Source organism: Oryzias latipes, chromosome 3 (assembly GCF_002234675.1).
Source record: "Oryzias latipes chromosome 3, ASM223467v1".
Lineage (NCBI taxonomy): Eukaryota > Metazoa > Chordata > Actinopteri > Beloniformes > Adrianichthyidae > Oryzias > Oryzias latipes.
This window is the reverse complement of record NC_019861.2, coordinates 15,598,679-15,887,036: the sequence shown is the minus strand read 5'-3', so window position 1 is coordinate 15,887,036 and position 288,358 is coordinate 15,598,679. Positions and strand designations below refer to the sequence as shown.

Sequence of the window (288,358 nt, the reverse complement as noted above, 5' to 3'; positions counted from 1 at the left end):
ACCTTTCAGTAAGGCTTATATACCTTCTCCTCAGAGGCAAAAAAATGTAACGCTTTTGGTCACATCGTCTGTGCAGGTCTGTTCTATAGTTCTTAGCATTTATAAATTGTGAATAAATTTGATATCTGTTTTGTATTAAACATACTTGCACTTTTTTCTGTTTACCTTGATAAATCAACTTGCCTGTTACAGTACTCAATTACATTTTTTTTGCAATTGTCTAACTTTAAAGAACACAAAATGTCGTTAGATCCCTGCTCTACCCACAGAGTAGAAAAAGGACAAGTGTCAAAAAAGAACACTGGGATGCGTCAAACATTGCTATCATCAGTTGCCATGGTGAGCAGAGAAAATAGCTTTCTGTGGCTCAAAAGCAGACACTAGAATTGAGGATTGTGGACGCTCCTTTTGCTCGCGTCAGTTTTCAGTCCTCTTTAAAAACATGCCATTCAAATGTGTCTGCACTGTGTCTCTGTCTGTAGGTCAGATTGCAGATAACAAAAATGGAAGCTGTAAGCCTTGAAACTAATGGTAGAGTCTTCTGAGCTTTCTGACATGTGATTAAAAAAAAGAATGTGTTTAAAAATGGCTAGGTTGAGCCAGGAAAACGGGCCATTTACAAAATTTAAAAAACAAATTTGCAAGCAGATTCAGCCTGTGATAGATTGACGACTTGTATATATATGTTTATGTAATGGCTTTTTAATGCGACACTGGTGAATAAATCGTGAAGCAAGGCAGATGTTTCACCTCAGCGTGTCTTTGGTTTGCAAAGCTGGTTTTTCATTTGACTGAAGTTCAGTTTCTTTTATGGGTCCAGTTGGAAAAAAGTTTTCAGTTTCTTGTAGTCTTGTTGGCCAAAGAGTTGTCAGGAAAAAACATTTTCAATCAGTTCTCTTAGAGGAGGTTCACTTGTCGTTAGGGAATGGTTTTAGAAGTGCAGCTCATGTCTTAAATATAATCACAAATCCCACGTGGGCTAAAAAGAAGCATTGTAAATGCGAAGAAGAATAAAATTGTGGGGGGAAAAAAAAGTTTTTGAAGCAATTTCTTTTCTTAGTCATCACTGCTGATCTTTTGAGGGGAAAGGGGCGAGGTTTATGTAGATACGATGTCTGTGACCTGTTTCAATTATGAGATCATGCGATTGGTATTATTTCTGAGCCCCTGTTGTAGACAAAGGATGGACAGAGGTAAGCAACAGTGGCACGGCACTAAAATAAAACAGGATGGCTATGATTTTTTTTTTATTAACAGTCTTATCTAGAGCATGCCAACACCGTAGAGATGATCTATACCACAGGCATTTGATTGCTAACCACAGGTTTCTGTATATCAAGAAGATTTGTGTGCTATTATTGCAATACTTTTGTAAGTGTTATGGTTAGGGGTTTTCTTTTATTTGGTTTTGTGTTGTTGTGTTTTGTACTTATGTTTTGTCTGCTTTGTGCTTCTGCAGGGTGGCCTGGGGCAGGAGGCGTGGCTTTCTAGACTGGTGTTTCTGCACACCTGGAACCAATCTACACTGTCCTTTAAAAGCCTCTCCCTGGCTCTTCCAACCTGCCAGGTTATTTCCCTTTCCATGTGGCCGCGCCCTTGTTCCTGTGAACGCTGTCTGTGGCCTAGCCTCCTGCCTTCACCCCCAGTCTGTCTCCTTTGGTTTTTGTTCCTGTGGTGAAGCTAATAAACATCACTTATCTGACACATTCAGTCTGACTCTGCTCTGGGATCCGTCTACACGCCGTGACAGTAAGTTTTACTATTGGATGTACAGTACAGACCAAAAGTTTGGACACATCTTCTCATTCAAAGAGTTTTCTTTATTTTCATGACTATGAAAACTGTAGAGTCACACTGAAGGCATCAAAACTGTGAATTAACACATTTGGAATTATATACATAACAAAAAAGTGTGAAACAACTGAAAATATGTCTCTCGAAGCTCGTCAAGAGAATGCCAAGAGCGTGCAAAGCAGTCATCAAATCAAAAGGTGGCTAATATGAAGTACCTACAATATGACATATTTTCAGTCGTTTCACACTTTTTTGTTATGTATATAATTCCACATGTGTTAATTCATAGTTTTGATGCCTTCAGTGTGAAAATACAATTTTCATAGTCATGTAAATAAAGAAAACTCTTTGAATGAGAAGGTGTGTCCAAACCTTTGGTCTGTACTGTATGTGAAGTCAGTGGGCATGCTACAAACACAAATGTCCAGCATTATTATGGCAATGTTTGGCAACTTTAGCCAAACCTGTTTCTTTATAATGTCAACACCTTTACAAGAGTTAGCCAGCTGCTCTACCAGTAAAAACTGCACATGTAGAATGAGGGCAATGTATCCAATGCTCATTTTAAGATTATACTTTAACTACACATAGACCAAGCATTGAGTATCCAATAAAACAAAAATAAAGAGCTGTAGAAAGGCTGAAAAGAGCAGCTGAGGAAACTTAATGGAGATACTTTAAGGCCACATTCACAATGATACAGTGGAGATGACATCAACACAACACAATGACAGAGTATGAAACAGATTGCATCAATTTTTGCATGGTCAGATGATTTCATAACAACAAACCCTGGATTAATGGTATTCTGTAAGAGGATGTTAAAGAGCCTTCAGACAGGTAAACAATTAATTATTGAGGAAGAAATTATATAAAAAGAAGCTGAAAGAAATTAAAAATGTGATGAGTAAAAGCAGGAGAGCAAAGTTGATGGTAAACTCCGAGGTATAGAGTATTTAAACAACAATACTCTTTAGATTCTAGGAGAATTTGATTTGGTGAATAAATGAGCTAAACATTTTCAACAGACTGAGCTGAGCTGCACACTTTGTTCTTCTCTGACTTTAGCCACACAGACCTCCACGTTTCTCTGGACCAACAGTCACCTGTCACACCTCCACAGCCACATCCTGCACGTCAGTAATGGATGTTAAAACAGCTCATCTTCATCTTCTCTCACACCTGCTTCCCAACCACAGTGTCTGTCTCCAGAAACCAGGTGACATGACAGCCGTGGAGACTTGACTGGAGTAAGGCTGTCGACCATTAAAGTGGGATTCTGCAACACTTTTTAACCTTTGCCGGAAAAGGTCCCAGTAACAAACATCTCACTCACCTGCCCTCAAATTCAGAGACTCTGGCATATCACATCATAAAAGTCCAAGAGAGACTGCTACAAGGACAATCCAGGACATCCTCACTGCCTGAGGAAAACTATGACACCATAGGCTTACTTGGTTTAATGTTCCACTGGCTTGATTGCTATTTCTATATCAAGTACATTCCACACCTTTTTGTTAAAGTTCAAGGTTTTTTTCAGTTCAACAATCAACCAACGAAAGAACAAGAGCACAAAGTTATTGATTTGAGTTTGTTCAGTTATCATTTTAACTTTAAACACCTTCTAATGTTCGAGTCAGGCAATCCCGTTCCTTATACTTCACTGTACTTTGCTATCTGGAATTAGGTCTTGGTTTCTTATTGTGTCTTGATATTATTTTACTAATAAAAGGTTACAAGATGAATGACTGGTTCTGAACGCTTTGTAGTTTATTTTTTTCTCTGTGAAAACATTTGGAATAATATATTTAAGTCTTAGATAGATGAAAGCAGGAATGGTAAATGGCATATACTTATGTGGCACTTTACTACCTTCTTAGGAGGCCCAGAATGCTTTGCATTCACTGTCCTATTCACACACATTCACACACTGATGGCGGCTCCGCTGCCTGACATTGGCGCCATCCTATAACCACCAGGAGCAATGTGGAGTTCAATGTCTTGCTCGAGGACACTTTGACACATGGGCTGGCAGATCAGGAACCAAACCTGCAATCTTCTGATGAGAGGAAAATACAATAATAACAACAACTGAATCAGGCACTTATTTCAAATTAAAACTCTTCAAAATTTTGGCAAAAAAAAAAAATTCTCTTTAGAGAAATAATGACTAGAAGAAAATAATACATCATCTGAAAGCATCAAAAACTTTTTGTTTACTTGTTAAAGTTCATTAATGAAAGGATAGTTTGTCTGAATTGAATTAACTGTCAACCAAAAAAAAAAATCCATTCTAACTGGAAAATTGTTCAGTTGTTATGTTATAATAAACAGGACAAATTGTACTAGTCAAATAATTGTTAAAAATGTTGTACAAACGTTCTCACTGGCATTGATATTAATTTTAATGAACTTATTTTTTAAATAGATATTGTTTAGTATTTGTGAATTTCCTTCTGAAAAGTAGACTCTGATAAACTGTTTTTTGGACTTAAAAATGTAATATATATCAGCTTAATTGTCCAAATAGATTAAACGGTGTTTGAAAAAAAATAAAAATAACCAGTCATTTTTCAATAAAGAAAGTTGCTAAATAGTGCAATCATAAAAGATCATATTTAGCGCAGCTGCTAGGGAGAGCAACAATCAAACAACAACAAATAAAAAAGTAAAAGTTAGAATGTTTTAGTTTCTGGTCTGATTTAATGAATCATCCATCAGATTTGTCACAAAATAGAAAAGGGACAATTAAACAAACAGACAAATCGCTAAATTGAGTGACAAAGTTGCAAACTTTGGAAATTTTTTCTGCAGCAAGAAACAATGAGATAGAAGAGTATTCCAGGCCTGTTCTAACAAAAGCCACACAGATCTTGAGCTGGCAACTTTAGCTTTACAAACAGTTGCAATTTTATTTTTCCCTAAGACTTTTCTGGGTTTATGTCTATGAAGACTCTCATTCATCCAGGTAGATTCCATCATAGTAGTAGTTTAAAGCTTGTCATCTGGACTTGGTTTTTAAAGTTGAAGACGTTTCACCTCTTATCCAAAAGGCTTTGTCAATTCTGAAATAGCTGGTAAAATAGCTGGTTTAAATGTGCTCATGGGGGAGGAGTCAGACCTGAAACTGGATAGTATTGTCTACTAAGACTACTAAGACTTGTCTACTAAGACCCAAAACCATGTAGTCTTAGTAGGCAATACTATCCAGTTTCAGAACTGACTCCTCCCCCATGAGAAAATATAGACCAGCTCTTTTACCAGCTATTTCAGAATTGACAAAGCCTTTTGGATAAGAGGTGAAACGTCTTCAACTTTAAAAACCAAGTCCAGATGACAAGCTTTAAACCTACTACTATGATTTTCTAGGTTTAATTAGTGTAGTTTACAACATACCAAAGCAAACATCACAAATCTAAAACAGGTCACATTGCTACGTTGCACGTATCTCAGCCTTTTTCAGTTTTTGTTTTGTGTCAAAAACAAAAGCATTTTCTTCCTGGACTTTTGCATAAAATAAAGACAAAAATACAATCTTTTAGTGAAACCATCCACCAGTAATTAAGCCAATGAGAGTAAAAGGTTCACTTTCACCAAGCAGCAGTGTTGAATAGCCCTTAGCAATCCCATCGGCTGTTTCTTCAAAAAAGGCAATGCAAGGTCAGTCAAAAACTACACTCCTTAATAACATGGTACAATCTTATTTTGAACATGTTACAAATGTGTATTAATGCAGTCTCGTGTCAGCAGGTGCACAGTTGGGATGAATACTACTGTAGTAACCTCACCACTGCTCTGTCACTGTTATTAGAAGTTTCCAATGAGCTGCACTAGTCTTTGACAGCAAAGAGAATAGATGGCCTTAAGATTTTCTCTGAAAAGAAGAAAAAGAAAAAAAAAGATGTATGAAAAATGCTGTAAAGTGTGACATTTAACTGAAGGAAATGGTGCCTTTTTATCCTTGTGTTTTCAGACAACATTGTTGCTGTTTCTAAAGTCTTTTGAAAGGTGTGCTTTTTAGTCTTAAGGTTTCACCTCTGTGAAATCCAGGGAGGATAGGCCTTAGAAGGAACCAAATCAAATGTTATCAGTGATAAAGCATAGACAAAAACACCATAGACGCACGATTCCATGATATCATGTTCCAGAATGGGTACATTATATTTCACTAATGCTCAAATTAACCATGGCGAATGTTCCCAATTGTCGTGGTTTGGATTTCTTTCTCTTGGTTTTTGCTTGTTCTGTCATGTTTGAGTTCTGTTTCCTGTTTTATTTTGAAAGGTTTCCTGTTTTGTCATGCTTTTGAGTTTTACTTCCTTGGTCCCAATCTCTCCTGATCTTGTTCACCTGTGTCTTGTCAGTCCTGTCTGTATAAGTCTTGTCTCTGCCTTCCTCTTGTGCTGGTCCATTAACGTCTCTTCCCTGACTGTCTTCTGCCAAGTTTCCATGTTTATGCCCACAGTAAGTTTTAGTTTTGATTTCCTGCTCTGCAGCGCTTTTTGTTTAATAATCCCCTTGCCCTGGAACCTTGTGCTCCCGTCTCTGCATTCTGGGTCCTTCCTGCTCACCAGTCCTCCCAACCTGACACCGATCACCCAAAGGTTGTTAACGTTTTTTTGGAGTGGACTATCACATTAAAGTATTTTGTTTTTATTTGGCAGGAAAATTCAAAAAGGACGGACACGTTGATATGAGTTTACTCTGCCCACCTCGATGGCGTGCCGACAATGGGCGAATGGGCAAACGGGCAAGGAGTGTGAGAGTTATGTCCAACCATTTGGTTCACAAACTAAACAATATTCCAAAAAATTAAACTCTAATAAAATTGAAAAAATCCAACGTAAGAAGAAATAAATATGTAAAATCTGAATTTTTACTGCAGGAAGGCTTTGGCAACCACTCACACTCAGGCCAGCTGCACATTACTCAGCTATCTGTTCCTCACAAATGTGGCACTGTTTAAAAATAAAATGATCAATTAAAACATTCAGTGAAGCGTAGTTGTTGCAAAATCAACCAAGCCCAGTTGGTCTTACTCTGTTTCAAGTTGAGTTGAAATAAAAAAAAAAAAGTGGGATTTTTCAAAATGTCCATTTTATTTAATGAAATAATGTTCTTCAAACTGTTTTAGTGAAAATTAAAAATTCATGCGCTTCATGGAGATTGTGCTTAACGTAATATTTTTTAAAAATACGTTTTTTATGCAGAAAACATGTTTGTTCTAAACTAACTTCCTAGTTAGACCTGGGGCCTGTTGCACAAAAGTAGGATAAGGGATTAAGCCAGGATATCTTGGTGATCCTGGCTCAATTGATCCCCAATCCGGTTGCACTAAAGCTGGATAGGGGGCAGGAGGATATGTTATGGTATAAATTACCATGGAGATTTATTCTGTGGAGCTAGCTTGCTCCAGACCAGGCTAAATTCCAGGATCTATTTAATCTCATCCCTAACGTCAGTCAGCAGTCGCCACAAATGGAAACCAATAGTTATTTCACTGCTCACTATACATTGTTATCACATATAACTAGACCCACTGTCATTATTTAAACGTTTGTGATCATTAATTTCAATCATTTTGGATAAATAATGAGTTTTAGATGATGTTGCTATCATTAGATAATTTACAGTTTCCCATAGACTATAAGGCTATATGTAAAATGATAGAATATTAGGGCCACAGAGGGGAAAAAAAGACAAGTCATAATATTGTAAACAGTTGTTTTAAAGGAGGATAGTTGTTAAAATGACAGATGTGGGGCATTTCGTGAAATTGTACCTCAGTATGGTTTCATAAACGAAGACATGCTGATGTGCCAGAATATGAAGTATCACATTGTCATAACTATCAAAACTGTAAAAAGAATATGTTGCTTTTCTGCATAAAGAACCAGTCTCATAAATTTATGACTTTATCCTTTTTCCTCAGTGGGGCCCTAGTACTCTGTCATATAAAATAATACACATTCCATTAAAATATGAAAACACAATGTGTAACATTATGTTCCTTTATTGAATAAGGATAAAACAAAGCAGGTAAACTACACTCAAAAAACATTCACTTTGAATGAACATAAAAAAATTATGGAAATGATTTCCACATGATTAGATAGCGTTACTTGAACAAAAATGAATCATATTGGTCCTACTTAATGTACTTAGGTTCAAACTAATAAATTTAAGTTGATTCAATCTAAATACTGCAGTTGGACCCAACTTTAAAATAATATTGTTGCTCACTCTCAAAAGATAAAAGTTGATCCAACTTATTTGAATCACTCCAATTGGTCACACCTCATTAAATTAAGTTTATTCAACTTACATTTGTATGACTACCTAACACAATTTATGTTGATATTACTTAATGTTTTGCTTTAATTTTATTTATACATCTGACAATGATAAGGTTTTCCAAAGTTTCAACCAATGGATCTTTAAATTTTCACATCAAAGACATGAAATGCGCAGTAATGTCCCACATGACAAGACAGGAGTTCAAATAATGCAAATTCTGTTTTAAGTTTCATGAACAGTTTACTAAGGGGTTTGGTCATCATCCTCTCCCACACTCTAACTCATGGTGCAGAAAAGAAATAAAACATATCAGTTTAAATCACTAGTTAAAACAGAGTAAAACAGCTAGACAATAAAACCCACGGACAAAAACTCACACTTAGACCCCAATCTGCCCAGATAGACAAAGAAAATGGAATCCCACAATTCCTTGCGATTACTAATGTATCCAATTCAACGGTATCATGTTGGATCAACATGATTGAAATGAGTAACTTTTAAATTGATTATTTTTATGTACGATCGACATGATTCATTCACGTAAGATTAACAAACATAACATTTTCTGGTTGAAATGACAAGTTACATTTTCATATAATTAATTGGCTGGTAATTTAATTTAAAAAAATCTTGAGTCTGCTTTATCACTGTGGCGGTGTTGCCTTTCTTCTTAATTATATCTTTTACCTCCTCGTATGCCTCCATGAGGATTTGTGCTTCCGACGGGGAAAGGTACGCGGCTCTAGTTGCCATGGTAAATCAGTTTATCTGTGATCTGTGGAGGGGTCTGTTTGAGTGAGCCGTGAGCGCGCACCAATCCAGGATTGGTTACACCTGGCTTGATGAATCCGTGTCTGCTCATCCTGGCTTGGTCTTTGTGCAACCAATTAAGCCTGGACGCACATGTTTTGGATTTGGGAGCTGGTTTAGCTCGTGCTGGTTTGCGGTGCCTTCCGTCCGTGAAACCAGGGTTCAACTCCGGGCTGCTCCCTGTTCCCTTCTCTACTTCTGTGCCGGTCCCAAGCCCGGTTGCTTTGAGAGGGTTGCGTCAGGAAGGGCATCCGGCGTAAAACATTGCCAAGTTTACCGTGCGACTTGATCGCTGTGGCGACCCCTGATGGGAAAAGCCGAAAGGGAAGCACATGTTTTGGATTCATTGAGCTCAGCTTAGTCATTTATCCCGGATGTCTTAATTCTACTTTTGTGCAACAGGCCCCAGCACTACAATTTTAACATTAGATGTTGTTCACTTTTCAGCACATCCTGTCAGGGGTTGCCACAGTGAATTCGCTTTTCACCGAACCATACATACAGCTTGGGAGCGCGTGGGACTATGCCGGACCCCCTTCCAAGCCCTGTTTCTTATCCGGGCTGGGGTCCTTGCACAGGGAATCCCAGACTTTGGCAGCATCATGACTACATAGCTGCCCAGGAACCAAACTGGAGTAAGCTCATCGGGAAACAAACCCTGGTTTTCCACACACCAGTTCTGCAGGCAGCCAACTGAGCCATCCATGTCATGGCGAGCATAACGGACAAACCCAGACGCTGGAACCCGGAAGAAACACAGGTGACTTTGTGGGTGAGTGAAAAAGGTTTTAATATAGATTCTTGGTTAGTAGATGGTTTCTGGCGGAGCTGAGACGTCCCCTGGCGAAACCCACGGCGAAGATGGTTCAGTTCGGCGGCCCGTGGCGTCACTGGTGGAAGAAACCTTAAGGAGGCAGATGCTCGTGGTGAGACAGCAGGTTTTCTGAGGCTTGGATCCGGGAGGAGGATGACTGCTGCAACCACTCGTGGTGAATGAATCCTGGAGACAAACGGAGAGCAAGGCTTAGGCAAGAGCAAATGGTGACTGTGGCTATGAAGGTGGCAACCATACTATGCACCATAGAGGAGCAACGAACTGGCAATGAATACTGGTCCTGGATCTCCTTATGAAGGCAGGCGGATGATGAGGTGAGTGGAAGCAGCTGTGTCATCAGGAGCCAAGCAGAGAGGGGAGGGGGAGGATAGCTGACAGAGGCACCATGACAATCCATCCGCTATTGTCAAAAATCAAGAAAGGAAAATCTTTGTCTACAACAAGATTTTTTTTTCAACATTTGTAAGTGGGCTCAGACAGATTGGACTTTTTTTTTTTCTTTACGAAAGAACTGGCATGTTTCTGCCATGTGACTCAGGTGTGTATACGTTACATTGCTCTTTGCATCAGTTGCTTGACTTAAGCTAATAGATTTTACCAGAGCTACTAAACTTGGTAAAATTGCAGCTTTAGTTGATCCTTTACATGCAATCTCTTAGGCTTTTTTTTATTTTTCTGAAATTAATTCCCAAAAAATCTCTAAGTCCTCAGCAGTGCACAGCTAATGCAATCAACGGCTTTTAAAGTCTACATTGAAAGGTAATAATCAGTACTATCAAAAAATCTTGAATCTTGGGCAAAGTGCAAGGACTTTTGGGACAAAAAAGGAGAGAACAAAAAGAATAAAAGGAGGAAGAGAGTTTCTTGATTATTTTAATTGATTGCCATGTGTAAACTCCAACACACGTGATCTTACAAGTCCTGCTGAATGGAAAGTGGACTTGCTTTTCCCTGTGATAAACTGCTTCACGTTTGATGCATGACACGGCTGTGTGTGGTTTTGTCTGGATCCCACACACGGTTTAGTGCCCTTGAAATACAAAATACCAACAGGTCTGTAATAACTTCCCTCTGGGTTCAGATTCAGACCAGAGTTCAGACTTTATTGCTGGTGTAGAGGTAACCATGTGGTGTTTTATAGAAAGTCACTAAGGGCTCTTTTATGATAGATGTGTGCAATTCCGCTGTCAGAGTAAAAAAAAAACTGCTGAGTAAAATCACCTGTTGTAATACCATAATAATATTCATGTTCATTTATTTGCACGTCCTTTTCTTCAGTTTTTTTCTTTTTCTTTTTTGACAGCTTCACCAACTGCCCTGTGACTGTGCTGTTTCCTCTCATGATGGATGACCTGAAAACATTCTTTGGAGATTTGCTGCGGAGTAATGAGATGTGGTCTTGAGTACATAGGGCGAAGGCACAGCAGACAAGCCAGTGAAGCCGTCACAAGCAGTGAGAGGAGAAGGGGGCACAGCCAAACAACAAAATGCATCATTTGCTCCTCACATGGAACATAAAAAACACATTTTCACAAGGGACAGTGTGTTTGTTAGTTTTTTTTAATTTATTTTTTAACTTGGAGGGTCACTGAATGTTGAACTGCCTGTGTAGTTAAGGGCATTTTAATGACATTATCCATTTAAAATAAAAAAAAAAATCATTTAGTTAAAGATAACATTAAGTAGCTCCAGTGACTCTTCTTTACCTCACTTGCTATTTAACTTTAACTAGATGCTGAACTAATAAACTATCAAGGTTAAAGGGGGGTGAGATCTTTTGAATAAAGTTTACTGTGCCCAACTTAACAACCTCCTGAAAATGGGTGAATGGGGCAGGACAAAGTAAATGGAGCATTTTGATTATTCTAGTTGTGGGTCAAGCCACCTGCTATTCAAAATAAAACAACAAAAAATAAGAAAATGGTTGATGGCATTTACTGGGCCCAAAGGGCTTTAGAGTCTTATTCCCACATTTACACCCACATTAATTTATTGATAGTTGCAGAGCTGCCATGTAAAACACTTCAACACACACAGGCGAGCAGAGCAGGAAATAAACCTGCAATCCTGCCATCACAGGTCGGCCACTTTTCAGCTCTACTCCTAGTTGCCATGAATAGAAAATAAAGTGATGATCAAGGTTGAAATGGTTTTGACATCAGGTTGTAAAGAAGCTCTTTTTTAGACAAGAAAAGTTAGAGGAAATAATTTGAGCAACTGCACTGATACTTTCAAGTTTTCTTCATATTTAATAAAAGACTATGGTGGTCTTGGTTTTTGACTCATCTTTCTTGTTTACTAGTGGAGCTCACATTAGACTTCTAACCACTTATGTGGAGAAACATTTTATTCTTTAAAAATACTTTATTTTTTTTATTTTTTAGTTTGCAGAATCTTAACATACAGTCTATGAAGACACTAATTGTCATTACTTTGTGAATGCTTGTGTGTTTCAGTGCTTTATGTTCACTTTGAGCCAATCATCTTCATTTGTGCTGCTAACATCTTACACAGCCAGTCGTACCAGTAACCTGACTGTGAGGATTTGTGACTTTTAGTTCTTATTTTCTTGGTTTGAGTTATTTAAATAAAGTTATATTTGGTGGTCAAGTAGTCTTCGGTTCTCCATTTCTTCACTCAGTTCATATCTACAGCTGCTTCGGTTAATTGCTCCTTGGATTGTTTAGAAGCTTTGTTTGCAGTTTATCTTTTTCTATTATCTTAGCTGTACGTTTTTCAGATATGCTTTTGCGTGTTTGTGTGTGTGTGCATGTGTATGTGTGCGTGTCTTTATTCTTCTCACTTACACCAACAACCCTCATATCCTCCTTGACTACATTCATGAATGTCCTCTTTTTTCTTTCTCTAGGCCTCCTCCACAGTAGATTCAACCTCTCCATCCTTTAACCAACATTATCAGTGTCTCCTCTCAACTTGTCTCACTTTCTTTCAACCAACCTTCTCCACTTTACATGTTCCTAAACTTCATGTCACCATCTTGTCTGTTTTCCTCTTTCCAGATGACTCATCTTCTTTACAGTCTCCCTGATCACTTCAAATGTTCAGTTGTTGTTGTTTTTATTCTGATGTTTTTTTACTCCAGTGTTTCCTCTGGGGGATCCATCGTTCTTGGGCACCACCAGCTTGACCTGTAGGGCATGCCGTTGCTGTGGTGCCCGTTCTGGTTGGGCGGGCTGGGGTCCCACTCTGTGGTCTAATAGCCATGGATGGGGCCCTGGGCTGCCCTGTGTTGGGCGGGCGCTGCGGTAATGGCCCCTGTGGTCCGGCTGGGCCTTGGAATGAATGGATCCCCATGATATCGTTTCCTCGCAGCAGTACCAAGCCAGACCTTCTTCAACTGCAGTTCTTTTTCTGTTCACGGTTCTACTGGGGTAACTGGGTGGGTGGGGGTGGGGGCGGGGGGTGGTGAGGGAGGGGTACCTTCTTTGTGTGATTGTCCTTTGTTTTCTGTTTTTAATAACTTTCACTTTTTATGACTGTTTTATCTGTTTTTATGTTAAGCGCTTTGTGTTTTTAACCAAAATGAAAGGCGCTATATAAATAAATAAAGTTTGAGTTTGAGTTTGAGTTGTCCAGTCAAAATTCTTGAGCATGTCCTATAAAAGAAAAAAAGGAGAGAGAAAAATCACAATACGGCGGCTGCAATTGAGGCAAAGCCTTTGACGGCAGCACACAAATTAAATAGACTGAAAATAACTGCAGTTTCCAGAAGAATAGCACCACTTAGCAGGGTAATAAATGTGCTCTACAATCCTCAAGCACAAACATTCTACAAAAATTACAACTAATGGACACAAACTGTCTGCATCCAGAAAGGGGAAATCCATTGTTTTTAGCATCAGACGGCTAATATGCTTCAAATCGTTCACTGACCAGGGAAAAAAAAACAGACTCACTAAATATTTTTATTACATGACCAACACAAGCCAGAGGGATCGAGCGCCAATACCTATATTCCTCATTGCTGACATTCACATGGGCAGTTCATGAGCAGATGTGCTGTATATCATGCATGACTGGTTACAGTTTGGAAACTACAAAAACAGTCTTATCCGATCATCTGTTATTGTTGCGATCCCATTTTTACAGCCTATCATACATGTCGCACATGAGATGCGTGGCCTCTTCTGATAACTGCTTGTAGAGATACAGCTTGAATGGAGAGAATTTGAGCAAATTTTGTGCCGCGAAAAGATCAGTGTAAATGCACAGCGGGCGAGTGAAAATGTGGTGATTATCAGTTTTTGGAGAAATCTCTGTAAAGAAAAAAAATCCTTGTAATGACTGTAATAGCTATACTGGGTCTCTCTTTTTATAATACTGTGATTGAAAAAAAAGGATCTGCAGCCATAATGTGTATCTTTCTTGTAACAGCCACCTTTACCACCTCTAAGAAAATGTGCTTTTATACAGATAAAGGTACGCTGCTGAATTCACTGCATATTCAGCAAGCCATCACTGAAAGATAAAATGAGAAAGAAGTAGTCAGAAATGAAAAATATAGATAAGAGTTGAAAGGTAAAAGAAAAAAATACAAGGATGAAGAGAGAAAAGGTGAGTCACAGAGAGAGGAAAACAAAGAATATCTTTCACTGCAATAAAAAATGCTCTTTCTCTCTACATAAAATGAAAAGATTCCCTTGTTTATTTTAAAAGAAAACTGCATTTACAAGATATTTAAAGAATGATAATTTGTTTATCTAACACTTTCCATGTAATGAAAATTGTGAAGTCCAATGCAAAGGGGTTCCTATTACCAATTAAAAGTACAAGCTCATAATGCAAACAGGAGTCAATATCGAATATACATAAACAAATCCACTTTACATGTAAAAAAACAAAAACAAAAGCACTCTCACAAAAGTGTGGCTCTCTTAACAAAAACCAAGGGCATAATAATCACCAAGCTGTGGAAAAAAGAAAAACTATATAGAGCAATTCATTGAAAAAGTTCATAAAACTGTTTATCTTAAAACTAATGTAGTGAGCACATAAACAGTTTTATCAACCAAGCACATAAAACCTAAAACTTTATAAATAAATTATTTTATTAATAAAGAGTGGTACAACCATAAACAAAGCTATCACAGTCAAAGAAGGAAAATAATTTGTAGCTGTACACTTTCTGTCAAAAATGTTGTCCAATTACCTCTAAATTGGGCTCAGAGAGCCTCTGCCTGGACCAGCAGTGTAGCTTCTGGCTTTCATTTTCTAAACATTGCAACCCCAAGGGAAATAGTTCCTAATGAAAATCAAACTCTTGGGTTCCAGAATATCAGAGTTGCCTAAAAACTACTTTAGGCAAATAAGATACACTCGGAATTAAGCAAAAATAGAACTTTGGTCTAGCAATCTCTGTAGTTGTTAGCCACAACAAGAATTTGTTTTTCACATGCAAGCACTGTAGGTCTGTAATGACGTGGAAAATGTGCACACATCATAACAGACATCCTATATACACTATTTTCACTCATTTTCTTCAGCATTATGTGTTTTGTTGCAGGTAAAACTCAAAGACGTGCTCACATAATGCACAAACCAGCCTCATGCATGAGATCAGAGGCATAAATAAACAGGCTTCCCTATAGTTCTTGATACCTCCGTTCTTTATCAGTCCCCTCACATCTTTGTAGTTTCCCTTGCCCATTGAAGTGCCATTTGTCTCTGTTTGTTTTTGTGTATTTTTCCCCCAGTTGTTTTAACATATTTACTTCAGCAGCCAATGCAAAAAGACCTGACTTTGTCTCAAAGTCTTATTGCGTTTTCTTTGTTCCTTGGAGGAACCACGACAATCAGAATTTGCACATTCTATGAAAACTGAGTGTTTTTTAACTGTGGCATCAAAGGCTTAAAGTCAAAGGCAGGAGGAAAACAAAAACTGGGAACAGGAAAATGGATTACTTGCATAGAGGAAAACACGATTACCTGTAGGTGAAGACAACCAGGCACTTAAAGAGGACAAACTTGCTAAAGACACACGAGCTACTTGTCTTTGAGACGACCGGTTTCTTTTATTCACTCTTAACTGGATTCCTATAGAGAATTGAGAAGGTAACTCAGTTTCTTTCCCCCAAAAGATCTTTCTTCTTTGCGCCAACTGCTGTTCACATCACAGATTCCCTACAAACATTTGCACAGTTTCTCCTATTTTGTTTGCAACTGCAAATCATTGCTAATACGTGTCCAATGGGGTCATTAATTCTACAAGTTGTTTCACTAAAAAACATGATGTCTGTATTTTTCATTATAGGTCCCCTTCACCTGTGAGTGATGGTATAAAAAAAAAGAATCCAGAAAATCTCTTTGTATGATTTTTTAAAGATTTAATTTGTGTAATGGTGCAGAAAGAAAATAGAAACAAATAAAAGTGTTTTGGCAAGAACATAACTTCACATCAGTTCCTTATAATGTAACTCACACTTGACTGTAAACTGTAATGTTGACAACAGCAGAGGTCAAACTTTTTGCCGTGGGTCTTCAACAGTTTGCACACACTATAGCTGCTATTTTGGCTCATTCTGTTGTGGAGATCTTCTCAAGAGCTGCGATTGAGGTCTGGAGACAGGCTCGGCCACTGCAGAACATTGTAGTGTTTCTTCTTTATTACTCAGGTGATGAGTTTGGGACCATTGCCACCCTGAAACAACCAGCCACGTTTCATCCTTGATGCTCTCAATGATGGAACAAGGAGTGTGGCCAATATCGGATGTGTTGACGGTTGTCCTGTCCTCCATTGCAGAACAGCAGACCCAAAGTGTAATATTTCCACCCCCATGCTTCACAATAGGTATGCTGTCAATGTCAGACTGGGTCATCCCAGCATCATATAAGTGTACAATCTTGTTCCTGTCCTTAGAAGTTCCAGTCGAACTGTTTTAGGGAGTCTTTTAAACAGATAACCATTTATTTTTTTTTTTTTTTTAACTTGTCCTGTCCAACAGCTGGGCAAACAGATGAGAGCTGAAGGCCTCTTGTGTTGGACATATTTTACTTTAACAACAGGGGTTATGAATTTTTCTGAAAAACCAGAGGTGTGTCTGAATAAACCCCTTTTGTAATCAAGGCCAAACTTTATTCATATTAATCGTATTTGAAAGTCTTTTGTGTTGGACCAGACGGAAAAGGAAAGGAGGGAAGAAGAGAGAGGGATGTTAGAGAGGGGGGGATAAAAGGGTGATTATAAGGGGGGGGGGGTGTAAAACCATGAAGCAGCATAAAGCAACAAGCTGCTGGGTGTTTATCAGTTCAGAGAGGTTCAGATGTAATACAAATCTAGAAGGGGCGGGGCCTGTCCACACACTGTCCACACACAGTGAAACACACACACTCAAATGTTATAAACACACCTGTTGCCTAGTGTTCACATACGCATACTTATGCCCTCAAACCAACTAGTGTGAAATATTTCATTCAATCACACAAAATATAAGGGCAAAGGTGATCTAACACCTGTGCTTAGGTGAGTGTTTGTGTTCTTCTAAAACGGATGGTGGAATGTGAAAAGAAGGAGGGAGAGTTCCCAGCCACCCCCACACGAAGACCCCGGCCACAGCAGCCGCGGCAGCCAGAACCCCCCAACGCCACTTGGCAGCAGTCAGAGAACAACCGCCCCCGGGCGATCACATCCGCCACCCAGGCCAGGGCCAGCAGGACCGCCACGGGGCCCCCAGAGCCAGAGAGCAGGGAGGCATGGGGGGACAGATAACCATTTCAAACAGGTACCATTAATACCGGTAACAAGTCTTTGAGGATATATATTTTCTTTTTAATGAGGGTGCAATGTTGGTTTGGGATGTTGACAGCTGATTGTTCTGGCTATCAATTGTTTCACCGAGTCCATCACTTAAGTGACAGCCTCATTTATCACTGAGAGTTATTGATGTAAATCTATTCCAAAAGCTTCTTCAGAAATCCATTTTGGGCACTGTAAAACTTACTTCAAGTTACATTGAGAACGGGAGTCAATCCTTGTTTTTCTCATTCTCTTTACATATTTCTTTATTCTTATGTTTTAAAGTTTTAGGGTTTCAAAATGTGTATTGAATTTTCATGCCAGTTTTTGTAGTTTTTTCAGTTCAACTTGTATTTGGACTTTGCCCTAGCTAGGTCTAAGTCCAAGCAATATTTTAAATTTAAAACTCTTATTATTTAACAAAAACGTTCCCCTTCAAAACAGCAAAGTTTGTTTTTTCACTCAGTTAAGATATGTGTTTGTTTATCTATAATATGCTTCTCATGAAATACATATTTGGAAACAGAGCTGTGGCTTTTGCATGACCAGCCAGACAGCCCATCATAAAGCATTGTTACATTCCATCAATTACAGAAAGATACGATTATGTGTTCAGATGGTAAAAAAAAAAAGCATAAGCACAGCAGCTCTGACAAGGGTATTAGGTTGAGAGGACATTGTTATCGCAGTAAATAATAAAAAAGGACATTTTGCTTAGGGACTGGAATGCCATTAAAGGAAATCTGGATCGAGCAAAACTATGAAAAATAAACCATAAAGAAAAGTATTTAAGTGGTAGATACAGTATGAGTGTGATTTAAATTTTAACTTCCTTTAATTCAGATTTTATTTGATCATGTCATTTTTCTTGTGGCGTATTTACATCCTAACCTTTTTCAGCAAATTAGTTTGTCAATCAGTGAGAGTCAGTGGGGCTGAAACATGGGCAGACTTCTACCTATTTTTTATTCCAGGTACTTTCTCATCAACAGCTATGACTGGGTCTCCCAGGCATTTCAACCCTAACCCCTTTTATTAATTTACAGACAATGGTTCCTCTGTAACAGGTCACTGTGAAAGAAATAAGCAATTAGAAAATGATGATCCTGAAATCATGGGTTATAAAACCAGAACAAAACACAAACACATTACACATTTTTTTCCAATCTTAATTTTTCTAGAAAGCTTGGTCAGGTGTAAAATAAATAGATTTTAGATTTCAGGTATCACTCTTTTAACAATGTTGTCAAAATTCCATCCTAATACCCAAAAACATCTGGAAATCCATTTAGTTACAAAAAAGAAAAAGTCCAAAAGAGGGGGAAAAAATCGGCACACTTTTACTTTAATAATCATAAAAAAATTTGTAACAGAAGATTATTAGCCATCAGTACTTACACTCTCGTAGGAACAATGCATTACATTGTTTGTAATGTATCACAAACAAGACATGTATTACAGCCAATACATGTTTGGCATGTTTTTTATTTAGCAACACAGTTCAGGTAAGGAACGGATCAGCAAGATTTGGAATGGCTTGATGTTAAATGACTTCTTTAGCTGCTTTGTGAGAGTCATGCCCACGTGACTGCATTTTGTTTGCCAAAAAAATCAATAAAGAAAAATGCTAGCAGGGTAAACAAAGAGCACCAAGAAGGTTTATACAGCACTGTGTTTTGTTCTTTCCTAGGATGTGGCTCTTTAAAATATCAAACCAAAATCTGCAGCCTCAATTTCTACATACTCAGGTTTACTGTGCATTACATATTGTATGGTCAATGAACAAATTGCATTATGAAGATCCATCTTCCATGTTGTTTCTCTTCCTTCACAGAAGCAGTCTGTTAAGGATAGTTATTTATGGTTCCTTTGGTAGTTTTAATAATGGACTTGAGTTTCATATACACTGATATGTTGTCTGCCTATTTACCAAGATGTTTTTGGATTAAATGGGAGGGTTACTAAAATAAACTTATGTTTTGAATCCTGACATCCCTTGGATGGTTTTCAAAAATCCTACATTTTGAATAAATTTGAACTGAAATCATGTTCTCCCCTGTGAATGAGAGTTGCATGTGTTTCTCATGTCTTGGTATCCACTGCTCGATACTCTGTATTTGAATGTAAATTGTGTTAATGCTGTGAAAAAACACCAACTTTTCCTCGTGTTTTTCTTATTTGTGATCACAGATGGAGTCTACTCTAAGGCTAATAGGGCAAGAGGCAGAGTACACCCTGGACAGATTGCTAGTCCATCACAGGGCCACACACAGACAAACTCACACTCACTTTCTCCTAAGGGCAATTTAGAATCACCAATTAACCTAACATGCATGTTTTTGAACTGCAGGGAGAGGACAGAATAGGAAGAGAAAATCGAATTTCAAATGGGGAAAGACTGCAAATTCTACTTTGAAAAAAAGCCCCAGCCAAGATTTCAAAAAGACCCTTCCTATTGTGAGGCAGTGGTGTTAACCACACCTCAACACAATGGTTTTTAAAAGCTTATTTGTATATCCAGGCTTAATAATTAATAGAGATTGGATTTTCTGGGGACTTGTTTTCTTAAAATTCATCTTAAAACAATTGAATAGTATTTAAGAAAAAAAAAATCTTATTTGGCAATTTCATGAAGCCTAATGTGAGATGATAATGTTAAATATGACTTGTGCGGATCTTATCTTGATCTTTTTGTGCAAAGGCTAAGGGTGATATTCTCACATAATGAAATCCTTCCATAAAGACAGTCCTCAGTTCTTTTTGAGCTAAATATAAAGGACAAAGTCCATTTGGAGGTTTTCTATTAAAAAGCATCGCCCTCAATTTGATTGAAAAGCTGTAATATGCTCCGCAGATAAAACTGGAAATTGGGCCAGAATTCAAAGCTATCAAAAAAAGCTGTTGCTCATTATCAACATTGGTGGCAAGACAATCTTCTCTGGAATGTGTGGCTGCGAGTCTTTTGCCTTTGAAGTAGATGGGGTAATGCTTACCCCTTGAAATATACAGACAGCTGATCACAGTCACAGACAATACAAAATGCAATCCCTTTACGCTCAACACTTCTCATGTGTTATGTGCTCGTCCTTCTGAAATATCTCAAGTGTTATGTCGAGTTGTAAGAAGAGAAAATGTGCAGAGTATTTTTTGTAAGTAATATCTGTTTCTTAGATCTGAAAAATGAATTCATGAGATCATTTTATCCAAATAAGTTTTTATCTGTATGTAATTTCATGCATGCAGTCCATTGTCCCTTTCGGCTCTTTTCAGGTGAAGCAGATCTCACTGTTTCTTTGATTTTGTGTCCAGCTGGACCACAAAAGCAAAGTTCTGAACGCCAGAATCACCATGGGCTTAGGTCTTAACCTGTCGACTTGGATTTTCCTGAGTTTCTTGACACACTGGATGTTATGCTTTTATGACTGACACCATTGTGCAGCTTTATGTAGAGTTCAGACAGAATACCTCAGGCTTAGTGAACTGGAATGTTTGTCCTACTTTTAAAAGGGGGGCCCAGAGGGTGTGTTTTGACTGCAGAGGGATTACTTCCAGGTAAAGCTTATATCAGGTTGTTAAAAGAATAGTTGAATGTCAGATTTTGAGGTAAGATTTCAGTTTTGAACCTCATCATGAAACGGTAGACTACCACTGTACCCTCTTGAGGATATAGGAAGGCACTGGAGAGTTTATGTCTGACTGATATTGGGGGTTTCAAAAATTTAGGCCAGCGTCCCTTCAAATCCCGACAATGCTCTTTTTGCATTTTCGATACAAGTTGGATTCAGTTACAGTGGGCACTAGACTCTGCCAGAGGCCCCCTTTGTTACAGTTTCTGTTCATAACATTTTTCAACAGAATTTTCAAATGCAGCCACAGGGTCGGTTTCTACCTGGGTCAAGGGAGGATTGCATTCGGACCAGTTTGCTTCATAAAGTGGAGATACCCAGCAGGCTAGGAGAGGTTTACAGTCAAGTGTGAAGCAGCAGAGGTGAAAATTACCAAAGAGTCTATGATGTATGCTTCAACTCAGCCATGTCACAAGTTCAGAGGAAAAAAACTTTTTCCTGAATGCCAGAGTAAGATATTTTAGATTCCTATGTTTGCTGGATTTACTCTACATGACAGCGTGTACACTCACTGGCCACTTTATTAGATAGACCTGTCCAACTGCTTGTTAAAGTAAATTTCTATTAAGCCAACCACATGGCAGCAACTCAATGCCTTTAGGCATGTAGACGTGGTCAAGACGATCTGCTGCAGTTCAAACCGAGCATTAGAATGGGCAAGAAATGTGATTGAAGTGACTTTGAACGTGGCATGGTTGTTTGTGTCAAACTGGCTGGTCTGAAGATTTCAGAAATTCTTGATCTACCGGGATTTTCACAACATTACAGGGAATGATCTAAAAAGAAAATATCCAGTGAGCGGCAGTTCTATGAGTGAAAACGCTTTGTTGATGCCAGAGGTCAGAGATGAATGGCCAGACTGGTTTCAGCTGATAGAAAGAGAACGGTCACTTAAATAACCACAGGTTACAACCGAGGACAAAGAGAATAGAAGATCACACCGTGTGACACTCCTGTCAACTAAGAACAACAAACTGAGGCTTCAATTCACTCCTAACCCTAATCCAATTTACACAGGCTTACCCAAATTGGACAATAGAGGATTAGAAAAACATTGCCTGATCTGATGAGTCTCTATTTCTGCTGCAACATTTAGATGGTATGGTCAGAATTTTTTCATCAACAATATGAAAGCATGGATACATTCTGCCATGTATCAACGGTTCAGGCTGGTGGTGGTGATGTAATGGTATGGGTGATATTTTCTTAGCATACTGTGAGCCCCTGAGTACCAAATAAGCATTGTTCCAACGCCACAGCCTACCTGAGTATTGTTGCTGGCCATGTCCATCCCTTTTCAACCACAGCATACCATCTACTGATGGCTACTTCCAGCAGGAGAACACGCCATGTCATAAAACTGGAATCATCTCAGACTGGTTTCTTGAACACGACAATGAGTTCACTGGACTCAAATGGTCTCCACAGTCAACAGATCTCAACCAATAGAACCCCCTTGGGATGTGGTGGAATGGGAGATTGGCATCATGGATGTACAGCCAACAAATCTACAGCAACTCCAGGATACTATCATGTCAAATGGACCAATCTCTCTTTGTTAAATCTATACAAAGATTAAGGCAGCTATGAAGGAAAAAAGGGGCCCTAATAAAGTGGCCTGTGAGTGTATTTTCCTTATAATCAATGATAGGTGAAGTTATTGTTAAAGCAATGTGAATAATATTTTTTCACATGTTTTTAGAGTGTGTGTATGCATTGTGTTCCTGAAGCAGAGGTACAGATCCAGCTGGTTAATTGATGCTGTGACAGAGAACATGTCAGAGTACAGTGTCATTTATGGGAGGCACATAATTAGATCACACTCCTTTTCCCCCTCCTTCTCTTTCTGTCTCTCGTGCTTATTTCCTCTCCGCCTGATTTAAAGTAACACGAGCCATGAAACAGATAAGACAGCAACACAATTATGAATTTATTTTCACTTTACTTTTAATTAGAACTTTTGTAATTGTGGCAGCTAACCTATTTTGCAGGGACTATTTCAAAAGTAAAACTTGGACAAGCATTAAAGTGAAGAAGAAATGAACAGCCGTGCCTGAACAAATCGATGAAGGAGAGTCACTTGAGTTTTAATTATAAATGACATCACTATTGTTTGAACTACCGTGGAGAACATTCTTGTGCTACCGAGTCAGAGCCACGTTGTTTTTTCGTTTTTTTTCAATTAATAGGACAGATTTTGACTTATCTCAAAGACCTGTATGACAAACATAACTGTTTGTGTCAATATTAGAAAGGGATCCTATAAATCAAGAGCTGCAGCAAAATTGGAATTAAAAAAGATTTCACAATCTCAACAGGATCTGCTTTGTAGCAGTCTTAAGAAAAACGAGTGCTGGTTTTAACAAAAATTCACATTAAGGCAGGCATCTGAGGAACAAAAGCTTTTGCAAAGTTGTACTCCACCAGGGTATAATGCATAATTTACAAACTAATTGATCTGAGGCATTTGATTCAGCAAGCTGTTTGGCGCTGCGTGCCTTTGGGCCAATCTCACGATGGAGGGCCTTCCCAAAATAACAATATTGATTTTTGATTTCTATTAAAGGCCTTCTCCAATGCAGCATTCTGGAAGGAATTTCAGGTTTGAGGCTGTGAATTGAGCATGAAATTATAACATATCCGCTTATTTATGTGAAACTAATGTAGGATAAACTTTTATCTAATCTAAGAATCAAATTGGTCGCAATTACATTATTATTCCAGGGAACACTTTTCTTTTTTTCTGTTAACTTTGTCTGATTAGCAACAAATTCCTTCTGTTGTATCTTTTTGATCTCTGTGAATGTTGGAAATCTGTGCATGCAGATATAAAAAAAAAAAAAAACTACCATCTGTCAAGCTTTCTGTCCTATATTTGTAATGCTTGTGTGAGGCTCACAAGACACATTCAACCAAATAAGACCATCCAGCTTACTTACACTGAGTTCATGCAATACTAAGTATATACTGTGAGATCTGTGTTTAAAGGACGGGGATTTGAATCTAAACTGTCTAAAAAAATGTACATCTGTCACTATTCCTAATTCTGTGTTCGAGGAAAATGAAAGCATTTTTTTTACATTTTAATCTTGTGTACAGTGTGCTTTTCTACTACTCTTTGGGAACAGTAACCAGAATGTTAGGATTGGGATCTTTAAAGACTCAATCAAGCAAGATCTAAAATGAGAATAGTGCATTTTTTAATCAACACTCACCGAACTGTTTGAAAAAACGTTCCCAGCTAAATCTAAATATTGTAACAAACTGTTTGTACTTTCCCAAGCTAACTTTTAGATGTGTTTGAACCACCTCTTCCAGTTTTTTAATAAAGTCATCTCTCATTATAACATATGGGGGGAAAATTACGCATTTTTTTTAAATTGTCAATATTTTTTGACTTCATAAGAGACCCAAATGATTTTTGTGCGCAAATCTAACACCGTCCTAATCGAACAGTGATTTTTCTCACATTCAACTTATATTTTCTGAATTTGGCGACATTAGAGACTGCTTTTAAAAATGGAGTAAACACTAATGCATACTCTGAATTTTTCAAACGTGGTTCCAATGCAGAGATCAACAGTTTAGTTTGTAATAGCTAATACAAAGATCTGTGTGCCTAACTGTGACAGTTCTCTGTGTTATCCTTTATTTTGCCATTTCAGAGTTCTGTGCAGTGAGTGTTAGAACAATATTGTGTGCTGCTGCTGGTAGAAATGGCAGCAAATGCAGAAGTTCTATGTGGTCAAACACCACTGATGACCACTTGGCACTGGTCCTGAAACATCAGATGTGTGATGTCACAACAATGACCAGTGTTCATTTATTATATAATTAGCCTGTGTTCAGACGGGTATCGTTAGATTCGTTTGTTTTGTTCTTCATGAAACAAAATGCAGTAGTTTCCAACTGTTTATCAGGAGGTGTATCGATTTATGACAAGATTCTAATTAGATGAAAGGAAAAATTCATGAAAATGTATGAAAAGGAGATATTTGCAATTGAGAGCTTGACAAAACAGTCATTAGGACACTGAATGATGAGAAAACAGTTGCTTGTATTCTATTCACTCCAGTGGCACCGTGGCTAAATTACAATGGACTAAAGCAGGGGTCGGGAACCTTTTTGGCGGAGAGAGCCATAAACGCCACATATTTTTAAATGTAATTTCGAAAGAGCCATACAATAATGTTGTGTCCTTTTCCCACACTGAGGCACTGAGACTTAACCTCTTTTAAGGTTCTTTATTCTGGTTACTGTAGACCGCAAGAAACGCCGTTCAATTAATTCAGCAACTCCTGAATCTCTCCCGCCGAGACGAGAGCGCTTCTCCCAACTTTATATTCCCCCCTCCCGCTCCAGCCCTCCCATTTCCTTTATTCGGCCCATAGCTGAACCCCATTGGTCCAAACTCCCTAACAACAGGCTGAGCGACAGAACTGAGGGCCAATCAGATCTCTGCCCGATCGATGCGTTCCATGAACTCCAGAACTTTTAACGCGGCCCAACAGCCAAGTTAAACTCAGTCCGCGACAATATGTTTAAAACTAAATATACAAGTGAATGTGTGCATTTGATGTAATTTCAACACTTTTAAAGTACAATAGGTCTGTGGATTCTTTTTAAAAACTTCATTATGCTGTTGCTAATAAATGATGAGTATTTCTCGTGGTAGTTTTGCTGATGGTCTAGTCTAGTTGATACGTGGTGAGTTTCTGCTTTATGCAGGCGTTGAGACTTTAAACGGGATCTTAGGTCTGAATGTTCTTTAGATGTGAACAAGGAACCAAACACTCACTCACACGCTGCAGTGAGTGACGGGCAGCGGGTTTTACGTTTTTACAATCCCTGCGCGATTCACCTGCTGCCGGTCCCCCCCCCCCCTCCCCCCCGGCTTTCTTCCTCACACATCCCGTCCCCGAAACTATGCGCTCTTCCTCAGAGACGGGAGCGCGCAGCTTTAGGCACGGCAATTCACAGGTTTCCGGGTGGTACAAACTCTGTGAAATAATAGATAATAGTAAAGGATTTTCAAGGATTTGTCTGCGAGCCACATGTGACCATCAATTCTTTCAAGCTTTGGTCAGTCTACTACAGGTACAAGATGTTTTGCTGCAACACAACACGGAATACATATTCATGTTACCTTTATATTTCAAATGTTGTGTCTTATCAAGCTACTGCATATTTACAGCTACTGAAGACTACCCCTGTTAAAGAAAAGGAGTCTTTGTAAACAAAAACTCACATGCTGTGCTCTCCACTCAATTGTAAATAACATGGGCTCATAGAATTGTAGGAGAATATCATGTCTTCTCTTTGGACAACACGGTTTACTGTATCGTTATTTAAGTCATATCAAAGGCAGTAGTGGGCCACTTGTTCTTGGCATTTGGACTGGTAGGGCATCTACCTATTTTGGAAATAAATTCCTCAAAATCCTCCAAAGACATGTTACCCAGCACATACATTGGCTGCCCTTAATAAGCCATCGACTTTAAAAAGTTGTAGCATATTGTAGCAAATCTTTATAAATTATCCAGTATGTTAGGCTTTAATGACATGGCAGTCAGGTGTCTAAGAGGAAGAATGGATGAAATATTTATAAAGCAGAAGTAAATTTATCACTTTTGGACCCATTTTTCTTGGTGCTTTGGTGTCTTCTTACTTTCTAACGATTAGCATCCTACTTTTAGAATCCGCATGAATTTCAGGCTCTGTGTCATGATGACTTGATGACTTGCAATTTTTCTCCTATGTCATGCACTTTAGTTGAGAGGACACAACCTCCAAGAAAGCAAAGTTAGCAAGAAGACAGACAATCATCGCTGTAAGGAGAAGCACTGCTAAACCAGGCAATGGTATGTAATGGTATGTTACTACTGGTAGTAGTAGTATTTTAACTTAAAAACATCATTTTTTAGGATTTCTTTATTAAAAAATGTTGTGAATGAGGAGCAGACCAAAAACATGAACATGAAAAAGAGTGTATTTTTGATGGGCAGACCACATCTCCCTGCTGCGCCCTGGGACAGGGCTGGGAAGGGGGGGCAGGTTGCTCTGTGCCAACGGTCCCATCCACAACCCAAAGGTGATTTTCTAATGAACTCCTGCCGCTCTGCAGAAACCATGTCCTAGAAAAACTCACAGACTTTTTGATGTTTTGACAAAAAATGCATGATCACAAATAAAAGGCTACTGGGAATGCTGTTAAAATAAATCAAAAGATGATTAAAGTTACGTCTTGATTGATGGATTGATTGATAAGCCATTAACCTCACAATGAAAACAAATTTTCTAATGTTTTAAAGAAACATAGAAACCCAAAAAACATTACATTTATTTTTTCTTTTAATTTGTAAAATCCTTTTATTTATTTAGACATAACGTTTTTTTTACAACGATTATACTGGTTTTCTATATGCAATGAATTATCATGTGCTCCTTTTTTGTTAACTAAATATGAGTAATGGTTATTAAGAATTTGATTTAAAATTTTGACTTTTAGGGAAAAGTGTTTTGATGAACTCAAATTTTCAGCAGTTTTCAGCTGGCATTCCTTCACTTATCAACTGACAACCATGTATTTAGTATAATATTTCAAGCAATATCTTTTCCTTCTTCCTTTTCTAAATTTTGCTCACTATAACCAAGAGGACTTTTCACCTGATGTACCAAAGGTATTCTTTGAAGAGTGTCCCTGGGACTGTGCAGAGCTGTGGACCTAATTAAAGATTCTCCATCAACACTAGCAAGCAGAATTGGATAAGAGGAAAAACCTGCATTTGCTATGTGTCATTTCACTGAAAGAGCTGCTCAGAGCCAGCCAAAGCCAGAAGTTTTGTGACTTTCTTGCATAAGGCAGTGGTCATGACAGGTTCACTTTGAAAAAGCTGGGAGAAGGGCAAAGAGATGAGCAAAGCAGCTGCTTAGAACAAGCATCCCAGAAGAGTGAATTCTCAACATTAAAAATAAATCAAGCAAAGCTCATGCCCGAAACCAAGAAAACACATCTTTGCCTGGGAAGATTGGCAACACCCTTAAATGTTTTCCTCTAGTGAATAATCGTTCTCCCTATAAATGATGAAGTCTAAATTCTCATTGAAATGGCCTTATGACCCTCCCAGATTGATGGGGGGCAACAGATGCCTCTTTTTCCTTGAGATCATTACTGATGTCTTTCCTTTTAGTTTACACACACCTAAATACTGAAGACTCATCAACTGCCTGCTTTTACAGAGGGCCAATTAATTAAGAACATTAAATAAACAGAGTTCAGCTGCCAAGTACCCTCCAAATTCCTGAAGCACAAGCATGTTTCAAATGCATTCAGGCTCTGAGTTATATGTTTTTTTTCTAGTTCTACTAAAGAAAACTAACATTAATAAGGGGTAATTAAGAGTTTATTCAGCCGGTTTAGCTCGTGCTGGTTTGCGGCGCCTTCCGTCCGTGAAACCAGGGTTCGGCTCCGGGCTGCTCCCTGTTCCCTTCTCTACCCCTGTGCCGGTTCCAAGCCCGGTTTGAGAAGGTTGCGTCAGGAAGGGCATCCGGCGTAAAACATTGCCAAGTTTACCATGCGACTTGTTCGCTGTGGCGACCCCTGATGGGAGAAGCCGAAAGAGGAAGAAGAAGATTCTCTAATTAATAATTTAACACAGTATTGACAGTGAAAAAAAGGCATCAGTCACTTAAGTTTGTACGACAGAGTTTTAGGGCCACTGTAGGTCCCATAACCATTTGGCCTGCAATAACCGTTTGGGGTCCTTTCGACTGAGGATAACGTCACACTACGGTAACCGCACTTGGACAAACTACGTAGCGCGGGGATCTGCTCGGGCTCGACGTATTTTCATTTTACGTTTCCTTTTGTGACCTAACGTTCTTTTCCCTCATAAGGTGTGTCTGACATTATTCTTTGTAGTGTTCACAGAGAGATTTTGCCACAACCCACTTTGTAAAAAAATCTGTGGCTGTTAGAATGAGCCGGCTGCTCCACACAAGCAAACCGTGTCTCTGATCAGAGCAGCTGGAGTCTCGTAGCTTCGTGTTCGCAGGCAGGGAAGGTGCTTTGTTATAGTATGCAGTCTAGAGAAGGGTTCGTAACGCAGTCTGTTCGGCTGCAAATGCATCTAATAATAATCATAACAACAATAAAAGCACAATTAGAAGATAATCTCGCTCTATGTCGGAGCTCTGTTTGTTTACAACAGACCGCATATTATCTTCTTTTATGGTGGTATAGTAATTTGTCCAGACCAATCACTTTCTGACACGTCATCGGACCAACGGACAACCAATCACATAATGTGACGTCAGCAATTGTCGAAGGACCCCCAACGGTTGTTGCAGGCCGATTAGACATGGTACCTACACCACAAAAAAAAAAAAAGGAAAAGTGCAAGATTTAAAGGCATAGATTTACGCGATATAAGTCCAATTCAGCATACAGTGCAGCAAGTGAACGCCGCGCAGCAGCAGAGCAGACCGACTAAACTTTGTTGAACTGGTGAGCTGAATGTTTATTGATAACGTTTCAAATGTTCGGAAGCTTACTTGTTTGATTTTTGGGTCATCATTGTTTTATTCTTTGATGGTGGCATGCAGGATCTCTGCAGCCCGTTGATGAAGCCATCAATATCCTTGCAGCTGTCCACTTCAAATCCTATCTTCTTTCACAAAAGAGAAGATCTCTAGGTCTCTGTGACGCTTTTGTCTGAGGAGGAGCACGCATTTTCAACGTTCTTATGCTAATATAACAGACTGTTTTTATTCCTCTTTTTTATTTTATGCTTAAACGAGATGTTTCATCTGGAGGAGGGGACGTATGTAACAATGTTTTCCTTCTGCTTTGGTGTTTCTTTTGCGCATGACAGTTACATGACGTAAGGTGACAAATGGACTTCAGGGTTTGTGAATAAAAAGGGCTGAATAAAGTAGTGGTCCTCTACACCCAAACGTATTTCTGAGCTCCTTATTTTAAATATAAACTCTGCTTTACCGACACTGCACCCCGAAAAGCCGGCTACACTAACAATTATTTGATTTTGAGTCGTACAGAATTTCTTTGTTTTTGAAACCTATCTGGAAATAAAGCTTTACAAACTGCTCCACATCTTTCATCTTCAAGCAAGGCTCCAATAAACAGACAACTTTGGAGATTTTTTTGTTAATTTATGACATTTTGTCTCGTAAATTTACCAGATTTAAAGTCTTAAAATTATCATATTTTCTGGACTATAGAACGCACCTGAGTATAATCCGCACCCATTACATTTTTAAAGGATAAACGATTCTGTACATACATAAGCCACACCTGTCTATAAACCGCATGTGCCCACATTGAAACATGTGTTGTAGAATGAGGATGTGTATGTGCTGATACCAAGCGTGTGTGTAAGAAAGAGGAGGGAGTGCGTGCAGCGCATGAGGGAGCGAGAGCAGCAGCGGAAGTGTATTGGGGGTGCGGGTTCATGTTTGAAAAAGAGAGGGAAGGGGAAATGTAATAGAAGAAGGTTTCCCCCAGAAGCATGGTGAATGATTCTTTATTAACCCGTTCTGGAGGCTCTGACGGTCCGGACAGGGAGGTGAACCCCTAAGGAAGATCCGCCTTCGGCTGAGAGGATCTCCCCTGCATTTTCCGATGACCATCAGAAACAAAAAAAGTTATCGCAGGAAAAGTTCAACACATGATATATTTACAAAGAAAGACGGTACACAGAAAGAGTTTTCAAAGTTTTAATGATATACCTGAGCTTTTCTTTCCAAACAGTGCCTGTGACACAGCAGTAACACGGCAGCAGTATGGTAGTAATAGCACTAACAGGGCTGGTTAAAAAACATACCAGTAAAAGTCACTGAGAACTTTCTTCATCTTCCTCCTGTGCTCTGAAACCATGGAAGTGTTCTTCCTCAGTGTCGGATTGGAATGGTGTCAGATATTCTTCGCCACACACTCTCTCAGTCTCTCCTTCGTTGTCGCTGTCAGTGTCACTCTCATCCTGAGGCAAATTCACTCCTGAGCTTGCGGTGTCCTCTCCGTCACGCAGCAGACCGGCTTTTCCAAACCCGTTGGTGATGGTGGATTTTTTCACAGGTGGCTTTTAACAATGCTTTTAACTTGAAAGCTGCATCATATGCATTTCTTCTTGCATTTTCCATGATGAGGGTCTGTTCGTGCTATTCATTCACAAAGCAGGAATTTACATTAAACTTGCGTCTTCCTCGACACATTTACCGTATTCTCCCTGCCTCACTCTTATCCTTTCTGCTCGAACGACCCAAGCGATCGTTAGAAAAAACGCATAAAAAAAAAAATGCATAAATTAGCCGCATCATTGAATAAGCCGCAGGGTTGAAAACGTGACAAAGTAGCGGCTTATAATCCGGAAATTACGGTACAACTCGTAAACTTTATTCTCGTGCTTTAATAGTTATTCATTTTTTCTCGTAAATTTATGTCTTTAAAGTTGCCATTTAAAAAAACGTTTTTTTTTTGTAAACTGGCACTAAAACTCTGTTGTAAGTTTGAATAAAGCGTATAAAATTTCTGAACAGGACAAGCAGTCAAGATCCCAATGATTCCTCTGCTTGACACAAATAACACATTTTGCTGGAGAGCCACATTGTTCGGCAACTTCATTCTGATCTATCTGCTAAGCTCCACTGTCACATTACAAGCACACATTTGCAAAGAATAGTTCATAAAAAAACAAATTGAAAAATAAATATACTACTCATTAAAAAATAAATATACTACTCACACTGCATGAGTTCAATAAAAAGGAAAGTAGAAAATAACATCACTAATACAATAAAAGCCAGAATATGTATAAGACTCAAAGGATAAATGTGTCGGCTAGAATCGCAACAGTTAATTTTCTTCCCTCGAGCTTCTGTGCTCTTCCTCCTCTGAACAGAATTAAGCCAACTGAGATGTCATTTACGACGGCCAGCCCAATTTGCGAGGGTCATCCAAGGACAGAGAAGTAAAGGGACATAAATGAAAAGCACCTTGAGCAGTAACACACACAGGTGAATCTTTAACATGACTAAACTGTGATTTAAAATTAATTAAAACAACTGGCAGTTCACTATGCAACAAATCAAGGCTGGAAGCTCAGAGTGCAAACCGGCGGTGTATATAATCACCAGGAGATTCTGTAGCTTCACTACAGGGGAGATAAATAGACAAGGCTGCTAATTACCAATTTACCTGCAGCTGTGACTCCAGCTCTGAGCCTATTCTGATGCCTCCCACCCAGACACAAGCAAAAACCACACCCCCACCACCGACACATCATCAGAGAGTTAGTGAAAAACATTAATGGCTGACTAGAAATGAAGGGAGAGACATAGGACAGAGGGAAAGATATCAAAGCACACAATGTACAAGCTGTTAGTAACCACAGCGTTTACATCCTGGCATGGCGCGGGCTCATGGGCAACATCATAAAAGACTAACCCAAAGAAATGTGGCATTTTATCCAGATCCACTTGAAACAAAACAAGAAACAAGCAAGAATTTCTCTGCAGGCAGAATCATTGAGAAAAGACAGAAAAGTGCAACCAAACAATCGAAATTCTCACTCTGATCATGTTTTAATCTATTGTAAAAGCATTCCCAGTGGTCTTTAACTATGAATTTATCGTTTCAAGCCGAAATGTAAAAAATCTGTGACGTTTCCTAGAATATAGTTTCTGCAGAGCAGCAGCGGGGAATCAGAATTTCGCTTCTGAGTTTGCGTCTTCTCCTTACTGAGAGCTTTCTGTTTAAGCGGAGGAGCTTTTGGACCACCTAGCATTTTTTCTACGTCACAAATAGGCTCTTATTTGAACAGCCTTTTTTTTCTCTATTCCATATTCATAACAATTTGAATAAAGAAATAGTCAGAAATGCAATTTTGAGCTTAATGTTTTTAAACATGTCCTCCATCAGAAAAATCCCACAAGAACATAGTAAAACACCAAAGACACAATTTTCATCAGTGTGTCTTGAACGTATGGACTTTCGTCAACAAGGAGAAACATGTGCATGACAATATTACTACAACAACATAAAGACATGAAGAGATTCTATAATAATGTTCAACTGAGTTTTTTTATTGCAACAACCCTGAAGAAAAAGCTCTCAGTTCAATTCCAATGTAGTCACTGTTGACTTCTCTCATATTGGCTAAGTACATCAGCACACAGCAGATGCATAACTTCCATGTCTGTTTACACAGATGCATGCACAAACATCAGAGAGCAGCAGGTGAGACGACTGCTCATTCAGCTGGGTTTACGCAAAGATGGATTTATCCCATCAAAGCATCCTTGAATTTCACAATAAAAGTATGACAGTCTCACAGGGGTCCCTCTCAGCTGACCCAGCACTTTGACTTTCCTGAGCACTCAAGTAAGCAAAAAGAGATAATCTATATTAGTAGAGTGAAGCCTTGTTACTGCTCACATGGACCTTTGATCTCATGCTTTCCTCCCATGTATAGATCTCATCAGATAGTCTTTCCTTTTTGAATGTTTTTTATCTAACAAATATTATCAGTTATATTACAAACCGCACATTTGGGCAATCCACCTTCCTTCTGCTGACATGCGTTGCTAGAAAATTTCTATTTTCATGATAAAAGCAGTAGAAGAAGAAGAAAGTAAAAGAAGAAGTTTAAGTCAACATAAAAGTATGTATCCTTCCACTTTATGCCTTTAAGATGTAGTAGCTTTTATCAACTCCAATTCAACAATTTAATGTATCCTTATGCACCTGTAGTAACTGAGTGTGTGTTATATGTCATTTTTTTTCTACCACACTTCAAAAGCAATGGTGTATTTCTTTTTTTTTATTTAATTGTATTTTCTTTGGATTGAACAAAAGCTGTCCTCCAAAGTGAAGCTTTGAGAAGGTATAGTGATGGGATATGCAGTGCATCATACCTGGTTGGAGACAGCGCTGACACACATGAGTAGTTCGATGTCAGATTTTAAAGGTTCACTATTTTTATCCATACGCGTTTTATCAAATGATTTAAACATGAGATGATTCTAATGCAACACTGAATGTGTATGTCCGTCTCCCATGAGTGCAGCCTCTTCTTTTCCATTTGGGCTGGTCGTCTATAAGGTAAGATACACATTTACATTTAGTCATTTAGAAAAAGGCTTTTCTTCAAAGCAAGTATTAAATTACTTTCCTAAAAGTCAAAAACTGAGTCAGTCCAGCAGTTTCAGTTTCAGCACTGAAAGAATAATGTGTCAGCCACAAGAGGAATTGAGAAAAGAAAGTGTTTTCAATAGTTTAAAGCTTTTTTCTAAAAACTGGTTGCAAAGTTGTTGTGGGTACAGCGTTAGATGTTTTGTTTCAGTAACATGTTAACACCAAGGTTAAGAGTTTAGCTATGTGGGAAGGATTTAGCCATTCGAGTTGGTGTTCAGGTGGAAGGTGACGTGGACTTTAACATTTTGTCGATGTGAGATTGAGATGTGTAGCTGCATTTTGGATCATTGGAACAGACATTGTTGTGGAGGCGGGTAGTCCTTTTTTTAAAGTGCATAACAGTAAGTCAACATGAGGGACAGCAAGTTGATCATTTTAAAAATCAAATGAATGATTGAAAGCATTCGTTCACTGTGATTATGTCACAACTTTTCACACAGGAAACAATTACATTCAGATTTGCCCTCATTTACCGGTAGATTAAGTCACTATCTGAGCTTTCTTGTGCACACCTTCCAGTTCCATATTGAGATGAAACATGACATTAAAGTAGACATTTTAAGAATGTAACCCTTGTGCTATCCTAGGCACTTTAACATTGGGAGTTGGGTCATGTAGACCCCACAAGACAGTGCCCTGAACCTTTTTTCCTCAATGATTTGTGATCTTCACTGGTGTCCATGGATTACACTAAATCCTCTCCACCTTTGTCATGGTAGGGATAACACGTCATTGTAAGGGTGGGGTCATAGGTAGGGATGGGTATCGAGCCCCAGTATTGAACAAGCCCTGGGGCAACGTTCTTGAAGACCGCAGTATCGATAAGATCTGACCTCAGCGGTTCTGCTATTGGTACCGGAGAAGTTGCATTTTTTTTGTGTCCCACAACATATAAACGTTTTCTGCCATATTTAACTCACCAAGTCAGTCAATTATCCGTTAAGTAATGATGATATTAATTTCACTATTCTCGTTGAAGAGGAGAGGTCTGTCTGTCTTTTGTGTGCACGGGGGGGGGGGGGCTGTTGTTCAGACAGTACGCTGAATGCGCACACATGAACGCTACCAAAGATATACGATTTTGTAAAGAGCTAAACGGTCCAAAATGCAGCTCTATCCTACCTGTGCTGCGGCTCTCTGTCGTTTTGTAAAATAACTATCATGTTCTCAGATTTTCATGTTGCCTTTAACACCGTCAGGTAGAGCGAGAGAGCAGGGTGGGCACGCGGAGGGGGCGTGTCTGCAGTTGTGAACACGGACCAGAATCTGTTTTGGAATGGAACGTTTTTCTCTGTCAGTGGCGATCTCGTAGGGGACACATGAGTGCCCCAAAAAAAATCCTTTCATCCCCCCTAGACTAGGACATTTCCGCGTAAAATTGATGAAATTTGCGTAAGGGCGCCCCTACTATCCTGTCACCTTGCTGCTACGATGACCCTATGTTGCGCTGTCTGTGTAGAACACGCTGAGGGAGGGGTTGCACGCGGGCGAAAACCACGAACAGGTAGAGAGGCGGGGGCGGGGCTTAGACTCGCCGCTTATGATTCCAGACCAGCAACAAACTAACAGCTGCTTCCTAATAAAAAATAGTTGTCATCCATGAAATTAATGTAATTTATTGGGTTTACTGGAATTAAAGAAAAAATAAATAAATAGACAGGAGTCTATTTGGTGTTTGACAGACAGAAAAGTCTACTCAAGGTTGTGGGAAATGGACAAAAGATCAAAGAAAACATCACGCTCGTAAAGAATACAAATAATTAAATTAAATAATTTAATAAATATCCTAACAACATTTTGAATCAATACAAGTATTGCCAAATGAACTATCGTGATATATCAGAAAAAAAAAAATTTCTAACACATGTGGTGCGGCTCCCTGTGCTTTCATCTCAGTGGGAAACTGATCCAAATAGCTCTTTGAGAGGTCCAGGTTGCCGACCCCTGGTCTAGCACATCCACGTGCATTCCAGGTTTGTATTGTAGCATTATCATCTTATACAGTAAAATGTTTTGTTAGAAAAACAATGTTGTTGCATAATGAGGAAATAAAACACTTTATGTTCTTAATTTGTATTTTATTTATTTTTATTTATTCATTTATTTATTTATTTATTTATTTATTTATTTATTTATTTATTTATTTATTTATTTATTTATTTATTTATTTATTTATTTATTTTTCGTCCTCAAAAAGTATAGATAAGAGTATCGTTAAAATACCGGATCGATAAGCAGTATCAATACGAGCAGTAGTACCGTTACAACCGATACATCCCTAGTCATAGGATAGCACAGGAATAAATGTATGATAAAAAAATATGTTTTGATTTAGTTTTTTTATCTTAATTACTTAGATTAAGGAAAAAAAGGTCTGATCAACCTTTTTTTCAACACTGCAAAACAAATGCAAAAGGCAACTTGAAAACACAACTTTCCTTATGATGTAAAACTTTATTGTTTTCTAAAGGCAGCACTGGCCCCTGATCTGAAAAAGTAATATGCCGTCACACTGTGTATGCATGTGTCCAAGAATCTATAACTTTTACTTTTTTTCAGAACAAATGAAAGCATTCTGCTTTGGACCAAAGATGGAAAAAGGAAAAAAAAAGTTCAAATGCCATGGTCTGACCGTGAAAGGAACTCTAAGGTTGTCCACACTTCTGTGCTGGCAGAATAAACGCAGAAAAAAAAGATTTTTAAAGGAACACATGCTCCCTTCAAAAGGAAGCCTTTTTCAGGGACATGTATTCAATCTTTCCACCAGAGTTTGCAAAACCACATTGTGCTCAATCAAGACGGACATGGTTGAAAAAGAGCAAGGTAAAGAAAGTAACGGGTTCTGCCTGAAGTCCTCACCGGTCACTGGAAATAAAAGGCCGGAGATTCAAAACATAGCAAGCACATTTTGTTTCAGCTTCAATACAAAGAATGTACTTTATAAAAATGATAATACTTGGAAATAATGAATGACAGAAAGAAAAACAATTAAAAGAAGTTTACAAGTTTGAGAGGGATGTAATAAAATCCTGCACGTGGGGGAAATCAACTGCAGAGGTTGTGAACAGCTAGAGAGAAAAAGCGGGTAGAAAGGCGGGGGGAGGGGCTCAGACTCACCGCTTATGATTCCAGACCCTGCAACAACTATGCAGCTCCCAAAAAATAACCTAGTTTTCATTTAAAAACGAGTCTGCATCAAAGTGAATTTGTTTCGGTCATCTCACTCATCTTAACTCTGCGTGTTTGACAGACAGAAAAGTCTATTCGAGGTTGTGAAAAATGAACAATAGGTCAAAGGAAACATCAGGTGTCCACTTTAGAAACAAAAGAAGATAAGAGGGAGAAAAACACTTCAAGGATAAAGGAATACAGGCAGTGTCCAAAATGAAGACTCGCTAGGCGCCAAATACGACCAAATTTACTGTTTGAGGAGTAAAATTTAGAGCAACATTTGGCTAATGAAGGTTTGCGTTTAATTAGACTAGTTTTGTTAATTAGCTCCTTTGTAGATTTCATCTAAACTCTTCTGCCGTTTTCATATATAGTGAATGCTTCAGATGCAATGTACACAATATCATATGTATATGATTAATAAGGTAAAATAAATTATATATGTTGTTCTTGTGTTTGTATGTTTGCAGGAAAGGGGGGGGGGGGGTGAGGGGGCACCGTCCAGTGACAAGCCTTTTCAGATGGCTTTTTTTTTGGTCTGTTCCTGATTCAAAGTGATTTAATTAAAGAAATACTCAGAAATGCAAATTTTAGCTTAATTTTATTTATATAATTCTTCTGTCTTGAGCAAAATGCCATGACAATGCTAAAAACACCAAAAATACGATTTTCATTGGAGTGGGTCTTTAAAGTAATTTCAACGGTCTTCACTTGATTAAGTAAGAATCTGTTTTACACAGCAAATAACTTAACTTTTTTTTCTTTTTTTGTTAAAAAACAGCTTTTTTTGCTGTATTTTTTCCCTGTAGTGTGGATTTTAGAATTGCTTTTGAGTGTCTTGTGGAAAATCAACAGTTGGTCTTGAATGGAGACTAAAAAAAAACATGTGACAGAGTTGCAAATATTTAGCCTACTAACACAAAAACATCCTATATAGAAGTTAAGATCAGCACTTTATAATTTTGGACCAGAACATTCGAAGTAGTAAACTACTAGCAGTTAAAAGAATGAAAGTCATTTAACACGTAACTAAATTTCAGATAAGTTAATCCTTTGATCCGGCTCAAATCGGAGAATCTGTGTCTTGAAGCCATTCTTTGCTCTCTGTCAAGAAAACTGATTTGAACTGAGTACTAATGGACTTCAGTGGGAACATCGTTTTGTTCCTGCAGCATATAAATGGTGTAATAGGTACTGCCTCCATTGATTACTGACAATAAAAACAGACCTGCTTCGTATGATAATATTAATGATACTATTTTTCCAAAAGTGGACTCAATACTACAGATAAAAACTCAGATAATATATTGTTAAATTGGCCTTTCATTTAAAATCCTTGCTTCTCCTAAACAGTCCCTGACATGACTTGTGAGCTGCCTCAATAAAAAATGATCCAAAAAAAAACTCTCCTCGATGTGTTTCAGCATCAGATTTATTGCCTCACATTTGTGGACAACCCCAGCTTGTATTGAATATGTATTTTTATTCACACGAGAATCGCTGTCATTAATCACGGGTGGGATAATCGCTGGTGCCATTTATGAAGAGACACAGTTTGATTCCAGCATTTCTCAGATATTTTATTTACCTAATTTATGTGAATGGAGGGGGTGAAAATTAATTCTGCAGACACAACCTCCTACTAGGAATTGAAATAAATATCGCTGATTTAATCATAACATTCTTTTCATTTTAGTCAAGATACAAAAAATCAAGACAAGATTCTGGTTCAAAAAGTAAAAAAATAAAAAAGAAAACACCTACAGGGTTGGAAAAAAAAGATTTTTATAATTTGTAAAAAGGGAAAAAGGAAATTCATTTTCAAGGCTTTAACTTGAAAAGGAAAAGATTCTACAAGCATGCCTTCCTAACTAATACCTGAGTCCTGCTGTGGCCAGGTCAAAAACAAAATCAAAGAAATGGCATTACTTCCAAAAGCAAATGAAAAAAGTCTTTAGTTGCTTAAAATGACAACATTTGGGATAGAAAAGCTCAGAAAGGTCTTTGACTCCCCGTCTCTGTCTGTGTTTGACCAGAAAACACTTTCAAAATAAAGTAACCCTCGTTGAAATATGACGGCTGTGACTAGATGTCGTTATGATTTGACAGAAAAGTTAGACAGCACCAGATAATATAAAAATGATGCTTACAAAGTTTGCAGAAGACAAGCAGGAATTCACAGAACATTCAAATACATTTCTCTTACTTAAGTCACTTCTATTGATTTCTTATTTCTCCAGGCAATTTTGCTCAAAATTGCATTCCAAATCACATCAAATCACTCCTCAAAGCAACATGAAGTGAAATACTGTTGCAATTGTTATAAATTATACTGCAGCATTCTATCAAAATTCCCTACAGCACAAATATCTGTCTCTTGAAGATGCAGACCACTGGCAACTGCCCCGGGCACTGGTGGTTACTGATGCAAGGTTGACTGTTAACTCAGTGAATAAAGTGAGTTTCTAACGGGTCACTGTACTGCACCCCCTGAGGCCATGTTGAAAATACCAAGGGAGTGACAAGAGATTCAAAAAAGAGAGCGTGAGGGAGTGACGCTTATTGTTATATCCAAACTGTTTTTGTGTCCTAGGGCTACGAGTCATAACTCTTTGTAAAGACAATGAAATGGTGGAAACTGATGAGGTCAATGCATCTAATTGTGTTTTTGCAGGGAAGGATACATCCCTCTAGGGCTGTCTTACTTTAGAGTCTACTGGGTTTATCGCTGTCACTAAAAAATATTTAGCGGCAGAAATAATTGTACACATGTGGCTCTTTCTTTCTACCTGTCTGCTGCCTCTGGCTTTAACTGTCTTAGATTGGGTTATCTTTCGATCCCTCTTTGCTGTACTCAGCTGCTCTCAAAGAAACAATGGATTTCTCGCAGAGGCTGACCTACGATTTGACTAGTTAGGGTTCTCACTTGCAGGATTGTCTTGGTGTTAGGGGCTCACAGGTTCATTAAAACTGCAAAATGCACTGTTTAAGACAAGAGCAAAGCTTGTTTCTTTGGTAGGGAGTATACGCAAATTTTGTGTCAATTATCATTCAATACATTTACCAAGATACGTACTGGTGAATCTTGATTTTTGCACTTTCTGTTTAGTGAAGGAAATGCTTACTTGTACAATGAACAGTAGTACATTTTCTGCATAATATCTGGCTCAGTGAAAACCATCACTGGAGTTGAAACTGATTTATTCTGACTGTTTCCAGCTGTGTTGACACAAAAGAGATTTAGATGATTTTTTCCTTGATCTGGATTTCACACAGATATGAGAAAGTAAACAACTGAAAACTCTCACCACTTAAGTGTCTCTTCCCTTCTGTGAGTAAGTGTTAAAAAACCACGGAGGTCTTCTCACAGAAGGTCGTGGTTAAATATTGGGACTTCCTGCATGGATTCAACAGAGCGCAAAGAAAATTCGAAAGCATTTGACTGAGATGCCACTTCATTGGTTGGAACCAAACATGAAAACCAGAATTTTGAGCCAAAATCCATGTTATGCTTTGCTCATTACTGACGGTCTGTTAGATCTTCAAACTGATGAATTCAGGTTTAGTGAGCCAGAAATGGAAAAAGACCAAAAAACTTGACAATTTTCTGAGCATTCAGCTGGTTCCTGCAAATATGTGCTTTACTGGGTCACATCCAATAAAGCTGTTTTCTACTGTTTTCCTGTGAACCTCACACTGATTCAAACATTTATGTAGCAGCAACTTCACAAAACTGCTGCTGGCTTTGAGATCCACAAAAATACTTTGTGCGATTTTTGATTTTGCTCTATGGACACATTTTAAAACAAATTTAACCTTAAATAAAAAAAAAAAGAATTGTTACGTTTCTATTTGAGTTAAAAACACTGAACTAAATATGGCAAATGTAAGTTGAGCTAAATGGATGTCTTTCTTTGTACTTTGTACCCAAATTGATTCAATGAATGAAATTGATGTGTGCAGCATTCAGGAAGTGTGCGCTGGGGTTGACACCTGTGAAGGGGTTGACCCGTACAGATGTTGTGGGTTTTTTGGGCTGTCGAGGCCCGTAGAGGGTTGTTGAGAGGAGGGGCTGCATCTTAAGAGTAGCACAGGTGTGTACTGTAGTTGCCTTGAGGCTCATCCGACCACCTCATGAAAATGTAACGTTGGATTGCCGTGCATGTGTTAAGTGTATCATGAAATATTCATGAGGATATTGTAAGTTACACCACTTGTGACTTACAGGTGAGGCTGTTGCATGGCGCCCTTTACACAACACTCTAGTAATTAGTAAGGTGCGTGCACTGACTCCTTACTGACCATGCACAATGCTGCATACAGGGTACGCACATGATACCTAATTGCCTGTAAGATGCCCACACAAACTACGCTGTGTCTAATTTCCTCATTTAAAACAGCCAGGCTGCGTGCAAGAAGCCCACACATTTGTGAGCAGGGTTTGGGGGAGGACAAATCTGTAAGACACACCTGTGTCCCACCTACTTTAACCTTACTTACCATTTCATGTCTTAAAAGTTCAATACAACCTGTAGAAAAAAAATTGCATGAACATTTTTGCACTACGAGCTCACCGGGTTGTCTAAATCTTAAAAGTTCTTGTGGACAATATGTGTGCACCGTACAGATTTGCCCATTTTTCACCTGCAGACGGCCAATATCAACCTGTAAAGGCAGTTGTGACTAAGGCTTTACTGAAAACTCTGCCACCTATTCTTGTTGATTTTTTTTTTTAAGTTCTGTACTCTTTATCTATTGCGTCATCATTTCCTAGATCCTTCACACTTCATCCTGCCTTTGTTTGGCGTTACAGACATTCCTAATCACTTCTTCCTTGCCCTCTTGTTTGGATTCCCAGTAAACACATTAGTTAGGAAATATTATGTTCTTTGAATATTCAGTGGTTTGAAGAAATGCTGATTCTTTTTGGGAGATAGATTAGCCCTTTAATGGTGCAGCTACTGCTCCAGTCCACAAAAATTTGACGTTTTGGAAGCATTTTTTTAAGTTTTACTTCACAACTGGGAAAAGCAAGAACTAAATCCATGTGTTTTTCAATTGAAGTGAGAACATTTATTTGCACTTTAGGGGGAGGTAGAATTGAACTTTACCATAGATTAAAAAAAGGAAGCAGTGCTAGTTTGAAAGTGACAGGATTTTTTTTCATCCGGAGCACCAGATGTAGCCACATTCCGTTGTGTCCCTCCTCTTCACTAATGTGTTTATGAAGCTTCAGTGTTTACAGTGTTTATCGGCAGCATCTGTGGTGTGATGAAATTGATCCAACTTGGCAATGTGAAAACAAATGATGTGCTTGGAATGTGTTTAGCCTCCACCAAGCCTTATTTGTTGGATTAAAAAAAAACACTACTAACTATCTTCTATAAATTATGTTTAAATGTTATTTTTAAGAAAAAGTTTGTGTAAAAAATAAAAACTTTTGCAAAACCTAGAATGGAATTATGAATTTCAAATTTATTATATAGCTAAAAGCCCAGATTGTTGAAAATGATTTCATTTTTGCCAAATTTATAAGGAATGGACTCTGTCTGACTAAATACAACACGAAATTGTTCTTCTCTTCCATAAAGTATGCCTACGTTTGGTTCACCAAGTGTCTTTTTATGGGACTCTGTTGGGTAACATACTGAGTTTCTAAAGTCATATATGCATTTCCCACACAATCTTAATCCCCTTCAATCTCTTTGCTTCATTGTTGTTTTTTATTGCTTTTCTTTATCATGCCTTGTTGTTTGATCATTTACAGAGACAAAATTACTTTATGAATTGTATCTTTTAGCCTTGTACCAAATACAAGTGAAAAGCTTTATTTTGATAGCTTTATTTTGAAGCACCAATACATCTTTTATTGCTGCAATGCACTGCATTTGGTTAAATTAAAGTACCAGCTATTCCAACAGAGTGCCAAAGAAATGTGCCAAAAGTAGAAGAAAATCTACATAAAAAATCTGCAAAAGCCAGTTTTTAATACATGTTCTATATTACATTACTAAATGTTATATAAACTGCAATCTTTATGAATAAAGATCAACACCACCCCACTATATCTCAATTGCAAGATTTGAATGCACTTGTTTTCTCAAAACACTGACAGTTTGAGAAGTATTTCAAAACAGCACATTCCACTTTTAAATTACCAACCAACTCCAAAGTACAAAATGTTGCAGTTCCTTAAATGTGCACAAGAGGTTGGTTTTAGAAGGCAGCAGTTCCGACTTTGTACAAAAAAGAAAATAACTTAGCCTAAGCACAGCCTTTTCAAAGACAGAAGGGAGAATGAAACTTTTTTTTTTAAATCAAACTCTTTTGTATTTAAAAAGATCTAAAATTTGTGCAGTACAGTTTATTTATCTATTCAGTGGACCTACCTAACATATTACTCATCTCTTTCCAGCTCAATTGCCCATCTTTAGAATGTTGTTGAGTTGGGTGGAGTGAACTCAAGTCAATAAAGTCATGCCCTTCCAGGCTTCATTTTAACTGTTAGGAATCCTATGGGTGACATCAGAAAAATGCCTATGGCTAATCTGCAGAGAGTGATTAGGAGAGTCAACTGTAATTACAAAGTGTTAAAACTCATAACTATAAAACTGAATGTGTTATACATGCTACTCTGTTTACTTGCAAACAGGATTATTCCTCATTTTAATGAACAATGGCTGGTCTGGATAGTGTTAGTGGAGACTTTTGAAGTGTTGTATTAATATGTTGTGTTAACTTGGTGTTGTTAAGCATTCTAGAGAAATACCTTAGCTTAAAGTCTCTATAGAGAATGTTTTTTTAAAGGCCTTAACCTAATCACCTTTCCATTTTTCTCAACATTTAATACCAAGTTCAGGGAGAAGTGAAACGGAGCACTGTTGTATTTGATTTTATTTTAGCATTAAATGGTCTCACATGGAGGCTAACTTAAACTCCAGGAACCATCATGTATATTTTTTACTTTGAACACCCTCTCTGTAGGCGGATGCGTGGTGTTCTATTTTAGCCATCTTGTAAATCCATTGCAAACAAACACTGCATGAAACACATCTAATGGACTCAGCCACAACCTAATGTTTGAGGTATGGAAGCAACAGCACCTGCTGAGTTATAGATGCCTGTGAGACGAGTTGATCAAATAACAAACACTATAAGGGTTCTCTATTTACTTGCAATGCTCAGGGACAAACTCCACAGCAAACAATGAAAGTTGTGCAAAAGTGTAATTAAATAGTAGTAAAAATGAGTAAACTGAAAGCAGTTTATGGTTTTAAAAAAAGAGGGTAAAATCTGTACTTTATTTTGAAATCATATTTATCATGAAAGTTGTTAAATGTAAGGATTTGTTTTTGTTGTTGTTGTTGTTTTGGAAGCTCAACAAATTTGATGGATATCTAAAAAAATATGAGACTTTAAAAACCTCTAGACTTTTTAAAACTATTTTTTTGTCTTTTTTTATTTTGTTAATAGCATTCACACTGACAGAATTATTTATGTTGAAATGGTAAATGGGGTATACTTATATAGCGCTTTCTACTCTCTTTACAGTCACAGTCCCATTCACCCATGCACAAACACAATCACTGATGGCGGCTCCGCTGCCGAACACAGGCGTCAACCTCTCACCAGAGGCAAGGTGGGGTTCAGTGTCTTGCCCAAGGACACTTCAACACATGGGCGTGCAAGGCGGGAATCGGACGTGCAATCTTATGATCATGGGTCGACCGCCCTACCGCTGCACCACGGCCGCCCATGTAGTAGGTTAATTTGTGAGATCAGTGTACTATCCCGTAATTTCCTGGTAAAGGTATGTCTCTCCAATTTGTCAACTTTTGGAAAGGAAAGCAAAAGTTTGATGACCTCATGCACAGCCTATGGTGATGAGATTTAAACAAATAGGCAATATCAGTCAAATGCAGCAAACTGCAGACAGGATTAAACTCTTTGTACAGGTCTTTTGAAAAACTGAACTGAGTTCAGGTCACTACATTATGTCCTGAAGATAAGAGAAATGCTGAAAGTCAGTGTGAATTAAATGTATGTCCGTGACCTTACAAAATAATCAGATGTGCAATATTATAGTTATTTTTCTCAACAGCATTCAAGTGTTTTCTTCCTTCAGGTACACCTGCATGGTTTCCAGCTCTCCTTGGACTGCTTAATGCTAAAAACCTAAACCAGGTATGTTCAGTCAATCAGGATGTGGAGTTAGCCAATCAGCAAAAAAGCTGGTCAAGGAGAGCTGGAAACCAGGCAGGATCTTGAGGACCAGGGTTGGCCAGCCCTGAACTAAATCAAAGTGACCCGAGTAACATTTACTGGTTAAAAAGGATCCTTTATTTGACAGTTCTGTCAGGGTTTCTTTGGATTTAATATTTTTCAGCACTTATTTTTATTCATGTCTATATTTTTTAAATTCTAGCAGTGGGGTAATCTTTCAACCCATCAGAGGTTTGTAATAAAGACAGAACTAAAGAGATTTGTGCTTTTAAGGAAAAACCCATCCATGGATACGTTTCATTGTATTCTATCTTTGAGTATTAACAGTTTCTCTGCTGCTTCAGGATGCCTGAACTCCCAGATCACGAGAATCTTTTCAAATTCCCTTTCTATTTCTCTCATTGTTTGCATTTTCCTCATTTTTACTGTAGTGTTAATTGTCCCAGCTTTTTAAGTGGAAGTGCAGCTTTTTTTATGCTTGTTGAAATAGGTGTTGAGTTTGAAATGGTTGTTCACTTATGTAAGAATTTATTTTTTTTTCTATTATGGACTGATGGGTACTTCAGTGATGAGAGTGATTGAGCTGTATTCCATGGAAGGACCGTGAGTGCTTCAGTAATCTCTCTTAGTGTTTGTGTTTCTTTTTTTTTTATTTCCTTTTTTTTTTTCTTTTGCCATCGTTAATTCCTGGTCAATCTTCCTTGTATTTCAATCCATGAATTGACTTCAGAAACCTATACAAACATGTTCAGGCGTCCCTCTAAACAGCTCTCTCTTCTGGGAGGATGCTGAAGCTTTCTTCGCCCAGAGATATAATCTTCCTACAGTGTCCTGGCTACCATGGGGCCACCTCTCTGTTGGACATGCCAATAATGCTTCCCTAGGTAGGGGCCCAGGAGACATCCTGGGCAGATGCTCAACCCACCGCCAGTGGGCTTGTCCTCATAGGGGACAGCCCCAAATGACTGAGCTTTACCCCTTTTTCTCTAAGGAAGAATACAACTACTCACAGTTGTTTGTTTTTATGATCTGAAACATCTTTTGGGTTCTGAGAAGTTATTCGTTTTTTTATTTTTTTATTTCAGGATTTAGTTTGTTAGAGCAACCATCCACTATGATGGTAAGGAGTTTTTGTTTGTTATTTTTTTTAATCTTTCAGCTACCATTGCAGTATAAACTGTGGTTTTGTTTATTTGGTTTCTGTGAACATGATATTAAACCAATGCTGCATGGGGAGAAAGGTGAGAAAAATGTCAGACAGGTGAGACCTGAGGTCAGCTCATCTGTTCAGTAAAGATGTTTTCATAATTAACATGGTGTCCCTCACTACTCCCTCTATGAGCAGCTGTCCTCCCTGTCCAGAATGTGAATGTAACTGTATGAGAAGGTCCCTTGTACTGGAGATAGAGGTGGACAGCTGAGTCTTGACCTGAGGACCTGGCTTGTCGGTGCTGAGTCATACATTTGTGGTCACCCCTCACTGCACCGAACTGCAGAAACAAGTGAGTTGGGCAGTTTTGTCCTTCAGACGCACCCGTCTGGGACTTGCAGGTTAAGTCCTTGGAGAAAGGATCTTCTTTGGTTTGTTAGAATAAAATGATAAAAGAAATTTGTGTTTTATGCAAACACATTTAGAAATAGTTAAATTGCTTCATTTGCATTAAAACCCCCACGAAACACAAGCTTGTCACAGTTAGATTTGTTAATGTACATTTTGAATAAAATAGCTGTGGAGGATAATGGTATTCTTTTATGGGTTTGTTGGGAGCACTTGCCTTGTGTGTTTGTACATTATGAGCTGGTATACAAATGGATAAATGGAAGGAAAAAAAAGCATTTATAGGAAGTGAAATGCATGCACAGATATATGTTTTAAAAGAAAACAATACACCCCAAAATATCATGCTTTGAGAAGAGCCGAACGTAACATCAATTGATTTAGGTGTAACCTTTTTCTCCACTTATATGATCTGAATGTGATGGTGTTAAATGAATACTTGTAGAAAATGAAGATGGAAACATTGGATTTGTGTGTTTTTTCCCTCGTTCAGGGTGGTAAATCATTACAAGTAACCTTTGAAATTTAAGTTGTGCATTTTTAACAGAAAAAACCCACCACGAGCTGTTGTTTTTGTCTTCCTCATCCAACGCTCTTTTCTTTTTCCTGGGCATGGGTATAACAGAGTGTGTGCTGACCCTGACAGGAAAAGAACAGCCTTTAATAACAGACGTCTAACTCTGCAGGGAGCTTCTGTTTGATTTCATTGCTTGAGGCAAAGCTGTCTGAATATTACCTAAACTCCCCCTGTGCTATGACAGGAAGCTCAATCTCACTGTCGGTGCTCTTCATACTTTTATTGGCGGCAGGAGGACTAGGGTAGTGGGTGAATATGGGTGTGCATCAGCGTGCTTCAGATCAAAGCAGTGTGACAGACATCAGAGGTGATGCTCTCCTATGTGTTTGTGCAAAAAAAGAGTCAGGAGGTAGTCTTTTTAATTTATTTGGCTAAATGCTCAGAATATTGAAACATTGAGTTCTGCCCTTTGACCTATGAGTTTGCTCATCACAGTTAAGCTTTTGTCCAGAGGCAGATCAGTATGGACACTGCTGAGACCCAGGCATAGCAGCCCAGCCAGCCAACCTCATAACAACACTGCTGATTTGTTGCAAACTCCCCAAGCTCAATCGCCTCATCAATCAAGCCTGTAGTCCTGCTGATGAAAACACAAGCACTCAAGAGATCCTGTGCCCTCTCATGCGATACTCAAGGCATTATTGCACTTGTATTTTATTTATGCCTACTAACAGTTTTACGCCTCAGACCTTGGGGATGATAGCCTCCATAACTCTAATAAGAATTTGAAGGAGAATCAAATTTTGCAAGTAAACCATTCAGAAAGTCAGGAGCAATTAGAAATGTATGCGTATGCGCAGTGGGGCGGCCCCTGAGAGGCTATGCCACAGTGAGGGTTACAAAAGACAAGCCCTTATGTGGAAAAAGTCGTTTTTTATTTGCAGTGTGAGACTTTGGACACGAACACCTCAGGCTTTCTCCAGCTGTCCATCCTCTCCAAAAGTGCTACCCAGCAGCTATTTATGCTCTTGGCACAAACCATTTCTTAATTAAAGGGGTTTTCTCCCACAAGTGCAAACTAACCCAAAACAAAAACAAGCGTGTTTATTTTCTGCATAAAAAAAGATGAGTATTAACAGTAACCCTCAAGAAGTATTTGTATACTTATTTTTTGGAGAACTGTTTCACTATTATACTGTACTACAATACTTACTCTCCCTATTAAAGTGGTTTCTTCCAACTGCCTAAACAGGTGTTCAAGCATTTGCCAAAACACATTGGAGAGGACCAAGACAGCTGAGTTCCAATATTTTATATACAATAACAGTGAATGCCTTGTAGATTAAGCATTGCAATAGACTGTGTGTTATAGTCTTACTCCAGCAGCTACAATGTTTTCATAGGCTACCGTTTGCTGAGGTCTGCATCAGCTGTGCCTCATGATAACGCCACGCCACTGCAGAAACAGAAGTAACAATAAAAAGATTTTTCAAAAATTGGTCAAAACTGTATTCAAAACACAACTGTTTTAGAATGACAATGTGCAGGAAAGTAATCAAGTGCTGCATGAATCTATAGAATCTTCAGGAAAAAAGACCCTATTTGTTACAGTAGGAAATAATCAGGACTAGTCTGCTTGAAGGAGCACTGAGATATACAGAAACAGCCTTGGATGGGCCATGGCATTTTTGAATACCAGTGACTGCATCGTGTAGTATGATATGGTTCATGCGCTGTATTGATAGCTCACTATTCTGTTATCAAAATCTTCAAAAGCACCGTTAAAAAAATGTGAGCTATTTAAGAGTTCATTGTCATTGTTGTGATTGTACCCGTTTGTGGCATATTTTCGCAGCTGTGTTTTTAGGTCAGTTCAAAGAAGAAAAAAAAGGTGTGCATATTTCCACTTTGGCCTTCTAAACTTTCCTTGAAATAATGATGTCACGATACACTAAAGCTGTTTTGGCCCAGCTAGTTTGGGTTTGAAACAGTAATGCTGCGTTGAACTGCTAAAGTGTTGCCTGTGTTGAAGAAAAGTAACCACTGATAAATAACCCATCAATGATGACTCATCAACACAAGAAACATAATAAATTGTAAAATATCCACCAAATTGGGTTGCCAAAGCAACGCTCAGCATCATTTTTTTGTGTTTGGTTTGAAGTGAAATTTTCACCCACTGTCCTGAACTTTATTTTCTGGAATACATTTTTAGTTAGCCACCTGTTCGCCTAAATCATGTGCTAACCTGAGCAGATGGTAGGTTGTGAGTCAGGTGAAGCTGTGAAGACAGAGTGGCAGCTGCTTTATTTTTTGAACCAAGGAGAAGTGTTTGAAAAGTGACGGGAGAATTTTAGTACAAAGTATTAAACTATTTTTGATCAGCTGGATATTTTATTTATTTTACTAAAAAAGAAAAAAAAGAAAACAACACAGCTCAACACTTCGTAAATTCTTGGCAAAAAAACAAACAAAAAAAACTCCAAATTATAGCGAATAGAGGTTGCAGGAACAGAACCAGACAACTAATTACAAGATGGATGAAAAAAAAAAAACTGTTTAAGAAAAATTCAGAGGACGAACACCTATTCCGTCCTAGAAAGTAATTACATTGCAGTAGCTAAATCCTGACAGTAAAGCTGGCAGAAAATTGCAAAATGTGTGATCACATAATATAATAGGCTTTTCATTTGACTGTCCCATCATGAATGCAGAGGTTGATCCGACTGTAATTACACTTTGTGTTCCATTAAGTTCACGTGTTGTTCAGATGAAATTTAATGACGTGAAATGCTGTTTAATGATCTCAGGAGCTACTAAGGAAAAAGATGAAAATTTAATTAAAACAATTAAACAAGATGACTTACAAATCTAGCAAGTAAGACTGTAAGTACTAATCCACACGCGGAAAGCTCCAGTGTTTAAACCTGTCTACCAATCTAATTAGAAGTTTCCTTTATTAAGACTTCATACCTGTCATGAAGATGCAGTTTGCTTGAATTGTAGCACAGAATTAAGTCAACAATCAGAAGAGCACATCTGCCTTAAAGCATGTCCTCACCGGCCACTTTACTAGGTCCACCTTGCTAGTAGCGGGTTGGAGCCCTTTTGCCTTCAGAACTGCCTTAATCATTGGTGTCATATTTTCAACAAGGTACTGGAAACATTCCTCAGAGAGTTTGGTTCATTTTGACATGAATGCATCACACAGTTGCTGCAGATTTGTCAGCTGCACATCCATAATACAAATCTCCCATTCCACCACTAAAGGTGTTCTATAGGTCGAGATCTGGTGACTGTGGAGACCATTTGAGTCCAGTGAACTCATTTTTATGTTCAAGAAACCAGTCTGAGATGATTCCAGCTTTATGACATGGGAAGTTATCCTGCAGGAAGTAGCCATCAGAAGATTGAAAACTGTGATTGGCTGATTTGAAATTTAGGTTAACGAGCAGTTGGATAGGTGTGCCTACTAAAATGGCCAATGTACATTTCTTGGTGGTCCTCTTGGGCAATGCTTTTGTGTTTTATGTCTGGACAAATATTTCAGTTACTTTTTTTGATGGCTTAGTTCTTGGTCATGCTGGGTAGTTTGAAAGCCCTCTTTGTATTTGAGGTTTGTTCTCTCAAAGGCTTCCTATGGTCTGTGGGATGGTGACAAGACAACTTGAATGCTGTGAACTAGAAGCAACTGCCGAGGTCAGTAAATGAACATATTTACTTAATGGATTCTGCATAGTTACCCCATTTTATTATAAATTAGTTTAGTTCTTTTGTGTTCACTGATAAAAAATGTGTGAACATGTCATTAGATCATGCTTTGTCTTCTCCTAAAAAAGAAAAAGAAGAACATTACATTTTAGACTTCACCTATGTCACCTTCTCCATCTCTTTAAGGGAAAATCAAAGGGCAGATTAAGCATACCTTTGTTCATGAGCTGCCAAAGAAACATAAAAAGATCTATTTCAACAATCAAAAGGCATATCTCTAAACTATCCTTTTTATCTAAAGTTTTACAGAAGCTTGCCTGTCCAAATTGTATCATGGATGAATCATAAAAGTGTTTTTTAATAGCTTCCAGTCGGGTTTTCTGAACATCTAATAAAACAGGGTCAGCCGTTGAGAAAAAACTCTAATGATCTACTCAGCACAGATAGATGATTTGGCTTGGTTTGAGTTCTCTCAGATTTCAGCACTGCCTTTGATAATGATGATCTTTAGGCATCATTCAAAGTCTTGAGTTTTGAATCTTGGTTTGTTAGGATCACGCCTCCTTAACAAAATATCTTGCATAACTACGCACAGGTTTGTGTCAGGAAGAATTCCAGGGTCAATGTGTGCACTAGAGGTCACTATTTGGCCCTTTCTGCTTTAAATTGAGCTTACAATATTGTGTGCAAAAAAAAAAGAAAGTGTGCCGTGTAGACCAAAAAAACTAACCTGAGACCCCACCACATCCATAAATCTTACGGCCAGAAGTTTGGTAGTACTATTTTTTTTACTACATACTTATTTGTTTTACTTCAAACAGAATAAATAACTTTTTTTCTCAATTGCCAACTCGAAAAAAGTTGCTCCTATTGCCCCTGCATTGACAACTTTAATGCACATTCCCTAGGTCTTGGTTGGGTTTCCCAAAAAACACTGCAGCTCGACTAATTAGCAGTTATAAAAAGAACAAACACATAACCTCTGTGCTTTCCTGCACCGCTGGCTCCCTATTAGATTCTGTATTGATTTTAAAATCTTACTGCTCACTTTTAGAGCTTTAAATGGTCTCGCCCCTAAATACATCACAGGCCCATTAACCTGGTGGGCACACATGAGCACTAAGATGTGCAGGCGGGGGCTTGCTATCTATTGCCAGGTCTCAGTTTGTACCAAAAGGACATTTGTTTTTTTCCATTGGCGCCCTTTTTTTTTTTCCAGAGCTGTCTGCTCATTAAATGCAGACACACTAAGTCTGAAGCCACCTGAACAATTTCCTTCCTGCAACATGTATCATTGTAGAAGTCCTCAGTATATGAGTGGGTACATATTTGCTCAAAAAGATTGATGTTGGTTTTACATAGAGTTTAATTAACTCATAACTTGACTTGCTTTTGCTCATTTCCACCTTTAAGACCGCAGAGTGCACTCTCTCCCAACATCCTCATCGTCATTTTTCCCGCTAGAGCGTTCTTCTCAACAGTAATTTCTGTTTTGAGCTGAACTAAAACACAAGAGTCCAAACACTGCATGGGGCCAACGTTCGCTTTGTGTTCCTTTCCTTTACTGAACCGTTTATGATCAGACCACCTCCTGCTTTTCTTTCTAAGGTGGACCACTCTAATGAGTGCCCACCATCAATCTGCACATATACAGTCCAAGGAACACAAAGAAAAGTGTTTAAAGCAGAGCTGGCAATTAGGCCTAATCATGCAAAGTTCAACGTGTGACACTTGTGTCAATTTCCAAAACAAATGAGAAATATTAAAGAGTTAAAAAGCATGTGATAGGGGGTTAGTGAGTTTTTTTTAAGAGTGCATTAAGCTAAATGGCTTCTTAAAAGGAATTTCTTTGTTTTCTAAGACGTCTCTTCCATGTTGCATGCCTCAAAGACATTTCTGCCCTACAAAAGTCAAACATACGAAAACGCTTTGTGCAAAATTCCCACACAAGCTAGCTGATTGCGTTGCACAAAAGAGACGCTTTCTTTTTTAAACAAGAGGAGCACTGCTTGGTTGATAGTCACTTTCACCTCCAAAGTTTTTTAAATAGCTCTTTTTAATCTGAGGTTGACTACAAAAACAGAGAAAGCAGCAGCCATGTCCACTTTGTTATCTGGATTCAAAAAGCAGTAATAGTAAAAATAACAGTCCAACCACTGCTCATTAAAGTTACTCTTTTCTTTTAAGCCTTTACCATTTTTCATGTATTGTACCAATTATGAGGAACAGAACAATGAAAGAAATATAGAAACAGTGTGTCTGTTTTTCTTTTCTTGTCACACTGTAAACATTTTGGTTTCATCACACTCAAAACTGTTGCTACGAGCCTGATGTATCATTTTTTTACAGACTGATCTGGTAAAAGAAATCTGAATTTACATTCCTCGACAGGTTTGCTTTCCCTTCCAGGCATCAGATAGCAGTCTTTGCATTTCACAGAATCTACCTTTAATTGTAAGAGAATTGCTAAGTGCAAAAGTGAAATACCCTGGAAAAGCAAGCATAAGCCTTTAATTTAATAACAGAGCAGCTTAGAAGGGGGCTTAGAGTCCACCTCTGCTTGAAGTGTTCTCTGTAGGGACTGGATCCACTTCTTCTGGAAAACATGTTGATTAGGAAATGGAGCAGTGTCTAATAATGCCACAACAAACCCCATGATAATCTAAAAAGCAAGCAAAAGCACTTTCCACATATCTGACATGTAGAATTAGAGGATTCATCAGTCTGTTAAAATAAAGGCACTAAGTCATTTGGAGATTGGTAACTTGTTCATTAAAGCTGCCTCTCAGTTTAATAAAACCGCACAAACCCGAAAAGTGTGAAAATGCACTTTTGTTTGTAGGCCAGCATTGTAAAACAACCAGGTAAAAATGTATCAATTAACGTCTCTACAGGAGAGAAGAATTAATGTCTTGTGTAACGTGTCAAATGTCACCAAATGATATTGGGGAAAAATGAGTTTGCATGTTTAGTTGCCACCAGATGAACAAAATGAAAGCAGGCACCAAATGAGATTTGATTTTAGCTTCTTTGGTGCAACCCTGACTACTTTTAAGAAATTAAAAGTTGATCAGAGAAAAAATGAACAGATGTGCCCCTATCCACATTGTGAAGCAATTTAAAAAAACTCTTTAAAAAAAAAAAATTCTCTCAAAAAAAAAAAGCTTTGAGTCTCCAGAGCTCTGATTAGACATTAGTCTTGGCAGCATTTATCTGACATTTGAGATTTGGTTGCTGCAAAGAGACATCTTGTCAACTTACGTGGTTCTCCACTTGCTTGAGAATGTCACAGTGTACAAAGACGGATGATGGGTTCCCATTGTTGCTGCTGTTGTTTCGCCTCTGACATTTCACTCTGAGTTGATTATCAGCTGCAGTTTAAGTTGTTTGTTGCTGCATTCAACATTTTGGGAGACACAAATTTGCTGTTACACGTGTTTATTGCCCAGAGTGGAAGCAGCTACATATGCAATTCAAAGCTTTTCCTCCATGTCCAACCAATCATTTCTATTGTGCCTGTGGCTCATATTGAAAACTATTTTTTTTCTTCTGCTGCCCACATGCAAGTGAAAAAAAAAAATACATATATATATATATATATATATATATATATATATATATATATATATATAAAGAAAAGTGCTTATTTTGTTTGGTCACTGGCAAAGGACCCTCTGGAACTCATTTCTGACAAATACATTTTTCAGTAAGTTGCTCATGTCACGTTTCAGCAGAATTAAAGTGCATTATCACGACAAAAATATTATTACGTGGTAAATTGTGAACTTTATGCCTTGTAGCCACAGCAAAATAATTACTTTATGTATAAATTTTACAGTGTGCTGCGTAGCATTGCAAATACAATTTGATGTGAATACCTTACTGAGTTAAAGATCATCAGTCTGACAGAGGGAGGACAGAAAAATGTGTATGTACAAACACACACACACACACACAGATATATATATATATATATATATATATATATATATATATATATATATATATATATATATATATATATATATATATATATATATATATATATATATATATATATATATACTGGGTGAGAAACCACCCATGGAGGGTGAGAGGTTTTCCTTTTTTTTAATTACATATATATGTATATATGTATAGATCATATCATATATAAATATAACATACAGCTCTGTTTAAGTGCTTCCAGTGTGTTATCGTTCACTTTTCTTTAGTTATCATTTTCTGAATAAAGTTTTCTTTAGTCTATTTAATAACTGGCTGTCAGTGAAAAATATGCAACAATACAATGTGCTGGGTTTGTTGCAGATATAAAAATACCCCACAGGTTCTCTGAGGCCTTTGAGCTTTAGGATGTCTTTCACTTCAGTTTTAGCACTGACATGCCAGCGAATTCATTTATTGGCACAGTGCCTCAAAAACAGTGGTGTTTATGACTATAATGAGATTTATGTCCGTTTCCAGCTCTGGGATTAATAAAGACTTCTGTTGTAGGATCACTGATAGTCACACAGTTCTTTGGCTACACAGCAGCTGCATTGTTTTCAGTGGCAGAACTCATGTGGCAATCCATCCTTCAATACACATTATGGCTCCTCCTTACATTATTTTTATTCATTCATTTTCTATTCCGTTTTATCCCATTCGGGGTCACGGGGCTGCCGGAGCCTATCCCGGCCATGGACATTATTTTTACATTATTTTAAATCCAGATAGCTTTCAAATTAACATTGTTGAGGTTGTTTGTTAATTTAACTAAATCATGTAAAGTCAGGACAAAGGGGTGTACTACCTAAAATTTACATTTAGGTTTATATTTAAGTTTTTATTAAGAACTTTAATTATTTCTTGTGAAGAAAATTGCTTTATTCCTTGATACATGTCGGTTACAGTCTGGGCGCATCATGGTTGCCTGCATGCCTCCACGCTTCAGAGTAGCAGATATTCCAGAACATGAAGTGGAAATAGTTTTTAATGTGCTAGAAAAAAAGCCATACGTGAAGCATACTGCTAACTCTGTTCATTGTTGCAGTCATAACCCAACTTCTCCGTTTTTGATTCTCTGGAGAGGTTTTTGATGTCAGACTGAAACCAAGTCTCACAAGGCATCACTTCTGCGAGGACCATAAAAGTAACAGCAACATCACTCCTTTCTATAAAATGGAGCAATCCCAAGAGACTCCTGACAAAGAGCTGATTAATGTAGCTGCTGCATAAAAGGCTTTTCAAATGGAAGTGACTGCTATACTTTGCAACTAATTCTCAGTGGTCTATCTCTGTTTTATTACTGTTATTCTGTGAATTTTGATTTTTATTACAGATAACTATGTTACTGTATTTTCTTAAAGGAAGACTCAGACTTTTGAATTAAGGTTAAAGAAAAGTATTGTTTCCAGTTATAACTGATATCAATGCAACTTTATCTATTGGGATGCTTAGGTCTAACTTTGACAGTGACGTTCTGCACAAAAACATATTTGTCCACGTATGAACGACCCTGGGATCATTTCAGGCAGGCAACTCGAGCAGTGCGTTTACCAGGTTACTCCTCCCTGCAGACGGTTCAGTCCAATTAACTCACCTGTTTAGCGTCCTCCGTAACCCTTGTGCTATCTTAGATGACCCCACCCTTACATTGACGTGTTATCCCTACCATGACAAAGGTGGATAAATGTGGAAAGATTTCATGTGATCCATGGACACCAGTGAAGATCACAAATCATTGAAGAAAAAAGGTTCGGAGCACTGTCTAGTGCAGAGGTGGGCACTGAGGGCCGCATTCCTGCATGTTTTCCAGCATACCATGCTCTGGCATGTTCTGATTGGCTGGACACACCTGAACCAGGTAATCAGCCATGAGTATGGCAAGGATGTCTGGAAATCATGCAGACACACCGGCCCTCGAGGCCTGGAATTGCCCACCCCTGGTCTAGTGGGTCTAGACGACCCAACTCCCAACGTTAAAGTGCCTAGGATAGCACAAGGGTTAAGTTCCAGGTGTGCGGTCCAATCCCTTTTCTTCCATTTCCGCAAGCTCTGCGTTCATCACCCCACCCTCCTCCCCGGCTTCCACCTGTGAGCTCTGTTAGGGCTAGTTTACCCACAGTTTTCTATGGAGATCTTTGTTTTATGTATCTGAACAGAGCCTTATGCCAAACTAAAAGAAATGTGGAAATAAATCTTCTTTACTGCATGAGTTGTCTGACTGAAATGACTTTATATTTCCTACAACAAGTCTGCTTCAAGAACATCGACAAGAATGTAATATAAGATTAGTTGTGTAGAGAAAAAAACATACTGAAGACTAACTTTGTAAGAAACATTTAGGAATTATGTCTGCACACTTACTGCCAAAGTAAAATAAGAAAATTGTGCTGTTAACTCATACTTATTTTAAAGAAACATAGTGGAAAAGTATTTTTGTTTACCATTGGAGCATTGATCCATGCCAAACTGATCCTTTATTATTTAAATCCTATGTTAACTGTCAAAGTAAAAACAATAACTTATAGATTCATACCTGCTTTTTAAAGAATCTTTTACAAAAATTGCTGCTCAGCCTCATGGATTCCTTTTGTTTTGTGTTGCTCTGTTGCATTTATTCTGTGTACCCACTCCATGAAGCAAAATAGAAAGATGCTGCAGTATTATCCATCTGGAAGGAAATGTACTAGTGTTAAACATAAAGGGGTAAAGGCTTTATATAATTACAGATACTGTGTAAGTGAAAAAGGTAAACTAAGTCACCATCATAACTTAAGGATAATTAATGGAAAAAAGATTTCTGAAGAGATTAAGTTTTAAATTATTTAATTTGTAAACATTTCTTTTAAGGTATCTACTGCTGAACTCCAAAAGATTGTGCTTTTCATTTTTACTGCTTGTCTGCAACACAGACATTATTCATATACAATTTCAGTATGCTTCACAATGACTCACTGTCATTATAAGATAAGTGAGTGTGTTGCTGAGAAAGAGCCATTTGTCCATGAGACGGTGGCTTGGAGCCTGAGCAAACACAGATAAAGTCACTGTTTTCTCAAGTGTTCTCTGAGCATCTTTCAGACTCCAACATGTTAAAATGGTCTCCATGGAGAAAAAAAAAAAAAACCTGCAGGGAGAATCAATAAACAGGTGAGAAGCACATTCAGACCTTCCGCAGAGCCACCAAGTGGTTTTAAAACTGTTGATATGCATGGGTGCTCGTGTTGCTTTTACTTAAGGGCTTTTTGAGGGGTTAGATGGATGAGAAAAGCTGGAACTCATTAGCAGATGTCATCAGAAGTATTTGCATTTGTAAATTTAAATACAAGATGGTTTAGTGGGCAAGTGATTAAAGAAGTTATTGCTGTTTTAAATTAAATCAGCAAAAAACTGTGTGTAATTTTGAAATTTCACAGTCAAATGAGCCCAACTTTTTTATTGGCAACAATTTGTTAGCAGTATAAAAGGTACTGAAAACTGTTATAAATTGTCATAATTTCACTCACTCCTATTTGAATGAACTGGAAAAAGGCTTTACACAATTTTAATGAGTTAAACCGTTGAACCAGATAGATTGATAGGTTTACAAAATCATACTCCATTTTTTTATGCAATTCTATATTTTTGCATTTCCCTTCTAAGTTAATTCTTTTACTTATGATTATGCCGTTTTCAGCCAAAATAAAAAAAAAAAACTATTTTGGTTTCTGAGTTGCTTCTGAGTTGGTGGAACTGTTGGAAACCCCAACATAACATTATTGGTATAACAAAAATGGTGAGCAGTTTCAGAGCTATCCAGCTGTACAATCTTAAGCCAGATGCCAGCGCAGGACAAGGAAAACGAAGATGTAAATGGAATGACTTAAAAAAACTCATTAACACATTTTTAAATAAAATGCAATTTTAAATTTATTTATGTCCTCTGTTATGAGAAAAATGTCACAAGAACATGCTAAAAACACCAAAAACGCTTTATTTATTTTGTACAAGTCACATAATCCAGGCTGCATGGTGGCACAGTGGTTAGCGCTCTTGCTTCACAACAAGAGGGCCCCCAGTTGAAGTCCTAGTTGGGGGACCTGTAACAGAACATCAAATGGGGACCTTTCTGTGTGGAGATTGAATCTTCTCCCTGTGCATGCGTGGGTTCTCTCCGAGGTCTCCATCCAAAAACATGCTTCGTAGGTCTAAATTGTCCATAGGTGTGAGTGTGAAAGTGAATGGATGTGTGATATGTGGCCATGCGACGGACTGGGGACCTGTCTAGGGTGTCCCTTACCTTCGACCACAAGTGGCCAGGAAAGGCTCCATCAGCCCTGTCACCCCGAAAGGGACAAAACGGAAGAAGACGAATGAACACATAATCCAGAACTGTGCTCGCAGGCATAACTTGTATAATACTAACAAATAAGTGAACTACAACAAAGAGAAGGTTTTACTGACCAGCTGATCAAATTAAACTGAATGCTGGTATTTAAATGAACTGGTAACATTGGGAGTGGGGTCATCTAGACCCCACAAGGCAGTGAGCTAAACCTTTTTTCTTCAATCACATGTGATCTTCACTGATGTCCATGGATTACATGAAATCCTCTTCACCTTTATCCACCTGTGTCGTGCTAGGAATAACACGTCAATGTAAGGATTGGGTCATCTGGACCCCATAGGATAGCACAAGGGTTAAGGAAAAAAGAAAATAGGTACAGTCCATTTGCAGACATGTTCCTTTAGGATTCAATACAACCTACAAATGATAAAGCTACAAAGTCATTCAATCCCATCTAATAAGTCACAAACTATTCTTTTTACAGAGCACAGTCATTCTCCCTCCTGTCCTGAAATAGATGCCACAAAACCTTCAGTCACATCCCCTCTCCCTCTTAATACTTTACATTCATATGAGAATCGTCATTCTGAATGCATGCTTTAGTATACACTGAATTTCTGTTAAGACAAGGTTCTGTTTTTCCAGCCTGTTCCCCTGTTGTCATCTGCTTTGACACTTTTTTGACACCTTCTTTCAGTTCAAAACGTCAGACTCCCACAGCTCCCACCGTGTGGGGCAGTTAAGACTGAATCCATCGGGGGTTTATTGGTAGCAGAGCCCTTCATGCTAAGAATTTTACACATACAAAAAAATGGAAAATGGCCAAAAATACTTACATTCAGAATCTATATTTTCATCTGGACAGTTGGCAGTCATAGAATGGAAGGAAAATGTGACAATGACTGTTTCTATACTGATGAAACTGACTGCAGATATTTTTGTTTTGGTTTATTTAAAGGATAATATCATTTGAAAATAATTTGTAGAGTCACAGCATTTATGACACACATTATGATAAGGATAACCAGAAATTTAAACATACTAAAAAATAATTGTGCAAGGATAAAGTTTTTGATTGATAAGCGCTCAGTTTGTATCAGGGTAAGTACCCTGAGCAATAGCAGAGTCCCAGATCAATAGAATAAAAACATGACTATGGATTCCTAGCTATTCTGCTGAACTCAAAATTTGAAAAGAAGAAAGAAAATAAAAACCTGAACGAGCCTGACATCTTTTAGTTTTAGGTCTGACAGACCACTCCAATCAAAATATTGTTTTTGGTGCTTTTAACATCAACAGCAGCATTTTTCTCATAATGGAGGACATGTACTGTATAAAGAAAATTAAGACACTACATATCTGCATATTTCTTTAATCACATCACTATAAAGGAGCAGTCAAATATGCAGTTTGAAAAGCTTGCAATTGTTATGCAAAATCTACTATTGGCTGCTCCCTGCTCTGCGCCACTCTGATACGTCTTTGTTTTGGGGTGGCCGTTGTGTGGCGGTAGGGCGGACAACCTCTGGTCAGAAGATTGCAGGTTTAATTCTCGTGTGTATGGGTGAATGGGGGCTGTGACTTTAAAGCACTCTGGGCCTTTCCAAGAAGGTTAAAAAGTGCTGTACAAGTTTATGCCATTTCTTCGTCTGAGCTGGCATCTGGCTCAAAACTGTATGGCTGGAGAGCTCCAAGATTGCGCGCCAATATTTTGTTGGGCCAATAATGTTAGGTTGGGATTGTGAGAGGCTGTAAGCTAGTAGATGAGCCTATAAACAGATAGATCATGAGAAGCGGACTTACTCTCAGCCAACAGTTCTGCTAACAACTCAGAGGTGACTTTCTGATAAACTTCTGCTGCTCTGCAGAAACTATGACTTAGAAAACGACACAGGTTTTTGGATTTTGGCAAAAACGACATAATGAATATTAAAAGAACACTGGGAAAGCTTTTCCAATCGATCAAAAGATGATTGGAGTGGTCCTTTTACCTGTTTGGACTATTGGAGATGAAAAAATTGTTGTCCGTGTTAAAATAAATCTTTTAAGCAGCATTAACGAAATCATTATTTTTAAGCCGCTGTCTAATCACTGAAACCCTCAAATGCTGTTTGGTACATGAAAAATTTAGCTGCAGATGATTCCAGAGAATATACTGAACATTATGAACAGTATCTTGGTCAAGTAGTAAAGTGGCTGTAAGTCTAGATGACACCGCAAATCTCACATCGACAGAAGTGTGAAGATCCTTGTGGGCTAAATAAATACACCGAGGCATCAAGAAGACGTGTGACCTAGTTGGCTTAACCTGCCATTGTTAAAGTTTGGTCTCAGAGCCAGCTGTGACTTGTCTTCTGCTGTCAGCTAGAATCATGAGCTGTAGGACAGATGGACGGAGAAGACACTCGCTGCTTGTATTTCTGTGCCTCTCCAGTTTGCCTGTGTAGGCAAAGTTGCCATCTTTAAGTGCTGTATGCCTGTGCACTGCCCGGCCGCCTGGGAACACACTGGCCATATGCACAATAATGTTGGCAGACAAGCAACGTTAACGGCGGTGGAAAAGGCCATTCAACTCTGCTCACTTGGTCTGTTTTGGCTCCTGTTGTCTAGACAGCACCTAGAAACATTAAGGCGCATTACATGCAGCACACAGAAGCAGTGAGTACACTACTGAGCAAAAAACGTCTAAATGTCAAATCATTTAAAATTGTATATACAATAACTGAGTTAACTCATCATTGGATAAAACAAGATTTGTTCTTATGCATGATTAAAAAGTAATGCTTTCAATTTTTTGTGCTTATGTATCAACTAAAAATGCAACAAAATATTTCCTGTGAAAAAACTATGAGGATCTGGGATTTTATTTTCTTGGCACATGTGCATTAGTGTTCTGCTAATAGGCATTTTGTACATTGGTGTCAAAACTGTCCTGCGTATGGTTAAGTCCTGGTCAGGGTTGGGGCATCCGTCCCTAAAGATTGCTTTTATATTGCGAAGAACTTTTGCAGCCACGTTATTAATGGCAGTGTAAACAAAAACTGGCAGACGCACGTAGAGGTGGAACATTAATGCACAAAAAACATTTTCTGTTCCCTTGTTTCACATTTACTCAAAAAAAGTAATGCGATCTTTCCCAGTCTTTCAGCTTGTGTTCACTTTATGTTACTTCAACAGTGACAAAACTGAAATGATGCTTAAATTAAAAACAATTTTGTTACATAAACAAATTGATTTTGTACAAATGTCAATTGAGCTTTCTGTCAAATCTGGGCTGAAAATTTGACCTGAACTTTAGAACAGTGGTCTTCAACCTCTGGGCCGCTCACAGACACCGGTACTTGGGTCAACTGGTACTGGTCAGCAGTGACATCTCTTGTTATTTCTGTTTTATTTATTATCTAACTCTGAGGGAAGTTTTACTTTGTAATACCACTGGATTCTCTCCACCACATCCATCTATGATTCACTCTTGATGCATGTCAAGATACTCGCCCCTTCACGTGTCCTAAAAGTCGGATGAGATTGAAGTTGGCATTCAGTTCTTAGCCTGCACTTTAACATTTAAGGAAAAATATCACATTTGTGTGAGTCCTACATGAAATCAAACGTACAAAGACAGTTTAGCTTTTTATTTAAAAGTTAAGTGAAATGAAAAACTTTTGAAAAGAAATCAGACCCTAACTCTGGCAGGTCCATGAAAATATTGTGGCAACCTGAGGGCTAGCCCCGCCTATTGCCAATAAGACTCCTGGGAAATGTGAGATCCTCTACCATGAGTGAGAAAGCTGTTGAGGGAAGTCACCCACGTGTTGTATGCTGTTTGTGGGTGTGCTCCAATGAATGCACTTTAATGCCAGAAAGGAAATTGAGTGGTTGGCTTTTCTGTCTAACACTCTCCCTGAAACTGTTTGGTGTTGTGCGGCGAATCAGGCATGGACAGCTGTCCAACTCAGCCAGATAGTAGCTGGATCATTACAACATTTTTCAACTTTAACCCTTGTTCTATCCTAGGCACTTTAACATTGGGAATTGGGTCATCTAGACCCCGCTAGACAGCGCGCTGAACCTTTTTTTTCCCAATGATTTGTGATTTTCACTGGTATCCATGGATTACATGAAATCTTTCCACCTTTATCCACCTTTGTCATGGTAGGGAGAACACGTCAATGTAAGGGTGGGGTCATAGGATTGCACAGGGGTTCAGCCAGTCCATGGTCTACTAAAAGTTGGAGATCACTGCTTTGGGACACATTACTGTGGCCAAATGCACCCGACTTCCATGTTTGAGGTTACAACCAAAATAACTTCCCCCTGAGCTGTTTCTTTTGCAGTTTGTTTTTCTGATACCGTGTCTTTAGCAGGTGTGTAACTATTGCCTCTTGACCAGGACTCCCTTGAAGAAGAGATCACTGGATCTCAATGGGATTTTTTTTTCCAGGTTAAATGGTTAAGTAAATAAAAGTAAAAACATTGTGACATAAGGTTTAAGTTATTCCAGCTATCTCGACTTGTTTATTTCATTCAGGGCTTTTGTGGAGCATCGTCAAAGAAATTGTCATTTTTGATGTGGCTCATGATGGAGCTTCTGTGTTATCGCAACATTAGTCAACATTTCATTCTTTTTTGTTGACAAGTCAAAGGAAAAAGGCTGATATCACGTCATAGATAGAAATTTGCCTGAATGAAAAATGTTTTTTTAGTTTTTGTCACTGAGCAAGCAAACATTTTTTTTGGTTCCAAATTGAATGACAACATGTTAGGTGATCAGACAATAACTTTGTGCGGGGGCACACTCTAATGTTGTTTACACAGTCAAGTGTACGGTGTGCTCTAATGAGAATGAATGTTACAGTAAGGACTCTTATGTTCTCCACTGAAGCGTGTTTCTTGGGATTTTCTTAAAGATGAACTCTTGCATATTTCCATGTTCCCTCCACTGTGAATTAAAACCACAAACATTCACCTCCTATTGAGTGAATTACCACATAATGTGAGACACAACTAGTATTTACCAAGACACTACTTACATGGATTCAGAAAATAAATCCAGTCCTCCAAAGCAGTCAAAATCCTCAAATTCTTTTCTTCATCGATGCGAACACTGTACATTTAAATCCCTTTATTACTAAGAAAATGGACTCCTAAGGGACTTAACAGAGTAATGCAATGTAAGCTAAGAGCATTATGTTTTTTCAGCCCTTCTAAATTGCTTTTGTGCACCAAAAAAAAAAAGGATCCAGCAGCAAAAATTGTTTCTGAAGCCCTCCAGTCTTCGTCCAATCAGGCTGGGCGTAGAGCAGTAATACTGTGCTCCTTATCTGTCATGCAGGGCTGTAAATAAGCCTGACTTCTTCTCCTCAGCGAGACACAGTTTTCAGCTTTAATTGGTGTCTATTGATGACAAATAAAACAAGTGCCTGTCATGATGTATTCAGCCATTGTTCTCAGTCAATGTGGTCAGTGTAAAATATTAAACCTAGAATTTCCTGCGTTTTGTCATCTTTTGAATTGAACAATTGAAAAAAAGAAAATGATAGCTTTTTGATTATACCTTCATGGGGAAGCAGAAGTTGATCTCACGTCTTTCTTTAAAAAAAAATGCTGAATTATTAGTTAAATAAATAAATAATTTTTTGCAGTGTTCAGAAAAAATTAATAGCAGGTGAAAAAAATTGATTTTCCATGAATACTTCTAAAGTAAAAAGGATCCAAAATCATCATTTAACTGTAATAGTTGACTCCCTCTGAATAAGTAAGCATGTGTGTCATGTCTTCCTGGAAATGTTTTGTGTGTGATTTAGTGTGCGTGGTTTCAGATTGTGGGTCCCCCTCCCCCCAACTTCCAAAGGAAAATTCACATGACCAACATGGATCTAAGGATCAGACAAAGAATGCTGCTGACAGCTTTTTCTTTTTTTTACTTTGAAATTATTAATTCAAGAAAAAAATGAAGCCAAAATATAAAAGAAAAATAGGGACAATACTAAGTTCCCCTTAAGGCACCTTCAAGCCAAAGGTGGCAGCTTTGAAAAACAATCGATTTGAAAGGACAGCTCCACAATGCAGGCGTGTTGGCGCTCTGGGAATTATGAAAAGCAAAAGCAGCAGCTCTGTGATGCCATGAGCAGAGATTTGACACAGTGGTCTCATGAACCCACAGCCTTATCATTTTATTTATCTGTAGCATGGCTAATGTTTTCTGTTTAGGATAGGATAAATCCATGTTGCAGTCAGAGTCAAGGGTGCAACAGATTTACAGCTAGTGAAAGAATTGCTCCACCTTGAAGATGGTGGTCTCAATTTTTGTCTGAACACGTGTTATCTTCATGGATTTTATGAGATACTCTGCCTGGTTTTTGTGCCAGAAAATACACATAATTTCAGTCACTTAGTGTGTTTTCCAAGACATATGTAAATTTTAAAGAAAACTTTTCCTACTTTTCCAATTACGGGAAACTCCAGGTTGCTCAGAAATGAATGTTCACTTTTATAAACAAGTAATTAAAACATATTGAACAGATATGATGCACACAGGAATAATTGCTTCTCACTCCTGTCCATGTTTGTGCTTTCAACACTTTAGACAAAGGTAGCCATTGTCAGAGCTACATTGTTAACATTCTGTAAAACCTGAAATAAAAATGTATACTTTTAACCCAGGAGAACTCTTTTTATTTTTATTTTATTTGTTAGTATTATTTTTTTAATTTTCATTTTTATTTGTTATTGTTTTGGCTGCTGTAACAGCTGTTTCTTTACAGAGTTCGCCAGGGTTGAGTAAAAGAAGTGGCAGAATCTACAATTTTACACTCTGTAAACCAGAAAGTCAGAGCTACATTAAAAAACAAAACAGGTTGTAAAATGACTGAATAATGCCTTTGTATGGACTAAAAGGGCAGAAATGTGTTAAAGTGTATAAAAGCCACTTAAAGGTATAAATGTCACAATTTAGCCTTTTCTTTGAATGTGTTTTCATTTTTTTATAGTAGAGTTTGAAGATCTCAAAAGTGGAAGCAACTTGAAATCCACCATGAGAGTTGAATTAACAGAAAAAAATTAAAACTGTGATTTAAGTTACTTTACAAAAAAAAACAAAAAAAAACAGTGGTTTTAAATTTAAATGGAACCCCTGACTCTTATTCTACACATTCAAAATTGCTTCAACAGATAGAGACATCCATGAAAAGAAACATGTAGCCATTTTCTACGATTCTGTGCTGGAGATTGGCTCTCAGCTATCACTTTCCTCAAAATGCCTGTGGTAACTTGATTCTTGAGTCGGACTGTAAGCTGCTGTGATTTCAAACGAGCGGGAGGCTGAATGTTCCCGAAGCAAAAGCACGAGCTGACTCATGCACTGTAACCCCTGCACCCCAAATCACGCGTCAGTGTTATTTGCCAGGGGACACAATCAAAGAAACACATCAAAGTTCCGCCTGTGCGGCTGATCTGCTGCACGTGCTCATCTGTAATATGAGTCCATGCGCGAACAAAAACAGTCATAGAATCACCCACTAATTGCGCATGAATGCTCTGCGGCGTGACTCATTATGAAAGAGCAATTAGGCCTCAATCACAGGCTTGAATCCAACAGAGAGCTGAAAATGATGAAGCCATCGGCAGGCTTGCCATGTGCAGGTTGGTCCAAACTGACTGTCAGTCCTTGCGGGGATGTCGGCGAGCCCCCACCATGCTCACCTGAAAGTCAGCGCCCCCCTTTTTTACTATATTTTTCATCTTCTCGTTTACAACAAAGCCTTCCTGCTCCCATTAGCGCTGTAGCCATGTGTGACATCATTTGGCGTATATTCCTGTGCCTGGGACAGACTCCAGTACTAATGTGCATTTCAACCCTAAATGTAGGTCTGCTGTGTGGGGGGTGGGGGGCGGGGGGCGTGTGCATGTGTAGGTGTGTTAGAAAGATAGAGATAAAGTCCGGTTGCTTGGTCAGCTCCTGTTGTGTGTTATCTGTTGTGCTGTTGGGGGAAACACATTGCAGTTGTCTCGTTGTCTCTGCCTCTCACAGTGAGTTTCTTCAGACTGGTAGCCGGGAGGTCATCGTTCCCCCAGATCGGCTCAACAGGCGACTGGAGGCAATTTTTACATAGAAATACATATTAACGACACGGTTAAGGCACTTATTCACCAGCTGATTTACATTGCAGAGCAGGGAAGTCCTAAATCAAAGGGATTTGAAAACATTTGACAAAATTTGCAAATTGCATGAGACAAGCTGATTATTTCTCAAGCATGCTGTGGCTTTTGGCCCCAAACTTTCTCTTAATCTTAATTCTTTTATTAGGCAAATCTGACAGTCACTGCTTTGGCACTAATGTAATTAGCCGAAGACGTCTATGACACATTGAAATTTCTGCATACAAGGGCATGTATTAAATATAGCCTCAAAACAAATCCACATGATCACAAACATGTTAAGTGCAGACTCACCCACAATATGTAGCCCCCACCATTTTTAATCTTGTTCTTGGCCAGGACTACTTGGCCCAAAGGCGTTGTCAGCTTTGGGCCAAAGCGACCGTTGTTCAAAAGAGTGTCTGAAGTAATGGCTCCCTCTGATGTGTCCAATAAGTAATCTGTGGTAAATCAATGCCTTCCAGGAACGTCTGGAAGGCAACCAAGCAGACTGATGAACCTTCAAGAAGAAATGACCTCAAAAAAAGAAGGGGCGTGAATACATAAGGCTGGCATTCTCTGAAACGACACTGCCAGGACAGCTCTAAAAAAGAAATTTGTGGGGAGGGGGGAATCAAAACCTTAAGACAGGTGAAACTTGAGGTGGAAAAAAGAACAGAATATCAAGTATAGAAATGAAAGACGAGGAAGAAGACAATCATTGAAGATGTGTTGGTGCTCCTGTGTGAGACAAGGAAATCTTAGTTATGGGTTCAAGGAGAAACCACAAATAAACCTTGAACATGTCTTAAGGGGAGTGCCAATCTAAAATCTTTTGTTTTTTTGTTGTGTTGGTGTGACCAAAACTCACTCTTGGCTATTATTCAAGCTACGTACACACCAGGAATTTGACACACATTCATGAAAGTGCTATGGTGTTCACACCAGAAAAGCAGAGAGGGGCTTCTTCTTTCTTTTTCTTTTTCTTCTGTTTACTAGCACATGTCTGCCACCTACAGTTGGAAGAGGCTTGGTGGGAAATGTCAAAGCTGTGCAAATCTCGTGAATCTTAATCCAGGCTTTTTCTTTCACAGCCCTAGTCCGATTCATGAAAGACTTGGTGTCACAGAAATCTGACCTGGTATTTATTATTTTCTCCTACATGATCATTTTCAAACAGTAGGCACTTCCATGAATAAAAAGGGACGCCACCATGTGTCACCTCCAAATCCAAATCCCTGATTGGTCAAAGTCTGACCCGATTTAACATGCAAAGTGCGTTCAGTGACCATGTATTTTTGGTGTAGATCCTGAAAATGATGAAGATATATAAGATTTTATTCCAACTTTCTTTGTATTGAATTTTCAAACACATTAACATACAGAGAATATTTTCAAGAGGAAAGAGTTTTTCTCTCAGCCATTGTTTCTCTCTCTCTCTCTCTCTCTCTCTCTCTCTCTCTCTCTCACACACACACACACACACACACAGGACAAAACAAAGATCCAGTTACTGCTTATGTGTACACATACAAGCACACCAAAAAATTAATAGATTTTTAAAAAAGGGGGGTGAGAACATTGAACATTGAGTTTTGAATTAAACTGCTTGCATCAACAAATGATTGATAGGACACAGAGAAAGAAAAAGAGATTCAAATCATCCACAAAACCAAATCTAGCGGGCACTGGATCGAGTAATAGCGTCATACCATATGCTTGGCTGAGTGTGTTGAAAATATGTTCCCAAAAACATCTTAATTTGGAACAGGCCCAAAACATATGGGAATGGTTGAAATGTTCTAAATGGGCATGGAGGACATTGACCCACCAACTACTGTGTCAATCATTCCAGATACGACTGAGGTACAATGCTTCTGCTGTGGGTCCACTTCCAATAGGGTGTCTACAAAAGGGGGGTCATTTAGGGTAATTAGGGAATTGTTCCTTCACAAAATCTCTTGCCTGGAGGAAATGGAAATAGTGTGGGTTTGGCAAGTTATACCTGGCTGAAAGACTAGCAAAGGTTGAAAAAATGTTATTGGTATATAGATCCTTGACTTTGTTAAGTCCTTTGCTATGCTAAATTTTAAATACTACATTAGTAACAGAGGGAGCAAAATAACAATTCTTTAGTAGAGGAGACAGTACTGAAGGACCATGCAGACCAAGATGTTTTCTGAATTGTCTTCAGATGGCGACCGTTTCCTTTAAATTGATATTGTCTCCAATGAGAGATAAAGTCAATGGGAATTGAAAGCAGAGAACTGAGGACAAGGAATAAGGAATGGATCCCTTCTCCATCTGCACCCAAACAGGCAAAGAAGTATCGTTGTCACGCATCCAGTAAAGGAGCGTCTGTATATTTGCTGCCCAGTAATATTGCCTGAAGTTGGAAAGGCCAAGACCTCCTTTATTCTTGGGTGATTGTGATACGGATTTGCGGATTCTAAGTATTGTCCTTTTTTTGTTGTTCAGTTCGTGATCTTGTTGTCATTTTCGCAATCAGAGGTTATTACAAGATATTGAAACACAGTTACATGCAATTATTCTAGTGTAGAAAGTGAGAAATTTTAAGGTAAATGTGATGTAGGCAGGAGCCCAAATGCATCGATTATTCCATCATGGTGGTAATCTTCATCCACCTGTTGATATTTAAGATTTTAAATCAGGCAATATTCTGTAATATTATTTATTTTATTTTATATTTAGACTATTTAAAATTGGATTGCCAGGTGGCAACTTGGTGAATTGATTTGTCTCTACAGTTACTTTTGTTTTTAAACAAGCTTCATTTTAGAAGTCTAAGTGTTATCCCTTATTCATCCAAAATGAAACATGAAAAGTCACTATAGCTTTTAGTGGCACTTTAGGAAGCCATAGGATTATATTTCATCAACATTTGCAAACAGCATCAGGTGTATCAGAACACAGACAGACGCTTAGTTTTCCAAGCCTGCTGTGGAAAAAAAATGGGGATTGAAGCATCTATACCCTAAAAAAACCACAACAAATGGAAGTCCAGAAGCTGTGATGAGGAACAGAGTATTATCCCTTCCCCCCAGTGAATTGAATGGTTACCAACATTTCAGAAAATTGTATAACCGCACCGTGGACACATTATTTTCGGAATCCCATCATGTGGATTATCCGATAACCTCCTTGAAACCACCATATGGAGGAAAGCAGGACTCTTAAAAACTTGCAATCTGGAGAGGGGCTGCAGATAAGAGCAGAGGCCCCCGTGTGAATATTAGGTAACATCAGAAGGCCCCAGCTTTAGGCCAAAGACCACATACACTTTAAAAAGTGATTGCAAGGGTAGCATCCTCTGATGACTCCTGTAAACATCTATTTGTGTGGTTATACCGGCCTTGAGGGAAAAAAATGAGCATGTGGCACAGCCTGGCAAGAGCAGAAGAGGACAGAGTCAGGATTTGTATGCGACAGGAGGCTCCTGTTGGAAGAGCTTGTCTGGTCTGTCTGATGCTCAGCGAATCTCAGTGGGTAAGGAGCAGAAGCTCCCACAGTGGGAAGAAGAGACTTATGAGTTTTATTGATCACAGGCCCTTGTGGGTGTGTACGTGTGCAAGGGTGTGTGGTGATTGGGGACAGGCGGGTTTATAGCCATGGTTCTTGAAGAATTCATTACAAACAGAGTGAACTGAAGAGATAAGCTCAGGGGAACCCTTCGGTAATATTTTCAAAATTATACGAGCTGTTATTGAGAGTGTTGACACAGAGCGAGACGTACGACTTGGTTCACTCCAGATCCAACAAAGGCAGACTATCACATCACTAGATGACATGGCTGCCGGATGATCATCTGGCTTCCACATCAATGACAAAAATGAAGAAAAAAGAAAGGAAGTCGAGCATGCTCTGCTGTGCACGGGACGGGAAACCTATGATCGGCTTTGGATTCACTGAAGCACGAAGAGATTATTACATGTCTACAATGTCAGGATCTATGTTTGGAATCTTTCTTTCAAAATTGTGCAAAATGTGTCACAGATGGAATATATTTCTTCAACATTTGCAAACAGCATCAGGTGAAATGTGTATCAGAACACAGACAGAAGCTTGCCTTGTGCTGAACCGTACTCCAAAGCTTTATAGAACGAGTTGTGAATTGGGAGTTTGAAAGAAATGGCACTGAAGAAAGGTCTGAACTCAAGGGGTCAGCAGTTGAAGAGATTTTCTTTTTTCCTTTTTTTATTTGCAAGTCTTTCTTTTTTAGCAGATGTTGGCAAATCCTGTGACCCAGAAAACAAATGTATGTGACTGCATAGACAAGGTTTGAAGTCATGAAGGTTTCTGTAGACATGAGAGCTGGAGAAAAAAAAAAAAAGACTGAATTTTCATTTCTTTGCCAACATTTTTTGAGAGTGCACTGCTAGTCATCTTAACAGCCTGTGGCTTACACATACACAAAGTTCAGTGAGACAAACTTCATAATCTGCTTACCTGTCTTGAACAGAGTTGCTGCTTTTCCTGTCCATAGCTGTTGGTGTTAACATTTCCTTTTTTTTAAGTTACTTGAATGTGTGCCAATGCAGATCAAATAAACAAGAGAGCGGAGAAAGTAAAGCAACTCGTTAAGTCAAAATGTCAAATTATTTATTTTGGCAAGTTTAACTGAAACAGAATAAAAATATAGATTTCAATTGTCATTTTGAAATTATATTTAAACAAATGTTTTTTTTTGTAGGCTATTTATAGGAAAACTATTTAGTTTAAAAGACCCACTCCAATGACAATCATATTTTTGGTGTTATTTTTTTTAACATGATGTAGAAACTGCTATAGGCAGGCAACAAGCTCTAACAAGCAAAAAGATCCATTTTCGTCTCTGTTTTCCTCGTCCGAGCTAGCATCTGGCTCCAAACTGTACGGCTTGATATCTCCGATTTTGATTCCCTTTTTTGTTGCACCGGTAATGTCAAGTTGGGGTTTTAAGCTAGCAATAGAGAGTGTAAACAAAGGAATGATGGGAAATAAGCGGAGGCTTATCCCGCACCACCAATCCCGCCCACAGCTCAGAGGCGAATTTCTGATGAACTCCTGAAGCTTTGCAGAAGATTTTCAAAAAAAAACAACACAGGTTTTTTGATTTTGGCTAAAGACAGCCTTTTTTCGGCACATCCCATCAGGGGTCACCCAAGCGTAATCATAATCAAAAGACCGCTGGGAATGATTTGAAAATAGATAAAAAGATGAGTTGGACTTTAAAGAGTATTAAACCAATAATTTTTTCTTTTTAAGGTCAGATTCAATTGTGCTTTATTGTTTTGACTTTTTGTAAGACTACACATTGTAAAAGAGCACAACAACCCCATAAGAGGTTCTTGGATGATTGATGATAAGAAATCAGAATTAAAACTGACGGTCAGGTTGTTCTGCAGTAGCCGTGTCATGTTGTCATGTGCGTTCATAACAAATGCGTTTTTGACGGCAAAGCTGGCTGCGCTCCCTGAAGCCGTCACTTTTCCCTGGCACTCTAATGAGAGGCTGCTCTGTTTGAAGCACGGCTTCAGCACTGTGGCAGGCCAGGACCAATGCCAACATGAAAAAGGAGCTAGAAGCTAAACGCAGGAACACGTCACCTCCTCCACCCTCCATGACTCCTTCCAGAATACACAGATACATACAGACGGGTGACAAATTAAAGGAAAGTCCTACATAAAACCGTCTCAGCTAGGAGTCACCATCAGAGACTGGCAAGGCAAACATCAGTGTGCTGTAGAATATGTTTGACAGTGACTGTACAAGTAGTGGAGTCATAGAGCAATAATGTTGAAAGCTCCATCATTAACATGGTGTTTTGAGGATTTTCTAGAAGGTTGTTATCCAATAAGTAAGTGTTGAGGTTTCAACATCTGTGAAGGCCAAATAATTTGATATAACTTCTTTTCATCCTTGTTAAAACATTCAACGGTTACTGTTATCATTGGAGAAATGTTTAATCTAAAGGTGTATTGGTGACCATTCTTCAAACCCTCCAGTGACGTTTTCCTTCAAAGGAACAAAAATAGTTAAGCTGCTTGGTCAAATTTGTTCAGAGTCTGTTCTGTATGGACCAAAGCTTCTGGCCTTTCTAAAGATTCAGACCTCTGGAAGTCACATGACAATGGTTGGAGGTGCTAAAATAAGTTTTGCTAAGTAACATTATATAAAACCATGTCAATCTTTATTCAACAGTTAACTAAATTTTTAAACTTATGAATCCACATAAATATCTGCAGATGATAAATGTAGCTTTGCACATTTTGTGTGTCTGTTTCCTTCCAGTAATATGTATATTACTATATTAGGATTTATATTGTAATATTTATATTACAGTAAAATCTGTAATACAGAAATAAACAAAGAAAGAAACCAGAAGAGTGAATTTGGTGCTTTTCCTTTCAAAAAGGAAGGAATAGCTCATTTCTCAGTTCAAATTTTTTCCAAGAATGCTAATGCTTAAAAATATATTTATCGACCAATTTTGTCTGCAGTTAAAACATCCTCTATGGGCCATCACAATAAACGACATTTGTCCAACTTGCTGCATTCAAGGGCAGTCAGTAACTTTGGCCCAGTAACTTTGGATTACACCCTCCCCCTCTAAATGCACGAGCACCTTCACGCACAAGTGGCCAACTGGGGCATTATGAAGGTGAAAGCACACCTTTGCAGAATGAAAGGCCCAATTTTTGGAAAAATATAAACTAACTGCCAAGGTCAATGGCTCTCCAGTGAATTTTTTGAGACAAATGTTTCTCTATTAGAGCGCCTCAAACCTACTGACTCAAATTCTGCAACAATTGAGATAGGTCTAACAACAGAGTTTGCACTACTGACCATGGGCTCTGGTTGAGCGAGCCCCAGGTTCATTTGTGGTTGATGTAAAGTCAGGCTCTGGAATGTCATGCAGAACATGAACTAAAGAATTGGCGTGTAACGAAGAAATCTAATTCAAATTATTGAGTCTTTGAACTTTGTGTATCAGGAGTCGGTACATGTAAGGGTTTCCAACATCTGTGTTTGAATGTTAAGATCTCTTTACATGGTGGAATGTCTCTTTCATTTCTCAACACAAAGTTCATCTTCATCCCTCCATTCATTCTCTTTTAGATACTTTAACTTTTATTTCCATTTATTTCCTTTTTGTTCAGTCTGCTCCTGGTTTTCATTTTTCTTCCTAGTTCTTTTTGGGGTTCGGATTCTACCTTGTCCTCCACAGATAAAAAAGCTGCAAAGAAGAAGCAAAATCTCTGTGCTAGGTGTGTCCTGAATTAGTCACTAGACTAATCAAGGTATTTAAATCAGTGGAAACAAGTTTCAAGAGGAGAAGACAATAAATCCAGATGCCATGACTCAATTTCAAGACATCACCTGGACAAAATAGAATCTTCAAACACATTTTGCGATATGGCTCTTTCTGCGCATTAAAGAGGCATTTTTTTCAGAAAACACTGAATGTAATCCAGTGAAGCTTAAAGAACATTTTAGCTTCTCTAATTTTAAGAATTCTGTCTACTTTTAGAGCTAAGTATTTTTTCCCTGGATCTTTGGGAAAGTGTACTCAACACACCCAAAGAACTTTACTGATGTTTTTAAAAAGTGACATTTTTTTGGGAGAAAGTATGTGTTTTTTTAAAAAAACTTTATTTTTTAGTCTGATCTCATATTCTGCTAATGTCTCTGAGAACACAATCAAACCATCCAAAAAGAAAACCTTTTTTTATTTCGATGGATGTCGTCAAAGCATCTCTCCTTTAAGTTTTGTAGGTATCGGAGAGTACTTGGAGTGTTAAAGACACCCTGTAGCATTCTTTTAAAGTCAAATGCCAAGAAGAAACACACAGAGGTTTTCTAGGTCCTGTTTCCTTCAGCCATCTCACCCTGACAATAACTAATTCTATATTCACAACTGAAAACCTTCTAGCTCCACCGAGGGCTGCAATTGCCCTCTCAATGTTCAGAAAGGCAGATACATTCTTTTACCAATCCTATAGATGATGCAATTGGGCTTTGTTACACCCAAACAATTACAAGATCAAGTAGCTCTCTGAGATGCTTGTGGACTGTCTTTCTCTTACTGGAAGGAGTAGGCCTAGGTCAATCTTTAAAGGGTGTTTTCATCTTTTAATTCAGTCATCAAGAGCAAATACTTCAGGGATTTATTGCAACTTTTGAAGGATGCACTCTTTCCATTGTACTAAGTCGGGGAATTATTATAGTAAAATCCTAATTTGTTGGGTGTTTGTTCTCATGATCTGACCCGAGTGGTTACAGGTACTAAGGTGCACAGGCTTGGGAAACAATCCAAATTTACAGTGGAGGTCCCCCTTCTAATGTTTACTTAGGTAAGAAGACTGGACAGTTGATTCAAGATAGTAGAGAATGTCTTCACTGTCCTGGTTGGAGCCAAGAAATTCCATGAATAACTTCTCCAAGCTGGACAGATTTAAACAAAAATCAAGCTGGGCAGCATGAGCTCCTGGTGCGGCAGTGACCCCCAAAGGTTTTCCAACGTTTGCAGCTGGACTGAGACTCTGACGTCGTTTTTCTCTACTTGTGTGCATCAGTCAAGGAAGGGGCATTGAGCAAAAGATCAACTTGGGTGCTCCACTTTTCATAGGAGACTTCACCATTAGGCTTTGGTAATCAACCAGTGTGTGTATTTGTTTTAATGGGAGTTGGCTCGTTACGATTAATTACGAGTAATGGTACTGCAGTGTGGATACATCTAGATCTTTATTTGGCAAACATTAATCCAATAGATTGTATTGAATTTGAATTTGGTTTAGTTGTTTCTTTTAAAACAACTAAACCAAGGAGTGCCCAGATACCAGATAGGTGTCTTGTTACACAACGTGTAAATTAGTGCAGTTTAACATCAAAAACAACTATGCTTACAGTCTGGTTTCAACCTTTTGACATGATTTCTGTTTGACCAAGATGGCTTTAACCATTGTGCTATCTTATGGGTTCAAGATGACCATTGACGTGTTCTCCCTACCAGGACAAAGGTGAAAAAAGGTGGAGAGGATTTCATGTAATCCATGGACACCAGTAAAGATCACAAATCATTGAAGACAAAAGTTCAGCGCAGTCTTGTGGGGTGTAGATGACCCCACTCCCAATGTCAAAGTGCTTAGGATAGCACAAGGGTTAAGCATAAAGCTGACAAAATGGCTCCAAAATGTAAATCTACCACGCATTAAATGTATATTTTTAATTAATGTATTTAATTGATGTTTTTAGGTTTTTAGGTTGACAATTTTTAACACCTGTCCGGGGACTACGGATGAAAAATAGCCTTTGGGCTAATTCTGGCGCATAGCAGTGATGCTTTTAATGTGCACTGTCCCTGTTAAATAAACGAATAAATAAATAAAAATAAATAAATAAATTTCTTATTGATTAAGGGTAGTTGGTTTCCAAGAATATTGATAAAAATGACTCATTTTCTGTGTTTATCAAACTCACTTTTATTATCAACAACAGTTTATCCTTTTGCTGTTTTGTATATCCTTAACTGTGTATCTGATTGAGCGATTGGCCCAAAAGAGTAAAACTTCCAATATCAGATTGTATTTATGAGAGCATTTTAACACCTTTTCGTGACATTTCTCACGTTTTCGGTGTTAATAACGTGCTAATGTGTTGAGGACCTTAATGGCAGAGTATTTATGTGCAAGAGTAATTATGTGAGTTTGTGTCAACAAGGATTTTGAAATATGGGATTTATTCACTCCTTGGATATAAACTGTTTACCTTAACTTGTGCGAGTATCTGTTTTCCACGAGGACAGCAGTTAGCTGAGGAGCAGCACCTTTTCTCTCATTAAGCTTACTAAACAGGATAATGATTCCCCTGAGAAAACTGTCTCCACTGCTCTGCATGCCCTGTCACTCCCTGCACCATCATCACCATGGTGATCAAAGCCAGATGTGCTCACTGCCACTGCCACCAACAAAGCACAACTGTGCGGAGTATTTTTAAAGTTGTGCCTCTGCTCTGTGCCACAGCCCTTGGGGATTCAACGACGCGATTTAGCCGTTTTACACAAACCATGGCTCTGCAGCGCTTCTGTGAGACAACACTGACAGATGAAAGTCAGCACCTCGCTCAAATATAACGTTTCATATTTTAGAGCATTTGACATCCTAAACCAGGGAGCACCAACCTTTGCTACGTAAAGAATAGATTCTTTCTATTGAGCAAAAAGAACGATTTTCCAAACTTTATCTCTTCAGTGTTGCTATTCTGCTTGTTAAAAATATTAAATCCCAATTCTGGGAGAGGATGATCAAGAGAGCAATCAACAAAAGTCATGTGCTGCAACACGTGCAGCAAAAGATTAAACCAAAGCTGCTAATTTCTTGTGACTGTCATGAATAAACATCCAGAGAGCTCAGCCTGCATGATGCCTCAGTTGACTGAAGAGGGAACAAATCAGTGGTTTGGGACAAAAAGCAAGGTATTCCGTGTCTGTCGTGCTATTTTGCTCGAGTGCCACATATGTGTTTTGTGTGTTTGAAAAGCAGCGAGGGAAAAATCGTCTGCCTTTTATCATTTTAACGACAAAAACATCAGCAGACATCAACAAGTCTCTGTGAGACGAAACAACAAAGACAAAGAGCTGAAAAAGGGCACAAATTTACACTGGTGTAATGCAGCAGTGATCAAAGAAATAAAGACAAGAAACACTAAAACACCTGCGGTGACAGATGGAGGTGGCCCTGGTAAACAAATCACAGGGCAACAGAGCACTGCAAGCAATGCGAGCAGAAATGAGGGAAGAATATTAAGGAAGGTGGGAAGAATTTATTGAATTTGCAAGAATTTATTGCTGATTTTATTGCTCCCCAACAAACACTCCTCGTCACAGACATGAACCTGTCGACTAATACAGCTCCTATCTGTTCAATAAACATGAGTAACAGTGATTATCCAGCTTGTCCTTGAGTGACATTTTTTAGGGCGTTGGTTTACCACCATAACTGTCTGCTCCTGGATCAGAGCCCAACAACAAGGTGACTCAGTGTGTGCTGTGCAATGATTTGTCAGGTTCTGGCACAGAGTAATGATGGTCTGTGGTGAAGCCTCGCAGTTCAATTCGGAGAGAGCAGAGGGGGAAAAAAATAACAGCACATCTTTAGTCTTAAGAGCCTAAAAGAAGAACAGGCACTAAAAGTGCCTCTTTCTGAACTGCGGTCTATGAAAAATAAGCAAACAGATGATTTGAATGAACCACAAAGCAGTTACAAGAATGTTTTCTAGTAGTCCTGAGAATTCAAATGTGAAGTTCGTAAATCCTTTAAAACCTAAAACTGCACTAATTTCTTATTTTATTTTGGCGATGTCAAAGGGAAAAAGTTGTCATGTCAGTGCACATGTCCACGCAGACTTCACCTGTGACTGACTAGTCAGCAGGGGTGACAAACACAGCATCGTACGCCGCACAGCAGCCGCTGTTGTGTGGTTTCGTGGCTTCTATGAGTGCATGTGTCAGCAACATCAGCAGGCAAAACTGGTGATTATACCAAAGTCAATGCGGAGAGCAGTTTATTGACACTAAAGAGTGATTCTATGAGGTTCCTTGACAGACGCGGCCTGATCTGTACTGACAGTTCCGCGCTCTGAAGGTGGCAGTCTGCAAATCCTCTCACCAGGACCAATAAAAGCTGTCTACTGAGGCGTACTCCTGTTTGAAGGCATCATGTATGGTTATGGAGACATCAGGTTGCCAGTGATGAAACTAAAACAAACAAGAAAAAACCATGAAGGTACCTGATGGGATCACATTGGATAGATCAGCCTCTTTAGAAAAAGTTGTTCTTTTTTTATAAAAATCTTAAGAATAAACAAATGAAATCTGCTTAAATGTGTTTTGTTTGCTCTGCACAGGGCTGCCAATCATCAAATACAGCTGAGAACTAAGAGGTGTGGTATTTATTGAATTATTAAAGGGTGCATTTTGTTCATTTTTTTATCAGCACAAGGCTATGAGAGAACATTTTTTAGATTTAAACCAAGGAAGGAAATCTCTTACCTTTCTATGGGTTCTCTCATTTTTCAAACCTCCTCATTTGTTGTGCCTCCCAAAACGCTGCGGTGTTGCTATGAAACACTTGTCAGCAGGATGTGATTTTTTTTTACAAGTGGGATCTGCTGAAAAGAAAGGAAAAAGACAAAAAAAAAAACAGAGAGACTACAAGAAAGACAAGAGTGGAAACAGTTCAGACTATATACTTGAGCTTACTTACAAAACATTGAATGAGTCTTCCATCTCAAAGAAAGTTCCCAGTGGTAGGACAAAAGCAGATGCAGTAATTGCAGATGGAGGAGGTGATCAGCAAATGAAGATTTGCTCAGTCCACTCCCATTTTCTACCAAAACAGACGCTTTTAGGAAAGACAACTACACAATGTTTAACCTCCCCGCTATAGTTTCTCCCTCTGGAGTGTTGTCTTGTTACCAGCGTGATTGTTGAGTCAACTGAAGAAACTGTCAGTGTTATTCTGAGCTTTTTCAAAACCCCAAGTCTGGTTTTGAATAACATGTTTGCTTTTATTGCAGACAAAGCGTTTGCCAATTACAACTCCTTCTTTCAGTCTTTCCTCTTTGCCAAAAGAAGAGAAATCATGAAGGATTTCTTTGCCTTTTGTGTTGAAATCTTGTGACATGTGGAGACCAGATGTTTGCTTGTCAAGGCTGCCATCGTTTCCTGCGAACAAATGAGCGTCAAAGTGACGATTGTTAAAGGCGCATGGAAACATTGCTGAGGCCAAAGGAGGACAGTAGAGAGGACGCGCAGCAGGCCCGCATTTTGGGTGCTCCTCCACTTTTATGAAGCTGCTAGTTTTTCTTTTAAAAGGTAACTGTGGATGGAATCACAGCAGCTTTCAAACCACCTGTTCTTTGGATTTTTGACATTCATGTTGTGTCATGTTAATGTAAACACTGCTATCAGTTGTGTCCAAAAAGTTCGTCTAATCAAATTTGACACTTTCAACAGAAACTTTGTTTCTGAAAATTTCTCTTGCCATGACATGATGAAGATTTAAAAAATGACTGATTGCATTAGAACTAACAGCATTCCTGAAGTAAACAAGAACTTAAATCAAAGTAGTTTTTACACCACAAAGGTTGGATTGGTTTTCCAGCTTTTCCTCACAAGAAAAAAAAACTTAATGGATGCAGATTTCAAGGTTTTCAAACTAAATACTGTACTCAACAATCAGCATTCACATGCTCCTTCACACAGAGACACCAATGCCTGAGAGGCAGGAAAAAGGCTGCAGGAAAAACAGTCAAGAAGCTGTTTTCTGACTTGATAACCCAATATTATTCACAATGGTGGTCTGGTTATAGCAGAGTAGTCATTATTGATGATTTTACGATAGCAACCAAAGTTCATTGTTTGACTACAACAAACATTCAAGGACAAAGGCCTGTTATGCAGCCGAGTGTTCATCGAGAAGCTCGGAATAACTTTTTTTTTTTTTTTTGTAGAAAGAAAAAGTGTTCGTGAAGCAAACAGACATTTAAGATTCTGTTTCAGCTGCAAACCCTTTAACTTTCCACTGGTGTTAGACTCCAGCAGCCTTCTGTAATATTATGCACCTCACAGTATTAGGTCTCAGTGTGAGCAAGCTAAAATCATTCTCTTTCAAGTTGGTATTTAACAAAAACCTAAAGATGATCCTCAAAAGGAAACAGCTAGAGGATCTGGTAGAGAAAAAAAAAATCTGGTAAAAAAAAAAGAATTACACAAGTTTTTTATTGTTTTCAAAAAATGTACTGAATACCATTTACATTATAAACTATAAAATAAAATTATAAAAATATCCTTACATAAATACAAGAGCAACCTCCTAAGTGTAAAATGGAACACCAGAATGATCCGATTGTGTGATTCTGAAACCAAAATTTCATGTCAGTACATTTAGAGGGTGATAAGTAGATAAAACACTTCATAGCATGTTTTTACAACTTTAACGGACACCATTAGCAGCAGATTAAAAACACAGAGCAACATCTGCAGCAGGAAATTTCACAGCTGATCTGTTCTAGCAGTTATACCATATGTGGGAAAGTTCTCAGCCTTTAACTGTTAGAGAAGAGAAATGGTGACAAATCTGTTCTTCTTCTCCCTTCTCATCAATTACTAAGATACATTTTGGGCTTCATCCCCATTCAAAGATGTCCAAATTGCAATCTGCTGCACAATATGTTTTGCTCCACTTTATTAGGCACAAAGATGAACCATGTGGCTGGAACGGAGGCCTGTGAGTAACGGAGCCTTCCGCCGTTTAAAATCATCCTACCCTCCTTGTGTTTTCCCACTCCCCTCCGTCTGCAGCGTCTATAGTCATTTTCACACATGAGAGACTCCCAGAGAGACCAATGGCTTCATCAATCTGTTAAACGTTGCGACTTTTGAGTCACACATGTCCCTGTTTTGGTCCCAAAAACACTGTGATTATCTTTGAAAAGGATTATTTGTAAAAGTTCTAAATCGAAACACTAAAACTTAGCAAGTATGTGTATTTTTCTCAAATGAATTTATTACAATTGAAATACAGTCACCTTACTGGTATCATTCTAATGACAGTACACATAAAGTCCTAACATTAAGTTTTTGCACCTTAACCCTTGCGCTATCCTAGGCACTTCAACATTGGGAGTTGGGTCATCTAGACCCACTAGACAGTTCTGAACCTTTTTTCTTCAATGATTTGTGATCTTCACTGGTGTCCATGGATTAAATGAAATCTTTCCACCTTTGTCATGGTAGAGAGAACACGTCAATGTAAGGGTGGGGTCATCTAAGATAGCACAAGGGTTATTCATCCTGCTTTCATTGTATAAAGGTTTTGGTTTTCAATTTATAAGTCACTTTCTGATTTGCAGACTTTGCCCTGACCTTTCATTTCTCTCATGTAAGACACAACCAGTGAGAATTGTTTCAAATCTATCAACAAAGTTGACAGATTTTGATTTTGGTCAGAGTTATGGTTTTCATGTTCACATTTCCAGATGGGCTGTACAGCAGACAGAAGTGTTATAAAAAACAGGGATGTGACTGCATCTTTTAGGATGTACTACCATCAAGGTATTGAAATCTGTGAATGTGTCAGCTTGTGCTTCACACTTGTACCACGTTAAGAGCAGTAACTGTACTTATGTGAAATCTGGTCCAAGCTGGTAAAATTCCTAAAAAAAAAAAAAAAAAGCAGACCGAGATTCACACATTCAGTTGTCACCAGACTGATGCAAGGCAGCGCATTTGCAAAAGCTATATAAATCCGAACTAGAAAAAGGAAAACAGCAACCGACTTCATCTCTCTCCCATTGATTTAAGAATTTTAATCACTTGGTTAAGGCTTCAAGACATAACAAGCTGTGTTGCATGTATGGCTTCTTAAAACTCAGTCAGATTTTTAGTGGCTCTCATGTCTGGGGACTTGGAGGGTTTCTCCAAAAGCCTCGGCTCGTGTTCATGATGGATTTTGTCTGCTTTAGATCATTATTCCGTTGAAGAACCCAGTCTCCTTTCAATTTTAGTCACCCAGCTTACTCTAAGACAGTTGCATCCCCAATTTGATATTCAGTAAAATCCATTCTTTCTTCCATCTGTTCAGTGTTTGCTCTGATGCTGATAGAGAACCACAGCAGAATATTTCTGCTCCAATTATCAGCAGTTGAAAAGGTTTCTCTTTTATCAGATTTCCCCCTTTTTATTTTTCAAGATATACTTAGTGATTGTGACCGTGGCTCATCCAGATGTTACTTTGCATGGATATTACATTGCATTCTGTCATGGTATTACAGGGAACGCTACCTTCTGATGAATCTATGTAGACTACACTGAGCGCTCCGCATCACTTTTGTAAAAATCTTCCCGCATTCCCACGCAGGATTTGTTTTGCTTTTCTTTTCAACAGATGTGCAGATTTATTCTCAGACTCTCCTGGTCTTCAGGGTTTTTTCCTAAAGCTTGTTATTTCCCTGTATGAGCTTTTTTTTTGCAAAAGCAGTTGGAAGGAGGTATTAAAATGTGTAAATAAAACAAAAATGCACTCATTCGCAAATTTCAAAAACCTTTATTCAAACCAAAGGGGAGCACAAGAAACACAAGCATGTGAAAGTGGGATGGTTTCAACACCACAAAAAGCCGACGTTTGCCAGTTTATAGAAGCTTGTCATACCTATGATGAAAATCACAGGCCCCTCTCATCTTTTAAGAGGGAGAACTTGGACAATTGGTGTCTAACTAAATATGTTTTTGATTTGATTTAAAATGGTTTATTTCAAGCAATCAAGTAAAAATAATTCACAAAAACAATACAATCATCAGTTATACATTCAAACAATGAAAAATCAAACTTAGGATAATTAGACATAAAATTAAATATTGCTTTAAAGGGAGTGGAAGGAAGCGAACTTATATAATCACACCCCGTGTTCTACCGTAACCATTTTATTAGATGATTTATCATTATCCGGTTCCTAGCTTTTATCAGACAGAATTAAGAATCCTGAAATATCAATAAAGCATATGACAAAGATGAATTACTTAATTATAATGTAAAAATAGACATAACTATTTTAGAAATCAACACCGCAAATGCAGATCAGTTATCTAAAATATATGCAGATTATGTTAATTATAAAAATCATGCATATGATTAAAAAATATTACTATATCAGAAAAATAGACATAACACTGTTTCAAAAATCTTCATAGCAAAAATTGCTCACGTTTCAAAAAATATGTGCAAATTATGTTTAATAAGGAAAAATCATGAATCAATTTTTGAAGCAAATGAAGTCATATTATTAGAAATCATTCATTTCAGCCATCGTCAGTAATTGATTACCGGTAAGCATTCTTTTTATTTTTATGTTCTATTAAAAATATGTTATGATATCGTTCACTCGCTCCATGAAATGATGCAACGTAGCTTGGATCTCGTCAAATATTCTTTTAACCCTTGTGCTGTCCTATGACCCCACCCTTACATTGACGTGTTATTCCTATCATGACAAAGGTGGATAAAGGTGGAGAGGATTTCATGTAATCCATGGACACCAGTAAAGATCACAAATCATTGCAGAAAAAAGGTTCAGCGCACTGTCTAGTGGGTCTTAATGACCCAAATCCCAATGTTAAAGTGCCTAGGATAGCACAAGGGTTAAAAAGGTTATCCCTAGGTTTTTTCTTAGGGGCCATGGTCAGCTCTCTTTTTTTGAATCCACTTTTTAAGTCACTTGAAGACACTTGTATAGCCGCTGTGAGCCACATGCGTCCGTGCTGTAACCCAGAACAGGAAAAATACTTGTTTTTCTTTAAAAAAAAAATGAAATTATGTTTTTGAAATAACTGAAGTGCATGAAATTAATCTTGGCAAAAAGGTCCTTTTTTAAACTAATAAATACTTTGTAATAGTTACACCATTGTTTTGGTAAAAGAGACAAACCTTCACATAGTCTCGTTTTAGTCGGAGTCAGAAACAATGTTGCCTTATAACCTGTTTGTTACAGAACCGATATTTCAATTCCAGATGTGAAAGCTGTTGTACAACACACTAAGGCACCCCAGTGTGTTGGTAGATGCCGGCTTTTAAACTGCACATTGACAACAATTTAGACATTTCTCACTTCGTAGTCAGGGGACCCGGGTTTGTGGTTTTAAAAGGAGATTTTGATTTCTCTGACCGGAGCACAGCTCTCCAATTTGTGCCAGTTTATTTTAAACGAGCTTTGGCCCAGATAACAAAATTGTTTCTGCATTGTGCTCATACACAGCTCTTTCGTAGTTTGGCAGAACTTAAGCACAGCACACTGCTCTTTGACCGTGACTTCTTCAAGTAGCCCTTAGCCCACGCAGTCCCTTTGACTGCTTAAATCATACCCCTATCTTAATGCAATGCTGCTGAGGGGGCTCAGATTGACATCTTTGGGTCATAAAATTATTGGATATAAATTATTGGACCTAAATATTTAGTCAATCCCAAATACTTTAAGAAAGTAAGTTAACACAATTTTACAATTGAAAAACACAATTCTAAATTGGTAGGAAGATTTATATGTTTTAAATATTTTCTTTTTAATGAATAAAACCTTATGAAATATAAATATAGAATGTCATTCTTTTTATTTATGCTCGGAACACCCTCTTAGCTTTTCCCATTCTGTTTTCTTAGGTTTGTCTAGTTTGACATCAATTAGCTTCAGTTTGGATGACAAGTGTGATGTCAGGGGGATTTCAGGGCTGTGTTGAGAGGCATTTAAAAAAAAAAAATGAAAAACAGCGTTGCTACTTGATTGGCAAACATAATGAGTTGTGGGGAATCATTTAACAAAGAGCTTTTTCATTTCCTTTGTGCATTACTATTTCAAGAAAGTGCCACTTTGAAGCTAGCTTTTTTTTTTTCTTTTGGGCTGGCAGTTGTGTCCTCCTAGATCAATGCATTGTGTGGTGTCTCCAAGGTTGCCTCACTGTTTGGAAAACAGTAAAATTAGCCAAATACAACAAAAACAAACCTATTGTCATTGCATCTACACTTTTGGTGTTTTGGTGTGCTATCTTAGATGACCCCACCCTTACATTGACGTGTTCTCCCTACCATGACAAAGGTGGATGAAGGTGGAAAGATTTCATGTAATCCATGGATACCAGTGAAGATCACAAATCATTGAAGAAAAAAGGTTCAGCGCACTGTCTAGTGGGTCTAGATGACCCAACTCCCAATGTTAAAATGCCTAGGATAGCACTAGGGTTACTAAAAAGTGCTTTTCAACATTGTTTCTAGCATTAACACTTTCTGAAATACCCAGTCCAATAAAAATTGTGTGTTTTTTCCAACCATGTTCTTGTGTATTTTTCTAATAATAGAGGACATGTTTCCGAGTATTTCTTTACTCAAATCGTGGTGACAAATCGTGGCAGACAAAAAATGCTGTTTGAAAAATCTTGTAGTTGTGATGTATAAACTACATTGGCAGGCCACAAGCTCTCTCTACCGCTCCATTACGATGCATTCACTTGCAGACAAATAGGTCTACGTCTGTCTTTGTTTTCCTCGTCTGAGCTGGATTCCGGTTTAAAAGTGTACAGCTGGATAGCACCAATATTGCTCGCCATTTTTGTTCACCGTTAATGTTAGGTTTGGGTTGTGAGGGGCTATAGGCTTAGTGGGAGAAGATGTAAACAAAGGGATCATGGGAAATAAGTGGAGGGTTATTCCTAGCCAACAGTTCCACCCACAACTGAAAGGTGAATTTCTAATGAACTCTTGTCTTTCTGCAGAAACCGTGCCCTAAAAGACGATGGTTTTTTATTTTATTTTGGCTAAATGGTATAATCATAATTAAACAACTACTGGGAACACTTTTACAATAGAATAAAAAAGGATTGGAGTGGGACTTTAAAAGTACCATAGATGGCAACAAATTACAATCTACAATAAAAAAAAAGACATAAAATGTACTACATTAATCAACAAACAGAATGGCCACTTTAAATGAAGATTAATAAAGGGGTTTGGGGGATGACGAAGTGGCTATTTTTTTAAAGCATGTGTTCCACAGCAACCTATTATATAGTTGTTGCATCTCGACTGAGAAGCTTTGCTCTGGTTTTAAACTGAAACGTGCTGCAGGCAGCTAAAGCTGGATCAAGGCCTCTGGAGGAGTTTAGTTAGCAAATGCTCAGTCCTTCCAGACGGCTGTTTGCATGGCTGTGTCGATGTTTGTCTTTGGCTCTACTCCAGATGGGGACAGTTGTGCTGCTCCCATTGCTGAATAAATTCACCAGCTGCCAGGGCACAGGCAGCAGACCTCGTCAGACAGGGGGTTAACTGTTGTGCTGCTTTTCATCCCCTCGTTTTCAGCTTCGGTCTCTGCCCAGATTATCGGAGACATCTGGTTTTGAGCACCTTGTTTGTTCGTCCAAAACTGATTTAGGTTTTAAAAGCAGGTATAAACTCTAATCTGTGCTCTGTAATGCCTACCTTAGTGGATATAAGCGACTGGTTAAAGTTCAATTGTGTTATTCAAAAGCTTCAAGTCATCTGATAACATTTTGATGTAGTGAAGTCACAGTGCTGCAGCATTTTGTTAGAAAATCCACTCACAAATTCAATAAAACCTGAACCTGCATTACAACAAACAACTCCCAGCACTTTTTGAGCAACACTTAGTCACTTTGTAAGTATTTCTGTGATCCAAAATGATTATTGTGTTTGTACACAGCCAGACTGTAGTGCACGTCCACTCACCTGCCTAACTGCAAACCATTTTGTGAGGTGTAGCAACTCCTTGACACACTCAGGGGAAGAGGAAAAAGACAATCAGCTGCACAAACAGCTGGAGGGCTTAGGAAGGGGTAAGAAAAACCAACAACTCACTAAAGAATTTCACAAATAATCAGAAGACTCTGGAGTTCCTGACTTTGGTAACAGAATTTTAGACCTTTACTAATTGAACTGTGGTGCCAACTGGTAACAATCTTCCTGATTTTAGTGGTTTACTAATGAATGTCAACTGTAGTTGGCATTTGGACGACAAAATCAACAAAACACTCAGGCTACAGCCACAGTGCAGACACCGTACGACTTTAGTGAATTATGGCAAAGACAAAATGTGAATGAGAATGTGATTTTATTGTAAATACAATTAAAAGGTACACATAGAAACACAAGGACTTTATTTAAGATGGTCTTCTAGACAATTCTTAACATTAATTGGATTAAATTAGCTAAATTAGCTTCTGTTTTAGAGTTGAATTCTAGACTTTTTGTTCCTAACTCTGTAGGTTGATTTTGCAAAGTATTACAGCCACTAAATAGTCAGATCTGTTTAGCATTTAGAATTGTGACAGCATAATCAAATGGTAAGTTAATTATACCGTTCAAAGTTTAGTTTGTAATTGATTTTTTTAAAGTTGGGTCAGTGTCCTAACTATTAAATTTATTCCATGAATAGATTATACGGATTAAGTAATAAACGGGAATACAAATAAAGATGATCTATAATAAAAAGTAATAGATGCACATGCCAGATTAAAATGAGAAAATTCCAATAACATTAAATGAAAATATTTCAGAAAAATACGGGTATAGGATTAGAAAACAAAATTAAAGAGTGAGGATTATAAAAAGACTTGATAAAGTTATATTTGGTTTTCTTTAAAAAAACAAATTGGCATAGCAAGGAGTGGAACACCTGGTCAAACCAATCTTTATGGAGTGCAGAAGCAGATTCTAGTAAATCTGACAACTTTTTCATTTCAATAATCATATCTGTGTAAATAAAGGCAGAGCTATAGGAAAAAAACTTTCTGAAAAAGTTTAAAATTGTGAGCGATCAGCTTTTTTTTTCATTTTACAGACGTTTTTTGATAGTAGTATCATCAAATATTTCAGTCAAAGTATTTATTTTATTTTATTAATTTTGTCACCACAATCATCTGTTCTACCTGACAAGTAACTTCTATAAATAATGTTGCCTCCTTAGAAAGTCTATTGGAACCGTTTTTTTTTGGTCACATGTTAAGATGAGTGAGCAATAATGATCTATGTTGCAGATAATTTGTCAATATTAGAAAATACAAATCTTACAAGGCTCTGAGTTTGGCCAGAAGAGCCTCAACATCTGATTCTCCATTGGCGTTGAAGCTGCTGACTGCAGAGGAGGAAGGCTGGAGGGCTTCTGCTTCCACCTCCACCTCTTTCTTGGTCCCTTTAAGCGTCTCCCTTTCCACCACCCTCTCCCTTTCCAGACCGTAGTTTTGACCTGGAGGGTTCCTGTTCCTGCGACCTGACTCTATAGACGAGGATGCCTGAGACTTGGCGGCAGATGGATGGCCCTCAGACTCGTTACGGGACTCCTTGGCCGACGAAGCTTTCCCCGCCGCTGCCAAGCTGGCATTTACATTCTGTCGAGAGCAAGACCTTTGTAATGGTGGCTTGTTGTTTTCTGTGAGTGAATAAAACAGAGGCAAAGCTGTGATTACAACAATGAGAATGGAGAGTGAGAAGGTGGAGCTGTGTGACTGACTAGTAAAATGAATGAAGGGCAAAGAGGTTAATCAGAATTCAGATGAAATTACAAGGAGAAGCAAGCGTCTAGTGACAGCAGTGACAATCATTGAGAAGCAAAAACAAAAAGTACTCAGAAAGTAATGGGCGCTCTAGCTGCAATAAGGGCATGCAAAACAAATGCACATGCAACAAGCACACAAAAAGGGTCAGCATCCACACAAACACCTTTGTGTACACACACCATTGACGACAGAATCCCCACATCAGGCCGTGGCGTGCAGGTTGCTCTGTGTTAAAATGGATATGGCTCATCAACAAAAACTCAATAGAATTTTTTTTGTGCCATTTCAAGCTTCTGGACCTGAAATCACCTTCCATCCACCCAACTCCCCATCCCGTGTTTCTCCCTTCATCATCATCTATTCTTGTCCTCCTGGTCTCTGACTCAGCTCTCAGCTTCAGTAGAAGTCCTGTCCATCTTTTTTTTTTCCTCCACACATAACACCATGAAGACTGGGGGAGAGTGACGCCCACATGCCAAAATCAGACCTGTCTTCTGAATTATAAACCCTCTGAGTGGATCTTAGACTTCATCGTCAGTGCACTGGAATGAGAGGCCAAATCCATATTCATGTGACCTTGAGTGTGAGGCTGAGGGGAGAGCCGCCGCTGCATTTAAAGTTTCCTGAGCCTGCAATGTCTGGCAAACAGGAGTCAACACAGCGGAGCAGAACCAAGCGACCCGCTCTGTCAGCCAATCGGTAATGAGTTTGGAGCGTGGCCAGTCAGTCATGACAGTGTGTTTTATGGGGCGAGCGGAAGAATGACAAGGAACGTCCCTGAACAAAACCTTTTACAAATAAATAAGGATAAAAGGAGAAGGCAAGAAGATCCTTGCAGCAAAATGATGCCAAGAAAGGCAATGACCAAAAAAAAAAAAAGACATCACGATGGGCTTTAAACAAGAGTGGAATGCTCTTCTTTGCTGGTGTAACTGAAGATCTCAATCTGCTCTGATGATCAAACCCTGTCCACTCCTCTTTCCTGTAGCTACAGTCGCAATTGTAACAGCTAACAATTTCTCCCTGCTGCCTAGCTGTGTGCACGCAATTTCCCCATCCCTCTCTGCTCCTCTGTCCTCCCTCTAAAAACTATCATTGGTTTTCATCCGAGCCCCAAAAAAACACATATTCTTAGCAGTTGACACACACTGTAATTCAGAGCTGATGCTGCAGGAATAATCAGTCAGATTATCAAGTATTAGCATTCTGATATCTTATTTACAATTCTCTAACCCGACTCTAGGAAGACAGCAAGGTAGTCTGAAAACAATTGTTGTGAAAAATACATACATTCTTAGAATCCATTTACATTTATGGAACAGTGGGAAGTCTTTGATGTATAAACATAAAAAAGTACCAAGTCCTAAATTATGGGATGCATATTTGCGCTTAAAAAAAAAAAAAGGTAAAATAACATATTTTTAAGATGCATTTCACCCCTTCCAAACGAGGCTCTTGGCCTTTATGATCAAAGAGCTGGGAAGTTGAGTTTGGTTCCACTCCTCTGGCCTGTGACACCTTTGGCTCGTTCTTTGAAGCCTTACCGGCTTTATCTGAGCTGTAATGCATGTCAGAAAGATGTAAAACATGCTTCATGTCGCTGGATGAACTCCTTTTACTGACAGCTGACAACAGTTACATAGAAGAGCCAGTTAGCTCAAATGTATTTACATTTCTGCCTACTATTTAACAAGTTCAAATGGTAAATCGTTTTCTTGCACAGATGGAGCTTGAATAAAGCAGAGTCTGACCTTTTGGTCCATATACTAACTGGCATTCCATTAGCTGCCAAGAATGCTTCACTGGTTTTGCATTTCTTAAATGTTCATAAATATTTACAAAATAAAATAAATGAAGCAAGACTTGGAAAACAAATAAAACTCCAAAAGTCATCAAATGAAAGATAAATCCAGCAGTGCTACATTGGTTCACGGGTTGATCAGAATAAGTTTGAGGTGACGTTGTGGACGAGTGCCCACCCTGAGACTGGAAGGTTATACCGAATATTCTGAAAATGGGACCCAGTGCTTCGCTGCAAGATACTAAGCATTGAGTTGTTGGGTTTAGGGGGTTAAACCACCAAATGGTCCCTGCGTGTGTCTGTGTCTGCAGATCAGCGCTCCCCCATGGGATGAGTCAAAGTCTCTACTCAAATACACCTGTCAGGACACCAAGGAAAATAGATGTTCACCATAACCCTTTAACACAGGAGCTTTTGTTCCAGTGTTGATGTTCTTGCAAATACTGTAACCCTTCAATTATTTACTCAATTAACGTAATTCCAGCAGGATCTGAAGTGGAGAAAAGCAACCTTGCACTGATATGCAACCCTTCACAGTATTGAACTGCTTCCACTATCAACGAAAATCAGCTGATGCTGTGGCGTTTTGCAGCACTTTTCGTAACGATGAGTTATCAGAATCAGACTTAATTTATTGATCCCACACGTAGGAAATTTGTTCGTTACCATAGCAACTGACATCAGAGGGAAAAATTGACTAAGAATACTCTAAAAGACAAGAAAAAAAATAATGTAGCGTAAATGCAAACAACAAGGTGGTATAATTTAAAAAGCTATTTACATGTTGGTGTAAACCCGAAAAGCCGCTTTTCTTAACAATAGAATGCGGATTCACATTGACAGGATAAACGGTCAGTGAGTTACTGTATGCCAAAGAGCGCGTTGTCCGGGTGTCACCAGCAACATCTATGGTGTTAAAGGCTAAACTGGAAAAATGAGAAAACCACTTTTAAATGCTGTGAAGGCATTTCACAGCATCTCAATTGTTTGTTTCACTTTAAAATTTTTAAGGAAGGTTATTGGGCCTCTTTTTTATATTTCCTTTTTTAAAATTGTCCTAAAGCACAAGCAGATTAAGGCAATTAGGATACTTCCCTGTAATTCTTGATGAGTAGTAGAAGCCCTCCATTATTCCATCTTGAAAAACACAGTCCATGATTATTTAATGCTCCATTTTCTTTCCCTTAAAACATCTTGTTTTTCCTTTTTGTATGTTCCCTAACATGTTTATTTTTTTCTTTTTAACACAGCCTTTTGTTCAAAAACAGTAATGTTTGATGATATTTTGCAGTACTTTACTGCAGACATATTGAAAATCTGACACTGCATCACTTTCTCTTTCCTACAGTCAAGCAAAGCTGCCACTGTGTAGTATTTATCAGTAATCTAGGACTGCAGCAACACAGTCAACATATAAGATAGAGGAAGGGACCCCTATTTTCCAGAAAGGATATCAAAAACATAGCGATTGTGCTTAGCTACCACTCTATCAAAGTTCTTAAACAGACTCTGTCCTTTGCTTTGCTGTTTGGTACAATGAAAAAGCAAAAATACGATAACAGAGCTGACATCCAAAAGCCAGTCATTTCCTAGCTTTGCTGAATAATGTGCCTTTACATTGTGATGGCTAAAGCCCGGAACCTTTCCCCGGTGACCGACACAGGTTCAGCTACAAAACGAAACAAGACAAATCGAAAACCAAACAGATATGCTGCTGTTTTTAGTGGTTAAGGATGTCTTCAGGATTTCATGGAGCAAGAGTGTTATCTATCTGTAATTACATTTTTTTTCCAATGGAGAAGAAGAAGCAGATCTTATTTTTGTATTTGCAAGAACTTGCGTGGATGATTTGTAATTTTCTCCTTGCCGGATCACTTGGTTCATTTGCCTTTTTAAACACAGATGCAGATCAGCCGTGCCTCTCATCTCTGCTTTCTCTCATCTCGTGTGAAGTTTTACTGTATTTGATCACTTTAACGAGAGTAGTCATGCAGCCAGGAGACCCCCCCCCCCCCCCCTGATGAGTGACTGACAACAAGTTAAAGTTGCTAAGATCAAAGACACATTTTTTCATTTGTCATAAATCAAAACACAGCAAGATGGTTTGGCAACATGCTCTGTGATTTGGTGTCTGAAGGATGACTGCGTTATGCATCCACACGTTCAGAAGCAATCATAAATGACTTAACTATATATTGTCATTTTGCTTAACTTTTTTTTTTTTAGACAATTCTGATAGCTGGCGCAACCTATCAAAAAAATCATAGAAAAAAACTGTTTTAGAAAAAGAGAAAAAAGGTGAAAACAAGCACTACAGCCCAAAACTTTGTCTTTTGAATGGACGTCCCATTACTGGGATCGAACTAAAAATACAGAAACCCTCTTCCCCCCACTGATAGAAAAGTAACTCATCCCTTTGGTAATGAGCATTAGATTATGTCATGTGTTAGATTGCATCATTTTGAAGAGAGCTATAATTGTATAGTGTTCATGAAATAAAAAATGAAAGAAGAGATATATTTGAGCATTGTGTGTTTTAATAAAACATTCATCACGTGCCAGAGTTCCCCAGCAAGGCTTCTAAAAGGCAAATACTGGCAGACAGCTTGTTAACTTCCCCTGTGTGCTTAGGGCTGGCTGTAATTAAAGTTCATTACTTGGCAATGCACCAGTCCCTGTCGGTGTGTCCCTTGTTTGCTGGTTATAGTCAACTGTGTGTTCATATTAAACTGTCAACCTTCTCTCTTCCATAGAAAGCATCAAAAATAATTTCAAAAGAAGTGAGACGAGTAGTGAAATGAGAGTTCAAAAAAAGCAAGAATGAAACAAAAGTGAAAGAGAGACGATGACAATTGAAACAAAAAACAGCAGCTTAGTCGTTTTCTTTGATTGATTGGAAATGTTGTCTTTGAGAGAAGTGGGCCCTTCTTTTTTCAGTGTGAAATTTAATAAATACTCACAAAGCTTTTTGTTGTGAAACTCAACAATCAGATTTGTCAATGAAGAAGATTTAGATTTTTTGTTGTTTTTGTAAGCTACAATTAAAATATGTCACAAAAAATAACCAAAAACATTTGCTATTGTTTTTGATATTTTTATCATTTGGGGTTCCTAATATTACTTTTCTTGTATATTACTTGTACTTCTTAGAAGCGCTTCGCATCGGACGGTTCAGGCTTCCACGGCGTGCGTTAAAAAGTAATAAACGTACACTTCGTCGGCCATTAACCCTTGCTTAATACATTTCCTGGTTTCTATACATTCCGCCTCTCACAGTTGAGTATCTATGATGAACATTACAGACCAAACTCATCTCTTTAAGTGGAACAACTTGCAGTATCAGTGACTGACAAATACTTGTTTGCCTCACTGTCAGTGTTTTATATTTATCATATGTGGAGAAAAAAATTGATACCACTGTTTAAATGATTGACAAACCCACAATGATCACTGAAATACTCTAAACCTAACATATGTCTATGCATATAAAAATGCCTAATATTCAAACAGCCCTTACAAATTATTGTTCAGCATAATTTCCAATTCATATTGGACAAAGATGATGCTATGCTAAATATTTTGTTGCACAACTATTTGAGGCAATGCCTGCCAACAAATACTTTTTTCACCTGTCAATAGGGATTATTGGTGCACTTCTAGAAAGTAAATGGCTGCCGTCACCTCATGTTGAAGGTTGTCCAGACAGCACGGTCAGCTCTTTTCACAAAGGTTCAGTAGGATTTAGATTAAGGCTCACCGACAGCCTTTCCAGAATGGCACAATGTTTTTCTCTTAGACACGCTTGGGTGTTCTTAGCTGTTGGAAGACCCATAACTTGTGAATGAGACCAAGGTTTCTGAAACAAGCCAGAACATTTCTCTCCAGAATGCTTTGATGATCTTACTGTAGTAACAGAGACTCAGGACACCCTGTGCCAGATGTAGCAAAGCAGCCAAGACCATATCACAGTAGGGACAGTATTCTTTTTTTGGCATGCATCTTTTTAATCTCTTACACAGCCCTGCTTCTTTTTATGTGGTTCTAGAGATGTTAATTACCATTATTTTTTTTTCTGGTAATGATCCATTTGTCTTCCTTTTATATGATCCTGTTAAAATAACTATTCCAAAAATAACGTTTGATTTTCATTGGTTAATTACGTATTTATCAGTACTTTTGTCAGTTTAAAGTTATTCCAATGACCACTGTTTTGTTTTTCATGAACAGAGCAGCACCATGTGTGCATCTGGAGAGTAAAGGAGAGAGAGAAAGGGAGATGGATGTCTCTCAAGTTGTCTGCCCCTGAGTTTGAACTCAAGTCACTATCAGGTTCAGTCAAGCATGACATTGCATTAATACGCTTTAATGGATTCAACAATGCTTCCACATCTAGCTTGCCAGTAGTGCTGCTACATTACAGACACAAGCTCACTGCAAATTCTCCACTGAAAACAAATTAGAAAAGGATTTTCTTCTAAATAGGAAAAAAGGACTCTGTTGGAATAACTTTAACAATTATTTTCTGGATTCATTTCTAGTTTTGCTTTTTTTCTTGTAAAATCCCCCTTTTCTTTCTTTCATATGTGAAATTATTCCTTTTATTTAATAAAAGAATAAAAACAATAGATGAGAAGAAAAAAATACAAATGTCTACATGAAGATTGCACAATGAAAAATATTAGGAAATCTTTTTTATAGCTGTAAAATGATCATTTAAAAGTAATTATTGTTACTTTTGCCTAGATAATATGAAAATCTGAAGAAAAAATAATAATTGCCTCTATTATTTTGGTAGAGAATGCACCTGGCAGATGGTTATTGAAACCCAAGCTCTCACTCCCGTTTTAAACTAATTATTTGTACATGCAGGGTAATGAACTGAGAATGTAGCTGTATGCAGGGACATCATCACTTCCTGGGGTCTCTCATTTGTGTATGTGTGCCACACAAACAAAACAGCCAACATCAGACACAAACAAACACAACATGACTGACTCCCATCACTGCAGAGAAGCAAATACGTGCGGTATGAACACAAATGAAGTACAGTCGGTGTACTGTGCTGCACCTGGCATGAATTAAACATGCCTTGGATTCAGGCCCCGCTACCTGTTGTTGTTTGTGTGATTACTGCTGGTCAATATCCCCAGCAGTCGCAGTCTGGTGCATTTGAATTCTGCCCCCCAGTCACTTTGCGCCAAGTGAGGGGCTTCTATGAGCTGCTGTCTTTAGCAGTGTATACATGTCACACACAGGGAAAGAGAAATATTGATTCTTTAGAAGCTTCCAGACGTGAAGAGCAATCACAAATGGATCATCAAGACAAACGGAAGAATATATTTGTGCACAAGCTTTGAATCAGGTGTCTTGAAGGATTCAAAAAAACAAAAAAAAACATCTGAATTACAATTTGAAACTCAGCACTGACCTGGAAAGCAAAACTTCAAGAAAAAAGACACTCTTACATAGGAGATTTAAGTCCTGTAGGGATATTTTTTTTTACATGTCTATTTCAACTGTATACCCAACATTGACATGTTTTTCTATGCCTGCTTAATAATGTCAGATTGGAAATGAGTTTTTTTAAGTTGTTCAATCATATTCACTCTCTAGAAAAAAATATGAGTAGATAAAATATATATAAAAAACAACACTGACCACATTTTAGTAAAGAACTTTGCATTGCTAGTGAAACCTTTCTGTGCTCCAACATCCTTATTATCCTGTTCTGTTGTCAGTGAAGACATTTTTCAAGACACAGCAGGTGCTTTCAGTGTCAAAGGATGTATTAAACATTAAAAAATGTTTTAAACATAAAAGTCAAACACTCTTTTTTTATTGAACAGAGACATACTCAATTGACAGTAAAGAACATTAGATCAGATGCCTTTCAGTGGAATCCCTATAAAAACAGTAGAAGGGTTAATTAATTTAAAAAAAAAAAAAATCATTGTTTTTTTTTAAATTGTTTTTAATTTTTTACCTTATAACTAAATAACACATTTGAATAATTTACCACTAAAACTATGGGACATTAGGGCACAAGTCTGTGGTCAAATACTGGTATCTGTGGAATGCCATTAAGATGAGGGGCAATAATAAATTGATCATGCCGACCAAATCCGACTTGAACAAATCTTATTTAAATTCATGTATTAACATCACTTTTTTTTCTGATGTCAAATCCTATTAAATTACAAAAATAATAAAATGAACTTTTTTCTAAATATTTCCTTTTTTTTTTCTAAATATTTCCTTAAGGGGGCTGCACGGTGGCGCAGTGGTTAGCGCTCTTGCCTCACAGCAAGAAGGCCCCTGGTTCAAGTCCCGGCTGGGGGATATGAAAAATACATCAATTGGGGACCTTTCTGTGTGGAGTTTGCATGTTCTCCCCGTGCATGCGTGGGTTTTCTCCGGGATCTCCGGCTTCCTCCCACCGTCCAAAAACATGCTTCATAGGTGAATTGGCAACTCTAAATTGTCCATAGGTGTGAGTGTGAGAGTGCATGGGTGTGTGATTGTGGACGTTCTACCCTGCGACAGACTGGCGACCTGTCCAGGGCATCCCCTGCCTACGCCCAAGTGGCCGGGATAGGCTCCGGCAACCCCGTGACCCCGAAAGGGACAAAGCGGTACAGAAAATGAATGAATGAATGAATGAATGAATGAATGACAATTTCCTTAAGGGAAGGAAAAAAATACTAGGATAGTAAAAATTATCGGTAAATTTAAGTTTCTAATTGGTTCAGTTATGAAGACAGGTTTTACTTAAAGAACAAGGAAGACTGCATACACACTCTGTTTGGATTACTCAGCAGCAGCTCTTCATTTGGCTGAATCTGGTCCATAAAAGCACTATAAAGCACAATAGAAATATTCTGTCCCACTGCATTAAAAGCTGATAAATGATTTCCGCCTCCAAGACAAGACGTTCATGCGTTTTTTTTTTTATTCGTTCTGAGGTGTTTGTTCTGCGCCATTGTTTGGACTGCCATCTGCGGGGTTCTGTTTAACACTCAGGCCGACTCTGACAGATCTCAATATGCAGAGCTAGCCCTGCCAAACAGACTTATGAATTCCAAACAGCCTGGAGTCATGCTCCATATTTCATTGAAGCTGAATATTTAAAAAGATCAACCCACTCAAAACCCTATAAAATCTATCGTTCTGGGGGCCTGTGTCCTAAAAATAAAATCGCTTCTGCCATATCGCATTACAGACAGCCACATCAGCCACCATCTCTTAAGCATTTTCCTTTCTATGTTCCCCTTTTTCTCTCTGACAAAACCCATCTGGTAACCAGCCTGTCTCCATCAGCACAGCTTTTGCTCATTCAAACAATTGAACACTTTTTTTTCCTGCCTCCTTTATCCCATTCTCTTCTTTTTCCCTTTTTCCGCTGCTGTCTGGAAACCACTTTTTTTTCCCCATTGTGCTTTTTACCCCTCAGCTGTCCTTCAACCTCTCGTCTTCCTCAAGACTCCAGACCACCACCAGCCAGAAGTGAGAGAAAAAGAAAAAAAAAGTTTTCTTCTTAAAGAAAAATGGGGACAGGTCTCATTTTAAAAAGTGAGCAAATAAGATCATTTGTAAAACCGCACTAAAATTACTTGACACATTTCAGTGGAAAGTGCCTCTGACAGCACAAGACATCTTAAGATCAAAGTGGTCTGGGCTCTAATTCAAACAAAAAAGATCAACACTGGCTTGTCAAAATGTGAGAAATGGAGAGTCTACCAAAAGAGAAGCCACATAAAGTTGAATTTCACCCCTACGGTGTCGACAACAGGCCTCTGTATAAATTTTGCAAGGTTTTAAAATAACGATAAGTGTCCATTCATCTTGATACCTCTACTGTCAGCACATCTGTTAGTCATTTATGTCACAGTGTATGAAGGAAAACTGTCAGCAAAAAGAACATTAGAGCTCATGCTGCAAATGTCACCAGTGACTGATTAGATACACTCAAACTAACCTGATTCATACATCTAAATTCAGGAATAGGCCTACGTTTCATAGTTACTGGAGATGTAAAGCCTGCTATTTAGAGGAAAATGGCTATTGCACCCTTGCAACCTTTCTGGCATTTAGTGATGAGACACTCTTGTAAAATAATATGAATGCATACATTCTCACACAAGGAGATTTCATAAGTCTCAAAACAACGCATTAACCACTTGAGAAAACATTGTCTACACCTTGTTCCTGCAAGCTTATCTTTATATCTTCCCTTTACTTCTCAATTGATTGATTTCTAGTAGAAAAGAAACAACTAAGATATTAATTTGTTTACAAAGATCTTTCAAGACTCATAAGGTCAAACATACACAGCTTTAATTGGCTTAAAATATGACAAAAAAAATAATTTTAGTGGGAATGAAACATTTGGTCAAGTAGAAAGTTTAAACTTTAACCCTTGTGCTATCCTAGGTAATTTAGCATTGGGAGTTGGGTCATCTAGACCCACTAGACAGTGCGATGAACTTTTTTTCTTCAATGATTTGTGATCTTCACTGGTGTTCATGGATTACATGAAATCTTTCCACCTTTATCCACCTTTGTCATGGTAGGAAGAACACGTCAATGTAAGGGTGGGGTCATCTAAGATAGCACAAGGGTTAAGTGGTCGGTGAAGGTTCTCATTTAGCTGAGTGACGTCTTAAAGTTGAATCATAGCACTTGGACTTAAAAGTCTTCTTTCCTGAAATGTTTTAGTCATCACTCATCCAAGAAGATATGAGTGATGATAGTGAGGAGTAAAACATTTCAAGAGAGAGGATTTGGAGAGATTTGTACGAGATTGAATGCAGCATCATCGCAAGATACGTTTTATAATGCTATCATTATATATATATATATATATATATATATATATATATATATATATATATATATATATATATATTTACTTTTGGTCTGTACTGTATATACATATATATTCCTTTTTCAAATATCACTTTTTCTACAATTTCTTTTTAAATGAACAAGAATTGCTAAATGCCTAATTTATGCTTCTACTTTAATTTGTTCAGATCTCCTTCCTGATGAATAAACATGGCACAGACATGCACACATACACATCCACAGATGTCTGTGGGCTGAAAGCATGTGCATACACCCTCACACCAGTTGGCAGTGGGGGAAATAAAATCAGATCAAATCAACCCATACCAGAATTAGAATTGAGACACAGTAACAAACAGCACATCTTCAGTAAATAAGGGAACAAAACTGCTAGATCTTTATTCCACGGCTTGGGGCATATTGAAGACAAGTATTTATTCCTACAGAGGCTGGGGGACATATGAGGAGGAGACACTGTTGAGAACAACAGGGACTGACACCATCCCATTTTTGTGGTCCTCTGTGTAAATTGAACTCTTTGTGCAGCTGCTTCTAAATTAAAGCTTCCACAGAGATAATTGCAACATTTGTTTGGAGAATAAGTGAACTGGTGTAAACCCCACATTTTGATTTCCTGGCTGCTCTATCTAGGAAACACAGCAGTAGGTTCTCATTCGGGCCTTGAAACAATCCGGCAGAAAATGATGGTGAATGTTACTGGCACAATATGTTTTTTTTTTTTTTTTTCCAAACCATGGTTGAGGGGCTTCAAAAGCTATCAGAGGCTTGCACACAAGGTTTGGGAAGTGCCTCGGCATCATGTGGAGAATAAATCCTCAAGTGCCATATAAGTGCGAACAATGGTCTTCATTCTCAGTAGTTGGGTTGTGTGAGCCATCAGGAAGAAGAAAGTAAACTCACATGGCATCACTACACTGCTCTAGGCTAATATCGCTATGCTCTCCTGCAACGAGTGCAGCTCACTGACATATCAATGCAATTAGAGTCATGGCTCTGTCCCAGTGAAGGTCAGCTAGCAGCACTCAGAATAACACAGAGACAGCAAACTAGTAATAGAGAAAGGACGGCAGGCTGAGATAAAACAAATTAAGTGACAGGACAGCATGGCTGAGTTTAAGTCTGCCTCTGTCCAGGGGCCTCTTCCACTTACTCCCACACTGGCCAAGCAATTAAAAATACATGCATCAATGATCTATGCCACTCTGAAAAAAAGGCAATCTTAGAACCTCAAATCAGACAAAGACGGGACAGTGCGGCAAGGCAAAGATTTAAAACAAAATGTTTTTTCTTTTTCTTCTATTTTGTCGTTAATTACACTGAAGGCATTAGGTTGTGTCAGACTCGTAGATTGCTGTTATAATTTAAATATAGCAAGACACTAAGGATACAACACTTTGGTCAAATTCTCAAATACAATGGCGACTCCAAAATCAACCCCCCGGTGAAAAGAAGACCTGCTTTAAAGGCTGTGCTAAAGCAGAAAAGTTGTGGGATTCCTCCAAAGTTGGTATTTAATCATGATCAGTATTTATTACAAGGAAACTTCCTTTAAGATTGACTAATGAGGCTGTAGAAAGTTAATACTAGAATTAGACCAAGACCCACACAGAGACAAACCCAGTCCCTAACCGCACCAGCCTTAACCCATACTAAGACCCAACTCTTTATCAACAACAACACAACAGTTTCAATTGCTTTAAGATGTGGTTTGTTGTTGTTGTTAGTTATTTTTAACAACAGTTTTTATTACCTCAAAGTAAGATTTTGCCTCAAAAGTCAAGTATTTTGTACATTTAGCCTATGTTTTGCAAAAAGTGTTTTGCTGTCTAGTGTGTTGTGTGTTGACAATAGAGTCTTCATTATCATTATGACCTCAAAGTGAGCTTTTGACTCAAGAGAAAAGTATTTTGTGTATTTAGCCTATATTTTGATAATTGTGTTTGGTGAATTGGCCTAATGTTTCAGAAAGTCTGTTTTAACAAATGTAAAAAACTGTAATAGTTGATACAACAAATCTATTGACAACAGCTCTGTCAGCCAGTAGACCACCTCTGTGTTCCACAAGTGTCTCTAAGTGTGTGCTGAGAGAAATTACCAAAATATTAAATTTATTGGCTTTCAATTTCAATTCAGTGCAATTCAGATAAACATTAGTTCATGTTTTATGCATTTTCCATCAAAATCAATATTTCTGGCCATAAAAGCAATTCTAACATAACTAGCAGTTTAAACAAAACAAAGAAGGAACATTTATCGATAAAAATATCGATTCTTAGAATAAACGCTATAAAAAGCACTCTTTTTTTTGCCTCAAAACAAATGTTTTGAGGCAATATCTCATTCATAAACCCCTGAAGGAAAATTCAATGGGTTAGAACTTATCATTGGTTTAGCTCACCTAAGTTGTATCTGTATTGATGGTGAAGCACAAAAGTATTCCTTGCAGGTCTGGCCTAAGGGAAAAGTCAAACTCTTTAGTGTGAATCAGTTATCTCATCCCCCCTGAAAGCTCCCAAGGGGGCTATTCTGGTTCCCTTCAGACATCTCTCATGTCTGAACAGTCCATAGAGCCTACTGGTGTGGATATGGATAACACAATGAGTTAATATTCTAATTTATAGGCAGGAAAACAGTGAATGGAGAAAAGCTGCTGTTTTATCACTGCCAGACAGAGACTTAAAAAAACAAATAAGTGCACATCTATAGAATGAGAGCGCAGTGAATTGTGAACATTTGCCTACAAAATACTGATGATGCCCCAAAAAATAATAGTTGGTCATTTTAGCTTTGGCTCAAAAATTGTGCAGAGCAGATATTGAACAGGAAATGATAGTTGTAGGGTTAATCCTCTTTTGTACATGGTCACGCTTAAAATTACTTCTAAAGCCAATTTGAAGAGAAAAACCTTGACATACATAAAAGAAAAGATGTCTGGACATGGGCACACACGCTCATATACACAGACGGTGTGATGAAGTGAGATCAATGGGCTGGGCTTTATGTCTGCAGTTGCATCGATTTAAAATGGTTAATTCAAGGCAAAGCTGTGAGGAAATCACAGCCCAACCAATGCAAGCACTTCTGTATCAGTAAAGACTCAGAAGCACCTCTCAGTTTTTGAAGCAACCATTACTGTTTTCGCTCACTTTTAATTAGGTTTCCACTTTTGATGAGCATTAAAATTGTTTTTCATTGAAGCATGCAGGCTAGTTTAGATCATAAGAAGAATGTTACTTTTAGAATTTACATAAATATTTTTCCTTTTTATTTCAGGATGAACTTTTTTTTAACAGAATTGCAGAAATAAGAAATATCCTATTTTTACTGTTAGGTAATTGTTGTCTTTTTAAAACGTCATATCAACTCATAAAATGTACAGGTTTCCAGTAGAGTCTACAAACAGACTGGAATCAATAGTAAAAACAAACTTCATTTTCACTTTGAGCACATTAAGCACTGCTGTTTTAGATGTGCCAGAGGCAGAATGTGGGATACATACCTGTATTTTAAGACTGCACAGCAAACTCATTTATTCCGCTCAGTTAGAAGTACTAAAATAAGCCTCCATATGTGTTTTTTTTTTCCTTTAGTCAGCTAATGAAAAGAACAATCACTCAGTGTGAGCCATCAGGGCATACCAGGAAATGCCGGCAGCACAATTCTGATACCAGTAAATACTCAACAAAAAGAAAACTAAAAAATAGATCAAATATTTAATAAACACTAAGTTTATGAAACTGTCAGGGAAAAATTTGGTGTGAGAATGACATTGCAGCTGTGAACACATTCCGGTTGACTACTCCAGAAAGTTTATGTAAAAACATTGACTTTTGGCCACAGCGACCTCGTCCCAATTTGGCCTTAAGAAATAAAATGCTTTCTCATATTCACATGCTACTATTGACATACTGAGAAAAGCAGGAACTTCAAAACGCCCACCAAGCGACAACAGCAAGAAGCTTCAAAGAGGGCATATTTTCATATGGAAGAAATAATGATTTGTGGAGTTTGGATATAAAGCAACAGCCCGACTGTGTGAAGGGAGGTATTTATTGTGGAGACAGCAAGCATGCATGCCTTTTGCCTTACCAAAACATGCCATATTAGTAAATGAAACAAAAGAGTCAGACAGAAGCAATTATGCTCCACAGTAAACAGATTTGCAGGCAGATTCAGCTGGCTAAACGTCAACATTCGGATGAAAAGAGAGAATGCTGTCATTAGGGTCTACGGCAACTAGCAACAGCTGCATGTGGACAACAAAATGAACACAAGGGCAAAAATGCAGCTGTTTCCCTCCATGTTATTGTTATTACAGACTGACTGCACCAAATATACTGCATATAAATTCAATTCAATTGCGGCATTTTTGATTGGTTGAGATAAAAACTAAGTGTTTTACAAAAGATTATTGGAGCAAAGCAAACACACTTTGAATAAAGTAGTGCATTCTTTAAGAGGTTTTATTTTTTGGTCTATAAGTCAATTGAATTGAGCCTATTCAATCTTTGGTAATCACACCATTTATTAGAGAAACCTAAGTATATATGTGCAGCAATAATGAAAATTTCATATGCACAGAGAATATTGACTATGCAAGGGGAAGAGTCAGAGCAATGTAATATTCAAAACCTGACTCGGAATATATTAGAGTGGACAATTACAGTAGTCGCTGCGGTAACGCTCGGGTGTAGCTCTGGGCACGCAGACAGATCTCCTATCTGCCAAAACACTTGGTGCAGTCGCCAAATTCACCTCGTAATTGGAATCGCTCGATTTTTAGACACAATCAAACACATCCGAGGCCAGACACAAGATAAAAGAAAAAGAAGAAGTGGCTTACACTGCTTGCAAGATCCGTGAGTATTACCACTACATAACGTGGTGCACTTTCAGCATTAGTCTGCAGAAATAATCATGTTCAGACTGCTAGAATGTGCTGAAGACAGCTTTTGACTGATCACACAAATAATATCTCCAGGTTTTAAAGACGCGTTCCAGGAAAGGAAGAAAAAAGAAATTACCTTCCACTTAGCATCTCAAATCAACTGTTCTGGTAACTGTGCAGTTAAATATGCTAACTTCAAAGGTTCCCTTCCCGTTCCTCCCTTTAATAATACATAATTAAAAAAAAAAAGTTTGCTTTTGTTAATTAAACTGAATTGTGATCATTAGGTTTACAAACTACAAGCATGAGGTTTACTGTGCATGCAGTAAGGCACACACTTATAAACAGGCAAACCTGGAAAAGAACCAGAGCAATCAAACCAGCAATCTTCTGAAAACTGCTGCTGTGTGGTGTCGGTTGGTAACTGCTAATGGATCATTGCCATAGGTGGGTGGGGTAGTAAAAAAAGGGAGAAAGAAAGAAACCATGTTTCCCTCTCACCATTAAAACAAAATGCTGTGAGGAGGAAAAAAGACAGGATTATACGATAAAAGGTAAAGGACAGTCAGAAGGGAGTCATGTTTTTTTTTTCTTCTCTTTTTGCAAATGAATGGCTCCCTTTGATGGCACATATAGAAGAGGAATAACAGTTATTTTTGTATGCATGGACACACTTACATTGTACTGTATAAATCTGATTATTCTTGCAATAAAAACACGACACATAGTTCAGAGAACAAAGCTTACACTTAATAATCCATTATGCAATTCATTATCCACTGATACCTGACTCTAATCGTAACCTGATTATCATACCTAAAAGTTACGTTTGAAACAGCTGTTTATACAGTGTTGCAGTTGTAAAACAGTCCCAAGACAGACAGACAGTGTAAATAGACACCAAACGTACTAATGTTTCCTCCTTTGTGGCTCCTTCTCAAAATGCCGGTGGCATTTCATGCAAGACGACTGTGACGAATCGCGACAGTATCTCCCTTGTTACTACTCCTTCTCCCCCTCTTCCCCACCACAAATGTGTCATGCAGAAAGTTTGTCTGTGGCAAATGGGAGAAATGCCATTGTCTAAGAGGTTTGGCATTTGTACCTATTCAGAAAAATGATAAGGTCTCGACCATTTGTCTGCTGGACAGTAAAGTTGAACATGGAAATAAATAGACCCTGAGTTTTTGAATTGTACTTTTTAAAAATACATAAAAAATCACAATTTCAAAATACCAAGAAGAGTGTTCTTAAGAAATACATTTGGCATATTTATTAAGGCTGTAGAAAATGATGGAAAGTGAGGGGGAAAGAAGAGTACAAAGTAAATGCATCCAACCTGAAAAGTCACACATAAGGGGACAAGGAATATGGGATTTATATTTACCTGTCAACAGCATTTAGGTCTGTAAAGACATACAAAGCCTTTGCTTCAGGGCACTGGGACAATATTGGTCATGCTTTGAGTGCTTATGTGTGATTGATGAATCTTTAGAGTTCTGCAGTTTGTCATCAGACTGACTGCCATGCCATAACCAGGGCTGAGTCTAATGCTCCTTGAGAAATCCCAAACCTAAATGTAGGAGTTCACAGCCTGTCACCAGTAACTTTGTCAAAAAAAAAAAAGGTACCCAATTCTTTTGGCTCTGTTTTTAAAAACAAAATTCAAAAATTAATTTCTTTAGTTTAAATTCTTAACAGTTAAGAGAACGTCTACGTAAAGTGTTTTTGCAGCCACAGGTTTGCAGTAATGCAAAAAGCTTTCTAAGTTCTGGCGTGAAAAAAAAGAAAAGATTTTTTTTCCTTTTGCTAGACAACAAATACACGAGTACATTACTATGAGCTAAAATGTAAACAGTGAATTAATTGCAAAAGATGACAACAATAGCAAAGATTATATTATTACTGAAAAAGAACATATGTATTAAGCACTAAACAACTATATAGGTCAGTTAAGACTGCAAAGCAGAGGAAGAGTTTACACAGCTTTTTGAAATGAAAAATGACTAATGACTTTTAACAAAGGTTTCAAAATGAATGACTATCATTTTCATGATTCATAGATATTGTATTAAAAAAAAATGTATATGCACTTTTTTTGGTATTCTCTTAGAATAGATTTGGTTTATTCCTTATGGGGGAAAAAAACCCCAGATCAGATTACTTAATATTATTTTTTATTTTCCACATTCAAGTTTTAAGATAATATGGTCAGCCAAAATCTTGAGACATCACACTTTTTTTAAAAAACAAGTGATTTCTTTTTCCATTTAGGTTTGATGTCAAAACAATCCTCTTATAACTCTTCTAATTTTGACATCACTGACTCCTTTTCACAGACTATTAAATGCTAGTCACTTTGGGCTTGTGGATAGTTATCAGGAACACATACACTAAAATATTTAGAGCAATGATTCATAAACCAATGTTAGAAATGTTGTATGATATGGTACATAATTTTTAAATCCATTAATAAGCAACAAAAAATCTTTCTGTCCGGGGGAAGGAGAGGTTCAAACCCAGTTTCACTTTTCAACCAGACCACACTGAGCTTTTACAATTAGACTTGTTTTTACTTTTATATCACTTTTCCTAAATATAGTCAAAAAGTAACTCTTTTATCATCTAAACACTATTTACTGGCATCTATCAGTGTACATGTCTATGACAGCTGCCTACATCCCTATTGAATGTCAAAAAAAGGATAAACAATGCAAACGTGAAGGCTGAAAAAGAGAGTGAGAGGCCAATGCCCCAGATGCCTATTACCTGCCAGTTTGGCTGTAGCAGGCAGTGACCTTGTTTGCATGATTAGTAGAACCACTGAGGCATGATTGGCCCTGTAACATTATTCTCCCTCTGTCTTCTTTCTTGCTGTCATCTCTTATTTATCAATCTTGCCTTCCATCCCACTCTTTCCCTCTTTACAGTCTTTTGTTAATGGCAGATCAGTCAAAGGTGTCACTATATTGTAGTTCATCTTTACCAGCAGTCACGCTGTTTCAAAAATCTTTTTAGAGCAACTTTGCATGCTTTTTTTCTTTTCTTGGTACAGCGCATTGTATTCTGCACCCTGATTGGCTGTTGCCCTTGTCAATCAATCTCCTCTTAGCCATTCCTCCTGTACAGAATGCGCTTAGTTTGCCATATTTACACAAACATTCAACTGCCATCAAATCTTTGTTCTCATTCTATAGTACTGGATCTATTTTTCTGTGAATGTATGAACTTTAACAGTTTAAACAAGAGTGAAAATGTCCGTGTCTGTCTGAGAAGTATATAAAGTGTGTGGTGAGGGGTTTTAAGGCCTTAAAATAGCTGTAATCCTACCTCAAAAATTTCCACTATCGTGAGTTATTTATGGGATGTACCCCTGCAATAAATAAAAGAAAATGTAAATTAAAAAATGAATAAACTAGAAGAGTTGAATATACCATGTAATGATGTAATTAATGTAACATATAAATACTCGCATTGGTAAATTTTATATTCCTTCCTAATGAAGGAACCCTTCTCAAAGCAAAAACACGGTTCAAATTGTATTAGTTTACAAAGAGATGTATAAAAACAAGAAAATAAGACATTTAAATCCATAAAACTTTAGAAATAATTTAAAAGTGACACTTTGTTACATTAAATCCCATATCTACATTTTAAAGTGGTTGTTTTCCATTATTCAGTATTCCCTATTCTCCCTGGAACAGTGAGTTGTGTGAATGATTTAATCCTTGTTTCAGCAGGAAGCAAAAGGTGCATCAGATAACTTCTCTTTTGCTATAAAGTAAGATCCATAATGTAACATCTAGAAAACTAGCAGATACATAATTGCTTGGTTTTTCAGATCCATTTTTCAGTTGAACTTCGAGAAGGAAGAATCGGTTGATGAGAAAAAAAGGAGACAGTAAGCCATTAAATAGGATATCCCGAGTGCCACTCTAGATTAAACTTTTAAAGGCGCAGGCATACGTGCACACACAGACAGACTCACACCCACACACACTGGGATCAGCTCCAAGACAAATCAAAATAAACAAGTAGAGTAGAATGAGAGAGAATTTGAGTATTTAAAGCAGTAATGAAACTAGTAGTTCCTCACATTGGAAAAAAGATATGGATTTGAAAGGTGATTTTGTTTAAGTCAAACAGAAACCTGATATTTCATATTGGGTGGATCATATTAGGACCAATGAACCAACACATCCTAGCAATTAACTATTTTGAAAAATGTTTAAACCATGGGCAAGGACGAGACGACGTAATTAAATGTTAACCATCAGTCAAAAAATGCAATTAATTTGAATACCTGAAATTTTAATTTTTTACCCCAATTTTGATTTAAACGACATGCATGTGTATGTATTAGGAAATGTTCTGAAATTTATGGAAGGCAGGGCATAATATCAATAAGGAAAATTGGTCTCAGCTCCTCTTCCTTGGGCTTTTGCTGCAGTCACTTTTACCTTACAATGCTGTTTTATCAACATTAACGATTATATTTCATGTAGGTCCAGTGAGGACTTTTTGCCTGTATTTACTTAGTCAATTAATTTCTATTTCATTACATTTCATAATTTTATATCAGTTGTTCCCCAGGCTGCAGATCACCCTCAACCCCTACCTACAAAACTATGGAGCACAATTTCTTTTAGTCAATCCCAATACCCATAATTTCAGACTAATTTCTGAAAAAGATTTATTTTTATACCTATTTTAGAAAATACCTTTAATAAGATCAAATACATTATCTCTGACACATTGTGTATTTCTTTTTAGTGTCGACTCTAGCTCATATCATACCATATGCAAAGAAACCAACATAAGAGAAAAAAGTTCAGAACATATTATTGCACCTAGTTTTAATAAAGTTTGGCAGTTCTAAATACTCTGGTTTATGCGAGGCTTGCTGATGCTGATCACCTGAAACAAGCTTGCTATGTTTCTCACTGACATTGACAAAATGATTCCCTTAGGTATAAAACCTGAATGCAAATGATCATTCTTCATTACTTGATAATATCAAGGCAATGCAGTCATTGTTTCAAAAGTTTCCAACTCAATACCAGGCCCTAACTCCCACTCCTCAGACAGCCGTCAGTTCTATGACCACCATCAGAGTCTAGAATCTGTGGGAATCTACCCTGATGATTCTGCATTTAAGCCTCAGCTGTGCCCTGAAGTTTAGAAATAATCACTATAATAATAATTACTGTGCTTTCTCATTTCTTATCATTGTTTATGTTAAGATTTTGCTGACATTAATCTCTTTAGATCTTTCCATGTAGAAAACGCTATAGTGAATTGCAGACATATCTTTCGATTTGCGCAATGCTATCAAAATATTGTTCTACTTTTTTATTAGTTTGATTGCATAAAGCAAACAAGTTATTTTTATTATTAGTTTGATTGTGTAATGACATCCTTGCTAGAGTGAAGACAGAGGATTTTTTAACTCAACCACCATTTGTCCATGATTCTTTCCCCCAGCAAAACGTAGGAAAATGCCTCAAGTTTTGATAAATGTGAGCCACAGACCTGTGGGGCAAGCGCTTTTGCTTCTACAGCCCCTAGACTGAGACTAAGATCCCTCAAATCTCTCCTAAACTCGCCCATTTTTAATCTTTCGGCTTCTCCTTACAGTATGTCATGTTTTTAACTTGCGAATGTTAGAACATACTAGAACCTAAAGACATGGAACTTTCACAAATTGTAGTCAAAAGCCCCTGCTACAAGGGTGTAGCATCTTTATTAAGGGAAAGACTTGTGAAGATATGAACATTTGTTTGGAGGTAGTGGCGAGAGAAGCTGCCCGGAAGAGATACTTGGGCTTCTTAGATCTGATTGAATTAACATAAAGACGTTAAACTTGAGACAAAGACATTTTATATCAATGGATTCATCATCTTGTGAGCTCGTAAAAACTGACAGAATTATTTTAATCTGACTTATTTTTTCAGAAATAAGTCTGTCTTTATCAGATTCTGTAGTCTGTGTGGTTAAGTAAATGCAAGTAGACCTGGAGTTTGAACCTGTTCCCATGGAGACGGTACTCTTTCACATACATAGACACATTGATTCCTTACTTTGCAAAACTCCAGGGCACCTTGGACGCTTTCAATGACACATGCAAGTTTTTTTGTTCACCGTTTGCTGTACATCCAAAACTGATCATCTTCATTACACGTGTTTGGAATAAATTCAGTTTGGGTGAGTATTTTTAACTAGATTAGCATTAAACCGTTATATTACCATCATGCTAGCTTTAGGTGCCAATTTGGACAATCCTTCACATTCTAGTAATAATTTGTTATGTAACCATTATATTTAGATTGTGCTAGCTCATTTGTGCAATTTGGAATCTACTAAGGTTTTCTAAGCTGATTTGGCATTTAGATAAAATTTTACATGGTTTCTTAACATTCAATTCCCTAAGCAACTTTTCACATACATCCTTGCATTTCCTCTTTCAGTACCCTTTTTTTGCCGTTTATGGTCAGTTTAGCTTACTTCTGCAATTATTTCTGCAACTTTTGGTTTTTCTGCAATGTGGCACAATTGCAGGATTACAATGGTAAGGTCTTCTGCAGCTTTACACGTATAGCTCCAAAAACCTTCAACAGCTTCAGTGATTTATCCAACCCATTTCTTTTCAATAAACTTCAGCTTCTTCCCCTAAAAGTTATGAAATTAGGTAAATAAAAGCAACCACCTTTAGCAATCATGCAATCAAAAGAATTTCCGCAGGAAATGCAACTTTTTCAGTTCTACTTGTAACTTAAAAGGCTTTTCTCACAATTAAAGACCCACTCATGTGCTGCAGTAACTCTTATTCTAACATATGGCATCAAAAGACAGAATAGGTGTTTGTGTTTCCTAACAACCCAATCTTGCTTGATCGTTCTTTAATGACATTTGAATTTCCTTTAATTAACTAACATGTATGTCACTACACTAGATGTATATCAGTGTTACAAATGAGATCAAAGAGAGTGAAGGAAAACAAAAATAACCCACAACTGTAATACTAAATAACTTAACGTCATGTGCCAGTGGAGTGGAGGAAAGCAATGTCATCTTGCACAGATTGACTAAATTTTTGGTGGTATTAACCCCCAAATGTTTTCACACTTGTCACAATTGCCCCTCTAGGGTAAAATCTATTTAAACTTAAGCCAATATCTTTTGGCAAGCATAATTGTGTTTAAAAAAAGAAATCTTTAGACAAATCACTTTTAGACAATCAAGTATCTCTTTCACTTCATCTGTTATTTACCTTGTATTAAAAAAGTTATTAAAATAAATAATAAAAAATAATGGCCATGGCACATAGGTAAAGGAAGCCGGCATGCCTTTGTGTCGAAGTGTCCCTAGGGAAGGCACTGAACTCTACATTGCTCCATATTTGATTGTTAGCAGCTTGGATGGTAGCTGAATGTTTATCAGTGTGTGAAAGTGTGTGTAAATGGTTAAATAGATATGTGACTTTTACAATCCTCTGGGCCTTTGGCTAGAAAAGAGCTGTACATGTATATGTTCAAGTATACCCATAAAAGAAGGTATATATTCAGTATTTAAGAAGAACTGTGTGACTATATTTGAGCAAAGAAAATCTGTTAGGACTTTCATTCGGGCATTGGAACACACCATTAACAACTTGGATGAAGATTACTAATCATTTTCTTATGGCCTCAGATAGTCTTGAAGTTGAACTATGGCATCTAAACTTAAATTCTCTCTTAGGGTGTTATTCACGCTTGAAAAATTTGTTGGTTCCGATCAAATCCATTCCATGACTCAGATTCGTGGAACAGAAATTTTCCATCTTGCAATGAAACAAGAATACATTTTTTTTACAGTCAAAAAGGGCGTTCTTTAATGCCATCTGCTGCACTAAAGCTTGTTTCAAAAGCCAATTATTTTTTTTAATCACTTCTAGCTGTAGGGTTGTTTTTCGAATTAAAAAACAACTTTTTTTTTTTAAACAAACATCTTAAGTGTAAAAAACATAAATATTTGATTGAAGGACAAATGGAGAATGGGAGCAGGGTAAATTTTACAATTGAAATGTGGCAACCATTTCTTTAATGGTGGTAAATTGTACCACTAGTCAGAAAATATGAAACAATCTTTCCTTTTAAAGCTGGAACTTGCAAATTATGAGTTAGAACTATAGAGATATTTGCTCTGTGCGAAAAATCTCTGACATCACCCTTTAAAATTCTTGACCAGCCAAAAATGAAGCTTGAGCGTAGTTTTGAAAAAACAGGCCTTCACTTAATAGACAACAAAGTAAAATGGGTTTCATTAGGTCCACCCATTGGCCTATGAAAAGACCTACGGTAACCTCTAAATTTCCAGAATTTTATACATTGTACACTACCTCACATCTAATAAAGTATTGCATTTATATCAGTAAAAAATCTGCTTATCTAAAAAACAACTAAACTTTAGAGCCTCTTTATAAAAGCTTAAACCTGACCAAAACGTATGTTTAACATTCCAGACACAGATTTACCAAGTGGCATACAAAGCTTATTTTATTTGCCAATAGGTTCTTGAGGGAGGAAATTTCCACAAACCTATTATAATTATCTGCAAAGTACGGGCAGAGAACACAACTGTTCTAATAGGAAGAGGAAGAAATTATTTTAAACTATTTTACAGATACATGTAAAACAGCATGAGACAACTACTAACTAAACTTTTCTTATTTTTGTAACTGGGTTAAATCAGTAGACAACATCAACTTGTCCAAATGAAATTTAAAAAGTTGTTGAGAATATGAAAAGAAATCCAATGAATAGAATAAAAAAGTAAGCTTAGCAATCATGTGTAGTTAAATCATTAAAAGAAAAAGAAAAACTGTGAGTTTTATGATTTCTAAATGACAGTGAAGACAATTACTCTTGACAAAAAGTAATTGCTGTTGGCGTGAAAAAGTAGTATGGAAAAAAAGAGAGCCATTATCAAATTAAATTGTTTTAAAGAACATTTCATGTAAGGTGTGAATTTCATTTGAAAATAAAAATCTTACATAAAAAGTCAGCAGGACCTTGTACAATAATCAAGCTTAGGCAGAAAAATAAAAATATTCCATTTTCTTTGAAACTACTCTCTTAACTGAAGGCGGATCACGTGGATGCCAAGATCCTATCCATCTTTGTTACTCCCAAAGAGAACCTCGATATGTTGAGCTCTGCTACCTCCAGCTCCGTATCCAGTTTCTTTCTCGACCTTCTTCCTCTCAACCATAAAATAGGGCTGCTCCCCCTCTGTCTTGTAAACCTTTTCTTTCATCCTCTCTTTTCAAGAGTAAACATACCCTCCTCCAAACGCTCCTGCACCATGGTCTCACTACAGATCATTAAGTCATCTGCAAACTTCATGGTCCACATATATTCCTATCCATCCTCATCTGTCAGTCTGCCTATTACTGTGTCAAGAAGAAGCTCTAAGCTGTTTCTTGGTGTAGTTCTACCTCCACCTTGTACTCATCTGTCACACCTTCAGCACATCTCACCGCTCTCATACTTGTCCTGCACAACTATAACTCTCCAGACTCCCTCTTACAAAACTACAGCTCCTATTTCTACCCATTCATAGGCTTTCTTTAGATTACAGCCTATGTACCTCCCCAGAAGAATCTACAAACAAATATTACATCTACAGTTCTCTTCTCTGCCATGAGACCATACTATAAAAATGCTGACTTCCACAACTATTTCCCATAACATCATTACATGACTCACTTATTTTCACTTTCATTTCCACAATTCTACATGTCTCTTTTTTGCTCTTAAAAAATTGCATGTGTATAATTTTTCATTTTTCTGTTTTTCAGCCATTCTTTCACTCTCTAAAATTTTGTTCAGTCAGATTCTCTACTGCCACCTCTCATTAACAAGTACAAAATCCCCCGTCTTTGATCATCCTAACCTGCAGCACATATTTCCATCTTTGTGTCTCTGCCTTTCCAGCTTGTACAGATCCCCCTTCTTTGTGTTCAACCTGTCACACATGTTCCCATACACCTTTTGTTTGGCCTTTGCCACCTCCACATATCCCTGTGGTACTGTCTGCTGTCTTATGTCCCCTCAATGTCACAATTTTACTTAGTCAACATTTTCCACTCAGCAGTGCTGAACTTTATCATCCCACCACTAAGTCTCCTTATTTGCTTACCTCTGCCCAAATGACAGACCAGGTATCTTCCTCCCAGTTTCCCTCATGTGTTCACTACCGCCATTTTCATTTTTTTTTAGTAAAGTAACCATGTAGGCTAAGTTGACAACACCATCCAGTTTCAGCTCTGACTCCTCCCCCATGAGCACATACAGTCAGGACCATAAATATTTGGACAGAGGCACATTCTTTCTAATTTTGTTTCTGTACATTGCCACACTGAATTTTAAATAAAACGACTCAGATGCCATTGAAGTGCAGACTTTCAGCCAATAGGTTTCACATAAATTTTGTTTTGTTTTGGCAGCATTTGTCCTCCTTAAAAAAAAACCTTGCATTTAACCTGACTTGGGTGGGGGCATAAAAGGACTGCATTGTGCCCACTTGTGGTGGTGCTTAATAGCTCCACAGAATTAAATAGTTAAATGAAAAGAAAAAGGTGTATTTGACACAAATCTGTATTTCTGCATGCATAAATATTTTAAAATAAGTTTTAGTCTTTCCTGAAAAATGTGATATCTCCAAGTTAAATAACTCTTGATTAAGACAGGATAACATAGAAAGAGATTTGACGAGCTAATTCAGTAATAACAATGATACAATGGACTGTGAAAACAGAGAGGTCAAAAGTCTAAATTTGTTATCACCTTCCTTTCAATAACAAGAGTACTAGACCTCTATGAATTAGAGATGAGATTAGCAAGAGCATAAATTATGGCCACTAAAGGGAGATGAACATGTGGTGAGAGGAGAAATAATTGTGCACCCGACGGGCATTGTGGTGAGGGGTAGATTAGTCAACACCAGAGAGTGTTGTACTCTCCAGGCAATTTTGCCTTATTATCAGAGGTATGTGTGTTTATGGTGGTGGACAATTGGGTAAGTATATTATTGCTTTTTCTCAAATGTTATTAACAAAAAGTAAAAAAGTGTAAATTAAATTAAAAGGGTAACTACATAGTAACTACATAGTAATTGTTACAAGTGAATATTTTAAAACTCTACATGACTCTACATAAATAAAGATATTTTAAAACATCTTTAGTGTCTTACCACAAATATACAGCTAAGAATCGTGAGGCTTGGAGAGCTAATGAACTAGTGAGTTTTTAGCTTAGTTATGAAAGATGAGCACACAGTGACAATGATTGATAAGCTCAACTGTGCGTCAAACCTTACCTTGCTCTGACAGGGACAAAGCTGCAGTCTGATGCACCTGTCACTGATATTTGTTATAAATCACTGACAATTTTTATTATTCAAGACTTTCAGAAGTGGAACTGCAACGGAATAGACACCCATTTTCAAAAGTTGCTTATTCCTTTCAACTTTAAACTTAGAATGCCTGTCAAGTTTCTTTTCTTTTAATTTCCGTTATATGTTTATGTATATTAGTATCCAAGAGCATAGATCAGCTTGGCAGTATAGACCAAAATGGTCTAGGTTTCTTTACATAGAGGAATTATGCCTTAAATCAATTTAAGTTCTAATAAATAACTCCCACAGTTATTTTTCCTGCACTTATTTTAGAACTGTTGTGTGCAGACAGATGTGATCTTTATTTTATTTAAGACTTCATCAGTATAATACATAAAAAAATGTATTTATTAAATTTCACTGGACTTTGACCATTTAAAGTTGAGATTTTTGAAAATGATATGCATTTGCTTCTGAAGAAAAAAAAACAGCTCTAATCTTAGTAGTAGTAGTATTTACATTGACACTTTGGTTATGTGTTAAAAAAATAACTGGAATGGGCAATGGTAATTTTAAATTACACCAATGTGATCACTGAGGATCACTGAGAATGGGATACTGTACAAATGAGAGGCTTTAATTATTTTTTGTGGACTACTTCAATTTGCAATTAAAAATAAAACAGCCAACCAAATGCAGACACCCTCTCTTTCAACATTTCACCCTACAGTATGTAAATAAGGGATGCCTAGACCAATTCATTATTGTCAGCCAAAAATAGTTGCACAGTAAAATCTGCAAGCAATCTTCTAAATTATTATTTATTGAAAGGTAATCTTTTTTAACCTCTCTTTAGTTACTCCTTTTCTCATGCATATTGAGATAATGACTAAACTTTATTTTTGACACTGAGAAAAATGTGTTTGCCTTATTTGTCCGTCAAGGTTGATATTGTATGTAATTGTTTTGTAGGCAGGAGCTTGGGCAGAGGACAAAGTGTTTTGCTAATGTTTATTGCCTCAAATGGGTCAGTCAGCGGATGTTTACAGAGCAAGTTGGCCTTTTATGGATTTTGAAAAACTATGCAGCTGAAGCTGGTGAACTTTCTGGACAATTCCAGGACGTTAGAGCTGAAGCCTTGGATCTCGTCCCCAGAGTGGACTGCATGTTCTGGAGCTGGAGCTGCTTATTTGCTGTTTACTCACAAAGACTGATAAAACCGTGGGGCAGTGGACTAATCAGCTTCATGTGAAAATACTGGGAGCCACCATTTTAAATATCTGCAGAGTTGTCAGACCCAGCCCAAAAAACCTAGTTTAAACCAGGGGTCGGCAACCTTTACCACTCAAAAAGCCATTTGGATCAGTTTCCCACAGAAAGTAAAACACAGGGAGCCGCAACATCCTTTGGCAAACCCGGTGTTTCCAGCGAATGGCATAACTTCACTCAATTTTAAAGCTCACAAAGAGATGTTCATTTTTTGGGATCCTCTGACATTTAATGGATTCTGATGAAAACCATTTCCAGAGAGGCCACAAAACTAGCAAATATTTCATCATTAACTAGCAGTTAATCCGTTTCTCCAATAGATTTCTGTTGAACAACTTTTTTTCTCATCTTGATCAGGATATTTTTTGGCAAAAGCTGCGTGTTTATTCTGAGATGTCCCGCCACATTTCTCTTCTCATTCAATATGTACTGTCTTTTTAGAAGAACTTTTCATCCCACAGCCAAGTACCCCTGGCTGCAGTGTGCAGACCGAGGCGTAGCTCAACCCCGAAAAACAAAACGGCTCTCAACTCGTAAAAATAAATCTCATATGTTGCATTACACTAGAAGTATGGCAAGCGACAAACAACATCATAGCACACAAGAAAAAAATGCGACTTCTCCAGTACTGAATGCAGAACCGTTGAGGTCAGATCTGACGGAGACTGAGGTCTTGAAAAATGTTGCCCCCGGGCTAGTTCAATACTGGGGTTCGGTACCAATCCCTAGGAAAGAGGCAGGGTGGAGAACAATCACCGAAGCAGTCGCTTAGCATATAGCCAAAGATATGGTACCCATATATACCGTGGGAAAGACGCTGTTTATTAATTTAATTAAAACCTTAGATCCCACTAATTTTGTTAATTGTGTCAGCACACTGCGTGAATCGGGAGCAGGCGCAAGAGTGACTGAGTGAGAGCGTGCACAAATGTTGCAGAGTGGGGTCTGTTCTTCCACGTCTGTTGCAGCTGTATTGTTAATCCCTTAGAAAATGGTGCTACTATTCAAGGTGAATTTTTGTCTCCTTTTAGTCTAAACTACAAAGTGTGACTTAAAACACAGCTGGGACTTTGATTCCAAGAGTGTGTTCATTTATTTATTATACAGCACAGAAATGGGGGTTACATTTGTCTTGCGTTTGATTACTTAAAAGCAAAATTTGCTTTAAGCTGTCTGCCGTTTGTACTTATTGCTTTCCTTAAGTAAGGATCAAAATCAGAAATCATATTGAAAAACCATATCGCCCATTCCTATCCGTAATCATTTCATTTTTATTGATAAAGCGAAATGAGAATTTAGAGTTTGCAAGAAAACAGTCCCATCTAGAACCGGATCCACAATCAACCTGCACCTGAAAACTGAGAGAACCTTCTCCTAAACAGAGCAGATCAATACAGTCTGAAGAAACCAGATCACCTTCACAAAGCTGAGACACTTAGTATTTTTTTAAGCCAACCTTTACTTTGATGAAAAATCAAAATGGGCGTGCCTCAACGCGTTTAACTCCGACCACGTTGAAGTACGCTGCAGACTGCTGCCAGGGGCTTCTCCCCATAACAGACTCTGGTTTGCGTTCACAGCTGAAGACACACCCCCTCCACGCATTCATGCTGCGCTCTGTGCCAGCTCACACACCCCAACGGTGTTAAAGGCACCATGACAATCTTGGAACATTTTAGTTTTTTTACAAAACCACAGAGAGCACAGGGATGAAAGCGCCACAGGTTGCCGACCCCTGGTTTAGACATATCAATTACCAGCATTTTTAAGTTTACCAGTTGTGCATTTCTTTTGTCTATTTGGTCACACTAATTTTGTTAATTGTGTCAAGAATATTTGCTCTTGTTTAAACTTGGCTGACTAGTAAGCCTATTAAAACTTGTTCATTTAGCAAAGTGCAGTTTCACTTCAACACTTTTGTCCAGATAACCAGTAGGTTGTGTTTTTTTTGTCCTCTGCGGCACAGTACCAACTGTCCTACAAACCAATGCCGGTATGTGGCCCCGCAGTTAAGAACCACTGCTCTAACAGACATTCAGATTGAACTGTAAAAACAAGGTTCAAAAGTCCTCATAAAAGATGGACTATGACAGAGTAAAACTTCTAAACCAACAAGTCACCAGATGTTCCAATGATTCTCCCAAGTCAGTATAGACTCACAAAACAGACACACATTCACACCCTGATGGCAGTTTTACTGTTCAACACTTGCGTCAACTTATAACCACCAGGAGCAATGTGGGGTTCAGTGTCTTACACATTGGCTGGTAGGGCGGGAACTGAAAAGGGGTCGACTGCTCTACCTCTGCACCATGACCGCCCCGTGAAGCAGAGAGTTCTTCAAGATGACTGGACATTTTAAGGGTTTATTTGTAATACATAAAGATTGATGTTTTCTAACCTGAAATGGGCAGCTCTTTCATGTCATCAAAATAATCAATGAGCTGTAGCAAGCTTAGCATTCACAAAACCTTATATCACTGAGCCACCCTATTAGACCCCATCACAAGTAACTGGCCTCTTGGGCTTGTCTGTAGAGACTATTTGACCCTGATTCCAGGAGAATGGCCATCGCCCTTGTGGTCACTAACCATACCCAAGCCTATACCACTAAAGATTAGAAGGCCTCAACCCTAGCCAAATCCCCTGTTGAAATGTTCTTCATACATTATGCTTTGTCAGAAAGAACTACCTCTGACCAAGGGCATGACTTTGGGAGCTGCTTAAACTCCAGCAGATATTGGGCATAAAGTCAAGAACAACTTCCTTCTATCCCAAGGGTGTTCCAGAGTCTGAGCATTTTGATCACAGTCTTATCTATGCTTGGCACTCTCAAACTTGCTCAAAAGCAACAATGGAGACAACACATCAGTTTACTGGTCCACACTATACAAGAATTAATAGCAAATCCATTCAGATTTTAGCTTCCTAAAGTTGAACCCACTGTTGTTTTTCCACATCAAAATAATCCAAAGGGAACATTATTAGAACATTTTACCACACTGTGTGGTCACATGTCTTTGCAAAATTCAAAGTGTTTCCAAACAATGGAGTGTAATAATGTTTTTTGCTGCCATCACGTGTTGTCCGCTGTGATACCATTGATCGCTTTTACATGTTTAAAGGGCACCTAGTGAATGACCTGCAGAGAGCAGGGACCAGAGAAACAAAATCTACCATCAGTAACAAAATACACCGCCAGGGACTCAAATCCTGCAGTGCCAGGCGTGCCCCCCTGCTAAAGCCAGTACATGTGCAGGCCCCGTTTAAAGTTTGCTAGAGAGCATTTGAATGATCCAGAAAAGGATTGGGAGACTGCCCCATGGTAAGATAAAACCAAAAAAGAACCTTTTGGCAAAAACTCTACTCATCGTGTTTAGAGGAGAAAGAAGCATGGGGGTGGAAACATCATGCCCTGGGGCTGTTTTTTAGCAAAGGGATCAGGACGACTGATCCGTGTGAAGGAAAGAATGAATGGGGCCATGTATTGTCAGATTTTGAGTGAAAACCTACTTCCATCAGCCCGGGCATTGAAGATGAAAAGTGGCTGGGTCTTTTTTCGATTGACAACGATCCCAAACAAACAAACCGGGTAACAAAGGAGAAACTTTGCAAGAAGCATTTCAAGGTCCTGAAGTGGCCTAGCCAGTCTCCAGATCTCAATTCCATAGAAAATCTTTGGAGGGAGTAGAAAGTCTGCGTTGCCCAGTGACAGCCTCAAATCATCACTGCTCTAGAGGAGAACTCCATGGAGGAATGGGCCAAATTACCAGCAACAGTTTGTGAAAACCATGTGAAGACTTACAGAAAATGTTTGACTGCTGTCATTGCTAACAAATGACATCTAAGAAAGTGATTTGAAGTTTTGTTATTGACCATATACTTTTTTCTCACCATAATTTACAAATAAATTCTTCAAGAATTAGACCATGTGATTTTCTGGATTTTTTTTCTCATTTTGCCACTCATAGTTGAGGTATACCTATGAGGACAATTACAGGGCTGTCTCATCTTTTTAAGTGGGGGCACTTGCACAATTGGTGGCTAACTAAATACTTTTTTGCCCCAGTGTTTAAGAAATGGTTACTATAGCTATAGCATTTTGTAGTCATCTGTATGAACTTTTCTTCCATTTGTGAACCTTACAATTCTACATTGTTTCCCTTGTCTTTAAATGTCATAAGCTTTACATTTTTAGTACCTTTTAATAATTTTTCATATATTGCACATGTGTTTTGTCACATTTAAAAGACAAAAACAGAACTGCATTAGCAAGGTTTATTTCTGTTTAACAAAAGTGTGCTTTTTGCTCAGTTCTCATAATTAGGTGATGACAGTCCTGAAAGTTATAGCTAGTATTACAAAGAAAGATGCTGGTATAATTCAATTAAGACAAACATGTATAGAGGGCACAGACACAGATGAATTAAATTATCTCAATATCATTCTCTTGCACTACACTCAGCCCCCAAAGCATCTATAAACAGCCTTAGAAATGTGGAAAAAGCAGAAGAGTGAAACCTGTGTTTAGTCATTGTCAATATTTATTTATTTGTTTGTTTGAATCTTCAAAGGGAATATTTAAGCTTACCAAAGCAGATGTCTACTTCTTCACCCCTTTCATAGTTATGAGTCTTTCACGGTGCAGAGGAGAGAAGCAAAAATAATGACTTACATTTAAGAAAGAAAAAGGTGACACAAAGTAAGAGCCCAAATAGTTCTCTAAGGAGCCGAAGTGAACTGTCAATTTGTGAAGTTGAATTTGCACATGAAAAGCACAGGGATTTAACTTTAAGTGTTTTATTTTTGATTCCTCTACATTGCCACAAGAAGATCAGAGACTGTTCACTATCCCTGATCTATTTTGGTGCTCATCATTTTTCCCTTATAACACCTGAGACACAAAGCACCATTAAAAACAAAAAAAAGTCATATTTAGTCCCTTTTTTAAATGTGTCATTGTGAAGAACTGAAGGGCCAGTTGGTAATCAACTAAAAAAATGCATAATCATTAAGAATAGCGCTGACCTGACATAATTCATCATTGTTTTTTAGAAGAAATTGTGATTTTATATGCCAACTTCTCCACAATGCTTCCTTTTCAACCCTAAGCTTATGCACAGGTCATTTATCCACTGTCGTGATGTGGCCATTTTTCATCGGGACCAGTAGACTATTCTTTGCATGTTTCATGAAACGATATGGGATCATCTTTTAGTTCTGCCCATCTCTCACGTACAGAGGCTTTGCATAATCACTCACCTCCCTGATAAATCATGCCCCCTCTCCAGCAGCCCAAACACCTTCCATTGTCAGAGCTGAGGCTCAAGTCGCAGCACACTCTGATGGATGATTTACAAGCAGTCAGCCTCTTCCATCTGAAACCCTCCTAGGTGGATAATCCTCATTCATTAACCCCCTCACAACTTTGAGCTCAAGAAACCTGACCAGTCTTCACGTTAGTTTCCTAAAACAAGACCAGTATAGACAGACTTTAACTGTTGGCCACTTCAAGCCAGTGCCTTTGTGAATAAGTGTAAAATCTTCCATTGTAGTGGAGTCTAATTGATAAAGGCTATGACAACCATCCACATTGCTGCTTTTAGCCAAAAATACTGAACTAAAAATGCAAATAAAAAGCAGCATCACCTTATGCCAACTTACATTTCTACCAAAAATGCAACATGCCTCAGTTTCCAGAAGATGTTTCTCTGAACACCAACATGAATCAATGCTGGCCTGTCTGGAAGAATGTAGATACATACAGAACTAAAACTGAAACAGTTGGAATAATCATTCAAAACAGCCAGACTAATTACTTAATCTTAAAAATTTATACGTGACACAAAGTAAGGTTTACCACAGACACCATGACTAAAAGCCTAAACAATCAACAACTAAACTTGTCAATTTATTTTTTATTTAATTAAAATTTGATCAGATTTAAATATTTGTGGCATTATAAAGTGAAAATGAGACAAACATAGTTTAGAAGTGAGGAATATCAGGCATAGTGTACACAAAATGGAAATATGTTTATATACAGTAGTAGGAGTTGTAGAATGGTATTCATGACTTTTGTTAAGAAAAGAGCGACTAGTGATGGTTGTTTCCGGGTTTTTTAAGGCATTAAAAACTATAGATCTGAAAAAGAGAAGAGAAAAAGAGAAACACCCTTTACAAACGGAAGGGGCAAGGGAAATCTTAAAATCATTTTTTTTTGTTGCTGCCCTTTGCCAGATAGCAGCCAGTTCGTTTCCTGCACGGTTCTTTCTGATTTTTGTTTTCTTGTGATGCTAAATAGGAAGCTTTGACATTCAGAAGAGGCCTGCCAAAGGACAGGCCAGTGAATGCAGTAGGAAAGAAAAAGCTTTAATGGGTTCAACTGGAATGGAAAGCATGTGCTAGTCTCCACAGGCTGTGGAAGAGAGAAATGTCAAGTATGGTTATTACAGCGCAGGCAGCAAATCTAGGAATTTCTACCTGGAAAAAAAGAAGAAGAAAAAATCCTCTTGAAGTATGCACACCCAAACCTACATTTCTGCTCATTAAAGTTCTGACTGAAGACATGAATAAAGCTATCCACGAACAGATACTAGATACTCATACGTGACCAAGTGATGCGACACATCAGTTTACCTGCCCAGAAACATATCAATTCTCACTATTTTCCTATTTTTAGAAAGCTACGACATTTACCTTATATTTCAAAGAATTACATAGTTATTTGAAAGTGAACAAAATAAAACATTAATTATTTGCCTGCAACATATGATATCTAAATTCCTAGAAGCAAAATTTTATATATATGGGCCTATAGTTTAAAAAGGGGGTAAATGTCAAATGTGAAAATAATCTCTGAGCACAATAGAGTAAGATTAGTGCAATTAAAAGAAGTGAAATTGCCCAATTTTTCTCACCAATTCAATTTTTTAAACATTTGTATTAATCGCGTGTGGATAGGGAGTGCTGTATGGCAGGTTTTGACTGCATTTGCAAGCTCTCCTAAGGAATCAACCAATCAAATAGTACATACTTTGCATGTGCTTGATGTTAGCATCAACCAGTACTAAAAAACAAAAAAAACAATAACACTCAATACAATTATCTTAAGTGCCAAAACTCAATAGTCTGATTTTTACATATCCGAGTGCCAAGCCACAATTTACTTAGCGTTCATACAGTTTTAATGTCGTTATGACCTTCTTTCAGAGTAAAAAATCCTACATGCAGCATATTTTAGAAATGTCTCTGAAGTGTTCAGTGATTTTTTTTTTCATGGGATCACTTCAACTTGTCTGCTAATCTGTACCCCTGAGGATGCTAATCAAAGCAAGTGCCAGACTAATGAAGCTCTTTAGCCTAGTGGTCAGGGACACATCAATGACACGGTACCTTAAGGCGATATGGGAAATAGTGTGTATGAGAATGTGTAATTGATAAATTAAATACATGCAGATGTAGTCATTTAAATGGGTGAAGAAGTCAGAGTGTGGACACTAAAATGTTGGCGTAACAGCTTCCAACCAAACTCAACACTCCAGCAGGGATTCTGAATCAAACACATTTTTCTCCTCGGTGGTGTTGGAACTTCCCTTCAAAGCGTGCAGGGGGTTCTTGATCAGTGATGAGATGTGTAGCAGCAGAAATGACTACCTGGTGTGAAGAGGTATTTTTGAAAAGACAGTATTATTTGACCACCACACTATTATGTCATGTCTGAAATCATGTGCAGGCTGCCACTTCATATATCCTCCCATTTCTGTGTGAAAATAGAGTCCAATAGAATAAGCACAAAGTGTAGATTATTAATTAGGCTTAAATTTAAAACCTATTTTGCTTTTGTTCTATAACCTAAATGGATTTTTTTCCCCTTTATGACACCACACTGGCAAGTGGCAACAATTGCAGCATAGGAAACGGGGTGGAGCTTTTTTCTGTTAACATCCACAAAGTGACTTCCTACAACAGTAGCCTGAAGCAAAGAGAGAGAAAGCTAGTTTGCTTATAGGGAATGAAGAAACAATCCAGATGACTGACAAGATACAGACAGAAGTAAAGACGAAATGTCTAGCAAACACTCGTAATGCTGCTTTCACAGAGTTGGTTTGACAGAAACATAACTTCATCACATCTTCTCATAAAAGGCACAGACTTAAAGGTATGATAGCACTCATTTCTCTCCCAAAACAACATACGTTCATATAATTATCTCCTTGGCTTTTTCTTCCCCTGTCGGCTATGTGATATTGCTGCTGGCACTGGTAAATGTGGGAGGATCAGGAATGTGTGCGGCAGGGGCGATAAGGCTCCTGTAAAATTTAATTAGCACAAAGCCATGGTGAAAATGACTTCATTTCTCCCCGCATTAATAACTACACCCCAATGAAAGAGCTATGGCTCCATTCATGTAAACAACAGGTTCATGCCAGGGACACAGAGAAGACGGCAAAAGACGAAAAAGAAGCCCAAACACATACAATGAAAACATGTAGGAGATAATCAAAAGCTGTGTTCACAATGAGAAGTGTACCTAAACTATTGAGAAGTCTGGCTTCATACATTGGTCTCTTTGCCACTGAAGTCTACAAATTAAGTTTTCATCCGCTATATCAGAAAATGAGATTTTACAGAAGTGAGAACAAAAGAGAAGAGGATCTCACCAAGTTGCTGAATGGCAATCCCACATTAGCAGCTTCACCTACTGCTTCAGGCCTGAGCGGGTGTGAATGGACTGATTAAGGGCCTTGGCTCAACATGATGAACAACACTTTCTATTTCATGACTCAAAGCCTTTATTTCGCCATAGCTCTATCATAATCCAGCTAAAAGTGGAGATCTGTGGAGGCTGATCAGCTTAGGATTCAGCTAAAAAGTAGAAAAAGATATATATATATATGGCTTGGAGTAGGGAGCTCACAATTCTGTTTTTATCATTTATTTGTTTAGAGCAAAGGGGAGAACAATGACATTTAGGTTGCCAGTTTCATATTCACACTTTAGATTATGTTATAGATCCGAAACAGATGTCAATATTAGGGCTGGATATATATATATAAAATATAAAATGGACGAATCCAGCTTGAATCGATACTTCTTTTACTCACAAGAAACCCTGTATTGCTTAAAAGAAGAGAGAAAATGGCTCATTTAAATGTTGTTGTCAAAAATAAAGGTGAAGAAAAGAAAAGAAAAGCTTAATTACCAACAAATCAAACATTATTTTAATGAGCCACTTCCAAATGCAACTATGTTAGTGCAAAGCAAAATAAAAGACAGTTCACATGCATTTTTTAAAATAAGTAATTAGTGGGGGGAAAAAAGCAATCGTTGCTCTTTAGCCTCAATTAATACTCCACAGGCTTGTTCTATTTACACTAGGCATTTTGTTAGGGGGCTCTTTTTCTGCATTTGTTCTTTGCAAGAGTGTGCAGGCTCAAACAGGTAGCTACTCAGTCTAAGCTTTCAAACCAAACCAAACAAAGGCAGGTCATGATACATTAACCCCACCAGGACAGACTTCCATCCACAACAGGTCATCATCTAAACAGGTGTGTAAGTAAGAGAGAAAAACACTGTCATCAGACTTTACATATGCTGATAAAAGAAAGCTCATTTATAAATGGTTTCTAAGCACACAATAAAAAAGTTGCACAAGACATGAGAAGATCTGCAAATGCAAAACTTAAAGGATATGTCCATTTATGAAGGCAGAATCTGAGAATGTCATCGGTGCACTTTAAAAAAATGTACTTTTTTTGCGTCAACAGTTTTCTTTTTTTTTCCCTGCATGCTCTACATGAAGGTTAATGCAGTCTTATATTTTGGGGCCCCAGGACCCATGTAGTGGCTTGAAAATGTAGTGTAATAAGCCAAATTCAATTCAGTTCAGTTCAGTTCATTTAGCTCGATATTTCAACACAGTTGTCTCAACGGGCTTCAATAAGTGTACAAGACTTAAAATCAGTTACCAAATACAATAGCTGGTTACTAAACTAAACTAAATAGACTAAGATCACTGAGCATCTCTGCCTGCTTAGACCCTCCAACGCAATGTGGAAAAACTCCTAGAAAAAAACCTGATTCCAGGAAGACTTATCTGAAAGAAGGGCGACTAACTTTTTGGCCTGTAATCCTTAAAACGTGGGGTTTAACCTGACCGTTTTCTATGCATGCAAAGGTATATGTGAGGCAGTGAGAGAGAAAAAGGTTTCTTGACAATAATTTGTCACAGTAATGAAAAGCTGACAGGTTGCACGAGACATGTGGGTGATATATTGTGAGCGCTGCAGATAAATCAGTAAGTTCTATATTTACACCTTTTAAATGTGACATTTTTGATCATTTCAAGCGTATTAAGGGTTCTGTGCTAGTGTTTTTGTCTTGATCTCTGTGATATATAACTGTTTCGTTTAAACTTTCTTATAAGGGCAAAAGAGCATTGTGAAACATCATTAAAAGTGTGTGTTGGGGGGGGTTAAAGTGGAGTTAAAAAGTTTGGAGGTACGACGTTCCGTCACATTAATGAAAATGAGGTAAAGAGACATGGGCATAATATAGGAAACCCAGCCCTGCGGGAGAATCCAAATACAAAAGACTATAGAAGGCTCAACCATCAAAGCAACCCAATACAGATTCCACGGTACCCCACAGTTACTGAACTTCAGTATTACGCTTTAGAAGTCTCAAGTGAGAGGACAGTACACACTGAAAATGAAACCAAAAGCACATTTTCCTTTCAGATCTACTTTCTCAAACTTTTATTTCCACTTCAAATTCCTTTTTAGTTTCACTCGTGATGATTTTCTGCAGTGGCGCCTAAGAAAGACACTTTAAGATAAGTCTCAAATTAAGCCTATTAGTCATCTCCTGCTTTTATGTGCACCTATACCCAAGACACTTGAAGCCCCACAGAATACTAGCTCGCAAAGTCAGAAGATTCAGTATAAAATTTAACAAAAAGGGTCATAAAATCAACGTGACAAATGGAGTTAAAAAAAAAAGCTCTGGACATCCTTAAAGCTTGTTTTTTAAGGTAAAGACATTAATGTTTTTTATAAAAAGTAGGGGGGGGGGGGCCCTCCTGAATACACTTAGTAACAGGGTTCACAGACCTTGGTAAGTGACCTTTACATCAATTTCAAGCTCTGGTTCAGAGCTATGTCACACATAATAATTGGTAAGTCAGGTGTTACTAAAGACATCTGAAGTAATTGCCCTGAGAAATGTAGTGTTCATGAATCCTGCTCCTCCTCTAACTCTCTGTAACAGATCAATCCGGGACGAGGGCATTACAGCCAGCAAACACGCTCCTAAGGTACCCCCGGCTCCAGCTGTGTCACACCCTTTAAGCCTCGCTGTCAAACACAACTGTAAAAATGTGTAGTTGTTGGATTTCCTACAACGGGCACATGCATCCAAGACTCGCAGAGAGAAAGCCTTTGATGAGACCTTGCACCGAGGGTTGAAATAACCAGAAGGTGCCTGGAGAGATGTTTTCAGAGGGACAAAGTTAAAAAGCTATGGTTGCTTTATAGATTCAATAAGGAACTTACACCTGTGCGGTTAACCACTATCGATCCATCATTCTGTGGAGCCCAATCCAATTTAGACTGTTGAGGAGCCTGAGAGCTCCGCAGCCTTATCCTAACCCAGCCATTGCAAAGCCTGCTTACCTTCATCCCCCCAAAGTCTGGGGTGTGTCTGTGTGCTGTAAATGTGTGTGTGTGTGTGTGTGTGTGTCTGCGCGCGCACAGATGGGCTGACTGAGGCTGCAGGCCAAAGAGAAACACCTTTGTGGATGGCTCAAGTTGAAATACACTGAGCCCATCTTAGGGTTAAGGCTAGGCCTAGAGAAAAGATGAGACAGATGGACCTCAAACAAAATGCACAAGACAAAATGTTTAAGGAAAAAGCAGAAAAACAAGAGAAAAGATCAGCAACCGAGAAAATCAACGCAACAGTGTAAGACAAAGAGTAAAGGGTGCAAAAAAAATAAAATTTACTTTTTTGCTTAAGTCAATGAGAGTTTTAAAAAAAAAAAGGAAAAGGTATAATATAACTGCTTGGAACTCTGTGCTGCAGCTTAGGGAGAAACGAAACTGGCAATTTAGTTTTATGATTATGCACAGCAAAGAGTCTTCTGCACCTCAGGCTCCTTTGTTAAAAGAACCAACGGCATCAGACATCATTAGAGTGACCATTTCAATTCCCCTCTCTGATAGTATCACATTCTGACACAGACGTTTTTGCTTTAGATCTCCTTTACGCACCACTGGAGATTGGCGAAGCCTCTGAGATCTATTATTAAAAAGGTATTTAAAACAGTGGTAGGAAAAGGAAAACAGCTGTTTTAGTGTTTGTGGCGCTATCTCAACTTCAGCCCCTCCAGAGCGAAAGGGTCCTGTGGTTTAACTCACACCAGTGACTAAACCATGGGCAATTAAGGCTATCTCTGGATGAGTAAAGGTGGAGGGGGGTGGATGCAGAGTAGAGACTCCATACCAATAACAGGCAATTATGTATGGGGAGGGCCACTGCTTGGCCATGAGAGTATAGAAGAAGACAGCAGGGATGTGGGATGGTAGGGAAATGAGGAGGAGTGTTATTTAGGAGGCAGATGGCAGAGAGGGGGGAAATTAAGATGAATGGGCACTGAGAGAGCTGAGTTGGTGCTGGGGCTGGGTAGAGAGAAGTAATTAGCTGTGTTTGCTCTGGGAGGATGGCAGTGGATATGATGCCTGAAGTGACAGGCAAAAGCCTCAAGCCTTCTCAAACAACAAGAGCATGTCTGAAACAGCCAGCAGGGGGCAAATGTGTTCTTGAGGGTTCAGTTTTTACTCAGTTCAAGGTTTGATGGAAAATCACTCATTCAAAAGGTTTCCAATATCTTGTGTTTTTTTGTAAAGAAAAATAATTAAGGAGGCAAGAAGTATACAAAAACCCTTAATAGTTTCAAACCCAAACAAAAAGGCTATTTGGGAGCAGAGACATTGAATTAAGAGTATCTTGTCAGAAAAAACAAGAAGCGTACTTGTTATAAATCTGTATTTGAGGGGCTTACCTCTGGGCCGTGGGGCTCTTTTCCTGCGGTCCCTGAAAGCGGCTCCTGACTGCAGAGCCTCCAGCAAACAGTCCATCACACCAGTCTCATCATTCTCTGAAAGTCCAAAAATTAAAATGTTACATTTAGAACAACAACACAATTATCTATAAAAGTAGCTCATAACGTTAACAGTTGTTAGCATGTAGCATAAACAGGGAGGAAATGAAATGATCTAGTAAGGTGCTCTCAGGACAGCTTGGAAAACTCAAATCCTCATACTGGAGAATATTTCCAAAGTTCACAATTTTTATATTTTATAAAGTTTTATTCACATACGTCAAAGACACTGAACTTTACACATGGATGAGTTGAGATGGCCTCAATTTATGAGGTGTGTAAACTGGTGAACCTTAAAGACTCACTCTTATCATCTTTAGTGCTATTTTAAAAGAGTTTCCAATGGTCTATTAATTATTATAATGCCACTTTTAGCCAAAATAAAAAAAAAAAAAACTGTTTAAATTACTAGGAAATGGTTTCTGCAAAGCAACAGTAGTTTGTTCGAAATCCACCTCTGAGTTGTGGCCAGGACCACAGCTCAGAGCCCCGTTCACCCTTCCCGTCACCCATAACTGAGCTATCTGTTTACACACTCCCCTCTAACTTAGAGCCCCTCACCCCAACCTAACATTACCGCAAATGGTGAGCAATATTTGAAGCTATCTAGCCATACAGTTTTCAACCAGATGCCAGCTCAGATGAGGAAAACAAAGACGCAGATTGATCTATTTGTCTGCAAGTGGATGCATCAGAAGGGAGCGGAACAGGGACGAAACGAATACAATGCTTTTCAAACAGTATTTTTTTTTTGTCCTGATTATGATTCACAACAATTTGGAAATAAAAACACTCAGAAATGCCATTTTGAGCTTATTTTTCAAAATATATGTTCTCCAACATCAGAAAAATGCCACAAGAAAATGTTAAGAACAGGAAAACAATTTTCATCTAAGTGGATCTTTTAAAAAGTTTGTGAAAACTGGATTTTTTTCAGCTATTGACCTTTAAACTTTCTGATAAGACACCACATTTTTTGTGTGTGTAAGTCCTTATTGAGATTTGTAGACATTACCCATGACCACCATGTCAACAATGGATCCTACAAACTGAGCTTTCTTTGTGAATAAAGGAAAGAAAACTCTATAAACTCCACACTATTTAGTCCCTTGATGTCAACGCTCCTGAACACTGAAGCTTCTGTATTGAGGCCAGAGTGTCCCCATGGAAGTGGGATATGTTCCTAAATCCCTACATTGAGCTGTGACTACACAAACATGTACACACAATAGATACTGTATATAATGGCCTACTTACTTTTCTGCCAGTTCCTACATGTGTGTTTGTTGGGTTTTTCATCTGCAACACTCACCCTCCTCCACTGGCTGATGTGCGCCTGGTTTTCCATAATTACAAAAAGGGGAGAGGGAACTTGTATTCCTGAGCAAACCAAAAGCTCCCACATGACCATATTTGTCTCCACTGCTTCAGCAATTCATCACAGGCAGCGGGTTTTACCCTTGCCTCAACACAAAAATGCAGATGGTGTGCGTAAAAAAGCAACGCAGATCAATTCACTGCAACCTGCAGTGAGGGCTTTCATGTGGAGTGCTCTGCTTGACTTCAGCCTAACAGAATTTGAAATGTTTTCTGCAACTCTGGAGGTGAAGAAAAACGTAATTTACTCCGATCTCTCACTTCAAGAATACAGGCAAGCAACTGTGAACTGATCTTAAACAAAGAACAGAGGCACCATAAACAGACCGAGACAACAATACGTTGGGAGGAATTAAACCAAAATGCTGTCAGAAATGCAAATAGCAAAAGACAAAACTTCATTTATAAACCCATACTCACATACTAAAAAACAATGTTCAATCCTTAGATATTTCATATGGCTTAATTTTGGCAGAGAACTGGGGACAAAACACCATCCATCATTGGCATTTTGCTGTGCATAATTTCCCCGTCTTTTGCAGTGTCTCAAAACTGGCAGTGGCAATATCATGACGAGTGATGACATCTGGATAGACTTGGGCTTTGAAGTTGACAAAAGATGGCTTTCTCTTAAAAAGCTGGTAAAGCCTCACCCTTGTCTAATAGGGGGAAAATGAACTAAAGATCACAGAATATCAATGAAACCTCCAAGTCCCAAGACTTGGCATTGAAAGAAAGCATTTACAGAAAGGGTGAAGCTCTAATAAGATACGACAAGTTCAACGAAAAAAAAAGAAAAAGATGTGTGGAAAACACTGTTACATGTTACACGGGTGTGTGTAGGTCAGATTACCAAGAAGATAAAAGCAGGGGAAAAATGGCCTATTTCACAAAGAGCATTTGGGGGGACAGGATCAAATAAAGCTGGACCTCAACCTCTGGGGGGGAAAAAAAGCCCTCCTGTCTGAAAAGATACTTCAATCAGCATCTAGTTAATCAGTGCGTGTTCTGACTGGAGTTTTAAATTGTCCAGATACGCAGCCTGTCTGCATTTTGATGTCTGCTCCCTATTCAGTACTGAACCAGTGTCTCCAGCTACTTTAATCAACACGATGTGGCAGTTACTATCAAGTCAATGACCCTGCTGTAGCAGCATGAAGCTGAGTTGGACCAGAGAAATGGGAAATAGGGTCAATTGGTCTAGGATGGGAAAGCACAGGGCCAAAACCCCGTATCCTTGAAGCAAAATGCTGCAATGAGGGCAGTCGGTGCTCTTTTTCCTCAACCGAGTATCTCTTTACTAAACTGTGTGCCCATACTGACCTTAGCTAAGCTGTTTATTGATCATTTCTGATAGAAAAATGTTGGCAATGCATCAAAACAAATTACATTAGCTGCAAGTTAGATGAAAAGTCTTCAACATAAATTTAAATCAATTCTGTCAAAAAAAAATGTAAGAAAAAAACAAGATAAGGAAAAAATACCCTATATTGTAGAGGATCAAACAGTCAATGTCACTGTTGCTCATTACTGTAAAAGGAAAATGAGTGTGAGTTGACTTCAATCATTTTTCCTCACGCTTCGGTTAGTGGAGTAAACTTCTTACATGAACCGACAAAAAAATGTTCATTTCTACTCTTGTAATTTAAGCTCCTGCATTAACTGTGCATTTCTATTTTTTCAAATCTATTCCTTGAAAGGGGGGTTAATATTCTAAGAAACTTAAATTAAAATGTACAAACTTAGTCCAAATACTTTTCTGGAAACATACAATCTAAATTTTACAACTTCAACATGGAAATCGTTTTATCTCATCAAATTAATCTGTCCATGGATAAAAAAATTTAATTTTTAAAACTTGTAAAACTTTACTGAGGTAGTTCTGGTGAAATACTCTATCCAACTTAAGCACTGCCAGAGATTTAAGCCTTCTCTACTAATAAAACACAAACAATCCCAAAAGTTTGGAAGTTAGGACACTTGTAAACGATATATTCAAAGCAATTCTGATGATTATGGAGCTGCATGCTAGTGTAGTGGGTAGCGCTCTTGCCTTTGCAAGAAGGTCCTAGTTTGAATTCTGGGAGCTTTTTGTATGGAGTTTGCATGTTCTCTATGCATGGGTTTTCTCTTGACACTCCGACCACCTCCCAAAGACTAAAAACATTCTTCACAGACTCAATAATTATCCCTAGGAGTGAATGTGATTGAGTGTGTGTGTGTGATTAAGCAGCCATGCAACAGACTGGTGACCTATCCACAGCGTAGCTGCCTTTACCCAACTGTAGCTGGGATAGGCTCCAGCAACCCTTTGACCCCTAAAAGGAAAAGGAAAACCCCTAAGGAACCCCTAAAAGGAAAACGGATGGATCGAACTTTGCAAATCAAATCCAAAAATTGTGGATTTTTATGGCTTGATTTGTTGTTTTCAGTTTTGATGACAGTACAACAGATAAGTGCAAAACCCCACTAATGCATGTTAGAGAGAGCCAGTTCTTTTTCCTATAATCCACAAGAAGCTGCTTCTCACAAATTTTTTCCATCACTTTACTAGGCACATCTTGTACTTTTAGCATTTCTGCATGCAGCGTTGCATTTCTCACTATCCCATTATTTGACATCTTAATAGTTCATAGCTTGTAGCCACGTAGAGAATGTTAAATAAAGCTCTGATGTGTAATTTGTCGCTTCACAAACATTCCTGCTTCTGGCCTACCCTGGGAGTTAATGCAACAGATTTGTCATACGCACACTAGGCGCAGCTAGAAGAGCAAAAGAAAAAAAAAAACCCTATTCAATCTGAATTTCAATCTCCATAGGGCTCTATGCAAATGCACACAGCTGATGGTTCTGCTTTCTCAACATACTGATAAGAAATCCAGGCTGTATAGTATGGGGTAGGTAGAAGCTCTGTTTGTGGCAAGCAAAAGACATGTAAGAAGAATGAGCAGGATGCAGTCAGATTCCCCCCCCCCCCCCCCCCCCCCTTGCAGTTCACATATGCAGAAGTAGGCTAAAGCTAAAGAAAAAAAAAATAAGCTGATACTTGTCCCTATTAAGAAAGCTAGAAAAAAAATACAACCTTCCCACTCTCAGTCTCTCATTGCTATGTCCTTCAGCATAATGTGAATACACAGCCTCTCACTGGCTTTTTAGGGAATTGATGGATAATCAGATGATTACACTGAAAATCTCCATTGAGGACAATCCTCTCTGACAAACAAAGAGAAAGCTCTTTAGTTAATAAATAGGCTGAGAGACAGAAGAAGAGTATGTCACAGACAGTGAGTGAATCATGTCCTAGGTTGATCACATGGTGCCATCTCCTCATCACAGATTAATTTCATCCCAATAGTCTGTGTGTATGTATGCAGTTCTGAGGTTTTTGTGTATTGCGAGCAGCATAACATCTTGAACACGTCACTTACTTGTACTTTCAACTTCATCCTTATTTGAGGGTAACTAAATCAACTCTGAGCTTTAGGCACATTTATATGAGCTTAAGTGACAACATTTGGATAAAGCTTTTGCTTCTGCTTGTCCTTTTTTTGAACTATACTCACAAATGTTTGAACTGAAACCATTTAAAAGCAATAAAAGGAAACTTTTTTTTTTGGAGGTAGCTAAAAAGTGGTTTTCAAAGTTTGTCAAAGCCGTAAAACAGGAGCATAACAGAGACCACCTTGGAATCACATAAACAAAGCAAATAGCTGTATATCACATCAACATAAAGATTTTACTCAACTTATGTAAAACCAGTGAATAAATAATTTTAAAACTTTAAGTTTGAAAAGGAAAATGTAATAAATATGGATTGCACATTTCAATTTAGAACTGACATTAAAGTCTAATGCATCTGTCCCATCTGTACTAATGTGGAAGAGATATTATGATTTCACTTACACATCTACAAGTCTACATTATGTGACTGTAAACTGTTGTTCAGCAACATAAAACTACTAGAAATTTGCGGAATGCAATTATGTCAAACTGGGTTATTCCAATGATGACCCAGCTGACGCTCGGACCACATTTAATTAGAAACAAACAGGAACCATAGAGCGATTATGATAGATTACATATTGTGCCTTACAACATTACAATGATATTTATGTCTGCACTTAGGTGTAGGTTTTTGGTTTGTTTGTTTGTTTTAACCCTGTTTTTGTTGCTAATTGTGTACCAAAATGCAACAGTCAGGAACTCTGTGTAACCTGCAATTACCACCTCTGTTGGCTTCCCACTTTCCATGCATGGGGGACGTGTCCATTTAGTTCAATCAGTCATAACATGGCAGCCACATGCACAACAACATTTCAGCTGATTTTTGGAAACGCAACAAGGCACAACAAGTTGAGATTAGAGGGGAAAAAAAAACAACTAGAGACACTTTCTCTGAGGCAGGCAGTGCTTTGGCTAGATAGTGGGCTCACAGCAGTACTTTGGTGTAGATGGAGCACATTGGTTCAGTTTATGCACAATCATGTCTACAGGAGTGCTACAAAGGCTGGCAAAGTGATGTCAGCTGAAGATGTTTAGGGAGGTTCTGCCAAGTTCAACAAAGCTGCCAGCCAGCCATGGCTTTCACACTGGAAATGAGCCTGGTGGCTGCATGGTTGAAAAAAGATTGCCAGTATGCAGCATTCCGAAGCAACATTAAAACTGTTCCAAGCAAAAGTACAGATTAAAAAAATATTAATAACTTCTCACAAGTTTAGACAAACATGTTTTACAAGAAAACTATAAATTTCACTTATTGAAATTGCCTATAGAAACAAAATAACTGTGTGTTTAATAATAATAAAAATACATCATTAAGAATCACTGCTACAGTGATACATAAATATATATATACAAAAATATTCAGGCGTCTGTTACTAGGCTGTATTGATCCTTTTGCAGCACAGTTAAATAGATATGAACCTTTTTCCTGGCTAAATGAATTGCTAAATAATTGAATATTACTTTATTACACATTTCTTGTAACTATAGCTTTATCTTAACCAAGACTAGCAAAGTCAATGACAGAGACTGCTGCGCAGAACTACAACACCCTTTATCAACATTTTCTAAAAGTTGATGATTTTCTCGCTCTTTCCAAAAGGCATCAAGAACCAGATGTCAGTTTTGATTTCACCTTTGCTGTATGAGTAAATAGCAAAATGATTTGCACTGTAACAACTTTGCATGATTTAGATAATATTTTAACAGACATGAATACTTTTATCTTTGAAGACAATAAAACAGTGTTGTGTTGCGAAAGAACAGATGTATCTTTGAATTTGTGACAACAGGAAATGTTTGGGTAAATTAGTCAATTCTATTTGAGTGATTTCTGAAACCATTTGACTTGAGGTTGATTTAGAACACAGCCATTTGTGAAGTGCTTATCTGTGCAAGAGTTGATAGAAAAAAACAACAACAAATGGAACATTCTTTACCTGCATTTACTTCAAGTAACCTCCTCTTCTTCTGCTGCCTCTCCAGCTTTTCTCGCTCGGCTTTCTCCTTTGCCACCCGGGCTCTTCTCTGCTTCTCTTCCAACTCCCTCTGTTTAAAGTTCTCCTTAAGTGCTTGCTGCAAGTAAAAGTGAGAGGAGAGGTGATAAATAAAAAAGAAAGTAATAAGAGAACATACGAAGGATTGCTAAATAGGGTTAATTACAGCAGTGAAGAGCCTGTCAATGGCAGTCAGCTGTCAGACCCCACTGACATCTATATCAGGCTCTATTAAAGCAAGATGACACTTCTACAGGGCTGTCTTGTAGGTGCACCATCACTCTTTTCTTGGCTGACATGAAATAACTTCACTGCAGAAACGTCAGACTTTGCAGATCCTAGGAAACTATAAAATAAGGGTATTTATCCATGAATGTCGGTTCCTGTTTAATCATAGGCTACACTAGCACCTATATCTAAAAGAATGTTTTCTAATTTAGGTCTCCAATTTACCTAAAGCATCAGTTTATTGAACTCAAGGTAACCCTCCATTAACGAAGTATATTATTAAGCAGAAAAACCTGTCATTTTACAACAACAACAAAAAACAGCATTTATACTTCAGTAACTGTGAATGCTGGGCTTAATATTAGTCCTGGCCTGTCTTTTTGTGTTATAGCTTTATGTTAGGGTCTACAAGTCAATAAGCCTAGTCTCTATATCTAGAAAAAAAAACATTATAGGTATGATCTGTACCATAAATCAACCACAGAGAAAACAGGCTCCGTAATCTAGGTTGTTTGCCCCCAACAACTTCAATGTCTCAATATTGCCATAGAAAGGACAGGCTGCAGATGATTTAAAGTGCTTCTTGCATGACTGCCATAGAAACATCAATATCCTGTCACTCTTGGGTTTTTGTGAAACCTCTAATTCCCCGTCCCAACACCCCATATCCACCTGGTGCATTCACACTAGCAGGCTTCTTTACTAGATCTGCAAAAGTATAATAAAAGTGTAATGAATACCGAATTAACATAAAACAAAAATATTCATGTATATCGTGCAATTGGGACAATTACACTGTCACCATTAAAATAAGTAATACATTATTGTTGACCATTGACAGCATTTTGATAATGCTACATAAATCGATCAGTGTTTCAGAGTGGTATAGCAAAATGTATTTCAGAAAAAGAGATTGATGCATGTTGATGCAATACGTAGAAATAAACCCTTCTGCTTCAAACGTATCTTAATTTAGCATCTATTAGAAAAAACATAATAAATTCAGGCATTATGGGGTTAAAATATCATTTTTAAAAATATTCTCAAGGCTCTAGTGGTAAAAACCGTATGCTTCAGGTGTGCCTAGCTGTTTGAGCTATAAATAAAACATTCTTGCAATTCTGAAAGTATCTCCGTGGTTCAAGAATGGAAAAAACTTTAGTAAATATTGTAGTCTTAACCAACCAGAGAGAGTGAAAGGCGTGAGTCCACCTCTGATTGGACAGGGTGCAGATATTCCCACATGTGTGTGCTGCCTTCACTTGTAAAAGCTGCAGTCAGATGGAGCTGATGAGCTAACTTCGTCAGATAGACAGAGCAGATCTAGCCTCAGTTGACAAAAGTGGATGAAAAGAAAGACTGATAACTTTTGCTTGTTAAGAATGCACAGTTGTGATCCATAAATTACCATGGTAGCACAGCAGCAAGGACTTATAGTGGTAGGGCTCTGATTAGAAACCATTCCCAGTGCAGCTACTCCAGAAGCAGGCAGCAGTGTTCTGGTGCAAGCATTCCATTGTGGTTATATTTTTTGGGACACTTATTATTGTAAGACACACATAGTCCAGCAAAACTGCATAGGCTTAACAATGCTAAAAACCAACCCCATAAAAACGTGTTCACTTCAGTTAAAGTAAGAACAGTTCTCTCCTTCCTTAAATGGATATTTTATTTGCTTTTTACAAAAACAGAGAGACATAAAGACAGACAGCTTTTAATAATATAACAAGCAGTGCATTGTGAAATAATAGTACATTTTTGTTTTTGACAGTAAAAAGAGAGAAGAGAAGAAAGAAAACTGACTGAGAATGCAGTTTGAGGGTTTAAAAAATGTAGTTTATGATGTAATGAAAGCTGCATTTGCCCAATTTTACTGCAATTAAATAATTCACAAGTGTTTGTTTTTATGTGAGTTTTGGTGCAGACAGTGAGAGAAGAAGATAGAAGAAAAAGATTAGTTCAAACTTCAAAGAAGGAAAAAGAAATATCATGGTTCAATAGCACAAAAGTGTTTGCTTTAAATCCATCTAGTATATTTTAGTCAAAACTTCATTCATAATAGACAATTTTTTAACTTTCCTATTAAATAAATCTAGCAAAATAATAAGATTATTTATTCATGTTGTAATCCTTCTTTTTTTCCATCCGAAATGTGGGCACATTTCAGGAAAAAACCCAGAGAATGCTTTGCTGATTATTGCATTAAAATAGTAAGATCTTTTGATGGCAGCAGTGTAATAGTATGGGCCAGAAACCACCTCACTGGAAAAAACATGGCATTGGTGGCAATCTTCAAAATGACCGTAAGGGACAAACCCATTCCTCCATAGTCTGGGACTCAACAAGATTTTATTGCCGCCCTGTCAAATATTAGTCAAATGTTGCAGAAACCAAGCAAGCAAGCTAAAAACATTTTTTTACAGCTGCTTTCATTTTTCATTTTGTGCCCCCCCCCCAATTCATTTTTGAATAAAGAAACCCAACAATCAGTAACATATCAGTAGGGAACTTTAGACGTTAGGTTGTGAAGGACTTCAGTCAACAAGCTGTGATTTTTTAAAGGGATGGAAGGGGAAAAAAAACGGAGACTCAGCTGTTCCTTGTAGAACACTTAGTGGGCAGTTTAATGAAAGATATCTTTCTTTGAGGTCAAACCATGGGTCAGAATGTTATTTAAGTGGCTGCTTAACTTCTAATCCGTTGGCTGTCCTAATTTTTGTGTATTTATTTTTAGTTAGTTATTGTTGACACATTCACTCATTGTACTCAAAATGATTTATACACTTACAAAGCTTTAATGTTACTATTTACCAAAAGAAATTTTACATATACATTTTACATGTACAGTATCTTAAAGACATAGTCTGGTTTGAATGTAGCGAGAAAAGTAAATGCTGGTTGAGGATTTATTCAGCATTCAACTCATTCAACTAATGAGTTACGCTTTCTTCAAGTTTAAAATCAAGCAATAGCAGGATTTTCTTTTTTTTGTCAATTTGGAAAATAATGACATATTACCCTGGTTTTTAGACTAACAAAAGGGCCGCAGATGTGACCATATTGTTAGTTTTTCTCTTTTCTAAACAATAATTTTAACTGTAATATTAAGATGAAGGATGCAGGGAAAGACCAGCACCAGCTATCTCTGCTCTCCTTCACCACTACAGGTCTGCTTTGCCTTCCTTCTCTTCTGGATGTCCACCATTAGACACGCTCAATTGGATTTCTGTCAGATGTGCGGCCTCGCCCTGGGTCTTCTTTCTACGGGTGACTGAGCATGCTGCATATGTGTGCAAGTGTAGGGTACGTGTGTGTTCATCTTTGGGCGAGGAGGAAAAAAAAACTGCCTAGAAAGAATGACACAGGCTCACAAACAAATTTTACTCGAGATTTTGGAGTTTGGCACATGCAGTTCAAGGCTGTGTTTGCTTCAGATGGAGAGCTAAGACAACACCAACCTAGTAGAACAGGCCTTGGTGAAGCAGGATAAACGCTAACAAAGGTATTGCCGAGAGGTTCCCGTGCTGAGATTTACAGCGTGCCAGTGTTCATTGACCTAGCTTTGGCTTTCCCAAGACGTCTTCGAGATGTGACAATTTGAACAAATTGCCAGGGGTGTAAACTGCTTAGACCTTGACCTATCACAGGGGAATAAATAGCTCCACTAGGGAGTTGTGATCGTATAATGCTTGTATTTATAACACTTGGCTTGCTCACCTTCTCACAAGCAGTCTTTAACTATTATGTTTGGGCAAAGCACAAAAGCTATGATAAAACCCAAACCAAACCAAAATAACTCAGATGAAAAGGGTTCAAGCTGTTGGATGAAACTGTTTGCATGAGTAAGACATTTGTTGAGTTTCTGAGTGCACGCCAAGAACTGAGGCTCTGAACTATAACATCAGTTTAAAAGATTCTCATCAGTATTTTGTTAGGGACCAGATATCCTGGTTTAAAGAAAATAAAAATGAACAGCAATAATAACAAAACTGTAACAGAACAAAACCTCTAAGATGTCTTCAAAAATCGACGCATCTGGAAGTGTCTTCTAGTCATTTCAGAAAACTTTAATATGATTTTCTCTTTTTTTTCAACATAAAAAACCCTTTTTAAAACATATAACTTACAAGTTGAACTAAATGACATTAGTAGGAATCAGTAAAATGTTGACCATTAATCAAAATCCCTTGGTAGAAATTATCTTTCAATTCAATGGTTTGTTTTTTCTCTAATAATACAGCTGATTACATATCAAAAATTGGGAATAATTAAAAATATTTCAAGAGAAGCGGTTGAGCCGGTTGGTTGTAGCGTAGGAAAAGTAAATAAACTCACTGTAAACATGGACCGGAAGTTGCTGAGATCAGTAAAGAGCTCCTCCACAGATGTCTTCTTTGGATCGACAGCAAAGTATTCCAGGATGTTCTGATATGATGTCTCCATCTTGCTGTGCACGGTTACTAACTTGCTGTACTGGTCCCGTGCTCCTTTGCTGAAGCTGTAAAAGCTGTGGTCAAGGTCAACATGAAATCCTTTGCAAAAAAAAATATAAAGATTCAGTGATTTCAGAAGAATCTAAAGTAGAAATATATTTATATATTAACAGTATTTGGTAGATCTGATATTGTCTGGTGGATTTGGTCTAAGGTATGCCCATTCTTTTTAATCAAAAAATAAATCTATCGTCTGAATTTTAGTTTTTCAATTCCAGAATCATTAAAAAAAAAGCACACTCTGACAAAATTATTGTTTTTCAAAAAGACAAAGAATCTAGGGCAAAAAATAGAACCAAGGTGAGAAACAACAAACTCCATGATTCAACAACTTAAAGAAGCATTTTTGTTTCAGTAATTTAAATCAAATGTTCTCTGCTTACCATTTAAAGTCTGGTTTTGAATAATTATTAATGTTAGTCTTATTAGAGATTTCTCCGTTTGCTTACTCATAGCTTCTGTCATAGCATCTAAAATATTGATTCCTTTCCTTCTCCTCCATTGCTCTGTTGCAGATTTGCTGGTATGCTGCATGACCCAATGTCCCCCAGGACTCAACTAAAAGATAAAGTTTCACATTGAACTTGAAAATAAATTGTTTCAAAAATAGCCAGAGTACAAAACAGTAATTGCTAAGTTGTCATGTTCTGACAATGAAATAATCCCCAACCATCACTAAATGGTTCCAATATATGATGTTGTCTTGATAGAACTACCTTGCTTTGTTTGTTGTTTATTCCAATGCAACAGGGTCAACGTTGATTCTAGAGAAAAGGGACGTCTAATGATACTAGCAGTCTCACATGCAGTTCTTGGATATGTTTTCTAAAAAAAAAAAAAAAAAAAAAAAAGGGAAAGCAATCTTCACTTCTAAATGTTTTTTTCACTTAATATGACGTAAAACTCTAGAGCACTATCGCCAGGTGATTATTACCTGTGCAAAACTATTTACATGAATAGCAAAATGTCCAATGTCTGTCTTCTTTGTTCTCAAATTCCTAATTTTTCTGTAATTTTGGTGTATGTTTTTAGGAACTTTGTATGTTCTTCTTTTTCATTTTGTTACAGTTAAAAATTAAAGAAAACCACTTTAATGTATCATGTGTTGTCATGTTTTTGATCTATTTTTTATGACAAGTACTTTTTGTTGGGTATATTATATATCGGGTAAAAATAACCCGGCAAAGGTGATGCTGTAACTTTTTATAGCGAAAGTGTTCCAGGGTTAAAGAAGAACAGATCAGGTGTCTTCATATACAAGGCAAATCAATGCTTGAAATAAACCGTCAGGCTGTTTTTTGGTTTATTTTTCATCTCTCTCCCTCTATTTTTTTTGCTCTCCCAGCCTGTAACTGTTGCTCGTCACCTGGATCGTGGGCTCATAATTAGCAGATTCAGCTAACTGGCCAAAGACGGTTTGAAAATAAGCAGGGTGGTAGATTCTACTGACACAGGTTGGACAGGCTTGCTTAGACCATCAAACTGCCAACTTTGTACATTTGAATGTGGTTTTAACAGCAAAGTCTTGCACCGAAATCTAAGGTTGCCCTACGTCAACCTGTCCAGAGAGTACCCGGCCTTTGCTCATCAGTAGACTCCAGCAACCCCATCACCCCGAAAAGGATTTACCAGATTAAGAAATGGATGGATAGATGATTTCTAATTTGAGGCAAAACTGAACATCTTTCTTATTTGTATTATTTATTCATTTTTGTGAAACTCAACAAGCAGTGCGATTAACTTGTGTGTGGAGGTGTCAAGAGTAAATGCAAAGCCAAATATGAGTTACCTACCAGGGCTTACAGTGGTACTGAGTAACTCTTACCATACATTATTGTAAATATATATTAAATTAGGTTTTTATTCCATTTCCCCAAACTTTATTTTTCTTTAAAAAAGTCAAAATCTTTTTTTTTTTTTTTTTAAAGAATATCACTATTTTTTAAAACTCTTTGTACCATTTCAACTAAATAGCCATGACAATGTTGCTTCATGACAGATGGGAACAGTGACTTGCTTGTGTATGTGAGTGTCCTATCACACACGTGTGTGGGCAGGCTCTCTGACTCCTATTGTGCTCCTTCATTATAGCTCAATTGATAGACCTATTTGAGGTTTGGCCTCAGCTGAATCTGGCTCAGGATGAGACTACCTATTCACAGCTGGATAAACGCTCTTTCACAGGCTCTCTTCCAAGACTGGCTTGTCAGTAATATGTTTCCAGGTCAGAGGGGGAAGAAGCATTAAGACAGCTACAGAGAAAGAAAGACAAAAAAAAAGAAACAGTCAAGAGTTGTGGTTGATAAGTATCACAGATTGTGATATCTTTACCCCTTTAGTTCAACCACTCTCAACTTTGTTCCTATTCCAGACAAAGAAGTAGCTTTTCCTCTTAAGCTTTTTCAACCCCTCCAACCTTTTTCCATCAAACTTCAAGTCCAATTTCTTCATTTGCCCGCCCCGCTTCTGTTTCTCCTGTTTTAAAATCTGCCACTTTTACAAGCCTGTGCTCTGACTTAGAAGTGGAACAGAGATGAACAACAAAGTGACTGTTTTCTCAAGTGGCCCAGGGAGCCAAAAGTGATCAGCAATCTGACATCCCCAGCTTCTCAACGTTACCTTCAAATCTGATCAAATTCCACTGATCAAAAAGACCTTCACTGTCAGAAAACTACGTTTGCCTGTTCTAGAACAGGTTATTTCCAAGACATGTACTTTTTATTAAAAAAAAAACGTATTAGATGCCAAAAAGGCATCTTAAGTTATTTGCTTAGAATGAATACTTTTCCTTTTATATCTCCACAAAGGCATTATGGTTAGCACCCTTGCCTCACAGTGAGAAGGCCCTGGTTTAAACCCCAGGTTGATCCTTTAAGGTGCATGCATAGGTTATCCAGGAAATACACGTCTCAAAAGTAAATTGACGTTTCTAAATTGTCCCTAGGCTTGAATGTGAGAGCATGTGATTGTATCGTCCTGCGACAGACTGGTGAACTGTCCAGGGTGTACACCGTCTTTGCCCAACAGTAGCCGGGTTAGGCTACAGCTACCCCATGACCTCAAAAGGGATATCGCAGGTTCAGAAAACCAATGGATAAGTACTTTTACGGACTTAATTCCAAGATTAAAAGATTCTTAAGATTCAAATTAGCTAAACTAAGTTTTGTTAACTTAAGTTGCTTTCATAAATAAAATAAAAAATATAATTTTCAATTCATAGCATTTTTTAAGTGTTGTGCAAAAAAGTAATCAGTTAGTGATGGAGTAAGGTAAAAATATAAACAAAAAATCCTACCTAATGCACAAAGGAAAACAAAGCCCAGTATAAAAGTGGACATGTATGTGCAGGCAGTAATATCTTCGTTCCTGTTTTAAAAGAAAAAAGGAAGAAAACAGGAAGTGTCATAAGTATTTTTCAACCCATTTTAAAACGGTTTCATTGCATAAAATCGGGCCACAAATACTTATCAAACTTTAAATTCAGCAAGTGAGCAATCATTTCATTTGTCTATATTAAAAGCCTTCTGGCTTTGATGTTGATCTTGGTCTCTTTTAAAAGTTGAAAGAGCCATCTTTCCTCTGTAAAGCTCTTTTTGTTGCTCTTAAGTCCACAGCGTACAACTACAGCTGAGTCCATCAGTGCCTTTGCCCCCAGGCTATTGATCAAAACTACATGAAGGAGGCATGTTTCCCAGTACATTATTGAACAGACCTGGCCTGAGAAATACCTGCCAGCTTTTTGCTCTGGAGCTAACTCAGGAGACGCTTAATAATTTACACTGCTGTCAAGCAAATACAGACAGCTATCAACATTGGACCTGGATGTCCCAAATGGGCACTGGAGAGGTGCATTTGTGTGCCACCACAATGATTTTTGACCCAGCCAAAGCAAAAAATAAATACAAATAAAGTCATTCTCCTATTAAAAGGATCCATCTTTTTGAAATCTCTTATTGAAAGGAGTTCAAAATCACTAGAAAACCTTACACACTTGTTATATTGTATTTGAGAAATGCTAAACCTGAGGGTTCTTCTCCTTTTCTAGTTTCTTTAGCACCACAGTGATAGATGGAAGCAATCTGATTTCCACATTTACCTTTCACTTTGTTTGATTCATTACAGTAAACAAACTCTGCAGTAAAAAAAACTACAGGTGAAAAAGGATATAGCCATTTTAACAAAAAACATGTCGCTCTGGTCATCGGGGGACGAGAAAGTCTCCAGGTCTCTCTCCAGCTGCAGCAGCTGCCTCTCCATCTGCCTTAGGCTCTTTTCCACATTCTCTGCAGACACTGACACACATCCACATAGACACATTCAGAAAAGGCGCACAGAAACAGACCCACGTGCCAAGACACATGAAGAAAGCAGGGGAGAAAGCAAACAACAGGATTAAAGGTACGGTTTATGGAGTATCACTTTGAAACTTAAAGAATGATTGAAAAAAAAGGGGAAAGAACTCTGATAATAAAGAAATTCAATTGGAAAGCATGGCTTTATTGAGTGCACACAATTCCCATAAGAAGTGGAAAAGCAAAATAAGGATCAAACAAAAGTATGTTTAGCACTCACATAATTCTCATTCTGTTTATCTCATGCTCATGTAAACAATTCAATTAATACAAAAATGAATGACCCTGTTAGTCACACATTCTGCATTGAAAGCAAACAATTATTGCATTTCCAGGGCTTTAATCCGCTGGGTCGGCTCTAAACATCAGGTGCAAGAATCACGAAGGAGGAAGAGCAAGGAAACACTGAGCCGAACTTTCTGTTAAGTTGGTCATGGTTGACAAGTTAAGCTAAAGAGTGAATATAGCACATGGCTTGAATTACCCTGATTAGACCCTGCTTGACAAAAAAGTATAAGCTGCTTAATTTTAAGTAGTTTTAAATTTCCCTTGATCCTAATACGTGTCTTAGGACGAGAGAGAGAGGAAACTTCATTGTAGTTAAGCTTTTTCTTTGACTTCAAATGTGGGGAGAAAAAATAAAAGTGATGGGAGCCCACTGCTTTTGGCAGCACAAACCACGAAAACTTTAAAAGTGTGTGGAAGATGACGCATAATTTACCTGCACTATTAAATTTGGTAAAGTATGAGCTGATGATGTGAAATACACACATGCGGAAAAAAAGCAAAAACGAGGCAAGACATGAGAACAGCTGGTACTTTTCATCCTGCTGTCACTCAAAAACTATTTTTGCGTGGAAAATTCACAACATCAGATATTGTATGCAGCATCTGTTCCAGGCAAATAAATATCAAATAAGCCTTATCTACAAAAATATGCTCAACGTCATCCAAAATATACAATTTGTACCCCCTGAGGAATCTTATTTCCTTGATGCTTTCTCCTAATATAGTGAGAGAAACAGAAAGTTAAAAACTACAGCATTTAATGATTCACTGGGTTGTGGGAACACTAGCTTCTATTTTAAAAGAGACAAGTCAACAGTGACACTTTGAAAAGTCAATGTTACAGCAGAATTTGGAAATCTCAATTTGTTTACATCTTTCAGCAGGATTCAAACCAGGTCTATTCATTTTTTATGTTCCCTAAACGTTATAAACCACTATATTTTATTTTAATGGAGTACTGCAATTACACCCCAAGTTAAGTACTTAAAAAGAAATGCATTGGGTTGTGCCAGCAAAAGAAAGTAATAAACAAAACTGATTTACCGGTAATGTGTGACATCTATTGAAGAGATTTTTTTTAAGCTGTTCACAAAAGTTCCTTTAACCCTAGTGCTATCCTAGGCATTTTAACATTGGGAGTTGGGTCATCTAGACCCACTAGACAGTGCTCTGAACCTTTTTTCTTCAATGATTTGTGATCTTCACTGGTGTCCATGGATTACATGAAATCTTTCCACCTTTATCCACCTTTGTCATGGTAGGAATAACACGTCAATGTAAGGGTGGGGTCATCTAAGATAGCACAAGGGTTAAAGACCTGCTCCAATGAAAATTGTGGGGTTTTTGTGTTCTTGTGGCATAATTTTCATGAGGGAGGACATGTATAAAGAAAATGAAGCTCAAAATTCCATTTCTTTGTACAAATCGTTGTGAATCAGGAGCAGACGAAGAAAGGTGGTTTAAAAAAGCTTGTAGTCGTTACGTAGAAGCTACAGTCAGCATTTCACGAGCTTCCTGCTCCGCTCCGCTCCATTCTAAAGCATCCGCTTGTAGACGACTCGATCCGTGTATTTCTTAGTTTTCCTCGTCTGAGCTGGAATCTGGCTCAAAACTGCATGGCTGGATAGCTCCAATATTGCTTGTCATTTTGTTGCACTGCTAATGTTATGTTGGGGGTATGAGGGACTGAAAGCTAACAGGAAAGCATGCAAACAGCTATGGGTGACAGGAAGTGAGGGTGGGCTTAATCATAAACTGTACCGCTCAGAGACAAATCTCTAATAAAGAACTGCCGCTCTGTAGAAACTATTTCCTAAAAAGTTACAATTCTTTGGCTAAATATAATATAAAATAATAACCCCAATTAAAAGATTAAAAGACATCTGAACATTTTTAAAATGGGTCCAAAGAAGATTGGACTGGGACTTTAAAGCCAGGTGAAATTGTGATCTGACAAGGTTCTTCTCCCTCACCGCAAAATCTGTGATAAGGCCCACTCTCCTGGATGGGTCTATAAGACCGGACATAAGGCCAACGTCCTTTAGATGGAGAGTGCAGTTGATCATAAAAGTGACAAAGTATGGGAAATAAAAACGATAAATCCTAGAATGCTACATTTGTAGAATTGAAATGACAGGTGCTGTACGAGAGGGGGTAAAAAAAAGAAGAGCTGCTTCCCTGTTAGCCGTGTTCACCGTAGCCATGCCTTTTTTTTTTTTTTTTACCTCGTATTAAAGCATGAGTGATTTTTATCCGCGCTGGGGCTTGAATGTCTCTGTGGTCCAGGGGGGTTGCAGACAGATACAGGGGGTTTCAAAAGAATAATAATTGGAATATTTGTAGAGGTCAAATCCCACATTGACATCCTTTTATTACTGTGTCAACCTGCTGTGCAATAAATGAGACGAGAGTGGAACACACATCTATGCATCCGCACAGTCTGCACGGCAAAAGACACAGTGCCTAAAGATCAGTGCTCAATAGAGGGACATTAAAAGGCTGAGGGGGGAAAAAAGTAAAATGCGTCTCAAGGCTAATGACATCCACCGAGCTTAGAACCATACTACTGCCTCCAAAGAGTGAAGCGAGCTTTGTATTTTAATGCAAAGGAGGCCTTTTGCATAGACTTACAACCTGAGTCTAATTCCCAAACCTGCATGTGGCATAACCACAAAGTAAAGGCTTAACAGTGTTTTACACACCCACCTTTGCATTGTGGAGTCTACACATTAGCTCATAATGAGTCCCCAGGGCCACAGGACTCGGAGACAAACTGAAGCACAACATTATTTTTGTCTTTGATACACTATGTCTCTTATTGTAATGTGTCTATTTAGTATTGAGAAAACAGGTGGTATTTAAATGTCCAAGATGAACTCCCCTAGATGAGCGCATTGATCCACTTCTGTATTCCAACATCTAGTTCAAGTGTCCTTCAAAGCACCACCCGTACTGTGTCATGACGCACAGCAAAAACACGAATATAAAAGGAAAAGGGACAAAGAGTAAAAAGGAAGGGTGGAAGAAAACAAGGTGTTGACAAAACATGAAAGAATGACAGTGGCATCACCGAAAAAGAAAAAGGAAAAAAAAAAACTGCTTCACACTGCCAGGAGACATAATGATTGTAGGGCTGGAGAGAAAAGAAAAGCACCGGAATAAAAAAAGGCAAACACAAAGCAACCCCTGAACTAAACTACAGTTTTGCCTCTAGGAGAAGAGGGAATGGCAATGGGGAAAACAAGGGTTGTGTTTAAGAGTCAAAAGACAGCAGCCTTTGGAACTGGAACACTAATCATTACTGCTAACTCTACCCAACCTTGTTTCCATGCCCAGCTAAGCTCTTTGGTTAGTGTCTGTGAATGTAATGCGCCTTTTAGTGTGTCTACAGGCCTCTCGAATGGCTGTCAGAATTAATGAAAAGGAAGCCACTCAACAGCCTGGTTTAAAAAGAAATAGGATTTGTGAGGCTGAATACTGGCTGTGGAGTAAGAAGATACTTAATGTAAGCATATTAAAATAGCACAAAACAGAAAAAAGGACTGAAGGAGAATAAGCTCATTGTTTAAATGTAAATATGTTCAAGTCAAGGTGTGCAGAGAAAGGAAGCTGGAAGGATGTGAGGATTGCTCTTTACATTGATCTCAACCTTAAACCTCCGTCTGGTTAGGGCAAGAGCTTGTGGGGGGAAAAAAATAAGATACAAGACGAGACGTGAATTGCAACACTCAGCGTGGAGCATCATTATGTATCGCTATCAAAGGCCCAGCAAAGACAAAAGCAGTCCTCGTGAAATGGGTCCAAACAATGAAGTCACAACTCATTCTTCCATATTTTCCCATCTTCACACTTTCTTTGACTTCTCCCTGCTGGGTGCAGAGCAGTGGGTAAAAAAATATCTTTGGCGCAGGAGGAAACCCGCTGTGACAGAAGAAGCTCACATACAAACAGCGCAGACGGCTGCTTGCTGCTTCCTCCTGAGAGCTGCCTATAGCAATATGAACAAAGAACAAGACGGAATCTACTTTGACCACCCTGCCTTTCTACCTTACCTCTGACCTTAGCTCTGCTCCAGAGACTCTGCCCCTTTTACAGACGTTCCTGTGAGCAAAAAAATATCTGACAATTCTTTAAAGTCCTACTCCGATCGTCTTTTAAACCATTGTAAAAGCGTACCCAGTCGTCTTTAAATTACAATAAAAAAAAAATGGCATTATCAAGGACATAGTTTCTGCAGAGCAGCAGTAGTTCATTAGAAATTTGATTCTGAGTTGTGGCCGGGACCATTAGAGCAATCGCCACCACCACTTTCCGTCATCCATTTGTGCTCACATGGTGAGCAATGTCGCTGTTATCCAGCCGTGCAGTTTTGATCTAGATTCCAGCTCAGACCAGGGAAACAAAGAGAGACATACATGGATCTATTTGTCCACAAGCAGATGCATCAGAAAAGGGAGCTAATGACCTGCTGACTGTAGCTTCTACGTAACAACTACAAGCTTTTTCAAATGTCAGAAATACTCATCTATTTCAAAAATAAGTTCCTTTATAAATGTCCTCCATCAAGAAAATGTTCAAAATACCAAAAACACCATTTGTATCAGTCTTTAAAAGCTAACACATACACCTAAAGCACATAAGGACAGTTTTTATTTATTTCCGCATCTGAAATGGGTTTTTTTTTTGTTTTTTTCTAATAAATCTCATATTTGGAAATGGGAACATGACTGTACTATCAAACAAGACGGCAGGAAAACATAATGTAGGACAGATCAAAGGCTAAAATGTTAAAATACGTCGTTTACAAAACTAACAAATACCTCGTCACAGAAAACCCCCTAGGGAATTATCAGGGTAGCAGGGTAAGAAAAAAGTTCACTGTGAGACAACGTATTACGAGATTTAGGTCCTAATCTTTAGAAATATTAACTGTTAATCTAATTTTTAATAAAAATATCTTGATATCCGTGTCTTTCTTCATGTGGATGATGAGAAAACTTAATAAATAGCAAAAAACAGATTTGAGGCAAAGTTTTTGTCAAACTCATTGTTTGTTTTTCATCTTAAAAGTTTTTTTTTGTATCTGCAAACCCATATATTTCATAATGTCTTAATTAGGCTCAGTGCTACATCACATTAAAAGTGAGAATGCCTTACTGCTTCCATGAAGCATGAGGTCAGAGAAACCATTACTACATTTCTATTTCATTCACTTCTTAGCTTTAATAATGTTCACAGCCACCCACACTGAACAGATGATCAAAGATGCCTTCTCTCAACTCAAAGTCTGTCTCAGAACCTTTCATTAAGCTACAAAACAAACAAAAAAGATTCATTTTCTGTGTATGTTTTGCACAATTAAAGAAAGAAAATGCATGAATATAGAAAAACAAATGAAGAAAAAGGGGGAAAAAAAGCTCAAAGACCGGGTGAAAGATCCTGCCTGACAAACAGTTCCAGGGAAAGTGATTAGACAGGAAATGCATAAAGCTCCATATGCACTGGAGAACACCAGCAGACCAGAAATAACAGCAATTATCGCACTGAGGTATCACTGGAAGATAAACACAAGGCGTCAAAATTAACAACTGATCTTTCCGTGTTATAAACAGTTTCATAAAAAGTGTTGTTTTAAACCTTTCCTTTGTGTCTCCAGTCTCAAATCTCATTCAATGTGTTATTATATCGAGTGGGATCTGCAGTGCGGTCATTTATGCATATACCTCTGCTGGCTCGATCCACATGTTCCAGGTCGTCCACAAACTTGATCACATCTGGGAATTCCTCTTCACATATTTGTGCCAGGAAGTGAAGTAAAGTCGTCTTCTGGTCTGCAGATTTTGTGTCCTTCAGCTGTTATAAAGTATAAACACGTATTAGAAAGCTTGTTTTGTCATGTGACAAGTTTAATGAACATAACTTTATTGACCCCAAAAAAAAGTTGACATAGTAAAACACAATTTTAGATGGAGAGAAGGCTCATTGTTATTAAAAACATAACTACTATAGGGATTTACAGTGTAAGCCCAGATTCTGTTTGAAGACTTAACTCCATTTTGCTTATAAGTTTTGTGAAGCAACTAATGCAGAGAAAAATGTTGAGATATTTTAATTAGAAATACTACTCCAATCATTGTAGTTATTTGACTGACAGACGACCAGTACAGTTAATGCAGATAAGTGATCAGAAAATCCTAAATTGGGTAGAATCTTAATATATCATGTTATTTCTGTAATGAAGAAACTGCTCTGCTCATGTAATTAATTGATTGCACGATTGTCATTAAATGATTACATTTTACGTTACATTACGTGGGTGGCAGAGTGTTTTGCCGGCTATTGCAGGATTCTCACTTTATCTTTTCCTGTGGTTTCTATGGGATTTCCAAAGTATCTGCTTTAGTTAGAAACAATAAATCAGTTGCATTTGGTGGAAACCAGGTCATCTTTTTAACCTTCTCATTCCTGAGCTGCTAGCACTGGCAAGCCCAGGTTTACAGCAGTAAATAAATCAGGTTACTGTGTGCAAGGGAGGAAACCATAGATTGTATACTTATAGTACAAAGGGAGGATGAAACTGAAATTGTTGTCCTTTGAATAAATATCTGGTTTAACCTTCGTCCTCCAAGAGGACCCTCAAAAAGCAAACGATGGAGCATTTATCTGGATTTATCTTCAAAAAAATGAGGTTTACTGTATGCAAAAATAATTTCAGGTTAAGTTTTATGACATGAACACATAATCAAAAAACTGTCAGATGAAAGAAGATATTTCATCCTTTCAAGTATTTACAAAATACTCCCTACGTTTTTTTGTTGTTTTGTTTTTAGGTTCATTCTTTTGTCTCTCAGTGTCCAGAATTTTTCTTTCCTCTGACTGAAGGCCATGGGCCAGTTGATCTGACATCACTCATCATAAAAGTCTTAGACAGTACTGTTGACCTGCCTAAGTGAGTGAGTTAGAGTGCTTTAGGGGCTACTTTACTTTCAAAATCGACCTGCAGTTGAAAATGACACCATCTACTTGATTTAGGCTCGACTATCATCTAGAAGGGCACCATGCAGATCATATTCTCTACTTCTCCTATGCTTTTTACATGACTAAACCTGTGCTGCGGTTGCCTCAACAAAAGCCTGGATTATTGAGTACCTGACAGATAACGTGCCGTTTGTAGGACTGAGGTCTCGTGTGTTTGAGTGGGTGGCTGGCAGCAGAAAACAACCACAGTGTACAATGTGCATACCTTTTCTCTTTGTCCCATACATCACAGAATTCAATTTTTTTTACTTCAGTTTAAGTGTGAGCTGCTGACAAACTAAAAAAGACTGATAGCAGTGTGCAAACGGCATGATCCTTTGATGTTTGCAGCTAAACACTGCTTTTTTAGTTGTTTTTTATAAAAGTGTGGAGCAAAATCCTATGTTGTGGCAGGGACATCAGTCAAATTAATACACAAAAATGAAATGGAGGGCAGTAAAGACTAGAAACTTCAGGATAAAAGATAAAAAAGATGAACAAGCTAATTTAGGATGGAAAAATAAATAAAAATCTGATTCTTAGATGAATCAAAATTTTAAAAAATTCTACGTCAAAGCCTGACATTTCAGTATACGTTAATATATATATATATATAAAACCTTTTAGTCTTGTACTGCTAAAGAATTTATAACTGCAGTTGTTTTGAAGCTATTTAGTAGAGCCAAGAATCTAGATACTTGTTTTACAATTTTAGGAAGCTATGGAAAGATTTTTGAAAATTTGCTCTTTTTTTTGCTAATTTGAGACAAATTGAAAAGCTGTGTTAGAAGTTGTAAAATCGTCCATCACAGTGTTGATTTTGTCAAAAAAGATTTCATATTAGAAATGCAGTCATTTAATTGTATATTCTATCAGTAAGTGTCTGAAAGTTGAGTCATGGCATCTGGATTAAAAATGTTCTGTTTCTAAACATTTTGAGAAGATTTTGGGTCCAGATTTTATGCCTCAACTTCAAGATAAACAAGTAATAAATAATAAATGAGAACCTTCCCAGACATATTGCAGCACATTTTGGGGGAGAAACCCTGAAATTGGTGTGGGAATATTAGAAGACAGCTAGTATTTTTTTAAGAATTATATTTTTCCTACCAATGTGCCAATTTTAACCATACCCCAACAAATGTTCCATAAGTCGATAAAAAATATCTTGTAATTTAATGAGTGCAATATTAATGTATACAATAGTTCAGGGGTGAAAAAAATCCCCTTCACTTTTCTGCAAGCAACATCAGAAACATGCTTTGCAATCCAAACAGGAGCATACTAGCAAAAAAAAAAAAAAAGGTTGCATTCCACTGCTGATTGTAGCAGAAAAAAACATACTTTTTTATTAACCTTTTCTATAGAGCTCCAGTCCGCCCTTCACTGACATTGAACAGCTGTCCTTTAAAAGAACATTGTCGACTGCAAAGTCTAAATTGTGAAGTTGGAGTCACAGCTGTGCTTGAATTTAGTAGCAACTGTTGAAGTTCTGGAATTCAAATCTCTGCTCGTTTTAAACATAGTTAAGAGTGTATTAAACAAAAAACGATGTGTGCATTCTGGTGCAAAGAGCTCACAAATGTATTAGGCATATTAAACATCCAAAATAAAAAGCTAAAATGCACTGCATCTCTATCGGGGCTTAAGATTTGGTTCTCTTCTAGAGTTTGTTGAGACAATTTAAGTAAAATAGGTTTTAATTAACTCAACACTAGTTACACAAGTTAGAAAGGACAAGAAATGTAGAAAGCAGCAATTGGCAAGTCTCCTATAAATCTTGAGTGTGACAAATTGAAGAGAATAATCAAAATGTAAAATTCTATGACCACAAGTGTTACACTAATTCATATCTATCACTTGGGAAATTTCTGCAAATGTGTTGAAAACATTTCTGTCTCCATTTGTTTTGAGTAGTTTATTACTTGCAATGTAACAAGTCTAATTCCTCCTTTAACATCAGTCAGACGTAAAGACATTCAAACATTTTAGGTCATTTTCTGTCCAAATGAAAAACAAGGAGGGGGACCGTTTATGAATAAATTAAATAATAATAATAAAAAGTTAGAGACTAGATTTTCGGTTACAATTATATGTAATAATTATAAGGATATGTCAGCTGGATGCTTTCAAACAAATCTGTCAACACACTTTTAAAGTTTCAGGAATTGTGCAACGGTTGATTTTGTCTTTCATACTTTCGTAGTCCAATCAATTTCCCAATGTGATGACCACTCCTGCAATTACTGCATCTGTAGCCCACATGCACCAATTTTTCACTTTCTCAGATAAATTCTCATCATTGCTCTTTTACAGCCTAATTGCAAGATGTTTCTTAGTCTTCCTGCTGTGTATCCCTCCTGCAGATTGTTTTGCTGTGTATCTCTCTAGGTGATCTATTGGTAGACAGCAGTGTGCTCAAACCCGCTGGGTTTAATCATGTTTGCATTATCTCCTCTAATCAAACATTCTCATCTCTTTTCATTTCTGCTAATTTTTGGAGCTTCAAGAGCTTGTTCACAAAAGGTCCTCTGAATGTAGATGGATGGTAATCATAGTTGACAATGTAAACATTTCACTGTTTCCATCTGGACTGGGTGCAATTTTCCTGTGCTGTGGAGTGTGTCATGGAATTAAGTTGTCAAACTATGGGGCAGGAACGAAGGTGATGTCTTCCTCGGTATATCCTGTATGTGGCGTGGACTCGCCATCATCGCATACCATATGAGCATGAAGAGAAAGAAACTGACACCTTGGAACGGCGCTGCTCAACAAAGCATAAGAGCAGCATCCGAAATAGACTTTTATTGATTGATTATATTATTGTCATACTAATGCATCCAATCCATCATGTAGGTATGAATCTATGGTTGGCACATGCTCTTGTGTTTATATGAGAATAAGCATCTGAGTCTAACAGGGCAAAGAGCTGGCATTGACAAATGGCTGCAGTGGTTGTTACTGTGGAAACTGCAGTGCGTACGCCAACAGCTGTAATGTAACCACCGAAGGAGTGTGCTTTCCACAGACTACATCCTGTTTTACCATCAATACCACACAGAGAAACTTAGTGATCTGTGTTCCCAATGCATAAAATCCACAGGTATAGGTTTGCGTTTCATTTATTTATTTTTTCCCTTGATGCATAAGCAGTGCTGAAGTGTGCAAACTTTTAAAGTAGTTCTGGTCACAGCTTCAGTTATTTTTTGCTATGCAGGTGAAGCAGCCAACATTACTGTTCAGCTGAGGATAAAACTTTTTATGTGGAGATAGAGATTTAACAATTCATTTGAACAACTTTAACAACAAATCTGTGGTTGCTAATATTGGTTATTGGTTTATTTTGAACAATCCGATTTGATTCACCGACCTAAAATGGCTCCAGGACATCTTTAGCCAAAAATGTGACCAGTTTGACTCAAAGATAAATACCTGGGTACTGAGTAATGCAGGTGGAGTTTTCCGGATGTCTTGTGTTTCTTGCAAGATAATCAAGCGTAAATTAAATATATGTACAAATAAACAATATATATTTAAAACTATTGACATTTTAGTTTTATAAAATTCAGCTCACTGTTATTTTTCCACCTAAATATAATACAAATGGAACATTGGAACATTTTACCACATTGTATGGTCCTGTAGTGATGGCTTGATCGTTTTTCGCTTCTATTACATGTGTGTTGTCCGCTGTGATGAAAATTGGTCGTTTTAATGTCACAGTAAAACTTACCACGCCTCAACCCAAAAGGTATTTTCTTATATTGATTAAAATCAATGTATTTAATTTTGAAACGATTTTTTAATGGTATAGGTTGATTCAATTCAGACAGATCAATCTGGTTGGGTTGTAGGAATATAAATAGATTTATCAAATAAATGAATTAATCATAACACCCCAAGGAGATAATGTTTAACAACCACTGAAGATAAAATATTACAGCAGTAAAATTGGACCAACTGGTCCTAAATCCCTTTAAAAATGTAAAGTTCAGTTTGCTTTAGTTTAGCTTTTGTCAATAAAATAAAACGTGCTGCAACAAGACTTAGTATAAACTGCATTTACTCCACTGATGAAAGTAAAAAGCTTTATTGATCATTACTCATGTTTAACTTTAGCTACTTGAGGGGTCAGTGACTACACACTATAAGCAAACAGCCAATGGCAAGGTGAGCATTTCAAGCCTTACCTTGCAAAGGGAGCTCAGGTCAAAGCCATAAGACTGGGCATTTCGAGAGCCGGCATTCATGTAATTCCCCAGCAGCAGTACAAGCTCCAGTAAGCGGCCAAAAGAGAGGCTCCTCCTGACCTCTTCGCACGCGGCATTCACTGCCAAGATATCCGGGCGCAGGTTGTTTACTTGCTCCTCAAACTGTAGTCTGAAGAGAATGTGGCTTAGGCGAGGGCGCAGCCGTTTCACCGTACTCATCTAAGAGAAAATAAATAGCAAATTTCAGAGGCTTAAACAAAACTGAGTTATATAAAAAATTAAAAAAACAAAACAAAAGCAGGGCTTTGGGAGGGAATTATTATATTCTGAGGTAAAAACACTTCAGGAAAAACAAAGTCAAACCTAAAAGATCCAGAATAAAACTTTTCAAACTCTCAGTTTGTCAATCTAATTGAAAAACATTTATTCAGTAGGAAAAGATATTGTTGCTAGGCAGTAGTAATAGATGCTGGCAGTGATTTGATTTGGGACCCTGCTATGCCAAGTTAATAGTGGAAGTAGTGTCCATATAGGGCAGACAGAAGAGGGGGTGGAATATACAATAGGTTGCCTTAGATTACCACTCTCACACAATTAGAGAAAATTAGAAAATATTGCATTGGGCCCAAGACCTGGCCACAACACTGTTTGTGTATGTGAGTGGGGTAAATGGTGAGGAAGGCTGGTCCTAACTGCCTGTTTCACACAACAGCTGGCTGTGTGGTTTCATGTCCTCCATCAAGGCTTTAATTATAGCTACTGTAATCTTATCAAATGACTATTTCAGTGTCTCTCAGTACCATTGTGTTTGTATGAAAGAAAAATAACCAAATTACGAGGCGAAATTAAGTGCAAAAACACTCAAACATAATGGCAGAAAGAAAAATGGGGAAAAAAATGACACAATAAGGATTTTTTTTTTGGTGACAAGATCCTAATCAGGAATGGAGGAAAGAAAACAAGGGCAACATTGCAGCTTCAGATGAAAGCGGACAGCTGTTGTTTCTATTAAAGCTAACAGATGGCACTGGGATGTTTTACGGACAGAAATGCAGCCATAGAGAGAATTTGAAGAAAAGAGTTTGTGTAACAATTACAGAAACAGAATACGAGGAAAAAACTTTTCTGAAAACCTTTCTGATCTCTAGTGTTTATATGTATTTATTCATTTCAAATGTAAAATCTGAAATAAAAGCAGAATATATGTATTTTTAAGCTAAAAGCAATCTTACAGTAGAGGGAAAAAAATGACATAGCGAGAAATATTGCATGCATGTTTTCTTGTTCCACATACAGTTGGTTTATTTAAAAAGAAAAAGAAAAGGGCATGTGCATGTAGCAGAGCATCAAACGAATCTGGCTTTTTTTAGTAAGATGTAAGTTTAGCTGAAAACAGAATTTTTAAAATGTTTACATATATTGTATACCTTATGAATAACACATAAATCCAACAATAAATGGAACTAGAGGGAATAAAGTTTACGCTGTTTTCCTTTCTCTGTCTCTCCAAAGTGAGGATTTTCTTTATTAAATATCTTTATTATCTTCAATTTAGAGTAAAATGAATCTGTTTTTATCGTACTCATTGTTTAAGAAAATAACGATAATACTAAAAATAAGACAGAACTCAAGCACATTTTCAGTGGTTTGACTAAAAAGGAAGAAAAAAAAATCACATTAAAAGCCCCTTACCGTCAGTTTAAACTTAAACACATGCAAAAAAAGATTAAAGAAATATAGTTAATATAGATAAAAATGACTAAAAATGTTTTTTTTCCAATGAAACTGCTTCGAATATGTGCCTGTTAATGAAGCAAAAACACATATTAACATTGAGAGGATAGATTACAGATATGCTGCTTTTTTGTAGCGTATCTTTTCTTTACAAGAGAATAAATGTGCAGAGCAGCTCAAAGTGAGACTAACAAACTGGTTATTCTTTGCTGTCTAATGTTTAAGACGTAAAATTGTGGCAAAATAAGTATTTTGCTTTATGCCATCCATCTTCTGAACCTGCTGAATCCTTTTAGGGAGACGGGGTTGCTGGAGCCTGTCCCAGCTACTATTGGACAAGACTCCGATACACTTTTTGTTTTTTTTACATAAGGCTTAAAATAGTAACAAGTCCTCTTTAATTATTTTCCATAGATGATTTGTTTTTCAAAAGTAATGTATATTATGTGTTTTTAGTAAAACATTTGATAAGATTTAGGAATAAAAAACACCTATAGACAAAAACAAAGAAAATGCTGAATGATCCGTGTAGCAGTTGATGAAAACTAAAACAACAAAGCATATGTGTTTGCACTGAGTTAACCAGAGTTGTTCATGTAGGTGAAAGCACACAGGCCTCCATGGGCCCACACAGGCACAACAGCAGAACAATGTATAAGCTCGTACTTCTGCAATCTATGCTTCCCCGATGACCATACACGAAACGTAAATGTGCCTCCCTTCCTCCCCCAACTCCATCTCTTTTATGGATGAATACAAAAGAGCAAAAGAAGTGGATTCTTGTATATTTTGTCAGTTCTTTAGCTCAGTGAAAACACTGAACGCATAAAAGCGGCTCCAGCACTCATGCATAATTCCGGTAAAGCCTCCTTTGGAAGGTCTTTAAGAAAATGATGCCGACATAATTAGGTAGCAGTGCTGCTCTTTAATGTGCAGACATTTGTTTCGTCTTTTTTTTTCTTATGGCTTGCAGAGATAGAATTTTAAAAAGCTTTAGATTATGTTAATCGCATGAAAGCACTTGCCGTGTGCCCGAGTGTGTCCTCATAAAGACACCGAGGGGGAAACGCAAACACCACAAAGTTTACACTCCCAACACATCAAATCAGCTTTTGGAACGGTTCTCTGTTCAGCCATTCAATCCATGCTGGACTTCACTTCGAGTTGAAAATGAAAAGAGCACATTTTTCCTTTTTTTAATATTATAGGCGAAAGGGACAAGAACAGGGTTTTTATTCTTCAAATTACTTTTTAGAAGGGAAGTGAAAAAAAAACTTCTGCCATGCAGGGGCATGTTTTAACGGGTATAAATAGGTGTTGGTGCAGTTTGGATGATGTCCGCCTGTGCGTGAAAGAACACTCACCACAACACCGAACTGCTCCGGCTCTGACAAACTGGAGTACTCGGATTTGTACTTGGCAAGAGCGTTGAGCTGCTCCTGCTCTGGCAGGTGCTTCACCAGGTTCTGCAATCAGGAGGACAGAATGAGGAAAGAAAAAAAGAAATAAATAATCATTTTACACAAATGCTCATCAACTACACCTAATTAAATTACAGATGGAGCATTTTCATATTTGCATTTGTTAGAGTTCCACAAGAAAGAAACAATTCATTGAGAAAACTGGAAAATCAGTTATTTATGCCTGGAACCCAAACAAATGTCTCGCCATCACCGTCATGTTTTCTGATGGGTTATAATTGAATTTGCCATTATGACTATTAATCTCTTTTGTGCTGTAAATTACAGCTGATCAAATTAATTTTCTAACGTGTACATTTGAAACTTTAAGTCGTTTTAATTGGTTTCAGTTTGGTTAACACACTTTGACAGACAAATAATCAGCAGCATTCATTAACCTCGCCTACATTTAGTGCACAACTTGTGGGATGTCAATTCAATTAAAAAGTTTTTTTTTCCAAAATTGCCTTTTAATCAGTCGTACAGACGTTTGTACTAATTTATATGCCAATTTTTATTCATGTGTTCCAAATGTTGTCATTTGGGGGTTGGAAATGTGTTGTGAACATTTGGAGAAATGGGGAGTTGTGTGTCTGTGAGTGAGTGTGTGAGTGAAGAGGTGGAGTTAAAAATACATCCAGCAGAAGAATTTGTTTTTATTATTTCTCTATAGGTTTAAGAACAAAATAATGTAGAAAGGATCAAATAGAAATGTCCAATATCCTTATAATACTGGCATTAAAGTAGAATTAAACAGTAGAATAAGTTTGCTTTAAAGACCCACTACAAAGACAATTGTGTTTTTGGTGATTTGAACATTTTGTTGTGGTATTTTTCTCATGATCATTGACAAATCTAATATAAATCTTAAATTTGCATTTCTGAGTATTTTTTTATTCAAATTGCAGAAAATAAGAGCAGACAAAAAAATGCAGTTTGCTTCTGGCTTTGGAACACTAAAGAACTTTTAAAATAGTAGTTTTTTTTGTGAGCAAATGTTCCAAACAGGAAGTAAGATATCTCGATCTCTGAGGCACCTCCTTTCGCTCCGTTTCCATCATTTCATGATGGAAACCTAGAGACAGCGTGTCTGCGTTTTGCCCACGAATACAAACACCATCCAAACTTTTGCAAAGATGGATGTGCATATGGTGTATATAAAAGGAAAGTGTTTGAGTCGATCAAAACTGGGTTGTGTGTTGGCCTAGATCCATGTACGTCTTCATTTTCCTCATCTGAGCTGGCATCTGGCTCAAAACTGTACGGCTGGATAGCTCCAATATTCCTCCCCATCTTTGTTGCACTGGTGATGTTAGGTTGGGGGTGTGAGGGTCTTTAAGCTAGCGGGATAGTGTGTAAACACATACCTCAGGTGTTCAACCTTTCACCCTACACAGTCTTGCTAAATAAATGATGCCTAAAAAAGGCATGATCACACTTGAAGGCTCTTAAAATAGCTCAAACAATAATTAGACTGGGTCTTTAAACTTTGTACATCTTTGTTAATAATGTGTTTTGTAAATGTCTTTATGAAAACACTATTAAGTTTAAATGGGTGACTTCTTATAGAAAATCCCCCCTTAATCTTATTCTCCTTACTATGAGTATTCTAAAATGGTATAGCAATTTTTTCTCTGTTTCCCCAAACAAAAACTACGTTAGAACAATTAAGCCCTGTGAAGAACACGGAGGACATTAGATTATAGAGATTGCACCTGAGCATATTGTAGATAAGAAATTAGACAGAGTAAGTAGTGATAAAGTAATCAGGTTCCTGCATCAGTTGACTGTGCAAAATAACTGTTGTGAGTATTTGAGGTAAACAACCATTAATTATCAACAGCTTTACATGTTTCAGATTCAACACCAATTTGAGCTGCAGCAGCTTGATTGCTTTATTTATTTCTGAAAATTCCTCATACCATTTATGTTCATAAACCTGTGAAGAATCAGCACAGATAATATTTGCCAAACATCTGCTAAACTGGACACAATTATACACAAGATGAATTCCCTGTAAGCATCCATTTATGATCCAGAAAGGTGATTTCAACTTTGTTAAACTGTTTAAAAAGTTGAAGTTATAGAAACAAAGCAAAATACTGTAACACGTCAAAATATGTTCAGAATAAAAAAATCTGCTGAACATCAGCATAGTACTTGTTTATTTATTTACTGACAGATTGTTTGTGCACACCAACTGCTTTAACACCTGCTGTATTGCGGGGCTTACAGATGTCTGATGCTTCAGCCGCAGGCTGCATGCTGTTTTAAGTTAGAAAACTGATCAAAAGGACAGGCAACAGTTTTGGCATGAACCTTACCAGCAGTGTAGGAGAAAGGCAGCACAACTAATCTGCCTCGAGCCTCAGGACAAAAGCTGCTCACTCACTGACTAACCTCTCAGTATCCGTCCCATTTCAGAACAAAGCGGGGATAGTTTGATTACAACAGGTTCGATGAAATGGAAAAGCGGCTGAATCTTAGCCAGAATGGTACAATTATAGGCGAAACCTGTTGTACCTGGATCATCGGCTCGGTGAGTTGTTCCTCATCCACCTCCACTATCATACGTCGAATTTCTTCATAAGGCATTCGGAAGGAACCCAAGAAAATAGCTTCATAAAGAGAAAAAGAAAACAAATTAGAGGCTGGGACAAACGCAGAGATGATCTAAGAATGTCTATAGCGCAAGCTTAATCAATTCAAAATAAATTTGATAACCAAACCGGGAAATAAATCAAAGCAGATCCATAAAGAATTGAGGGAATTAAAAAAAAATGCAAAAACACAAAAGAAGGAATGCACTAACAGAGCAAGTTAACTTAGCTTGTGGATTTTTATTTTAACAAATCTAAAAGTTGAGACAAATTATTTACAATTGACTATTTTAAATTAAAGGATAGAATTGTAGACAAAACAATTCCTAATAGATAAATTGTGCCAGTAAGATTACCCTATTTAATGGCATGGGATTGGTTTCATACTAGATTGACTGTAAAATGTGTGTAAATTGTGAAAAAATTAAAAAACATGAAAAACCCAACACTTTTAACGTAAAATGGTGTCAGTGTGAACAAAAAAGCCACCAGCAGCACTTTAACTTTATAAACAGAAACAGCCAATAGTCATGAGAGGAGAAAGAACCACTTTATATTAAGTTCCAGTATTTAAGTGTGTGCATGGTTTAAAAACACGCCACTAACTAAAATATGTATTTTTAAATAACTTTATGAAAAAAATAATATATTTATTAGTTTGGATGTTTACTAGGAATAAAGAATAGCATTTTAACTAAAGGTTTCTAACAAGAGAAATTTGAAAATATTTCAAAAACAGGTTTGGTATAAGTCAAAACTTCTTGGAAATTCTGAACATAAATAAAGAGACACTGCATGATTTACTGCATTCAGAGGGGGGCACCATCCTTCTAGTAATAACTTAGATTAAATGTTTGTTTTCTTTATTTCAGATTTTTTAAAAAGCAAAACAGAACTATAAGCGCTGCATGCCCTATACACGGTTATGATAATCACAATATGTAAAGTGCTAGAACACATTTAAACTAATTGTACATGAAAAAAAATACAGATTAAGGATCAGCTAAATTAAACTGTAAAAATCAATGAAGACACGTGTGCTGAAAGATAAATATATATATATATATATATATATATATATATATATATATATATATATATATATATATATATATATATACTAAAACACTAAACTGTTATTATAAAGTTAAAAAACTTTAAATCCCTCTCCCTCTGTGAGTCACCTCAATCCGTCTTGTCACGTTTATTACTTTTGTTTTTTGTTTTTTTTAGACTTTCTGATGCCGGATTTATTACTGTTGCTGGGCTGATTACTCTCATTTTCCTATAAAACAAAGGTCACAGCTCCACTTAATATAAGCGAATGCAGATCTGAGAGCTCTTAAGAGATCAGCAGCATCCTCATTAATGGCCGGTGATCTAGGAAGGATCATTTTCAGGCAATACATGTGCGTGTTTGTAGTGTGCATGCCAGACTTTGAACATGTTGCACACCCTTCAATGGATGCTTCACATTGCTAATAAGCACAATGTGGAGTCAGTCTTCAATGGCAAGGTTTGCATTAAGGGTAACATAGCAACAAAGAGGAAGTAGCAAACAAACAAAAAGGGTAAACGGTTTAATAACTGACCTCCAAATGGAGTTGGTTCAGTGATAAATTGGTTCTGAAAAGTTCAGGGAAACTAGTCTATCATTGGTACATTTTCTTAACTAATTTTGAAGATAAAAATAAGTAACTATCAGCAATTTCAGTTTTATGGACGATCAGAACCCCAAGTACTTATATTGAAGTATAAAATATCATGGAGAGGCCAGGAAACATGTTTTGAGTTATAGAACCTTTAAGTCCTTAAACCGTATCCCAAAATCCGGCACAGACTCAAAGGTAAACTGCATAATTCAAGCCCATTAAGCAGGAGAAGGCTGCAGCATCAAAGCAAATCATTACTAGATATCTGTTTTCTGAGTTTGAAATGTAATTAAGGAATGGCGGCTGACAGAAGCGCTAAAAGGGCAAATCAAAAGAGCTGTTTGTACACAAAAATACTGGAAGAAAATATCCCAACAGACCGCTGGTGCATGATACAGTGCTGTGACACCTGTGTATATCAGGACGGAAAACATGTGATTTGACATTACTGGGGAAAAAAAAGACATTTAGGTAAGAACTGTTTAAAAGGAGTATTTAACTCCTCCTGATTGTTATTCAGTTTTTGTTATAATTTATTAAATGCATCTAAATGACTTGATTCAGCTCACTTCCCCCTCTTATTGTTTTCAATGGCAAAAAGATTCAAAACGAAATTTTTCATCTAAAAACCATTGTTTCTGCTTCATGCTTCTCCAGAAAAAAGAAAAGGTAAAATTCTCCCCACGATGAAAAATAAATCATGTAAAAGAAGGATTACTGAAACAGAGAAGCAAATACAAATAAAAGTTCTAACAGCACCGCAATAAATCAGTAAGAACTGATCTAAATCTAGGTATAAAGAGGTTAATAATATACTTACACAGATTTTGTGCAATCTTGGGATCGAGCACCTTCAACTCCCTGATTCTCTTCTTTATGGATTTCTTGTCCTCTGTGTCCTCCTCTTCTTTCTTGACTAAAAATCAAATAAATATATGTAACAAAAATGTGAATTCATGCATACATCATCTACCCATACATGAAACAACAATAAATGAAAGACATCATTTTTATATTACTGTCCAATATTTTAAGTGGATCATGATCTGTTCCTTTTTTTAAAGACACGTATAAAGGTCCTAAGGATCTTGCTACTACAAGAAGAGTAGCAAAAACATATGGTTCAACAACCAGCACAAGAATAAAGGATGGGCTTTACAGTGATCACACTCCAGTTAAACGTTTATCTGAGAGGGATTTTGAAAAACACAAACCAAAAATTAAGAATGAAATCAAAACCACATTAAGTTTGAGGATATCTTCAGATTAGAAGAATCAGACAAGAACGCGCCCTCTTGAGTCACGCTTACAAAAGAAAAATCCATGGTTGTTTTTAATTATTCAAGGCACCAGATTAAGAGAACAAAATGTGCATCCCAGGAGTATATGGATAATTGTCTGGTGCTGTAATTATTGTGTGTGTGTGAGTTGAGAGAAAAGGACAGGAGTGAACCAAATAAAGGAACAGCCTGGAAGAGGAAAGGGGTTAAACCGCAGGAAGGATTGTGCGTTGTTCCACATTGGCTTGTCGTTCTTTCAGGGATCCTGTACCTAATTAAAAAGTGAAGAGGTGTACTTGGAGCTCTCACATGAAAAAGACTAAACGCATGTCCACAACTACACACACACACACACACACACACACAAATGGCACACCCCACTGGGCACCGAATAACACAAACAGGGCCACACACTGAGCTATCCTCAGACTTACTTTGCTCCTCTGTTGGTACACTCTCCTCACAGTCTTGTGTGCAAGAGAGAAGAAACAGGGACACACAAGAAGAACAAGGGAAAATCTTCAACATGGACGAAGAGAAGAATGAAAAAAGCTATTTTTTAAAGAATAAAATCTTCTAAAACAAAGTGAGACTGAATGTAACGAAAATAAGAAAAGGACTAAAAGGCTATAAAAGCTTTAAATTTATAAGAAAATAAATAGCGTCAATAAATAAATAACATCATCAAAATAAAGATTAAAAAAAGAGTTAATAAAGCAATTTAAAGGAACTTTAATACTTTTTATTTTTTAACATTCGTTAGGATTACTCTGGGGAAAAATTCTAAATAATTAGATATTGTGTGGATTTTTTTGTTAGGCTTAAAAAGATGCCTTTATTTAATAAGCCACCCAAAACGAAATACAGTGATACACTCATTTACCCTTCTTTTGTTTACATGTGGTCACTCAAAGCCACGAGTTGACTCGATGTATAAAAGCAACCCATTCTATTCATCTATTTCACATAAAAGACAGTGACAGAAATCACACAGCACATGGACTTTCAGCATCTTCCAACACTGCTAAATCTGTCTGGCTTTAAAACTAGCCCTGTTCAAGGAAGCTGATTATACATCAGCCAATTAAGATGTCCTGTAAAAGGTCAAAGGTCTCAAGTTAATCAATCAGAGGGGGTGGCAACAGTTGTGCTTATCTGACGGTGTAATCATCCAGGAAAGATAAAGATTCACTAGAGAACACCAGGAAGTGGTAAAAAGCGAGAAGTGTCACACTGCAATTCTATGGTCCAATTACAGTACTAAAAAATTACTCAAAACAAAGGGTCAAGTAAAAGCAAAGAAACTAAAGTAAGAAAGCGGCTTCACTAAAAAAAAAAAAAAAAAAAACATCTGCTCCTTTGTGCTACTGCACACTAAGTCACAGTGTTAGAATACCAAAACAGAGGAGGATGCCAAACAAGGGGATCCTTTTTTCTAAGAAATAGAAAAAAATCTTTTTAGCTACAATGTCTGGGAGGATTTATTGATTCTAGTAATTGTTTTAATCATTTTTTGTAAACACATTTGACTTCTAGATTGAGCTTGTTAAAAAAAAACAATAGTAATTGGAACCAGGTACAACTGTTGTGAGCTCGTTAGCTAGCTCCCATTCATTTTTTATTTCAAACAAGTTGGAACTCAAAACAAAATAAGTATTTTAACAACTTTGTTGAACCTTTACCACTCTTAGGTTAAATTTGTATTCATGAAAATTCTGCCCTTTTTTTGTGTGTGACTATTTTATATTTGTCATCAAATTTCTACAGCAACAAGGGAAAGAACCTTTGATTGATAGATTCATTCAGTACTCGACTCCCAGAACCCTTACCTGTTATTTCCTACAGCTGTCAGGCTTGTTGGCCTTACTTATTTTTCCTCTCCAAAAGGGTCGGGGTCATCATGACCTGTCAACACAGCTAACTACTTAAGAAATCCTACAAACTGACCAGTAGGAACCACAGTTTTAGTCTTTATATTTTTATAAAAACTAGTTTTGATCCACTTTCTCGCAGGGTTAATACGTACATGACAAACATTTATATATGGTAAAATAATTCTTATATGGTGTTATGGATGTTAGCCTCATTACCTTACAACAAGGAGCTACTGTTAATGTAGATTTTAACAGGATGCTCATTTAACTGAGCTTCCTTTCACAGTCTAAAATAATGTTGTATACATTTTTGGGATATTAGAAATGTACACCTTAGGAGTAAGTGTAAGAGTGTTTCAGTTTGTGATTTGAAGAAATCCTCAGCAACAGCAGTGACCTAAACCACAACCAACCTGGAACAGTTGAGCTGTGCGATTTGCACAGCAGGGAGCGGTCAGTTTCAACGTTAAGTCAATGTACAGATGCAATCAAGAGGTTTTGTGGTGCAATATGAGCAATGAGTGCGACGTGGCGGCCTGGTGGCAGTTCGTTTAAGCCATGGCGACGCTGAATGGTAAAAAAAAACAAAAATCAGACGCAAGTTAAAATATCTGAACTTCGGCAAAGAATTTGCATTGTGTCAACCAATCAGGAACTTAGCTTTGGTCCACGATGTGTTGACAAGTGGCGAATTTTGCCTTCATGCTATTTTTTTTTTTTTTTTACATGAAGACAGTAATAAAAACTTCCTCTAATTTTATATTTATTTTGATTTTTTCCTTCTTGGACAAATATAGAACAGCAAGTCATCAAACTGGGTCCACGGGTCTACAGATATACGGTCAATGGTTCCATGTAGCGATGAGGCTGAAAACCTTGCGCAGTCCCTCCCCCCCACACATGGTGGGAGCGTCAGGTTTATGAACACATTTTGGGACAAGCATTTAGTAAATTTACCGCACGTCTAAACAGAGGAGGAGGACGAGAATTTGTTTTCAGTGTGAACGCAGCCTTAGCGTTTTTGTCTCACTGCTGCTCTGCGTCAAAATTATTTCACCATTTTAAAGGACAGTTGTTCAAAAAGAAGGGCATGGATCTTTGATTGAAAGATTAACTCAATCCTTAGCTCCACATAGGCCTTAGCTGTTGCTTCATACAGCTGTCATGCTTGTTTGTTCTACTTTATTTCAACAGGGTCATCATAACCTGTTAACACAGCTAAGTACCAAAGAAATGTTATGAACGTACCAGTGGGAACCACAAATTTTGTCTTTAAAAAAATAGATAAAATAAAAATTGTCCTTTTTATTCCTTAGTCCTTATTTATAAGATGAATAGCAAAGCTGAGTATAGCTTTTGTGCAGTAGAAAAACTGCCAATTCTACTGTCAAACAGCAACTTCAGGTATTAACGTGATTGGTGCTTTAAAAAAATGTAAAAAGATATTCTAATTTTAAGGTATTTTGAGCAAAAAAAGAAAACAAGAGACAATCTAGAAGAAATAAGAAATAAAAACATCTACATTTTAACAAGTGGATTCCATTAAAAATTACTTTTCTTGCGCAAAACTCTTGTTATCTAGAGTTAGCCCCATCTCAGGTGGGATTTTGTCCCACTCATCTATTTATACGTACAGGCAGACGCACCACACAGCATCCTTTCCCACAGGGAAGTATCAGCGAGTTCTCCCATCAAAGCACTAAAGGGAGTGGTGGATGAAATAAAACTGCTGTGAAAGGGCATGACTGATGCTGGACATGACAGGCAGGCCTCAGAGACAAACAAGCAACACCTCAAATGTAACCGCCCCCCTCCCCCTTCACACAAACAAACACAAATCTGTCTATCCTTCTGCTCCGCCCTTTCCACTTACACCACTTTATGTTATCAACGTGAATATCTAATCAGAGAGAACAACTTCCTGGAACTTGTCTGTTTTGTTTTTTTTTCCCCACACAGCAACAGGGTAATAGTAAATTGTGGGATCTATGTTAATTAACAGTGTGCAATATTTAAAAGTAATTACATAAAAAAATATACTGATAATATTTATGGCAACAAAGATTTTTAGAGGATGATTTTCAACCCATTTCTTTAAATTTACCCAACAGGAGTAATGAGTCAGAGTGACAATTATAGATCAAGGAGAAGGTTAAATGTTTGACCTTTTATATAGGCTGTCATTAATTATACTAAAGCAATCTGGTTTGGAAAAAAGAAGGCCTGACTGTGAATGCATCAATGGCTAGGTGGAGAGCAAAGACTATAGGCAGGTTGTAAAATTAGACAGTTTAAAAGACAGTTGCAAAGATAAAAGAAGCAGCAGGTTATTCCTAATTTGGAGAGGAAAACAAATAGATAAATATAGTCTTTTTGGTTTTTTTTTAAGTCTACCGTACTCCTAGACAATGACTAACAACCTTGATTTGTTCTGCAAAAAGCACACGGCTATATTTTAAGAAACAGTGCAAGGTAAGATTGCACTCCATTTATATCCGAGCGCTGACCCAGAATTTGACTACCAGAACAAAACATTTCCCCACTGGAAAAAAAAAAAAAAAAAAAGGAAATAAGGCAAATGAAAAACACAAATCTATACATGCAAAACATCTATAGATACATCAGAAGCTGGTATAACTTCTTTTTTGCTTAATTGACGGATGAACAACTGGGTCAAGAACTTCAGTGAGTATGTTCAGAAAGCCTTTTTGAGTCCAATGAGACCAAATCCCAAGATGCACCACATGTAATATTTGTCCTGTTTTACCCAAGCTGAATTTTTCTGATCATGACAAGAATCTATTAATGAAAAAATGTGATCATAAAAACATCTACCACTAGAAAAATCAGATAAGAGTACAAAAGGTGAGGAGGGTTCAAACAGCATCCTGCCTTAAGGAGTCATCTTATTATAACTATATTTGTTCACCAATGAACTTCCTAATTTAGCTCATTATAAAGGAATCTGTAGCTGAGCGAAATATTCCACATATATACAGCTTTATAAATGGGATTTTAAACAATATTATAGGTAAAACTCCTCAAAATCAAATAAATTTAGTATTGCACTAGCAATACTGTATCATATACCACATACAGACACACCCATGTAGGTACTTAAATATGTATACATATTATATGCACATGCACACACACACATATATATATATCTATATTACCCATAAGATAGCCAGGAGCAAAATCTACTGTAAGACATAGAATCCACAGGAGGGGAGCTGTCGACAGCAAGTGAACAAATCCACCATTCTGACATATCTGTCAGCTTTACAGTCAATAGAGGGTAGGAGAACAGTCAGACAGGCTGTACAGTTTGACTGCTGACTTGGTGTATGGTTCAGACACTGCTTGGTCCTACACTTCAGTCAGCCTGACAGCAAGTGCAAAGGAAGCAGGAGAGAAATCAGGTAGATGTCCACTTGTTATTTGGAAGATGATCGCTGCCCTCACCCTTCTCACTCTGCCTCATCAATGCACACAATCCCGCATGCAGTCCAACAGGAAAAGAAAAAAAACGTGATTAAATAGTTTGCATATGGAATGTACCCCCCCCCCCCCAACCCCCCACTAGGTGAGCGAGCACCAGTGGGTGTGAGATGGAGAGGGAGATCAGGGTAATGAAGTGAAAGAGCTGTGTTTGTGAGTGAGCTAATCAAAGTGAACCACGCAGGGCCACCTCTCCCTGTGATGCAGACGAGATGACCCAAGGCCATAATTAGTCTGAGACTTTCATTCTGATAGCAGCAAATTAACAGACTTCATTAAGCTTTTTCTCTGCTCTGTGTATCTGTTCTGGTTGCACGGAAATCTAAAAGCTCACCTGTGTGACCAACAGTCTTAAAACATCCCTGTCGACTGGCCTTCACAAAGAACTGAACAAATCCGGACGGCATTGCAATAAACACCAAAAATGCTTCTTTTTTTTTTTCAAACACAGAAAAAAGTTTGTTGACAGAACATCAAAAGACTTGTGACTGATGAGATTCTTCAGTAAAGAACTGTGTGTTGCTCTTTGGAAGTAAGGTTTTGCAGTTCTATTCTCAGTGGAATACTGCCCTCTATAGGCATGCTGAGGATTCACCGATGGCGTCTTAATGTGTGTGCATAAAAGTGAACTAAAAAGGTCAATGTTCTGACAACGCTGTCATATGAGGCTTGCAGCATTGTTACCCTCGATTATCTTCAGTGACAGAAACAGACTGATCTAAAGAGTTGTTAAGACCACACAGGGATCGAAGACAGCTAAAGTCAATCAGCTTTAGAAACACCATTTTTGACCTTCTAAAGCCAAATCACCCACTCCAGAGTTTCTAAGGCAAAAGGCAGTCTTTAAAAGAGTCTCTACATCCCCAAACCTGCTTGTGCATCATAAAAAAATGACAGCAGAAAAAAAGATTCATATTTAAATATGGTTTTAACAAGTCAGCCAATTACTTTGGTGACATGAGCGCATAGTAACATGAATTCTGTCAAAGTTGAAAACCTTGATCTTTGAAAAATAGAAGCAGATGAAAAAGGCAAAAAAGAAAGGAAGGGAAAAAACGGAAGAAGGTTAACCACATTGGAAAAAAAAAGGAAAATTGAAGCAAACAGGAGAGGACAAAGAGTGTTTACTTGTGGAAATTTGTGACATTTCCAAGCACTTCACAACCCTGTCAACAGATGCAGGTAATTGGTGTTCTGGCTGAACAAAAGAGCCACACAATGTTACATACAATAGTTGTATTTTTGCTGTATTTTTTTAAAATATATAAAAATAATGCACTGGACATCATCAGAAAATACCATGTTTTTCCTTTTTTATGAGACCTTTATTTTGAACAACAGAGAAGAGAGCTCTAATGGTTTTGCATTTGATGATACTGTATCTCGTATAATGGCACAAATTTTCTCTAGCCAGAATGAACTAATAGAACTAATGGTGTTTGTTAAAATCTCAAAGCAAGCGAGCACATAAAATCAACTTGAAAAAATAGATATACAAGTTGAGAGTCTTGCTAATTTCTTTACAATAAGAGATAAAGAGCCTGGTGCAGTTAAAAAAAAAAAAAAAACAACACGTAATTGGCAGCTATCAAAACGTATTCAAATTTAAAAGTTCTCATTGCACATGGGTATTTAAATGCAGTATATAGTATGATTCTTTTATGTGATTGAGATTCCTTGGACACTTTAAAAGAAAAAAAATGTTAGCAACTTTTATCAGTTTTCTCCTTTTATCCACAACCTGAACCGCATGTAGCCAAAGGTGAGGATCCCTTTATTGATAGGGATGTAAGCCCAAACAGGAATTAAGATGTTGGGGCAACAGACTTTGATAGGATCTTCCAAAGGAAACTGGTCCAGAAAGCTTAAAAAGGACATTTAAAAAAAACGTGGAGTAAGAAAAATCAAGAGCTCAGCGTCTGTCCCACAGACTATTGGCACAGGGGCCCAACTCAACAGCAACATTTGGGGAAGGGCTTGTTGATAGATGCCTGGTGGATCTTACATCCATGGAGTCCTGCTGAGCATATCCCAGATTAGTTATATTGCTTCAAACTTTTGTGGGCTCATCCCCTGCAGGAGAGTCCATGACGTTCATGCCCAAAGTGAATCTTAACATAAATGCTCAACGGCGTATATTGGTGTAGCACTTTAATACCTTCTTGGAAGGTCCAAAGCACTTTACAGTCACAGTCTCACACACACATTCACACACTGAAGGTGGCTCTGCTGCCAAAACTCTTGCCAACCTATAATCATCAAAAGCAATGTGGGTTTCAGCGTCTTTCCCATGGACACTTCCAACACAAGGCAGGAAGCAAACCTAGGATCTTTCCATCAGAGGTCATCCTCTGCACCATACAAAGCCTAATTATGGACACTTGAGTGGATAAAAGGACTGAGCTATTAACTCATCACGATCTGTTGGTAGTTTGGATCAGATAACTGAGAAAAATAGCACAAAAAAAACCTAGTAGGACCAAACATGTAATGAGAATCTTTGTGAAGAACGTTATCAATGCCTGTAATGGCTCAGAGTAAGACTGGTCTCCTACAGAATTGTCTTTTGCCATCAATTTTGTTTAGAGCGCTTATGGGCAGAATTTCTAGTTGCTGCTAAAAGGTACAATGTGTTGGCTTTAAGGACCTTCTGCCTTTATGCTGTTAACAAATAACACTTTTTTGGTTTCCTGAAGCCATGACCTTCAGCTTCTTAAAGCTAGAGAAAGGTGGAATGCCACAGGTTAATAACCGAGGTACCCTCCTCCCACTACCAAGTATCTGGCTGTTTTTAGCCCACGTTTCCTTTCTTTGACAAAGTCCAATCACCTCTCCAGATTTTTTTATTCTATTGTAACAAAAGCTTAATATGTTCCTAGAAACTAGAAAAACAAAATAATTTTCCTGTTCGGAGAAATAGATAAATGTCTCCCATTAGCCACCCATCTAGTCACCATTTAAGTTCTGTTCATTAGGTTAGTGTTGTTAAGACTTCAGAGTGGAAACAATGTACTAATTTAACATTTGTGCTATGAAACAAGTCAGAACAATCTATCTGTTTCAACTTATGTCTAAACCTCCATATTAAAACCACCAGCTTTCGAACCCTATACAAGTTTAACCTTTTCCTTGTAGAACCTATTTCCATTGAGTGTTTCATGAAAATGCTAATAAAGATTGAAAGGCCTGCACAAATATGCTTCTTTCCTAGGTCATTAAATTGATATGGAAATGTGCTGGCTAATTATCCCTTATGGTCTGGCAGCACTGAGAAAAGTGTTTTCTTTCTACTTTCTATTTGACTGGCTATATTCATCCTGAAAGTCTGACATCCACTTACCAAAGAATTTACCAAAGAAATAGGAACCTAGCCTTAATTCTATATTGACTTGCATATAAAAGACGGACACTTGAAAAGCATCTCATTCAAGTATGGAATAGTCAAGCACTTATTTTTATTTCAATGATAAGGTTTTTTGAGGCCTTACTGTTCGACATTATAATAACCTTCAAAATGAATACAACATCTGAGTTCTCATTTATAAACATTTTTAATTAACTGTTACGAAAACACAAAAGACAATAAGAGTTGTGGGAAACACATAATACCAACTCATTTGTGGAAAGAAAAGAAAAAAGAACAGAAAAAAATAAATTAGAAACTATAAAAAAAAATACTATAACAATTTAATTGTTTTTAACCATTTAATTAGAGCAAGACCGTAGCTTAAGAGAATCTAATGAAACTTGATTGATAAGAGTTTTTTCCCTGATCAAAAATATCCACTTTTGTGTTTATGCCCATTTCTTTTTGTTTGCATTCTTCCATTTCCACACAGATAAGATAAGGAGCTGGTTGATGAGAAATTCTAAACCCAGTTCCTGGAGATTTTTTTCTAAATTCTTTTATGACAGTCTGGAATTTTTTTAAATTCAACAACAATCCCCTAAACCAAAACAAAAGCATATTATCTTGAATTATGTGGGCGTTTTTGTGAATCTATATGACTGTAAATGTTCCTGCCTTTCATTGCACTGCTCACAATATCCCTGTCACTTTTAAAATCTTATGGAATACTTGATGGTTTCTATTATTAAAAATATGCGCTGAAGGGCGGTTATTATGTCATTCACCTTCCAAACATTATAAACACAACCCACAGCTCCACTTTCTTTTCTATTGATGAGCAGAGTACAGTAAAGTACAGTATTCCAAGGCTAATAAACAGAATTTAAAAAGTAGCACATGACAAATAACATGTACTTATAGCAACTTCACACAATACTAGAACAGTTGTTCCAAATGTATAAATGTTATGAAAGAAGGAGAGGGGTTACTATTTTCTCCCCAGCTTATGTGAAAGAAAACGTAATCAGACTGAACTCAATCTTTGAGTTCATAGGAAAAGATTGAAGCAGTCATAACTGAGCTTAAATTTTTAATCTCTGATTTGCCATCATAGAGTTAAACCTCACCTGCAGATCCACAGATTAACTTTAAGAAACATCTTACAGTTTAAAAAAGGCCAGAAAGTTAATTTTGAGAAAGTTTTCCATCAAATTACAAAGTTTCTTATATTAATACCCTATATGTAATGCATATTAAAATATATATTTTAGTGGGTATTTTAAGGTGGAGGAAAAGCTCACTCACACAATGTGAAGTGCTCATGTAAGAATTCATAGGTTAAATACAATAATGACTATCAGTAGCACCCTCATTTCAAATTAAAATCCTTATCATTAGGTCAATTAACATGGAGCAAAGTTTAAATTTCCTACAATTTTAAATTTAATCTCTAAACTGTATTAATCTCTGAAGGGGAATTCAAAAGGCATGGAAGAAAAGAATGACATGAAAAATAGAAAACAAAAACTAAGAAGAAAAAAAACTAACATAAGGTACCAAAGAATTGTATTGTGTTAATCTGAATCCTTTTGATGATTAGGTCAGTGTTTTTCAACCAGTGTGCCGCGGCACACTAGTGTGCCGTGGGAGATGGTCAAGTGTGCCGTGGAAAATTGCCCTCATTAACTGATCTAAAAACATTAACCATCTCCAGGAAATCAGCTCTTTGTTCATCCAAACAGGTCCTGATAAAACACTGAGTAGTTAGGAATATAAACGATCATAAAATACTTTTTTCGTTGTGTTTATTTGATTCTATTAAAGACATTTTGATAAGAATGACGGTAACGCGAAATAGCTGCAGCTATAACTGTGTAAGGAAAAGTCCCGCAGCTTTTACTGTCTCCACGACTCCACCAATCATTCTTGAAGGCTTAATCACACGTCATCAGTCTGACCAATCAGAAGTGGTTAAAGTCTCCACTTCCTTGTTCCAATTTAGCTCATAACTCAGTCAGTTCCGAAAAAAACACCAGCTAAAGCTCGTCTTTAGCGGTGTAACTTTCCACAGAATCCGGTATCAGACCGTGGAACAAGTGAACAAAACCATGAAGCTCAGAGACGCGAGTCTTTCTGCCGTTTTCTCGCAGTTTTCACACTACATCTCCCATGATGCATTGGCTTAAAGGGACAGCGTCTTGAAAACACAACGAACATACAGTTTGTATGTAACTTAACTTTTATTACATCTTTTAGAAAAACATCTGCAACTTCCTGCTTTTTCTGCCACAATTATCACAAAAATGCACGTCAGATTGCCGGGGGGGGGGGGGGGCTGTAGATATGCTTTTTTTTTTTTTTTTTGGGATGCTGGTGTGCCGCGGGATTTTTGTTAAGGTTAAAGTGTGCCGTGGCTCAAAAAAGGTTGAAAAACACTGGATTAGGTTAATGACCCTGGCGAACCCAATCTGTTTCCTACGATTTCAAAGGAACCCTCTGTTTGCTCTGTTACTCTCTTAAAAGCAGTCAAGGAATAATATTTGTAGATATATAATATATAAGGAAGGGTAAGTAATGACAGAACAAATCATAATTAGATCCTAAATGAAATACACATACAAAATTAGAACTTTTGAAAAATGGAATGATTAACCTAAATGTTACATTGTGGCTCAGTTATGTTCAATTCAGAATGCTGGACAAAGATTTTTGTTTTTAAAGAGTTTAACAGGATTAAATTTGAAATAATATTCGTGATATTAAAAAAATATAATTCAAACTATCAGTAAAAAGAGCAGTTTTATTTTTTTGCAATAGTCCCTCGATTGATTTTGATTCATCTAATTATTTCAAGACAGGTTTGTGAAATATTAAGGACCAGTTAGTTTCAATATGTGGGGGTCTGGTCTGTTTCAGAAATCAGTTTAAAACAACCAAACCTGCAATTAAATTACCTATTCAATGCTTTTGTGGTGATGGAAGAAAAACATTTTTGGGATCATTTTTATACATTATTCTGGTGTGACAAAATTTGATAGACTTGTAGAACAAATTGATCAGGATGCACTTGAGAATGTCAGTGGAGATCACTACGTACACCACGCCTTCCCTTAAAATTTCAATACATTTCAAATACTAAAAAAGGGAAGTGGAGGACATCAGATTATCAGTCCTCATGGATGCAGGAATTACATTTCATGTGAATTTGTATTGGTTTAAAGCACTCTTTTAGAATTACAATCAGTATTACAGTATTATGGCCTTAATTCTAAGTAAAAAAAAAAAAAAAAAGGAATGCTAGAGTTTACATTTTGGTAAATGTCTGACAGAAAAAGGCATGTCTGATTTGTCCTGGTGTGAATGTTCCCATATGTTCTTCTGTTGAGACTTAAATACAGCAAACAATGACAGATAGAAATATCAGATTAAACCCCCATTTATCTAAAAGTTTATTCTCTTCATCTGTGTTTATGGGAAAATAGCCCTGTGGAGGATACAAGATGTAATCTCTATGAAATAAACAAACATAACCTTTCAGCTATATGCTATGAGAGAATGATAACATCTGGGAATGCTAGTACGCTGAAATAAGACCGCGTGACTGGAGTTGAAATTGTATGAACTGCCCAGGTCTTTACATAGATAACAGACAAAGCCCAAAAAGGATTTAATTCTTAAAAAAAGGAAAAAAGGGGGCAAAGTCCTATGTGTATATGTATGAGATAGAAGATCTTCTTGGACTAGGTAGGTAATGGGAAACTTGGGTTTTAATAATATTAATATAGAAATCAGACATGGAAAATAAAGGCTATGAAATGTAAATAATGTGCCTTCTAATTTACATATTTTAAATTGATGACTTTTTTGCAGAAATCTAAAGGTGAATTTTTAATTTATGAAGGCACAGAATCAATGTGTTAGGCTTGGTTTGTGGAAACTTAAAACTGTTGATGGCTCTATGTCTTTTAATTTTACATTTACAATCCCAATTTTTAGGTTATGGTCTATTCATTTGTGCACCCTTAAAGCTATTATTTAATTTAACTTATGGAATCAAATACTAGAAAAAACACAATGATCTGTCCCTGATTATATTGCAACCCAACCTTCAGTTGTCAATCCACTTCAATAAAAACAACAAATGTCAAAAATCGGAGGTGCTAAAAGAAAGGTCAGAAGATTTCCACAGCCAGTGCAGGTAATTCTGAACAAAATTTGATGCCAATCTTTCCCATTCCAAATGACATCTTGCTGAAATGTCATAATGGTGGTTGGTGTTATAGGAAAAGTCACAGGATCATCAAAGTCTTAGTTTTATCAGGAAACAATGAATGTCTCGACAAAATATCATATCTCTCCATCAATCCCACAGTTTCTATCTTGCAGCATTCAATTTAGGAGAATCTATAAATCAGGTGTATATGAAATACACCAATTCAGAGGACATTAGGGCATTATAGTATTTCTCAAAAACTCATTTTTGTGATTTTTGAATCCTATCCTAGGATCTACACTAAAACATGTCAGTGTGTAGTATAGTTCACACAGAAACTATGTTCGAAGAAGAATAAACAAATGTGGCTTTTTTGTGAAGACAAGACAGAGCTCATTAGCTGCAAGTGGAAAACAAAAGAAAATTCTAAGCCTAATGAGACAGAAGGTCCACCTAGAATTCACTGTAAGATAATTAGCACGTGACTCATTTGTATTAAACACTAATCCCATTACCAATGCTATTTTTTAACCCCCAAGCCCTAACAGTTTTGAATCAGGATCCCATTGAAACATTATGGAGGAAAACCCTCGAGTACAATGTTACATCTTTTGAAAATCGCAGTAGCAGGTTTAAAAATTGTCAGCTAGACTTGTTTTTCCTTTTTTTGTCAATTCTGAAAATGACATGACTTTACATAGACGGAGTCATGACAGAATTGACAAAGCCTTTCGGACAAGAGGTGAAACGTTTTCAACTTAAAAAAAAAAAAAAAAAAAAAAAAAAAAAAAAAAAAGTCCAGATGACAACCTTTAAACTTACTACTGTGATGGAATCAACCTGGATGAATGAGTCTTCACAGACATCCTGTAACACATCTGATTTTTAAGCAGTATGGATACACACTCCGAAGCCAGCCTTAGATTTTCTCACCAAAAAAGCAGGTTAAAAAAACGGATAAATTAACAACAGGTTGTTAGAGGTTGTTTAACACAATTTACTTATCATTATTAGGGTAAATGGCCTTTTTCTAAGATCTTGTTCATTCTTTTTCTAAAATTCTGTGTTAGTAGTAATCTAGCAAGTATTTATAATTAATTAGATCAAATTATTATTTTTCAAGTATTCAAATGTATAAAAAGACTTACCGGTAATTATTAAAGTCACAATCAAATTAATTTCCACACATTTTTTTAGCGAATTGTTACGGCTGTGGCCGTATTTGATTTTGTTTTGTTTGTTCTGTGTTTTGTGTATTTTTGTATCGGAGTGGGACTTCTGTGTTTTGTGGATCTTTGGGTTTGTATGTCTTTGTTTGTGATTATTTTCAGGTGTGGTGGAAAGGGTGTGGCCTCCCATTGGACTAGCTGGTGGAGGCAGCCTTTAAAGCCACCACTTGGACTTCCACACCGTGGGAAGGGAGCCTTGCTGCATCAGTCTCCACTGCAGCTTGGCCCTCTTCTCCATTTTGGTTTTGATTTCACCTCTTGTTTAGTTGTGTGTTGCACTTTTGTATTTTGTATTCGTAGTCCTTCGTAGTTTTGTCTGTGCCCACTCTGATTAATCTTTTGGTTTATAGTTATGTTAAGTGAAGCTGTAGGGGTGAACCGCCATTTTCTTTAGTACATGTTTTCTCCTGTTTTTGTTAGGTTAAGGAGGTTAGTTTTTGTCTTTATTTTTCCTTTTCCTTTGTACAGGTATGATTACATGTTTCGGTTAGTTGGGGTTTTGTTTGTTATTTTGGCCTGGGTTCACCCTGAAGCCTTTTAGCTTCACTTTTAGTTCTTGTAGGATGATTATTTGTAAATAAATTTGGTTATTTTATGGAGACATTTGTTTGGTGTTTTGTGTTGCAGTTAATTTAATAGCCAAAACTTTACTTTTTTTATGTTATGCCCCCCCCCCTAGCACCCCTAGACATAAAAGGGGGCGTAACACGAATCATTTTGGGTTTTTTTTTTAATGCACTACCGGTACACAATCCACCAGGTTTACATTATGCGACCCATTCAGAAATCTTTGACAGCAAAAACTAGTATGGAGAATCTACTAGAAAGACATTTCAAAAGCATGTTAAACAAAGTGCATTCACCCTGCAGAAATGTTGGTGAGACAAAAATAAAAAAGTAAAGAACACTAAAGGAAAATGTGCATATTAGAAAGACTAAAGAAAGAGAAGCAATTTCCGAGAGTGAAGTTTCAAAACTGTAAAAAAAAAGTATATTTTTTGTCTTGATTTCTCCAGGTACTCCGCCTTTTACTCACAGTTCAAAAAGAACATGCTTCGTAGGTTGAATAATGACTAAACTATCCCTTGTAAGTGTGTGTGGTTGTGTGGCCCTGTGATAAACTGGCGGCCTGTTCAAGGTGTACCCCGCCATCCGGCAACAGTGTCTGGGATAGGCTCCAACCCTATGACCAACCACTGACGCCAAAAGGGATTGAACATGTTTTAAAGGTTGATGGATAGGTAGCGAATAAAAGCAAAAAGAAAAATTTCTATGCAAAGTCATGATTTTTTAAAATCTTTCTTGAGGATATATATGGTTGATTTTACAGAGGTCAGAATAATTGATGCGTCTCACTCGTCTGCCTTTTGCTGCAATGTTTTTACTGATTTTTGCGGATAACAGAGTTTTGTTGAACGTCCTCCTTGTGAAACCCAAACCAAGAGCTTATGTGAAATGTTTCTCATTAATCTAATTATTTTTTTCGTATTCCATCCTTTCATTTATATAAATTAGCTCGGGGCTTGTACTGTGGCTACCTAAAAACCTGTTTCCCCATGTTCCCTGATAAGAAAACCCACACTTGCATAGGAGTTTCTCTTTGCTCTTTCTTTTGTATGTAATGTATTATATAAAGTTTGTTGATCTAAAATGGCATGGCTAAGCCCTGGGAGATAAATGAAAAAGTCCTGCCTAATTGGGTAACTGTGTTCTGTAGAGAATGAAAGTGTACTGTATTGATAAATATGTGTCATAGTCTGCAACAGAGCACCTTTAACCACCTAAAGCAACAATAGAGGCATAGAAAGATATACAAAAAGGAAGTACACAAAAAAATATCACAGAGACACAACCTTACAGGGAAACTAAAAGACGACCATCTTTGCTAAAATGTGTCACGATGTGACACATTGAAGCAGAGCTTTTAGCTTTCAGCCTCCTCTACATCTGCATGTATGAGCACATGTTGATACCACGCAGTTTAAAGAGAAAGCAAAAGACTTCCCCTTAAAACAAAGACAATGTAGTGTGGCCTAATGTTAATTATACTTTTAATCAAAGATTAAAAGAGATTGTTTTTGTTTCATTTGGTATTGCCTATTATTGAGTATATTTTTTTTATTTGAGCAGCACTTTAAATAAGAGCACATTTGAAAAGTAAGTAAGTGATAAGAGTGGAGATTTGTATTGATTGGTACAGTCAATACAAAGAATGGACTTTTCATTTTGATTGAATTTTAAAGCAAATGTGCACAGACTTGAGAGAAGAGCACAGCAGCCTTTATTTAATTTTGAATCTCCACATCTCAACCACTTTGAATAAACGTATGTGCAATGTTTTTTTTTTTTTCGTTTACATCCGATGAAGTTCGAGTAGCCTGGGAAAGAAAAGAAAAAAAAAAATTCCTAAACTTTTCCCCAGTCCCAGATGGAAATCATCAGTTTGTGTACTGGATGGTAGGAATACTACTGGAAATAGGAAACACAAACATCACTACAGAATAACAAAGGTTCTAGAGATATAAAATGAATATTTAATGAGGAAAACTGTGTGAATTCTGTTTCACAGTGTGTCCTTTTTAATACTTAATGCTGATCCAGATGCTGCTGTTCTTAAGTGAGATGAAACATTGTGCAACACAGATATGCTAATGAGAAGACAAGGCCCACAACCACGTATGCGTGCAAGTTTATAAACCGACACAGAGCAACTACATCAGCCGGAAAACGACAGAACAACCCAATTCCCCACACTGCTCCAGCGACTGCAACAGGGCTGGAAAAAAGCGAATAAACAACTACTCAAAAATGTAAAAGAAAAATGATTGAAGGCTTCATTTTTCGAAATATGTCTCTAGTCTCTCTTGAATAAAATTACTGGGCATAAGCAGTAACAAAACAGAGCAGCAGTGGATCCGTGTGCCTGATCATGCATTGGAAACCTGCTGTACAATATCTGCAATGTACAGTTCAATGTGTGAAAGCTCGCTGTGTCATTATCTCAGAGAAAAGTGCAACTATCTGCCTGTGCACATCGTTTGTTTACACCCCTAAGAGAACACCTGTTTGAATGTCTCCCAACCTGTTTGCCATTTAGATCAAGCTCCATTATTCAACACCTTGACGGTAGGGAAATAGGGTGCAGTGCTGTATAAGGGGGAGGGAGGGGGACTTGTGCCTTGAAAGGAGCAGCATAGAGTTGTGACAGGTAGATAACACCTGGATGAATAATTCAAGATGGCTTAAGCGAGCTGAGGCAAAGAATAGACAAGGAGGAAAACACAAGATGTGAATAAATCATCAGAGATGGGACTAATAGATCAAGCACAGGGAAGGAACAAAAAAAGTGATAACATCTCTCACTTCTTCCTACTTAAGCTTTAATCATTTCAGCAGTCTTGAACATGAATATTCCGGGTCTCACTTCACAAACTCATTTTTGAAGATGTAACCATTTTGTGTTTTTCATTAAGTGAAGAAATCAGCATTCCAGGTCATTTAGACAGAGTACCAGACTTCAACCCAAGCCTGAAATGAGTCGTCCCAGAAGGTTTCATCCACACAGCTCAGATAAAAAACTAACATTTTGAATCCAGGGTAACACACTGACACGTGTTGTAAAAGTGCCAAAGTCACAAAAAACTCATCATGGACAGTAAAACATCAAGACAAACGAGATAAAACACCCAACCACAAAGTAACAAAAAAGCTTCCCATTGTTTTAAAAAAGTTAGTTATTATAGATGGATAAAAACAACATTTAAAAAAAGATGGAAAAAATAAAAATAAAATGCAGAACTATTTCAATCCCTTTCAAATTTGAGGTTTATACTCAAAGCCGATTTCTTTTCAACTGTCTAAATTGATATAGTATTTACTAACCTGTTCTTTGTGACCCAAAAGTGAGAGCAACCCTGCTGAGCAGTTCTGGTTTTGAATACTGGTTCTCATCAGCTCGGACCCAGAAGCAGCCTTCAGACATTTCCTGAGGACGGATCTGAAAAAAGATTCATGTCAGCATTCCTGGTCAAATAGCGGATTTCCAAACCCATAAAAAGGCAAATACAAAAGTAACATATCATATTGTTTACTAGAAATGGGTTTTGACCTCTGAAAAGTGCATCTTTCCTCTTTGTTGAAACAAAAACAAAAATCAGTAGCTGAAATTCACCCATGTTACGTTTCTACAAACATGCAAACAATGCAAAGTTTAAAAGTTTTAAAAGATTCAGTTGGTGATTTACATTTAGTGATTATATTTAGCATGTTTACCATGGTTTATCTCCATCAGTTAAGGGGGTGGGAGGTGTGAAAGGGGGTGGGGGGTCCAGATAAATTAGGGGACTTTACTAGGTTACCAAAAAGGAAAATACATACAAATGTATACGTTTGCAAACTACATTGCAGTTTTCTTAGAAATCCTTTAACCACTATGACATATACAATGCTAAATCAAATCAATGCAAATGCTTGGAAACAATACTACAACCTTTTTAGTACAGGAAGATGGATTATTGATTTAATAACTGGGTAGAAATATATAGATATTTTTAGAGCTAGCTAGATGATGCCTACTGAAGCAAAAAAATAAAATTAAAAGAATAAAGAACATTTACAAGTTTTATTAAAACATTGAATTTGACATGATTACTTCATGTATAGGTGAAGTTAAACAGGGTTGAAGACGCTCACTTGTAGGTCTGCACAATAAATCGCAAATGTATCATTATCGCAATATCAAGCTTATATCGCAGAAGTCAGGGGAAATTGCAATAAATGGTTGCATTTGACCAATCGGATGGAGCCCTTTCATGTTAGATGCTCGCCTCCGATGTAGAGGAGGGCCAGTTGGTGTGTAATTTAAGTTATGTTGACTTTTATTTAGATTAAATAGTTGCAGTGAAATAGAAATGATGTTTTTAGTTGTTTTGCTATTTGTTCATATATCGCAAGTTGTATCGTCATTGCAATATTCATCACTAATATCCCAAAGTTTGGGTCATATCGTGCAGCCCTAGTCACTTGTTATGCATATTAGGTTAACCCTAGCCAAGAAAAACAGCTCATAGATAATAAGCCAAATCTCTTTAAGATGATCATTTAAGTTTTCCCTAAGATGATTGTCCAAACTTTTTACGCCAATAATCTTAAACATATTTAACACAATGCCGAAGTTCTGAATGAAAAGCTGCAAACCCTCTTGTCTAATGAGAAACCTTTTTAGGTTTCTTTGTGATCAACAGCTGGAGATCTGCAAGGAAGCTTCCGAACAGCTTTGTCCTTAACTTGGCCATACGCACAGGTCTCCAACAGGTGAACAAGAGAAGTACTCCACAAGTCTTTTAAAAAGTCCCTTGAAATTTCTAGCATATGGTTCAGTTTGTAAAATGCTTGTTCTGGGATCAACCTCTGAATGAATTATTAATCAAATCCCACAGTTAACATCACTTGTGTTGTGAACTAATAATGCTTTGTGGAGAACATCTGTAGAGGTAATTTGGAGACTTCAACATCAGGATGTGATCATCTGTTACTTTTCAATTATTACCAACTTGGCACAAAAGCAATAGGATGTTGTGGCGTTTTTTTTTGAAAAACATCTGGAGTGTCTTGAGTGCTGCCAAAGACATTAGTTATACAGAAGGGTAGAAAACCAAAACAACTTGTTTGCATGTTTTTTTAGTTCCCCTATTTAAAGTTCTGACAAACAGTAGTACAACAAAGTATCAGTATTAAAAAAAAAAAAAGAAACAAAGAAACAAAAACAATACTTTTTAAAACCTTTAAAAATCGTTCTGAATTATCAGGAGTAGATCTCATGCCATTTTGTTGCGTCATATTGAGCTACTTTTGGATTTTATTTTTTTGCAGATCAAACGCTTTGAGTCTTACTTTGGACCAGTTGAGGCGCTTCATGCCGGTCTCAAGCTTGAACTCCTTCTTCGGCCTGAGGCCATAAGGCAGCGTGTCATGGGTTGGGGAACCAAAGGCACCCCCAAACACAAGCGGAGGAGGAGGAGGGACACCGAACTGAGGAGGCGGGCCAGGTGGAGGAGGTGCAGAAGGCCAGCCAGGTGGAGGAGGAGGTGGTGGAGGTGGTGGCGGTGGAGGAGGAGGACCTGGCACAGACGATCCAGCAACAGCAGTTGTTGAGGAAGATGACGGCTGCTCACCCTGCGTAAAAGTCACAGGTATAGATCCAAACTAAAAAACAAAAATATGACAAGGTTTTTAGAAAAATGTATACATTTTTATAGGAATAAACAACTTCATCTTTCATTTAAATGATTTGAATACTTTAAGAGCAAAACTAGAGTCAGCAGAAACAATGTTTTACAAACATTACCTTTTTGACAAAATTTTACAATAAACTGTTTTTACCCACTTGAAAAAAATAAAACTAATAAAACCAAGAAGAAAGTACATGGTAACACAGGTTATTGTTAACTACTGATTCCTATAATACACAGACAAAAAGAGCAAACAGAGAAAATAATCAAAGCAAGCCAACCACGGCATTTGACAGGAGTGTTGCACACAGTGCACTTTATTTTCCAACAACTATTGAGCAACAGATTACAGACGGGTTTCTTAACCACTAAGCAAAAAAGACTAAAAAAACTTACATTTTTCCTCAAATCTTCTTAAATAGATTTTTAAAAACCAAAGATTAAAATGTAACCTTCAAACCAGACCTGCAAGGTTAGTAAATAAAGACTGACTTATTGATTCGTGCACCAGCTTTAGATCAAATACGCATGCTAAAGGTCAGTCGTGTGCCCTTTTAATGCCACTGCAACTAAAAGGACGCACACCTCTGTCAAACTGCCAAGTGTAAGAGGAGGGTATGAGGGGGCACGACTGGAGCAGATGTGGACAGACATGAAGACAGAGTGTACGTGTGCGTACCTGCGCTGGCTTAAAACAGGCCTTCGCCGTTTGAACAAAAGGTACTGTTTGAGTATTCATTCTGTGTTTGCCCCCTCAAATTGAAAAATTATCAGGGAAAAAGGCAAGTTCTCTTCTCCTCTCTGAGTGTGTAGTTATCTTGCAGTGCCAGGGTTTGGGAGTAACTCTCTAGAGTAATTGGGAGGGTTGGGGCTGAAGGGGTTGTCAGAATAAATTGCTTTTAGAACAATTTCCTCTTATGGGATAGAGATCAGAGAATTTGAAATGGCTAACATAGAGGATCGGTCAGTGTTCTCATTAGACTTAGTGTCAGCTAGCCGGTGGAGCTGCTTCCATGTCAGACTGCAGGCTTCACTGAATAAAATATATAAATAAATATGTATATACTATACCCATGCCCAAACCTCACCCAAAAATAAAAGCAACATCTTATGAAAAGAAAGGAAAGAAAGTGGAATTGCTATTCTGTGAGGCCATCCTTGAATGATGAAATGTAACATTTCACATCCAGCAAAGGGAAGTCACTGACACCATGGTAACCAAAGATATCCTGTGCACATCATATACCTGAGTCCTGCAGGCCTGTAGCTCTGTTTGAAGTTCGGCTATTTTTTCCTCATACTTCCCCAGCTGAGCTTGTGCCTCCTGTCTTCTCAGGAGCTCTTCATCAAACTGCAACAAAAACCTGATTAATCCCAGCCAAAGCTCATATATTGAACCAAGTCCTCCTGTGGTAATAAGTGAGGGTTTTTTCATCCATTATTTTCAAATATTTACTTATGACTAGTACATTTTAAATATGGTATGCACATATCAATTCCTCTGTTCATCCTGTAAAGATTCAACATGAACATCCCATTTTATGCTGAAGAACGACTTATAGACTACCAAGAAAGGCTTTTTTTTTTTGGGCCTGAAAAAAAGAGGACTTGAAAAGGCTCAAGCAATTTCAAATAAGGACATAAAACTTTACACATAAGAAAATAAAAAAATGATCTCTAGAATAACATAAAGGATCTGTATAAGCAGTGTAGTTCTTAAAAAATGAATTGTCTATGGCTACATTCACACCGCAGGCTGAAACGACCCAAATCTGATTTTTTTGCCCCTATGCGACCTGTATATGATCTTTTAATGACAGTCTGAACGACACAGACCCGATCTTTTCAAATGTGACGCACGCCACTTGAGTATGTGGTCCTGAATCCGATACGTATCCGATCTTTTCAAATGCGACATCCGTCTGAACGGCCAGGCCACATATATCAGACCCGTACGTCATTGATACGCTACAAACGTCATCATTTTTGGGTTGAAGTAGGCGGGAACGAGAACATAAACATCAACCGTGGCGGACGATCCTGCTGAGACCAGTCAGTGGAAGGGAAGCAAGGTCATCGATTTGATTCATGGGTGACAGCTCTATTTAGGCCAAACTCGAGGGTTCTTGGTTTTTGAAAACATTTCTAGCAAAATGGCCGAGCGTGGTGTTGAACCTTTCCAGGGATGGCTTTTTTTTCCCCTTTCCGACCGTGGTCAGAAGCGGGGGGGACCAAAGGCGGATCCTCCTCCGGGGTTTACTTCCCCATTCTGATCCTTAGATTCTCCAGGATAATCCAGAGCGGGGTAATAAATAGTCAATAGCATTTATTCTGGGGGAAACCTTCTTTTATTACCGTTCTCCTTCCTCCGTAACACACAACATAAATGCGCCCCCACTGCAAAAAAAAAAAAATCTGATTCTTTCCAAAAATCGGAGTTGAGCATTAAGCCCTGCAGTGTGAACGCAGCCTATGAAGTCAGCTGGCTGCTACAATTCTTCTGAGTTCCTATTTACTTTGCCTTGGCTCAGCTTTGGTTTCTTCTTTGTGACTGTTTCATTTTCCTTTTATTTTATTTTTTTGAGTAAGACATGGGTTTCAAAATTAGTCATACATTTCCTTTTGAGATTTTACAAATACCTATATACTTGTGCTGTTGAATTAAAATTTTTGCATCAATAATTGAACTTTTTTTATTATACATATATCAGCATGTCATTGGTATTTTAACTTGACCAGTGGTGTAGCGCAGAAATAAACCCAAAACCCCTATTTTCTAAATACTTGCCTTTTGGGCCAACTCTGAAGCTCTTTGTTCAAACTCCTCAATTCGAGCTTTGTCTGTGCACACCTCTGGAAGCAAGGAGTGAATAATTGAATCGCGATTAAATCTGAATGGGAGTTTTTGCTAAAAATGGTCACTTACCTAAGAGGTGACTGAAATCAACATCTAGGCGCTTTCGGTAAGTGAAATCTGGATCTGTCCCACTACGGTGCAGCACAATCTGAGAAATACATTCTTCAATAATCTTGAAGTACTGGGGCCTGGAAACAAACATGCAAAGTTATTTAAACCAAAAAAGTAATTAAAGAATGACAAAAAAACAACAAGAGACGCACTGGTTTTCAGAATGGAAGCCAAATGAATTAAATGAATCAAAATTATAAATTCAGTAATTACCCAAAAAATGCAGACAAAAAACCTACAAAGTTATTCCATCTTAAGCTATGTTCACACCCTCCTCTGCAACACGTATTCAAGTCGCCACTTTTGATGAAAAGTCAATACAAACGCACATAGATGCACATTTTGGGTTTCTGGCGTTCAGAGCGGTGAATAGTAAACAGTAGAAAAAGAAAAAGAAGAAGAAGCCCCTCCCTTCTTGCTCAGTGTGAACACCATGGACTATACCCGTGTTCAAGAACCCGCGTTTAACATGTTCTTGAATGCACATCACATGTTTGGTGTGTCTATAGCTAGAGACAAGATTAAAATGCAGTTTAAGGGATTTGGGATCATTTGTTTAGACTTGAACTTCCAAAGGGAAGAGAAGGCATAATACTGAATACACTGGAAATATTAAAAACCTAAAGCAGTAACTTTGATTAGAATCTGTCTGAGTTTCTGAGTATCTCGTCAGTTAAGTTATTGCTCAGTGAAAATCAGAGTATGAATATTAAGCAAAAAAAGTTATTTAAAATGTTCCATATTTAATGTAAAAGTATAAAATCCAGACCACTGCTTTTGTTCATTCCAAGGAGCTGACTGAAACACAAACCTTATAAGTTATAAGTTATTGACTCCTTTAAAATGTTTATTATAATAGGTATTCTATTTGTTTTTATTTTTCTTTACTTCTCAAAAACACTGCCTTAAGTCATCTTAGTATGACTACTTTAATGTTGGATATGTTGGTCACAATTGACTCAGGCTTTCTTACAATGATAGATTTGAGATCGTAGATTTCCACTGTATGATTTGAGTAAAAAAAACTTTTTAAAAAAGGAGCCTAGAAACTACAGTAACCCCTCAAGTCCAAAAAATATTAAGAAAATGTCCAACCACATACAGCCACCAATGTCTTTCAACAAAGTTTTTCAAGCAAAAAAAATGATATATATTTTTTACATCTTATGGAGATGGACTAAAGAACTTTTACTTTTGTGTCTGCCACCATTATTATAGTTTTCTAAATAGATGGTCACAAAAGTGGCAGGGACAGAAATATTAGTGCCAATTCAAACAGCACCAATGCTGCATAATCTCTAAAGCTGCAGAAAATTAATCAAACTGAAAGAAGTGCCAGACAAATATAGATTTTGGTGAGAAAAACTGCAGATAATACATTGGATATTCTTATGATCAAAGATCCATCTTTTGATCAACCTGGAGTTTGAATCACAGACAGCTGCGAGTGAGCCCACGTAAAGTAAGCCTTTGAAAAGTGCCATTAATAGGAGATGAGAAACGCTCGTGAGCTTTGGTTACTGCAGATGGTCCAGAGATGAAAGAAGAAGCATTCTCTTTGTTAGCCAAAGTCACTGAACAGGGCTTAAGGCTGAGGGAGCTAGAAGCAGGCAAAACAAATCTATTTTAGCAAGTGCACCCCAACGGCAAAGCCTTAAATGGATGGGGACCTTTACTTTTGCCAGCATATTTATGAAATGTAAAATTGTGTTACTGCCAAAACAAAATCACTTTTCAATATCATTAACTTGAGAGGGGTTATTACTGTCTTCTCTGTGAGACAAAAAAATAGGATCTACCATGAAAGGAGCCTTACCACTGAAAGGACATAATTAGAAAACAAGAGAAAATCCATATCAATGACATTTACTGACACGCATCTAATAAGCGAATGACGCATGAAAAGCATTAAAACACTCATCTTTTACCTGACCAAGTAGTCATTGCGTATAAGCGCCAGGTGCTGCAGGATAGAGAGGAAATAGGGCTCTGCATTGGTGTCCTTCACCATGCTTTGCACAAAGCTGAAGACATCCCCCGCATCAGTGCAAAGAGTCAAGGACGCACAGCTGAATGGAAAGACTTTCATGTAGCAATTGGAGTTTTTTAACAATAATGTACAGGGGACTGAAATAATGAATCAAAGAACAGTGGTTCGGGGCTGTGTGTGTGTGTGTTTTAATGACATTAAAAATAGCTACAAGATCAGACATTAAATGCGTCTTGAGCTCCGGGTTTCTGATTAACTAAAGGATATTCCAGCTCACTCCTGATGTCTTCCAATCGATGAGAAAACTCCATCATGTCTTCCTCTTTATGCTCCTCAAACACCTTCAGCTGGATGTCAAGGGCCTCGTTCCTGATGGTTCCTAGTTGCTATGGAAAGATTTGGGTTAAAAAATAAATAAAAATGAAAAAGTGAAAAAATAGAAAGTGTTCGTCACAAAATGAATGACCAAAAAAGGCTCAAGATTTAATAGTTGGGGAAAAAAGGGATGCTTTCGTTTTAAGTAATTAAAATGACTTGATTTTACGCACCATTCTTCATTATGAAATACAGGTATGAGCGGCAACGTTTCACTTTGATTTATGTCTTTCTTTGGCAGCAACAGCCACATTATTTACAACGCATAAACATGTTAAGCAGATGATATAAAAACCGGTTGGAAGATTATTAGCCGAGACACTACAAACATTATTGGTTTCTGGCTGCTGCACATACTGAGGACGTGCAAACTCTCCTGTGTCTTTCATAAATTATTTGCTGGAGCAAATCGGCAATATTTCACAGAAGTGGACAACTCATTTAAATTTTAATACGAGGTGAGAGTCATTTTAAACTCTGCGTGTGCGTGCTGTGTGCGTGGTTTGTGGTAATGTTTTGCTTACCGGCAATATTTCTTTGAGGCCGCAGCGCATAAATTCATTTCTAATGTGCAGCCTGAAGTCCAGCTCATCGGGAGATGTTACGAGGGCATTGATGAGCTGCATGCATGCTACCTGCAACATGAAGGGTACAAAAGCCTGGTGAGAGAAAGGGAGCTACAAGGGGATGAGTTAGAGAAAGAACCTTAGAATGAGGTGCCAGACCGTTCCTCGCACAAGTTGATGTAGAGCATACCGGCTTGCATTCTAAATGAGTAATGTCCAAGGAAGCAGAGGATCATAACTAATGCATGTCTATTTTTCTCCAGTCACCAACTGGTGGCAGTGATTTTAATATTAATGCAACAACTGCAGACCCAAACATCCAAATCTAACTAGCAGTCAATTTAAGGGCAAACGCGTCCGCTTGGACGGCGTTTTTTCCACCCCCCCACCTCTGAGTTTGTTTTGCAGAGCAGAGGCTGCTGCATCCTGTGATTTTTTTTTTGCAACAAAGTAAAAAAAAAAAACACAAACAGAAAAATCTGTTTTGATCAGTTTTAAAATCCATTAGCGTGTGAAAACACTGAAAAAATAAAAATAAAAAACCTATTCAGATGCATTACAAAAATCGTAATAAGGAAAATAAAAATAAGGAAAAATAAATAAATAAATAATAGTAAAAAAAAAAGAAATGATATACATCTTTATGTCTGCCACAATTGCAGGCCATGTTCTCCGAATTCTTTTTTCTATCACAGCAGACAAATAAAGTTTGGAGTAAAGGCCTCCTGTGTTAAATCAAAAGGGGGTTGTGTCATTTTTGGACACCCAAGGTGTATATTTTTGACCTCTTTTTGTGCTTGAGGCTCCTACTTTGTTTTTATTAAGTTCTATTAAGAGAGGTTGAGTGGGTGGGTTGGCATGGGTAAAGGAGGAAGTCGTAAAAATCACAAAAACACAAAGGCAGGGACAACAAAAGAAATAGAAGTGGCTGAGGTATATTATTCTCTTTATGATTTTCAAAAATGTACCAATGAGGCGGAATGTGAACACAAACACACACATTTACACACTGAAACATTATATAATTCAAGCATATAAATGTCTGTGTGTAAGAGGGATTGGAATCAGCTCAGGCGAGTGTCAGTTTGTTTAAGTCTACAATGATGATATAGTATCTAAAATTCGGGATATAATAAGGCAGGCCCCCTAGACACCCCCGCACCAAGCCAAAGGCAGATCAGGAGGTGGCAGTTGCAGTATGGGCCCCTCCATAGACCCAGAAGCATGGAGGACCAGCCCGAAGGGCCTCTCAAACCTGGTCAGCTCCAAACCAAGCAGACAGGCCAGGGCTGGAGGGACCACAAACAGAGCCCCCAGTGCCAAAGACCAGACAAGCCCACCCAGGGTCCAGTACAAGACCCCATTCACCCAAAAGCTTCAACTTTACCTTTGATTGAACAAAGCAAAGCAATAATGAGGCTGATCTTAATAAGTCAAATGCTTAACTAAAATACAGTCTTCTTGTTGATTAACATCTTGTTCTGTTTGGCACAAATATGCAGGAATTATATTTATGGTACTGACAACGATCTGAACTTTCAAATTAACTCTTATTTAAGTAGGGTCGACTATTTAAATATACTTTGTATATTTGTGTGTTTGTGTGATTATGAAACTTGTTTAACCGTTTAAAAGTCTAAAAGACATTACAGTTTTTTATTTCTCAATTTGATTCGTAAACTAACCAGATTTGGCCTAAACTAAGACAAAGAGGAACAGATTTCATACTAACCTGCAGTTGGACCGAGCGATCTCTCAGTCCTCGCACAATGGGACTGAACCTCTCAATGGATCGCCATTCTCCTGCTGTGGTGATAGCCTCCAGAATCTTTTCTAGTCTAAGTGAGAAAATTAAACATATGAGTACTTGACTTGAATTAATTCTGTTTTTCTTTTTCCTTTTCTTTTTTAAAATGATCATCATCGAGTCAATTTACCGGTACTTCCATTTGTAATCATGCAAACAAGTTCTCGGTTCAGTCGTTTTTGATTGTATCAAGTTTGAAAAAATTACAGACCCATTTGTAATAAAGGTATTTTATGTTAGGGGGTTGCACAAAACCATTTTTTGTAAATAATGAATAAACTTGTCATATTCCACAAATCACAAACTTAGAAAAATTCCCCAGCAGGCCGCCAGAACTGGTACAATATATAGATCTGCTTTAAAAAACAAAAAAGTTTTTCTTTTTTTTTTTTAAACAATTCAGAGAATTTGAGACATACGTGTTCTCTTCGCCTACAATGCAGATGGCGGACAGCAGCTTTACCACGTCAGTCATCATGGCAGAGTGGGTGGGGTCGATGACTCTGGCGAGTAAAGAAAGGCTTCTCTCTTCTCCTAGAATTCGATCCAACCCATACTGCAGAAAGAACATTAATCAGAAATGTTTTAGATAAGCTAAGAAAACATAACAAAACCACAGTATACACTACTAAACTAAAAAAAAAAAAAAGGTTTATTTGTAGGTTACCACAAGAATATTAGAATGCTTGTTTTTACATTCCAGAATAAGTCTGCAGTTATTTCATGTTAACAGGAAGTTTAGGTGAAATTAGTTGAGCAATTCAGCACAATAAACTGACAACTATACAAAAAATTTGACAAGTTATTTTCCCCCCCACATTCAACAATATTATAACTTCTGTATAACTAATAAATACCAGTGTCAATTTGCATTTTTGTGTAAAACAATGTGACTTCACATTTTAATCACTAGTGTCAAGAAAAACTATTTCACCATTAAATGTTTAAGAACACAGCAGGTAAAGTTTGAAAAAAAAGTATACTTTTAAAAACGGTAAAAAGGAGTCTTCTGCTTTTTATATAAATCCATTTTTTTTTACATTTAGAAAACAATTTTGTAAGTGGTTGTTGAAGTGTGCTTTCAAGCATAAAAGAGCAATTACTGTTTGTTTTCCTCTTCAGTGTAGGCTTTATACTACAAATGTCAATACAAAGTGAGTTAAGCAAGTTCTTTGGTATTTACGTACTATTCTTGGCCTTTGAAGAATTTGGCATTTTAAAGTCAGTGGCTGCTACTGTAAAAGCACAGACATTAAACATGGATTTCTGCATACTTCTTCTTGATCCAGTAGAGACTCAAACTAAAAGTAATAGAACTGAAAATTTATGATACACAGCGGATGTTCAAAGCACAATTTCAGAGCAGTGACTTTTAGTGTGACATTATTATACCACTGGTATCAGACAATAGCAAGAATGCAAGCGTGCTGCACGACAGAAGACGGTACAGGAAGAAAAGGCTGCACTGACAGCTGGCAGCAAACACCTGTCTCCTTGGCATTGTGGGTACCTCATGTCCCAAGATGCATCTCAAGCCAAGGAAAGGTCTGGGATGACAGAGGGGCCTACGGGTAAATGCCGGTGTCTGGCGCCTGTTGAGACCCAGGATTACATGAGACCTTACAGCAGCATTTGTGCCAAAGGGTCTGTGTATCTGTCTCTGGTGAGTTTTTGATTGATTTTTTTCTTGCTTTTTTGTGGCAACTCGTAGACTTGGAGAGAGGAAATGCTATTAAGGAAAAGATCTTTCCCAACCGAGACAGTACTTTGAATTGCACCCAAATCAATATTTTTTTTTTGGTAATAATCACTGAGCATCTGTGGCACCATTTTATGGCAGAGTAATGACATCAGTTCAACATGTGTTTGAGTGTTGAGTCTTAATTATGTTAAACAAACCACTAAAATTAAAAACAACATTAGAGGTTCTTTTTAAAAAAACTAATTTTTTACAAATTTGGTGCAAATCACATTTTTTTACAGGCAGATAATCATAGAAAAGTTTTTTTTTCCTTATCTACACAAAATAATTTAATACACAAACTTTTTGTTATCACTTTCTTAATACATTTCTTGTTCTTACACAAAACTTATTAGGATAGTTATTTTTGACACAAATACATGTGTACTTGAACAAAAGATGCATAAATTTTACTTACCATAAACATTAAAAACTGCAATTTCTAGAAGTTTAGATTAAGAGCATGTTTCTAAAAATGATGAGTTATATTTGAAAAGTTAGGTCAGCAAACACTTTGTAATTTAGAATCGACATTGTAAATGGTGTGCACACTGTTGTGCATTGATGAAAAACCAAGGCAAGCCCCATTCACTCATGAACACATGATGGAAGCCAGGCTGCCAACATGGAACCACCAGTGTCTTGCCCAAAGACATTTCGAGACATGGCCAGGCAAGATGGGAACCAAACCTGTGACTGATCAGAGGCTGACCGCTCTAACTCTGCACGACAGTTGCCCCATTTTAGCAAATAAATGTATTGCTAACACTGAAAACAAATTTGATGGCCTGAAAGCTTTTTGTTTTAACAACTCTTGCGTTTGTTACAAGCTATTTGTCACGTTTGATGACAACTGTTAATAACTGTCAAACCAATCAAAAATTGCAACCAATACTTAAGAAACAAATCTCACTCCTTTGTCTCACAAAGCAACTGCACCATCAGAGAACCAAAAGAAAAAAATGAAAGATTTTGAATTGGATCGTTATGAAAAAAGGTTTCTACCCTGATCCATTTTTGAAATGACTTACTTTATTTTGGAATCCTTACAGATTACTGGTACGTGCTTTCAAACAGATGTCCAATTACAAATGAATTGTATTAATTAATTAATTTCAATAACAGATGTTATTTAAATTAGTACCTTGTTGTTCATAAAGGCTTTGAGACACTGGACAACTTTATGTTGGTTCTTTTTATCGATCTTCTCTTGCCTGTGGATATAACAGATCAATGATAAGGAGTCAGCTTTTACGTAGTCTAAACTGTCAACAATAACACATTAGACAAAACGCAGTAGCAGACAATCAAAAGCAGTTAAATTGAATGTGCAAAAGAAAAACACAAAAAGTTGCTGTGAAACTATAGTAAAACAAGAGTTTATGTATGAACGTACGGCTTCTTGAGTAGCAGTCTCTCCAATATATCCAGCAGCAGTCCAAGGCCCTCGTGTCCAAAGCTCTGCACCCAACTGAAAAAATAAGATTTAAAGAAGCAAATCAATACCGCAACAATGTTAGATTGACACCTGACAGAAGCTGCTTCATCCTAAACCACTGTGCAAAGCTCAGGCAGAACCCTTCATTCAGAATTCAGTACATTGTGCTGTACAGAAAAACCAGCAGTAATAAAAGTTTGACTTTAGTTTTGACACAAAGTTTCTGTTCAAGTTTTACTTATAAATGAAAACCTTAAATGGCACACTTAACAAAAACCACATTACCATACATAAAACACTAAAAGTCTTAAAACAAAAAAAATGAAAAATAATTTTTATGCAAGATATGTGGTTCAAAAGGTCAAAAAAATAAATAAAGAAAATTAAAGCATTCACGACTGACAGGTTAAAAAAAAGGATGTGGATGAAAAAAGCTGTTTTGAATAACTGCATTTATTCTACAAAACTTCTGCTACATCTATACCAATTGATTTATTATAAACATTTTTACTTAAAAACCCAATAAATCCTTGCAACCCTACACATTAGTGCAGTGAAAACTTCATAGCAAACAGTTTAGTACAATCTGTATTTGAGGACATTGTGGTTTTCAAGTGTTGGTTCTAATATTCACTCAAATAAAAGATAATACATATATGTATTAGATTAACATGTTTATTAACTGAAATATTTTTTTTTATTTCCTAATGCTTGACTTGGGCCAATTTTCATCTACACTTCACCATTTATTTCTAAAAAACACAACACAAATTTGATGTTATAACAAAGTTAACTTATGTAACTATAAACCGTAGTTTCTTCTGTGGTATGCATCAATTACAGTTCAGACAGTACTTATCTTAGCACAATTTACCAAAACTGCATTTTACAATTTAAGGAAAATTTTAAATCAGAGTAAGGAGATGCACTTAGAGAAGTGATTTGCTGGTCTAAAAAGAGGTGAATGGCCAGGCTTGTTCCAGCTGATAGAAAGACAACAGCAACTCAAATAACCACTAGTTCCAACAGAGGTCTGCAGAAGAGCATCTCTGAAACCACAACACGTCCAACCTTGAGGCAGATGGTCTACAGCTGCTGAAGAAGACCACACCAGGTGACACTCATGTCAGCTAAGAACAGGAAATAGAGGCTACAATTCACACAAGATCACCAAAATTGGACAATAGAAGATTGGAAAAACGTTGTCTGGTCTGATGAGTCTCCATTTATGCTGTGACAGTCGGATGGTAGGGTCAGAATTTGGCAGCAACAATATGAAAGCATGGATCCATCCTGCCTTGTATCAATGATCAAAATTGGTGGTGGTGTCATGGTGTGAAGGATATTTTCTTGGTGCACTTTAGGCCCCTTAGCACCAATTTAGCATGGTTAAAACTCCACAGCCTGCTTGAGCCTACATCTCATGATGGCAACTTCCAGCAAGATAAGGCACCACATAATAAAGCTCCAATCATCTCAGACTGGTTTCTTGAACATGACAATGAGTTCGCTGGACTCAAATGGCCTCCACAGTCACCAGATCTCAAGCCAACAGAGCACCTTTGGGATGTGGTGGAACAGGAGATTGTGGATCATGGGATGTGAGGCCAACAAATCTGCAGCAACTGTGTGATGTTATCATGCCAAATAGACCAAACTCTTTGAGGAATGATTCTAGTACCTTGTTGAATATATGCCACCAAGGATTAAGGCAGTTCTGAAGGAATATGGGGGTCCATGTTTTTGGACGGTAGGAGGAAGCCAGAGTCCCCAGAGAAAACTCACACATGCACGTAAGAAACATGCAAACTCCACGCAGAAAGGTTCCCCATAGGTGTTTTGTTTCAGGTCCCCCGGGTGGAACTTAAACAGGGGGCATTCTTGCTGTGAGGCAAAAGCGCTAACCACTGACAAATCTATTTGGCAATCTAAGTAATCCTTTTTGCAAAATTATGAATTAAATAATTTAATTTTTGTTCTTTGGATCCTTCGGATGAAGACGGCTGGGCTACAGCAGCCTCTTCATACATTTATGAATATAAATATAAATATATAAGTATAAATATATAAATCATTGATCGTAAACCCCTTTGTTAGGTAATTGTTGAAGAACATCAGGATTATTTTATAAACATCTAAAAATTTGGTGCAAATAACTTTTTAACACAGAACTTCATTCCCATCTAAACTTTATTAAATTCAATAATCAATTAAAAAAATAATTTTAAAAAATGAATCTGTACAAATGCGATTAGCAATTAAAACAAAACCCACAAAGTATTATTAAAAAGACCAAGGAAGATCAGCCCTTCCTGTTTTTTGTTAAAGTGAATTTAGTCAAAGCTTTTAGAAAAAGATCCTCTGGTGGTTTCCACAGGCAGATAACTTTTGATCAGAGGAATATTAATTAAAGTATAAAAAACATCAATCAATACAGATTGATTTTACCTTTCTTTTTGGCGATTTTCCTTGAAGAGACATAATCCAACATTCACTGTCTAGGGGAAAAAAGATGCTTTTTATTCCAATAAATGGAAAAGCCAAGACCCAGGTTTCACCTCAGTTCTGCCAAGCTACATAAATGACTACGACAAAAAGATTTATAGAAACATGGAAACTGAGGAAGACAGAGAACACTGAGGCTATGGAAGCCCAAGAATGAGATTCTCATATTTCAAATCAAAGAGTGGCAAAATATTTGAGCCTGAGCTTGTAACCAATAAATTATAGAGCAGGTAGCATCTCAAAATAAACAACATTGTTTAAGTGCAGTTGCATGCATCATTATTTTTTTTTTAAAGGGCAAAACAAAAAATGAAAATACAGCAAAATATAAAGAATAACTGCCCAAAAAAAGCAACAGGCCTTCCCATAGAGGGTTGGCAGCAAAAACTTATGTTTTAGTAAAAAAGTGAAAGGAGAAAATCTGAGTGATTGATTCAAGGCTTTCCAAGTTCTAAGGGTTTAAAATTCTTTTCTTCTTTTGAAGATCTCAGAGGCCACCAAATGTCAAAAAAACAACTTTATTTCCAGAATAAATGATTCTGTAAGTGAGAATAATGTTCTTTTATTTCTTTAATCAGAAGAGCGTAGTTAAAAAAAAAAGACACCATTGCTCCAAACATAAAACGTGTGGTATTTATCATTTAAGATAAAAAATGTTTAACAGGTTCTTTAATAGTTTATCTTTCCTCTACATATTAAATCTAAACATCAAACAGCCTGTAGGAAAATATGGTTAAAAAATCAAGACAAGTTAAATTATTTGAAGCATTTAAGCCTAAGTCATGTGCGCCTGTGGGTTTTTGGGTTGTCTGGGTTCGTGGGGGGTCATAGAGAGGTTAAGGGAAGTTTCCTTGAGGTCTGTGCGGCCACCTTAAGGAACGTCATGGAAATGGAAGTAGCATTGCCGTGCGTGCGGTAAGTGTAGGTGTGCTGGTGATACGTGGTATTCATAGGACACTCTCGAGATGCCCACAGAAACTACGCTCTGATTGCTTCATTTCCTCATTTCTAATAGTCAGGCTGCTCCACAAAGAGCACACACCTATCACGTGAACAGCACTGACAGGCTCATTGGGGGGGATTGAAAAAAAAATCTGGGAGACACGCCTGCCTCTCACCTTGCATAAGTGTTCGCTACAATCTGTTGCTTTCAGCACACCCATAGAAAAAAAATGTGCAACAAGCGATCAAAGATCTTTAAATTTCTTTTTTAACTTGTCCTGTCCAACAGCTGAGCAAACAGATGAGAGCTGAAGGCCTCTTGTGTTCGACATATTTTACTTTTACAACATGGGGTCATGAATCTTCTGACACACCAGATGTATATTTGAATAAACCCCTTTGGTAATTTAGGCTAAACTTGATTCATATTAATTATATTTATAACAGTTATTTGCTGGAACGGACAGAAAAGAAAAGGAGAGTAGAAGAGAGAGGGATGTTAGTAACGGGGGGAGGGGTAGGAAGGTGATTATAGAGGGGGGGTGTTAAGCATCATAAAGCAACATGATGCTGGAGGTTTCTAATCATTACTGTCAGGTTTGGATGTAATACAAATCTAAAAGGGGCGGGGTCTGTCCACACACACTCAAATGTTACAAGCATTCCTTTTGGCTCCAATAATCTTCATATTCAAACAGGTAAACATGGACATAATACAGTTAAAGTTCGCACACGCATACTTATGCATTCAGACTAACACATGTGAAACATTTCATTCAGTCACACAAACTATTTGTGCAAAGGTGAGATAGCACCTGTGCTCGAGTGAGTGTCTAGGTTTTTCTGAGGTGGATGGTGGAATGTAAAAAGAAGGGAGAGTACCCAGTCCTCCCCAAACCAAGAACTCTGCCGCAGCAGCAGCAGACCGATAACCCCCTTCCATGAGAAACAAAAACAGTTATGAATCAAAGAAAAAAAAATCACATTAAAAGGCGCCTATTCTGGCTAACTTCATAGTCAAGTTAGATTGACTTCCAACAGCATCTCAAGAGAATACCACTAAGGTTTCCAGGCAGTTAAGCATAGTATTGCACTTCACTAAAGTGAATATGAAGCAAGAAAAAGAAATTACTTTTAATGTATAGTCACTAGTATAGCAAGTCGGCCGACTACGAAATCCCTACGGAGGGAAAAAAATTAAGAAAATAAACTGATGTAATAACAGTTAAAAATGTGAGATGAATATGAAATCACTACATATAGTAAACAGTAAATAAGGAAAATATTATTCATGACCAAAATGGTGATCAATAACAGGACAATGAATAACCAGTATACAAGTAAATGTATAGCAAAACAAAATTAAAGGAATCAAGATTGGTTTATAACCCTATCACAATCCAGATTTCAACATGATGTATGTTTTGACGGATTTTATGTTTGTACAATTACCGGTGTGAAGCCCATTGAGACAGGTGTGTTGTGATAATGGGCTATATTAATAAAATTGAACTGAATTCAATAGAATGTTTGAAATGACTGGGCAGGATCGGAAGAAATGCAAGCGATGCACACCAAGGTTAAAAGTTGTATATTTTTAATTCCCTTTTTGATCTTTGTAGAAACCCAAATGTTGCTTTCCATATAAGTGCAGCCATGGATTTTTACATTCCCTTCACAGATGTATGATGTAGGATAAGTATGAAATTTGATTTTTTTTTTTTTTTGTCCCTCTACATGTATAGGGTCTTTTGATTTATGGTTTGCTTGCTGAGGGTGTACTTTTTTATGACTGTAACTAAAGTGAAAATAAATTTGAAGCCTTAAAGATGAAGGTCAGTTTCAATACAGAATCAAAAAAGCAATTCCCACTTCTTTCTCAGAACCATTTATCAAATCCATTTAAAACAATTACATATTGTAGCCTTGCTGATCCTATAAGCTCAAGTTGTGGCCATTCTTCATGGAAGCAGACATAAAAACTGCAGTAAAGCGCGCAGGAATCAGACAAGCTTCACATTGTAATACAACTGGACTATATTACTTCAAACGTGTCTAATAGACCATAAAGAGCCTGATAAAAATAATGTCTGTCAGCCTAAACCAAGAGAATAACCAACTAACTTTTTTTTTTATTTTAAGTTACTTTGATAGGAATGTATCTTGCCACCCAAAACAGAGTAAATGGCATATACTTCTATAATGCTTCTCTACTTTAATTAAGGCTCAAAGGACTTTAGGTGACAACACATAGGCCAGAACCAAACCAGCAAACCTCCAATCAGAGGTCAACCACTCTGCCCTTGCACCACAGCCGCTTCTTCAAGGTCAAAACAGTGACCAGTGGTGGCAGAGCTGCCATGCCAAGCTCGGCCGAAGGCAGCAATGTGGACTCCAGCATCGTGACGTCATCGACACGTGGGCATACAAATGGGTACTGGACCTGCATTTTCTCCAATCTTCCAATCCGACAACTGCTGCTAAAAGCTTTAAATTCCTAAATAGTCAAACAACTGAAAACTTAAAGCTTTCAATAACCACTCAAGGTAAAAACCACTATTTCAGTCACACACACAAAGTCTTAGTACGACCTTATAACTACAGCATGCATGTCAGTTTCTGAACTACTGAGAGAAGCATGTCCACCATGTCCACAGTGGCCAACACCAGGGAATGCAGAGTTTTTAACATTTAGGAAAACAAAAACAACTATGAGAATGTTTCACAGTTGTCTGAGTATAATTGTACATCAAACTACACAGATTAAAATGTTGGAGTTTCTTTAGACTATGAGCAGTGGAAATCGACAACATCAAGGACCATCACCCAGTTTTTTATATCAGACCATAACAGTACCTCAACATTCTTATTCATGATACATAGGCAACATGAGAGATGGGACATAAAGACACTGTATATTGTCCTTGAAGAGGTTTCATATCCCCACAACCCTCAGAGAGCCCTTTATACTGCTTGGTCCAGATGAACCTCATTACAGCAAGTCAGGGCCGGCATACAAAGTGGAGAACTCACAACTGATGCAGTCTGCATCTCTACAGCATGCAAAAACAGCAGGGAAGCTTGGCATCAAGTAATCAAAAAAACTATTGAACACCTCAAAGTGAAGCTCAATGTGAAACAACAACAACAAAAAAGACACAAATCAAATTTGACTGAGAGAGAAAATTAAACACTGTTGACAAACACAGTCCATGTATATTAAGTGTGCTACCTTAAATGTATTCATTAACATTCAAAGCAGGCTTTACAAAGTAAAAGACATGGGAACCAATTAAGTCAGTTTTTAAAAAGCACTGATAGCAGGACTTCTTTTTTTTCCCAGGACCTCTAGCGAAAAGGTACTAATTATTAAAATTAGCAGTCACAGTTGAATAAACTCCATGAAACAAAGCTGTTGACGTCAGTCCCTTTATTCTCTTTGAATAAACCAGGTTCAGAGTAATTCTGACCTTCAGGAAAGTCTTTGCAGCCCTCTGCTCCTGACAGCGTCTGAAACGCTTTTGAAACTGCATCACCGACTAATGCGAGAACAGGAAAATCCCAGGACCGTGTTCACTCTACCATCAAAGTGAAATGTAATAAATATGCAGAATGTATGAAACAAAATATTTTGGAGAGAAAAAAAAAGAGCTCAAGAACTCTGATTTATAACAGTGATGCATGTAAATGACTTTTATAATTAAAGATCAATGACATGGAGTTTACGAAACAAATAATATGATTTGAATTTGAAGCGACATGACGCCTTTTATAACATAACAAAAAGTTGAGAAAGAAAGAGACAGGCTAATGGAAAACATTTAACTTGTAAAGTAAAAGTTAAAAAGGGCCACGAAGAGTGTGCTAGAACCCCAAAATAATAACAAAAATGCAGCTGTTGTTGGACATCAAGCATGTACCATACCTGACAGGGTTGCTGGTTAGTGAAACTCGCAATGAATCCAAACAAGCAAACAGGCGGTCATCCATCACCCCTGACTTCAGCTCACAAAGAAATTCTTGGGGAGATATCTGATGACTGTTTCTAAGGTTACCCTGGGGGGAAAAAAGGAATAAAAAAAAAACATCTTCAAATACAGGATACAAAACAAAACTTGTGTGAGGTTAATAAATTAGCAACTATGACAAACACGCAGAGAAAGCAGAACCAAGTTTAACAGTATGGTGCAACGATGAGGAGAGCTCCCATCCACTTCAAGGATCTGGTTTGACTGCACGTCTAATTGAAATGTGATGATGAGCAATAGTACTATGAGGCTCCTCTTTGTGCTGGCGCAATCAATGTAAATCAGCGGATTCAGACGCAAAGAAAAGCAGCCACCCTTTTTCTGGTTCAGAATCTGGTTTGTAAAGGGTCAAAGAGTTACAGTAGGTCAAAGAGCACGTTTTATTTAGGTGTTGCTGGCGATAACTCAAGTGTAAAAGGGTTTTACCTACTATTTAGGAACAATCCAGAATGATTCCCTCTTGCTATTGCTAATGTCTTCATCCCCACTGTGAGAACAGCTCTGCTGCTCGGTTACCAGGACTAAATATGACACGATAGTTTAGGTTTAGTCCATGCCTGGAAGATGGGCAAACATTAACATTTGAATTTGGGAGTTTGGATAAAAAATGTCTTTGTCTTCTGGCTCCTCTATTTAGAGGTCGCCACAGCGAATTAACCGCCTCTATTTAACCCTCTCCTCGCTGGGACCAAGGCCTTAATCTCATGCAACTGTACAGGTGCTGCATGCTTTGGGGTTGTCCGGGCCGGTAGAGACGCATGGACAGGAGCACAGGGGTGTCTTGCAGTTCGCTTGAGGCTCATACGGCCACCTTAAGTGACGTCGTGAAAATTGAAGTGTGATTGTCGCGCGTGTGCTAAGTGTATCATGAAGTATTTGTAAGGATAATGTACGTTACATGTGGACAGACCCCATGCCACATTACAGTCGTCATTAAGGTGCATGTCACTTACTCAAAGCATGGGGTTTGCAGGCCATATTAAAGTCCCTGTAGGATGCATACAAACTACGCTCTGATTGTCCAATTTTCTAACAAACAGGCTGCACACAAGGACTGCATAAGGGCCACACTTATCACTTGAACAGCATTACCAGGCTCCTGGCGCAGTATGCAGGGTTTGGGGGGGTTGAAAAAATGAAAAATCTGCACGATGTGCCTCTGTCTCACCTTCTTCACCATCACTTACACTTATGTGTTGTTTAGGTGCTCACTACAACCCGTCACCCACAGCATGCCCGTAGCACAAAACGTGCATGGACATTTTTGCTCTACGGGCTCACCAAGCGGTCTGCAGTCTCAAATTTTTGTGCGGGCCACCTGCATGCCTCATACCTGTTTGCCCATTTTTTACACGCAGACAGCCCATAACCAACTGTAACGGCATCACTACATCCATAAACCTCTTCAGTTGGCTTGATTAAAAAAAAAACATGCCATTTTAAAAAAACAGGCGATTTGAATTTTAGGGAGAGAGATCTGCGAGTCAACATCAGCCTCAGCTTATAGGAGAAATAAATGACGCAAATGTTAACACTTCTGTTTTTATATTTTTTTAAATATTTTCTAGACCTATTAAAGTGTTTTGTAATTAATCTGTAGTTTTATTCTTTTTCTTTAATGAAACGCATTTTAAAATGAAGGCCGCATATAGAAACCATCTATAAGCTAAAGAGCTCTAAAGATGATAAAAGAGAAAAACATTAACACATTTACTTTTTAAACCACAATTTACATAAGAATAAATTACAATACTTCAAACGTAGGAGCGGTGTTGATGTTCTTTTGACTACTGTAACTCTTCAACCATTCATGCAAATAACATAATTCCAACTGATTCTGAGGTGGAGTAAAGCAGCCTTGAGCTAATATGGAACACGTCCCACTTCACAGTAGTGAGGTGCTTCCACAATCAATGTAAACTAGCTGATAGAGGTGCAGAGAAAAGCGATTTTGTACCAACGTGGACTAGTTTTCATTTGAAAATGTTTTGCATATTGGTGCAAAGCCGCTTTTCTCCACGTCAAAATCAATTGTTTCACGCTGATCGCGTAAACAGGAGGAGATGTAGCATGTCAAAGAGAGTGTGTTTGTCAGGTGTTGCCGGCGACATCTCCAATGTTAAAGGGTTAACTAAGCAACACAACATTCATGAAAGCAAAAACTCACAGATTTGGAGGCAGCAAAAATATACTGGAGGACCATTTCTCGCTTTGTGTTGAGATCTTTTTCCCGTAAGGGAGCCTTTTTGTCCTCATTTAGGTTCATGTCCTCCTGAAACAAAGACATTTCAATAAACAATGTTCAAAAGTGTTTTGTCTTTCCTTAACAAGCAGGCTGTGGGTTTACTGGAGTCGGTTTCTATACTTAGTATATATCAGGGGTGGGCAATTATTTTGACTCGCGGGCCACATAGGGTTCTAAAATTGGATAGAAAGGCCGAATCAGGAGCAGATGCGTGGAGTGATAAAGAAATGACTTGGAATCTGGATGAAAACATTTGGATTGAAAATTATATTTTAAAACAGAGCGTTTTAGAGTTTTTAGATTAAAACTTTTTTTTCTCATTTTAGAGATAATTGCACCAACGGCTTGATGTACCTCGGGTAAAACTTGAGAAATGCTGCATTCATGTGGTGTTTGAATGATGGGAAGAATGAAAAACAACAAATCTTCCAACACCACATGGATGCTAGAGCAGGTCCCCAAACTTTTTCTTGTGAGGGCCACAAGAACGCTTTTTCTTTAAACTTTCTTTAAACTCTTTGATCTTTCTTTTATTGTGAAGCCCTATAATAAAGTTTTAGTCATTCATGATCCTTTTAATAAAATAAATAACACTATTTATGAAGACAAAGACAAAAAGTCAGGAAACCAAACAGGCGGACTAAACATGGATCCAGCCCGCCGGCCCAAGTTTGCCCATCCCTGTTGTATATGGTAAGGAATGTCAGATATTTATAGATTGCAGGATTTTGTGTTTACTTTTTAAGCAGTACATACATCTAGACCATTAAGTGTCAATTATAGTACCAAATATTTACCCAAATATTACCAAAATATTTGCTCACCCATCCAAAGGATCAGAATTAGGTGTCCTAATCACTTGGCCTGGCCACAGATGTATTAAATCCATCACTCAGGCAGGCTGACTGTTTTCACAAATATTTGTGAAAGAATGGGTCGCTCTCAGGAGCTCAGTGAATTCCAGCGTGGAACTGTCATAGGATGACACTTGTGCAACAAATGTTCTCACTTCTAAATATTCCACATTCAACTGTCAATTCTATCATAACAAAACGTAAGAGTTTGGGAACAACAACAACTCAGCCACCAAGTGGTAGGCCACGTCAACAGACAGAGAGGGGTCAGCGGATGCTGAAGTGCATAGTGCAAAGAGGTCACCGACTTTCTGCAGTCAATTGCTACAGAGCTCCAAACCTCATGTGAACTTGAGATTAGCTTAAGTACAGCACGCAGAGAGCTTCATGGAATGGGTTTCCATGGCCGAGCAGCTGCATCCAAGTGCAGTGGGGTAAAGAACACCACCACTGGACTCTAGAGCAGTGGAGACGCCTTCTCTGAAGCGATGAATCACGCTTTTCCATCTGGCAATCTGATGGACGAGTCTGGGTTTGGAGGTTGCCAGGAGAACAGTACATTTTGGACTGCATTGTGCTGAGTGTGAAATTTGGTGGAGGAGGAATTATGGTGTGGGCTTGTTTTTCAGGGTTTGGGCTTGGTCCCTTAGTTCAAGTGAAAGGACCTCTGAATGCCTCATGATACCAGAACATTTGGGACAATTCCATGCTCCCAACCTTGTGGGAACAGTTTGGAGCGAGCCCCTTCTTCTTCCAACATGACTGTGCACCAGAGCACGAAGCAAGGTCCATAAAGACATGGATGACAGAGTCTGGTGTGGATGAACTCTGTGACCTGAACCCAATAGAACACCTTTGGGATGAATTTGAGCAGAGACTGAGAGTCAGGCCTTCTCCTCCCACATCAGTGTGTGACCTCACCAATGCGCTTTTTGAAAAAAGGTAAAACAAATTCCCATTTACACACTCCTCAACCTTGTGGACCGCCTTCCCAGAAGAGTTGAAGCTGTAATAGCAGCAAAAGGTGGACCGACATCATATTGAACTTTATGGATTAGGAATGGGATGGCACTTCAGTTCACGTGTGAGTCAAAGCAGGTGAGCAAATCCTTTTGGGAATATAGTGTATAAACTAAAATCCTTTATAGATGCATGTGATTTATCTACAAGGTTGCAAAAAATGAAATAAGAAACTACAAATTAGAGCTAAATATGGCTTTTCGTGATGACAAAAAGCCAACAGTTTAAAAGCTCTAGAAGAACTTTGATAGCTTTAATGCAAAAAAAAAAAAAAAAAAAAGATTACCATCATTTTTTCAAACATGGCCAATATTTCTTTTTCAGAGGTTATCTTCGATGAAACTTCTTCAAAGTGATGCAGAGTGGAGGAAGAAGACGTTGACAAATCGCTTGAGTTGTGCTTGGAAAGCATCAACGGCGGACGCTCCTTTTTACTACCAGGGATTCGAATACTTGCAAATCTGTCCAACTGAAAAGAGAAAAAACAAAATTAGGATTTAAAATATTACTTAGCATTATTTGTTTATAAAAAAAAAGGTAAGAAAAAAGATGTGAAACATTAACAAGCAAGTAAAAAGAACTAATATGAGAGATGTTGAACTAAACCTCCTGCAAAGTCGACAGGATAAATAATCAGTTAGTGAAAAAAAGAGAAAGTCTATTATATTTTAGGGTGCCGTTAAATATAATGAGTCACAATAAACCCAAGCTTTATTGTTACTCATGCAAATTAAAAGTCTGAACAATAAAACTATGTTAGATCGTGCAGAGATTTAAAAATAAAAACAACAATAAATGGTTCCAGTTTTCCAAAGCTTACCACATCATCTGTGAGGTGTCTAAAGGGCAAATGCTAGAGATGGAAAGCAGAAAAAGAAAGCCAGTATATAAATCTATGTTTTTTTTTACTTAGCAGCCAACACAAAACCATTTGAACTTCTAAGAAATGCTCTGATGACTTTAATGGTTGTCACTAAAATCTAGTTTCAATAGAATGGCTCCATAATAACAGAAAAAAAAATCATATATATATATATATATATATATATATATATATTGTAAATTGAATATTTCCTGAACCATGTAGAAGTCTCTTCAGGAGCGTGCCATTTAAAATTACCAGAAATATGATAAACAACATTTAGAGACTATATCAAAATTCACAGCATCGTTTCTAAGAAATATTACACACTTGATTGATGTGAACTTCCAACCAAAGATGCTGTCAGATCATGACATCCACACAAGGATAGAGAGGAAGCATCTGATGTGCTGAACACACATGAAGTCCCTCCAAATTTATGAGCCTAATTACAACTAGCGAATAATGCTCATCATTCTTTTTTGTTTGGATTTTTTAATGTTTGGGTGTTATTTTTCACACTAATGATGATAACTTCTATGTCATTAACATTAAAGTCTCTCTGTTTCTGCTACTAAATGCAAGGACTTCATTGGTGGATGGGGTAGAAAAACCTTTCATGCAGAGAAAGTCAAACTTAAATGAAAATCCCCAAATAACATTAAAACAGGAATTTCTTTTTTCAATAAAGAACAGGGTTCAGAGAAAACCATGCATTTAGCTGATTTTTGATAGGCATAGATCTGGTAAATTATTGTTAAAATATAGCAAATAGTTTGGCTTTAATAAACAATAGAATTGAAAAACCTCCAAGGACAACAGCCCTGTGCATTACTGGAGAAATAACACAGACAAACACCAGGAGGACAGTCTTAAACGGTTTGTAGTAGCAGGAAACACATGGATTAGTGCTAGCTTAACCCAGAGCTAATTTTAACCTTCAGAGTTCCAACAAGAAAAACAAAACTAAAAAAACAATTTAAAAAAAGAAATTTTTATTCAGTACATAACGTTTTCAGCAACGAATGCTATTTTTGTGTGTGAACAAGTACTTGAAAGAAAAAACAACTACAATGTCGATCAAATAATCTGCCAGATCCCAATTCTAACAACTGACAAAGGTGTGTTTAAAACTCCTCATCTGTTAGACGGCATATATAACTAAAAGGCCCAGTATGTTTGTGTTACTAATAGTCATAAAACCCAAATGCAAAGGTTTCTTTTTACACTTCTGCTACTTTTAATTTATCTGTTCTCCAATTTATGGCTCATGTTTATATAACAGTTCATTGCACAAACAAAAAGGATAGACCTGCAAGAACTAGATTTGGATATATTGAAGTTTGACAGTTAAATCAAAATGAAAACATTACATAATGTGCAACAGTACCAGTGTGTGTGTTTGTGTGTGTGTGTATGCATATATATATATATATATATATATATATATATATATATATATATATATATATATATATATATATATATATATATATATATATATACACACACACACACATATATACACACATATATACACACACACATAATAAATGGACCATCCACGTTATAATTGGTCTTCCTGATGTCATAACAGTTTCTTTGTTTATTCTTTACCTTCTGCCTCCCACTCACGTGTCAATGCCAAAAATATGTGATACATAGTGACAAAGATGCAAAATGCTTTAATAGCCAAATTTTTGGGGGGGACTATGTATAACTGATGTTTTTTGTGATACTTGCAAACTCCACAGCTAAAATATTTGGTGTAACGACTCAGTGAAGTTTTTTCATACTCACAAATTTTGGCTTGCGTTCTCCATCATCGTAATAGGATGAGTTGTGACCCTTCTTCTTTTGGCCTTTACCTTCTCGTCCCGCAGGTGTTTCAAACCTCTGGCTGTAACTGTCCATGTTAACCTTATGTCTCTTCTCCGCGGATTGATACTTAGGTGGGGAGTTAAGCGGTCAGCACACAGACAGTCAGAAATCGTGATGGATGTCTGTCAAAAATGTTTACACACACACGCAACAGTTTAAATTGCTGATAGCAAAACAAGCGATCGGAGAGGGATGTTTGGAAAATAGACAAATAAACTGAAACTAAGGCTGTTAACGTACCAACGGTGAGTATCAGCAGCCTCTCCAGCTAAACTAGCAAGTCCGCGACGACACCATTCAACAACACAGGCTTAATTTAGCGCTAATCCAATTTGAAAACCGTCACGCAACACACCCCAGTTTCCAGTAGCGCGTGAAAACAAAAAGTCTGCATAAAACGAGAGACTCACTGTACCTATATGATGTCTGCGCTCAAAATAAAAGTAATGCAGCTATCACAAGCGGTGCTCAGCGTTTCCTAAAGGAAAAATGGAACGCTTTTGCTATTTGACAGACCCGCGCGATGTTAAACGTCAACTTCCGCGTATTTGATCTAACCAATCACATCCCAGAACAACCTCTAACGTTACTTGTAATTGGCTTGCTGTGTCTGTGTACTTTAGAAGACACATTTGATTGGCCAATCGAAGCTGTCAATTATCCACACCGTGTAGAAGTCACTGGTTTATTTTGGTTTATGTCCCACATGATAATATGTTAAAATGCGCACAAAGGTTTTCATTATAAGTATTCGTGGGGGGTTACAGTGTGTTTCTGCTAAATTTTTTTGCCAATGTAGTTTGTATGTTTGTTTTAATGGGATGAAAAAACAAAAAAGATTTACAATTAAGAAATAACATAATTCAAATATCACTCAGAATTTACTCAGATTTGAATTGTACTTTGCTTTTTCACTTACCAACATAGTTTAAAAATGAGCTACTTGTGGCATAGAACCTTTATCTAATGTGCACCAGGTGTTAGATCAAATTATTATAAGTAACATTATTTTTTTGCTTCCATCCGTCTTACACCCCCGCACATTCAAGGACCCAATCTTAAGGGTTTGGGGAGGTAACTTCCCCTTCCCAACTCTGCCCTGTCCGCATTTAGGAATATAGTTAAAGGGGAGAGGATTCCCACTCCTCTCGCTCCGTCCCTTTTAGTAGCCTTTTACAACATGCAGGGAATACGTTGGTAGTATTCTTTTTTAACCCCTAACCACAGGGTGTACGAATCTGATGTGAGTGGAGTGAGAATGAGAGGAAGACCGCGAATGGGATGGAAAGAGGTTGTAAACAGAGCGCTAAATGCAAGAGGGATGACTGTGCTGCAGGGGAGAGAGGCTGCTCAGGACAGGGATGGGTGGAGAGAGTTTGTGTATGAATGAATGGATGGGTGTGGTAGAGGTCTGGTCTTGGGATGAAGCGGCAAGGGGAAACTAGCCTTGGCTGAGGCCCTGCTGTGGAGGTGCCCACACTGGACTGTGCAGCTAACCCTGGTGCAGTTTGGTGTGGCTTAGACCAGGCCTTAGACCAGTCACATACACACACACGCGCACACACGCACACACTGAAGGAGGAGGGTTTGGGGAAGAGAAGGAGGGCGATAAGAATGGGTGCCCTGTCTAGGCAACCCCACTTTGGTGGGACACAGCCTGGGTATATAAAAAAATAAAATAAAATAAAAAAAAAACATTATTTTTTGTACAAGATTTTACTCTTTTACTCTTGAAAGTTCCAGCTTTGTTTCGTTTAGATCCCTAGTTGAGTCCATTTTTTTAATCATCAGTTGTCTTTACATATGGTGTTTTCTCCAAACCACCGTAAACAGCTGTAATCAAAGCCCTCCTAAAAAGGGACATATCTATACAAATGAGCAACTACAGGCTGATATCAGACCAGCACTACAGTACTGGGGCGGTTCTCACCAAAGTAACTTATGATTAGAATACAGACAGTGGAAATATGCCAGTGCTTGTTTTATTGGATCTCAGTGCCACATTTGATCCCGTTGACCACGTTATAATACTCAAACTGGAAAGGTAGGTGAGTCTGACTGGGCCAGTCTTAAACAGGTTCATATTTACTTGGAAAACAGACAATATTTTGTGACAATTCCTAACCTTACATCTGAGCCAACAGAAATTACATGGAGCTCCCCATGGCTCCATCCTGGGGCCACCTCTATTTAATATGCTCCCACTGATCCAGGTCATAAAGAACAACATGCGTTGTCATAGCTATGCAGATGACACATATATGTATATAATATATATATATCACATTGACACTAGGAGACCGAGGCCCTGTACAGGTTCTTAGTAAATGCATTGAACACATCAATGACTGGATGTGCCACAACTTAATTCAGCTCAACAAAAACACAACAGTTTACTGTTGGGAAATAGAGAAATGGTTGAAGGTCCCTACAGAGTTCCAATCATCTAAAAAATCACTAACCAGGCCAAAGACTTGGTGATGGACACAGACCAAACTTTTGATAAACACATCAAGGCAGTCACAATATCATCTTCAACATTTTCAAGAATTAAAGATTTGATGTTTTCCCAGGACCTGGGAAAACTATCTAATGGTTTCATCTTTAGTCAACTTGACTACTGTAATGGTGTCTTTACAGGACTACCAAAAATCAATCAGGAACCTGAACCTTAATCAGAACTCTGCTGCTCGACTTTACAAGAATGAAAAAAGTAGACCACATCATTCAAGTTCTGAGGGCTTTCCACTGACTGCCTGTCTGCTAGAGGAGAAACTTTAAAGTTCTGTTGCTGGTAAAGCTTTGAATAGTTTAGCTCCAAAATACATTATTGTCCTCCTGAAACAGCATGTACCAGCCAGAGTTCTTTGGCCATCTGGATCCAGTCTTTTGTTTGTCAAAACCAAACATGGAGAAGCTGCATTCAGCTTATATGCTCCACATATTGGGAGCAGACGTCCAGAAGCCCTTAGATCAGCTGAAACACTCAATTAACTTAAATCCAGGCTATAGACCCACCTGTTCTTTGCGGCAATTGACTAGTTTTTATTTAGAAGATTACATATGCACTGTGACTTTAAGCTTACTTTATATTGTTTTAACTTTTTTGATTTTTTGTTGTAATGACTAAGCCTTTAATATTTCTTTTGAATGTTTTTTTGATGTTTTAAGTAAAGCACTTTGAATTGTATTTGTACCAAAAAGGGCAATAGAAATAAACTTACCTTGTCTATGATCAAGCCAAGGTTTTTTTTTTAAATGAGTCAAATAAGTGTTGAATTCAAGAGGCTGAATAGAATTGTAAAATTCTGAAATGAAATCAACTCAGTATTTTGGTCTGCTGGACACTGAGTATTGATTCCCTTTCAAATATGACACAAGTCAACAAACTTAGCAGTATCTAATCAATGGTGTGCTATAGATGTTGTGTGAGCCAGAGTTGGTCTTAAACGTTCAAATTGGGCATTGACGAGGATCAATCAGAAATCTAACAGCCAGACATAATGTTGACAATTATGTCTTATTATGTGACATTATCTGACATGTGTCCTGCAATTTCCCCCACACATGACAGCTATTATCCTACTGGGTCTGCACCGCAGTGAAATATGACTTACCTTTTTTGTAAAATTACCCACATGTGTTTGTTGCAAACATTTTTACTCAGAGAGGAGGCTAAACCAATAATTATATTTGATCATCTTTGATACTGTTCATACCATGCTACATAGAACTGATAGAAATTATGGCCTTCAAAAATGAAACCCAATTTTGTGGAGACAGCTGTAGATTTCTGTGAACATAAACCAACCCTCCAACACACCCTAACCATAGAAGTTCTGAGATGATAGAACATTTTGCAGTATCACACTTGTCCCTGTGACTTCACCATTTGAATAATATTTTTGTTATTCAAGCCAGTACTTGGAGTCAGATGTCACATATGAATGAAGTTGTTTGCCACAGTATCAAATTGCCTTTCTTTGAATTCAACCTCTCAGAATCTTGTCATGTTCAAAGACCTTTATTCTGCTATATTCTTTGAAGGCCATCATGACAGTCGACAATCTGATAAAATTCTTCTACAAACCAAACAGACTTGATGGCATTGTGTCTCTTCAGATAATGGTAGAACTAGCCTTTCGTATCTGTCAAAGAATTGTCAAAAGGTGATTCATATTCAAAACCCTTCAAATATTTGATTACTTTAACTTACAAAACTTCATCTGGAAGTGGTAGGGTTAAGACATTGCTTTGAGAAATTAGTAAACAGCTACAGAGAATATAGTGGTTTCTTTTTGGGGGGTATTTTTATCGACATTAAATATCTCAGGGCATATTCATCAGCACAGATACAGACATAAACAAAAGAAGTGTTGGTGTTTTGTTAAAGAAAGACTTAATGATCACCGGAATAACTTGAAATTGGAAAAAGTAACAGATTCACATTTTAGGAAAACATTCAAATCAAACATTTCTTTTGAATATTTGTTCAACAGAATCATTTGAACAGGACATTAATGAAACAGACCTGAACAACAAAGATTGTACCATTTCTTTCATGTAAATGTCAATCAAATGACTTTTGCAACGGCTAATAAGATTTCTGCTGTTGTCAGTTGGTATTTTTGATCAGCTTCACATGAGCAACACATGTTTCAGTATTTCCAAAGGTTTAAAGCATTTCATCTATAGATGTAGCAGCTTTTTTCACAAATTTTACCAGGATTTAGAACAGGCTCAGTTGTAAGTTGTCCAATCTTTTGGTTTTAGTCATTGTTGGGTGTTTGTGTGTGTTTCTGATCAGTATCCCTTTTGTATGCCATCCATCCAGCCAGCCAGCCAGTCAGCCAGCCAGCCAGCCAGCCAGCCAGCCAGCCAGCCAGCCATCCATCCATCCATCCATCCATCCATCCATCCATCCATCCATCCATCCATCCATCCATCCATCCATCCATCCATCCATCTTGTTAACCTACTTTATCTCTTTCGGGGTCACGGGGCTGCCAGAGCCTAACCTGGCTACTGCAAGGTGAAGGATAAGTTGCCAATCCGCCGCAGGGCCCTGTCTTATGCAAGTAAGAATTTCTTACAGCTTTCTTACAACAGCATCTCTCTCCAGAATACATTTAGATACGTTTTAGATTTTCATTTTACCTGCACAGATTCAAGAAACCAGAAAAACCATAATCCAACCCCCAATCTGCAGACACAAATGTCATTCTTTCTGTGACTCGTGTTGAGGGTGGGGCACATTCATTCAGCAAACATTACAAAAATAAAAACACCAATCAGCAAACACTACTTATTTTTTCAATGATTTTATTGAAAAACAATTCAAGAGCAACTTTAATTTTCATTGGTTGATTGCCAGTGTATTTTTCTTTCTTGTTACCTTTGTCACCTTCAAGTCATTTCAGTGACTTGTGGGTTTTTTCTGTCACTAACAGAGAAGGAACAACATTTTTTTTATAGCTTATCAAAAATAAATCATCACAGTAAAGAGGAGCAGAATTCATAAGTTGGTCAGTTCCTTCTTAATTTCCTTTTAGAGTTTAGCATGCTTTGAAAAAAGAGTACTTAGTCATCCTAATTTCTATCTTCTAGTGAAACTTTTACAAATCATAAAATGCTTTTTATCCAATAAATATTTAAATATTTAAAAGCACTGGAAGAATATAATCAGAGGATTGTCCTCTAGGTACTCAACTGAACAAAATAAACTCAAACAACCAAATGGTTATGGCTTTTAACCAATCAGTCCTTATTGATTCAATTCATTCATTCATCTTCTAAACCCATTTTATCCCTTTTTGGATCATGGGGCTGCCAGAGCCTATCCTGGCCACTCGTGGGCGAAAGCAGGGAACATGTTGGTCTGTCGCAGGGCCACAATCACACACCCATACACACTCACATTCACACCTATGGACAATTTAGAGTAACCCATTAACCTATAAAGCCTGTTTTTGGACGGTGGGAGGAAGCCAGAGTCCCTGGAGAAAACCCACGCATGCACGGGGAGAACATGCGAAGTCCACACAGAGAGGTCCCCCTTTGGTGATTCTGTTCCAGGTCCCCCAGAAGGGACTTGAACCGGTGCCTTCTTGCTGTGAGTCAAGGGTGCAAAGCACTGCACCACTGTGCAGCCTTGATTCAATTATACTTTTTTGAATTAAAGTGCAAAGCTATTTATTTTCAACAAATTTAATGAGACACAATAAAACTCAAAGTGTTTGTTTGACATAAACAGCTTTAACGAAGTTTTATAGCCAACCATACTTTTAGCTTTCGGGTCACTTAAAAATGTTAAAATATATTTTGTTCTTTACACATTTTTCAAGACTATTATTTTATAAAGTTTCTCAATTCCTGTGTCCCTGCAGTAAATGTAATATTTTTTTATTGATGGTTGAACTAAACAATTTTACAGTTCATCAAAGTATATTGTTCCTTGTTGGGAATTAACGGAAACAATGTAGACTCTATTTTGCATGAAATTGTGCATAATCAAGGAGAAAATGTGGACCGTGGAATTTGCACCTTTTTGCTGGATTTTATTAAATGAGTTTCTTGGAGCAGCATAAAGGCTCTGACCCAATAAAAAGAATGTTATCCTCACCAGCAGCTTCATTACTTGGGTGGTCTATTACTAGTGCTTGGTGAATAGTGGAGAAAACAGAGAGCAAAGAACCCATTTTCTTCTTTTAGCATGCATACACTGCCATCATGTGGTCAAAGTTGAAAATCTGCATCATCAGAAGGTAAATTTTAAACAGCCCTGATGTTGGTTAGGTTTGGTCACAGCACATAAATCACCTTAATTCCCCATCAGCATTTACAACTGAAAACACGACTTGCATTAAAATCAACATTTGAAGACCAGTTGAAGAACCAAACCTATAAAGAAGATGATCTGAATGATTTATAACCTACACTGTGGGCTCTTGTGTTGGAAATATGTCACTGTTACAGTGGTGGTTCTGCATCTTCTAACACACTAGATGTGTATTTGTTTTGTGACATTACTGATCACTTGCCTGTGTTTGCAGTGTTGGACTTCAAATGTTGATTTTAATGCAAGTCGTGTTTTCAGTTGTAAATGCTGATGGGGAATTAAGGCTTTGTCAATTCTTTGTAAATTGACAAAGAATTGACAAAGCCTCTTGGATAAGAGGCGAAACGTCTTCTAACTTTAATAACCAAGTCCAGATGACATCCCCTAAACCTACTACAATGGAACCAACCTGGATGAATGAGAGTCTTCATAGACATGTTTCTTCTAACTTTGGAAAGGATACCCTCCAGCTGGTACGGGAATTGGAGAAGACAGCTAGGAAATTGGCGGACCACAAGAACCACTTCAGGTTCAACATGAGATGCAGACAAAGCAGCGTGATTCCCAAAAGCCTACAGATAGGCAAAGGGGTTAAAGGACACAGAGCCGAGAACATCATGCACAGAGCCAGAACCCAACTTTTAAAGGACAGAATCAGACAGACGTATTTCATCATCAAGAACCTGGAAGGTAAAAAGAAGAATCTACAGGAAAACTTGGCCGCAACTGTTACTGAAGAAGTTCTTGACAGAATTGACAAAGCCTCTTGGATAAGAGGCGAAACGTCTTCTAACTTTAATAACCAAGTCCAGATGACATCCCCTAAACCTACTACAATGGAACCAACCTGGATGAATGAGAGTCTTCATAGACATGTTTCTTCTAACTTTGGAAAGGATACCCTCCAGCTGGTACGGGAATTGGAGAAGACAGCTAGGAAATTGGCGGACCACAAGAACCACTTCAGGTTCAACATGAGATGCAGACATAGCAACGTGATTCCCAAAAGCCTACAGATAGGCAAAGGGGTTAAAGGACACAGAGCCGAGAACATCATGCACAGAGCCAGAACCCAACTTTTAAAGGACAGAATCAGACAGACGTATTTCATCATCAACAACCTGGAAGGTAAAATGAAGAATCTACAGGAAAACTTGGCCGCAACTGTTACTGAAGAAGTTCTTGACAGAATTGACAAAGCCTCTTGGATAAGAGGCGAAACGTCTTCTAACTTTAATAACCAAGTCCAGATGACATCCCCTAAACCTACTACAATGGAATCAACCTGGATGAATGAGAGTCTTCATAGACATGTTTCTTCTAACTTTGGAAAGGATACCCTCCAGCTGGTACGGGAATTGGAGAAGACAGCTAGGAAATTGGCGGACCACAAGAACCACTTCAGGTTCAACATGAGATGCAGACATAGCAACGTGATTCCCAAAAGCCTACAGATAGGCAAAGGGGTTAAAGGACACAGAGCCGAGAACATCATGCACAGAGCCAGAACCCAACTTTTAAAGGACAGAATCAGACAGACGTATTTCATCATCAACAACCTGGAAGGTAAAATGAAGAATCTACAGGAAAACTTGGCCGCAACTGTTACTGAAGAAGTTCTTGACAGAATTGACAAAGCCTCTTGGATAAGAGGCGAAACGTCTTCTAACTTTAATAACCAAGTCCAGATGACATCCCCTAAACCTACTACAATGAAACCAACCTGGATGAATGAGAGTCTTCATAGACAAATCCTGATTACATTTATTCAATAAGGAAGGCTCTATGTAATCAAACGTGGAATGAAATCTATGTTTCTACCAATGTGAATGCAGCTTATGATGCCTTTCTGCAACGATACATAGAGCTTTATAATTTAAACTGTCCAATGATTAAAACTGGCCAAAGAAAAATTAATGAAAAGCCTTGGATAACCACAGGTATTGAAAAGGCTTGTAAAAAGAAAAATGCGCTATACAGACAGTTTGTAAAAGTAAAAAGCAGAAAATAAATATAAAAATTATAAAAATAAATTGGTGAATATAATAAGAAATTCTAAAAAACTGTTTTATCAGAAGTTAATTGAGCAACACAAGTTACACATGCAAGATACTTGGAAAATAATAAACAAATTAACCAAAAAAAAACAATAAGAAACAAGAGCATCCAAGTTATTTAAAAAATTGTTGCAATATATATATATATATATATATATATATATATATATATATATATATATATATATATATATATACATACACATCACAAATGAATTAAATTGATACTTTGCTAATGTTGGAAATAAACGTGCAATGGAAATGAAAGAGCCAATAAAGAAGTTGAAAGAACTTAAAATCCAACCAAAACAACTTTTCAATGTTTGTGTCTGAAGTTGGTACAAATGAAATACTAGAAATTGTAAGAACGTTTCAAAATAAAAGATCCAAAAATTGGAATGACATTGATATGTCATTACCGTAATTAAAAACACAATTGAGTTCATTGTTGAACCATTAACTCATATATTTAACAAGTCTTTTAGGGAGGGCATTTTCCAAATAACATGAAAATAGCAAAAATTATTCAAATTTTTAAAAATGGAAATCGCCATACATTTACAAATTACAGACCAATTTCAATATTTTTCAATTCTCCAAGATATTTGAAAAACCTTTTTTTTAAAAGACTGAATAATTTTATTGAAAAGTTTAATTTATTGAATGAGGATCAATATGGTTTTAGGGCTGGCAGATCAACTTCAATGGCGATAATGCAGTTGGTTGATCATATTTCTTCCTCGATAGAGAAGAAGAAAATTACTGTAGGCGTTTTTGTTGATCTTCAAAAAGCGTTTGATACATTAAATCACACTATGTTACTTAGTAAGTTACAGAAATATGGTTTCAGAGGAATAGCATACTCCTGGTTAGAAAGTTAGTGATGCAGATGTCAGTATGTTTATTTCAAAATAACGAAAAATCTGATATGTGTCCTGTAACATGTGGAGTACCTCAGGGGTCCCTACTGGGTCCTATATTATTTATTTTATACATAAACGACCTTTGTGAATTTTCTGATTTGTTTAATTGTGTTTTATATGCTGATGACACTGCTTTGTATTTGGATAATTTGGAAAAGCTTCTTGCTGACATAACAAAATAATTATCCATAATCAAACAATGGTTTGATTCAAACAAACTGTCTTTAATTAAAATAAAAACCAAGTACATCATATTTGGCTATAGAAGACTGCAAAAACATTTCTGAGTTTAAAATTGAGGATGTTGTTCTTGAAAGAGTAAATGAAATAAAATTTATTGGAGTAATTTTGAATCATAAATTAGCACAGAAACCACACGTAACACATGTTCTCTCTAAATTGTCGAAATCATTAGCCATTCTACAAAAAATCAAGTATTTTTTAAAAACAGCTAAATTGTATATTCTATATTGTTCCGTCATGATGCCTTATTTTACTTATTGTTTTACCTATTGCTGCTATTACAGCTTCAAATCTTCTGGGAAGGTGGTCCACAAGGTTAAGGAGTGTGTAAAGAAGAAGGGGGCCCGCTCCAAACTGTTCCCACAAGGTTGGGAGCATGGAATTGTCCAAAATGTTTTGGTATCATGAAGCATTCAGAGGTCCTTTCACTTGAACTAAGGGACCAAGCCCAAGTCCTGAAAAACAAGCCCACACCATAATTCCTCCTCCACCAAATTTCACACTCAGCACAATGCAGTCCAAAATGTACTGTTCTCCTGGCAACATCCAAACCCAGACTTGTCCATCAGATTGCCAGATGGAAAAACATGATTCATCACTCCAGAGAAGGTGTCTCCACTGCTCTATAGTCTAGTGGCGGTGGGTTTACACCACTGCATCTGACGCTTTACATTGCTCTTGGTGTGGCTTGAATGCAGCTGCTCGGCCATGGAAACCCATTTCATGAAGCTCTCTGCGTTCTGTACCTGGGCTAATTCAAAGGTCACTTGAAGTTTTACAATTGACTGCAGAAAGTCGGTCACCTCTTTGCACTATGCACTTCCGCTAACCCCTCTGCGTCAGTTTACATGACCTACCACTTGGTGGCTGAGTTGCTGTTGTTCCCAAACTCTTTCGTTTTGTTATGATAGAACTGACAGTTGACTATAGAATATTTAGGAGTGAGGAAATTTCACGACTGACTTGTTGCACAGGTGGCGTCCTTTGACAGTTCCATGCTGGAAATGACTGAGAGTGCCCCTTTCTTTTACAAATGTTTGTGAAAACAGTCTGCATCCCAGAGTGCTTGATTTTATACATCTGTGACCAGGCCAAGTGATGAGGACACCTGATTCTGATCCTTTGGACGGGTGAGCCAATACTTTTGGTGTAATATAGTGACAAATTGCTATTAGTCAAGTTGACACCATGCTCTTTCGAAGAGACTCAGTACAAATTCCCATTGCAGTTAAACTTATCCAGAAATTTTCAGATGCATCTGGCCTCAAACTAAATATAAATAAAGTGAGCTGTTACCTTTACTGTACCACCATGCACTTTTTCAGACTTATATACCTGTCAAATCACAAATAACCTATCTTGGTGTTTTCATGAAAAAAAATGCTGATGTAAAATGCAGTTTAAACTTTGATCCCATAACTAATTAAACCAATAAAAAAATTAACAGGTGGCTTCAAAAAGATTTTGCTTTAAGAGCAAGAATTAAATTTACCAAGACTGATTGGATCTCCAGACTTACATATGCTGCTCTTGCTCTAAATGTCAAATCATTGATCAAATGCTTTAAAGGTTTGTTTGGAAAAACAAAACTCATTATATTAAAGAAAAACTTCTAGTAAACTATAGATTCAGGGAGAATAAACCTTTTAGACTTCACCATCCTAAATTCTACTTTTAAAATCAATTGGTTTGAAAATATTCTTAAGAAGTTTGCTGAAGTAATTTTTTAACCATTTTAATCTAATTAACAAACTCCCAAATTTGCAATTCACTTTACAATTCAATAAACAACCTTTAAGTTTGGTGGCAAAAAGAGCTCAACACGCTGTAAATTGAAAAAAAAAGCAACACAGCTGTCCCGCTACAAATAAACCCCAACATTTTTTAAATGTCACGTTTAACGGCAAGAGATTTCTGCTTACTTCTTATGCTAGCTGCTGCTATTTAAAATGGCAACACCCTTGGACCTTTACAACCCACTTCCGCACAAAACCTACTTTCTGTGCTAAAGTAACTCATCCTCAGCGGAACTATGGCTAAGTTCAAAGCTAATAATCGTCCTCCTGCAAACAAAAGCAAGGACATCCCTTTAAAAGCTTTTGAAATGAAATGGGCCTGTTCATCTTTAAAAAGTGACAACTCAAAGGAGAGAAAATTTGCAAGGATATTTGTGTGAAAAATGACAAACATTTGGGAATAAACAATTTACTCTAGTAGGCAATGCGTCACTAAACAATCTCCTACAAGAAACATTTCTTGATGACACTCCTGCAGTGCTTCTTAAAGTGTGCAACACAACCGTATTATGGAATTGTTGCTGGACTACTTTGTTCTTTGTGCATTGCTATTTTAGTGAGCAGCAGCAGCACCCTGTGGTGAAGTTGATGAAGTGTTGCTACGTTGGGAATTTGTTGTGCTGCTGTATCCTTGCATAGATGATATGTTGTTTTGCGGCACACGCATGTTGCGATTTGTTCGATGAATTGTGTGAATGCTACTCTATTCTAGCAGGACTGCTGTTTTCGTTTTGACATTTTTAGCACGTTAAGCCCTCTCTGGCATAGTAGATTTGAAAACTTCTGGTTTGCTTTTTCATGTTTACCCCTCAGAAGAAAAATAAATCTTTTCATTTTGCTGTCATATTTTCTTCATCTAATATCTATTAGCTAATGTCCCTTTGCTCTTCTCCTCCTCAGAATTCAGCAGAAACCCAAACTGCTGTCCCCAGAGGACAGTAGGGACTCAGAGACAACAGGGTTCATTGAAGAATTTGAGTAAGTTAGTTGGATTTTTTAAATAGTAAGGAAAAACATAAAAAGTTCAAGTGGAATAGGTTGTCTCATGGTTCTAACAAAATTTACCTGATGTGTCTGCAGCAAAGTACGTAAGACAGTGGCTGCTTGGAGCTGGAAAATATGAATTTGTTTCCACAGGTTTTCGAACTTCCGACACCTCTATGTTTGAGATGGAGCAAAACTTCATGGAGCAGGTGCAGTTTCAGCAATGAAATGCTCAACAGAGCTCTTTTTGTGGTTCTGGGCAGCCATCAAGTACATTCCTGTGGATAGTGTCCTTCAGAGAACTGGTAAGTGCAGCTGCAGCCACTGCAGCTCATCTGAAGTCTCTGTGCTCCCCTGTGCAGCTTCTTACCCTCATCTTAAACTTTTCTGGCATTCAGAAGGATGAAAATGGGAAGCAACTCCTCACAGAAGTGGCTGTCATGCAAGTAGTCTCAGATGGAAGAGATGAGCTAGTCGGGGCCACAACTCCTGTGTCTCTGCTAGATTTTTATGACCTGAGGGACTTCTTGATTTTGGTGATAGAGAGTCCTTCTCCCTCTGAGAGTCTCTCCTCTTATAGAAACAGAAAGCAGGGAGTAACTTCTAAGGAAGTGTTCTTCTATGGAGTTTTTCACAGTTCACTGTGTTTTCCTGTCTTCCGCAGATTATTATGAACCAGCCGATCCAAGCTGGTTCATAATGAAGAGAACAACACCTTTTATCGGGACATGAAGTTAGAGAGCATCCCAACTGAGACTGAAAAGTCTTTTTTTAAATGTTTGACTCATCAGTTTTGGACTCAGCTGCTTCTCGAAAAAGGAGGCACATTTTGGCTGTAGTTATTTTTAAATGATTATATTTAAAAAAATTTATTACATTTCATTAAATGTTAAGTTGTCACAATTTTTATTACAGTTAAGTAGCTTAAATCAAATAATTATATAAGCTTAAAGTATATTAGAATTGTTCTTGTAACAGTGACATCTGTCCAACACAAGAGGCCTCCTGATCTGCTTGCTCAGCTGTTGGACAGTACAAGTAGCAAAAAACTGAATTTTATATAGTACCAGTATAATAACAGTTATTCTAATGATATTAACAATAATAATAATATTAAATAAATTATTATTAATATTTATTATTATTGTTGTTATTATTGCAAAATTCTATGACTTACAGTTATAAAATAACTTTTCAAGAAATCACAATTAAACGTTAAAAAGAAATTTATAGAAGGAACCAAAAAACACTGCTGACAGGAGGATAATAAATGTCCATTACTCCAACAAAAGGTTTTTTTGTCTGAGGCGAGACTGGCTGGGCTATGCCTCAGTATGCAGACATAGAAGAAACATTTTTTTAAAACTCAAATGTCAACATCCAATCAGTGATGTCCCATAGTAGCCTATACCTACCCTTTCCAGTTTCTAATTGCATTTCTTTTGTTTTCCGAAATGTTTAATATTTATTTTGTTTCGTTTTATTTTTTTGAAATTGTGTTTTTGTTTCTGAAATTTTGGTTTGATTTCTAAAATGTGAACTTTGCTTATTATTATTATTTTGCTTTTTAATTGTCTCTGTGATATTTAATAGGTTTTAACGTTGAGTGATATGTTGTTGTGATTTGCACTTCAGGACCATTTGAGTCATATTGACCACAAGATGGCGGTAATGTACAATTTTAAATGTACGATGCTGTACAATCTGTGGAAATACGAAGAAGAAGAAGAATGTGTTTAGACCCTCTCGGCACTCCGTAGTTGCACAAAGCGTTTTCGGACATGTTTACGGTTTAAGCTTTGTTTTGGAGCCATTATGCATTACAGTATTAGATAGCTGTAGAGGTTGCACACTTACAATTTATTGTTGTAGTTAGTTTAACGCCAGTAGATTCGACCAAAATGAGTGACTTGGTAGATTCCCTGATCAAAGAGGGCTGGTAAGTAGTAGCATTTTATGTTACAGCTAACTGCTCTGCTACTCACTGAGCTGGTGGCTTCAATCATTCCCCAACGCTTTTTTAAACGGAAAGCTTTGCCAAAGAGAAAACATATTTCTATAAGAAAATGGCTTACTGATATTCAAAAATATTGACACTGCAGTTTTTTTTTTTGTGTTTTTTGTTAAAGTGACATTACAATGTATGGAGTAGCTGGCGCGATAGTGTAGTTTGCTAATCCAGCTAGCATAAGATTGAATTAACAGAAAACTCTTGTCACGGCTAAAAGTTACATTTAAAAACCGAAAATTGGGATTAAATTTTAGGTGCGTTACGACAACAAATCGTTTGGTTACTTCCAATGTTATAACTCATGCTTCCACTTTGCAAGCTGCATTAATAACTCGTGTTGACCTCGTTGGACAGACGTCATTCATTCATGTCCATGAATGAACTGCCTAAATGTTCTGCAAATGCTTTCTTGTGGTTAACACTAAAATGACTCTTACCCATAAATGCTGATGTAGAATAGAATTCCAACTGTTTTTTCCCAGCTATGATTGAATCATAGACATTTATTTCATGAATCTGGAATAATTATTTTTTACTAATGTTAAATGATTTACTTATTTACTCCTAATGTGTTGGCATATATCATGTTTATAAAGCAATGCACCTTTCATTTAGATGTCTTTGACTTGCATACAATTTCACTATTTTTTTTAATTAGTTTTTATGTTTTTGTTGTAATTTTTGGTTAATAAGTTAAAAAACTATTCAGATTTGCACGACCTTAGAAGTAAAAAAAAATATGGATACCCTTTTTTCTTGCTTTATTTTCTTCTTTTCTTTATTATGAATACTATTATTGTTGTTGTTGTTGTTGTTGTTGTTTTCTTATTGGGCTACAACCTACAGTTATAAAAATGCCCCCTAAAAATGTTGCTGATAAACACACTTTCGATTCCCACTCATTTCTTTTGTGAGCCTCGCAAATTGTAACAATTTTTTTTACATGGTGATCTAAACATGGTGAATGACGATGAGTTAAGATTAAAATCAGAATCTCTATTCTTGGCACGGATTTTGTAAGCGTCGATTAATTATATGTGTAATATTACTAAACTGGGATTGCAAGTTAAAACTGCCTTCAAATCATCTTTAATATTACAGTTTTGAGTCATTAAAAAGCAGAGATTGTCCACGAGATGCTATTTTAATGACTTAATGCTACATCCCCTGAAAGTCTAAGGCACATGTGTCAAACACAAGTCCCGGGGGCCAAATGTGGCCCGCCATGTTATTTTATTGAGAGCTTTACAATTATTAATTTCTTAAAATTACATTTAGTTGATTACATATTATTTATGTGTAGCTGCTGTTGTAATTATTCAGTGTTTGCAGGTCTTATGTGTGTATGCAGACAAAGGCTGTGTGCAGCCTTTTTTTGTAAAATGTTACACGTGTAATACATGTTCTTTCTAGCTGAGTTTTATGTTATTTTTCGTTATTCACTTGGACGGTTTGATCCTTCGAGTTATGTGGGTTTTAATAAGCGGTTAAAATTTAAAAAGATTTATGCTAGAGTAACAAGCAAACAGATGTTTTCTATGAAACTGTAATTGTCACTTTAAAAAGTTATAATAAATAAATAATTCATTTTTTTAACATTAAGGAGTAGTCACATTTATTTTTCATTAAATTTAGTTACATGTATAAGTTATATCTGGCCTTTAGGGGACAGCCACTATGCTGATGTGGCCCTCGGTGAAAATGACTTTGACACCCCTGCTCTAAGGCTTGTGTCTTACTGTCAACAGATTGTGGATGACTGTGATGTTTAGGGATTTTCTTCTGTTTGTTTGCCTAAAGGTTGAACATATTAACTCATCATTTGCTGGACATATGTCATATCTGGCTCAAAACACGTGTAGATTGGTCACTGAAGTGTCAAACTACTGTCAATATAACATCTGTGAGTCCAGTAACTCATCAGAGGGAGAGAAATCTAAAATACTATATCTAACTATCTAAAAGTAAATATACTACCTCACTACAGGAAGTATTTTTAAAGTTGGCCATTATTCGTCGAAATTAGAATCACTCGTTGGGATTTATCTCTAAAGACTGTGTAAAAAGACAAACACTTTGGATAAATGGTATTTTTAAAGCTAAAGTCCAACACTTGAAGTAAGATTGACGCTCTTACTTTATTTTTTACAACCTAAAGGCTTTTTTGGTTTGAAACATTTTCCAGTGTTATAGCTGGAGCTTCAGGAGGTTTTAGTGTGGAATTCTTATTGTTTGTCTTCACAGGTACCTCACAGATGAAGGCATCGAAGAGCTGAAGGGATCTGCTGAGAAACTGACCCACAGTGACATCATTCACGTTGCACTGGATGTGAGTTTGAGATGTTTGCTTTTGTTCTTTAAACGCAATGGGCTTTCTTTTTGTTTTGGTGTGTGTTTGTAGGTGTATGTGTGTAGTTGAGGCTGGTTTTGCATTGCAAATTGTTGTAGGACCCTGCAACACCATCACAATAAGTAGGATTGAGACAGGCTAGGCTGGAAAGGGAAGAAAGCCGTGAGCGTGCTGCACGCATGACACATTCTTTGCAAGCTCAGCTTCGGCTGCACTCGCTCTCTCTCTCTCACCCTAGCTCTAAAGAGTCGGACTTTTCCTTCAACTCCTTCCCCTTTGATCAATTAGTCATTTGCTCACATCCTGAAATGATATCAGAAATGAATGTGAGGACAGGTACATATTGATTTTTCCTCCTTTTTTTGGAGAGGTGGGGGTGTGTGGACGTTGTTCAGAAGGAAGTGTTATCGTCTTTCAGTCAGAAAGTTTCTGTATTGATCCCTCCCTTCGGCTTTAGTGTCCTTGGGCACTGCATCCCGTTTTGGCCCCTTCTTAAAACGTTTATAACATGAGAGTCCCTATGAAATGAATATCCAATTTCATTCCTGACATTCTTGATGTTCATCTGCTTACATTGGTTTGCATTCAGAAATGAAATTTACTGAACTCCAGCTTCTTTTCTCTAATAATGTATATTAAAAACATTTTAATGCTGCAGTTTCATACTTTTTACATTGTAATGACATAATAAAATAATTGACATAACAATTTCCTTTAAAGCTCTCTACATAGTCATGTGCAGCCTGCCTGAAGAGATCAAAACCCAAGGTAGAGGTTGAATTATTAGTGACGAAGCTGCTTATTTACCTGATGTCTTTTTCTTTTCACTAGATTATCAGTAATTAGATTAAAAAGTCTGAATGTACAGCCTTTAGTGGACATGGATTGACTTGAACTTTCTGTGAACAAAGGCGCTTTAATGTGACAGAGGAAGTTAGTCAATCATTCATGCTGTGCCTCCCGCGGATCAAGAAGGAGATGTCTGAAAACGCTGCAGGCCGTCCGACTCACTGCAGTGCGCTGCATCTGCTCCCCAATATATCTACGTCCGGCCTTTGGGTTGTGTGTGTTTAGTTGAGATGTTGAGTCAGCAAACTACTTCTCCCTTTAAATGCTTAATTAAACTGAGGGCTTTAAGGAATTGGTGGCGTTTCGTGCTGAAATATCAAAACGTAAGGGTTTCTTGTTAGTGTGATCTCATCAATAATGATGTTCTGGAGTGTCATTAATGGATCCCGGTTCTCCTTGGTTCTGCTCTTCTCAAATGTACTGGCTTGTTCTGTCACATGAAGAAGTGACAGGAATACTTCCCCCAAGTGACAGCTCATGCAGAGCAGCATTATGTTGGTGGTGATGATGATGATGATGATGATGATGATGAGAGCTTCACGTTCGCTCTGCACTCTGTCACTCAGGCATGATGGAAAAGAATCCATGTGCACACACACGTTTGCCTTTCATCAGTTGACTGATTTAGCAAATAAATGACAGCTGATTAAACTAAAGCAAAAAACAAAAACTAGATTGATGTTTTCTAGTAGAATCGGTGCGATTATTTACTTAATTAAATTATACATTTTGCATACATTGCCGGCTGTGGGGGGTGAAATGACTATGATATTTATATTGTATTTCAGCATTCTTGATATTTTTAACACATTCCTTTGGCATTTTTCTAAATATATAGGTTAGATATTAAGAAAATTAAGCTCAAAATTGCATATGTGAGAATTTCTTTCAAAGTATCTCATGTAATTATTTAAGTGAAAAACTGTAAGAAGCTTGAATGAGAATGATTGGTTTGGTTAAATCTACTCAGAACTCCTTCCTTCAATTTAGTGTCAATTTTCAAGAACTGTTAATATCCACAAATTGAAATATAATGTTTTGTTCGTGCATTTTTGTTATACTGTTGTTATTCCCTTGCAGACGGATCTTAGGCCTATCGGAAGCAAGATTTTACCATCTGATATCAACAGTGGAAAAACAGAGAAGGTAGGAAGAAAGAAATCTTGCAGAAAATGAAAACTGTGTTAAGCTGTAGTTCTCAGGATCACCACTAGATGGTGATGACACTCTGCCAAATGATCATGAAAAAAATGGTGGACCTTTTACTAAAACTGAAGGTGGTCATCTTAAAACACAACAAATTATGATTAGTTTTGTTTTCTTTATCCTGGAATTGCTTTGCACGCTTATTCGACTTTGTTTTTATGTGAGCACAAACTTAAAAATAATAAAAAAATCATGGCTTAAGGCAGTAATTCTGCACTGATAGGTAACGAAATAGTTTAACAGGCAAACGCTAAGGGTAACGTATACAAACATACTATTTTTATTGAAAAAGGTAAAAATGTTATCCATTTTCTACTGTATTCGGCTTCCTTGTAACTTGTGTTGCTGGCGTGTCTGCTTTATAATCGATCCTTCTTTGTCTGTTGCACATGGCTAGCTGGAGGGCCCATGTGTTCTCCAGGTACAAAAGGTGAGAAACATCTCAGCCCCCAAAGACAACGAGGAGTCCCAGGGTGCACCGCGGATGCTGCGCCTACAGATGACAGATGGGCACACCACCTGTGTCGGATTGGAGTTTAAACATCTGTCCAAGATTAGGTATGCTGCATATTTGAACAAACGAGGAGTACAGTTAAATGCAGCTGTCAGGGCAGTCATCACTGGTTAAAAGGGTTAAAAATCATACTTATTCTACAAATGGCTAATTGCTAAATAAACGGCATGATGTTTGGTACGCAGATCCTGGGGCATTTAGCCAGCTTTTATATTTAGAGCTAGCGTGCTAATTGCGAGCACACTCTGCTCTGACACCCTGTCAGCGCTCTCACCGCACCACACGCCTGGATTGTTTTCCCTTTATCTGCAATTTCCACGTAGTGGCAGCTGATCTAGCTGCTCCCGGCCTTAATTACATCTCCATCCAAGCAGTGGTGGCCTTGGTGATGGCTGCCATGGTGACTCTCTCCAGCCTGTACAGGTGGAGTGGCCAGAATGTGGGTGTTGACTTCCTGCTGGGATGAGAGGAGAAAACCGAACAAATCCCCTCTTTATGAGCGGCGCACACACACAGACTCACACACACTGGCAGCCAACAACAGTGGTTTGTGTTTATTGCTTAAAGTGTCTGTAAGCGCGTGGAAAAGGGGATGAAGGACTTGAAGAAAGTCAACTATTAGGTTGCAAGTTGAATAGCATGTTTGTCTGTAGTTGAGAGAAAAACAACAACCAGTGTCTCATTTCTGCACTTGCCTCCATCAAGAGAACACTTTCTATCCCAAAGGTTAAGAGCAAAATCTGTAATTGTTCCTTTGGCTTCCTGCATCAGGATCTGGAAATCCCTCTAAGTCTCAGTGGTTTCCTAATGAGACAGGCAGAGGCCTTATCAGGCCTGATGAGATAGAGGCGCTTTTAATTTACCATGAGGATGGGGGAGCAGCTGGGATTATTAATGGTCTCTTCTAGCCGTGCCACCCATCTGCTGACAGAGCTTCATGCCTCATGTCATTTAGAAAGTGCTATCAGGAAGGCAATGGGATGTTTTTGCCGTTTTTTTAATGTGTGAGAATCACGCTTTAAAAAGAGTTTGTGTTGCTTTGCTAAAACATGTCTTATTTAAGCATTGTTTTGTTGTCCTTTTCAGTCTGAATACACCCCCCGGAACAAAGGTGAAGCTTCTTGGTACAGTCCAGGTTAAAAATGGTTGTTTGCTTCTTGAAGATTCAAACATCTTAGTCCTTGGAGGAGAAGTTGAGCACATGGTGGAGAAATGGGAGCTCCAAAGGGTGAGATTGTTTTTTTTTTGGCTTAAAAGACAATATCTAATTTTAGCAATCATTGCTCTTTTTATTTCATTTGGGCTTACATAGCTTTGAACATGGAGTTGTCTTTCTTCCTCACCTTGCAGAGTTTGGCAAAACACAGCAGGAGCAACATCGGAGCAGAAGGGGGCCCACCTCCCTTTGTACCATTTGGTCAGGTGCGAAAAAGTCCTGCACGCTTTTAAACAAACTTCAACTTGTGTCTAGAAAAGGCCAGCTTTAAGCACGGATGTTTAAGAAATGGAATTTCAGCCGCAGCTTTAAGGAAAGCTGGGAATGATGAAGGTATTCAACAAGTCAGACAGGTCTGGCCTTGAGTTTCTTTTCCCCGCAGTGTTTCCTTTGATCTTTTGAAGCATTGTCTTCATAAATCTTTGAAATAGTTGGACAGATCTACAGTTCAGCTTTGGGCCTTACCTATAACCCGTGGTGCAAATGCTGCATTAGGGTTTTATACAAAAGTGTCTGGAATTTAAAAGAAAAACAGCAAAGAAAGAAAATATGGCATGTTTCTGTGAGTAATCTTTAAGTGGGTAATATAGCGTACGTGTCCACTTGTACACTTTAAATTGACAAATAGTTGCTTTCTATTCAAAGTTTAAAAGTGGAAACAAAAGCATAAATGCTTTTATTTTTTAATTTTTCTTTTAATTTTGTGTGTTTTAAAAGGTTAAAATGTGAGTGATTTTGTGTCAAGGTTTAGCATCTTTATCTGCTCTGGAATTGACATTTTTTTTAATTTACAACTTTGCATTCCTAATGTGTTTAATATCTGGATGTTGTCTCTAGGAATCCTTTTTTATCCAATTCCATTTTTTTGAATTTGTCTACAGCTGAAGAAATCTTTGAGTAAATCTGCTCTGTGCTTTACTAGAACCAGACTTATTTTCAGTTTGTTGCACAAGACATTAGAAAGTCTGAGTTGTAGAAGATATGGCCCATTTTTCTGCAAACTCTAAATATTCTAAACTTCTTTGAGAAATATAGTCTCTTTTAAATTGTGTGAAAATTTGGCATTTCCTTTGAATTCCTTTTTTCTCTATTGTTGAGCTGTTGTGTATCACTGATATTTGCATATCACCAAGGAAATGTATTTAAATTGGTTTTGACACCATTCTGTATTGTGTTACAGTGTTTCTTTGTTCAAACGACTAACAGAGATCTGTGTTTGTCCTCGGAGCAGAAGTGTGCCCGGAAGGACGAGGTAGACAGCAGAGAACTGGACCAGAGGAAAACCCTCCAGACGCAGAATGTGGTCAAGAGTCCCGACGAGAACGACGAGTTTGAAAAGCAGCGAACAGCGGCGATCGCCGAGGTGGCCAAGACAAAAGAGGTTTGTCAATGTTTTACGGTCACTTTACGGTTTCACATTAATTACTAAAACACACAACAAAGGTATCAAGAGAGCTTAAAAATCTGTGTTAGCAGTAATCTAAAAATAGAAGAATCTTAAAGCTTCGATGAAACTTGTTTTTCTGATATTGTTAACGAGTTCTTGTGGCATTTTTCTCACAATGGAGGACTTATATAAGGAAAATTAAGCCCCTGCCCCTCTATATTCTGATCAATCCACTTGCAGACAAATAGATCCAAATACACTTTGTTTTTACTCATCGGAGCTGGAATCTGCCTCAGAACTGCACGGCTGAATAGCTCTAAAATTGCTTGCCAGTTTTTATTGCAGCGGTAATGTTAGGCTGGGGGTTTGAGGGGCTGTAATCTAGTGGGAGAGAATGTAAACCCAGCAATGGGCGGGGGAAAGAGGGGCGAGGTTCCTCTGCCCCAACAGTTCCGCCCACAAATATCACGCAGCCTTAATCTGTGTTGGTGTTCCACTGATTTCCATTTTATGTGAATGCAGTAACCCCTTTTGGGTGCTTTCTGAAGCTTAAAATTAATCTTCCAGAATGAGGGTAGCTATTTTATTTGAAAGGAATCTAAATGCTCATGTAGCTGTTTTTTCTTCAAAGCGGTTATACATTTTTTTAAAAACACATTTTTACCCCTTTAACAACAAAACTGAAAGCACATTGAAAAAAACAGGATTTTCATTATTTACATCCTTCCTCATCACATCTTTAATGCCTTTAGACAAACTGTATTCTTTAAACTAAATTCTATTTTCTCAAATGATGCACCACCTATTTTGGTTACCAGCTCAAATACATGCAGTTTGTTGACATTTGCATTAACCTTCGTTGTTTAAAAAAATGGACCTTCTTAACATTCATCAGAAGAAGAACTTATAATTACAATGTCAACAGCAATATTCTTCTTTATTTTCCTTTCTTTCTCCTTTTTCCCGGCTTCCCATGATCACAACTGTTGTCTTCCTCTTTCCTTGTTAGGGTCCCCGCAGCTTTGGTGGCGGCGGGAATGCGGGCAGTAATTTATCCAACGCTGCCTCCTCTTCCCGAAGCAGAGATGCCAACCAGCAAAGGAGACGTGAAGACAAATTTGAAAAGACAGAAAGCAGACCAGAGGGAAACTACAGAGAGCTGGTGAGATGACCAACATTTATACTTTTTTTAACGTTTAAAGTTCAATACATGGGTATTTCCTGACAATAGTAATGCCTCCTTGCACCGTTAAAGGAGGCAGCAGGTTGCTCTTCTTTATTTCTTCACATTTTTGAACTGAAGTCTTGTTTCATCGTTTAGAGGTCGTCTGACACATTGACCAATGTTAAAGAATGTAAATGAACTTGAGGTCCGTCTGGTTTTTAAACTAAGCTGGAGTTCATTTGTCTCTTTTTGTTGCTTTGCATCATGAAGTTGTAATTGTCCCGCTTTAGGCTGAACACATAAATGTCTTCACGGGTTTAGATGTGTGTTGCAACACATCTAAACCCGTGAAGACATAAGCCTGTTTTTATTAGGCCTACCTTTTTAAATTGAAATATGCACTACCCTGTAATTTAAGCTAGATTTAAAAAAAAAAAGGGGAGGTGTTCCTCATGCATCGTATTTATTGCTAGCCATGAGTCTACTCCTTCTCTCCAAAGCTATACACTTTTCCCGTCTTTGGTGTTTTTTGATTGTTGACTGTGCTCCGTGTGGTTGGTGGGCAGGTGGACGAACGTGCTCTGAGAGACCTCATGGAAATGGGCTTTGACAGAGAGGCAGCTCGACAAGCTCTGCTGGATAATAACAACAATGTTGAAGTGGCTCTAAACAGTCTACTGACCGGAAGTTCTGGTGGCCGACCCGGCTCTACGGTGGCTGAATCAAACAAGTCCCAACCCAGAGGTTCGTACACAAACCACAACAAAATCAATTCAGAAAGTCGTTTACGTTTCTCAAGTTGTAAAGTGGTGGTTTTTGTTTAGCCCCCCCTCCACCTGAGCTGTATGCTTAATTTTGACTTCAGGAAGAGGAAAGGGAAGAGGCAGATCCAGAAACGAAGACGAGGATGATGGGGTTGGAGGAAGACCTTCTGGTCCAAGCACTCTGTTTGACTTTCTGGAATCCAAAATGGGGGCTTTCTCTGTGGATGGTGGGTGAACATCTTCATGATTCTGCACTTGGAGCAACATCATTCAAAGTAAAACAAAGTAAAGCCCCACATCTCATCTGCAAAGACGTCTAATAAATGTCCAGAAGTTTTTGCTCAGTGATCTGTAGCACCTTTCCCATAATGGCCATAGACGGAACGTAATAATTGTCATTTATAACTTGGGTAATTGTTGAACTTTATGTCTCTGGGGGTTTTGCCTAATAGATGTTTTATATTAAAACAGGTTACAGCCATCAGATTACTTAGAAGTTTAGTTTTGTTTAAAAAAAAGAACTTTTGCAAATGTTTCAAGACATATTGGGTACTTGTTCTCAAATACTGTTTTCAGTGTTGCTTCCCAGTAAGATTCAACTTTAAAGGCAAATGTTAGTCGAGTTGAGAACATCCTAACTCCTGCAGAGCATCAATAAAACATGGAACATTGATGTTCTAACCTTTCTTTTCCATTGTTTACATATTTTTTGCTGGCGTGTTTTCCCAGATACAAAGAGTCAGACACAGCTGAGGAACCATGAGAGCAAAGCAAGTTTCTCCAACACAAGCTACCACACCAAAGAGCATTCTCAGCCCAGGTTTTCCTCACACTATGAACACAAATCACAAAGGAACGACAGGCCGCCAAGATTTAACAAAGACACAGATTTTCCTAAACCAGGCCAGGAGCACATCCCTAACCTAATGAGCTGTCCAACGTCAGCTCCATCTCAGCAGTGGAGGAGCCAGGAGAGGTGGCCGCGAGGAATACCAGATCAAGCGGTTAATGACAGGAGACAGACAAGAGATGATCAGACCGTTAGCTCTACCACTTTGCCAAAGCACTCAGAAGAACCTCAGCAGAAGTTGGAGTTTAATGGATCTTACCACCAACAATCCAGAAATAGAGAAGGCGGCTCAAATACGTCTGGGTTGTCTCAAAAAAGAGGGATGAAAAACGACGGACCCTCACCTAAACCAAGTCATTCTGCAGGAAATGATGCAGATGGAAGAGGAAACAATAAAGAAGCCAACAACAGCAGGAGGAAGCCAAAGGTTGACCGGCAAAACTCGGACCACTTTGACAGACAAAGAAATAGTGGCCAGTCCAACTTTAATTCAAAAGGAGGGAGCTGGGGGACTCAGGAAGGAGGATTTCCACAAACTCTTTGCTCGTTGACAGGGGTTCCTTCTCATTTTCAAAACGGAGAATTAGAACATAAAAGAACTGGACCAATTAAGCCTGGAAACATGCCCTGTACTCCAAACAGGGAGCAGCTACCCAGAAGAAATATGCCTCAAAACTCGGGACCGAAGAGAAGACCGGGCCAAGGTAAAGGTCAAGGCCCTCGGGGACCAGACAGGAATCAAATCCCAGAACATGGATGGAAACCCGGAGACCAGTGTCTGGCGCTGTACTGGGAAGACGGCAAAGTAAGTTTCCGTTTCACGTTTCTGTACAACCAAACAAATGTATTTTTTGGAAGTTTGACATATAGTAAAATGTTGATTCAAACAGTGCTGACTATTCATAGAGACAGCAGTGTGACATTGATGCCTGTATGTGTCTTCCTGAAGTTCTACCATGCAAGAATAGACGCAGTGCATCCATCTGGCTCCACAGCTGTGGTTGTGTTCAGTGACTATGGAAATTGTGAGGAGGTCCTCCTGGAGAACATCAAACCTGTGTCTGCTGACATGTTGGTAAGGAGAAATGACGTTTCATTACTCTGCTAATGAAGTTGCAAACATGTTAGCAAGTAGTAAAGAGAAACCAGTCGGGCAGGATTTTCGTGAGGGGCTGATCAACTGCAGGTCTAATGAGTCGCAGTAGCACGCCATATTTGTGTCAAATGTTCACTGGCAGGAGGAAGATGACAGCTTCTACGACAGTTCACTAGAGTTTCGCCGTGGGGGAGATGGACAGCCGAGACGAACGAGGCCCACGCAGCAGTACTACCAGCCCCCCAGGGCGCGTGATTGAAGTGTCTGTGTTTTTACCTGCGCCGGTGAACAAATGAAAATTGGCCTTTCGTTTTCACAGAAAATGTTTTGTTTTGAGAACTGTTATGCATTTCTCCGGCTCTGTTGGAGAACGTGCGCGATGTGTCCCGGTAACGTTGAGGATTCGTTTCTCAGTGACTGGCATTTCTGTCAGCTTGCATCATAATTGTCTCCTGCATTGGCATTTTACATAACAAAGTGGTTTTGGCTCATTTTCCCTTTTAGTGCAATTTAATACAAAACATATTTGCGGGGTTTAACTGAGGTTACGAGGATCCCATGATGCCATAAACATGAAGAGAAAACATCAGGACTTTTGTCAATCCTTTTGTTTTTTGCTTGCTTGTCCTTCATCCCAACACCTCCTGCAACAATCCAGAGTGCTTCCTTTATTTTTGTCGTCCACATAATCAGGACAGAATGTCTCAAAGGGCTTGCACATGATGCTGTAATAAAAGAACTGACATGAGCTCCTGTATTATTTGGGGAAGATCATCTATTTGTTGTGAAAATTTGTTAAATGGATGCATTGAAATAAATGACTAAAACCTACCAAGTAGAGTATTTGCTGTCTTTTTTTTTGGTGCCTTTTATTATTTAACTTGCATGATACAGAAACTAGTGTGGGGTAAAAAAAAAAAATTATCCTCCTCAGCAACTGTAACCCTTGTGCTATCTTAGATGACCCCACCCTTACATTGACGTGTTCTCCCTACCATGACAAAGGTGGATAAAGGTGGAAAGATTTAATGTAATCCATGGACACCAGTGAAGATCACAAATCATTGAAGAAAAAAGGTTCAGCGCACTGTCTAGGATAGCACAAGGGTTAAAAGTGGTATTTTCCTCATTTAGACAGAACTAGATTCATAGAATTATCCATCTATCTTATCAGAAGCTGCTGTATTTCTTTTGGGGTCACAGGGATGCTGGAGCCAACCCAGCTACTGTTGGGCGGAGGCGGGATACACTCTTAAGCCTTGTGCTATCCTAACAGCTCACCAGTCTGTTGCAGGGGCCGGCAATCCTTTTGCACATCTAGGGCCAATTCAGAGATGCCAATGTTTTTGGAATGTGGGAGGAAGAAAACACACAAAGGCACAGGGAAAACATGCTGCCCCCTTCATAAGATTCTATGGCATGAATCTAGGATTTCATGTACTGATAATGTAAAAGAAAGAAATGCAACTAAAGCAGATGTGCAACCAATGAGGCACCTGAAGTGATCAACTTGTCAAAGGCCAAATAGGAAGTGAAACTTAAACACAAGTAAAACTTGCACAAGTAAATTGTAATTGTATCTGTTTTTAAATTCTATCTTTATGTGCACTGGCTCTACAAGTCCCCAGCAAACACCCCTAGCTCATTTGTTGTGTTCTTTGAAGCAAATCCAAAGCGTAAGAGAATCTCTATCCCCCTGTAATAGAGATAGTTTCACTGCTGAGATATCATTTTGCACATTACAATAGGAACTGTACCCAGCTTTTTGCGCACACTCTTCTGGCTGTTTGTAGCCATGCGCTGCTCAGCAGTTTCACACATGAAGGAATAATCTCCGCCTCAGCTCCTGTTTCTTTTTCACCATCAGCAGGAGACAAAGCAGACAATGCAGGCAGGTTCAGAAAGGAGGTCACTGTGTGATTCTGTATCACTCGTCCAAACGGTTTGCTTAATTTCCAAGTGACGTGCCAAGCAAGCACGCATGAATAATTAACAAACGGTAATATGGAAACCTATCTACAAGAGAGGAACTGAAAATGAACCTGTTTGAAAGTGTTCGGGGGGACTGTGACACATTCATGGTGAATGAATACATAACTAATTGATTTTCAATCAGATGAGTGCTAACATTTTGGTAAGCGGTTACAGCGACCATTTTTGGGTAATATTTACATGATTATAGATTGCAAACGAACAGGAAGTAAAAAAAAATGTGAAAAGAATCTTGAATGCATCGCAAAAGGTTTATTCTTAGAAATGATAAATATGTAAGAATTAGTTTTCTTAAAGCTATTGCAGAAGTTCATAAAAATATTTCTAGGTTTTAAGAGATAAAAGATTAGGATAGCCCTTTAGTTGTCCCACAGTGGGGAGATTTCCACTTTGCAACAATAAGAGTAACAGCATGTACAAAGAAATGTGTAAATGATGTGTCACATGTTTAGACAAAACTAAAGAAGGGAATGGGTTATAAATATAGCCCAGTGAAAATATTGCACAGTTCAGAAATAATTGTACATGAATGAGGTTAACAATGTAATAGTAGTAACTAGTAACTGGATTTACTGGGGGAAATTGAAAGAACCGACCTTCGATGTCTTTACTTCAAACGCTTAAGGTGTAACAGATGCCAAAGGAGCAGCTTAGTGATGACACCGTGGGTGTTGTTCTCCATCAAGGATGATAGTATGAGGACCATCCTCCGTTCCTCACCAGTTTGAGATGCAGACCTCTTCATAAAAGATGCCTAAGACTACCACAAACTCACATCAGGTATGTAAAAGTGGTTCATACACTCCAAAAGACCTCAGTCTCCTCAGCAAATAGAGTCTGCTCTATTCTTTTAACCCTTGTGCTATCTTAGGCACTTTAACATTGGGAGTTGGGTCAGTTAGACCCTTACACGTCAATGTAAGCGTGGGGTCATCTAAGATAGCACAAGGGTTAACAAATGGTTCACTAGTTCGATTTTGTGTTGAGGTGAAGACCCACGTTCTAAGAGTCCACACTCCCAATGTCCTCTTCCTGGATGTTCACCATAGATAATGCAGAGTGTCTGAGGAAATCCACTACCAGCTCTTTAGGTAAAACAATTCAATCATTTATGAAGAATGCTTGAGTTATCAAGAAAGTGAACTTTTCTTTCATCGGGTAGAGTTCTTGATGCTTGAGAAGCACAAAAATTAAATCTCGTTTTTCATGTTTACATAACTGTACTGCTGTGTAATCTGAGTGCTGAGATCAAAGGGAATCTACAGACATGAATGTTGCACACATTTGTGTGTGTGTGTTTGACACGACTTTATAGTTCAATATGATCTCAAGTGCACAACATTCTACAAAACATTCTGATTGGATTTTACAGGAGTGGATTTACAGAGGCGATGAAATATATTGGTGCAGCATTTCACTTTTTAATGTTAGCGCTTGACGGCTTTAAGCGCAGTCAGCTTCAGTTTGATTGCATTTCCATTTATATTGGATTATGAGATGTGGGAATGATTTCTTAGTGGTTAGCACCGTCTCCTTGGAACAAAATAGTAATGCATTCAGGTTTGACAAGAATGTTCCACTAACACTCAAATAGGTGTTGGTGTCGGCGAAATTGCAGCCCAAATTGCTGTAGACAACAGACAAATGCATGCTGGGACAACTGCTGTTTTCACTGTTGCTCTGTTGACCACACAGATTGATTTTCAAACTGAAACCTGACAACCCTACAGCAGCAGGAGGCCTGCTTTTCCTCCTCCAGAGGGAACATGCCTCTTTCCCACATTAACATCCCCTTTGCCGTGCCCCTTCGTTTCCCACCTGCCTGGCTCTCATATCACCATTCACAAGCGCTGCTCTTTATCTCCGGGCTTACCTGACCCCTAACCTTTCAACTCTTCACCATAGTACCTTTGTCACTGTGCCACCTGAACCAGGTGATCCCGTGAAATGTATTCTTTCTTACATGACGTTTACATCGCCCCCAACAGGCCAGAACTTTCTGTTCCTCTGACAGAGGGGGTGAGGGGGGATTAGAAAAAAGCCTATTTGAGAGTGGCTTTCTAGAGAAGAATATTTGGTTCCCAGGTGGTGCAAGTACTGTAGCAGAGGGGCAGTAACTTACTCCCTGGGCGAGTAACCCCACCAGCCCCCCCCCCCCCCCCCCCCCACACACACACACATACAAAATTTGACAACATCCTGCTGTGTTCCCTATCTTCTATTTAGCCATTTTACACAAAAAATGCATGAATTTTCTAGACTCGTATTACAGGGGGGTCAAACTCAGTCACACAGGGGCCTAAGTTAAAAACACGCTTAAGGTTTTGGGCCGAAGAAGATAAATGTTTACTGAAGACACTAAAGCTAAACTTTTGAACCTTTTAAACTGAACTTTTTGAACATAAATATGAATAAAAACAGGAACACAAGTTAAACCTTAAATAAGTTGTAATATTTTGTTCTCCATATAAATATATTCTGTCAAAATTATACAAATATGAACATGCTGCAGGACAAAAAGCAAAGAAAGCCTGGAAATATTAATAAGAAATTATATCAAATAATTCCATTTTTTTTGCTCTTTCATCATTTTTTAGAGAATTTTTTTTTAGAGCTGGACTCCTGCTTCATTTTTAGCAATAATTTCTTAATGTGTGACGTCCTGTGTGTGTCTTTGTGAAACATATCAGAGGGATTAGATCTAAAAAATAAAACTTATTGTGATTAATATGTTTAGGTCTTATAAAACATTAAAGACTAAATCTTAGAACTCATCAGTGGGATTACTCCAAAAATATTTGGCATTTCCCTAAATTTGTGCAACACCAACAGCAGAAATCCTCCAAAAAACCTCAATCCATAAAAAATGGTCTGATCTCATCCCCCTCCCCCTCCCCTTCCCTCTGACACACGCGGCTCCGTCTCTATGACGGGAGGCGCAGCTGCGGCCCAGAGTTGATTGTCAGATAGAAAAAGACTCCCAATCACCTGTTAGTGTGATTAAGCCTGCCACCGGCGAGTTGCGCTCCCCTCTCGAGTTTTTTGACTTATGTTCCAAAGACTACCGCAAAGAGGTGTGGCCGCAAGCGTCTTGCAGCAGAGGGCGGTGGTCACGTGCGCATCGGGTCTGCTGTGTCGGAGCAAAGAATTGTGGGAAATAATCTCCATTGCCTGCTTTTTTCGAAATTGGGTTGAGCACGGGTGTTTGTTCTGCCTAATTCCTTTTCATGTGCCTGTTTTACGTTGTTTCACTCTGAGGTATTCTTTTTTTTTTTTTGCACCATAAGTGTGAAGACCAAATAGGAGGAAGACATTCTTAAGAGTCTGATGTGTCAAACTAAAAGCATTAAGTGTCGGCTGCTGAAGCAATTTCAAATTAAAAGCTCCAAGCTTCCTCTTTGAATATAATATGTAGCACATTAGGTGTAACGCCTCAGGCACGGCAAATGCCGCCCCCTATGAAGTGCCGCCCTGGGCGACCGCCCACATCGCCCATATCAAAAACCGCCACTGCAGAGGGGGCAAAATAACTTTTGTCTTTAAAGATCTACTCTCATGAAAATTGTGATTTTAGTGTTTCTAACATGCCCTGTGACATTTTTCTAATAATGGAGGACATGCATAAAGAAAATTTAAGCTTATAATTGCATTTCTGAGTATTTATTTTCTTATTTTCTTTTAGGTTTTGAATCAGAAACTTGTAAATGTGACATAGAGCCCACAAGCTCTCTTCTTCACTCCATTCTGATGCATCCACTTGCAGACAAAAACATCCATGTATCTTTTTTGCCTTCTTTGTTTGAGCTCACATCTGGCTCAAAACTGTACGAATGGATAGCTCTGATATTGCTCGCCCTTTTTGTTGCACCAGTAATGTTAGGTAAGGGTTGTGAGGGGCCCTAAGTAGAAAGAAAAGTAGGGGTGGGCTTACTCCACACTAACAGTGGGGATTTTCTAAAGAACTACTGCTGCTCTGCAATAACTGTCCTTGAAAACTATACAGGTTTTTAATTTTATTTATATTACGGCATGATCATAAATAAAAGACCACTGAGAACTATTTTATAATAGATCAAAAGATGATCTGAATGGGACTTTAAAGATTTAGATAAAACATTTAAAAAATCATTGCTTTAAATAATTAAAATTCTTGGTAAGAATGCTTTCTATGCATGTAGATTTTAGCACTTTGGTCACAACTTGAAATTAAGATTTCAAACTTACATATTTACTCTAGTGCTAACCCTGTCACCAAAAAGTGAGTTAAAAGGGTGTTATACTTTTGATTGCCCTTAAAATTGTTTAAATTTACAGAAACTCTACGATTCTGAGGAAAATTATCAACAGGCTGATTTCTTTGTGTGCCGATGTTTTTGTTTTGCATGCAAGTCAGAGAGTACACAGTCAAACCACCTTCTGTGTGGCTGCACCACAAACATGTAAAACGAAGGACTTCATGCTATGCTGAACTCCAAGCAAATGGAGTTTTTTCCGACCGCAGTGCTGAACCTTATCTCAGAATGTAAATGTCAAGCCATGCCAGTTGCCAAAGGTGCCGCCATCCTTTCCAGTGTTTGCATATAATTGTCTGCCCTGGTGGCAAACTCAGAGTCAGCTAATATCTCTAGATGCATTTTGGTTAATACAAAATGATTTTGTTTTATGAACAGAGTTTATAAACCAAATTATGCGTTTATTTCTCATCCTACGTGACTATATTTGCAGACAAAAAATGAAGTGAATTTGTATGAAAATCTTTTTTTTTTCACTATTTATTTTGCCATTATCTGTGGTCAGAAGTTTTGAAAAACTAGCTTCTTTCAGATTTTTATCAAATCTAAAATATTTCATGGTATTCTAAAAGGAAAAAAATTTTTTAAAAAAATCAACCGAATAAAAAATAGAGCTTTCAAATCCTCAGACTATTTAACTTTAGCAGATATAACACACTCGTGATTTTTTTTTAATTGAAAGTTAAGCATTCTTTATTTCAGAGGGTCCCATAAATATGTCCCATTAGATTTTTTTTACTTCTACTCGTCCTAACTAGGCCCCTCCCAGAGGGCAGTGTTGGATGGAGCTGTAGAGTGTTGTGATGGTTGTTTTGATACAGGATGCCTGTCACCAGCCCTGGACCATTGACTGAATAAAAAATTGCATTTCTTCCAGTTCCAAAGAAACGAAGTCAACTCATTAAGTAGGGGGAGCGGGAATGATTCCAGATTCCAGTTGGCTTGTCCGTGCTCCTGTACTTGGCTGTGGACCTTGCCTCTGGCTCGTCTCTGCTCCTGCACCTACACTTTGCTGCCTCTGGCATGTCTTGCACCCCCAGCCGTCCCCCAACTCCATCTGGAAGAAGCCCATCTGCTGGACTATTTAAACATGTAGTTGTAGAGTTAGAGAAGCTACTTCTTCTTTAAGAGTTCCGTACATTGCTTGTCTAACCTGGGAGAGGATCCCTCCTTCATGGGGACACCCCTGAGGTTTCTTCTTTTTTTCTGGAGTTTTTCCTCAGGGATGCCCAGCTTAGCTCAGTCTGTTTCATTTATTTTAGCCATTACCTATTTAATTCTATGACTTTATGTTCTTTATGATTTCATGTTTATTATACAATTAACAAGTCCCAAGAGCCTCTTTGAACGTTTTGACGTGAGATCACATACTTTTAAAGAGGCATCTGATTGGCCAGTTTATAGCTTGAATAATTGGACCTACAGAAAAAAAGGGGTTAGCAAGAACATGTTAAAAAAAAAAAGGTATCAGAGCAAGAATGGTTATTTTAACAAGTATAACGACTGAGTAAAAACTGTTTATTTCTCAATAGAAGTCAATAGGATTTTGGCTTCTTTGGAACCAATGGGTACTTTCTATTTGGAATACCAGAAGGGAGGGGCTCAATTAGTCCAGTTCTCATATGCAGTCAATACCCTGGACCCAGAGAAACTCTAAAGTATTCTCCTTACCAGTCAACATCAAACAGCTCCTTCTTGTTCCCTGGAAAAAGTCTTTTGGAAAGTAATAAAGATTATTCCTAAAGGTCAAAGATGATCCTTTAAGGATGTATAATTATTCTCAGGTTTTGGGTTTAACCTACTTTTAATTTTTTTTTTAACTCTACACAACTTCTCTTATTATATTTTTTAGCTATTTACAAGACCTAAACTGCATAACCTTTTTTTTAAAAAAATACATAAACAAGGGAGTTCTACAATAGTAAATTGTTGGTATTTTCCCCAAGGTTTCAAGAAGAATTTTTTAGTTTTTTTTGTACCTCACTTTGATCTTGTTTTGTCAAACCATCTCAGCTTTAGACGAAGACAACAAAGAACAAACAGAATGTTTGATGTAAAACTTTAATTACATCTGGTACGAGGTGCTTTAAATTCAATGCAAAACCAAAAGAAAAAGAAAAGTCTGAGAGCTAAACATTAGATAAATCCAACTTTAGCATGCAAACAACAAGTTTGGCTGAGATTCAAACCCAAGTTTTATCATTTGAACTGCAGTTCAGAAGCCCAGGCTTAATGAGCAAGATAGGTGCTGCTTGTCAGGGGTAATAGCTGTTTTCAGTGTGCAGCAGACCATGGTGTATGTGTATCATTCTTCAAACATCCTGCCAAACATTTGTTGCCACGCAGCCCTTTTGTTGCTCATAACACATGACAATTTAATGGTCAAATGGGGCCAGTTAGTTTGCCCAGAGACGGTGCAGTGTAAGGGTGAAGGATGAATCAGCAGCTGGTTATTGATCTTCACCATTACCACATATGGGTCTACATAGAAAAGCAAACAGTCTAAAGCACCTTTCAGTCACTTTTATGGACTTTGTTCAGTTAACAGCAACTTGCTACTTTAAAGAAAAGAAGAAGTAAGACCAGCTAAGGTGTTTACCTTTGTCATTTTTACTTCTCCCAGCAGTACTTTGGTTCTGGGAGCGATTATAGTTACATTATCTTTTTTGTACACGGATGATTTGCATGACATAACATCCCCTTTTGTATATTTTATGCCATTTACTGCTATACAGCTTTTTTTTTTACTCGTATTTGTGGATAACAGTTTCTTCACAGCAATCAAAAGAAATACCTGGCATTAGTGCACTAACAAAGCATGACAAACATCACTTTGTCACAGAAAAAACAGAGGAACTGTGAGGATACCTGTCATGAAAAGTGGTCCAATAAAGACTAAAATGCTGGAGGTAGTAACTTGAAAGACAAAAACACTAAAAGAGCAGGGAAAAGACCTGAAATTAAACTTGACAAAATAAAATGAGCCAAAAATGAAACATAGTCAAAAGAAAAAAATAACCCGGAGTAATGTGACAAGACAAAATATCAGAAGCCAGGAGTTTAGACAAGTACAAAATAAACAGCTGACAGGATGCAAAAGTTGAAGCCAACCTTGTAAGACAAGTACAGTATGTTTTGAACTTGTGATGAGAAAACAGGGATTATTCTTAATAATCATTAAATAAATGGAAGCAGAAAAAGAACTTGGAGTAAAGAAAACAGAACAAAAATATCTAAACACAAGGACTAAAATTAAATAAAGTGAATGACCTTATTGCCAGAGGAGTATTACACAGAAGTAGAATTGGGACCACTGTGCTAAGTGAAAAATCTTGGCTTGGTCCAGTCTCATGAGCTCATCCTGGCTAATTTCACTCGTGCTTCTCATGTTTGCAACAAGAAAGAAAGGTGCAGCTGAGTCAACACAGATGCAAATGTAGTAGGTGGGACAAATTCAGATTAGTGCTGTTGTGTGAAAAAATAGATGGATCAATCAGAGAGATACTAATTTAAATGTCCAAAACGTGCACAGTGTACTTCTCACCCACTTACCTGTTCTGAAGACACACATACCGAGGCCAAACACACTATAATGGGGTGAGAGACAAACATCAGATGAGTGTTAAGAGGTTTTTCTGCCTTATTTCCAGTTAAGCAAATTTAAGACAAAATGCATTCTTATTCTGTAATGTACAGATATGTTAACAGACCCATCTTTCTCTGCTTGTTCATCTAGTCTGTTGGTTATTCTTGTCACTATGACTGTGATTTTCCAGGGTATTTATTTTATTTTGGGAGAGATTTTTAAACCCAGCAACAGCCCCAAAACATCACTGCTCTAGAGGAGAACTGCATGGAGGAATGGGCCAAAATACCAGCAACAGTTGGTGAAAACCTTGTTAAGACTTACAGAAAATATTTGTTATATACCCTTTGTTAGCAATGACAGCAGTCAAAATATTTAGTTAAACTCTACAAAAAACATTTTATTTGAAAATGAGAAAGAAAGACGCAGGTGTCTGATTGGTCAGATGCCAGATAATCTGCTGATGTTGTGTTTTGCATCCAGGATTTGATTCCAGGATGCTCTTAATGAAATGATTACTGAATGTTGCGGAGGCATTGAAAGGTTGTGATTTATGAAAACTTCCCACAGAGAGGAAAACAACAACAATAACAAAAACAATGACATGGGCACCTCATTTAAAACTGACCAGGCAAAATGAACAAAAATAAATTATGTGAGGTCCTTCGACAATGTTCAGGACCATGAATAGAGTTGTAGGTCTGATATTGATGCTGTAAATGTTTTCAGGGAGAAGACTGTAAAGGAGCTCATAGATGAGGCCACAGTGCAGCTGATGACATAAAGCTTGTTTAAACAGCACAGTTTTTCCATCCTGCCATTAATAAGGGTTAGGGTTAGGGTTACAGGGATACCCCCCCCCCCCCCCCCCCCCCCGGATAAATGAATAAAAACATTGATGCAATTCATGTCTCACTCTCTTTAGAACTAGCCATATTGTCTCACCAAGAAACAATTTTTGCTGCAGGACAACAAAGAACCGGTCAGATGACCTTGTCCTGCATGTATGTTCAATGAGTTTAAAGATTAAAAGTCTGATCTGGGGATTTGTTTTTGAACAACTCTGTGGGTGCAGATAAAAATGTCAGGTGTGACCCTTGAAGCTGTGAAAATAAAGGACAATGAGGCCCGATAAAAGACGCCAGCATTCCAATGCAACAACATTAAAACAATTTATCCTTGGGATGAGTTTGGGCAGTAAAGGTGATGATAAAATCTCAATACTTTCCTTTACAGGAATGAAGACTTAATTTAATGTACAATTCCCAAAATTAAAGTCAAAGAAAAACAATCAAAAGCTCTTACAATAGTTTCTTTTGAAGGATAGATGAAGGTACCACTTCGTACAGACTGATCATCCCTCATAATGTTATCAATATTTATATATCAATATATGTCTGATCCCAAACATGTGAAAAATCGTGGAATCTAAGTTCATTTTCAGAGTGAAATTTCCAATGCATTTTAACCCTTGTGCTATCCTAGGCACTTTAACATTGGGAGTTGGGTCATCTAGACCCACAAGACAGTGCACTAAACCTTTTTTCTTCAATGATTTGTGAACCTCACTGGTGTCCATGGATTACATGAAACCTTTCCACCTTTATCCACCTTTGTCATGGTAGGGAGAACACGTCAATGTAAGGGTGGGGTCATCTAAGATAGCACAAGGGTAAAAAATGTACCATTTTGTCCTTTGGGATTAAACTGGGAGTGACCCACGCCGACATGCAACGGTTTTAATTCCTGTCCCTGAAACCCTCAGTAAATCTCAGAGAAACAACAGTTTCACACACAGCTTTGTGGTGTGCAATCATCAAATTAGGCTCCAGAGTGTCCTCTTTGCTCAACGTGCTTATGTTTGGATGATGAAGTATCTAAAATCCCTTAAATCTGCAGATTACCCTCCGGACAATGGATATTTGCACTGTGATTGACTGAGAAGATGAGCGCTGGAGGCTTCCTTTTCACTAAGGGGCTTATTTGTGACACAAGACCATTCATTTTCATCAAATTCTGCTTAAAAGTATTTTTTACAACAGTATTAAAGGTTGACAATAGGCAAAAGAGTCCCTGGATGGGTAGATAATAAGAACAGTAGTATTTTTGGTTTGAAAAAAAAATTGCAATTAAATATAGTGTTTTCCTGCAAATATCAATTCATTATCGTTACGGGCACCTTTCTGTCCAAAAGTGTTTAAGAGATACTCTTAAACCCCTAAATAAATAATGCCACAATAAATTGTGGTTTGTTATCCAAGAAGAATTGAAGAAATATGCTTATTTAAACCAGAGCTGTCAAGCATGTACTGTATTCAAAAGATGAACATACCTTTACATAATATACACATTTTAATTGTTACAATGTATGCTAGGAAATTGAAAAAACAAATATTTATTGCTCTTTGTCGCTGAGTTTAAAAAGGATTCTTCAGACTTACAAACTAGAGAAAAAATTCAAAACTTCCAAAGGACTCATAATTCTAAAATTAATGCTTTAGTAAAGATTTTAGGAAATGTACTCAGATAGAAAATCTATCCAACAGCAACCAGACACGAAAAGAACAGCTTATTTCATAAAATAAAACTTTTTTTTTTCTCCGAATGTCATTTGGCAGTGACTGTGATATTGCATGCTTTAGTCTACTTCTTTGATATTCATCTGACCTTCAACTTAAAAAAACTTGTATTATAAATCAAGTACCGGTACAGGCACTGGCAGTGCTGCAGTTGGCTTCTGAATGCTTTCAAACGCTATGGGTGAGGGATTTCATTTTTTTCTTTCACTGTCCTCCTAGCTGTTTCAAATCCATACAGTCAAACACCCCAGAGCATTCAGAGAAACTGCATTAGTGCTTAGTGGGAGAATACATATCCACCTTACTTATTGCTTTGTTCTTTTCAGGGCTGCAGCAGCAATGTGAAGCAGGACAAGCGTCCCTTTTGTTATGTCTTTTGTCAGAATCTTCTTGAAGAGTTTCCAGCTGGTTTCAGGCCAACCCTATGAAGAGTCTGGCTTTGTCTTTTGAAGAGTCTCTGCTTGGCTGGCTATTTCTGGCAAACTTCTGAAATGAGGCATGTGCTGGAGTGGAGATACAGATGGGTCAAACTGAGATTTAAAAGTGAAAAACATGGATCCTCCAGCTGAGCTCTGTTGTTTATCCAGTTCAGACCGGCCAAAATCACAACACGGCACAGGGAGGTCAGTTCATGATGCCAAGGTTTAAGAGATGATCTTTTCTTCAGGACTAGAGACATGGGCTATATTTGAATTCCCTCCTTTCTCCCTAACTACTGAAAAACTATAAAGTGCAGGACCATCTAGTGCCCTGGATCTGAAAAGCTATTCGGACATTTTTTTTTTAACACCAATTATGACGTCACAGATTTCCTGAAGTAAAAACCTAATAAATATGAACATTTGACGAAGACTATTTATTAATCCACTGTGTTCTGAAGATGAAAACTTTGATGTTTATAAAAAAAAATGAACATGCTTCTTTTTTATGTGGAAAAAATCATTCAAACGCAACACATTGTGGTCTACATTCACCAATCTAGTGAGGACTGTATTACGCAGAGACTTCTGGGAAATTTCTAGGGCACTAGATTTTGGAATTGAACATTCAGAAAGCCCTACAAAATGGCAAATGCACTATATTACATAGCCATTTTCAAGTACACTATGTGTTTCTTCTCATCTAAGTCAGGATTCACCACATTATAAAGACAAAAAAAAACACCCAATGAGTCTTTCCATCTAACTTCTCAGAATTAAATGAATATTCCTTGATGTGACAGTGTGTTAAATTTTAAAGAAGGTGGTGGCTTTGACACCACCTTTCAAAAGCTCTTTGAAGGAAAGACTCACCTGCCTTTATTGTAATTCCATCCTTTTGTGAGATGTGTAGGCGGAACGGGTGGGTCAGTCTTGGTGTTGAGCTGACTGTAGAGATGAGTCATTTTGTTTGTGTGTGTTAAGGACACCCGGCTTTGAGGGACACACCACTCTGGCCAACGGCACTGTTTCCATGACGCTTGTTTTAGGTCAAAGACTGGCAGGATGCGAACTTGAAGAATTTAGCTGCAGATATTGATCTGTTTGTTCACAGTTTATGTCCAGCCCCAACTGCCTTTACGGGTGGATAAGGGCTGTTTGCGGGGCAAAAAATGGGCAAATCTGCATGGAGCACACAGGTGGCCCAAATGAAATATCAAAGTCATAGACCACTTGGTGAGTGCGTTGGGCAAAAATGTTCATGCTCAGTTAATCCTAAGTACAGGCTGTGTGTGACGGGTTGTAGCAAACACAGTATACTGAACATGAAAAGGTAAGTAAGGGGGAAAAAGGAGAGATGCAGGGACAATAATTGTACCCAACATTTTCATGACGTCCTTGGGAACCCCTGTGCTCCTCTTTAGATGATGTGACTGTTCTTGGCTACAACCCTCTATGGGCCAGCGCAACCCAAAAACTCGCAGGCCCGGTACGGGTCAACCTCCGTTTCGGTGCATGTGACTAAGTCAGTAGAAATTATTCACTTTTCTAATTATATATATATATATATATATATATATATATTTAGTTTCTCCCAAAGTAATATCAAACAACATTGATTTTTGCAATTTTGATCACTCAGTTTGAGAAATGGCAAGTATTGGGAGTTGTTTAAGATGAACGTTCTTTTGCAATGAAACTGTGTAACTTCTAGACTTACATCAATTCATTTTTAAATCACAAGTTCATATTTCAATGAAATGTCTGCATCAAGAGAGTTTGATTACTTATCAATCTTTAGTCTTATTTCTAAAAAAATGTTTCAAAGACATTTTAATTTTAAATAGCTAATGGTTCAAATGAAGAAAATTTGTATTTTTCATTACTAAAATGAGGACATCTTACAGTAAAACTAACAAAAAAAAAGTAAAAAAACAAGATCCACTCAATTTTAATTCACCCATTTGTTTTTAACCTAGCCCAAGTAATCTCCACAGATTGTTGTAATTGTGCTCAAAACTAATTCTTTGCATAAGATTGCTTTACACCCAAAGAAAATTTTAGGTCACACAGTACAGTTGAACAACTGAAGGAGTCACTTAACAGTTTAAAGCTTCAAAGTGTGTTTTAGATTAAAAATGACATGATCAACTGACCCTGCACTGCAACATTGGATATTGATATCCATCATAAAAAAGACGCCGAGACACTTAAACTTTCACTTAAACTTTCCATGCCAAGCCCTTTTTCAGGTAGCAGATGTGTAACATTAATGGCTTCATGAATCTGTGGAAGTGACAGCATTCAGTCATTGAAACATTAGTCACCTTTACATTAATGTTCCTCACGGCTTCAGTCAGATACCCTCTCTAGTGATGGAGAGAGCCACGGTGCAAACAGCCTATATGGTGATCATTCAGTCGTGACCATGACACATTCAGCTGTCATCAGATCACTGGAAAGAAGTGAACATTTGAAAGGGGCTTTATTTGAAATGTCCTACATTTTCTAAGAACTATGACCCTTCTAAGGTACTTTGCGTTTTTTTTTTTTGGCTCGTTTAAGCTGTGGTGTGGAAAGCGTAGCTTTATAACAGCCTTTTTTTCCCCCAGACTCACCTTACTTTTTGTTCGTTTGTGGAATTGCAGCAACTAAATTTATACCTGTGCAAAAAAAAAAAAAGTAAGGGTTGTTTCCTGTTTAGTTTATAATGGAGAAATGGCGTTCTGAAAATTTCTTGTTTTGGTATGAATTAAAACACCAAAAAAAGTTTGCACACATGCGTCTTAGCACATTATAGACTGGTAGTATACTAGTTGTTTTTTTTATTAAAGTCCCACTCCAACCATCTTTTGATCAATTGTAAAAGTATTCCCAATGAACTGTTAATTATGATTATGCCATTTTAAAGTAAAAAAAAAAAAAAAAACCTTTTTCGTTTTCAAGGAGATACACTCACTTTATTAGACACACCTGTCCAACCGCTTGTTCACACAAATTTCTAATCATCCAATCACATGGTAGCAACTCAATGCATTTAGACATGTAGACATTGTCAAGATGATCTGCTACAGTTCAAACTGAGCATCAGAATGGAGGAGAAAGGGGATTTAAATGACTTTGAACATGGCATGGTTGTTGGTGCCAGATGGGCTGGTCTGAGGATTTCAGAAACTGCTGGTCTACTGGGATTTTCACCCACAACCATCTCTGGGGTTTACAGAATTCTGTGGGTCGAAATACCTTTTTGATGCCAGAGGTCAAAGGAGAAGGGCCAGACTTGTTCCAGCTGATAGAAAGACAACAGGAGCTCTAATAACCACTAGTTACAACTGAGGTCTGCAGAAGAGCATCTCTGAAACCACAACACGTCCAACCTTGAGGCAGATGGGCTACAGCAGCAGAAGAAGACCACACCGGGTGACACTCATGTCAGCTATAAGAAAAGGATACTGAGGCAACAATTCACAGGATCACCAAAATTGGACAATAGAAGACTGAAAAAATGTTGCTTGGTCTAATGAGTCTCCATTTCTGCTGCAACATTCGGATGATAAAGTCACGAGTTCAGAATCCAGGCTGAGCCATTCCAAAGACTCTAAAAACAGGACCCCAAGCCTCCCTGCTTGACACTCAGCATTGAGAGGTTGGATTGGGGGGTTAAACTAGGGAATGGTTCCAATGCTTGGCTGTGTCTGCAGCTCACCGCTCCCCCAGTGGATGGGTCAAAAGCAGAGAGCAAATTTCCCACAACTGGGTGTGTGACAGCCAATGGAACTTTAACTTTGAAAGACTATCTTTATGAGACTATTTTATTTTTTCAAATTGTAATTTTGAGCAAAACCTTGACTTAAGAAAGAAAAAATGTTTTGAGATTCTTTGTATTACATGCCTATAAAGCATTATGATTTAATTTTTTTTGTCTTTTTTTAATCAGAGAAATTAAATGAAGCACTGTTTTGCCCCTTTTAAAGATCATTCCACAATTTACTCATCAAACTAATTGAGCAGACCTTGTTCTACTTGAAAGAAGAAATAGCTTCCTGAAATGCTTGAATGGCTGATGTTAACAAGTAGCTCTCATCCACACTCCATTAATTCAGTCTGCTGCTACAGCTCAGTCAGACACTCAAACAATGTGACCATATAGGGCATCTCTATTTGAGATCCTTCATATTTTGGACAGTGAGCATAAGACAGCACTGGTTTCAAAAATAGGACTTTTAAACGTTTTTTCTTTTTTACCTTTAAAAAAAACAAATGCATCACTTCTTATAATACTCAGCATGACAGCATGGCAACTTAGCTTAAATCAGAGTAGCCACATTTTATATTGAGGAAATGTGATGAGGAAAATTTGATTTAACCTGAGACTCAGTGTCATTGTGAGAGGAACAAAAAAAATAAATTTGAGGTGTAATTTGTCAGGTACAGCAAATCCTTGGCTCCGGACACAATGACAGAGCTGAGTTAAGCCTCCTTCAAGGGCTGGAGTTAATGACTGCACCTGCTTCACTGCTTCCTCTCTCTGTTTAACATGCTTTAGTGCTGTTGAATGTGCCGCTACTTCCTGCTCTTTATTGCCCAGATCCTCACAATCGTGAGGTTATTGCTGTCTTTGGGCAAGGGGGCAACAACCACATGGGCTGCTATCAGGGAAAAAAAAAAGATCTGCATGAGATGCTTTGAAAATATTAGTTTACTATTTGTTGCTGACAATGTAAGTCTAAAGATCCATTATTTTCAGATAGAAACTAATATGACTGCAGGATGAGTGTACGTTGTGGGGGGTTCTGGAAGAGAACACTGACACACAAAACCAAACGCTTACAGAATTACATTTGTCTGCAATGAGAGGGGCCTATTCCATTCGAGTTCAGTGCAAATTCAGTTCATTAATCCTGGGATGAAAGAAATCGACTTTTGTATTGGTATAGTTTGTGCATTTAGCCTGCTTGCTGGCAGGGTTTCTTCAGACATTTCTGTGTTTCCTTCCTCCTGCTGAGGCTTCAGCAGCTGTCAGACTCACTCATTCATTTCCATTTTTTCATTGTAGCTTTATTTAAGCATGGATGTTTATTCAATTTTAATGATGACAGAAGCACATGCTGCTTTTTACTCGAGCTGAATGATCAAACTCTGGAAACTGTATCTGTGTCCCTCAATTTACTCTATTTTCTTTCTATCCAGGCTTTATTTCTTTTATTTACTACAAACTCTGGACTAACCTTCAACTTACACTATTAATTTGAAATAATGTTCCCTGTGTCCCCTTGGTTTAGAATCTGAGTCTTTTTAACCCCTGCATTGTGGATCTATGGATTAATCTAGCCACAGGGGTTGCAAGCCAGTTACTTCTGTGCCGGTCCCAAGCCCGGATAAATAGAGAGGGTTGCGTCAGGAAGGGCATCCGGCGTAAAAATTGCCAAAATAAACATGCGAATCATCCACAACACTTTAGACATACCGGATCGGTCGAGGCCCGGGTTAACAACGACCACCACCGATGCTGTTAACCTACAGGGTGTCGGTGGAAATTTGACTACTGTTGGTCGAAGAAAGAGGGGAGGCAGAAGGGTCCGTTGCCAGAGAGAGAAGGGAAAAGGCAGGAACATAGGTTTGAGAATAGGGACTCTTAACGTTGGCACAATGACAGGGAAAGGCAGAGAGCTGGCAGACATGATGGAGAGAAGGAAGGTAGATGTACTGTGTGTGCAGGAGACAAGGTGGAAGGGCAGCAAGGCACGTAGTATTGGAGGAGGATACAAACTGTTCTATCATGGTGTTGATAGGAAGAGAAACGGGGTAGGAGTGATTCTGAAGGGGGAGTTTGTAAACAGTGTTCTAGAGGTGAAAAGAGTCTCAGACAGGATGATGAGCCTAAAGTTAGAAATTGAAGGGGTGATGGTGAATGTAGTCAGTGGGTATGCGCCACAGGTTGGCTGTGAGTTAGAAGTGAAGGAGAGATTCTGGAGTGAGTTGGATGAGGTCATAGAGAGTATCCCCAGAGGAGAGAGAGTTGTTATTGGAGCAGACTTTAATGGGCATGTTGGTGAGGGCAACAGAGGTGATGAGGAGGTGATGGGCAGGTTTGGTGTGAAGGAAAGGAATCTGGAGGGACAGATGGTGGTGGACTTTGCAAAGAGGATGGAAATGGCTGTAGTCAACACTTACTTCCAGAAGAGAGAGGAACATAGAGTGACATACAGAAGTGGAGGTAGGAGTACTCAGGTGGACTACATCCTATGTAGACGAGGTCATTTGAGAGAGGTTAATGACTGCAAAGTGGTGGTAGGAGAGAGTGTAGCCAGACAGCACCGCATGGTGGTGTGTAAGATGACTCTGGAGGTCAGGAAGAAGAAGAGAGGGAAAACAGAAAAGAAGACCAAGTGGTGGAAGCTACAGAATGAAGTAACTTGTGAGGAATTTAGGCAGAAGTTAAGACAGGTCCTGGGTGGTCAGGATGAACTTCCAGATAACTGGGAAACTACAGCAGAGATTATCAGGGAAACAGGTAGGAAGGTGCTTGGTGTGTCATCTGGAAAGAGGAAAGACGGTAAAGAGACTTGGTGGTGGAATGAGGAAGTACAGGAATGCGTCCAGAGGAAGAGGTTGGCTAAAAAGAAGTGGGATGTAGAAAGGACTGAGGAAGGTAGACAGGAGTACAAGGAAGCGCAGCGTAGAGTGAAGAGAGAGGTGGCAAAGGCCAAACAGAAAGCTTACGATGAACTATATGACAGGTTAGACACAAAGGAAGGAGAGAAGGACTTGTACAGGCTAGCCAGACAGAGAGACAGAGATGGGAAGGACGTGCAACAGATAAGGGTCATTAAGGACAGAGATGGAAAGGTGCTAACAACCCAGGAGAGTGTACAGAAAAGATGGAAGGAGTATTTTGAGGAGCTGATGAACGAGGAAAATGACAGGGAAAGAAGGGAGGAAGATGTGGTTGTTGTGGAGCAGGAAGTAGCAGAGATTGGAAAGGAGGAGGTTAGGAAGGCTCTGAAAAGGATGAAGAGCGGAAAGGCCGTTGGTCCTGATGACGTACCTGTGGAGGTATGGAAGTGCTTAGGAGAGACAGCAGTGGAATTTCTAACGAGTTTGTTCAATAGGATTCTAGAGAGTGAGAAGATGCCCGAGGAATGGAGGAGAAGCGTTCTGGTCCCGATCTTTAAGAACAAGGGTGACACGCAGAACTGCAGCAACTATAGAGGAATAAAGTTGATGAGCCACACAATGAAGCTGTGGGAAAGAGTAGTGGAAGCCAGGCTTAGGAAGAAGGTGGAGATTTGTGAGCAGCAGTATGGTTTCATGCCCCGTAAGAGCACCACTGATGCCATTTTTGCTTTGAGAATGTTGATGGAAAAGTACAGAGAAGGTCAGAAGGAGCTGCATTGTGTGTTCGTAGATTTAGAGAAGGCGTATGACAGGGTGCCGAGGGAGGAGCTGTGGTACTGTATGAGGTCGTCTGGAGTGGCAGAGAAGTATGTCAGAGTAGTTCAGGACATGTATGAGAGAAGTATGACGGTGGTGAGATGTGCTGTAGGTCAGACAGAGGAGTTCAAGGTGGAGGTGGGACTACACCAAGGATCAGCTTTGAGTCCTTTTTTGTTTGCTATGCTGATGGACAGGCTGACAGACGAGGTAAGACAGGAATCTCCCTGGACAATGATGTTTGCGGATGACATCGTAATTTGCAGTGAGAGTAGAGAGCAGGTGGAGGAACAGCTAGAGAGGTGGAGGTTTGCTCTGGAAAGAAGAGGCATGAAGGTCAGTCGTAGTAAGACAGAATACATGTGTCTGAACGAGAGGGATCAAGGTAGAAGCGTTAGGTTACAGGGGGCTGAGGTGGAGAAGGTGCAGGAGTTTAAGTACTTGGGGTCAACAGTTCAGTGTGATGGGGAGTGTGGAAAAGAGGTGAAGAGGCGAGTGCAGGCAGGTTGGAGCGGGTGGAGGAAAGTGTCAGGAGTGTTGTGTGACAGAAGAGTGTCAGCAAGACTCAAAGGAAAGGTGTACAAGACAGTGGTGAGACCAGCTCTGCTCTATGGGTTAGAGACGGTAGCAGTGAGACAGAGACAAGAGGCTGAGATGGAGGTAGCAGAGATGAAGATGTTGAGGTTCTCCTTAGGAGTGACCAGGTTAGACAGGATAAGGAACGAGTACATCAGAGGGACGGCTCATGTTGCCTGTGTTAGCGACAAAGTCAGAGAAGCCAGACTGAGATGGTTTGGACATGTTCAGAGGAGGGATAGTGGATATATTGGTAGAAGGATGTTGGAGATGGAGCTGCCTGGCAGGAGGGCAAGAGGACGGCCAAAGAGGAGATACATGGATGTCTTAACAGAGGACATGAAGTTGGCTAATGTTAGGGTAGAAGATGTCCATGATAGAGTGAGGTGGAAAAAGATGATTCGCTGTGGCGACCCCTGATGGGAAAAGCCGAAAGAGAAAGAAGATTGTGGATCTATGGATTAAGACAAATAAAAAGGTTTTACTTTTAAAAAGTCACTGCAAAGTAAAAAGTAATTAATAAAGAAAAAAATTAATTGAGGCACAGTATGTATCACAAGTTGAGCTAAAACATCAATTAGAGGTCAGTAAGCAGCCAGAATTAAGGTGCTCTAGTTCATAATCTGATTTTTTATATTTTGAACAAATTTAAGGATTTTAAGTATGGAAAAGAACACCTAATTAGCTCTGACTTATTTTTTGTTCATAAGATTTACAGATTTCTGGCTGAGATGTACCACAAACTCTCAAATAAACTTTTATTTTTAAATAAATCACTGCTGACATCACACTACCTACTAGTACATTTACTGCATTGAAATGATCCAGGGCGTCTTTTATTTTGAAAAGAAGTCATGTGAACCTATTTTAAAAGATAGAAACTATTTCATGTTTTGATAAAAGCCAATTTTATCTTTATGTTTTATTTATGCAGAAAAACCAAATGTTCATTTAAATTTATCATTATAGTAACAATAACATAAATACAAATACATGTCTAATTTTTATAAAGGGTGACGTTTCTACGGGGGGATGGTCAGAAAGAAATCAACCTAAATGGCTTGTGACGTGCTAGAATTCAAGAGTTTTAAAGGACATCAAATGTTTGAAGAGGATCAGAAATCTTTTCTTCACAAAAGAAATATGCTTGATTTTTTAAAAAAATATTTTTGTAACTGCTTAGAGGTGGTTTTGTAGCCTTTACCTTTACGATGTTTGTCTATAATTTTGTTTCTAATGTCCTGGGACAATTCTCTCCTTCTCTTTCTGTTGTCCATGTTCAGTGTGGTTCACACCTTTTCACCAAACAGCAACGTGACTATTTGTCTCCCTTTAAATAGGCAGACTGACTGATTATGGGTTTGAAAACAGCTGTGATGTGAATTAAATGACATCCCTTGGTTCATCATGACCCCCCGGGGAATTAGTTTTTAGTCTTTTATGGAGGTACCATCATTTTTGTCCAGCCCTATTTCATTAGTTTTTTTTTTTTAATAATTCTGTTAATCACCAACACAAAAGTAATGGCTGATTTTGATTATTTAATTTTCAATAAATTTTAATTTATTGTTACTTTTGAACGTTTCAAGTCATTTCAGTGAACATTGAGGACGTTCTTTCTTTAACTGAGGGGTACCAACAATTTTGTCCACCAGTGTATCTGCAGATTTATTCTTTTTCTCTCTTGGCTTTGTGGTTTTTTGATTTATGTTAAAAATGTGCTCACACTCTGTGGAGCAATAGGTTAGGATTAGGATTAAACATGTCAGCCCCGTTTGTTTACCCATTGCCATGTTAAACTAATAAATCTGAGCTCTAATAATCGTGGACATTTTCTGTCAGCTTGCATGTGATAAATTCAGAGTTGTCTGAGTTCATCTTGAGCAGCCTTTCTGCTAGAAACTCAGTTTTCTCAAAACAAGTCAATTTAGAGTTAAGGGCTTAGTTCTGAGAATGTTCGAATTCTTGCTGGAATGGACCTTTTCACCGTTTGAAGGTTTAGCAGGAGCTGCATAAACAAAAGCATAAAGATTTGTGAGATGGTGTTAGATGCTAAGGGCAAGATTAATGGATGTGAAAGTGGGAATAAATTGTAAAGCATGCAGTCAGAAAAAAAGAGAAGAAATATTTGATGAGTGAACATGAAAAAGGGGATTGCTGAAAGGATGATTAGGAAAATAGCTGTGTTAGGTGTTACATTCCACTACTTGGTGGTAGGGTATGGTGTACAACAACTCAAACTTTTAGTTTACTCAAACTTTGGGCTGATGGATGGTGTGGTCAGATGTATCTCACTGGTTCCAATGCAAAGCTCCAAAGACCTCTTAAAAATACATCAGCATGTCATGCATACTCCGTCGCTCTAAAAGAAGAAAAACAAATGATAAAAGTTGATTGCTCCTCTAATTTCTATCATGACAGAAAAAAACAAAGTTGAAATTAAAAAAAATTGAAGATATTTGTAAAAATCCTTCTTTTTTGGCACATTTTTTGTCAGTTTCCACATTAAGAAGAAAGGTTCTTGGCGTCATTAAAATATGACATAAAGGTACAATGTCAACATTTTGTATAAAATAGTGACATTAAATATGGGAGGGGAGACAGAATACTAGACAAATTTGAATTCAATCCACATTCAACATGCCAAAAACGTTTCAAAAGACTTTTTTTTTCAACAGGAACAGCAACAGAAAACAATGAAACAGATCCTTCAGACCTTAAGACTCATTGAACTATTTAACTACATAAATTACAAAAACCATGGCTCATTTGCTACTGCAGTTTTTTGGGGTCCTTACTGCTGCGATACAGAGGGATGTGGCAAAAGAAATAGAGATGGTTCTAGATCACAGAATCATTTCCCACCCTATCTTGCCTATGTGTCGAGATGTCCTTGAGTGAGACACTGAACCCAACATTGCTACTGGTGGTTCTAAGTTGGTAATAGTGGTTAGACACAGCTGTCATCAGTGTAAGCATGGGTAAATGGAACTATGACTGTAAAGCGATTTGGGCTTTCAAGGACTATAGAAAAGCACTGTTGATTTCATTTATATAAAATACAAAAATACAAATTTTTGCTTTAACATAAAAAACATTGAAAAACAAATGAACTCAGATGGTTTTCATTGTTTAACATTGTTACGAGATTGTTTCTCTTTGAGTAGAACAACACACTCACAATAGCACACAGGGACAATTTAGTCACCAGCTGACCCACAATGCATGCTTTTAGAATGGGGAGGAAGCTGGAGAAAACCAACGTATGCACAACGTGCAACATGTAAACTCCACACAGAAAAGTCCCAGCTGGGATTGAAATACTGCCTTCTCACTGTAAGGTGAGGGTGCTAACCAATATACAACTGTGCAGCCAGAATTTGAGATACTTTCCAGAAAAAGAATTTTTTTAAAGCAGCCTGCAAATAGACTGTTATCCCAAAAGTCCCAATAATGAAAAAAAAATGTTGTTTTGCTTAGAATACATGGTTTGGTAATGCTTTTGTTTCTGTTTTAGTCTTTTGACAAGCTTCAACTATTTTTTTCCACCTTTATCCCATAATTGGGTTGGTCATCCTCCATTACACAAAAGCAGTGATGCTGAAGGAGAGTAGAGTCATGTTTCCAGCATAACGATTAGTTGTTTAAAAAGTATTGATGGTGTTTCCTTCAAATTTTAAAGATAGTAGTGTGCACAATGACCTGTAAAGACTCGCATTTGATGATTTAAATAAAAACAGCATTGATCTAATGAACTTCCAAGGAGTAACATGGGTAACATGGGATGGAAAGAAGTTGTTATAATTTTTGGGGAAAACAGAAGTCTGCTCAGAATGACATTGTGAACGTTTATTCACTAAAAGTCCCTAAGTGCCATGCTGGAAAACCTGGATGAAACTGAGAGAAAAATGGGGATGAAGGAATAATGGAAATTAGTAACATAATCCACAACGTGATCAAAGGAGTGCGATTGGATTATACTGAGTTGCGTCACAAAATGAAAGAGGTTTGAGATCAAAGGTGGTGATTTTCAGAGGAAGACTACAGAAATGTATTATTGAAGTCTGAACAAAGTTTGTGTGTCTGCGTGTTCGTGTGAGAGCAGTTGCATTTGGTGCCATAACTTTGGAAGAGTCGTCTCCTACTGAGCAGGCCTGTGTAACCCAAGCTGGGCTTCTCATTGTGTCTGTATTTGTTTGATTTCAAGGCAGCGGCGCACAATAAAGTCAATCTAGAAATGGGATCAGGCTGTGACTGAAGGTAATTACTTGCTGTCTACACCATTAAGAATTTAATGTAATTTCAGATAGACTTTCCTGTAAGGGGTCAGGGGTGGCATTATCACAGAGAAAGGGAGAGAGTACAGGGGTAATGGCTGTTTCTACAGTCGGTGTGTCCTCATAAATTTGTATTTACTCTGTGCTCCACATTTAGGTCGAAACACCTTTCCACTGTCCTCTCTTGGTGTGGAAGTGGGATTACCGCTGATGATTATCAGTCATGTGAGAAAGCTGCAAACTTTCTGTCAGGGTCAACCTCCCATTCCAGCTTTTACAACTAATGTGCCAGGAAGGATTTTTGTGTTGATATAGGTAACTTAAGAGCCCTCCTAAACACATTAAAAATATCTGAGTTGTGTCTATAATTATAATGACATACTTTTTACCCTATTAAAATCAAAAAAATTTAACTTTTGAAACCGTTTTGGCGATGCTTACTCGCTGAATTGTATATTATTATTTGTCAAAGAAACAAAGCCTTGAGGTCTGGCCCTATGAGAAAATGATGACACATTTCGATCAAAAAAATGTATTCCCAAACATAAACATCATAAAATGCTGGTAACTTTTATTCTTTAAAAATGTAAAAGCATCAACTGTAATTTAAAGTGCCTTTAGACCAGGATAATCTGGCAAATTTACTCCATTTTGATGGGGATAGCGCTTTACACAAATGTCTATAAGATCGCCAAAAATATATAAAAATTGAAAATAATTAATGCTTTCATCCCTTCAAAACTTCACATCTGCCCACAAGATATTTACTGAAATGTTTCTGTCCTGCTACAAGCTCAGAACCCCTACATTCCCTTCTTTTTAGGAAAAGGCGGCTCTATCAAGCCAACAAAATATGTTATTTGAATTGTAAACTTTTAGAACCTATTTTCTCATGTTTTTCTTCAAGTTCAAATTCATGTAAAACAAAGTTCAAGACAGTCTAAATGCACCCTGGTATTTGAACTGTGTCTCAGTCCTGATCCATTTAATTCAATTAAAAGAGTTTTATAATTAGGGTTCCAAACGAGAAATGTTAAAACCAGATGATGTAAACCAGTTATACTTGAATGGAAAAATAAGTTAATTGTCAAGCAGAACAATGGCACTTTAACAACAGTATAGGCATGCTAATAGATGCTGTGTTCAAATCACTTTCACATTTGAGTGTTTAAAACTTTAGGGAGAACCCAAATTTCAGATGAAATATGTCATTACACAGCTAAGTGTCTGCACAATCTCAATCAATAAAAAAAAAATGATATTTTTTTTATAAATTGCTTTTTGAAAATGGAGTTTCAACTGTTGCTGCCAATCGCACATTCTCAGAGCAAAAAGGCTACCTTAAAAAAGAATAAGTTCACTGCAGAAAAATGTACTCAAGCCATTTCATCCATCTTCAGTTTCTCAAAATGGCCTCAGCTGTAATTATGACCGTTATCAAATTTGCCTTAAAGAAAGAAAAGACGAAAAATAGACTTCAGATGACAGAAAAATCTCAGCTTTTTATTTTGTGAGACACAATGTCACCATCAAACATTATCATTTATTAACAAGAACCAGTGTTTGCTTTTGCGCACTAGAGCCAGAATAGAGCCAAAGGTCTTGCACGACCATTTCCTGCCCCAACACACTGAGGAAAAATGACTAATTAAAAAAAGTCAAAGGAAGTAAAAGGAAATGAGACACTGTGAAACGAGACCTCTTTTGTTATTACTACAATTAATCACAAGCTGTAAATGTTTGCGCAGAGTAGGAAGCAAATCTAAAATTGTCCAGACACCATGCTAAATCATGTGTCACTTGGCTGCAAGCTGTTCCCAAAGTCTGCTACAGAATGCAGTACCACGGCATTACTTGGGTACAGATTGGGATTCAAATGTTTGATTGGGACATTTAACACCTGATTTACAAAGGCAGATTTGGTTGCATTATGCTTGACCAATTGAGGACTCTTTTTTGTGGCGTGGTGCTTTAACAAATGAATAAAAGGTGCTATCAAAAAACATTGTGGCTGAACAGCAACTTAGCTATTTTGTTTTCTCTTGATTTTGTTACTGTTTTAAGGCACTATGTGCTCGGACATGTTTGTGTTTTTAACATTCCAAACCTGAGAAGTCAAGATGCTTTCCTTTGCAATAACCTAGCCTTAACTTTAAGAAAACAAAACTTAAAATGCCAGTTCAGCTTGTTTTTGCAGGTTGATGCAGGATGAATTTGGTTTTCTAGGTTATGTTCTTTTCACGGAAAAAAAAGCATTATTAACCTAAATGAATGTGTGCACATCCATTATGTGGTGGTACTATATCATCTTTCAGCCTATTTGTGTAATGCAGAGTTTAGTCAGAGGTGATTAGGAAGGATTAGGCAGAGCTGGTGGCTCCTGATGTGCATGCATGACATGTTTCCATCCTAAAAAGAGGTGAATAGATCAAGAAGCTGTACATGCAAACATTGTAAGCACCGGTTTGTTAGCATGTTTGCCATTTTGTAAGAAAGCCAAACCCAGACTGGTTTCTGTAGTTCTTGATACAACAGAGTTCCTCACCTGGGAGTGTGCATGCCAAATTGAAAAGAACAGAGTGTGCGAAAAGGCTGTTGAGTCAGTACCACAGAAACAGCACCTTCATAAAGAATATGTGACAAAAAACATGTTCATAATTTCCTGTGTGACTTTTAACTTTTTTGAAGTGGAAATGGAAATTCAGTGACTTCATGCAGGTTAAGCTGTGAGACGTTGATTTTACCTTCAAGACAGGAATAACAAAGGAAAGTGTTTTTTTTTCAGGGAGGTGTTACTCAAGGTGTTACTTCGTCATCTATGAACTACAGTTGATGACAACAGAAACAAAAAAAAGAAAAAAAAAACCTCTGGGTGCTGATCTTTAACTGTTTCCTGTCCCTGACATCTTGGCTGGTGCGCACATTTGTCTTGCAAGATCCAGCTCTGATCAGAAGCAATTTACACGTATCCCTTTAATTCAAGCAAACGATGATAAGCTTTCTGTGTTTGTGGATTTATTGTAATCCACTGCATAAGCTTCCATCCTCATGAGGAAACCTCAGGCAACACCAGGTCAGTAAATTAAACTGAGCTGTTGCCTGCAAGTCTGCACATCAAACAACCTGCTGAGTAATTTGAGCCTAATGGGTGAAATATTTTCGCCTTAACCCTTTTCTTATGACAAACCTTTTTTTCCTTGCACACAAAAACAAACAACATGGAAATAGAATCAGATCCAGTGTATTACAAAAATAAATAATCTTTAATAGTTACTCTGATTTTCATTCACAAACACTTGCAGTTTTCACAGAGACAGTAGCAGGATAAAAAAATATGACGGTGATGTTTGTAGCTCAAAGCAGAATTGTGACAATAAGTCGACATTTTTTTCCTCATCCTGATAAACATGTACTACGCTTTGCTGTATTGAGATGACGTTTAATCAGTCTAGAATGTTCCCCATTTGTTGGTAATGTGAAAATTTCAAACGGCTCTTTACATCACGAGGGGACAAACAAATACGAAACGCAAAACAGAAGAAAAAATGCAGTGTAGTTTTGTTTTTACTCTGACTTTGAATTCCAATAAACTCGTCAAGCTCACCTTTTAAAATGTGTTGTCAGAGCATTGTGGTATGTTAGGCATTTTATGCACTATACCCAATTGGAATGCATGCTTTCATTATAAGCTTAATAGGAAAACTAAAAAAAAAAACAACATACATTTTAGAAGTTTCAAAATGGAAAGCATTTCCACAATCTTCATCTATATGTCATCTTAAAAAGATCCTATTACGAATTTTTTAATCCAATTTTTGAAGTTTTATTATCATATTCATGCCAATGCAAATGTGTGCAATAAAACTGTATGCAGTTGTATTGCACATAGCACAATTTTTACAGTATTTACATAGGACCTTAATTACCATAATTAAATTGCCTTTATTGCATTGTATAATTTCTCTTTCATTATGAAATTTTTCATTATTGCAATAATTATGACATCATATCTGAACCAAGTACCATAATTTATAAATAGTATAAAATCTAAACAAAAGAATGGGCCGGTATGTCTTTTTCGACGGCAGTGCCACATCACTGGTATATTTGCTGCTATAATATTCACATCGTAAATGAAAAAAGAGACACTTTGTGTAGAAATGATGTTCTTTCGCTGGTTTTGTAAACATTCATGTAAACATTAGTGTTATATTTTATTTTTTGGATAAATGAACAACTGAATATCAGATGTTTGAGACCTGCCTGAGCTTTCTGTTGATAGTTTTTGCTGAGTCATTTTTAGTTTTCAAAGGTATTTCCACTTCACTTCCTTTTTTCCTGATCTTTTTAAACTTCTTGTAGCACATGTATGTCAGCAGAGTGACAACCAAAGAAAACAGGCCCAAACAAGTCACTGAGAGGGCGATGAGGACAGGTCGACACGGGAACAGCTCATACCTCTCTGGTCCGTCTGTCATCTGGCCAATATACCAAGGCTTTTCTTCCACTTCTATGTCAGCCTCTCTGGTCAGCAAACTTTGAACATAACTCTCATTGCACACAGTTTCATTTACGAAGAAGTTGACCATGACTGTAGAATAGAGAGGTTCAGGCTGGCCATGATCGCTGACCTTAACCAGAAGGCTGTAAAGACCTCTGATGCTGAGCTCCCTCTGTAAAGTTATATTTCCAGTTTCAGGGTCAATAGCAAATGACCCTGGCTCACCACCTTTCCTTTTAATGATGCTGTAGGCGATCACTGCGTTCATGCCGGTGTCCTTATCCACAGCGTACACCTCTGTGATTGATGTGCCTGGTTCAGTGTTGGGCAGCACGAGCATGTAAGACTGATTGGATTGAGGGAAGAGGACAACTGGTGGATTGTCATTCACATCTAACAACAGAACAGTTACCATAGTGACAGAGGAGAGTGCAGGCTTCCCTCCGTCGACAGCCTCAATCCACAACTGGTATGTCCCTTGCTGCTCACGGTCCAGGGATGTCTTTGCTCTTAGAGCCCCTCGGCCAGTGTCGATCATGAAAATATCACTGCCATTAAGTATGGACAAAGCTACCCAGCCATTTTCTGCAGCATCAGCATCTGTCACAGAAAGAACCCCAATCTCACCGTATCCTGGAAAGTTCTCAGGAACAAAAAATGTGAAGTCCTTATTGATAAAACGTGGACTGTTGTCATTGCGGTCCAACACAGTCACCACAACCGTGGCAATTGACTCCCTTCGGGGTGTTCCATGATCTATTGCTCTTACTATAAAACGATATTTCTCCTTTTCTTCACGATCAAGCGACGTAGCCACTGTCAGGACGCCTGTCACTTGATCCACAACAAAAACTCCTGGAGCATCCCCACCAAGAAGATATATAACTTGCCCTCTACTTCCACTGTCCTGGTCTGTGGCTTGGAGCTGGGTTAAAAAACTGTTGGGGAGATTGTTTTCCTCAATCGATATTTCCACTAGCGCCTGCTGAAACACTGGTGCATTGTCATTCTCATCCAAAATCTGCACCTTCAGAAAGGTCTTTATGACCACGCCATGTGTGTTGTTAGCAACCACAATCAGCTCGTAATCCTGTGTTTTCTCATAGTCCAGAGGCTCTGTAGTTTCCAGTAGATACTCGTTCTTGAGCAGCTGATAAGGAACAATCCTGAAGGGTCCAAATCCTTCCAAATGGCAGTCCACCTTTTGGTTTAGATCCATGTTTTTTACTGTGAAAAAAGCAATGGGAGAAAAAGCAGGCTCGGACTCCTTCAGTGTCACAACTCCGTCCTTTTCTGGTGCAATGTAACGAGATATTACAGCAGGGGGTCCAGTAAGGACTTTGATGACATGGACAGTAACAGTTGCAACTGCAGGGATACACCCAGGTCCATTTGCCAGAACGGTGAGTTTGTAAAAAGTATGTGTGCCAGAGTCTATTTTCCCAGCAAGCTTGATTAGCCCAGTGGTTTTGTCTAAATGAAACAAGGTCCTAGTGGTCCTTGGTACGCGCTCGCTGTAAGTGTAGCTGATTAGGGCATTAGAACCGAGATCGGGGTCAAAAGCATGCAGACGCGCCAAATGCACCCCTTTAGTAGAATTTCCATGGAGGGTGACATTAATTTGTGACTCAGTGAATTGAGGGCAGTTATCATTCACATCTGTGATAATAATCTTTAAAGTAGCTGCACCGAGTAAGGGAGGCGTTCCACCATCCTCTGCGATGATATCTGTGATGTACTCATCCTGAACCTCTCTGTCCAGCTCTTCTACCACAATGAGAAATGGTGTCAGTTCACCCCCTTCGTTCTCCTCAACATCCAGCGTAAACAAGCCAAAGTCGTTAACCAGCCAGTAGGTCTGCACTCCATAAGTGCCCAAGTCTGGGTCGACCGCAGACTGCTCCACTGTGTAACGAGCATTGACTGGAGAGTTTTCTGGGATAAACATGGAGATCTCATCAGTGGGGAACTTTGGCCTGTTGTCATTCACGTCCTCAATCAAGATCTTAATTTTAATGAGCTGGAAATACTGCTGAGGCAGGACGATCACATCCAGGGAGAGGTCACAACCCCACCTCACAGAGTTATCTGGACAGAGGGTTTCCCTGTCGATCTCTGTGGCAGATGTGTAAAGTTCCCCGGTGGAATTGTTTAGTTTCACATACTGATCGCTGACCTTCTTCTGCGGGAGATTGAAGGAAAAAGGGGGCTCAACAGTGAAATTCAAATTTAAATCTCGTCCAATAGCCCCTATGAAAGTCCCCTTGGGTAATCCCTCTTTTATTTTATAGATGAGCTCCTTTGCTTGCCTGAAATTTGCAAAGCAGCTGAGGGGGGTGGTAAACAGCAGAAGGATGCAGAATCCCTGTAATACACATAATTACAATAATTCAGTTTGGAAATGGACAGACAAAAACAACAAAAACTTTAAAAATCATTAGTCATAAAGGCTTATTTGTAGTTAATGACTACATTTCTTTTGTTTTTTTGGACAGGGGTGGTTTAATTGTGAGTCATGGTAAAGCGTGTATGAAACCTGGACTTAAAACATTTTTTAGCTTTACAGTTTGGTTAAACAAATTACTGCAAACAGTGCAAAACAACTGGGCCTTCACAGAAGCCTGAGTTAACAGCCACCAAGATGGATTTACAGCGTTTTTAGACACTAAAAAAATACATGTTTACTGTAAAACAAAGGGACTCAAGACTTACCCATGTTCTCCCTCTTTTGCTATGACCAGAGCCTTTGCCGTTGAACATGTTTTTGTCCTATTCCAATGCCTTCCACCTATAGCAGGAGCAGCTTCAGCACTAGTAATCCTAGCATTTTGAGTTTTGAACAGCGCAGACCTCTGCTGAGTGCTCTGCCTTGTTTCTGTGTGACTTCAACAAGTCATTCATCCCAGTGCAGGGTTAGGACACTCCCACTATATGCAAATCAACCTCCAAAACTATCCAATGAGAGTCGATTGCCAGCTGGAAATCTTTCTCTTTCTCTTTTGTGTTTAGGATTAAACGTCACTGAAAACACACCTGCACTTTCTACACACACCCATCTTGGTAAAAGCAACTGCATACCTTGTATTCCAGTGGCTGAGTGAAAGCATATGATGATCAAAAGAGCTTATGATGGCACGAGAGACAGGGCAGCATGTAAAATATCCAGAGCCAAGAGATTATTTTAATCCCGCAGTAGTTAAAAGCATTACAGAAAAACAACATACCAGATCATTCCCTTTAAATGTATAAATGTCTTCATATGATGAAGATTTGCTTCTTCTTTTTTTACTTTGAAATCTTTGTCAAAACTGAATGATGGATAGATTAAACACCCATCGATGAACTATTTCGGAATGTGTCAAAGTCCTGACAGGTAACTCAAAGATGTCTCATTTGGCTGATTATCTCTGAAAGCAATGCAAAATGAAGTACAATTTCCTTTAAAAAACCAGAGTGGTGAATGTGGAAGCATAAGTGGTTCTGTGCTCTCACTTTGGATTGAGCCTCTAACTAAATCAACCCTCTAATCCCCATGTGTTCTAAATGCCAGGCCAGCTGTTTGCCGGGATTGGAAGCATACTGCCCAGAGAAATTGAGTGATTGAAGTTCTCTGGACAAGTGCGGATTGAAACTGTCACTCACACTTATTTTGTCCCATAAAGTGGTGGATTTTTTTTCTGTTAGTGTTTGTCATCACAAGAATCTTCCAAAAAAAAGAAAAACCATCAACGCCCAAACGTCATAAATTCTCCCTTAGTTTAGAGGATTCTGACAGATTATTCAGATAAGATACACCATGTACAACAACAATAGAGCTGGGGGTGCATTTATTTTGGATGACTGACAAATCCATCTTGCATATTGTGTACAGGATTTTGGCCCAAGCACAGAGCTCCAAAATATTTCTAAAAACACAGGCTTAATGCTTAGTAGGCTGAGAAGCTTTGGAGCGTGGGAAAGCAACAACCCAGGAAAATTAGAATCATTTCAGAGCTGCATCTAGGTACAAATAATCTCAGGTATGGTTTTGGTGATGACTAATAAATGTTACACCTGAGCAGAACCTGAGGAAGACCAACCTGGTCAAGAACATTTTGCACAGTGCACTCTATCTCTGCAGTTGCATCAGAGATTGAATCGGCACTGATCACAGAAGCCTGTGTCATCTTGATAGGGTGACCTGTATTTTTTAGTCTCCACCGAGTCTGCATTGCTGTGGTAAAACTAAAAGAAAAATCTTTGAGCTTTAAGATAAACATGATCAAATGAGTGCATTCCCATAAGAGCTTCTGGTTTACTTCTACTGCCTTTTATCTTATCACTCTATTCAGTTTTCTATAATTGTGAAAAAACACAAGCAGAAACTGTTGACTAAGTAAAATATGAAGATGTGGTCAGATGTTTCTTTTTTCAAAGAAGTCAAATGGTTACCTTCACATAGCCCTGTGATGGAATCATTATTATATACCCCACCAACATCATTTCCATTTCCATTAGTGTCGACTCAGTTGGTCTGGCTGTACCTGAGTTAAAACTGTTTCCACTAGGTGGTGTACCATGCCTTGACTTATAGTAGGTTGTTACAACTGGTTCCCACTGAGCTTGAATTGGGTTGGACCCGATTCATGTTCCCTGATAGCAGGACGGGTGGCCTGGGTTTGAACCTGATTGTCAGAGCCAGATGGAGACGCAGGTAGTTGTTTGTAATTTGCCTGGTTTTCTGCAATGAGCCCGACCACATTGAAGAGGTACTCAGATGTAATAGAAAAACGAATGAGAGCACGCCAAATAAAAGCGAGTCAAGGTAAGTCATAACGGCTGATGGAAATTCGGCTGAAGGCAGTCGATCAATCTCTAAACATTAACCAAATTATCAGAATATTTACACTAATCTGATCCAAAAATAGGTAACTCCAGTCAGTTGAGTTAAAAACCTTTGTTAAGAACTTCAAAAGTATAAAATTCTTTAGGCCTTTGTTTGAGACGAGCTCTTTGAGAGTTTCTGTAGATTTTTTTTTCATTATGTTCTTCCACTTTTTTTCTATCTTCATCCCTAATAACCATTTTGCATCCTTTCAATCCAGGCCTTCAGTAAACAACTGGGGCTCTAACAAGTCTATAAAATGGTAGTAAATTAGGATGCTAAAAAAAAAGTTCAAACAAAAATGTTTTTGTTTCAGGATTTCATTTGTCCACCAAGCGAGGCAAAGCATTTGCATGCAACAGTATCCCTTTTTTCGTGCTTTCCTGCTATGGAAAAGGTTGCATGAGGAAAAAGGCTTGGACAGTATTACTTTGGTCTTAATTATATCATTTGTTGCTATGACTCCGTGTGAAATGAGGCTGGGTAATCTTGGCACAGATTTCCTACCAGATGTCTTGTTTGCCTCGCTTTTTCCATTTAATCAAAGGACTGCTAAGCTATCTTGATAGCAGTCGGACAGCCTCATGACCTTTGAGTTAAATGGAGGAAACTTCAAAGTCTTTCTGTGAGGAACACATAAGCTGTGAAATTTTGCTGTTATATCAGCACTGAATTGTCTAGAAAGAATTTGTGTTGTTAGGAACTGGTGTTGTCATTTTTCAGTTTGTACAATTTTTAATATTTATATTTTCAATATTTACAGTCACTGATGTCTGATGGGGGCCTTTTCACCTGTGTGATAAAAGCTTAACATCTGATTAAGTTACAAACATCAGGATTTTTTTCCCTGTGCTGGTCCCCAGCCTGGATAAAATACAGGGTTATGTCAGGAAGGGCATCGGGTGTAAAAATCTCTGCCATAAAACACCTGTGCAAATCAATTGAAGCAGATTTTCAGTGGCAACCAATGAAGGGATATGCCGAAAAGTGAACAACCAATCAGTGAATCGATTTACTTTTATAGAAAGACATATTTGCAACTTATAAGCAGCAGACGGGACTGGATCAAACATAGTTGGACAACATTTTTAAGAAGTCAAAAACTAGATGGTAACAAACGTATTAACACTGCCTGCTGGAATCACTGCTTTTATAATACCTATAATACCTATCAACATGGATCACTGCTGGGTTGTTAAATGGAGATCAACTTGGTTCTTTGTATTTGCTGTGGTTATTTTCTGTGGCCATGATTTTGAACTCAAACATCAAATTAGTTTATAGATAAAGTCATTTTATATTTTGTTTCCTAGCATTTAGTGGATGTTAAACCATTTTTAATATAACAGGATTTTATTTTGAAGTCCTTCATATGTGTTCAGCAGGGTTATGACGCTGCTGCTTGTACTTTCACTGTCTTCCTGTTTATTTTAATACATTTTTTATTTTGTTTATTAATAAATCCCCCCCCCCCCCCCATGTACTTCACACTCAACATCCCAGCATCATTTCTGATGATCAGTGGCTCATAGAGGTTCAATGGGAAGCTTCGTTGTGCACCAACGCTGCTTTTTGCCGTTTGCTGTTGAAATGTTAACTTAAACAGATTTTATAACCAGCCATTTGACCTAACATGAGACTCTGTCGTACTGTTGTGCTATTTTCAATTTTTACCTATACTTTGTACATGCTTAAATACATTTTTTGTAAATGTCTTTATGGATTTTTAAATTTTTGACTTTTAATGTAAAATGATTTCATGAACTGTTTTTTTAAATAAAAAAAAAAGTTCATTTGAATTGACCTGTATTTAATTGTACTATTTATGCTGGTTACAAAACTAAAATAGCTTGAGTTAAATTGAGTAGTACAGTTCAAAGTCATTTAAATATCTGTCATTTTGTGTTTGTTTGATTTCAAATTTATTTCAAAGCACTTTGCACAGGAGGCAAACGTGTCCAACTGATTTCAGAGAAAATCAATTCAAATGCAAAGAACTTGAATCCAAACACAGCTTGCTAAAAAATCCATTCAGTTGCCATATCTAATATTGTGAGAATTTCCATTCTTTTTCTTTTTTCTTCCAAAGGAAGATGGCAAAAATAAAATTTGATTGTTGCTCATTAGTTTCAGCATTTGGCTTGTCGTAATGCATCAAAACAAAAAAAAAACACCTTTTTTCTCTGCTTTCATTTTAAGAACAGTTTCCAGCTTGTCATCAATGAGCATGGGTAGAACTGACGTTTGATTCATTCTGTGTCAGAAAATCAGGGGGATTGCCTTTGTCTGCTTTTTTGTGAAGAAAATTACGTTTTATTAGAATGAAGAATGTGGCTGTCTTTTTGTGACAAAGCAGTCTTTTTTTTCTTGCTCTGTCACTGCCATCTACTGGTTGTATTAACATAATATATGAAAATATACCAGTTTTTGTCACACATTCCTGGTGTGGACTCCTCAACCTCAGATGACAGATTTCCAGTTGGCTCATCATGATTTGAAAATTTGTTTACATTTTATTCTCAGTAGTAATTTTTTTAATATTCTTAAACTAAGACAGACAAACACGTCAATGGTAGAAGCCTAATTTGTCTTACAACTGCAAAGTGATCTTAAATAAAGCTTTTATTTTGTAACTCCATAAAATACATATGATTTCAGGTGTTTTTTCTTGCCTTTAATGGGGATTTTTAATGTTTTGTGTGTGCGCGTATCTGTGTGCTTCTGTCCTTTTGGTTCCTTGACTAAAATTTGCTTTGAATTTTTCCTTTCCTTGTTGGACTGTGCCTGTATAACATTTTTTACTCAGCTATTCGGCTGTGATTGCATAGTAAATATTTAGTGGGTTCAAGGACCTCTGTGCAGTCTTGTTTGCCATTTTATACATTTTTTTGTGTCTGTGATTGAAGTCTTAAGTTGGATCTAGCTCAAAAACACGTTAATAACAACATTTAAACCTTGGTTTATTTCTATCAATTAAAAAAAGTATTTGTAATTATATTCATTCTTGGATCATGTCTCTGTTTTTTCTTCTCATAATTTTCTTCTGCTGTTTCTCCTGCAGTTTCCTGCCTTCCTCCTCTTGTCAGCTGCTGCAGATTCATCTTTGCACGCTGAGAAAGCTAATCTGGAGTTGTGAGAGAGAAATCGAGAGAGAAAAAAAAAAAACAATGCATGAGGATTTTGCAAGTTTGTGTTTGACAGGCAAACAGGGAGATGGAAAGTATGTTATTATGAGGAGCGGTCTGAGTGTGGCTCTCAGATGCTGCAGGTCGGGGCAGGTTGTATATCTCACTGAGAATAGGTGTTGCCGTAAATGCATGCCCCTCACAGCCTCAGCCAAAGAGATTACTAGCCTGGCTTCCTGATAATGAAGTTTCTATCGATTGGCCCACCACGAGTTCTTGTTTCTGCCTGCTAACAGTATGATTATTTCAAGGCCGCAATTTGAGGTTTTCAACGACATCACTCAGGGTATAAAATTGAGTTTCAAGGAGGGTTCGATTTGTTGATGGAAAATAATCACTCCTAACTTTTTATACATCCATATCTCAAAACCGAAGTCAGTTTTTGCTTCCTTTGCATCGCAGAAAATCTGTTCTTGGTGTCAAAGTAATCTCCACACAATTTTTCATGTTGGTCTTTTTTGTGTCTAATACAATGTAAACATAACAGCTATAAGCTCCTCCCCCTGCAAAAGAGTGCAGACGCTTTTTTCCCTGCTCCTGCTGCTTCCTGCTTTATTTGCTTTTTAATCATTTAATTAATCATTTTTAATCATTTTACTTCTTCCACACATCCTGGAATATCAGACTGGTCATCCTTTTTTGTGACTTCTACCTATACAAATCAATATTTTTGACAAGCCAGCGACATGTCCGGAAGAGGAAGAAAAACAAACTCCCACTGTGAACGCTGTCGGATCTACCAACAAGAAATAAAAGAGCTACAAACACGGATATTTACTTTGGAAACTGAAAATGGACTTCACAAGACCCTTCCAGTAACATCGGGTGGTAAGAAGCCTGCTCTTACCACAAACGAGAAGAATAACAGTGACATAGACCTGAGTGATGTTGTGTCCTTTCCAAAACTTTGTGCGGAGGAACTCTGTGTTAAGCCAAAGCGTAAAGATGACAGAACATCCGAAATAAAGCTCACAAACAGATTTTTACCCCTAACACAATGTGATATTGAAGAACACAGTGAAATTGGACCACAGAATAGGAGTTATAATGTTGGAAACAAAGCACAGGCAGAAAGAAAATCTGTGCCAAACGTCAAGATCAGAGATACGCTGCTGCTTGGAGATGGCGCTATCAGTGGAGTCAGCCACAGAAGAATGCAAACTTTATGTTGCCCAAGTTCTACTGTTCCAGTGATTACAGGACTCTTATCTAAAGTCTTGTACCAAGGAGTTAAACGAATAATCATCCATGTAGGTGCTGTCGATATCAGAAAAGAACAGTCCGAACGTTTGAAAAAAGACTTCATCAAGTTATTTGAAGAGATTGACAAAGTAGAGGTTGAAGCATTCATCAGCGGACCTCTTCCTAACATCGATGGGGTGTCACTCAAGTTCAGCCGTCTGTTTCAGCTGAACAATTGGCTCTCCAGAGAGTGTGCTTCCAGAGGATTGCATTACATTGAGAACTTCAATACATTCTGGAAGCGAAAGGACCTTTTCATGGGAAGAGGCCCACACCTGAACAGAGGTGGAGCAAGAGAGTTAGTGAAGAACCTCCTCCACGCTCTGGGGCATAGAGGCCAAGGCCCTGAAAAGGCAGCAAGGAAGGACCGAGCCAGTGTCCCAGGAACTACAGCACAACGGCAACAACAACTACCTCCACCAACACCGGTCAATGACTTGGATCCGGCAGCACCAGCACCACAACCACCTCCACCTAAGGACTCAGCTCCACCAGCATTACAGCAACCACCTCCATCTAAGGACTCACCTGCACCAGCACCACAACAACTACCGCCAGCTAAGGACCCAGCTGCAGAACCACAACAACAACCACCAGATTTGGCCCCAGAAATTCCACCATCTGACCAGCTGTGGGCGCCCCCTGCTACATCTACTCCCAGTGAAGACTCACTTTCCTTTTCGTCCCCCCCACTTTCACCCATGGCCCTACCTAGCCATTTTGATTGCCTCATTAAGTCAGGAATTAAGATGGCTCCCCTAACACCTGTGAGCCTCACACCACACAGGAGCTCTCCTACCCCTCCAGCGCCCCCTCCTCATCCTTCACCCAAAGTCCCTCCAACACGGCCTTCATCCAAACCCCCTCCAACACGCCCCCTCCGTCGTTCACCCAAATCCCGTCCAGCTCCCACTCCTCCCGGTCCATCACCCAAACTACCCTCAACTCAACCTCTCCTGCGCGCCTCTAGACGTACTATTCCCCGGAGCTAGGATGAAACGGGCCCCCAGTGTCCTAGGAAAGGTTATGTCAAACTGGGGCCCTGTGATGAACAGCTTCCTTCTGGTGCTATACCTGTAGTTGCACCACGTAGAATGCAAAAAAGGGCAGTTAGACTGTCCAATCAAAGAAATCTAGTTCACATCCCTTGCAAGAAGGTTTTGACCAGTCCCAAGGAAACTAATCTCAAACTTGCTGCACTCAATGTCAGATCTTTATGCAACAAATCATTTTTAATCAATAATCTTATCTCTTCTTTTAATCTTGATTTTATGTTTTTAACTGAAACATGGCTTGACAAAAACACAGGAAACATAGTTCTAGTCGAATCAACTCCCCCCAACTACAAACATGAATCGGAAATACGAGAAAATAAAAAGGGTGGAGGCGTTTCTGCACTGTTTAGAGATAATATTGCAACCCGCAGACTATCATTTGGTGTGTTTTCATCATTTGAGTATGTGTCCTTTAAGATTGAGTAAAAACAAACTCCTCCCTTACTCTGCATAGTTATGTACAAACCTCCTCAGCACAGCCAAAGTTTTATTGATGATTTCACTGAAATGCTCTCAGTTGTGTGCACAGACTTTGATGGTCTAGTCATTACAGGTGATTTTAATGTTCATGTTGATAATGTCAATGACAGAAATGCAAAAGAGCTCAATGCTGTCCTTGAAACCTTTAGTCTAATTCAGCATGTGAGTTGCCCCACCCACAGCAGAGGGCACACTCTGGACCTGCTCATCACAAGGGGGGTTACTATTTACAATGTCAGTGTGGTTGATGTCGCCCTCTCTGATCATTTCTGTGTATTCTTTGACCTGTCTGTTGCTCCCAAATCCACCGCCTGGCCCTGCAGTTGTCCAAAGGAGACAAATAAATGAGAGCACTAGGGCACAGTTTGTAGAAATGATAAACCCTGAAAACGTCTCTGGTGCCAATGTTGATGAAATGCTGAATTCTGTTACTTCTAGCATCTTGAATGTTCTGGATGCCATTGCCCCTATGAAAGTTCAATTGAGAAAACATAGACAGAAAGCTCCCTGGAGGAACGATGATCTGGTCAGGGCACAGAAACAACAGTGCCGCAGAGCCGAGCGAAAGTGGCGCAAGTCAAAACTCCAGGTTCATTATGGAATATATAAGGCGGAGTTGTACGCTTATAACCAGATCTTATGCAGAACAAGGGAAAGGTACTTCTCTGAAATAATTGGAAGTTGCAGCAGCAACTCTCGTATCCTGTTCACAACAGTTAACAGATTAACTAACCCTCCAACCCAGCTACCAATAGAATTGGTTTGTACACCTAAATGTAATGAGTTTGCTGTATTTTTCAATGACAAGGTTCAGGGCATTAAAAAAGCCATCAACTCCACAACACATATAACTATCGAACGGCCATCTACTCACTCTAAGCTGACTCACTTTGTACCTGTCACTGACCAAACTGTCCAAGAGACCATCACCCGTCTGAGCTCGTCTACATGCTGCCTTGATGTGTTACCCACTAGATTTCTAAAGTCTGTCTTGAACAGTGTGTTGCCATCAATTACTCAAATAGTTAACATGTCTCTTCAATCTGGAATATTTCCAGAGGCCTTAAAAACTGCAGTCATTAAACCCCTCCTGAAAAAGAGCGGTCTTGATCCCACTGTACTGAATAATTACAGACCTATCTCTAATCTGCCATTTTTAGGAAAAGTCCTTGAAAAAGTTGTCTACCAACAGCTCACTGACTTTCTCTTATTAAACAATTCGTTTGATGTTTTCCAGTCAGGTTTTAGACCCCATCATAGCACAGAAACTGCTCTTATCAAGGTAACCAATGACATCCGCCTGAACACTGATGATGGCAAAGTCTCCGTCTTAATCCTGCTAGACCTGAGCGCTGCCTTTGATACTGTTGATCATGGGATCCTTTTGCACAGACTCCAAGACTGGGTTGGCATCTCTGGATCTGCCCTAAGTTGGCTCAAGTCTTATCTAGAAGACAGGAAATATTTTGTTGAAATTGGGAGTTGTGTCTCAGACTACATGGGCTTGAATTGTGGTGTGCCCCAGGGATCGATCCTGGGACCCCTTCTGTTCAACCTCTACATGCTGCCACTAGGGCAGTTAATACGCAGTAATAACATATCTTATCACAACTATGCAGATGATACTCAGATCTATGTGTCACTGACAACAGGTGAATATGGGCCGGTGGATTCTCTCAACCACTGCCTCCAACAGATCAGCGCGTGGATGCAGAACAACTTTCTCCAGCTAAACTCAGACAAGACCGAAGTTATTGTTTTTGGCCCACAGAAACAAAGAGAAATTGTCAGCAGCTACCTTCATTCTCTGTCTCTTAAACCCTCAAATCAAGTCAGAAATCTAGGGGTAATCATGGACTCTGACCTGAACTTTAACAGCCATATCAAGTCAGTAACATCAGCGGCATTTTACCACCTGAAAAACATTGCCAAAATCAAAAACATAATCTCAAAGCGAGACCTGGAGATACTTATCCATGCATTTGTCTCCAGTAGGTTAGACTACTGTAACGGCCTGCTCACCGGCCTGTCCAAACGAGCTGTAAAACAGCTTCAGTACATCCAGAATGCTGCTGCTCGAGTCCTGACCAGAACCAGGAAGTATGATCACATTAGTCCTGTGCTCAGGTCTTTGCACTGGCTCCCTGTACCTCAAAGAATAGACTTCAAAGCAGCTCTGCTTGTGTACAAGTCTCTCCATGGCCGCGCACAAAAGTACATCTCTGACATGCTAGTGCCATATGAACCATCTCGTACTCTGAGGACCTCAGGGACCGGCCTCCTGTTGATTCCCAGAGTCAGAACTAAACAAGGGGAATCAGCGTTTCAATATTCTGCAGCTAAAATCTGGAACAGCCTCCCTGAAGGCGTAAGACAGGCCTCTTCTGTGTTCATGTTCAAATCTAGACTTAAAACATTTCTGTTTAGCCGTGTATATGACTGAAAGGTCCTATCTGCACCTTTCTTTCCTTCCTTTCTTTTTAAATCTTTTTTTTTTTTTTCTCCTTTTCTTTTAAAGTAAATTTTATGTTGATTATTTCTATGATGTATTGTGATTTTAATGCATTTTTCTGTTTTGTGAAGCACCTTGAATTACTTTGTGTACGAATTGTGCTATACAAATAAACTTGCCTTGCCTTGCCTATAAGGACTGTCTACCAGTTAGACTGAACCCAACATGCATGAAAGGAGTTAAATGTTTGCAACAAATGTCTAACAGATTCAGGCTCTGCAGAGTAACATTTAAATAATTCTACATCATATGACTAACAAGTATTTATTATAGCATCTACTGTATTTAAAATAATGGTCTGGTCAACGTTTTAGAAAACATTTAGCCACAAAAAATGTAAATTATGCAAATTTTCCATGAAAGTTTTTTTTTCCAATTCAGATAATGTTGAATTATGGCCATTCAGAAGAAAATCTATTCATTGGAAAATTAGACTATTAAGCCTCAGTGATCATTTTTGAACATGAAAATTGAACAAATTCAACAGTATTTAAATAAGGGGATCTGCTTCACTCCTTAATGATAGTATTTTAATTTCATCATAGATTTCATTAACAGTGATATGCTCAGAGTCTGTAATTGTATTTCATGCTAACGGCACAGACTAGACAGCATCATAAGTGACTGATTCACAAATATCTTTTCAAAAAAAGTGATTTGTATGAATAATTAAGCAATTAAATATAGATATGTGGCTGTTTCAGGGGTTTTCACACTATCCAACCTTTGTCACTGTGCATGAAGTGTGTCATAGTGCGGGGTTCCTTTCTGAACTACTGTCAGGTTTAAGTAGCTGAGAGGCTCTCTGTCTGTGTGGGTTTCAGTTACAGAGAGGAAGCACTTCCACACGCTGCTTGTGCCTGCTGCAAATTCTCTGTTAGAAGAAGCACAGAAAATTCATAAGTAACTTTGGGATTTTGACTGAGCACAGCAGCATCGTGCATGTTGAAGTCATTTAACAACACAAGTTCTTGTAAAGGCTTGAACAACAGATTGTTCAATCTTCTATAAAAACTAGAAGGGGTGCTGAGCACAAAGAAGAGTAAGTTGTTCTTAAGCAGATTCAGCTTTAAAAAAGAGTTTTAGCAAATAATTCTTGTCATTTTGGTTTATTGTTGAACAACAGCTTGCAGTAGCGCTACAGCTGAATGCACTATTGCATGCTAAATTAGCGCAGCTATCAATGTTAGTACATAAATACCTGAATGAAACTCGTTCTCGTCGAAATGCTATCCTCTTTTTTGTAAAAGCTCCAAAACATGAGCAAAACATATTAATCTGTCTGTTTGTACGTCCGTCCGCCTATCCTCGTAAAGTAAGATGAACACTGGATAATAGATTGATGTTGTTCTTCACCTTTCAGCATTTCCCTTCAGAGGTTGCACACAACAATCAGCTTTCACTGATTAGCACAGGTGGTTTGGCAGATATTTTTATGCCGGATGTCCTTCCTGGCTCAACCATTTGTTTATCCAGGCTGGGGACCGGCACAGGGAGATCCAGACTTGGGACCCCTTGTGGCTACATACCGGTAGTTTGGCAGTAGCACCAAGGGTCTTGCCCAAACACCCACACTGAATGAAGCTCACCGCACCCCCTGCGAAATGAACCCTGGTTTCATGCGCCAGTCTTGCACACAGCCAACTGAACTATAATAGATAGTAGATCAATCCAAGCAGATATTGCTAAAAAATTAAAATGAGAAAAGACTTGATGGAATACATAGTTCAAATGGAGACAATACACTAACAACATCAAAATAATTGAAAGAACAATTATAAAAGCCTGTTCATTACATCTTATCCTGAAAGTATTTTCAAATCCAGTATTATACAAGACAGTAGTTTTGCCTATGTGTGACCTGCAACTCTCTCAACCCTGAACTTGAAACAATTATGTAAATAAATAAATGACCATTGGGATGCATAGTTAGGCTTTTGATCTCATTAAAATACCATATTTGAGTCACTTTAAAGGAGTCACCAGATAGCTGGAGGACTCAGGGGGAACTGTGCGCTTCATTTTAGACACTTTTTGTGGTTTAAATGTACAAAACAGGTACAAATCTTGTCAGAAGGTACGGGCATTCCTGAATACCAAGTGCCAAATTCAACAGCATATTCAACATGTTTACGAAAGACATGCAAAGCCTCCAGTTTTTAACTGATAGACGTGCACTCGACAAATTAAGGGTTTTCAAAATGACCAGAAATATGAAAGGGGATTGAAACTATAGTTGATTAGGCATAAAAAAGTATTTCAGAAGTTCAGATGACATTGGGACAGACTAAAAAGTTAGGAACTTTTCTTTGCAAAAAAGGAAAAAAAATGTAAGCAAAATTTAAACTAACAATGAAAGAAAAAAACTAAAAAAATTAAATAAAATTATTGCTGCTTTTAATGTACTTTCTTACCATTAGAATTTCCTTAAAACAGATTTGAGTGCAAACTAATGCTGGTGACAAAAAAATCTAAATCTATTGTACCATTTTAGGTCCTTAAACACAAGCCAAAAGAATGTAACAGTAGAAGAAGCCTGTCAAGAAACCACCAGAGGCGTGGACCAGACATGACTGGCATTAATCAGAAAAAAGCCAGTAAGTGAGGATCTACAGCATCCCATAACAGAGACTGCAGTAAGTTAGATGAGGTGACAACTAAACATTTTCAGCTATAAAGAAAAAGCCTTGAAGGAACAAATTCAACACTTCTCATCATCTTGTGATTGACGTCCCGCTGGTGAAGCATAGTTGGTGCAGTTTCATGCTATGGTAGTTGAAAATTGGTACAAGGAATACATTGAACAGTGGAGAAACTACTTAAGGGAAAATGATGAGGTGATCCTGTTTAAGTCATTCAGAGAGTGGAGACTGAAGTTCACCTGTCAGTTTGACAGCTATTCAAAGTGCAGATCTTTGGTTTGATTTAAAGCTCCATATGTGAGAGATGGTGTGCTTTTAAATATGGACAAAAAAGCAGGGACTAGATGTGCCAATAGCAGGGATGTAGAAACATATTTGCAGCTCAAAGTAGACCTAAACTTTGTCTGGATTGATGTTTTTCACATATCTGCATTGTTTGCATATTCCTTTACATTTAAAAAGGGAAAATGTCAAAAGAGCAAATTGTATTGTGGGTCTGAGAAAAAACATCCTAACAAAAAACCCTGTGAACAAGAGAAACACCTTCAACTGCAAAAATGGCACACATGCATATGCAGAGTGGAAATGGGCTCAGGCTGTTTTTAAGCAACCAGACTCCATTTGTCTCTTTAACTGAATCTTTCAAATCTTTGACCACATTTCAATGGAAACAACTTCACTTGGTACATGCAAGACAGAAACTGTAATTATTCTTGCAAAGTTTTGTGTTCTAGTACCGGTTGAATAAAGACTTTTATTATTTGTAGTTCAGCAAACCTGACACAAACAAACAACATCCAAAATCATCAGGATTGTGATGCAAAGGCATTTGAAGCCACTGCTCTGAACGTATCCGATAAGTGGAAATGACAAACTTGCCCCAACAGTTCACTACTCTGGCTGATGTGCAGTCATACATCACTGGAACTCTGTTGTATTGTTTTAACTGAGAGCACTGAAGTGGCTTGACATGACAAAGTGAGTCAAGATCCTACGAGACAGTGGACTTGCTCAAGGTCATATCTGACTAGACATTATGGGTTTAGCCTATCTGACTGTGTGATGAGACACATGGGGCAGAGGAACACAGTATGTTCCTCTGACCTTTTCTTGTGTGATTTGCATGCTGATAAGGCCCTCTCTAAAATACAATTTTGATGATAATCTGTATTTTCACAGTATGCTTCTTGTTCCTTTTCCGTGCAGGAGCATTATGCATGTGAAAAAGCACAAAGGGCCTTGTGCTAAACAACATAATTCTATGTCTGAAATCCCTCTTGGTCATGCACGTCCTTCTGCCCTCTAGAGAGTTATGAGTGGGAGGAAACGAAAGCAGAATATGGATCCTTTGGTGTCCTTTTGATGTCAATGTTATCACCCATTTGTGGTATTAGATTGTGAACACCAGCAAATCTCCATGGAGAAGATGGTTACATGTCTGCTCTGTTTTTTTTTTAAAGGAGAAACATTTATATGTACAGTTAGAGATCAAAAATATGTGTTTAAGCTAAGATAAATAGATTTACTTTAGACAGGATTGTGCATTATGGAAAGAAGGATCACAAGTAAGAGGAAGAGTGTTTGTGATAGAATGGGGTACTTAGGTGACAAGGTTCCTGATGAAAAGGGTATTTTCTTTCCCAGGGGTCAGGCTGTCAGAGTGCCTTGGTAGCACTGTTGTGCTACCCCTCTGGTCTGACCTTATGCTAAGCCAAGGGGAAACAAGAGACAAGCACATTGGCTTGTCATTGGTATCACATCTGACACCATCCTATCTTTCCTTCTGGACCAGACACATGCCAACCTGTCGGTCCAAGACGTGCACACGCATGGCCAGACTGCATCTGAGAAAAGACCAACTTTGAATCCAACTCAGTTTTGTTCAGACAAACCTCCTGGAACAGAAATTGTATCTCAAAGTGTTTTACAATTCTAATCCATTAGAGAAAAAGATTAAAAAAAAATACATATATAAAACATAGACAACAACAAAATACACAGAATAGACAAAAGTTAAAAGCAAAGGAATATAATACAAAATCAAATTAAAAAAAAAAAACTCACATCATTAGTGGACTAATAACTAGCTTGTGAAACAAAGAGCCAGTCCTTAGCTTGTTCAATGTGCAGAGAAAATATCAAATTTCTGGTATTAGATTGACGGAACATTTCTGCCTTTTTATTCCAGGTTCAGATAACCTTGGAAAAACAAGTAAAGCTGAATCCTGTAAGTTGAAGGCTTTTGCTAGTTTGCTTGGTACAAAGATTTTTTAAAGTCAATAATAAAGCAATTAAATGTTTTATTTGTGAAACAAAGAATTTAGAATTTTATGCTGAATAGAAAGGCAGACAGAATTGTATATCTTGCCTTTGCAATGTCCGTTAGGTCTTTGGCTGCGGTTATCTGTGGAATAAATCTAGAGATTTAAGGATAAAATATAGCTGTCCAGCATTGTCATAATAACAGTTGGCAAACAATCACTTTGTGAGCAGATGCTGCTGAGTTTGGAATCTCATGCAGAACAATCAATGGCATTCTAGAGATTTTTTCCAGGAACTGAAAGGTTGAAGTTACATTGAAAAAAAGTTGCGTTGATTTTAAATATTTTTTACCCCTTGTGAACTAGATTTTTTGAACGAAAACTGTTGCTTTTTTGCTTTTTTTTAACTTTACATCATTTTTTTCTCTTTAAACTTCGGAGTCTAGGATTGTACTTTGAGTAATTTCTTGGTACAATGAGGCCTCATAAATAAAGCTGCGTGTCATCAGCAAAGTAATTGAAAAAAAATGTCACGATGTCTGATTATTTTTGCTATAAGAAATGTAAGAATAAACAGAAAACCTTCAGAAGTCAATAACACTCTGAAAAGCCAAAAAGCTAAAAGACTTTAGCATGTGTGGACAGAATTGTATTTAAATGAAAATGGGTCAGGAAAACTTGACAGAAACTGAGTCAAAGTAATTATTTTTCATTCATGAGGATATACAGTATATACTTTACAAAAAGAGAGGCATGTGACAAAAACATTGGTACTGCTACAACAGCGGTACCACTAGCCTGCAATCCTCCAATTAGAGGTCGACCACTCCTCTACTGCACCACATATACAAGTGAACTTTAACTTTACTACTTTACTGCCATGTAATCTCAATCCAAATGTCTGAGCACACTGTTTTTAGCAACTATGAAGCAGAGATGGGTAGCTTATACAAACACTGTAGTCATGTATGAGTAGC

General features: G+C 37.9%; 3 protein-coding genes across 7 annotated transcripts; 1 reads left to right on the top strand and 2 right to left on the bottom strand.

Moving 5' to 3' along the window:
- Positions 1–88,600: 88,600 nt before the first annotated feature.
- Positions 88,601–213,768, bottom strand: diaph3 (diaphanous related formin 3). 5 transcript variants are annotated; one of them, XM_023953384.1, is made up of 29 exons: positions 213,476–213,768; positions 213,155–213,357; positions 211,313–211,345; positions 210,779–210,961; positions 208,541–208,645; positions 206,271–206,401; positions 198,857–198,931; positions 198,605–198,674; positions 196,139–196,275; positions 195,645–195,750; positions 193,871–193,981; positions 193,239–193,357; positions 192,910–193,026; positions 190,940–191,058; positions 190,802–190,866; positions 189,260–189,364; positions 187,676–187,987; positions 185,666–185,780; positions 168,049–168,081; positions 167,155–167,250; positions 164,606–164,700; positions 161,987–162,088; positions 158,868–159,107; positions 153,384–153,513; positions 147,188–147,312; positions 142,863–143,027; positions 138,243–138,378; positions 131,326–131,421; positions 88,601–89,936 (listed from the first exon to the last, which is right to left on the bottom strand). In XM_023953384.1, the coding sequence occupies exons 2-29, from the start codon at positions 213,266–213,268 to the stop codon at positions 89,575–89,577; spliced, it is 3,597 nt and encodes a 1,198-aa protein (XP_023809152.1). In that variant the 5' UTR covers positions 213,269–213,357; positions 213,476–213,768; the 3' UTR covers positions 88,601–89,574. The 5 variants fall into 5 exon arrangements, with proteins under 5 accessions (XP_023809152.1, XP_023809153.1, XP_023809154.1 ...); XM_023953385.1 differs by having other exon boundaries at positions 187,676–187,957; XM_023953386.1 differs by lacking the exon at positions 168,049–168,081.
- Positions 213,769–227,817: 14,049 nt separating this feature from the next.
- tdrd3 (tudor domain containing 3) lies at positions 227,818–240,320 on the top strand. The gene is made up of 13 exons (XM_004067159.4): positions 227,818–228,015; positions 230,332–230,416; positions 232,367–232,432; positions 232,890–233,050; positions 234,093–234,234; positions 234,357–234,428; positions 235,454–235,603; positions 236,619–236,771; positions 237,341–237,518; positions 237,640–237,765; positions 238,268–239,193; positions 239,338–239,463; positions 239,627–240,320. Exons 1-13 carry the CDS (start codon positions 227,978–227,980, stop codon positions 239,741–239,743), a joined length of 2,340 nt encoding a protein of 779 aa, XP_004067207.1. The 5' UTR covers positions 227,818–227,977; the 3' UTR covers positions 239,744–240,320.
- Positions 240,321–266,121: 25,801 nt separating this feature from the next.
- Positions 266,122–272,290, bottom strand: pcdh20 (protocadherin 20). Its single transcript, XM_004067160.4, has 2 exons — positions 271,853–272,290; positions 266,122–271,505 (listed from the first exon to the last, which is right to left on the bottom strand). The coding sequence occupies exons 1-2, from the start codon at positions 271,898–271,900 to the stop codon at positions 268,884–268,886; spliced, it is 2,670 nt and encodes an 889-aa protein (XP_004067208.1). The 5' UTR covers positions 271,901–272,290; the 3' UTR covers positions 266,122–268,883.
- Positions 272,291–288,358: the final 16,068 nt, after the last annotated feature.

Excerpts from the sequence above, each read along its gene's own strand:
- tdrd3 (XM_004067159.4), top strand. The coding sequence starts at position 227,978 with ATGAGTGACTTGGTAGATTCCCTGATCAAAGAGGGCTG. Across the intron at positions 232,433-232,889 it reads ACAGTGGAAAAACAGAGAAG|CTGGAGGGCCCATGTGTTCT; the intron begins GTAGGAAGAAAG and ends GCACATGGCTAG. Across the intron at positions 236,772-237,340 it reads AGGGAAACTACAGAGAGCTG|GTGGACGAACGTGCTCTGAG; the intron begins GTGAGATGACCA and ends GTTGGTGGGCAG.
- diaph3 (XM_023953384.1), bottom strand. The coding sequence starts at position 213,268 with ATGGACAGTTACAGCCAGAGGTTTGAAACACCTGCGGGACGAGAAGGT. Across the intron at positions 211,346-213,154 it reads GAGAACGCAAGCCAAAATTT|CATTTGCCCTTTAGACACCT; the intron begins GTGAGTATGAAA and ends TTCCATCTCTAG. Across the intron at positions 147,313-153,383 it reads TGTGGATCGAGCCAGCAGAG|TGTCTGCAGAGAATGTGGAA; the intron begins GTATATGCATAA and ends GATGTGTGTCAG.
- pcdh20 (XM_004067160.4), bottom strand. The coding sequence starts at position 271,900 with ATGTTCAACGGCAAAGGCTCTGGTCATAGCAAAAGAGGGAGAACATGG. Across the intron at positions 271,506-271,852 it reads GCAAAAGAGGGAGAACATGG|GGATTCTGCATCCTTCTGCT; the intron begins GTAAGTCTTGAG and ends TGTGTATTACAG.